Genomic DNA, 288,358 nt, shown 5'->3' with positions numbered 1-288,358 from the left:
TTTTTACTATATTAAAGCTGAGTTTCATAACAGCCAGACATCATATTTCAATTGAGGAAACTTAAGCTTATTTTAAAGGTTTATGAATTGAAGTACCATTTATAAGTACATGATTTATCTATAGGCAGTAATAAAAGCAGCCCCGGAATGTCCTGAAGCTACCCAAACAATTCTAATGACAAAGACCATTACACCGTGGAAGAGCTCGAATATAGCAAAAGTAAAATAACTTGAAAGATCTTCAGTAAAGTTAAACAAGTCTTGGTGTCTCCTGTATATGAGTCACAGAATCTAGCATTAAAAGAAGATACAATGAAGGCACTTAGTTCTCATACAAAGAGGAATACTTTATGTCATCTGTTATAGAAAAGAGAGGAAGAAGAGATAGCTAAGATGTCTCGCCAAAACTTGGAAAGAGGAACACTGGCATTGGAAGAAAGGCTATGATCGGTTTGATTTAAAGATGGACTATTGTGAGGCATATGAAGGATGGGACCAAAAAATAAAAGACCTGCACCAACAAGAGACATGAATATTGGCAGGCCAATTATGCTTAGTTACATCCCCACTTGAGATGCTACTGACTCCACAAGATTCTACAATCATTACCACATCATCGACAATCCTAAATAGAACTAGCAGGTCTGGATGGTAAAGATTTTTTAAAAGTTAATGTACCACAATATAATGATTCATTAAGTGACATAACGAAATTGTTAAGTGCACACATGCAAACGTATGTTTCAATCATCAAATGCGCGAGGCCATATAACAAAACTCCTTTCATTTTATGTGTCGGAATTACTGCAGACGGAATTTAAGAAAGAAATGAAAACCTTTGGAACTTGTGATCTTAAACATGCTATAAACTTTTCTATGGCAATAAAAGTTTATCATTAAGAGTAGATGGAAAGTTTAAAGTTAAATTGTATCCAAATATAGAAAGATGTCATTCTTATAGGAACAAATTAAAAAGGAATTAGTGCCACATAAAAGGAAAAAAAGGAGTAAGAAATTTGGTTAGTCGTGATACTTACAGTGAATGGAAGATGTCAACCTAAGAGAGCTAACGCTCATCCCATTGCCCACTGCATCCACATAATTTTAATCGGGATCAAAGCTCAAGGTATTATTTTCATATATCTTTGAATATTTACACTTTGACATGTAAAGCATCAATCTCAAAAGAAAGGATTTGGACCAATGATAGAGGAATCTAAAACTTTGAGTAGTGTTTTAACTAGGGAAAATATGTAAACAGACCCTCAAACTTGGCCTCAGCTGGCAAGTATGCCCTTCAACTTTGAGTGTGCACGAGTAGGCACCTCAACTTGTATAAAGTTGAACATGTAAACACAAATGCTGACGTGACATATAAATTTTGGAGGTGTCTAAATGATCATTTTGTAAGTTGGAGTGTTCAACTGACAAAGTGGAGACAAGTTGAGGCGGCTACTTATGCACACCTAAAGTTAGAGGACAAACTTACCAACCGAGACCAAGTTTGAGGGCCTATTTATGTATTATGCCTTTTAATTAACTAAGATGAGAAGTAGATATGATTAAAAATGATAAGTATATGGCTGAATACATAGATGGCCCCTTAAACTTGTCTCATTTTTCCATTTAGACACCTAAACCAGAGGTTGTACCTATTGAACACCTGAATCTAATTTAAAGTGTCCTATTAGACACATACTGCTTACTTGGCATGGTGTGTGAATCACACCACTTCTAAGAGCGTGAAAAGTGCTAGTTTTTCATTTTATTAATTATTTTGTTGTCTCCTTCACCTTCTCTCTACCACAACCATTCAACGCCACTGCTCCACAACCAAAAGGCCACCGCCGGCCAACCATACTCCGTCATCACCATTTTGAACCATCACAGCTCTATTTACGAACCACAAGAAAAGCCGCCACCCACCAGCCATAAAAACTAGTGCCAACTTCCCGAACACTCTTTGTTGAACCACCAACCATTTTTACGGAAGAGGACCCATTTGTTCGACTGATACTGGTGCGCTTGTCCCATGAGTCTCCCAACGAATTTTAAAGAGGTAGACAAGTGTAGGGGAGGGGCGATAAAGAGGTTTTCTTTCCCAGGTGTCACCATTTGATTGGTTTTATTTGCCATGTCACAGCATTGAGGTGTCAGATTTTGATTTGTTTTATTTGCCATGTCACAACATTTGAAAGTCACGCTTTGTGCTTTTATGGAAGATTGTATGTGAGGTGTCTAATAGGTACACTTCAACTTAAGTTTAGGTGCTCAATAGGTATGGCCTCTAGTTCAGGTGTTTAAATGGAAAAATGAGACAAGTTTAAGGGGCCATCTACGTATTGAGCCTAAGTACCTCATAGTAGAGAGAACGGAGTACAGTACCTTAAGAACTGATTCTCCTTGGTTTGTATTCGTTGCTTTCTTGGCAGCAGCTGCCATTTGTGCACGTGCTGCTCTACCTGCAGCAGATTTTTCATATTGTTCTTGCCTGTAACAATATTGGATAATTCAAAGAATTTATTCTAAAGATCTGGTAAAGCCGTAGAGGTAAACTGATAATGTGAGAAGAAGCTAGATAATACGAATGTAATGCTATGAATTCAACAACTTAAGAGTGAGATATTCTATGGAGGATGAGAACAAGCCTCTCTTGTCCCATTTAAGTATTTTGCCTAGGAGGTACATATATCTCATGCCTGCCGTGCTTCGTTGATATCATTCTTTTTGAACCGTATTGATAAGGAAATATAAAATGGAAAGAAGGGAGTATTATTATGAGTCAAGTCCCAAAGTAAGTTTCTTTATGAGTAGAGTTAGGACGCTAACTTTTCAAGTCGTCCCTGAGCAAATTTGTAGTTCATAATAGATTAAAAATTCCAATTTAAGGAGGGGTTGGGTGGGTAGTAGGTGATATGTAGTTCTTCAGTACATAGATAAGCTTTAATTATGTAACTCATAACATTAGGACATAGATAGGCCATATATATATATATACTTATTCCCCCTTTGGTTACATATGCCCAGTTCTCGTCTTTTCTTTCCCTCTACAGGTCTTTCTGTCTTTCTTGGCCAGCCTTGCCATGGACCTTTAATGGAATGTGTTCTACTTTATTAAAATTTAATTACAACAACTGTACCTGGGTCGGCTCCTCTGTAGACTCTAATTATTACAACTACTTGGCTAGGCAAATTATTAAATCCATTAGAATCCCCAAAAGTTCCCAAAGCCTTCATATCGCTAAAAAGGCTTGAAATGGAGGGAATAATCAAGCAAGGTGTGAGTTTTAAGAAATTCCAACAAAGAAAATGTGGCGATACATCAATCAATCGCGTGGTGTCAACTGTTGATAGATAGATAAGAAAAGAAATTGAAAGAATTGCCTTTTTTGGGCGGCTTCGGCAGCTCTGGCACGGGCTTCTTCAGAGGCTAACCGTTCTTCTTCTCTTCTCTGCTCTCTTTTGCTGCCTCCATCGAAGCAATCCAAGCAACCCATCTTCGATCTTCTCTTGCTTTTCTCCAATTACGTGTCTCCCAGTCCCTTTCCCCTTTCTATTTTGACTTTGTACTTTTGGAATCTTCTACCCGCACACTTACACGAGAAGATTTAACTAGTCCGAAACCAAAATGCCCCAAAAAAAATCATTTTTGACTCAAAATATCCTAACAAAAAAAAAGTTACAAACCTACCTTTAGCGAAGTAATTTACTGCGCTAAAGCAGTTCACGGAGACGGAGCCGTTAACTGCTTTAGCGCAGTATTTTACTGCGTTATAGAAGCAGTCAATTTTTTTTTTATAACGCAGTAAAATATTGCGTTATAGAAATAGTACCCAAAAAAAAAAAAAATTGGTCAACTTTATTTTTTGCAACACTTAGCGTTTTTTTCCATATTTTGACCAATGATTAGTCGTGTGTCAAGACTCTGAAATGTCAATATTTTATATAGAACCTGATATTTTTTTCAGCGTACATTAATGTAGGCTCAATACATCAAGGATACGTAAACGTTCGGATTATCATTTTAGGGGTTGAAAAGGTGCCCGAAGTAAGTTTTGTTTGTAAACTTTAGGTTTAAGTGTTTTATATACATAGACGTCTATTTTTGTTTGAAGAGTTGTTGTCATTAGCTTAAAGTTTTTTATTTTTAGGGTTTAGATTTAAGTGTGTTATTTTTTAAAGCGTAACTTTATTTCGAATATACGCAGTTTTTTCTGCTCGGACATCCGATTTACGTTTTTTTTTTTTTTTTTGCAACATATTCGAAATAAAGTTACGCATTAAAAAATAACACACTTAAGGAACACTTAGTGTTTTTTTCCATAAAAAGATCGCAACATCTTAATTTAATAAATCTTTTTTCTACATCACTTAGTGTTTTTTCCATACTTTGACCAACGATTAGTCGTGTGTCAAGACTCCGAAACGTCAATATTTTATATAGAACATGATATTTTTTTCTGCGTACTATAATGTAGGCTCAATACATCAAGGATACGTAAACGTTCGGATCGTCGTTTTAGGAGTTGAAAAGGAACCCGAAGTAAATTTTGTTTAAGGTTTAAGTGTTTTATTTTTTAAGGTTTTGATTTAAGCGTGCTATTTTTTAATCAAGACATAACTTTATTTTGAATATAAATATAATTCTAAAAAATATAGGGAGAAAAACTAGTTGTAAAGTGGTCATGTCACGACCCAGCTGGGGGCCGTGACGGGTACCTGGGGCTAACCACCGAGCACCGCTCGTGCTATCATTTCCTTAACCCATTTAACAATCATTCATCGATTCCTTGTTAACTTTAAAAATGATCTGGCTTTCTTTACAAAATATAATGCTCTAACTCAATAACATATTTCAATATACTCATACACATACATACTATCCACGTCATGGAACCACATAACCCACATCGAGTATCTACGAGCCTCTATTGGATGACATATACCAATATACATAAAAGGATCAACCGAATAGCACCTCCGGAATAGTGGAGTGCTCCTGTGAATCTGCAGATGGCTCCTACGGGTATGCACCGTCTCCCTGTCTACCTGTGGGCATGAACACAGCATCCACAAAGAAAAGGATGTCAGTACGAGCATTGTACTGAGTATGTAAGGCATGCATCAAGAAACAAATGAGAGAATAAGAAGATAAAGTGAATACAAGAAGGTAACCAGTAACGGATTGCCTCTTAAGGCGGATTCATGCATGCATACTCATAAACATCATATCGTGTATTGTTGCGGAACGTACAGCCCGATCCATATATCATCATGTATCAATATAATGCCGAGGAAAGTACGGCCCGATCCATTACCTATATATCCCGTGTCCGGGCATCCCGCGTCCGGGATGAGATCATAATATGTCAGCTGACCTGCCACGACCCAACCCCGTAGGCCGTGACTAAGTACCCGAACTGGGCACTCGTATTCACACTCTTTAGCTATGTGTTCAGTTCACAACAACACCATATGGAACTTATAACGACTAAATCATAGTCTCGGAACTATCGCATAAATGTATATATATATATATATGTTCGGCGACCTGTCCCTTGAGGAGTCACAACCGATCTTATCATGAAATAATACGCAAGCCGACAAGGCTGTCATCATATAACAATATCATATGCAAGCCGACAAGGCTGCCATCATATAACAATATCATATGCAAGCCGACAAGGCTGCCACTATAGACGAGCATCATACCACAGCACATCGTATAGACACAGCTGAACAGAACCCATACACAACCCACACATATGTCCACAGACCTTGTTATAGCCCGTATTTTGTACGTTCGGACATTTCGAGATAGTCGTGGTAAGTTAAGGGCGAGACCATTTTCTAAAAATTATTTTAATGTACAAGTTGTTTATGAATATTATTTATGAACATTATTAGTATGGAAATTGTCACGACCCGTCTAGGGGCCGCGACGAGCACCCGGTGCTACCCCACCCGAGCACCCCCTTATCGTACATAACATAACATCTAGGTGAACCATAAGTCAATTCGTGCTTTTATTATCGTTAATAATATTGATCCCATTAGACGACCATCATCATTTAACATATCATAGGCATCTAGGCCACACCATAAGTACAAGGCCGACGTGGCTAACAAAAGATATACAAAACATGGGCCGACATGGCCGAACATCTCTACCCACATACACATGACTACGAGCCTCTAAGAGTATGACATATCGTATGAGCGGGACAGTACTCCGCTATGCCCATAATTATATACACAAAATAATAAGTACCCAAAAGCTACGGCTCCGAAAGAAATGGAGCGCTGCTATGCAATTTCTGAATAAGCAGCTATGGATCAAGTCTGTCTCCCTGTGCACCTGCGGGCATGACGCAGCGTCCACAAACAAAAAGACGTCAGTACGAAGAATGTACTGAGTATGTAAAGCATGATCAACATCAATATAGAAGCATAATAGATATCATGTGAAATATCATAGGAGGGGAGACAGTAATATCATCATCATCATGTCGCTTACTTGCATACATCGTCGTTCGTATCCCATAATAATACTCGTACCATACTTGTGCTCATATTCGTATACATGTCCTTATTCGTATTCTTATACATAGTCTTATCACATTTATATTCATACTATATACATAGTCATTTCATATACATAGCATTTACATAGCATACCCGACCTCATAGGATCGGTGTCTTACACATGCTTGGCCAACCAAGGCTCAAGGTCATACATACCTGGCCCTACCAAGGCATCAGGGTTATCCATACCATCTGCAGAGGTGTGCGTGCGTTTCGTGATCGTATACATACTTTATACATAGTCATATACATATAGTCTTACCCGGCATCATAAGCTCGGGGCCTTATCATAGCCCTTCATAGGCATACATATACATATATTGTAGCTCGTAAGCATCTCTAGTCTCATTTTACTCTCATCATCATTACTATCCTCATCATTATCGTTACATTTACATTATAGACTTACTCGTCATACGAGGAACGTAGTATAATCATAGTACATATCAAGGGTCGTGAGCTTATGAGCTCGGAATGTCAACCATGTGAAGACAACATACTCATATAGAGGAATTAGGAATTTGGCCAAGAACCATGCCTTATGAAAGAAGGGTTAGCCTTACATACCTTTCAGTCGAACTATTCTACACTTGCACGTTCCCTTCCAATGCTAGCGTTTATACCTTCATTAATATCATAACAATGGCCATTAGTCATTCACATTATCCACATTATCTAGATTCCTCAATTTGCCTCTAATTCACCCACATTCATGGTCATAACACCCAACTTCGTCCATTCGTCTAAAGTGTTTAGTTCATGATCTTAATACCATTTATAACACATTCATATCACAACACAACAACATTCATAACTCAATTCAAACTATTTCTCAAAATGTCACTATTCATCATTCATGACCTAGTTGACCACATTTTCTACAATCCATGTATTTTAATTCTCCAATACCTTAAACATCTTGTAAAAATCATGAATCTTACCTTAGAAGTTGTAGGAACAAGCTTTGGTTGATAATATTCTTCTTTGAGCAAAACCCTAGTTTTTCTCCATTTGGATTTCTTGACTTGGATGATCCTTGATGATTCCCTTATCCTTGATTCACTTGTCTTAATGTTATTGATGGCTTATAATCCTTGAAAACTCATATAATAAATGTAGAGAGAAGTTTTAGAGAGAAGTGGTGTAATGTGGAAATGAAATAAGACAAGTCTTGATCCTCATATTTAATGAATTGGAAAATCTGTGCTGGGTGAACAGTGGTCGTCCATGGAGGTTTACGGTCCGTATTCCACTTTACGGACCGTCCCTCGTGGTCGTCTTTAAGCTTAAGCAGGACCAGAGACTTTGGCCTGCATGCATGGTGATTTACGACCATGGTTTACGGGTCATAAATCACTTTACGGTCCATCCACCAGGTCGTATTATACCTCTTCCTCAGCTGGCAGAAAGTTGAAGTTGGACATGCCAGTTTATGACTTCAAGTTTACGGACCGTATACCAGTTTACGGTCCGTATTTTGCACTATACGACCACTGGCAGAAGGCTGAAGCTTTTGCATGGCAGTTTACGACTGCCAATTTACGGATCGTGTTGCACTTTACGGTCCGTATTTTGCAATATACGACCACTAGGCAGTTTTGCCAACTTTCAATTTTTCTCATTTCTCGACTTTTCATTCTAATCATCCACATCCCTTCACATACATTTCCCATGAAACATTATACACTCGCACTCCTCGCACACATCATTAGTTCATTTACTTGCGTACCAACGGGAAATTTTCCGAGGTGTAACAGAAATATTGGGAAAGGCCAAGGGTAAAAAGGGAAATTCGCAAAGAGGTTCATGGTAATATTGTGGAAAGGCTAAGGGCAAAATGGAAATTTTACAAAGTTTCATGAAGGCTCAAGAAGAGCCATTTGGCCGTGTGATGTGTGTGTATATGTGTGTGGGTCCCACACTTTTATGGGCTATGTAATTATAAATATAAGGAAGCTTACATAGCAAGACAATTAAGTCATCTTTTTAATTTAAGAAATTTCAAGAAAAAGGGAGAAGGGACATGTGTCCACTTGTTATTTGAAGGAGCTATGTATATATATGTGTGTGCAAGAGCAAATCAGCTAGAGGTTTCATTTTCTACAACATAAGAAGACATGAAAAAAAAAAAAGGGTGTTCGGCCATGGTTGGCCGAACTTGAAGCCATGGTGAAGTTGGTCGTGGGACAGGTATGTAAGGCTTACCTTTCTTTCTTTTGGCATGATCTTTATGAAACGAGCAAATGACGTATATGTATGATCTCAAAGGAACTCCTATTCTTAGAGCCACTAGGATGGCCAATATTTTTGACTTCCATAAGCTATTTCATATGGTTTGGACGTGTATCTATGATATCCGAAAATCTGTTTGATAAGTTCCGAATGGCAGTCGAAAGACAAATTGATATGACTAAAGTTTTGATTTTCAAATGATAGCACGTTTGATTATTCCCTCGAGTCTTTGATACATTTTGATACGTACATATGATTCCAAAAGCTCTATTTGATTTGATCTATAACGATATCCGAAAGGTTTTTGGCATGATTATGGCTTTGATTTTCCAAAAATGGCTTCTGAAATGCTTATAGAACGTTCTGTACGTCAAACGCTCATAACTTTCTCATACTAAGTCGGATTGACCCGAAACTCGTTTCTGAGCCTTCAGGGGTCGGTAAGTATACTTATCTATCGAGTCTTGATTTATATGCAGATAGTTTCTCACTACTCTACTCGTGCATGTGTTATGACCTCCTTCGCCGAGTCCCGGGCCGGTATGTATCGTGCGTATGGTTCGCCGAGTCCCTTGCTTGAGGGCCGGGTTCCATATATATAATTTCGGAGTTAGATGTGTCCGGTTCCGGGGTACCGTGTATATGTGTCCGATCCCCGGTTACCGTGTATATGTTATGGAGTATGATGTGTCCGGTTCTCGGGTTCTCGTGTATATATGTCCGGTTCCCGGGGTACCGTGTATATGTTATGATGTGTTATGTGTGACGGAGATTACTATCACACCCCGACTTTACTAGAGTGTGATGGGCACCCGACCCCATATTCGGAGCCGAGCGAAAACTCTGACTCTTATTACATATATATCCTTTGGAACCCCTAAATCAAGTACACATAATAAAATTTACTGAAATATTCTTTTTGTTGCTTTCAAATCAATAACATCTGTAACTGAGTAAAACTTCTATCACAATACAAACTGACTCCCGAAACCCACGACTCTGTCTGCAAAGTCTCTAACATCAATCCAGAAATCCTAGCATACAAGTTCTGACTCGGCAACACTCCCAGGAACAAGTGGGGTCTACCAACTTCGCTGGAACTTCTTCTATACTAACTTCAGCTCATCTGGGTGTACCTGCGCGGCATGAAACGCAGCCCCCGAAGAAGAGGGGTCAGTACGAGCAATGTACTGAGTATGTAAGGCATAAATGGTAACATAGTAAAAGATGAACATACGAATATTAACTGTATGGGAATATAGTACATATCATAAGATAAAGGAGTAACCTGTACATGTGAGTGCCCCTTAGGGCGGATGCCATGCATGCTTATCTGGTCATATCATATCATATCATATCATAGCGCCGAACAACGTCGGCTCACCCACATAGCGCCAAAATACGTCGGCTCGCCCATATATCCCGCGCCCGGGATGATATAACGCCAGCTGACCAGGTGGCAATGCATCTATAGCGCAACATATGTCCCTTCCCCTCCATATCTCCCTCCCTCCCCCCATGTACATATACATATACATATACATATATAGCATGCATGAGAGCCCAAAGAAAGTCATGTATCCATCGGAGTGACGTAAGGTTGGTAACCTCCGATTATATTATGGAATAGTCATGAGCGTCGTGTCCCACCTTGAAGGAACTAGTATTATAAGGCGAGACTATCAATGAAGAGTGTCATCATGAGAAAACATAAAATAGGATCATAAGGCATCGTTTCATTTACTTGGAACCTTTAAAGTAGTCATTATCCATAATAGAGTTGAGATATCAAGAAATAGTTTAACATTTTCATATTGTCATATTCATAGTAGGAACATATCGTCAACATATCTATCATAGACATTTTCTCATATTTGACTTCATCGTTGTCATTATAAGATCATATTCATCATCTTAGTCATAAGAGCTTCCTATCTCTTAAAACTTGGTTTTCGGAAAATATGGACATTTTGAAAAAAAACAATTATGAACTATTAGGAAAAGACTTATAGTCATAGACTTATAGCTTTTGCAAGTAAAGAAGATATATAAAAAAAAAGATTTGAGACATTACGACTTGGGGATCATGCCTTTGGAGGAAAAGGGACTAGCCTTACATACCTGTGCCGCGCCTTACTAGCTACGCTTATTCGTCCAACTTGTTAGTCTACATGCAAGAAGATTGACATTATCGTTAGAGTCATCGACATATACTTGTCTTAACCTTTCAAGTTCATTCACTTATGATCTGTCGAAATTTCGGCAGCACCTCCCCTGTAAATACACCATCCCCGAGATTCTAACTCGGTCAAATTTTAATCAACAACAATCCGGGAATTCAACCCGGTCAAACTATCAACAACAATACCAACAAGTATTCTAGCAACACTTCGACATTAAATTCTATTCAATTCAATTCAATTCAATTCACATAACTTTCAAAACGATTTAATTAACATACTACTCCATCCAACACCTTCCAAATTTAACGAAACCAATGACAATCCATTTCCTTTCCTTCCAAACTCATGAACTACACACTAACAACATCATATTAACAACACCACACTAACAACATTACCTTCCATGCATGCAAGAACATTATATTCAATTTACATAAACTTCTAAAACAAGTTTCCAACAATTACCACTTAAACTAAAATTATTAAGATTCCATTTTCCACCATAGATTTCATTACAACAATAACCAATATACTAAATAAAATTGACTCATTCTCTTCCATATTACACCACCACCACACGGCCACACTACCATTTATATACACGGCCACAACATGTTCAAAACAGCCCATAAACACAATAGCTTCAACACAACACTTTATGACCCTTTCTCCATAACTACTTTCGTTTTTAACGTTTGCTAGACCTTCAAATAAACTCAACACAAGAGATGAGATGAATAAAATACCTTATACTTGAAGAAACTTAGCCACATCAATTTTCTCCAACGCCACACTTGAGTAGAAGCAAGAACAATCACCTTTCACGGACTAGTTTGGCGAAATCTTGTTAAATTCTTGATTTATCGGACTATAATATTTGGGAGAAGTTTTGAGAGACTTCTAGAACTGTTTGGTATGTTAATATGCTGAAAACAAACGAGTTGATGGGGGTATTTATAGCCCCTTGGGTCGGTTCCACCGACTTCTCTATGTGGGGCCCGCGGAACCCTTTTTGACAGCTTGAGGTCTTGCTCTTAAAATGGCCATAACTTTTGATCCCGACATCGTGTGAGGGCCCACGACATACCGTTGGAAAGCTAATTCAATTATCTACAACTTTAATTTCTGGGGGTTTCCCAAATTCCGAACGTATAATAGCGGTTTTGCCCCTCCAAGTCAGGTCATCCGAAAACGTATCCTTAAATCATCCTTTTGGAGGGCTTACGTCCATATTTGGCTTAAGGGTCCTTCTTTGGACTTGCTCAACTTCACATGTACTACTCATATATCTCTTAATATGTCCTTTATAAAATTCTGACATGTGGGCCCCACCTTAACTTATGGTTACGAGGGCTATCATCAAGTAACTTGTTAACCGATTTACCCCATACCATCTCCAAATGTCATATATATACATTCTTGTACTCAGGTAATATAATCTTTATCCCTAATACTTGTGTAACTTTTCTCTCCCTTGAGCTCATACTAAGTCGTCGCCAGTCTTGGTAACGCAAAATTTTTTGGGGTGTAACAATTACGGAGTAAATCTTCTGGAGTATGATGTGTGTGGCGCCAAAGTTAGGGTGGCGCCACGTTTCCCTGGGTCCCGCAAGGGGCAGGATACCGTTCTTGGCATGCATGGTTTGTGTTTCCAGTAAGTGTTTTTATTACTTTGCATGTCGTACTTACTTTCTGTACTAATCTTCTGTACTATTTATTTCGTTTGTGATTCAGTTCATATTACTCCATGCTTTACATACTTCGTACTGACCCCCTTTCTTCGGGGGCTGCGTTTCATGCCGCGCAGGTACACCCAGATGAGCTACAGCTATTATAGAGTATGTTCCAGCGGAGTTGGCAAGCTCCACTTGTTCCTGGAGTGCTGCCGAATCAGAGTATGTGTGCTATGATGTCTGATTAATGTTAGAGACTTTGCAGACACAGTCGTGGGTATTGGTTGTCAGTTCTGTAAGCGGCTCCATCAGTCGATGTGTCATTTTGTGTTATGATATAAGTTCTATATGGTTACAGATTTTGTTTGATTTTGAAAGCAACGAAAAAGAATATTTCTGAAAGTTCTGCTATGCATTTCATCTTTATTTGATTTAAAAGTCCAAAAGATTATGTATGTAATAAGAGTCAGAGGGTTCGCTCGGCCCTAAGAAAGGGTCGGGTGCCCATCACACCCTAGATAGGTTAGGGTGTGACAGACCTCTAAGAGTTTTAACAGTGAAATATGACGGGACAGGGCCCCGTCGTACCCTTAAACAACATATGCATATATTTAGATCGAAAAGGATCTATACCAAAGTCTGGGCTCCGGAACAACGGAACTCTTCAAGACAGCAGAAGGGAAGTCTTAAGCTGGCGGTTCAACAAAACGCGTATCCGTACCTGCGGGCGTGAAACGCAGCCCTCCGAAGAAAGAGGGTCAGTACGGAATATGTACCGAGCATGTAAAGAGTGAAATACAGTAAAAGGATCATAACTGAAATATGGAGTACAGTAAATGTGTACAATATCCAGAATACCAAAACACTTGCCTTTGTAACATAATTATACTTGTCAATATCATATATCGTATGCATGTATATATATCGTACCTGGCCCTTTAATGAGGGACTCGGTGAATAAGATCATCATATGCCCTCCTGGCCGCCATGACATGTCATCATATCATCATATCATCACATCATCATATCACTATATATATATATATATATATATATATATATATATATATATATATATATATATATATATATATATATATATATATATATATATATATATATATATATATATATATATATATATATATACCGTACCCGGCCCATTAATGAGGGACGTAGTGAAAAATGAAGTGAAACTGTGCACGATAACATTCCCGGCCCGGGACTCGGTGAAAGATATATTGAGACATGCACGAGCAGAGTAGTAAGAAACTATATGCAATTCAAAACATTCTTAAGGACTCAATAGGATAGTCAACACGAACCATCGTTCGCAAATTCAAATAATAGTCATGTCATATATCTTTCGGATGTCCCTGTGTATTATATCAAAATGGAACTTTGAAATCATGTGCACATCTCAATATATATAAAACAAAACATAAGTTATGGGAATCAAGATCAATAGCCATCCTAGTGGCTCTAGGAATAGGAATTCCTTTGGAATCGTATATATATCGTATATTCATTTCACAACGACCATGCCAAAAGAAAGAAGGATTAGTTTCACATACCTTTAGCACTTATTCGCCACACAATATGTATACGCTGTCCAATAATACTTCAACCTATATTAAGACGCCAACAACTACGGTTAAGCTACGGGGAGATTCAAAACGTATTCTAATGTTAGTAACTCCTTTCTAGATGTTTAGATGACGTTTTCTCTTGTAGCCAAACCAACTACATACAACCAATCCCACATCAATAATTATATGTTCAATACCAATCCGGACAGCCCACACAACATTCCAAACAGCCCACATTCACAACATTCAATAATGATTCACATGCGGCTACTACATTCTCAAGTTATTCCTAATAGTTCGTAGCCTTAATGTTTACATGTAACAACTTTATAACAGCCCATCCAACATACAACATGATGTATATTCTTAACTATAATTAGTTTTTCCAACTTAGCGAAAACAACATGTCCAAACCAGTCCCTAACCAACAACACGTCCAAAACAGTCCCTAAACAACAACATAACAATGCTCAGAATTCTTGCAAACGTTTACGAACATACTAAGCAAACCACATACGATTCTTACACATTATTTCATGTCTTATTTTCATATAGTTTCAGTGAATTATGACCAGCAACCACACGAAAACCTTATCATCGATTCATACGCAAATAAGCTACGTTATTATCACTATAATCCTTACAACAACCCACAAACGATTTTAGTTCCAACTCCAACCATTAAACACCTTAATTTCCATCATAAAATTCATGACAACAACAATCAAAATATCAAGTAAGATCAGTTCATTATCTTCCACACAAAACAGTCCCTATACGGTTTCAACATGCTTCAACATCACACACAAAATTCATGGATTCAATTTATATTCATACTAACACAACTTCACCTTTAACCTTCCAATTATTTTCATTATTTTTACCATGCAATCTATGATAGCATCAACCATAATTACTAAAGAAAATCAGTCCACCATTTCCACTAAAACAGTCCCTACGACCACATTAACATTCCAACACCAACATTCATGATTTTATGCATGCAATTCATGTTCACCAAGTTACAACCATACTTCAACATCAACACCTATAACTCCATGGATACTATCATGTTCCAACATCAACACACATCATTTCATGCATACAACTTATATTTACACATCTACATCACCCTTAATACATGCAAAAGAAAGTTAGATCTTACCTTGACAATTCAACTTCTCAACTTGGCTAGAGTTTGTGAATTGAAATGATAATGGTTCTTTTTTCTCCAATGACTATCTTCACGTTTCTAGGGACCTTCTAAAGGGTTGAAATGCTTGAAGAAATTATTTTTTTGATCAACACTCAAAGAGCTCAAAATCAGCCATAGTTGGCCGAGAGTCTCTCTCTCTAGGTTCTAAGTTTTCTATTTTTGTGTTGTGAAGTTGAAATGAGAGAATGAGCTCTCTTAGTCATCCTTTTGACTATACTAAGATTCCTACAAGTTGGACACATGCTCCACTCATGACATGGAGCCACTCAAATAAACTTTGCACTTAAATTTTATTTCTTTTCCCTTCCACTTTTGGCTAGATGGCCGACCCTCACTTTCTTTGTCTCCTTTCTTCTTCTTTCCATTTAATTGTTTACAAGACAATTGAATGTGTAGTGGATGATTCATACACTAACCTTTGTCCATTGCAATCATACAAAGATGAATGGTCAATATTTAAATGTGCAATGATTCTTCCAACTTGTATATCTTCATAAAATAATGCATGCCTTCATAAAATAATAGATGCCTTCATAAAATAATGCATGCTTCACACTTTTTCTCCTACAACTTTCGGCTACACTATGGCCGAACCTCACCTTGTTATGAAGTGTATTTTAGTTGTCCACAATATAATGAAAGTGTAGTGGATGAATCAATATTTAAATGCATATTTGTATGTCTTCCATAATAGCCTTATTTTAGATGAGTTTGAGTCATCTTTAGGCATTGGCACTTTAATGTTCATCTTGGCTCATTGTTACCGTTAATTTTTACTTAACACCACAATTAAGTAGTTCCTAATCTCCAATAACATTTTTATACTAAGTAAAATTTATAACAGATTAGTTCTAGTTTAGAAATTAAAGATCCGAGGTTTCTATCTCACGTCGATTCTTTCGCGAATAACTCGACGTATAAAATACGGGGTCTAACATTCTTCCCCCCTTTAGAACATTCGTCCTCGAATGTTGAATTGGTCCCGTATGGTCCTATAAGAATTTTTAGAAAGGTTTCCCTTATCGTCATAACATATAGTCTTATCGGACAATCAATTTAATCAAGTGAGGAGTTTAAGTTACCTGTAGGCGTAGAGAACAAGTAAGGATACTTGTCTTTCATCTCCTCTTCGGCTTCCCAGGTCATCTCTTCCCTATTGTTGTTTCGCCATAATACTTTGACGGAAGCCACGTCCTTAGTTCGTAACCTCCTAACCTGCCGATCAAGTATGGCTATAGGCTGCTCCTCGTAGGATAATTCCTCTGTCACCTGGACATCATCTACGGGAAATACTCTGGAAGGATCGCCTATACATTTGCGAAGCATTGACACGTGGAAGACTGGATGCACTGCTTCCAAATCAGCCAGTAGGTCTAACTCGTAGGCAACCTGACCTACTCTACGGACAATCTGACAAGGTCCAATATATCTCGGGTTTAGCTTCCCTTTCCTGCCAAATCTCATAACACCTTTCATGGGCGACACCTTCAGGAACACCCAGTCACCAACCTGAAACTCTAAGTGTCGACGTCGGTTATCTGCATATGATTTCTGCCAACTCTGGGCTGTCAGTAATCTCTCCTGGATAAGCTTCACTTTATCAACAGCCTGCTGGATCATATCTGGGTCTATCAGCTTGGTCTCACCAACATCAAACCAGCCAACAGGTGATCTGCACTTCCTCCCATACAAGACCTCATACGGTGCCATCTGAATACTTGAATGGTAGCTTTATTATAGGCGAACTCAATAAGTGGCAAATGATCATCCCAGCTACCCCGGAAATCCATAACACAAGCCCGTAACATATCTTGTAGTGTCTGAATGGTACGCTCGGCCTGTCCGTCAGTCTGAGGGTGAAACGTCGTACTGAGACTCACTTGTGTCCCCAATCCCTCTTGGAAGGATCTCCAGAAGTTAGTTGTGAACTGGGCTCCTCTATCAGAGATAATAGTTGTGGGAACCCCATGAAGTCTCACTATCTCCTTAAGGTATAACCTGGCATAATCCTCAGCTGAATATGTAGTCCTGACTGGAAGAAAGTGGGCTGATTTTGTCAACCTATCAACGATGACCCAAACAGAGTCATATGTTCACGGAGTGCGAGGTAAACCTGTGACGAAGTCCATATTGATCACCTCCCACTTCCAGGTCGGAATCTCCATCTCCTGTAATAGTCCCCCAGGCTTCTGGTGCTCGACCTTGACCTGCTGGCAATTCGGACACTGAGCAACAAACTCTGCTATATCCCTCTTCATGCCATCCCACCAATACAAGCATCTGAGGTCATGATACATCTTCGTTGACCCTGGATGAATAGAATAACGGGCACAGTGTGCCTCTCCCATCACTTGTTGTCGTAACCCTGCAACCTCAGGTACACATAATCTACCTTTGTATCGTAGCACTCCGTCAGGTGCAACCTCAAATGGGGTCTCTTCTTTTTGAAGAGCTGCATCCCTATGATGTACAAGGATAGGGTCCTCGTACTGGTGTCTCTTTATCTCTTCTATGATAGAGGACTCAGCAACTCCCCGAACAGAAACCCTGCCATTTTCGGAATCAGCCAAACGGACTCCCAAATTAGCTAACTGGCGAATCTCACTGGCTATCTCCTTCTGCTCTGGTTGGACGTCTGCCAAACTACCCATAGATCTATGGCTGAGTGCATCTGCTATAACATTTTCTTTCCCTGGGTGGTATAGAATGTCAACATTATAGTCCTTCAGCAACTCTAGCCACCGCCTCTGCCGCAAATTCAGTTCCTTCTGCTTAAAGATGTACTGGAGACTCTTATGATCTGTATAAATGTCAACATGCACGCCATATAAATAATGTCTCCATATTTTTAAAGCATGAATCACCGCTGCTAACTCCAGATCATGGGTGGGATAATTTCTTCCGTGCTTTCTGAGCTGTCGGGAGGCATAGGCTATAACTTTGCCGTGCTGCATCAACACACAACCTATCCCAACACCGGAAGCATCACAATAAATGACATAGCCATCCGGTCCCTCAGGAAGAGTTAGAACTGGGGTCGTAGTCAATTTATCTTTCAGCAACTGGAAACTCCGCTCACAAGCGTCGGTCCACTGGAACTTAGCTGCCTTCTGGGTTAGCCTCGTTAAAGGCGCTGAAATTGAGGCAAACTTCTCTACGAACCTTCTGTAATACCCTGCTAGCCCCAGAAAGCTGCGTACTTCAGTAGGTGTCGTAGGTCTAGGTCAAGTCTTCACCGCCTCAATCTTCTGCGTATCTACCCGAACGCCATCAGCTCCAATAATATGCCCCAAGAATGCTACTGAAGTCAACCAGAATTCACATTTAGAGAACTTAGCATACAATTTCTAGTGCTGGAGCACCCTAAGTACCGTTCTCAAATTATCTGCATGCTCCTCTTCTGATCGTGAGTAGACCAGAATATCATCAATGAATACAATCACGAACAGGTCAAGATATGGCTTGAACACTCTGTTCATCAGATCCATAAATATTGCTGGAGCATTGGTCAACCCAAAGGACATCACTCTAAACTCGTAATGTCCGTATTGGGTCCTGAATGCAGTGTTCAGAATGTCTGCCTCCTTTACCGCACCTGGTGATATCCTGACCGCAAGTCTATCTTTGAGAAACACTTAGCACCCTGCAACTGATCAAATAAATCATCGATCCTGGGGAGGGGATACCTGTTCTTTATTGTTACTTTATTCAGCTGCCTATAATCAATACACATTCGCAGCGACCCATCCTTCTTCCTTACAAATAATACCGGTGCTCCCCAAGGTGATGTACTGGGCCTTATGAAGCCCTTTTCTAATAAATCTTTCAGTTGCTCCTTCAGTTCCTTCAGTTCCGCAGGTGCCATTCTGTAAGGAGGAATAGATATGGGCTGAGTGTCTGTTAATATGTCTATAGCGAACTCTATCTCACGCTCAGGAGGAAGGCCTGGGAGTTCATCGGGGAATACATCGGGAAACTCGCTAACTACCGGCACTGACTGAAAAGTCGGCGCCTCTGCCTTCAGGTCGTGTACCCGTACCAGATGATAAATATAGCCCTTTCTGACCATCTTCCTTGCCTTGAGGTATGAAATAAACTTACCTCTCGGCGATGTTGTATTTCCCATCCACTCTATAATTGGCTCTCCTGGGAACTGAAATCGGACTATCTTGCCTCTACAATCAACGTTAGCATAACAAGAAGCTAACCAATCCATACCCATAATAACATCAAACTCAGTCATATCTAGCTCTATCAAATCTGCCTTGGTGCAACGACTATATATGTTCACTGAACAGTCTCTATATACTTGTCTTGCTACAACGGAATCTCCTACTGGTGTAGCTACCTCAAATGGTTCTATCGATTCAGGTGTTATCCCAATTCTACTAGCAACAAGTGGGGAAATATACGATAATGTGGAGCCTGGGTCTATCAATACATACACATCTCGAGAGAAAATTGATAGCATACCTGTAACCACATTAGGTGACGCCTCCTGATCCTGCCTAGTAGCCAAAGCATAAATGCGGTTCGAAGGACCGCTAGAACTAGAAGCTCCGCCATGACCTCTACCGCGGCCTGCTAGTACCTGGAAACCCTGCCCCATAGGGCGCACAGCCACAGAAGAAGATGAACCAGCAACTGACCCAGTAGGCTGAGCTGTACCACCTGGGTTACCTCCATAGGGACATTCCCTCATAATATGGCTTTGACGGCCACAAGTAAAACAAGCACCAGTAGCGAGACGACACTCCCCAAAATGGGGCTTACCACACCAAGAACACTGAGGCAAAGGTGGCCTCGACTGGCTCGGAACTCTAGGCATCTGTTAAGCTGAAGCCTTGGAGCTCTGACCAGCTCCTGAGTACCTGGTACTATCAAATCTCCTACCAGTGAACTGTGGGGGTGCACTTCGTGCTGGCTGAGAAGGATATCTATTGTGCTGCTACTGAGGCTGCCTGCCTCGAACTTCACCCGGATAGCCAGCCGATCTAGCTCTCTTATGCTGGCCTCTGTCATAGTCTCTATCGGGCTGACACCCCCTGTGTCGATCCTCCATCCCCTGTGCATACGCCTGTAACCGAGCAATATCCATCCCTTTCTGGGAGGCCATTACCATACAGCTATCAACCAAATAACGATCCAAACCTATCACATATCGATGCATCCTATCAGTCATATCAGCTACAATGATAGGCGCATATCTAGCCAACGAATCGAACTCGAGACTATAATCCCGAATGCTTCTGCCATTCTGCCTCAGACGCAAAAATCTATCAACTCTAGCTCGCCGCATCTCGGGAGGCAGAAAATGGCCAAGGAATGCCTCCACGAACTCATCCCACACTGCTAGAGGAGCATCCGCGCCCCTAGACAACTCCCACGACTCATACCAGTTGACAGCTACATCCCGCAGTCGATACGAGGCTAACTCAACAGACTCAGTCTCAGAAGCCTTAATTAACCTCAGCTTACGCTGCATCTATCGAACGAACTCCTGCGGGTCATCCTCGGGCTTCGACCCGAAATATTCTGGAGGATTACAGCTTAGGAAGTCAAGGGCTCTTAAACTGTCGTGTCTATCCGCCTGGTCAACCACTGGTTCATGCCTGCGAGCCTGTCCTGCCGCCAGTCTGGTGAGTAACTGAACTGCATCCCTCATCGCTCTATCCTCCGCCCCTGGCTGAGGAGATGGAGGCTCAGGCGCTGGGTCCTCGGTAACTGGCGGTGGAGCCGCCCCCTGACCCGGAGCTGTCGCTGTCCTAGGTTCCCCTAGAAATGGCAGTGTAGCAGAACTCGCGAACTGCAGCACAACTTCAGGCATAATCTGGGCACGAGCTCTAGTAACTCTCCTAGTCTGGCTAGCATCCCCCGCTATCGATTTACCCTTCTGGGCAGCTGTCGCTTTCTTCGGAGGCATAACTGTAAACGTAATAGTCTGTTAGAAAAATATCATCCTAATAATATAGCTCTATCACACGATCTAAGATAAGAAGGAAAGATGACATCCTAAATGTCCTATAGCTTCTTTTTTATAGATGTGGTGCACAACACACTGATAAACAAGACTCTACTAGACACGGTCTGTAGACACTCCGAGGATAAACCACTCTGATACCACTTTTGTCACGACCCAACCCCATAGGCCGTGACTAAGTACCCGAACTGGGCACTCGTATTCACACTCTTTAGCTATGTGTTCAGTTCACAACAACACCATATGGAACTTATAACGACTAAATCATAGTCTCGGAACTGTCGCATAAATGTATATATATATATGTTCGGTGACCTGTCCCCTGAGGAGTCCCAACCGATCTTATCATGAAATAATACGCAAGCCGACAAGGCTGCCATCATATAACAATATCATATGCAAGCCGACAAGGCTGCCATCATATAACAATATCAAATGCAAGCTGACAAGGCTGCCACTATAGACGAGCATCATACCACAGCACATCGTATAGACACAGCTGAACAGAATCCATACACAACCCACACATATGTCCACAGACCTCTAAGAGTTTCAACAGTGAAATATGACGGGACAGGGCCCCGTCGTACCCTTAAACAACATATGCATATATTTAGATTGAAAAGATCTATACCAAAGTCTGGCTCCGGAACAACGGAACTCTTCAAGATAGCAGAAGGGAAGTCTTAAGCTGGTGGTTCACCAAAATGCGTATCCGTACCTGCGGGCATGAAACGCAGCCCCCCGAAGAAAGGGGGTCAGTACGGAATATGTACCGAGCATGTAAAGAGTGAAATACAGTAAAAGGATCATAACTGAAATACGGAGTACAGTAAATGTGTACAGTATCCAGAATACCAAAACACTTGCCTTTGTAACATAATCATACTTGTCAATATCATATATCGTATGCATGTATATATATCGTACCGGCCCTTTGATGAGGGACTCGGTGAATAAGATCATCATATGCCCTCCTGGATGCCATGACATGTCATCATATCATCATATATATATATATATATATATATATATATATATATATATATATATATATATATATATATATATATATACCGTACCCGGCCCTTTAATGAGGGACGCGATGAACAATGCAGTGAAACTGTGCACGATAACATTCCCGGCCCGGGACTCGGTGAAAGATATATTGAGACATGCACGAGCAGAGTAGTAAGAAACTATATGCAATTCAAAACATTTTTAAGGACTCAATAGGATAGTCAACCCGAACCATCGTTCGCAAATTCAAATAATAGTCATGTCATATATCTTTCGGATGTCCCTGTGTATTATATCAAAATGGAACTTTGAAATCATGTGCACATCTCAATATATATAAAACAAAACATAGGTTATGGGAATCAAGATCAATAGCCATCCTAGTGGCTCTAGGAATAGGAATTCCTTTGGAATCGTATATATATCGTATATTCATTTCACAACGACCATGCCAAAAGAAAGAAGGATTAACTTCACATACCTTTAGCGCTTATTCGCCACACAATATGTATACGCTGCCCAATAATACTTCAACCTATATTAAGATGCCAACAACTACGGTTAAGCTATGGGGAGATTCAAAACGTATTCTAACGTTAGTAACTCCTTTCTAGATGTTTAGACGACGTTTCCTCTTGTAGCCAAACCAACTACATACAACCAATCCCACATCAATAATTATATGTTCAATACCAATCCGGACAGCCCACACAACCTTCCAAACAGCCCACATTCACAACATTCAATAACAATTCACATGCGGCTACTACATTCTCAAGTTATACCTAATAGTTCGTAGCCTTAATCTTTGCATGTAACAACTTTATAACAGCCCATCCAACGTACAACATGATGTATATTCTTAACTATAATTAGTTTTTCAAACTTAGCGAAAACAACACGTCCAAAACAGTCCCTAACCAACAACACGTCCAAAACAGTCCCTAACCAACAACATAACAATGCTCGGAATTCTTGCAAACGTTTACGAACATACTAAGAAAACCACATACGTTTCTTACACATTATTTCATGTCTTCTTTTCATATAATTTCAGTGAATTATGACCAGCAACCACACGAAAACTTTATCATCGATTCATACGCAAATAAACTACGTTATTATCACTATAATCCTTATAACAACCCACAAACGATTTTAGTTCCAACTCAAACCATTAAACACCTTCATTTCCATCATAAAATTCATGACAACAACAATCAAAATATCAAGTAAGATCAGTTCGTTATCTTCCACACAAAACAGTCCCTATACGGTTTCAACATGCTTCAACATCACACACAAAATTCATGGATTCAATTTATATTCATACTAACACAACTTCACCTTTAACCTTCCAATTCTTTTCATTCTTTTTACCATGCAATCTATGATAGCATCAACCATAATTACTAAAGAAAATCAGTCCACCATTTCCACTAAAACAGTCCCTATGGCCACATTAACATTCCAACACCAACATTCATGATTTTATGCATGCAATTCATGTTCACCAAGTTACAACCATACTTCAACATCAACACATATAACTCCATGGATACTATCATGTTACAACATCAACACACATCATTTCATGCATACAACTTATATTTACACATCTACATCACCCTTAATACATGCAAAAGAAAGTTAGATCTTACCTTGACAATTCGACTTCTCAACTTGGCTAGAGTTTGTGAATTGAAATGATAATGGTTCTTGTTGCTCCAATGACTATCTTCACGTTTCTAGGGACCTTCTAAAGGGTTGAAATGCTTGAAGAAATTATTTTTTTGATCAACACTCAAAGAGCTCAAAATCAGCCATAGTTGGCCGAGAGCCTCTCTCTCTAGGTTCTAAGTTTTCTATTTTTGTGTTGTGAAGTTGAAATGAGAGAATGAGCTCTCTTAGTCATCCATTTGACTATACTAAGATGCCTACAAGTTGGACACATGCTCCACTCATGACATGGAGCCACTCAAATAAACTTTGCACTTAAATTTTATTTCTTTTCCCTTCCACTTTTGGCTAGATGGCCGACCCTCACTTTCTTTGTCTCCTTTCTTCTTCTTTCCATTTAATTGTTTACAAGACAATTGCATGTGTAGTGGATGATTCATACACTAACCTTTGTCCATTGCAATCATACAAAAATGAATGGTCAATATTTAAATGTGCAATGATTCTTCCAACTTGTATATCTTCATAAAATAATGCATGCCTTCATAAAATAATGGATGCCTTCATAAAATAATGCATGCTTCACACTTTTTCTCCTACAACTTTCGGCTACACTATGGCCAAACCTCACCTTGTTAGGAAGTGTATTTTAGTTGTCCACAATATAATGAAAGTGTAGTGGATGAATCAATATTTAAATGCATATTTGTATGTCTTCCATAATAGCCTTATTTTAGATGACTTTGAGTCATCTTTAGGCATTGGCACTTTAATGTTCATCTTGGCTCATTGTTACCACTAATTTTTACTTAACACCACAATTAAGTAGTTCCTAATCTCCAATAACATTTTTATACTAAGTAAAATTTATAACCGATTAGTTCTAGTTTAGAAATTAAAGATCCGAGGTTTCTATCTCACGTCGATTCTTTCGCAAATAACTCGACGTATAAAATACGGGGTCTAACATGACCAGGTGGCTATGCGTCTATAGCGCCTCACCTTTCCCCATATCCCCTGTATACATATACATATCATTTACTCATATAATATACATAGCATGCATGAGAGCCCAAGGAAAAGCTATGGCTCCATCGGAGTGACGTGAGGTCGGTAACCTCCGATTATATTATGGATTAATCGTGACCGTCATGTCTCACCTTGAAGGAACAATTATTATAAGGTGGGACTATCAATGAAGAATACAGATATGACTGATAACATCAAGAGGAAACTTGAAAAAAGGTCATAATCTTATAAGAAGTCAATCCATATGTTTTTGGAATCTTAAAGAAAATGTAGTCATCATTCATGAATAAAATCGAGGAGTCAATGGATGGCTCAACGTTCTCATGTCGTCTTTGAAATCGTAAACTTGGAACCTTTAAACATAAAATCGTTCTCATCATAATGATATTCTCATTTTTGACATCATCGGTGTCATGGAAGAACATATCCATCATTTTTATCATAAGAGCTCACATAATCACAAACTTTGGTTTGGAGAATACGAATATCTTGGGAAACACTTAAGGATTATCAGGAAGGAAATCATACCTTGGAATCTTAGACTTTTTAACTTTTGATAACAAGGAAAATATGGAAACATTTATGAAATCATAACCAAGGGATCATGCCTTTGAAAGAAAAGGGACGAGCCTTAACATACCTTGGACGTTAACCATTTTATCGCTTGCTCGTTTCCCTTATGATGCACTCATGTATACCTTCAAGAGAGTTCATGCCGTCGTTAGTTAAGCAATTATAAGAACGGACTTCTATTTCTCAGGAAAATTGGGAAGCATTTACTTTGTTTCTACTACGTTTCCCATATTCCATTTCAGCTCCCAAACATTCACAACAATAATCACAATATAGAAACCAACAATCATCGTTTAGCAAAATCCACCAATTTCCTCCAATTTCTCCACATTTAGTGGTTTTAGCCTATCATCACATCTCCTCATACGTCACACTTATCCCATGGTATAAACGTTATTTATAATGTATTCATGATCACAACATATCAACATTCATGATTTCCATCCAACTACCATTCAATTGTAACACTGCTCATCCTTTTAAAAACTCATTTTCCATGTTTTTCTACAATCCAAGCGTCTTAGCTTTCCAATACCTTAAACAACATAGTAAAATCATGAAACATACCTTAGATGATGGTGGAACAAGCTTTGAATGGAATTCTTCCTCTTGCACCAAAGTTTCACTTCGCCTCCTTAGGGTTTTCTTGAAGAAGATGAATCATACTTGAGTTTCATATGCTTTGCTCTATGGATTTTATGTTGTTGATTGTCATGACCCAGCCCCGTGGGCCGCGACTGGCACCCTACCTGGGTACCCAGACCAAATCGCATATTCGATACCAACTCCAAACTTATTTCAGAATTTTACAAAATCGTATCAAACATAGTTATATCAAAATATGTCTTAAGCGGTCGCACAAATCCAAATGTCATATCAAATACAAACTGAGCGGCGGAATAGACATCGCCGGTCAAATGTGCAAACATAAGCATAAGGGCCATTTGGGGCCGTCATAACAAACAGACCGCTTTAAGACCAGAAAACAAAATCAAGCCAACACATACAGGACCCTCACCCCACATATATGACTACAGGCCTCTACGAATTCAAAACAAAGACATATGGCGAGACAGGCCCCGCCGTACCCAAATAGTCCAATATACCGAATATATACACAAAGCAAAAGGAGTCTGTACCACAGTGGACTCCGGGTCAAAGAGAAGTACTCCAGAATAGCAAGAAACGAAGCCTACTGTGGAGGATCACCGATATCTGCACCTGCGGGCATAAAACGCAGCCCCCGAAGAAAGGGGGGTCAGTACGAAATATGTACTGAGTATGTAAAGCACGGAGTACAGAATTATGGATCAAAACCGGAAGCAAATCAAAAGACAAAGTGGAGTACAAACCGGAGTGTCAAAATCCGTATCAAATCATATACATATACATAATGCAGGCGAAAATCATGCAACGCTCAAGAACGTGGTCGCCACTCCGATGCTGGCGCCACACACAGCATAACACCAGAAGGTTTCAAATCTCCGTACATCCCCGAACACAACCACAAACATAGGTGAGCGTATCGCATCACGAGCCATATCACAGCATAACTCCAAACGGAACCCGGCCCTATGGCGAAGCCTCGGGAACCGTAACACAGCATACAGCCGAATTATCATAAAGCGCACGAATCAAAACCGGCCCGGGAACCGGTGAACGAAGTCATAACAAGGCACGAGCGGAGTCGTGAGCAGACAATGCAAATCGTATTTCAAAATAGTCTTTCAAAACATAGTAATCTCATAAATCATTTCATAATACAAAATAATCGCATACTTAGTCGATATAAGGCTTCATTTCACAAAACATTTCCAAAATAGTACGTATAGCTCAAAATGTAACTTAGCACATCGAAATGTTCAAACCATATCCCGTAGGAGAAATTTCCAAAATCGAAAGTATCTTTTCAAACTTTACTCAAAAGGACAGCCCAATAAGACAAATGGGGCGTCTCGGAGTTAGCGGGCCCACCTCGAGTCAAGTTGAGGTGGCAAACATATTTTTCAAACGTTTATAGGCCAAAGGGTCATACATAATCATTTCTAAGTTACCCGATCACATTTCGATAGGTTTCGGACGAGTGGTGGCATTCTAGCCAAAATAGAGCCCTTAGGCTTCAATTGAATTGAATGAATAGTAACTTTTCTGTGGATCGGGTTTCGAGGAGCAGAGATGCTCCGGAAGTTCTCAGATTCGCCTATCATACTAAGATATGCCAAACGAAGGAGTGGGAAGCTTTACATACCTCACAGACGTCGTATGCTCTCCCAAAAGTCCAATCCCGTTTCGTCTAAAATCTGCAAATGGTCAAAGTTACCAATTGAGATTCTTAGGCTTAAAAATGCCTTTAACTCCATTTTCGCCTACCGAAATTTCGGCAGCATTTCCCCTATAAATCTAACATCCCCGAGACTTAGCTCGGCTCAAAATATATCAATAACAACAGCCCACACATCAACAAACAACACAAGCAATAATCAAACCACTCTAGGTTCAAAGTTCAACTTTATTACTTAAGTTGGCAACCTTCATTCAAACTTCCAAAACTCCAACTCTATATCTACATAATTGTATTCATTTCCTCATTCAAACTTATACAATCACATCCTAAATACAATCCAAGCCATACACGAAATTGCCTCAAAATCCATTACTTTCCATAATTCTTCAAAAACATCAAAAATTCACGACGCACATTCTAACTCACGTCGTTTCATTCCGAATTCATTAACATCATTATAAATTCATATTTAAAGTCTCTAGCACCCTAAATATACAATGATATACATAATGATACCGAAGGTATACGCTTTCCGATAATATCCAAAATCATTTTCCAACGCCAATTTAATTCATCAATCAATCATTTACGACATAAGAATCACAACAACACATTATACCAACTAAACAAGATCAATTCACATCATTTTCTCCTCCCTATGGCCCACGGCCAACACACCACATACACACACACCCACGACTTTCTATTTACATCCAAGTTACGGGATTCTCGTCTATTTCCAATCCTTAGCATATTCATATCAATTCTATAACATTAAAGGGGCAAAATTCTTACCTTTTCTTGAAAACCCGACTTGTCGTAAACGTAGTCCTTGTGCCAAACTAATTATACCCCGTTGAAGAGGGCCTTGAGTACTTCACAACTATGTAGAGATTAGGATTTTTGGATCACAAACAAGGCTTGGAGAAATTTTTTCTTTCTCTTTTCTTAGTCACGGCCGAGAGCCCTTTTTTTGTGGAGTTCTTCAATTTTTATTCTTGTTCTTGATAATTCTAAGAACCAAACATGATATATATCCACTTATAGGTCATGTGCATAGCACATGACCTTAATAAAATGGGCTTGGACCTTGCTCCCTTGGCCGGCCACTTGAAGATTTTTGGGCCTCAATTTTGCTTTATATTTTCTTGGCCCAATTCATAAAAGTCCCGTTTTGTAATTCCCGAAACTAATTTCCGAAATTTCAAATTTACCCTCGGCCTTCCCCGAGGTCTTGACATTAATGATTCCATAACCAACATAGTCATATTCACAAAAATTAAAATATTTCCTTATAACTCACCAATCGTAGTTATTTCTCGATTTCCAACTATACGAAAATACGGGACATAACATTCTCCCCCCCTTAAGAACATTCGTCCCCGAATGTTAAATAACTCTTATGAAGGCTCACAAACATGACGGGAAAACCATTCCTATTCATAGCACACATGGTCCATCCGTTCATTAATACAACAAATTCAAAAGTTTAGATTACAAGAGGCATAGGGAATAAACGGGGGGAATCGCTTCTTCATCTCATCCTCCGCCTCCCAAGTCATCTCTTCCCGGTTATTATTGCGCCATAGAACTTTGACAGAAGGCACCTCCTTAGTGCGCAATCTCCTCACCTGACGATCCAAAATAGATATAGGTTGCTCGTCATAAGACAACTGCTCCGTCACATGAAGATCATCTACTGGGAATATCCTGGAAGGGTCACCAATACACTTCCGCAGCATAGACACATGAAACACCGAGTGCACGGCCTCCAAATCGGATGACAAGTCTAGCTCGTAGGCAACCGCGCCTATCCTCCGAACAATCTGGTATGGCCAGATGTACCGCGGACTCAACTTACCCTTCTTGCCAAATCTCATAACGCCCTTCATGGGCGACACCTTCAGGAATACCCAGTCGCCAATCTGGAACTCTAACGGTCGACGTCGTCTATCAGCATAAGCTTTCTGTCGACTCTGAGCAGCTAATAGTCGCTCCCGAATAGGCTTCCCTTTATCTACAGCTTCCTGGATCACGTCTGGCCCAATCAACTTAGTCTCGCCGACGTCGAACCAATCAATAGGAGATCTGCATCTCCTACCATAAAGGGCCTCGTACGGGGCCATCTGAATGCTGGAGTGATAATTGTTATTGTAAGCAAACTCTATAAGCGGCAAGTGATCATCCCAGCTGCCCCTGAAATCAATAACGAAGGCCCGCAACATATCCTCGCGCGTCTGAATAGTGCGCTCGGCCTGCCCGTCGGTCTGAGGATGGAAAGCTGTACTGAGGCTCACCTGAGTCCCTAATCCCTCCTGAAATGACCTCCAGAAATTATCTGTAAACTGGGCACCTCCGTCAGTAATAATACAGGGACTCCGTGAAGTCTGACTATCCCTCTGATATATAATCTGGCCTAGTCCTCAGCCGAATAAGTAGTCCGGTCCGGAAGGAAATGGGCTGATTTCGTCAGCCTGTCCACAATAACCCAAATAGAGTCATACCTGCGTAGAGTACGCGGCAACCCAACAATGGAGTCCATATTAATCATCTCCCATTTCTAGGCTGGAATTTCCATCTCCTGTAACAATCCACCGGGCTTTTGATGCTCAATCTTAACTTACTGGCAGTTCGGGCACTGACTAACAAACTCGGCAATATCTTTCTTCATGCCGTCCCACCAATACAAACACCTGAGATCACCATACATCTTAGTGGAACCAGGATGAACAGAATACCGTGCCTCATGTGCCTCGCCCATAATCTGCTGTCGTAAGCCCGCAACGTCCGGTACACAGAATCTGCCGTCATATAATAATACTCCTTCAGGCGAGATTTCAAACTGAGTCTTTGTTTTATTAAGGGCCACACGCTATCTTCTGTAACGGACAAACGCTTTCCAGACATCATAGCTAATGTCATTCCTTATCACACTACTGAGTTCTCTACCACATTATCGTAATCCCACTTCATACCGGACACCTCACACCAACGGATTCAAAATCACCTCATACCAGAAAGTTCACACCAACGAATCCAGAATCATACCCAACACTCCACATCAACGGATTCAGAACTAGGACCGGACGCCTAGAAGCATATCGAACGAACTCGTAATCGGAGGCAGACGTACTCGACTATGGCGGACGGTTTCATGGTCACAATCAGAAGTACAAAAGTATGTCAAACAAATCTGAGGTCGGAGTCAGACGTACAAAGGCGTATTAAGCGAATTCGTAATCAGAATCAAGCATACGGGAATATTCTGTCACCCCAAACGAACTCACAACTAGATCATCGTATTCAGACTCATTCAAACTTAACCTACGTTGTTCAAACTGAAAGTTACAACAGACGTCACACCAACATTAATCGAACGCTCATCTTAAGCAGTCGCCCGTGCAGAACAGTCATATCAAAATCATAAAGGTGGCGGAATATACATCGCACACGTACAAACTCATGGGCCGTCTTGGCCATAGTAGCATACGGGCCGCTTAAGAAGGCAAAACAGATCCACATACGAACACACCGAAGTTTTATCAGACAGATTCACAATCGGGGTCAGACGTACGGAATAAGATCGGACAGAATCGAAACCGGAATCAGACGTACAGAATTATATCACACAGGTTCGCATCCAGAGTCAAACATACAGAGATGTGTCAGACGGATTCGCAATCAGAGCTAATCATGCAGAGGTATTTCAACCAAAATTAAATTCAGAACCAGATGTACCAAAGTTTATCAAATGGGAACACAATCGAGGCCAGAAGCATAGAGGCGCAATAGACAGAGCCTTATCAAAATCGGGAGTGCAGAAGTATAGCAGATAGAATCCGAATTAGGATCAGATCACTCTTATTAAGGCTCCAATGATTCATGAAAAAAATTTCCTTTTATTTGTAAACTTGTTCGCCAAGCTGTCACACAAATTGTCTTGCGTCTCGCGTATCAACTCTTTCAAATATCCCACTTATTCACACTGATTATCTTTCATCTTTCCTACCCTCCATACTCACTTCCTCTTTCAGACATCGTCGTCCCAAACTAAGTTATAATGCAATTGGGGATTTTCTATCCCTTGACAACATTCGGATCGTCGTCCCCGCTTCGCTTCAAGTATTCGGTTTAGTAAAACCTTTCGTCTATCACAACTTTGGTTGCCGGGACTCGGCTCTTACCCCACATGGGCACCAAACGAGAATCATACACACACACATACACATACACACATACGGATATATTTACCCATTCCTTACTGACGAACGTCTCTGACTGTCGTTCAAATTCGCTCAATTTCCCGAGCGATGTTATACCTTTTCTTTTTGCCCATTTAGTCTGCCTCGTTCTGCGCGACTCCTGTAAGGGCACTAATTACTCCACACATTCTCTTTTCCTTTAGATTACCCCAAATTTCATTTATATCTAGCATACTTATACTTGTGCAAAATTTTGCATTACTTCCCAGGGGGGTCACCCATCCCAGAATTGGTCTGGCTTGAGCACGCTTAACCCCGAAACTTTCACGCATTTTGACGCGTTAGGGCTAATATAATTTCGTCGATCGCCACTCACGACCTTTGTCACGTAATTTAAGACAAATCGGGGTCTTAACAACCTTTCAAAACGTCCCCGTAGCGGGTCCCACCCCGGCCTACGAGAATTCTATTACTTTTCTGACTTGGTGATTACCGTGTCGTCACTTGTAAATCCTCAACATATACCTCCATGCATACATATGTACTTTCAGACAGCCCACAAGTCTAAATTCGTATTCTACAAATTCCATCTCCAAATAATCGAGGGAAAACTGACAGAATGTTACTGTAAGGTATCTTCCAACCATCAGCAAAAGAAGACTAGAGTTCGACGAACTTCGCGAAATCATCAAATGCCTAATTCACATAATTACCCCCACGGTTATACATATCTATATACTTAAGCCGAGAGCAAACCGCTCAATTCTCAACTGCTTGTTACGTTTTGTATTCTTTCAATTTGAGGAACCTTAATCGTCGAACATTCTTGCCCTTCACGTGGGTTGTGCTAAAACAAAATGGGGTTAGAACACATTTCTGGTCCCTCCAAATAACTTGCGAATCTACTACTCGTATATTTTGTTGAGATAAAATTGTTTCCCGCTAAGGGTAATGCTCCTTACAAATAACCTGGAGGGTACCTTTTAATCCACCATAATAGGTTTATCATAATGGTATCGACCTTCAAGACAGGTTAAGGATTTATATCCCATTTCCCTTTTCGTATTTCTAGAAATATTTGGGCATAGGTTCTTCTATATTTCTTACTATCCCAAAACCTATACGCAGGAAATACCAACCAGGCCTCACAGGGCCACCACATATACGTACATACATATCACATCATATCACCTCATAGCCACACGGGCTAACACTTTCAAACAAGAATATAAATATGCCAAGGCTTACCTCACATGCCCAGCTCGACTGCACCAGCTACACTTTTCATATTTATTTCTCTTTTCGCTGCTCGACTTGATGTTTTAATCGTACTTCAGAATACCTTACCCAACATACGTCTTTCGTAACATTTCTTACCAGATTATTGTATAGCTTCCAATATCAGCAGTCATTGTCTTACGTCGATACCGCTCTCCAGCTGCAATCAAGGGTTAGAAAAAGAAGAAGTTCATTTCCTACAGCTGGCTCTATCGCACGATCTAAGATTCCAAAAAAAATAACATCCTAAATGCCCTGTAGTTTCCTGTTTATAGATGTGGTGCACAACACATCGATAAACAAGACTCTACGAGACACGGCCTGTAGACATTCCGAGGACAAACTGCTCTGATACCACTTTTGTCATGACCCAGCCCCGTGGGCCGCGACTGGCACCCTACCTGGGTACCCAGACCAAATCGCATATTCGATACCAACTCCAAACTTATTTCAGAATTTTACAAAATCGTATCAAACATAGTTATATCAAAATATGTCTTAAGCGGTCGCACAAATCCAAATGTCATATCAAATACAAACTGAGCGGCGGAATAGACATCGCCGGTCAAATGTGCAAACATAAGCATAAGGGCCATTTGGGGCCGTCATAACAAACAGACCGCTTTAAGACCAGAAAACAAAATCAAGCCAACACATACAGGACCCTCACCCCACATATATGACTACAGGCCTCTACGAATTCAAAACAAAGACATATGGCGAGACAGGCCCCGCCGTACCCAAATAGTCCAATATACCGAATATATACACAAAGCAAAAGGAGTCTGTACCACAGTGGACTCCGGGTCAAAGAGAAGTACTCCAGAATAGCAAGAAACGAAGCCTACTGTGGAGGATCACCGATATCTGCACCTGCGGGCATAAAACGCAGCCCCCGAAGAAAGGGGGGTCAGTACGAAATATGTACTGAGTATGTAAAGCACGGAGTACAGAATTATGGATCAAAACCGGAAGCAAATCAAAAGACAAAGTGGAGTACAAACCGGAGTGTCAAAATCCGTATCAAATCATATACATATACATAATGCAGGCGAAAATCATGCAACGCTCAAGAACGTGGTCGCCACTCCGATGCTGGCGCCACACACAGCATAACACCAGAAGGTTTCAAATCTCCGTACATCCCCGAACACAACCACAAACATAGGTGAGCGTATCGCATCACGAGCCATATCACAGCATAACTCCAAACGGAACCCGGCCCTATGGCGAAGCCTCGGGAACCGTAACACAGCATACAGCCGAATTATCATAAAGCGCACGAATCAAAACCGGCCCGGGAACCGGTGAACGAAGTCATAACAAGGCACGAGCGGAGTCGTGAGCAGACAATGCAAATCGTATTTCAAAATAGTCTTTCAAAACATAGTAATCTCATAAATCATTTCATAATACAAAATAATCGCATACTTAGTCGATATAAGGCTTCATTTCACAAAACATTTCCAAAATAGTACGTATAGCTCAAAATGTAACTTAGCACATCGAAATGTTCAAACCATATCCCGTAGGAGAAATTTCCAAAATCGAAAGTATCTTTTCAAACTTTACTCAAAAGGACAGCCCAATAAGACAAATGGGGCGTCTCGGAGTTAGCGGGCCCACCTCGAGTCAAGTTGAGGTGGCAAACATATTTTTCAAACGTTTATAGGCCAAAGGGTCATACATAATCATTTCTAAGTTACCCGATCACATTTCGATAGGTTTCGGACGAGTGGTGGCATTCTAGCCAAAATAGAGCCCTTAGGCTTCAATTGAATTGAATGAATAGTAACTTTTCTGTGGATCGGGTTTCGAGGAGCAGAGATGCTCCGGAAGTTCTCAGATTCGCCTATCATACTAAGATATGCCAAACGAAGGAGTGGGAAGCTTTACATACCTCACAGACGTCGTATGCTCTCCCAAAAGTCCAATCCCGTTTCGTCTAAAATCTGCAAATGGTCAAAGTTACCAATTGAGATTCTTAGGCTTAAAAATGCCTTTAACTCCATTTTCGCCTACCGAAATTTCGGCAGCATTTCCCCTATAAATCTAACATCCCCGAGACTTAGCTCGGCTCAAAATATATCAATAACAACAGCCCACACATCAACAAACAACACAAGCAATAATCAAACCACTCTAGGTTCAAAGTTCAACTTTATTACTTAAGTTGGCAACCTTCATTCAAACTTCCAAAACTCCAACTCTATATCTACATAATTGTATTCATTTCCTCATTCAAACTTATACAATCACATCCTAAATACAATCCAAGCCATACACGAAATTGCCTCAAAATCCATTACTTTCCATAATTCTTCAAAAACATCAAAAATTCACGACGCACATTCTAACTCACGTCGTTTCATTCCGAATTCATTAACATCATTATAAATTCATATTTAAAGTCTCTAGCACCCTAAATATACAATGATATACATAATGATACCGAAGGTATACGCTTTCCGATAATATCCAAAATCATTTTCCAACGCCAATTTAATTCATCAATCAATCATTTACGACATAAGAATCACAACAACACATTATACCAACTAAACAAGATCAATTCACATCATTTTCTCCTCCCTATGGCCCACGGCCAACACACCACATACACACACACCCACGACTTTCTATTTACATCCAAGTTACGGGATTCTCGTCTATTTCCAATCCTTAGCATATTCATATCAATTCTATAACATTAAAGGGGCAAAATTCTTACCTTTTCTTGAAAACCCGACTTGTCGTAAACGTAGTCCTTGTGCCAAACTAATTATACCCCGTTGAAGAGGGCCTTGAGTACTTCACAACTATGTAGAGATTAGGATTTTTGGATCACAAACAAGGCTTGGAGAAATTTTTTCTTTCTCTTTTCTTAGTCACGGCCGAGAGCCCTTTTTTTGTGGAGTTCTTCAATTTTTATTCTTGTTCTTGATAATTCTAAGAACCAAACATGATATATATCCACTTATAGGTCATGTGCATAGCACATGACCTTAATAAAATGGGCTTGGACCTTGCTCCCTTGGCCGGCCACTTGAAGATTTTTGGGCCTCAATTTTGCTTTATATTTTCTTGGCCCAATTCATAAAAGTCCCGTTTTGTAATTCCCGAAACTAATTTCCGAAATTTCAAATTTACCCTCGGCCTTCCCCGAGGTCTTGACATTAATGATTCCATAACCAACATAGTCATATTCACAAAAATTAAAATATTTCCTTATAACTCACCAATCGTAGTTATTTCTCGATTTCCAACTATACGAAAATACGGGACATAACATTGATCATCAATTCCCCTTGAATTTTCTTATGGAATAATATTAGAGTAGTCTCTAGAGGGTTCTTGAAGTGGAGAGTGGGAATGAAATGAAAATAAAATGAAAAGGGGCCCTTATATTTAAAATTGAAATCTGGCCGAGGGACTTTATACGGACCAACATACGGTCCGTATAATTTTTACTGACCGTATGTTGGACCGTAAATTTGGTCCAGAATGTTATCTTCATCTTGGCCAATTATACGGTCCAACATACGGCCAGTATAATTTATACGGACCGTATGTTTGGCCGTATAATGCCAACTGAAGCGACTTCCGTTCTCGTCGACTCGTTTGTTCTCCGATCCTTATGGAACCTTCTTAATACTTGTTTAGCACTTCAATACCAATCTAAGGGACGTTATTACTTAATACATCATTGTGCCCTCGTTAACTCGTTGCTCGAAATTCTTGTCTGATATACAACATGCGACTCGCTTTCCCTTACTTTCGTTCCTCATCTCGGATGTCTTTGAGAATCTTAATTAGGGCCCTTTACATCCTTATTGCTCGCCAAAACATCGCATATGTTATGTCCTTCGCTCACCTATTCACTGTACACGTACGGAGAATTTTCATGGTGTAACAGGTCAAACTTTAGATGGTCATAACTTTGCACTTGGATGTCCGTTTTACGCGGGTTTTTTTTAACTTGTGTATTTTTCGAGATCTATGCGGGCAAACGCCGCAAGGCGGTTTGGCCTAGCCGATTTAAAACAAAACACATTTTATCCCATTTAATTTCAATTTTCCCCCAAATTGGCGTGAAATTTTCAGTTTTATTTACTTATAAGATGATGATACGCAATAGATTTCAACGTAAAAATCTCGGGGTAATGTAGCTGTGAATGTCAATTTCACTTCTACGGTTTCAATTTTTGAAAATAAAGCTGACTAATTTTCTCGACATATAAAGTTGACTAAAATAACCTTACAGTCAAACACTAAGTTTTTTCAAACAAAACTTACTTCGGGTACCTTTTCAACCCCTAAAATGACGATCCGAACGTCTACGTATCCTTGATGTATTGAGCCTACATTATTGTACGCAGAAAGAAATATCAGGTTCTATATAAAATATTGACGTTTCGGAGTCTTGACACACGACTAATCGTTGGTCAAAATACGAAAAAACACACTTAAGTTTTGCAAAAAAAAAAAAAGTTTGCCAATTTTTTTTTTAGTGCTCGCTATTTTACTGCGCTATACAAATAAAAAAAAATCTTTAGCGGAGTAAAATACTGCGCTAAAGCAGTTAAAACGTTTTGGCAACAACTTTATTTTCAATAAATCTAAACCCTAAAAATAAAAAACCTTAAGCTAATGACAACAAGCCTTCAAACAAAAATGGACGTCTATGTATATAAAACACTTAAACCTAAAGTTTACAAACAAAACTTACTTCGGGCACCTTTTCAACCCCTAAAATAACAATCCGAACGTTAACGTATCCTTGATGTATTGACCCTTGCAACCGTTTCGAGAGACTGTGTATACATCCCACTGAACGTGCTAGCGGGACTGATTGTCAAGGCATCATCGGTTATAAGGACATTAGGTACAGAGACGATTTCCAAATATTTATATAGGCAAATTAATAGCTTTTAGGAGAGAATATGATTATAAGGTCTTTTGAGGTAACGTTTATCGAAAATTCTTTCACAGAAACATTTTTGGGAGAGAAATTACAAAGAGGAACATATTTTTGAGTGGAAACAGAGAAACTTGCTTCAGTCATATCAAAATCTTGGTAAACAAAAGGGTAAAAATGAAGGTGAATCCAATGTCTTCCAATTTGGCTAATCGGGCATTTATAACTGGATTGTTAAGTGAAAATTCTTGTTTCTTGATAAAGGGGTGAATCATCAGAGTATTGAATTTGAAGGGGTATCAGCTAATATATCTTGTGAAGTTGATAAATACTTTGAAGATGATTTATCAGAAATAAAAACCCTATTACCAACATCAGTATCTTTAGATGATCCACAGTCTATTAAGAAATTATCTTTAGGATCAAATCCAAGAACACACAAAACTCCCAACACCAATATAAATAAACTCTTTCATTAACAATCCAAAACCCCAAGATTTCTTCAACAATTAAAATCCCAAAATAACACAAAGAACTAAAAATATCAACTCTTTGCACCAAGAAACACAAAATATCAAAAACCCATCAAAAGGGTAAATATGTGTTACACCTCGAACAATTTTCGCGTCGTTTGCATCGTAAGTAAAGTAACGCAAGTCGGAGAGGTCATGGAGCTCTTATAAGGTTAAGCAAGACCTTTAACAAATATTAAGATAGTATGTAAAGGTTCCGGGATCAAGCGAATCGAAGAAATTAAGTTTGTCGAAATTTTGGAAAAACTTGGCAGAATTTTGGACAGGAAATTCTGGTCCAACTTGAGAGAGGTATATCTCCTAGAATATGAGGAGTTATGGAATGCATAACCTATGTAAATTGAAGTTTAGAGAGTCTTCTTTCCCATGCAATTGACAGATCGCAAATCCGAGACATACAGTGGAAGTTACGGCCTGTACAAAATTGTGCGATGTCTCAGTGCAAATCGATGGCCCGTCGAATAACGATGGTACCATCGAACCAGCAGTCAAACTGAGGTGGTGGAACCGACCTTGGGGATTATAAAAACCCACTCCACCCCCTCTCCACCATTCTACAACCTTCCACCACCCCTGCATACCTCCATATACTCCCTCCAAGACATTTCACCCACTTGGTTATTATTCACACCAAATTTATACGCTAATTAGCTCCGAAACTTGTGGAAACCTCATAGTATTGTTGTTGGAACAGAACGGGGGAAGGCGGGTGTCACGACCCAAACCGATGAGCCGTAACGAATGCCCGACCACTACTGGCCAAGCACTCTTATGTTTGGATTCACTTCTCACTGATTAACTTGGGCCCATATGCAATCCATAACTGAGCTATACTGTCTCCTGAATAATCAACACAAGAAACACCATCTCGAGAACTTACCGCCAACGCATACATATAAGTATAAATACTGAGAGTAACAACGCAAGCCGATTAGGCCACTACATATATTGTACAACAACGCAAGTGCTGAGAAGGCTGCATAACATCACGGCTACATAACACTGTCTACAGACCTCTATAGAATACAGACTGTAGAAGAGATAGGACAAAGCCCCTATCATACCCGTTTATCAAAAAGAGCATACCAAAATGGCGGTCGCTCCGGTCCAAATGGAGCTCGCTGGCTGAGACGGAAGAGAGATCCTATTGGTCTGGCTCGCTCGGCTGGTTGCCTGATCCTGCGGGTATGAACGCAGCGTCCAAAAAAAAGAACCTCAGTACGAGTAATGTACTGAGTATGTAAGACATGAATGATAACATGATAATATGTACAGAACATGAACAACAACATAACAAGGAAATATAGAAGACATAAGAAAAAGGTACAACTGTGACTGCTTGCCTTTTAAGGCGGAATCATGCATGCTCACTTTTACCTTCAAAACATATCACATATACATACATAAACTGTCTGAATCAATTAACATCATTAGCCCGCGTCCTGGCCTTTCGCGTTTGGGGTAATCATCTTACGCCACCCACTAGTGGTGCTGTCCGTGCCATATAGACACGGTGTTATTATCATCATCCATAAGCCACCTACTACGCCCAACGTAGTGGTGCTGCCCGGCCGTATAGGCATAGTGTAATCATCCATAAGCCGCCCACTACGCCCAGCATAGTGGTGCTGCTCAGCCGTATAGGCGTGATGTAATCATCACAACATAAGCATGCATCAGAGCCCAATCAAAAGCTATAACTCCATCGGAGTGACGTAAGGTCGGTAACCTTCGATTGTATTATGGAATAATCATGATCGTCGTGTCTCACCTTGAAGGGACGAGCATTATAAGGTGAGAATATCTGTTATATCCCGCATTTTTGAACAATTGGATAATTCAAGACAATCGCGGGAAGACTACAAGCAAGGCCCTATTTTTGTTTTGCTTGGCATATGAGTTGCTTATGAAGAATTTAGAAGCAGGAATATTAAGAAAGGTCAAGGGCATAAAGGGAAATTCGCAATATGATTCGTGGAATTATGGAGGGAGACGAAGGGCAAATTTGGAATTTGGAGAAAAACAATTTTTCATTAGTTGTAAGACCAAAATAATATATGGGCTTGGAAATTAAATGGACCACCTAGTCATCCATATGGTTGGGCTTAGGCCCATAAAGAATTAATGAATGGTATTAAAAGATGAATTAGTCATCTTAATTCCATAACTTTCTAGAGAATTCAAGAGCAAAAAAAAAAAAAGAAGAAGGAGCAAAACTCCATAGGCATTTCGGCCAAGGGCAAAAATTGCCAAGGAAATTGACAAAAATTTCTTCAAAAATCATTTCCTACCAATTGAAGGGCCCCTAGTAAGGTGGAGAGTTCTTTGGAGCAAGAAAAGTCCATATTCATAAGTTGGAAATTCAAGCAAGTTGGAGAATCAAAGAAGGAGGTAAGAATTTATACTCTTTTATATGTTATGGATGTATATGTATGTTGTAGTGTACAAAAATGGATGAAATTCATAAGGAATGTGAACATGGGAGTGGTGGCCGTGTGATATATGTGTGTGTGTGGAAATTATGTGCCAAGTATTTTGTTTAGTGTTTGGTTGTTATTGTTGTGAATGTTATGTTGATAATGGAAGTTGAATGATTTTGGAAAGGTTGTAGTTGTGTATGCATAATGGTGGCCGTGTGGTGTATATTGTATGTATAGTCGTGTATATGTGTTGAATTATGAAGGAATGGTGAGCAAGTTTTATTTGGTATGTTGGTTGTTGTGTTGTGAACTTTATGTTGCAAATAAAAGCCTAATGAGCTTAGTGAAGTATTAGTAGTTGGAGGCTTGTTTTGGAAGATTATGCAAATTGAAAATTATGTTCTTACATGTATGGAAGACAATGATATTATTGTGGTGTTGTTGGAATATATATTATAAGGTTGTTATTGTTTTTATTGGAGTTGGAAGGTTTTGAAAGAAGTAGCAAATTGATTGAGTTGTTATAATGTGTCTTGGATTGAATATGGAAATTGTTAGTGTGATTGGTGATATTATGTTGATAGTTTGGCCGGGTTGAATTCCCGGATTGTTGTTGATGAGAATTGGCTAAGTTGATCTTTGGGAATCATGTATTTATAGGGGAAGTGCTGCCAAAATTTCGGTAGCCAAGTATTATCGTAAGATTCCAATTCTAAATGCTCTAATCAAAGTTTGGTAATTGTGACTAATTTGTAGATTTTGGCGGATTTGCGACTTAAATTTGGACTAGCGTAAGGGGCGGAAAGAGGTATGTAAGGCTTCACCCTTCTTTCTATGGCATGTCTTAGACGTAATATGTTGGATGTGAGCCTCGGGGATAACTCTACCCTCCGGAATCCGCGCCTAAAGTTTCCCCTTTTTCATTCAGTAGAATTGAATTAAAAATTGTGTAAAATGTTGGAAGAACTTCCTAAACCTCTAGAACTCGCATAAATAGGATCCGACTACCCTAAAACCCTCACAAGTAACGCCATGACATGTAACATACGTAAATTGTGTACGCCGCCTCATTAGACCCGAGGTGGGCCCATTGCCCTCGGATTCCTCTCTATTGTTCCGTCTATCAAACGACAAGTTTTGTAACTATGCTAATGAGAGTACCTCTATGATGACAATGATAAGAATATGTCTATGATGACTATGACAAGAATGGTTCCATGTCTAAAAGTCGTAAGTTAATGATCTAATATGAATATAAGGACAACGAGTTAGTTCATGATTTCAATTCTATTCCTTGTTATGATTCCGTGTCCTAAGAGACTCTAAAGTATATGAAGTAATGTTTTAAGAGGCTTATGATCTTATTCTATGTCTTCTCTAAATGCTATCTTTCGTTGATAGTCTCGCCTTATAATTACCGTTCCTTCAAGGTGAGACAAAATGACCACGATTATTCCATATTGTAATCGGAGGATTTCGACCTTACGTCACTCCGATAGAGTTATAGCTTTTGATTGGGCTCTCTTGCATGCTTGAAATGGGACAGTTATACAGAGCCTATATGGCCAGGCACGACCACCGCTACGGCGGGCTGCTATGTTTACACAGAGCCTATATGGCCAGGCACGACCACCGCTACGGCGGGCTGCTATTCTTACACAGAGCCTATATGGCCAGGCACGACCACCGCTACGGCGGGCTGCTGTGTTTACACAGAGCCTAGATGGCCGGGCACGACCACCACTAGTGGGCGGCACGAGATGATTACCCCGGACGCGGGAGGCCCGGACGCGGGCTAATGATGTTATGTGATGCAGACAGATTATGTATATATATATAAAGGTAAAAGTGAGCATGCATGATTCCGCCTTAAGGGGCACTCCCATGTACAGGTCACCGCTTATCATGATATATTTCATATGCATAAGTTACAGCCCTACACATGACATGTTCCATATGTACAAGATACTCTCTTTTACATGATATGCTCTACTTTTCATATTATGTTACTATTCATGCCTTACATACTAGGTACATTACTCGTACTGACGTCCCTTCTTGTGGACGCTGCGTTTTCATGCTGCGCAGGTAGACAGGTTGACGGGTTTGACTCTTATGAGCTTCTCCAGCGAGATATTGAGAGTGCTCCAGTTGTTCCGGAGCTCCAGTCCATTGGTACTACTTTTGTGCACATGTCCGGGCTTGGCAGTACCCGACCCTCTTTGTGATGATATGTATTATGTTTAGAGGCTCGTAGACAGATATGCACAGTCAGATGTTTTGTACTTTTGTGGTTTTCATCGTGGTATAATTGTGCTATTAATGTTAATGTTAAGCAACGAAAAAAAATACGATGATGTTCATACAACCTACTTAGTTATAAGAATACGATACGAGATAGGGGGTGCTCGGTACAAGTATCGGGTACTCGTCGCGGCCCCTAGTTTGGTCGTGACAGAAGTTGTATCAAAGCGGTTCGGTCCTAGGGGTTTGTCTACGAGCCGTGTCCAGTAGAGTCCTGTTTATGGGTGTGTAGAGCGCCACACTTATAGACAGGAGGCTGCAGGGCATTTAGGAAATATGACCTTCTTTGTTCTCTAGATCGTGCGATAGAGCTATACTACCAGGTTTCCGTGTTATTTTCCTAATCTTATGTTATGGTTTCAGTAATGCCGATGAAGAGGAAGGATACGGCGGCCCAAAAGGGCTAGGGGGCGGCTGGACGCAGAGCCGAACGGGAGCTAGAAGAAGACGAGTCTTATAATGAAGCTCCCCCTCAGACTTCTCCTGCTTCCCCCGTATCAGCAGAGCAGGAAAGAGTTCCAGCTCCAGGCCCAGTACCTCCAGTTCCACCGCCAGCAGCTTCTGGCCCGCAGGTGGCAGAAGCTATTCAGCTGTTGACCCAGCTAGTTGCCGCACAGGCTCAGCGGCAAGATGTAGACCTGGGAGACAGGGCGGTGAGTGCGAGGGCTCGTGACTTTATTACCCTGAAACCTCCGGAGTTTTATGGATCGAAACCGGAGGAGGACCCGCAGAGCTTTATAGACGAGATGCTGAGAACACTGAGAATCATACATGCCTCGGATACAGAGTCAGTGGAGTTAGCTTCATATAGGTTGCGGGATGTAGCAGTTCTGTGGTATAATAGTTGGATGTCTTCGAGGGGAGCAAATGCCCCTCCCCCGGTTTGGCAGGAGTTCACTGAGGAATTTCTGCGACATTTCTTACCGCCGGAGATTCGACGAGCTCGAGCTGATATGTTCTTGAATCTCAGACAAGGGAATATGAGCGTCCGGGAATATAGTCTCCGTTTTAATTCCCTAGCCAGGTATGCCCTAGCTATGGTGGCTAATATGGGAGATCATGTACACCGATTCGTGGGCGGATTGGGGCCGCACTTAATTAAGGAGTGTTTGACAGCTTCACTCCAGGACGGGATGACTATTGCTCGTATCCAGGCCCACACACAAAACCTGGAGGAACGACATCAGATACAGAAAGGTGAGCGTTATTCAGATAGGAGTTCCAGAAAAAGGGCTAGATCCTTTGGAGCTAAAAGTGAGTATAGAGGGGGACAGGCGCAGGAGCAGTCCAGGTATTCAGGCCAATCAGCGGCCAACACACCTCCTCGATTTGCAGACGAGGGATTTGACCGTCCTAGTTATTCAAGACAAGACCAAAGCTCGAGGAGGTTGGTCTCTCGGTTGGAGGAGCTCCCAGCCAAGAGAGACCACCTGTCCCACGGTGCCGCCAGTGTAGAAAATTACATTCGGGACCGTGCCGTCAAGGCACAGACGCGTGTTATACTTGCGGGCAAGCTGGACACGTGATGCGGGAATGTCCGTACATGGTTGGTACTGGCAGGGGACAGCCCGCGGGGTCGATAGCGGGTTCTTCTTCATCCGTGCGCCCTCCTGGACAGACTTCCCAGGCCCCGGGAGGCCGGGGCCGAGGCAGAGGAGAGGCACCCAGTTCAGCCGGTCCTCCGCACCGTATATATGCATTGACGGGACGGCAGGATCCTGAACCTGCCCCAGACGCGGCTACAGGTACACTATTGATACTTTCCTATTATATGCACATGTTAATTGATCTAGATTTTTCTTTATCATGCGCCACCCCTATATTACTGAACGTATTGGGAAATTGGGAATTCAGAACGAAAAGTAGCTGAATACATAGGTAAAAGGTGAATAATAGTGATTACGAAGGCCAAGATGGTAATGAAAAGAAAAAGATGCGTTACGAGGGCGTTCCAAAAATGGTCAAGACCCCAAATGTGTCCCATAGTATGTGATATAGGTAATGCGAGGGAATGGAGGCGAAGATACTAACACTAAGACGCTGAAATGCATTAAAGTTTCGAGGTTAAGCGTGCCAGGGTGAGAGCAATCTCAGGATGGGTGACCCCCTGGGAAGTATGCCGAAAATTTCATGAATGTGGGAACAAGAGACGAATGTGAAATCAGGCGGCCTAAAGTAAATTAGAGTGTGTAAAGTAATTAGAAACCCTAAAGAAGTCGTGGAGGCTGAGACGGACTAGACCAGCAGAAGGGGAGAAAGCATGACAGAGTTTTGGGATTAAAGAAAGTTGATTAGTGTTAGGAAGTGGGTGTAAGTAAAATAGTGGTGGAAATGTATATATGTACACAACATCTTATCTGGGACTGTAGAACCCTAACAAACAGTGTCGCGATACATAAATATGCTAGCTGGATGAGATTCAAAAGACATGACGAATGATATAAGTACAGATGTCGCAGGGTAAGACCGATAACGAGCCACACTAGTTAAGGCTAGAGAGCCCTAATACGGTGATATACGGGAACATATCTAGCGAGGGAATAGACGCGGCAGGCTCCACGGAAAAGGGAATCACAATTGTAAAAGATCGCGGAAGGCGACAATTATTTAGAGGGCATAGACGTGTGTAGACCCTCTTAATAAGGGGGGGGGGGGGGGGGGGAGAACATGTTAGACCTAAAATGGACAATGAAGACTCAAGATCCAATAAAGGGGACTTATTAACGCAGGATCAGCGTTCGGAGCTAACTCAATTGACCTACGACATAAAGGCAACCTAAGCTCCTTAAAGGGATATGTTAAGCGGCATGTGAGATGTCTACGAAGGAGACCTCCACGAAGTATTGTGATACACTATGAGGCCAGTTTAACATTCGAGGACGAATGTTCTAAAGGGGGGGAGGATGTTACATCCCGCATTTTTGTACAATTGGATAATTCAAGACAATCGCGGGAAGACTACAAGCAAGGCCCTATTTTTGTTTTGCTTGGCATATGAGTTACTTATGAAGAATTTAGAAGCAGGAATATTAAGAAAGGTCAAGGGCATAAAGGGAAATTCGCAATATGATTCGTGGAATTATGGAGGGAGACGAAGGGCAAATTTGGAATTTGGAGAAAAACATTTTTTCATTAGTTGTAAGACCAAAATAATATATGGGCTTGGAAATTAAATGGACCACCTAGTCATCCATATGGTTGGCTTTAGGCCCATAAAGAATTAATGAATGGTATTAAAAGAAGAATTAGTCAGCTTAATTCCATAACTTTCTAGAGAATTCAAGAGCAAAAAAAAAAAAAAAGAAGGAGCAAAACTCCATAGGCATTTCGGCCAAGGGCAAAAATTGCCAAGGAAATTGACAAACATTTCTTCAAAAATCATTTCCTACCAATTGAAGGGCCCCTAGTAAGGTGGAGTGGTCTTTGGAGCAAGAAAAGTCCATATTCATAAGTTGGAAATTCAAGCAAGTTGGAGAATCAAAGAAGGAGGTAAGAATTTATACTCTTTTATATGTTATGGATGTATATGTATGTTGTAGTGTACAAAAATGGATGAAATTCATAAGGAATGTGAACATGGGAGTGGTGGCCGTGTGATATATGTGTGTGTGTGGAAATTATGTGCCAAGTATTTTGTTTAGTGTTTGGTTGTTATTGTTGTGAATGTTATGTTGATAATGGAAGTTGAATGATTTTGGAAAGGTTGTAGTTGTGTATGCATAATGGTGGCCGTGTGGTGTATATTGTATGTATAGCCGTGTATATGTGTTGAATTATGAAGGAATGGTGAGCAAGTTTTATTTGGTATGTTGGTTGTTGTGTTGTGAACTTTATGTTGCAAATAAAAGCCTAATGAGCTTAGTGAAGTATTAGTAGTTGGAGGCTTGTTTTGGAAGATTATGTAAATTGAAAATTATGTTCTTACATGTATGGAAGACAATGATATTAGTGTGGTGTTGTTGGAATATATATTATAAGGTTGTTATTGTTTTTATTGGAGTTGGAAGGTTTTGAAAGAAGTAGCAAATTGATTGAGTTGTTATAATGTGTCTTGGATTGAATATGGAAATTGTTAGTGTGATTGGTGATATTATGTTGATAGTTTGGCCGGGTTGAATTCCCGGATTGTTGTTGATGAGAATTGGCTAAGTTGATCTTTGGGAATCATGTATTTATAGGGGAAGTGCTGCCGAAATTTCGGTAGCCAAGTATTATCTTAAGATTCCAATTCTAAATGCTCTAATCAAAGTTTGGTAATTGTGACCAATTTGTAGATTTTGGCGGATTTGTGACTTAAATTTGGACTAGCGTAAGGGGCGGAAAGAGGTATGTAAGGCTTCACCCTTCTTTCTATGGCATGTCTTAGACGTAATATGTTGGATGTGAGCCTCGGGGATAACTCTACCCTCCGGAATCCGCGCCTAAAGTTTCCCCTTTTTCATTCAGTAGAATTGAATTAAAAATTGTGTAAAATGTTGGAAGAACTTCCTAAACCTCTAGAACTCGCATAAATAGGATCCGACTACCCTAAAACCCTCACAAGTAACGCCATGACATGTAACATACGTAAATTGTGTACGCCGCCTCATTAGACCTGAGATGGGCCCATTGCCCTCGGATTCCTCTCTATTGTTCCGTCTATCAAATGACAAGTTTTGTAACTATGCTAATGAGAGTACCTCTATGATGACAATGATAAGAATATGTTTATGATGACTATGACAAGAATGGTTCCATGTCTAAAAGTCGTAAGTTAATGATCTAATATGAATATAAGGACAACGAGTTAGTTCATGATTTCAATTCTATTCCTTGTTATGATTCCGTGTCCTAAGAGACTCTAATGTATATGAAGTAATGTTTTAAAAGGCTTATGATCTTATTTTATGTCTTCTCTAAATGCTATCTTTCGTTGATAGTCTCGCCTTATAATTACCGTTCCTTCAAGGTGAGACAAAATGACCACGATTATTCCATATTGTAATCGGAGGATTTCGACCTTACGTCACTCCGATAGAGTTATAGCTTTTGATTGGGCTCTCTTGCATGCTTGAAATGTGACAGTTATACAGAGCCTATATGGCTAGGCACGACCACCGCTACGGCGGGCTGCTATGTTTACACAGAGCCTATATGGCCAGGCACGACCACCGCTACGGCGGGCTGCTATGTTTACACAGAGCCTAGATGGCCGGGCACGACCACCACTAGTGGGCGGCACGAGATGATTACCCCGGACGCGGGCTAATGATGTTATGTGATGCAGACAGATTATGTATGTATATATAAAGGTAAAAGTGAGCATGCATGATTCCGCCTTAAGGGGCACTCCCATGTACAGGTCACCGCTTATCATGATATATTTCACATGCATAAGTTATAGCCCTACACATGACATGTTCCATATGTACAGGATACTCACTTTTACATGATATGCTCTACTTTTCATATTATGTTACTATTCATGCCTTACATACACGGTACATTACTCGTACTGACGTCCCTTCTTGTGGACGCTGCGTTTTCATGCCGCGCAGGTAGACAGGTTGACGGGTTTGACTCTTAGGAGCTTCTCCAGCGAGATATTGAGAGTGCTCCAGTTGTTCCGGAGCTCCAGTACATTGGTACTACTTTTGTGCACATGTCCGGGCTCGGCAGTACCCGACCCTCTTTGTGATGATATGTATTATGTTTAGAGGCTCGTAGACAGATATGCACAGTCAGATGATTTGTACTTTTGTGGTTCTCATCGTGGTATAATTGTGCTATTAATGTTAATGTTAAGCAACGAAAAAAAATACGATGATGTTCATACAGCCCACTTAGTTATAAGAAAACGATACGAGATAGGGGGTGCTCGGTACAAGTATCGGGTACTCGTCGCGGCCCCTAGTTTGGTCGTGACAATATCAATGAAGAATAACATCAAGGGAAAACATAGAGTAAGATCATAAATATCATAAAGTGTCAATTCATACACTTTGGAGATTTTAGAAATAGAGTTATCATCAATGAATAAAATTAACAAAATCAAGAAATAGCTAAACATTCTCATATTATCATTAATCTCATAACTTGAGACTTTTAAACACAAAATCATCATTATCATAATCATCATAGAGATGTGCTCATCTTTGACATCACCGTTATCATTGTAAAAACACATGTCCATCGTTGTTGTCATAAGAGCTTCCAGAATCATAAATCTCTAGTTTGGAAAATACGGACATTTTCAAAAACATTTATGGATTATCAGGAAAGGAGTCATGCCTTGAATCATGAACTTCTAACGTTTAGAAACAAGGAGGTTATGGAAACATTTATGGAATCATAACATAGGAATCATGCCTTCGAAAGAAAGGGACGAGCCTTAACATACCTGTTATAGCCCGTACTTTGTACGTTTGGATATTTTGAGGTAGTCGTGGTACGTTGAAGGCAAGAACATTTTCCAAAACTATTTTAGTGTGCAAGTTGTTTGTGAATATTATTTATGAATACTATTGGTATGGAAATATTGAGAAAGGCTAAGGGTAAAAAGGAAAATTCACAAGATAGCTCATGGAAATAATGAGGAAGGCTGAGGGAAAATTTGAAATTAGGAAAATAATTTTCATGAATTACAAAAAACAAAAGTGATGGGCTTGAAATAAAATGGCCATGTGGCCGTCCAAGTTATAGTGGGCCTTGGCCCATATGGAATTTTAAAATAAATGGCCCAAAAGATGATAAGTATATCATCTTATTCATCTTCAACATTTGGGAAGATTCAAGAAGCTTAGAGAAAAAGAAAGAAAAAGAAAGAAGAAGAGCTAGGTTCGGCCATGGCAAGAAAATTTAGTGCCATGGAAATTCATCAAGAAAAATTGTTTTCTCCTAGTGTTCCAAGCAATTGGAAGGTCCTTATTAACATGAAGGAGTTGTTGGAGCAATTAAATCATTCATTTGTGCAAAACATGCCCCTAGCCGAGTAAAGAGATAAGGGGAAAAAGGTATGTGTTCAACCTTCTCTTACATGTTTTATGGACGATTTGTGAGTATTGTAGAAGGTAGAAACAGATGAAATTCATGAAACATGAATATGGTGGCTGTGGCCGAATATAGAGTAATGTCGTATAGATATGATGAGTTGATTTTATTTAGTATTTTGATTGTTGTTGTTGAGGATTCCATAATAAAAATGAAGATTTGATGACTTGAAATGAAGTTGTAATTGTTGTGGGAGTGTTGAAGAAATTAATTTGACATTAGTATAGTTTCTTGTCATTATAGGAATGAAGTTGTTAATGCATAGACTATTATTATAGTTCTTGAATTTGGAAAGAAAGAATGTGTATGTAGTAAATATACATCATGAATATTTGAAATGAGACATGTGTTGGAAGATAGTAAGTTGGGTTGTTGTAATTGAATTTGAAAGAAGGAAGTGTGTTGTTATGGTCCTTGTTGCTTTTGGAAGGTTTCGGGTGAAATGGCATATTGGCTAGATTGTTTTGAATATTGCATGACTTGTGTGAAGTATTCTTGAATTGTGTTGTAAGGTCTTGGGCAAGTATTTGAACGTGTAAGCATTGATGTTGGCTTGATTTCATGTGATTGAATTGAGTATAAATGAAGTGTCGTTGAATTGTGTGGTAAGAGTTGTTAATGTTAGAATGCATTTCGAAACAATTGTTGAAGTTGATAGTATGATTGTTGGCATTATTGTTGATGATTTGGCCGAGTTAAATTCTCGGATTGTTGATTGATAAATTGGCCGAGTTAGATTCTCGGGGATGGTGTATTTACAGGGGAAATGCTGCCGAAATTTCGGTAGCATATAAGTGAACTCATTTGGAATACTAAAACAAGTACATGTCGATGAGTCTAATGATTATGTAAAATCTTCTTGAATGTAGACAAGCAAGTTTGGGACAAATAAGCGTAGCTAATAAGGCGTGGCACAGGTATGTAAGGCTTACTCTTTCTTTCTTTTGGCATGATCCCTATGAAACGAGTATATGATGTATATGTATGATTTCAAAGAGACTCCTATTCTTAGAGCCACTAGGATGGCTTCCGTTCTTGATTTCCATAAGCTGTTTCATATGGCATTGATACGTATCCATGGTTTCCAAAGTTCTATTGGATATGCTTCCGAACGTTTCTACGATTCTTATTTGCCTATTGATATGGGCATACTTAGTATGGTTGAGGTTATGGCCTGATTGGATAACGAGCCAGGTATAAGAGTTCATGTACTTAAAATGGTTCTGTAAGTATTAATGTTTCTAACTTTTGCATACAGTCTTGGATCGGGCCGAACGTTCCTCGGCGGTAATATATTATAATTATATATCGGGCTGCACGTTCCGCAACAATATATTTATGGATCGGGCTGCACGTTCCGCAGCAATATATTGTATGGATCGGGCTGCACGTTCCGCAGCAATACACTGTTTGATGTTCTATGAGTATGTATGCGTGAATCTGTTATATGTATATATGATATATGATGTCGGCATATTGATTTGATCCATAATGATATTCGAAAGGTACTTAACATGATTGTTGCTTTGATGTTCCAAAAATGGCTTCTGAAACGTTTGAAGAAAGTTCTGTACAAAAACGTCCATAACTTTTTCATACGAACTCCGATTGACTTGAAACGTGTTTACGAACCTCAAGTGTCGGTTTATGTACTTACCTATCGAGTCTTGATTTGTGTGCATATGGTTTCTCACTACTCTGTTCGTGCAAGCTCAATATGTCTATTCACCGAGTCCCGGGCCGGGTATGTTATCGTGCGCACTCCTTTGCATTGTTCACCGAGTCCCTTAATGGGCCGGGTACGATATATGTGTATATGATGATATGATGATGATGATGATGTGTTATGGCAGCCAGGAGGGCATATGATGATTTGATTCACCGAGTCCCTCACTAGAGGGCCGGGTACGGTATGTGTATTATATATGATGTGCACGTGCATGATTCTATCTACCGAGTCCCTTAATGGGCCGGGTACGGCATGACTTCATTCACCGAGTCCCTCACTAGAGGGTCGGGTACGGTATATATATATGTATACGTATATGCATGCATAATGATATGAAAGTATGATGACTTGATTTTATCCACCGAGTCCCATAACGGGCCGGGTATGGTATGTGATAAAGATATGCATGATTTATGTTTTAAAGGCAAGAGTTTTGATATTCTGGACATTGTACATGTTTTTGTATTATTACTGTCAGCTCTGCCCCTTTTTTGTCATCTCTGCCTTACATGCTCAGTACATTTTCCGTACTAACCCCCTTTCTTCGGGGGCTGCGTTTCATGCCACGCAGGTACATACAGATGAGTAGAAGATTCGTCAGAAGATGTTCGAGCAAGGTTGGCGAGCTCCATTTGCTTCTGGACTGTTGCCGAGTCAGAGTATATGTACGTTCTGATTTGTGGATTGATGTTAGAGACTTTGCAGACAGAGTCGTGGGTATTGGAAGTCATTCTGTAAGCGGCTCCATCAGTCGTTGTGTCATTTTGTGTTATGATATAACTTCCATGTTATTACAGATTTTGTTGGATTTGAGAATGATAAAAAGAATGTTTCTGAAAAAAAAATGTACTATGTATTCCATCTTTATTTGATTTAAAAAGTCTAAGAAGATTATGTGTGCACTAAGAGTCTGAGGGTTCGCTTGGCCCTAAGTAAGGGTCGGGTGCCCATCACACCCTGATCAAGATTAGGGTGTGACAAAGTGGTATCAGAGCAGGTTTGTCCTAGGTGTTGTCTGCAAAGTCGTGTCAGGTAGAGTCCTGTTTTGGGTGTGAAGCGCGCCACATTTATAAACAGGAGGCTATGGAGCATCTAGGGATTGTTGACCTTCCTTCTGTCTTAGATCGTGCAATAGAGTCAAGTCATAGGAACTGAAATTCCTTATATAAGCCTTACATACGACGGAGGAAAGTGAATGGCGATATGGAAAGCCACAGGGGTGAGTATTGATATTTTGTTCTTTACCTGAAATTGGAAGCTCTGAATGGCTAGAATGTGATATATAGCCGTATGTTCTGTGAGGTATTGTGTTGCACCTCGGAAAATTTCCCGTTGGTACGCAAGTAAACGAACTAGTGATGTGTGCGAGGAGTGAGAGTGTATAATGTTTCATGAACAATGTGCGTATATGGACGAGAATGACTAGAATGAAAAGTCGAGAGATGTGAAAAGTTGAAAGTTGGCAAAACTGCCCAGTGGTCGTAAAGTGCAAAATACGGATCGTAAAATGGAATACGGTCCGTAAACTGGCAGTCGTAAATTGCCATGCAAGGTTTCAACTTTCTGCCCAGTGAGAAGTTGTAAAATACGACCTGGTGGACGGACCGTAAAGTGATTTACGGCCCGTAAACCATGGTCGTAAATCACCATGCATGCAGCCAAAGTTTCTGGTTCTGCTTAGGGTTAAAGACGACCACGAGGGACGGTCCGTAAACTGGAATACGGACCGTAAACCTTCATGGACGACCACTGTACACCTCAGCACAGAATTTCAATTAAGTAAATATGAGGACCAAGACTTGTTTTATTTTATTTCTACATTACACCACTTCTCTCTAGAATCATCTCTCTACATTTATTTCATAAGTTTTCAAGGATTATAAGTCACCAACAACATAAACAAGTGAAGCAAGTTTAAGCAAGCCATTAAATACCATCCAAGTCAAGAAATGTAAATGGAGAAAAACTAGGATTTTGCTCAAAGTGGAGTATTATTAACCAAAGCTTGTTCCTAAAACTTCTAAGGTAAGATTCATGATTTTTACATAATGTTTGAGGTATTGAAGAGTTGGAATACATGGATTGTAGAAAATATGGTCAAGTAGGTCATGAATGATAAATAGTGACATTTTGTGGAATAGTTGGAATTGAATCATGAATGTTGTTGTGTTGTGATATGAATACATTATAAATGGTACTAAGATCATGGACTAGACACTTTAGACGAATAGGCGAAGTTGGATGTTATGACCATGAATATGGGTGAATTAGAGGCAAATTAAGGAATCTAAATAATGTGGATAACGTGAATGACTAATGGCCATTGTTATGATATTAATGAAGGTATAGACGCTAGCATTGGAAGGAAACGTGCAAGTGTAGAATAGTCTGACGAAAAGGTATGCAAGGCTAACCCTTCTTTCATAAGGCATGGTTCCTTGGCCAAACTCTTAAATCCTCTATATGAGTATGTTGTATTCAAGTGATTGACACTCCGAGCTCATAAGCTCACGACCCTCGATACGTGCTACGAATGTACTACGCACCCCATTGACGAGTAAGCATAAGATAGAGATGTAGCAAAAACGATGATGATAGTGATAACGATGATAATAATAATGATGCTAAAGATGCCTACGGGCTATTATATTCACATGTGCCTATGAAGGGCTATAATGACACCCCGAGCTTATAATGCCGGGTAGAATATATGTATATGGATGTATATATGTATGTATGTATATGATTACGTAATGCGCGCACACATCTGCAGATGGTACGGATAACCCTGAAGCCTTGGTAGGGCCAGGTAGAGATAACATTGAGCCTTGGTTGGCCAAGTACGTATGAAATACCGAACCTTATGGTCGGGTACGCTATGTATGTATATAAGTGTATGGCTATGTATATAATATGAATATGAATGTGAAAAGACTATGTATATGAATGCGAATAGGGGCATGTATACGAATATGAACACTATTATGAAATACGCATGAGAAATGGAAAGTCCCTATGAAAGGCAGGTAAGTGCCATGATGATGATATTATTGTCTTCCCTCCTATACCACTTCATATATTGTCTATGATGCTTCTATATTGATGTTAATCATGCTTTGCATACTCAGTACATTCTTCGTACTGACGTCCTTTTGTTGTGGACGCTGCGTCATGCCCGCAGGTGCACAGGGAGAGAGACTTGATCCATAGCTGCTTATTCAGAGATTACTTAGCGGAGCTCCATTTCCTTCGGAGCCATAGCTTTTGGGTACTTATTCTTTTGTGTATATAATTATGGGCATAGCGGGGTCCTGTCCCGCTCATGTGATATGTTATAATCTTCCTAGAGGCTCGTAGTCATGTGTATATGGTTAGACATGTCTGGCCTTGTCGGCCTATGTTTTGTGTTTCATTTTGTCGGCCACGTTGGACCATGTACATTAATGTGGCATAGATGCCTATGGTGATATAAATGTACTGTTGTCCAATTGGGACTAGTTGACGAATGAATGGAAATGTATGTATAATTATGTGGCTCACCTAAATGTAAGTTGAAGAGTAAGCTATGAGGGTGCTCGGGTGGGCTAGCACCGTGTGCTCGTCGTGGCCCCGAGTCGGGTCGTTACATATTGTCGATATTTGCTATGTACAGATTCTGAATAGTAAGAATGGTAGAGGAGACCCGGTCAGATTTTTTTTCAAAATCAGGTTATTTGATCTGGTACGCCTAATGGGAAGGAGCGTGGAAAGGAAATATCGTAAAAAGGATAATAAGTGGGATGCACTGTTTCGGAAGAGTTATGGATTTGGCATGACAGGAAGAATACTAGCGAGAACGACGATTAGCAGTCTGAAGGATTAAAATGGATAACATCCGAGGTTTAGTAAGAGTAAGGCTGTTGGAGGACTTAGAGAAAACCGATAATCAGTTTGCTGTAGATTACTGTATAAGGATGGTGGCTAAAAATTTAAACAGGTTGATAACCGAGTGTTTAGTTTATAAGTAACAACAATGAAGGTATGTTCCCCACCATCGGGAATTTGGAAATCTGTGATAAAAGGTAACCATACTCACAGGTGAAAGGTGAATATTGAGGATTGAAAAGGGTAAAACAGTAATTGTAAAAGAAAGGACGTGTTACGAAAATGTCTCGGAATCTGTAAGGCTTCAATTTGCTCTAGATCATGTAATAAAGGTCATGTGAGGAAGCGGACGCGATTATATCAGCATTAAGGCACCGGATTCCACCAAAGTTTTGAGGTTAAGCGTGCTAAGGTGGGAGCAATTTTAGGATGGGTGACCCCCTGAGAAGTATGCAAGAAATTCTATATATTCCGACATAAGAGAAAAATGAGAAGCTAGAGTAACCTAAGGGGAACTAGAGTATACGGGATGGTTGGAGACCATAAGAGGTCACGTAGGACGAGGCAGGCCAGACCGGTGGAAAGACAGAAGGTGCAACACAGTTCTGAAATTTAGATAGGTTTGAATGGCGTTTGGAGGTATTTTGCGGGCTAGTTGATAGTAATTATATATATGTATATGTGAAGGCGTACGATATCCCACATGTGAATGTATCGGTGGGTATGTGTGCCCCAGCGACTGGTGTTACGGTATGGAAGACGTCAATCAATGTAAGGGTACCGACGTTTGAGTGACAGCAAAAATAAATGGTGCAAGTGTTATAAAATAAGCTGATGCTATTCTCTCTATAGGTTAAGAATGGAAAAGTCTTAACACAACGATATCTGGAAAAGAAGGAAAGACTGTAGATGGAAGATAAAGAGATCAAAGTGTCGGAAAAAGGTGAAAGGTAAGAAACCTTAGTGAGTAAAGCCCCGAGAGAAATTACCGGCAAGGTATGAGACTATATGGATAAAAATTCAAAGATAGGCACGTGAAAAAGAATAAAGCGTGGTAATATGGAGCAAAAAGGGAATGTGCGAGGATCGAACACCAATTCTAAATAAGTGGGGCTAAAAGAATAGTGATTGCAACAAGGAATGCAAGGTAAGAGAAAAGAACGATTAAGCCTTGTGACGATGTTAGAAGATTTTGGCTCTTGAAAGGTATATAAAGGAATAAAATGGGCAGCTATATTAATATGGTTGCCTCGGATATGGAAGAGCTTTCCTGAAAAAGTGACTTAAGAATAGGACGGATTTGTGTGTTAGAAGGAATATTTCACGAACTTCAAGTTGATGCTGCAAATAACAAGAAAGGAAAAGGTACAAACCATAAGGATTCTCTGCTAAGAACAAGAATAGCGGAATGCTCGAAAAATATGGATGCGCCGTTGCAACACAAGTGCATGGTTAAGAGGAATTACGAGTAAGTGAGCTAAATGAGTGACAGGACTAATAATGGATGGAAAGATATGGGAATGATTGACCAGACTGATAGTATAGATAGGAAATGAAAGAAAAGCTTATGGTAAGAAGTTTTCGATATGTTATGCGCAGAGTTGGAAAGAAAGACGAGAAATGAAGTATAATCGAAGACGAGGGTACTCGAAGATTGTGACATATAAGGAACCCCTTATAAAGGGGGGGGGGGGGGGAGAACACATTATATTAGACTTAGAAAGGACTCGCAACATTTTCAGACTCCAGAAGAGGAGAATTTATTAGCTCGGGGCTAGAGTTCAAAATGTATCGGCATATCAAGAGAATACATGAAAGGAATAGAAACGAGTTGACAATGAAGGGTACCGTGAGGCCGACATGAGGGAAAAGGGTGGAAGACACCTTAAAAGAATGCTTCATGCCAACGTGAGTTATCATATGCTTAGAATATAACTTGAATCTCTCCCATCGGGCAAACTGGCGTCGTACCTAAGTACGCAGTGATATGTTTTAAAGGGTAACAAAGAGAGCAAGAAAGGCCTACAAGCTAAGTGCAAAAAGAATAAGGGAGAAAATGATAAGATCCAAAACATATTTCGGACAACAACGACGATTATGACGAGAGTATTAACAATTGGTAATCTGGAAATTTTTTAAGGAAAGAAAGAACGCGGTGCCTGTGAGTAAAATAAAAGAGGTCCGTGGATACTAGAAAATAACTCATGGACCTTTAATTATACAGAACATGAAGATATACGCTATGAATTTATATGAATCATCGATGTGAAGCGATGCTCGATCATATTTGTAAGGAATCCCCCACCGGAGAGCTAACAAGAAATAATGAAGGGTGAAATGAGCACCAATACAAAGAGATCAAAAACAAGTATACTTGTGTCGAGAAATGTGAGAGAAGGAAATAAAGAAAAAGTTGTAGTAAGAACTCAAGATGCTGCGAGCTAAGAAGTTAGGTGAATTCGGATCATAAGTCACCATAAGCGCCACTGGACTGCGAAGGATAATAATTGGCAAAGAAACGTTACGTACATATGTTTTGGGTAAATATTCGGAATGAAAGATTAAAAGGGATAGTGACAAAGACGTAAAGAAACAGGGGCCGAAGAAAAGGGAACACCAAAAGACCGATGGATAATTATAACATGATAAGCGAGACTGTAATACTGTAGATCAAATGAGAGCAAGGAACAGCTTGTGGCCATATGGATCGTTAAGCGAAGATTGCGTACCAAAGACAGGGCTTCTATTAAGGTGTGGTAACAAAGCAATAACAGAAAAGGGATAATCTGGGGAGCACAAGGATCATGAGTGGGCACAACAGATTAGAAAGCCCATGACATGGAATGAGGACTTATGTAAAGACTAAGAAGTTCGATTATAAAGTAAATTGGGATGGGTAGGAAGAAAAAGGACAACTATAAAAAGGGCCCTCCCGAAGTATTATGACACCCCTTAAAATTAGTTGAACATTCAAGGACGAATGTTCTAAAGGGGGGAGGATGTTATAGCCCGTACTTTGTACGTTCAGATATTTTGAGGTAGTCGTGGTACGTTGAAGGCAAGACCATTTTCCAGAACTATTTTAGTGTGCAAGTTGTTTGTGAATATTATTTATGAATACTATTGGTATGGAAATATTGAGAAAGGCTAAGGGTAAAAAGGAAAATTCACAAGATGGCTCATGGAAATAATGAGGAAGGCTGAGGGCAAATTTGGAATTAGGAAAATAATTTTCATTAATTACAAAAAAAAAAAAGAGATGGGCTTGAAATAAAATGGCCATATGGCCGTCCAAGTTATAGTGGGCCTTGGCCCATATGGAAGTTTAAAATAAATGGCCCAAAAGATGATAAGTCTATCATCTTATTCATCTTCAACATTTGGGAAGATTCAAGAAGCTTAGAGAAAAAGAAAGAAAAAGAAAGAAAAAGAAAGAAAAAGAAAGAAAAAGAAAGAAAAAGAAAGAAGAGGAGCTAGGTTCGGCCATGGCAAGAAAATTTAGTGCCATGGAAATTCATCAAGAAAAATTGTTCTCCTAGTGTTCCAAGAAATTGGAAGGTCCTTATTAACATGAAGGAGTTGTTGGAGCAATTAAATCATTCATTTGTGCAAAACATGTCCCTAGCCGAGTAAAGAGATAAGGGGAAAAAGGTATGTGTTCAACCTTCTCTTACATGTTTTATGGACGATTTGTGAGTATTGTAGAAGGTAGAAACGGATGAAATTCATGAAACATGAATATGGTGGCTGTGGCCGAATATAGAGTAATGTTGTATAGATATGATGAGTTGATTTTATTTAGTATTTTGATTGTTGTTGTTGAGGATTCCATAATAAAAATGAAGATTTGATGGCTTGAAATGAAGTTGTAATTGTTGTGGGAGTGTTGAAGAAATTAATTTGACATTAGTATAGTTTCTTGTCATTATAGGAATGAAGTTGTTAATGCATAGACTATTATTATAGTTCTTGAATTTGGAAAGAAAGAATGTGTATGTAGTAAATATACTTCATGAATATTGGAAATGAGACATGTGTTGGAAGATTGTAAGTTGGGTTGTTGTAATTGAATTTGAAAGAAGGAAGTGTGTTGTTATGGTCCTTGTTGCTTTTGGAAGGTTTCGGGTGAAATGGCATATTGGCTAGATTGTTTTGAATATTGCATGACTTGTGTGAAGTATTCTTGAATTGTGTTGTAAGGTCTTGGGCAAGTATTTGAACGTGTAAGCATTGATGTTGGCTTGATTTCGTGTGATTGAATTGAGTATAAATGAAGTGTCGTTGAATTGTGTGGTAAGAGTTGATAATGTTAGAATGCATTTCGAAATAATTGTTGAAGTTGATAGTATGATTGTTGGCATTATTGTTGATGATTTGGCCGAGTTAAATTCTCGGATTGTTGATTGATAAATTGGCCGAGTTAGATTCTCGGGGATGGTGTATTTACAGGGGAAATGCTGCCGAAATTTCGGTAGTATATAAGTGAACTCATTTGGAATACTATGACAAGTATATGTCGATGAGTCTATTGATAATGTAAAATCTTCTTGAATGTTGACTAGCAAGTTTGGGACAAATAAGCGTAGCTAATAAGGCGTGGCACAGGTATGTAAGGCTTACTCTTTCTTTCTTTTGGCATGATCCCTATGAAACGAGTATATGATGTATATGTATGATTTCAAAGAGACTCCAATTCTTAGAGCCACTAGGATGGCTAACGTTCTTGATTTCCATAAGCTGTTTCATATGGCTTTGATACGTATCCATGGTTTCCAAAGTTCTATTGGATATGCTTCCGAACGTGTCTACGATTCTTATTTGCCTATTGATATGGGCATACTTAGTATAGTTGAGGTTATGGCCTGATTGGATAACGAGCCAGGTATAAGAGTTCATGTCCTTAAAATGGTTCTGTAAGTATTAATGTTTCTAACTTTTGCATATAGTCTTGGATCGGGCCGAACGTTCCTCGGCGGTAATATATTATAATTATGGATCGGGCTGCACGTTCCGCAGCATTATATTTATGGATCGGGCTGCACGTTCCGCAGCAATATATTACATGGATCGGGCTACACGTTCCGCAGCAATACACTGTTTGATGTTCTATGAGTATGTATGCGTGAATCTGTTATATGTATATATGATATATGATGTCGGCATATTGATTTGATCCATAATGATATTCGAAAGGTACTTAACATGATTGTTGCTTTGATGTTCCAAAAATGGCTTCTGAAACGTTTGAAGAAAGTTCTGTACTAAAACGTCCATAACTTTTTCATACGAACTCCGATTGACTTGAAACGTGTTTACGAACCTCAAGTGTCGGTTTATGTACTTACCTATCGAATCTTGATTTGTGTGCATATGGTTTCTCACTACTCTGTTCGTGCAAGCTCAATATGTCTATTCACCGAGTCTCGGGCCGGGTATGTTATCGTGCGCACTCCTCTGCATTGTTCACCGAGTCCCTTAATGGGCCGGGTACGGTATATGTGTATATGATGATATGATGATGATGATGATGTGTTATGGCGGCCAGAAGGGCATATGATGATTTGATTCACCGAGTCCCTCACTAGAGGGCCGGATACGGTATGTGTATGATATATGATGTGCACGTGCATGATTCTATATACCGAGTCCCATAATGGGCCGGGTACGGTATGACTTCATTCACCGAGTCCCGCACTAGAGGGCCGGGTACGGTATATATATATATATATATATATGTATACGTATATGCATGCATAATGATATGAAAGTATGATGACTTGATTTTATCCACCGAGTCCCATAACGGGCCGGGTATGCTATGTGATAACGATATGCATGATTTATGTTTTAAAGGCAAGCGTTTTGATATTCTGGACATTGTACATGTTTTTGTATTATTACTGTTAGCTCTGCCCCTTTTTTGTGATGTCTGCCTTACATGCTCAGTACATTTTCCGTACTGACCCCCTTTCTTCGGGGGCTGAGTTTCATGCCACGCAGGTACATACAGATGAGTAGAAGATTCGTCAGAAGATGTTTCAGCAAGGTTGGCGAGCTCCATTTGCTTCTGGAGTGTTGCCGAGTCAGAGTATATGTATGTTCTGATTTGTGGATTGATGTTAGAGACTTTGCAGACAGAGTCATGGGTATTTGAAGTCATTCTGTAAACGGCTCCATCAGCCGATGTGTCATTTTGTGTTATGATATAACTTCCATGTGATTACAGATTTTGTTGGATTTGAGAATGATAAAAAGAATGTTTCTGAAAAAAAAATGTACCATGTATTCCTTCTTTATTTGATTTAAAAAGTCTAAGAGGATTATGTGTGCACTAAGAGTCTAAAGGTTCGCTCGGCCCTAAGTAAGGGTCGGGTGCCCATCACACCCTGATCAAGATTAGGGTGTGACAATACCATTCGGTCGCCTTAGTCATTCAACGTTTATTCTTCCAAGCTCGCAACTCTACACGTAAACCATCCATATTATTATTAGGCTCAATATCTTACACTTGTCTCAAGCATCCAGTTGGAATATTTTTAGAATCTGCCGAAATTCGGGCAGCATCTCCCCTATATTCTGTACCTCCTCCAAATACCAAAACAACTCCCAAACAATACAACATTATTAACAACAATATCAATACCAATATATTCCATAAAACATCCCACACGATGTTTCTCCAATTTTCAAACCAACCATAACAACATCCATAATACCATAATCAAAGGATTATATTTAATTTAATCTCAAATTAGTCAAAAATCTCCTTTCAAATTCACCTCATGGCCATCTACTTCAATTCAACACCTTATGATTTTTCTCCTATGATTCTTTCCTCTCTAAGAATTGCTAAACCTTTACATCATCTTAATCATGTAAATAATAGGAAGAACATACCTTGTTGTGAAGGAACTTCACTCTATTCACCCCTTTCAAATATCAAGTTCATCATAACCTTGAAGAGAAACAAGAACAATTATCTTCCATAAATTGTTTCTTGAGGTTTTGTTGTCTCTTGATGATATGAAAAGTTTTGGATGATTTTGGAAGGTTAGGAAGGATTATGGAGGATTATGGAGTGTTATAGAAGATGATGGAATGTTATGGAGAGTTATAGAACTCTCAAGAAGTGTGGGATATGAGAAAATGATGAAAAATAATGCGTTAGAGGGGTATTTATAGGTGTGGTTCGGGTCGGGTACTGTAGCACCGTGTTACTGTAGCAGCGTTTTTCTGCTCCGTCCGCATAACTTGTAATGTCCATAACTCCCTACTCCGATGTCGGATTGATGAACGGCTTATTGCGTTGGAAACTAGACTCAATAAAATTCATTTTAGGCTTTTGAAACACCTTAAAACTCCTTATATACTCGGAGATATACCCCTCCAAAATTGACCTAAAATTCTGTCCAGAATTCTGCCAACTTTTTTTAAATATTTTTTTCGACAAACGTATTTTCTTCGCTTTGCTTGGTCCCGGAATCTTCTAAAAATCTCCATACATGATATTTATAATTAATCATACTTGATAATGGTTATGTCCTTTGGTTTCAATGTTGTCCTTCCCGGTTACGACTTATGAGATCGTAATTCATCCTTTACTTCATTATTACGATCTTCCCATGGCTTTTACCTTCCAAAACTTCCTGGAACGTCTCCGATACTCCAATAATATGGTGAAGTACGTGGCATGCTCATGCTCTGAAAATGAGAGGTGTAACAGCGGGATCACGAGTTCGAGGCTAAAGAGGATCAACCCAAGCTTAGTAAGGTAAGATCTTCCTTTATATCCATGGAATTAAGTTGATTCAAAGTTATATTCGCTAAATTATGACATATATAGTCGGATTGAGTGAAAGACAGCACAACCCTATATTGAATGTTATTGATTGAGAAATATAGATATGGGATTAAGCTTAATAATACATGTATTGAGTTGATTGGAATTGTAATTTCGAGTATGAGACGTATTAAGCCGGATTGAATTAAGGACGGGATAAACTTGTATTGGATGATGTTGATTAAGTAATATGAATGTTGAATTGAATAACTTTGTAAACATAGTAGAAACAGAGGAAATGCTGCCCAAATTCCCGTAACCCGAATCACCCTTCGATATGTAACTCATATACTTTGATATACAAACATGATAGGTTATGACTAAGGGCGAATCTTTCAATATAGGCTCGGGGAAGGAACGAGCATCGGAATAAGGATTCGTTCAAGGTGACGACTCAACTAGTAAGGTATGTAAGGTGTTGCTATCTTCATTTCCTTCGGCATGAATCCTAGAAGTCTACTATCGTGCATAGCATAATGACTCCACTCTATTCTTGTTCCAATGCCTCTATAAACGTTCCTTGTTGAGATGTTGATTGATTCCTAAATACTTGGATATGCTTCAAAAATGATTCTCATAATATCATTATGATTATTCTTACTGAGTTATTTCTTGGCTTCGATATGAGTTCCATAATATATTCGGAGGTTATGACCTTACGTCACTCCGAAAGGCCCGATGTTATTTCATTGGCTCCTCATGCATTGTGTGTGTGTATATATATGCACTATTTTACTACACCAAGCCGCGCTATAGTCGGCCGAGTATGGAACCTATTGTGCAACCACTGATCAGTTGGGTATTTCACACCGAGTCCCGAAAGGCCCGGGTATGCTTCACACCGAGTCCCGAAAGGGTCGGGTACGTTTCACACCGAGTCCCGTAAGGGCCGGGTACGTTACACACCGAGTCCTGAAAAAGGTTGGGTACGTTATGATGATGATACTATATATATATAGGTATATACTTGCATATGATTTTCAAACTCATGCATTGCATATTGCACGACCTCAGTTGGTTCAGATTACTTTTATTCTTTATATCTATGTCTTACTTATGTTATTGTTTCCTGCCTTACATACTCAGTACTTTTATCCGCACTGACGTCCCATCCTACGGGATGTTGCATTTCGTGCTGCAAGTCCTGACAGATAGAGTGGAGGACCTCTTCAGTAGGACTATCAGCTTCAGCCATTCATCAATAAGTGCCATTGTACCGGGCTTGCTCTTTTGGGATATGCTATGTTCACATGTTATGTATATGTATCTTTGGGTACGAAGTATGTCATGTTACTCCTAGAGGCTCATAGACAGTATGATGTATGAAGATGTCATGTACGGCCTCGTCAATCTTCGTTTGATTATAACGCTCTTGTGGTAGCCTCGTCGGCTAGCATATATATTTATATACATATGGTCATGCATATGTCTTTCGTTGTATTAGGCCTTTTCTACGTTCATGTGTCTTTCTATATTACAGTGAGCTCATATTTCAAGCTAGAATAGCTGAATTGAGATTATGTCAGTATACACCAGGCGGTACTCGATCGCTAGGGTCGGGTACCCGTTATGCCCCTCTTTGAGGTGTAACAAACTTGGTATCAGAGCAGGTCAGTCCTAGGGATGTCTGTGAGCCGTGTCTAGTAGAGTCTTGTTTATGGGTATGAAGCGCGCTATACTTATAAATAGGTGGCTACAGGACATTTAGGAATGTTCCTTTTCTTCATGATCTAGATCGTGCGATAGAGCCGAAACGTAGGAAAGTTCGATCCTGATTCTATTTTTCCGTTTGAATTGCAGCGATGTCGATAAAGAGAAAAACCCCAGTTAGTAGGAGTGTGGGGACAACTACAAGGGTGAATATTAGACCAGCGCCACCCATCTGCACGAGTTAGAGGGTAATGGAAGTGATAAAGAGAAGTATAAGCTATACGATTAAGACAGACCCCTCAGAGATTATGACTTCTATTGAGGAGGATCCGTCTGAGGGCTCATATGAGACACCTGTATGAGCGGCTTCAGTTACGACCTCACCATAGATTTTAGTTTTGCATTCGGGACCTGTTGAACAGGATGTGAGGGGAGCATAGCAGGGGTTGACACATCTAGTTTCCCTTGAGGTTCAACATTATGTTAGGGCCGCTACGAACGTTAGCTCTACGGATGTACCGGATAGTCCTCAGTCTTGGGAGTCTGTTAACCAGGGATCGCCAGTATATGTTATGAGATATGTACAAGAGGAAGAGGATAGTCAGGCCAAGAGAAGGAGAGTAGTTGATGAAGATAAAAGAGATTTGATATTGAGGGGGGATCAAAGCAGAAGTGACGAAACCGCGATGCTGAATAAGATACAGGATTTCACTTACAAGGGCAATATAATGTACGGTTTTTCCCCACCCTTTTGGTGACATCGGATTAAGGGACCCCAGATTTTTCTTATGCCGAGTACCCGGTCGAAAGGAAATCAGAATTAGGGCTTATTTGCTTTTGGTAGGATACATGGGACAAATATGTAAGTAAGAGCTCATAGAAGTGGGTAACATTGATGAAAAGATAGCACACGATTCAAAGTATGCATTGGAAATTACGATTGATTAAATGGAAGTCAAGTGCAGAGTTAGGACACCATTAGAAAGTAACGATGAACAGAATTAAGAAGAATTAGTAATGTTAAGAATATCTCGGGCAAGTTTCAAGAATGATTATGAGATAAAGTTGTCACGCCCCGAACCTAGGCCTGGACGTAACACGGCACCCGGTGCCTGACTGCATGTGACCGAGCGAACCAACTAGCTGACTGAACCAACATGTGATATCAAAACATAACTAAATGTGGAATAACTAAACACATGCTGATATACTAAAGGTCTGACTGAAATCATAATGCGGAAATACTTAGACAATCTGAAATATATCTGACAGTAGCCAACATGGCTAAACCAAAACGATTGAACAACTGCCAACAAGGCTAACATAATAAATATCTGACTGTCTGAACTGTGTCTATGAAGCCTCTAAGAGTACTGAATGATAGATCTGTCTATAAACTGAAATAACCGGATAGCTGACAACGCCCCGAAGGAATGTGGGGCTCACCAGTAGCTGATACGTGCACTCCTAATTAGCTGAGTCGTCAACCTGTGTATCGTTACCTGCATCACGAGATGCAGGCCCCCAAGCAATAAAAAGGGACATCAGTACATTTGAATTGTACTGGTATGTAAAGCAACTGAAGCAATAAAATACTGGAACTGAAACTGAAAACTGAAACTGAACTACACAGGAAAGCAAGAAGCTGAAGTACTCCCTGTTCTGGATAAAGAATCACCTGTAAAACTGTAAATATAACTGTGGCCTGGGGCCCAAATAATGTGCACAAAAATTGTGGCCTCTGGCCCAAGCAATACGTATGCATAAACTGTGGCCTAGGGCCCAAAAGTACAGATACAGGTGTTCAACATTAACAATTTACAAAACTGAGACTGGCTATAGCTGATAGCACGATAACTGTTTCTGATTATGGGACTCATGCCAATAACTGATTATACACTGACTGAGACTCATGTGATAACAATGCATAAGTCTATAAAGATTACGTGCTGAGTTCATGATGTTCAAAGTGACAACCATGAACGAATTCTGTAACTGCAACCCTAGAAGATAACAGTTCTATATCATATCATGAAACTAGAGCTAACTATATTCTGAGTCGAATTGCTAACAAGTATGAAGAATGTGGCGTAGGGAGAATCATGAACATTCCCTAACGTAGATAGTTAGCCTCACATACCTCAATTCCAGCCTTTGAGCGTAATACAATGTTCATCAACCCTCTCAACTTTGATCTATATCAATACAAGTCAAAGGGATTCTATATTAGCAATAATATTCATGCTTTGGTCATCTAAGCATTTTATCAAACACTTGGTGGGCATGAAGCTCCACAACCTTCATTAATGGTGTTTTCTTCACCCAATCCCATTCTATTACTTCTAGATGATTTTACAATCTCAATTAGATGTAATTAACATCATTCTTCATCACTCATATGAATACAACAAATCCCAAGTCAACAATTCAACAACTCTAGCATAGTTCATATAATTCCCTTCATCAAACCCAATTATTATTCTCCCAAGAATACATCAACACTTTAATCATCATGAGAAAGTCATGAAACTTACCTTAGATAGTGGTTGAACAAGTCTTGAGTGGAGTTACTCCTTTAGCACCAAAACCCTACTTCACTTCCCTTGGGTTTTCTTGAATTAGATGAACTTTGGCTAGGTTTCATACATTTGGGTTCATGGATTCGGTGTTATTGATCATGGATTTCCCTTGAATTTTCTTGTGGATGAATGTTAGAGAGTATTTTAGAGGTTTTCTTGACCAAGAATGATGCAAATATGATTTTGGACGAGTTGGGTCTTATTTAAAGTAGTCCAGAAAAGTTTGGACAAAATCTCTCTGGCACAACTTACGACGGGACTGCGGCGTCGCATGTAGTGTTTGCGAGTCGCATCCTGAGTCGCATCTTGTGACAGAGGGTGATATTCTGTCGAACAGTCTGTCGTAAAATGGCCATAACTTTTTGTGTATAGCTCCGTTCAAGACCCATAATATACCGTTGGAAAGCTATTTCAAAGGGCTACAACTTTCATCAAGGAAGTTTTCCCAAATTCCCAATTAATAAAGGGGTTATGGTCGTTGAAAGTAATACCTTCTATAAACTCACTTGCAAACATGCCCCGTAGAGTGGTTTTCAACTTTGCTTTGCCTAAAGACATTTCTTATGACTTAATTGGTTTTCATAACACTTCCTATAACCCTCATATTGGTTCCATTATATTATCATCTTATGAGTCAAACTTACGTCCGAAGTTACGAGGTGTTACAAAAGTGCTCACGGATAAATTGGATTGCAATCAAGTCGAATAAGCATACATCAACAAGGGGACCCGGAGAAAAGAAGAGTTGAGATGAGATAATGAAGAAGAATCGTAGATAGAAATGAGTTAGTTTAACAAGTAGACCATGCAAGCATAGGAGTCCTGTCTACATTACCTGATATAATTATGTAAGCTGAATTTGGCTGAGAACGAGTTGCACGAAAGATAGAGAATTGAGCCGTTAAATGTGATAAGCACCGCGGGGGAAATGATCGTCTCCGAAAAAAGGGAAAAGGATGCTAGTGCCAAAAAGTAAGTTCAGTCAGAGCTAACATCGATATATGGATATAAGGGATTCATCATGATTAGATGACGACTTAAGGATAAAAGACAAACGATTAGATATGGGGAAGGATATTGATAAGCGACGAAAGGGAAGTCCTTGTAAATCAATCGCGACGGATAATATTATGAGCTCGCATCGTGATGCAAAATGATATTAAGCACGGCTAAATAAAATATGTATGCATGTATAGGTCTCGCTAAAAACCTAAGGGATGTCGGAGCCGCCCTAGTATGGAATATATACCCTAATGAGAATTTGGCTCTCCTGGAAGAGAGGGATTGAAAGTAACAAAATGGCTTGAGAAAAGCAAGAAGGGGATGAATTACAAGAGAGGAGAATGAGCAATGTATGTCTAGCGAACTGAATTTCACCCCAATAGACCACAAAGAAGTTAGGACAATGCAAAAAAAGCTAGGAAACCATAAAGCGGAGAGGAAGATGAGGCACAGGTGCGGATGACAGAACCGCGATAAATGAGAATGAAAGAGAAACAAGAGTTTGGCATTGGTGTATTCGAGGGGTTAAGACCATAAAGATAAGGATAGTTTAGCACTAATAAGCAAGGTAAAGGAACCCCAAGTCCATAGTAGATTAAGAAAGGGGTAGCTATGAACGATGAATTGTGCACGTGTTGAAGAAATAGTGGTTAAATGATAAATTAGCCCTCTTATAGAAGGAATGACACGAGAAAGGATCCTAGTGAATTAAACCACCATATAGAAAGGGGTAACAATGACACAAACACGTGTAAACAAGGCGAGAGTTAGAACAAGTCAGGGGATTACATGGTTTTAAATAAGGGGAAGCAGGCAGGCCCGAATCGTGGAGGCAAGCAGCGTACCAGATCTAGAGGACATTGCAATGATAATTGATACCTGTAGTTTTGTGTCAAACAAGAGATATCACGCAAATGATGCATAATGGGTGGAAGCACAAAATGAGAGTGTACAATGCGGGAGACGTTATTCGTAATTGAGTAAGGTGGAATAAAGTTTTGAGGTTAGCGCAGCGCAACGCAACGCAACAAAGGGATACAGTGAGAGAAGACCATAGGCCAAGATTCGAAGGGACAAACACCGAAGATGGTTATAATGGACAAACATGTGAGGAAAACCTATAAGAAAGAGACGTCCTATAAGACCCTAAGTCGATGACAGTATATTGCAGCCAGGAACCTAGATGCAGACCAAAGGACGAGAAGATGAAGTAATATTGAGGGGCAAGGAGAAGCAGCTACAAAAAAGTAGTACACAACTTAGTTACCTCCAAGGCTCATGACATGTTCGTAGCATTGGTGGCCAGGGAAGCTTCTCAACTGATAACCGAGTAGAGGTATTAGCCGCTAACATCAGGCTTCGACCCTGATTCCTATGAACAATATTTTCTTTTCCACAGCACCAAGAATAGAATGAGAAGAAAAAGGAAATTTCTGAGAATAGAATACTCACAGAAAGCCTGGTGGGAACTATCACGACCCAACCAGGGGGCCATGACGGATACCCGAAGCTAGCCTACCGAGCACCACTTGTCATACTTCTCCCAATCTCTCTCGGTGGACCACTTTTCTATTTATCAAATAACTCAACCTGAATAAATGTCATTCTCAAAATAAAACTCATTATGAAACAATCTTCGATTCCACCTCAAAACATATATATGAACAAGCCCACGAGGCTACAAAATGATATACAAAATATATACTAATTAATAAGGTCACGAAACATCTACTATCCACATATGTCTACAAGCCTCTAACTGGAATGCTGAAAATCATAAGGACGGGACAGGACCTCTCCATGCCCCAAATATGCACATAAAAGAATATACCAATAAACTGCAACTCCGGAGTAGTGGAGTGCTCCTGTATATCAACTGATAAAGCTCCTAGGGATCTGGATCATCTCCCTGTCTACCTGCGGGCATGAACGCAACGTCCACAAAAGAAAGGACGTCAGTACGAGCAATCTACTAAGTATGTAAGGCATGAATAATATCATAATAAAGAAATACAGAAACATGAGATGAAGAGGTAACCTGTAACTGACTGCCTCTTAAGGCGAAACCATGCATGCTAACTTTTACTTTTAAACAACATCATAACATGTATATACATAAACTGACCGACCATGTAGGTACTGTCACGACCCAACTAGGGGGCCGCGACGAGCACCCGGTGCTATCCCACCCGGGCACCCCTTGACTGCCTTTTACATAATATCTAGGCGAGCCATATATTAAAACATACATTTCTATTCATCCATCATACTAGTCCCCTTGGACAACAAGATTCTTTATATCATCATAGGCATTTATGCCACATCAATGTACATGGGCCGACGAGGCCAACAAAATGATATACAAAATATAGGCCGACAAGGCCAGACATATCTACCCATATACACGTGACTACGAGCCTCTAAGGAAAGTATAACATAACACATAAGCGGGACAGGACCCCGCTATGCCCATAATATGTACACAAAAGAATAAGTACCCAATGCAATGGCTCCGACCGAAATGGAGCTTCGCTATGTAATCACTGAGAATGTAGCTACGAATTAGCTCTGTCTCCCTAGCCACCTGCGGGCATGACGCAGCGTCCACAAACAAAAGGACGTCAGTACGAAGAATGTACTGAGTATGTAAAGCATGATCATCATCAATATAAAAGCATAATAGATAACATATGAAATAGCATAGGAGGGAAGACAATAACATCGTCGTCATGGCACTTACTTGCTTTCCATGGGGACGTTTCTTTCTTATCGCGTATCCATATACATAGTCTTATTCATTCGTATTCATACTCATATTCATATCGTCTACATCTCATATACATTGCATATACATAGCCTTTGCGCAACCTTTACATATACTCAACATATTCGTACTCATATTGATGTCATATATATACATATACATATAGCCTTTATATAGCGTACCCGACCATGAAGGATCGGTGTTTCATACATACTTGGCCAACCAAGGCTCAAGGTTATACATACCTGGCCCTACCAAGGCTTCAGGGTTATCCGTACCTTCTGCAGAAGTGCGCGCGCGTTACGTAATCATTTACATAGTCTATACATATTCATATACATACATTCGACCCGCCATAATAAGCTCGGGGTCTTATTATAGCCCTTCATAGGCACACATACATATAATAGCTCATAGGCATCTTTAGCATCATATTATTCTCATCATCATTACTATCATTATCACTATCATCGTCGTTATCATTACATCTATCTTATAGGCCTACTCGTCATATGAGGAACTTAGTACAATCATAGCATATTAAGCATCATGAGCTTACTAGCTCGGAAGATCAAATCATTTGAAGGAATCATAGTCTTATAGGAGATTTAGACGTTTAGCCAAAGAACCATGCCTTATGAAAGAAGGGTTAGCCTTACATACCTTTTCGTTGAACTATTCTACACTTGTACGTACTCTTTCGATGCTCACGTTTCTACCTTCATTAGAGTTATACTATCATTAGAAAATCGATAGCTTAACATACATGATTAAAGCTAGAGAAAATCGGACAGCATCTCCTTTATTTACACGACATTCTCTCATATCGTAATTTGACTCCCAAACGTCAATAATACATTCACAATATCATAACAATGGCCATTAATCATTCACATTACTCACATTATCTAGATTTCTCCATTCGCTCCTAATTCGCCCATATTCATAGTCATGTTACCCGACTTCGTTCATTCATGTAAAATGCCCATTTTCATGATCTTAACATCATTTGTAACACATTCGTATCACAACACAACCACAATCAAGATACAATTCAAACTATTTCTCAAAACGTCACTATTCATCATTTATGACCCATTTTCCTATACTCACCCAATGTCCAAGCATTTTAACTCTCAAATACCTTAAACAACATATAAATGTCATGAATATTACCTTAGATGTTGTAGGAACAAGCCTTGGTTGATAGTACTCCACTTGAGCAAAAACCCCAGTTTATCTCCATTTGGATCTCTTGACTTTGAATGATCTTAATGGGTTTGCCTACACTTGATTCACTTGATTTATGTTGTTGATCACTAAATATCCTTGAAATCTTGTGGAATATATGTAGAGAGATGTTTTATAGAGAAGGGGTGTGAAGTGGAAGTGAAATGAAATAAACCTTGGTCCCTTATTTAATGATCCATTTTCAGCCCCGACCAATTATACGGACCAACATACGGTCTGTATAAAATCTACTGACCGTATGTTTGGTCCAGAGATTTTGGGAAATCTGGGTTTATTATACGGTCCCAAACATACGGACCTTATAAACTATATGACTAGTATGTTTGGTCGTATAATCCCAGTGATTCCGAAGTTCGTTTCGTCGTCTTGTTTGGTCTCCAATCCTTATGGAACCTTCATAACACTTGTTCAACACTTCAATACCAATCTAAGGGACGTCATCACTCTTCCCCAAGACATGCTTAAAGCCTCGCTAACTTGTTACTCGTATTTCCTTTCCGATACTTATCCCATACTTTGCCTTCTCTTGGCAATCCTCTTCCGCCATCTCTAACATCTTTGAAATCTTATCTAGAGTCATCGAATGTTGTTTCTTACTCATAATTATATCGTATACTCATAATCCTCACTAGTCCATTCACTTGCGTACCGATGGAAAATTTTCTGAGGTGTAACATTCTCCCACCCTTAAGAACATTCGTCCTAGAATGTTAAAGTCTTTGGGAATTCTATAAAAATTTCGCCAGAGTTTCCTCTATAATATGGCGCTACCATCCTGTCACAACAACCCATAATATCGATGCCTCATAGGGCCACAACATAATAGCATTAAAATTTGGCCACACATGACCACAAAGCATAAAAAAGAAAGTATACATACCTTAAAATCTTGACGTCTCACCTTGTATCTCTTCTAGGGGCTGAAACAAATGCGGGTATTTGGATTGCATACTCTCTTCCGCTTCCTATGTCATTTCCTCTCATTTACTACTTCTCCATAAAACCTTAACTGACACCACTTCTTTATTTCTAAGCCTCCGTACTTGCCTGTCTAGTATGGCAATGGGTATTTCTTCATACGTCAATTTCTCTGTCACTTGTACATCATTTACTGGGACGATCCTCGTAGGATCTCCAACACATTTCCGAAGCATCGAGACATGGAAAACTAGATGGACTGACTCTAACTCCTGAGGTAAATCTAGCTCATAGGCCATTTTGCCTATTTTTCGCACAATCTCATATGGCCCAATATACCGGGGGCTAAGCTTCCCCTTTTTGCCAAATCTCATTACACCTTTCATTGGTGACACTTTCAAGAATACCCACTCTTTAACTTGGAACTCCAAGTCTCTTCGACGATTATCCGCATGACTTCTGACGACTTTGGGCTGCTAACAACCGATCTTGTATGAGCTTAACCTTCTCTATGGCTTGCTGGACCAAGTCTGGCCCTATCAATTTAGCTTCTCCAGTTTCAAACCACCCAATTGGGGATCTACACTTTCGCCCATATAAAGCCACATACGGTGCCATTTGAATGCTAGAATGATAACTATTATTGTAAGAAAATTCAACGAGTGGAAAATGATCATCCCAATTACCTCCAAAATCTATCATACAAGCCCGTAACATATCTTCAAGAGTCTGAATAGTGCGCTTAGCTTGTCCATCGGTCTGTGGATGAAATGCCGTGCTAAGGCTCACTTGGGTCCCTAAACCCTTTTGAAAAGACTCCCAAAATTTAGCTGTAAACTGAGTCCCTCTATCAGAGATAATAGATACTGGAACACCATGAAGTCTCACTATCTCCTTAACATAAAGCCTTGCATAATCTTCGGCCACATATGTCATTCTGACGGGTAAGAAATGAGCTGACTTTGTGTGTCTATCGATAATCACCCATATAGAGTCATACTTACATCGAGAACGGGGCAGGCCTGTAATAAAATCCATGTTAATCACTTCCTACTTCCAAGTTGGGATTTCGATAGCTTGCAACAATCCGCCTGACTTTTGGTGCTCTATTTTCACTTGTTGACAGTTGGGACATTGAGCCACAAATTCTGCTACATCTTTCTTCATCCCGTTCCACCAATATATAGACTTAAGAGCATGATACATTTTCATCGCCCCGGGGTGGATAGAATAACGAGAACAATGAGCTTCTCTCAAAATCTGGTGGCGTAGACCTGCCACATCAGGAACACATAATCTGCCTCGACATCGAAGAACTCCGTCTCCTAAAATATCAAATGATGACTTCTCTTTCTGAGGGAGTGTATCTCTGTAATGCATTAGCATGGAATCCTCATATTGTCGCTCTTTCACTTCTGCCACTAGCGATGAGACTGCTGAATTCCGAATTGTAGTTCCCCTGCTACCTGAGTCCACTACTCGAACTCCTAGGTTAGCTAACTGCTGGAGCTCACGAGCCATTTCTCTCTTCTCTGGTCGTACATCACATAAACTTCCCATAGATCTGCGGCTAAGAGCATCAGCTACAACATTTGCCTTTCCGGGGTGATACAAGATATCAACGTCATAATCTTTTAGCAATTCTACCCATCGTCATTGCCGCAAATTCAACTCTTTCTGCTTGAAGATATACTGAAGGCTCTTATGATCGGTATAAATATCCACATGGACACCGTATAAATAATTTCTCCATATCTTTAAAGCATGAACCACTGCGGCCAATTCTAGATCGTGGGTCGGATAATTCTGCTCATGTTTCTGCAGTTTCCTTGAATCATATGCAACCACTCTACTGTGCTGCATCAATACACAGCCTAGCCCAACACCTGAAGCATCACAATAAACAACATACCCTTCTAATCCCTCTGGAAGTGTCAAGACTGGTGCAGAAGTCAATCTATCTTTCAACTCTTGGAAGCTACGTTCACAAGTATCTGTCCATTGAAACTTTGCCGACTTCTGGGTCAACTTTGTGAGTGGTGCAGAAATAGAAGAAAAACCTTCAACAAATATCCTGTAATAACCTACTAAGCCCAAAAATCTACGAACCTCCGTTGGAGTCGTGGGCCTTGGCCAAGTCTTCACGGCCTCAATCTTTTGACTATCCACTCGAATACCATCGGCTGCAACAATATGCCCGAGGAATGCTACTGAATTCAACCAAAACTCACACTTGGAGAATTTTGCAAACAACTCTCGAGTTCGAAGAACTCCAAGGACAATACGCAAATGATCCACATGCTCTGCCTCGTATCTAGAATACACCAAGATATCGTCGATGAATACAATCACGAACAAATCCAGAAAGGGCCTGAACACATTGTTCATCAGATCCATAAACACCGCCGGTGCGTTAGTTAGCCCGAATGACATTACCCGGAACTCAAAATGACCATATCTTGTTCTGAAGGCTATCTTAGGGATATCTTTCTCCCTAACTCTTACTTGGTGATACCCGGACCTCAAATCGATCTTTGAAAACCACTTGGCACCTTGCAATTAATCAAATAAATCATCAATCCTCAGAAGAGGATATTTATTCTTAATCGTCACCTTATTCAATTGCCGATAATCAATGCACATTCTCAAGGAGCCGTCTTTCTTTCGAACGAACAATACGGGCGCTCCCCACGGGGATGAACTAGGCCTAATAAAGCCTTTATCAAGCAAATCTTTCAATTGCTCCTTCAACTCCTTCAATTCTGCAGGTGCCATTCTATAAGGAGGAATAAATATAGGCTTAGTGTCTGGCAACACATCAATAGCAAAGTCAATCTCCCGCTCGGGAGGAAGGCCTGGAAGCTCTCCCGGGAACACATCCGGAAATTCATTTACTACGGGAACTGACTGAAGGGTTGGCGATCCAGCTTCCATATCTTGAACTCGCACTAGGTGATAAATACATCCCTTTGTGATCATCTTCCTTGCCTTTAGATAGGAAATAAACCTACCTTTTGGTGAAGCCGTATTCCCTTTCCATTCTAAAACTGGTTCTCCCGGAAACTGGAAACGAACCATCTTCAGTCTACAATCAACATTGGCATAACAAGAAGCCAACCAATCCATGCCCATAATGACATCAAAATCTACCATCTTTAGTTCATGCAAGTCAACTATAGTACGGCGGTCACATGTCACAACTACACAATCTCTATATACTCGGCTAGCTATTACCGATTCACCCATGGGTGTAGACACCTCAAAAGGTTTGATCGACTCCAGCTCGACCCGTAACATATGGAGTAACATATGACAATGTGGAGCCCGGATCAATCAATGCATATACATCATGAGAGAATACCGATAATATACCTGTAACCACGTCAGGAGAAGACTCAAGATCTTGGCGTCCAGCCAACGCATAAATACGGTGCTGAGGACCGCTAGAAGTGGGAGCTCTCCCTCCGCCTCTACCATGGCCGACTGGCGCATGTGGACCGGGTCCCATAGGGCGTACAGATGCTGAAGATCCGACTACCGACCCTGAAGGCTAGGTCCTACCTCTACCATGAACTGAGGGGAAATCACGCATGATATGGCCTGGTCGACCACATGAATAAAAACCATCTGAACCTAGTCGGCATTGACCCCAATGCAACTTCCCACACTGGGAACATCGTGGCACGGGCGGCCTCGCCTGACCCGAATCATCTCTAAACTGGGACCCTGAAGAACTCGGACTCGACCCTGCACGAGCAGATCTATCAAATCTCTGGCCTGAAAACCGTGGAGGTGCACTAGTCATAGAATAGCCTGAATGCCTGGGAAACTGCTTCCTGTGCCCACCTCTAATCTCACTCATCGGACCCGAAGATCTGGCCCTCTTGCTATGGCCCCTATCTTGCTCACGTTCCCATCTTTGCTGTTGCAAGGTTTCTTCTAAGTTCAGAGCATGGGCCTGAATGCGTGCAATATCCATACCACCCTGAAGGGATGCAGTCAAACATCTATTCATCAAGTGTGGCCCTAGGCCTTTCACAAATCGGTGCACTCGGTCACCCATATCCGCTACCATGGCCGAAGCATACCTAGCCAAGGAATTGAAGCGGAGACTATACTCTAGAGCACTCATGCTACCTTGCCTCAAGTTTAAGAATTTATCGGTCCTAGCTCGCCGAACTTCTGGAGGCATATAATGTCGGAGAAAAGCATCAACGAACTCCTGCCATACCGGGGGAGGTGCATTGGTCCCCCGTGAAGCCATCCAAACCGTATACCATTGGATCGAGACATCTCTCAATCTATACGACGCTAACTCCATCGACTCTGTTATAGCCTGTATTTTGTACGTTCGGATAATTCAAGATAATTGCCAGAAGTTAAGGGCAAGGCCATATTTTGATCTTGTTTAATACACAAGTTGCTTATGAAAATTATTGATGTGGAAATATTGAGAAAGGCTAAGGGTAAAAAGAGAAATTCGCAAAGGGGTTCATGGTAATATTGAGGAAGGCTAGGGGCAAAATGGGAATTTCACAAAAAAAGCTCAAGAAAGTTCTTGAAAGGAGCCACATGGCCGTCCAAGTTGAAGTGGGCCTTGGCCCACATGGATGAATTATGTGTATATATATATATATATATATATGACTTATTAGTCATATTTATCATTACTTAGAAAATTCAAGAAGTTTGGAGAAGAAGAAAAAGAAAGAAAAAGAAAGAGAAGGAGCCATGTTCGACCATGGCTATAAAAAAAATTGGTTCCATGGAGTTGGTCAAGAAAGAATATTTTCTTCTAGTAGTCCAACTAATTTGAAGGCCCTAATTAACATGGAGTGGTTGTTGGAGCAATAAAACCATTCATCCTTACAAGGCACAGCTCTAGCCAGGTTGAAGAGCTAAGTGGAAAAGGTAAGGTTTGATCCTCTTTTATATGTTATGGATGGTTTGTATATGTTGTAGAGCGAAGAAATGGATGAAATTCATGAAAGTGTGGATGCTATGTTGTAGCCGTGTAAGTTGGTGCTTGGCCGTATATGTGTTGTGTTGTGTAGATATGATGAGTTGATTTTATTTAGTGCTTTGATTGTTGTGGTTGTGAATTCCATGATGAAAATGAAGGTTGGATGAATTGAAATGAAGTTGTAATCGTTGAGAAATTATTGGAGGAATTAATGTGATTCTAATATGGTTTCTTGTAATTATAAGAGTAATGTTGTTAGTGTGTGAATTATTGGTATAGTTCATGAATTGAAGGAAGGAAATGTGTTGTCATTGTTCTTGTTGAATTTGGAAGGTTTCGGGTGAAGTAATATATTGATTGGGTTGTTTGGAATATTATGTGAATTGTTTGAAGTATTCTTGAACCATGTTAAGATGATTTCGGATTAATACTTGAATGTGGGATCATTGGTGTTAACTTGACTATATGTGATTGAATTGGATATAAATGAAAGGCTGTTGAATTATGTGACAAGGGTTGTTAATGTTAGAATATATTTTGGATTGATTGTTGAAGTTGTTAGTATGATTGTGGGTATTGTTGTTGATAATTTAGCCGAGTTGAATTCTCGGATTGTTGTTGATAAATTGGCCGAGTTAGATTCTCGGGGATGGTGTATTTACAGGGGAAGTGCTGCCGAAATTTCGGCAGGTCATAAGTGAATTTATTTGAAAGACTAAGACAAGTGTGTATGACGACGAATCTAATGATTGCGTGAATTCTTTTGAAAGTAGACTAGCAAACTTGGATAAATAAGCGTAGCCAATATGACGTAGAACAGGTATGTAAGGCTTACCCTTTCTTTCTTTTGGCATGATCCTTATGAAACGAGCAGATGACGTATATGTATGGTTTCAAAGAAATTTCTATTCTTAGAGCCACTAGGATGGCTAATATTCTTGATTTCCATAAGCTATTTCATATGGTTTTGATGCGTATCCATGATGTCCGAAGGTCTACTTGATATGTTTCCGAATGGCATTCGAGAGATAAGTGATATGACTAATGTCTTGATTTTCAAATGATAGCACGTTTGAGTATTCCATTGAGTCTTTGATATATTTTGACACGTACATATGGTTCCAAAAGCTCTATTTGATTTGATCCATAACGATATTCGAAAGGTACTTGATATGATTATTGCTTTGGTTTTCCAAAAATAGCTTCTGAAACGTTCGTAGAAGGTTCTGTACTAAAATGTCCATAACTTTCTTATACTAACTCGGATTGACTCGAAACGTGGTTATGATCTTATTCCATGTCCTCTTAACGCTGTTATTCGTTGCTAGTCTCATCTTATAATAATTGCTCCTTCAAGGTGGGACAAAGCATGATGATTATTCCATAATATATTCGGAGGTTGCCGACCTTACGGCACTCCGATGGAGATATAACATTCTTTGGGCTCTCCTGCATGCTGCTTACATGATATATGTACATGATGTATGTATATGATACACGAACATGATATATGTATATGTATATGGGGTAAAGGGAAAGGTGAGGCGCTACAGACGCATAGCCACCTGATCAGTTGGTATAATATGATATCGTCCCGGACGCGGGATGCCCGGACGCGGGATATATGGATAAATGGATCGGGCTGCACGTTCCGTAGCAATATAATATATATAAATGGATCGGGCTGCACTCTCCGCAGCAATATAATATATAAATGGATCGGGCTGCACGTTCCGCAGCAATATAGTATATATATACATGGATCGGGCTGCACGTTCCGCAGCACTAAGCATGCATGGTACCCGCCTAAAAGGCACTCAGATGTACAGGTTACTCTTTTACCCCATGATATGCTCTATATTTCCATTCTGTTATTATTCATAATTACATCCCTTACTATGTTACTATTCATGCCTTACATACTCAGTACATTGCTCGTACTGACGTCCCTTCTTATGGACGCTGCGTTTCATGCCGCGCAGGTGGAAACAGATGAGTAAAGGGTATTGCTAGGAGATGATCCAGCTGGATTGGCGAGCTCCATTCCCTTTCGGAGTACTGCCGAGTCAGAGTACATATGTTATGGTTTCTGATTAATGTTAGAGACTTTGCAGACAGAGTCGTGGGAATAGAATGTCAGTATTGTAAGTGGCTCCACCGGCCGATGTGTCATTATGTTTTATGTTACAAGTTTTATGTGATGACAGATTTTACTCAATTTGAGCGCAATGAAAATAATGATTCTGAAAGTCTTACTATGTATTTCATTTTACTTGATTTAAAGGTCCAAAGAGATTATGTATGTAATAAGAGTCAGCGGGTTCGCTCGGCTCCGAATATGGGGTCGGGTGCCCATCACACCCTAGTAAGATCAGGGTGTGACAGACTCGGTGTCTGAAGCATGTATCAATCGAAGCGTCCTTAACATACCATCAATAAAATCCTTAGGGTCCTCCTCCGGCTTTGATCCAAAGAATTCCGGACGGTTCAAAGTAATGAAGTTTCGGGCCCTTGCACTAACAGCCCTATCACCTTGCCCTGAACCTTGCCGCTGAGTCTGGGCCGCAACCAACTGAGTAAGCAAATGTATGGCCTCTTTCACATCTTGGCCTAAGGCATCCGGTGGAGGAGCTGGAGGTGCTGGAGCTGGGGCTGAGGCTCCCTCACACTCCTCAGTAATAGGCACTGTCTGGGAGGACTGAGATTGAGCCGCACTCTGGGACTCATTTTCCTCTACTACCGGTGGCGGTGCCCTTTCAGCCCGCTTTTCTGCCACCGTCTTGCCCTTTTGGGCTGCTGTAGCTTTTCTCTTTCTAAGAATTTCTGAAATACACAACACACGGTTAAGGAACAAGAATTTCTTACATCATAGCTCTACCGCACGATTTCTTATGAAGAAAGAAGGTCATTTATTCCTAAAATGTCCGCAGCTTCCTGTTTATAAGTGTGGCGCGCAACACACCCATAACCAAGACTCGACTAGACACGGCTCGTAGACACACCCTAGGACTGTACTGCTCTGATACCACTTTTGTCACGACCTAACTAAGGGGCCGCGACGAGCACCCGGTGCTATCCCACCCGGGCACCCCTTGACAGCCTTTTACATAATATCTAGGCGAGCTATATATTAAAACATACATTTCTATTCATCTATCATACTAGTCCCCTTGGACAACAAGATTCTTTATATCATCATAGGCATTTACGCCAAATCAATGTACATGGGCCGACGAGGCCAACAAAATGATATACAAAATATAGGCCGACAAGGCCAGACATATCTACCCATATACACGTGACTACGAACCTCTAAGGAAAGTATAACATAACACATAAGCGGGACAGGACCACGCTATGCCCATAATATGTACATAAAAGAATAAGTACCCAAAGCTATGGCTCCGAACGAAATGGAGCTCCGCTATGTAATCACTGAGAATGTAGCTACAAATCAACTCTGTCTCCCTGCCCACCTGCAGGCATGACGCAGCGTCCACAAACAAAAGGACGTCAGTACGAAGAATGTACTGAGTATGCAAAGCATGATCATCATCAATATAAAAGCATAATAGATAACATATGAAACAGCATAGGAGGGAAGACAATAACATCGTCGTCATGGCACTTAGTTGCATTCCATGGGGACGCTTCTTTCTTATCGCGTATCCGTATACATAGTCTTATTCGTTCGTATTCATACTCATATTCATATCGTCTACATCTCATATAAATTCCATATACATAGCCTTTGCGCAACCTTTACATATACTCAACATATTCGTACTCATATTGATGTCATATATATACATATACATATAGCCTTTATATAGCGTACCCGACCATGAAGGATCGGTGTTTCATACATACTTGGCCAACCAAGGCTCAAGGTTATACATACCTGGCCCTACCAAGGCTTCAGGGTTATTCGTACCTTCTGCAAAAGTGCGCGCGCGTTACATAATCATTTACATACTCTATACATATTCATATACATACATTCTACCCGCCATCATAAGCTCGGGGTCTTTTTATAGCCCTTCATAGGCACACATACATATAATAGCTCATAGGCATCTTTAGCATCATATTATTCTCATCATCATTACTATCATTATCACTATCATCGCCGTTATCATTACATCTATCTTATAGGCCTACTCGTCATATGAGGAACTTAGTACAATCGTAGCATATTAAGCATCGTGAGCTTACTAGCTCGGAAGATCAAATCATTTGAAGAAATCATAGTCTTATTGGAGATTTAGACGTTTGGCAAAAGAACCATGCCTTATGGAATAAGGGTTAGCCTTACATACCTTTTCGTTGAACTATTCTACACTTGCACGTACTCCTTCGATGCTCACGTTTCTACCTTCATAAGAGTTATATTATCATTAGAAAATCGATAGCTTAGCAGCATACATGACTAAAGCTAGAAACAGTCGGACAACATCTCCTTTATTTACACGACATCCGCCCATATCGTAATTTGACTCCCAAACGTCAATAATACATTCACAATATCATAACAATGGCCATTAATCATTCACATTATCTAGATTTCTCCATTCGCTCCTAATTCGCCCATATTCATGGTCATGTTACCCGACTTCATTCATTCATGTAAAATGCCCATTTTCATGATCTTACATCATTTATAACACATTCATATCACAACACAACCACAATCATGATTCAATTCAAACTATTTCTCAAAACGTCACTATTCATCATTTATGACCCATTTTCCTATACTCACAAAATGTCCAAGCATTTTAACTCTCAAATACCTTAAACAACATATAAATGTCATTAATATTACCTTAGATATTGTAGGAACAAGCCTTGGTTGATAGTACTCCACTTGAGCAAAAACCCTAGTTTATCTCCATTTGGATCTCTTGACTTTGAATGATCTTAATGGGTTTGCCTACACTTGATTCACTTGATTTATGTTGTTGATCACTAAATATCCTTGAAATCTTGTGGAATATATGTAGAGAGATGTTTTAGAGAGAAGGGGTGTGAAGTGGAAGTGAAATGAAATAAACCTTGGTCCCTTATTTAATGATCCAGTTTCAGCCCCGACCAATTATACGGACCAACATACGGTCCGTATAAAATCTACTGACCGTATGTTTGGTCCAGAGAGTTTGGCCAATCTGGGTTTATTATACGGTCCCAAACATACGGACCGTATAAATTATACGGCCAGTATGTTTGGCCGTATAATCCCCAGTGATTCCGAAGTTCGTTTCGTCGTCTCGTTTGGTCTCCAATCCTTATGGAACCTTCTTAAAACTTGTTCAACACTTCAATACCAATCTAAGGGACGTCATAACTCTTCCCCAAGACATTCTTGAAGCCTCGCTAACTCATTACTCGTATTTCCTTTCCGATACTTATCCCATACTTTGCCTTCTCTTGGAAATCCTCTTCCGCCATCTCTAACATCTTTGAAATCTTATCTAGAGTCATCGAATGCCGTTTCTTACTCATAATTATATCGTATACTCATACTCCTCACTAGTCCATTCACTTGCGTACCGACGGAAGATTTTCTGAGGTGTAACAGGTAAGGTGTAATCATCATTAGCCCGCGCTCGGGGTAACAATCGCATGCCTCCCACTAGTGGTGTCTGCCCCGCCATAAAGGCATGGTGTTAATATCATTATCCATAAGCCGCCTACTACGCCCACTGTAGTGGTGTCTGCCCGGCCAACTAGGCCCGGTGTAATCATACATAAAAATAAGCATGCATGAGAGCCCAATTAAAAGCTACAATTCTATCGGAGTGACGTAGGGTCGGTGACCTCCGATTTATATTATGGAACGATCATCATCACTACATCTCACCTCAAAAGAACAAGTAACATAAGGTGAGATCATAACAATAAGTGAAATCAAGAAAAATCATAGAATAAGCTCAACCATCTCATAATAGCTTTACAACCGTAAGCTTTGGAATTTCTGGCATTAAAGTCATCATCATCATGTTCATCATAGAAAACATCTCATCTTTGGTATCATAAGAAGCTTTTAAGAATCATGAATTTTTAACTTTTGGGCATAAGGAAGTTATGGAAAATATAGATAGAATCATAACATAGGAATCATGCCTTTTAAAGAAAGGGACTAGCCTTAACATGCCTTCACGTCTCCTTAACGACTAAACGTTCTCCTCTCAAGCTCGCGACTCTACATTCAAGAGAATTCGTACTAAGGTTAGGTCATTGAAAGCATGATTAAGTTTAAACTAAAGCAACTAAGGGCTAACGAAATTTGGGCAGAATTTCTCATTGACTTTCTCCATGCAATAAACAACTCTCAAACATCAATAGCAACATCCATAATATCATAATCAAGAGGCTTCTCTCAAGTTAAGCATTGTCCAATCGTCAAAACTCCTTTTTAAGGTCATTCATAACAATAACTACAACACAGCACCATATTCACTTACATACAATACTTCCTCAACATCATTAGTACCACCCATAGCAAGATTATACTCATAGCAAACTAAGAATCATGACTCAAGTTAATTTACTACTCAAAGATATCATTAAACCCATATTCGAGCTTCATCTTCTACTTTCTTCTCTCATACAAGTTATTCAATAATCAAACACCCTCAGTAACATGAAATGGATGTAAAAATCACCTTTTATTGCATAAGGATGAACTTTGGATTGATGTATTTCACTTGAACGAAACTCCAACTTCAACACCAAAAGAAATCTTAAACTTCACACACTTGGTTTTCTTGATTCTTGCTATTTAATCTTTGATTTCTCTTGGGCTTGTGTTAATATGGTAGGGGGAAGGTTTTAGAGCTTTCAAGACTTGGGGAACATGTGGGAAATGAAAAATAAGACAAGGGTCATCTATATATAAAAAGAAAAAAAATGACCTAACCCGATTATACGGCCACTTATACGGTCCGTAAAATTTTATACGGTCCGTATAAGTGGTTGTATAATCCCACCAGGGATTATCTGTTACACCCCAGAAAATTTCACGTTACTAAGGCTGCAGATGGCTTAATATGAGCTCAAGGAGTAGCAAATATTACAAGTATAAAGGATGAAATTCTACTGTATTAGCATGAGGACAGCATGAGTATGATATTTGGAATGATACGTTAAAAGATATATAGCCCTCGTAACCATAAGATGAGGTGTGGCCTACATGATGGGTTTTTTATAAGGACATATGAAAAGTTATATGGACAATATATGTGAAGTTAAACACAACTCAAGAAGGACCCTTGAGCCAAATCCAAGTGTAAGCCCTCTAAAAAGATGTTTTTAAGTTACGTTTTCGGGTGATCTGACTTCGGGAGGCCATAACCCAATCATTATTTAGGAATTTGGGAAAACGCTAAATACCAATCTTGTAGATAATTGAATTAGCTTTCCAACCACAGGTCGTGGGCCTTCACACGACATAGGGATAAAATGTTATGGACATTTTAAGGCAGAAAGGTCAAGCTGGGCAGTGGGCTCGGCCCAACCCAACTCAAGGTCGGTGGGAACCGACCCAAGACCCCTATATAAGGGTGAAATTCGTGAAATTTGTTGACATTTAACCCCAAAAAGAGCTGCACCTTTTAGAGAGAGTGAGAGGAGAGTTAGAGAGAGAAAGTGGAGAATCGATCAAGTTCGAGGCCCCGAATCCCGAGGCTCGTGAAGGATAAAGTGTAGTACGAGTTGTCGTCGTCGTTTCAAGCTAAATATTGATCTTGGGGGATGATATTTTAGTGGTTTAGCTGCTTCTAAGGTATGTATAAGATTCCTTTTATGCTATTAAAGTGTTTATTTAGAGTTTTAATGGATTAGAACGGAGGAAATAATGTTAAAAGCTCGTTTTGCATTTTTGGGGAGTTTATGAAGGTGGGGCTGTTTCAGTGGAGTTAAATGGATGGAAATATCTGAGTTATGATGTATATTGATTGTCGATATTGTTGTTTGATGTTGTTGCTGATAATTTAGCTGAATTGGATTTTCGGGTTTGTCCAGTTTATAAAGGAAATGTTGTCGAAATTCCGTTAGAAATAGAGATAAGTTTAAGGGGTTGATTATAAGGATATATATTGGATTGATTGTTGGTAAATTGGTGTTGTTGATAGATTAGCATGACCCGAAGATGGGATGTGGTTAGCTGGAAAGCGGCAAAGGTATGTAAGGCAAACCTTTCTTCCTTTGGCATGATTCTTGTTGGTATTCATTCTATATGTACTCCATATGATTCAATTCTTAGACGAGTAAGGTCTAAATGTTTCTTGTGATGGCTTATTGATATTGTACTCCTATTCTGTTCCAAAGGGAACACCCATAAGGTGCCAAGTTGAGTTGTTTATATGGTTTTACTAATGAATTCGATGAAGTGAGTTTTATACTAAAGGAAACATAAAGTTTGATTTTCAAAACCATTCCGAAAGGGGTGCGAGATTTTACTACTTCATTTCACTTACGATTTATGTCACATTCCATAGTATCATCCCTTTGTATTGATATGATCACTTATTCTTTTGGTAGGGCAATAAGATGAAATTGAGTAGAATATAAGTAGTAAGAATTTGATAACAATTCTACCCTTAAACCTAGAAGTATGTCCTCCCAAGTCTAGTGAGATACAAATTTGATAACTTCTTATGAAAGACTAAGGCTAATAACTGGATTGTGATGACTTGATTAGTGACTTATGATATGAATTGAAATTGATATTTGTCTATTGAGTTTGAGTTGATATTAAGCCGGAAGCGTCTGCCCGAAGGGGCCATCGTTATTAAGCCGGAAGCGGCTGCCCGAAGGGGCCATCGTTATTAAGCCGGAAGCGGCTGCCCGAAGGGGCCATCATTATTATGCCGGAAGCGGCCGTCCGAAGGGACTATTGCGATAATAGCTGGAAGCGGCTGTCCGAAGGGACCATTCTTTTAACATGTTGGAAATGACATGTGTGTTGGATTGCATTATTTACTTAAAGATTATTTTGAGACTTTCTGTGCACATTTATGTTTCTTTCAGCGAAGGCTGCAGGTATTGAGTTAGATTGTGATTTCTTCTCTCCTGAGTCGAATTATGATTATGATTTGTTACCACCTTACATACTCAGTACATTGTCCGTACTAACGTCCTTTTGCCTGGGGACGCTGCGTTCATGCCCGCAGCCCCAGATTGTTTGGCAGGTTAAGTGTATAGCTAGGATGCTTGGACGTCAGCTGGGATTGGCAAGTTCCACCTCATTCCGGAGCTGTGCTGAGTCATGTATCGATATGTATGATTATGGGTATGTCAGGGCCCTGTCCTGAATCATAATGTTCAGTTTACTTTTTAGAGACTTCTGCAGACAGTGTGTCCTGTGGCATGTTTGTCGAGATGTCGACAAAGTGATGTCAGTTGAGTCATTTGTGGATTTTAAAAGAATATGAATTTTAGATGACTTAAATTGGTTTAAAGTACTTATTTGATTGAAAGTTTTCATAATCGTTATAAAGATAATGATTTCTATTTGGAAAAGTTTGATATTCTTAAAAGTTTTTGAAATGATAGGATTTGATAGAGCGAATGTCTAAGGGTTGGCTCGACTCTGATGAGAGTCGGGTGCCCGTCATGCCCTAACACTGTTAGGGTGTGACATTATCCTTCTCTGGAATGGTTATACGGACCATTGTACGGACCGTATAAGTGGTCGTACAACTCTTTTTTTTCCTAACTTGCTCTCATTGATTCATTTGACTTCCAATCCTTATGGGACCTTCTTGACACTTATATAACACTTCATTACCCATCTAAGGATCCCTATAGCTCCTCCTCAAGACATTACTAAGCAAACATTAGCTCGATTGATGCGAAACCTTCCCAAACACAACTTACATTTCACTTCCTTTGACGAACTTAGTTTCACCAATTCTTGTAACTTCAAAATCATGCAGTATGCACTTTAAAGCTATCAAATACTCTCCCTAACTACATAAGGGATTCATTTTTACCTTAACCTTGCGTTAGTCTATTTACAGCGCAACAACTCGAAATTCTCGAGATGTAAAAGGAACCGCTAGCTATGATTAAAGGTTAGCCAATGGCAAAAGATAAGGATGACCTTCAGAGTATGAGGGTCCGAAGGTCCGTCCTTGCTAGTTCGGGAAAGTGAAACAATAGCCGATGTATGGACGAAAGCGCGTTGAGCTATTAAGGGCTAAACCACGAGGATAAGGCAGATAACTACGAATATAGGGACTGATGTCTACAAATAGCCAATACATAACCAGTTGTATGCATGTATTGTTGAAAGTTAGTTTCTATTAATGATACCCCAGGACAAATGTCCTTAAGGGGGGAAGGATATTATACCTCGCACCAGATATTACATTTCGCACCATTCGCGCGATTAATCCATTTCAAGTCAGTTGGAGTAAGTTTGATAAAAAGATCTTCCCTTGAGGTTTTAAGTAAAGCTGATCTAGGAGTGACTGAAGACAACTCAAAGTCGTCAGAAATCCTATTCAGACATATGACGGCGAGACCTAGAATTTCAATTTGGTGATGGGATATTCTTCAAAATATCGTCTATGAAGGGTGATATGAGATTTGGTAAGAAGGAAAAACTCAGTCCGAGATTTGTTGGCCCTTATAAGATCCTTCAAAAGGTCGGTCAAGTAGCTTACAAACTGGGGCTTCAGTTAGAATTAAAAGCAATTCATCCCATCTTTCATATGTCTATGTTAAGGAAACACATTGGGAATCCTCCAAGGATTGTACCATTAAATGATATGCAAGTTATGGATGGCTTAACATACAAAGAAGAGCCAATTTCTATCCTTGACAGGAAAGTCCGTAGACTTAGAACTAAAGACATAGCTTCCATAAAGGTCTTGTTGAAATTCCCGAGATGTAACATTCTCCCTCCCCCCCCCCCCCCCCCCCCTTAGGAACATTCGTCCTTGAATGTTAGACTCTTGGGGATTCTACAAAATTTTTGCCAGAGTTTCCCCTGTAATATGGCACTACCATCCTGTCACAGCAACCCAAAATATATCTTCTCACACGGCTACAACAACAACATCAACAATCATGGCCACACACGACCAAGAAAGCATCAAAGTAATCATTACATACATGGGGACAATGGCGTCTCTGCTTGAGCCTCTTCTGGGGGTGGAAATAAATGCGGATATCTGGACTTCATATCTTCTTCTACTTCCCAAGTCATTTCCTCTCTATTATTGTTTCTCCATAATACCTTAACTGAAGCGACATCTTTAGTCCTGAGCCTCCGTACTTGCCTATCTAGTATGGAAATGGGTACTTCTTCATAAGACAATTTCTCATTAATTTGGACATCATCTACAGGCACGATTCTGGAAGGGTCTCCAATACACTTACGAAGCATCAACACATGGAAAATTGTTACACCTTAAAAAAATTTCCGTTGATGCACAAGTGGAGAGACTAGTGAAGAGTACGATCATACGGTATTTCAATAAGTAAGAAATGACATTCGATGACCCTAGTTAAGATTTCAAAGATGTTTGAGCTAGCGGGAGAAAGTTGGCCAAGAGAAGGCAAGGCATATGATAGGCATCGGAAAGGAATTACGAGTAACGATTAAATGAGGATTTAATGATGTCTTGGAGAACAGTGATAACGTCCCTTAGATTGGTATTGAGGTGTTAAGCAAGTGCTAAGAAGGTTCCATAAGGATTGGAGACGAAAACGGACTTCGGAATACTGGGGATTATACGGCCAAACATACTGGCCGTATAAAATATACGGTCCGTATGTTAGGACCGTATAATTAGACAAGAATGGTATAATTCTCTGGACCAATTATACGACTAGACATACGGTCATTATATTTTACACGGACCGTATGTTAGTCTGTATATCTGGTCGGGGACAGATTGGTTCATTAAATAAGGGATCAAGTGTTATTTCATTTCATTTCCATATCACACCCCTTCTCTCTAAAATATCTCTCTACATTTATTCCTCAAGAATTCAAGAGGTATTAGTGATCAACAACATAAACTAAGTGAATCAAGTGTAAGAAAATCCATTAAAGATCATTCACGTCAAGAAATCTCATTGGAGATGAACTAGGGTTTTCGCTTAAGTGAAGTGTTACCCACCAAGGCTTGTTCCTACACCATCTAAGGTAAGTTTTATGACATTTCCTTGTTTTTTAAGGTATTTTAAAGTTGAAACACTTGGATTATATGAGGAAATAGGAAATGGGTCATGAATGTGGGAATAGTGTCACTTTTGAGTAAATTTTTGGATTGAGTTATGATTCTTGATACATTATGATTATAATCATGTTATAAATGACATTGAGAACATGGAATAGACTTTGTATATGAATGAAAACAATTGTGTTATATGACCATGAATATGGATGAATTGGAGTGAAAATGAGAAGTAATGATAATGTAGGGGAATAAAGGCTATTGTGATGATATTGTGAATATTATTATTGACGTTTGGGAGTTGATATATGATATGGAGGAAGTAGTATGAACAAAGCAGATGCTGTCCGATTTTCTGTAGCTTTAGTCATGTATGCTAGCTATCTATTTCTAATGATAGTATGACTTTAATGAAGGTAGAAACGTGAGCTTCGGAGGAGAACATGCAAGTGTAGAATAGTTGAACGGAAAGGTATGTAAGGCTAACCCTTCTTTCATAAGGCATGGTTCTTTGGCCAATCATCTAAATCTTTTATAAGTCTATGACGTATTCCAAATGATTCTATCTTCAAAAGCTACTAAGTTTATGATTCTCGATATGTATTACCATTGTACTAAGTTCCTCATCTGACAAGAAATCCTATAAGGATAGGTGTAATGAATGACGATGATAGTGATAACGATGACAATTGCGATGACGATAACGATAGTGATGATAGTAGTAAGATGCTTATGAGCTATTATGTATGTGTATCTAGGTATGATTATTATGGAACCCCGAGCTTATGAGGCCGGGTAGAATATGTATCTATTTACGTAACGCGCGCACACCTCTTGTTACACCGCGAAAATTTCCCCGTGAACGTACCGTGAATAGACTAACGAAGAATACGAGTATACGATGTTGTAATAAGAAGGGAATGACGTTTGACGACCCCAAGTAAGATTTCAAAGGCAATTGCAATAAGAGATAGGTTATGCTCCACAACGACTATTTATAGGTTCTGAAAATGTGAAAAGTTACAGATTTGCACTTTGGTCTCGTCAATGAAATACTGATCGTAAAGTGGTATACGGCCCGTAAACTGCTTTGTCGTCTTTCACCATTCCAAAACTTCAAATTTCTGCCAAAGACTTGAATGGTTAAATACGACTTGAAATACGGACCGCAAACTGAAATACGGCCCGTAAACTGAGTCTGTAAATCACTATGTCCTCAGACTGCCTTTCTGGTTCTGTTATGCTTTAATACGCCCATGAAATATGGACCGTAAACTGAAATACGGCCCGTAAACTGAGTTTACGACCAGTGTGCACTTTCAACTACTGTTCATTTCGAATCAGATTTCAAGTTTTAAATAAGAGACCCAAGTTCATTTATCTCATTTTCATTTTTCATTCTCCACAACTCAAGACTTCTCTAGAAACTTCCATACAATTCATATACAAGAACTCATGAGAAATTGATAGTCAACTTCATCAAATCAACAAAACCAAGTGTGGGAAACTCATCAAAGTTCATCCAAGTTAAGAAATTTCAAGAGAAGTGAACTAGGGTTTTGGTGCAAGAAGAGTAATACCACTCAAGGCTTGTTCCTACAACATCTAAAGTAGGTTTTATGGCTTTTACATGTTATTTAGGGTATGGAAGAGTTGAAACACTTGGATTATAGAAGGATGTAAGAAATGGGTCATGAAAGTGTGAATAGTAGCATTGTTGAGTAAAGGTTTGAATTGAGCCATGATCATTGAGAAATTGTGATTATAAAAATGTTATGAATGACATTTAGAACATGGAATAAGTATCCTATGTGAGAAAAATGCAACAATGAACCATGACCATGATTATGGAGAAATTGAAGACAAGTTGTGAAGTACGGATATTGTAAACGAACGATGAGTGTTGTCTATCATATTGAAAATGTTGTTATGAATGTTTGAGAGTTGATATAGAATATGGGAAGAGTTGTATAAACGAAGGAAATGCTGTCCAATTTTCTCTAGCGTTAGTAAGCCGTTCTTATAATTGTTAGCTAATGTCGATACGAATTCTCTTGAAGGTAGAACGTATGCACTAAAGGAAAACAAGCAAGGGACAGATTAGTAAACGACAAAGGTATGTGAGGCTAGTCCTTTATTTCTATGGCATGAATCCTATGGCATGATTTTCCTTCCTCTTCATGATTCTCCTACATTCCGGAAAAACTAAGAGTCTATGTTCAGGAATGACCATATGAGATAAGAGATATATTATGAGTCCAGTAATGATAATGATGAGTTTAAGCCTAAGGATTCTAGAGCTCATGAGATGATGTTTCTTTAAAGTTAATGATGTCGTTCATTGTATACACTCACCTTATGTATATTATTTCCTTCAAGGTGAGGCAGAATATTTATAAATGCTCCATAATGGGATCGAGGGTTCACGACCTTATGTCACCTCGATAAGGTATAGCCATCTTTGAGTTTCTATGCACGCATTATGATGAGTACATATTGATGATATCACACCGCGCCTGTATAGTCGGGCAACACCGCTAAGGCGGGCGACTTATAGATGATTACACCGTGTCTATATGGCACGGGCAACACCACTAGTGGGCAGCATGAGATGATACCCCGGACGCGGGAGGCCTGGACGCAGGCTAATGTTATGATTATCACACCGATCCGATATGGACGGGCAGCTTATGCATTATTACATCGTACCAATATGGACGGGCAGCTTATACATTATGCATATATGATATGATGATGAGTATGAGTAAGACAGCATGACTTAATTCCTTTATACTTGACAGTCAGATACATATGTTCCATATTGATATTTCCTTTACATCATTGTCTTATTTCATTGTTTATGCCTCTCATACTCAATACAATGTTCGTACTGACGTCCGTTTTCTTTGGACGCTGTGTTCATGCCCACAGGTAGACAGAGAGGTGAGCTTGACCCAGATTCGTAGTAGCTGTCAGCTGATTCGAGAGCACTCCTTTGTTCCGGAGGTGCTTATGATGATCCTTTTTTATACATTCATGTATATATATTTTGGGCATGACGAGGTCTCGTCCCATCCTTATGTCTAGCATTCCACTAGAGGCTCGTAGATACGCAGTGTGGGTTATACTGTCTCACGAGATGCTATTATGTACATACATTATTTTGATGGCCGAGAGGCATATGTATATGAAAGTATTTATGTTATCAAATGAAAGATGATTTTCTTATGATTTAAATACAAAATTAATAAGAGAGCATTAAATGAGTAAGATGAGTAATAGAACAAGCGGTGCTAGTGGTTAGCCCCGGTTACCCGTCGCGGCCCCTAGTCGGGTCGTGACACCTCTGTAGAGGGTACGGATAACCCTGAAGCCTTGGTAGGGCCAGGTAGGTGTAACCCTAAAGCCTTGGTAGGGCCAGGTATGTGTAACCTTGAGCCTTGGTTGGCCAAGTATGTATGAAACACCGATCCTTCACGGTCGGGTACGCTATATAAATGCTATGTATATGACATCAATATGAGTACGAATATGCTAAGTATATGTAAGTGTTGTGTAAAGGTTATGTATATGCAATGTATATGAGATGTAAATGATAAGAATATGAGTATGAATGGAAATATGAATACGAATATGAAAATGGATACGATAGGTAAATGAGTACGGATATAGATGTATGTACACGGATGCACAATAGAAATGGAATGTCCCTATGGAAAGCAAGTATGTGCTATGACGATGATATCATTATCTCCAATCCTATGCTATCTCATATGTTGTCTATTATGCTCTCATATTGATATTGATCATGCTTTACATACTCAGTACATTCTTCGTACTGATGTCCTTTTGTTTATGGACGCTGCGTCATGCCCACAGGTGGCCAGGGAGACAAACTTGATCTATAGCTTCATTATTCAGGGACTACATAGCGGAGCTCCATTTCATCCGGAGATGCAGCTTTTGGTATAGATTCTTTTGTGTACATATTTATGGGCACGGCGGGGTCCTGTCCCGCCTATATGATATGGCGTATTCTTCTTAGAGGCTCGTAGACATATGTATATGGGTAGATATGTTTGTCCTTGTCGTCCTATATTTTGTATATCATTTTGATAGCCTCGTCGGCTTATGTACATTAATATGGCATAGATGCCAATGATGATATAAAGGTGTTGATTGTCCAATGGGACTAGTATGATGGATGAATAGAAATATATGTTTTATTATGTGGCTCACCTAGATGTAAGTGTAATGGTACGCTAAGGGGTGCCCGGGTGGGCTAGCACCTAGTGCTCGTCTCGGCCCACCAGTTGGGTCGTGACAAAAATCAGATGGACTGACTCCAAATCCAAAGGTAGATCTAATTCATAAGCCACTTGGACTACCTTGCGCACAATTTTGTAACGCCCAATATACCGGGGACTAAGCTTTCCCTTTTTTCCAAATCTCATTACACCTTTCATCGGCGACACTTTCAAGAATACCGAATCGTTTACTTGGAATTCCAAGTTTCGTCAACGATTATCCGCATAAGATTTCTGGCGACTCTGGGCTGTCAACAACCAATCTCTGATAAGCTAGATCTTTTCTATTGCTTGCTGGATCAATTCTGGGCTTATTAGTTGTGTGTCTCCTACCTCAAACAATCTGACTGGCGATCTACACTTCCTCCCGTATAAAGCCTCATACGGGGCTATCTGGATGCTGGAGTGATAACTGTTGTTATATGTAAATTCAATAAGTGGAAAATGATCGTCCCAATTACCTTCGAAGTCTAATACACATGCCCGCAACATATCTTCCAAGGTCTAAATAGTGTGTTCAGCTTGTCCATTAGTCCGTGGATGAAATGCTGTGCTAAGTCTCACTTGAGTTCCCAAACCTTCTTGGAAGGACATCCAGATATTAGCTGTAAATTATGCTCCCCTATTTGTGATGATGGATACTGGGACACCATGAAGTCGCACTATCTCTTGAAGATATAGCTTTGCATAATCTTCTGCTGAGTATGTAGTTTTGACTGGTAGAAAATGAGCTGACTTTGTAAGTCTGTCAACAATTTCCCATATGGAGTCATGCTTACGCCGAGAACGAGTCAAGCCTATGATAAAATTCATGTTGATCACTTCCCATTTCCAAGTTGGAATTTCCATAGCTTGCAACAATCCTCCTGACTTTTGATGCTCAATTTTCACTTGTTGACAATTTGGACACTGACCTACAAACTCTGCTATATCTTTTCTTCATTCCCTCCCACCAATACATTTACTTTAGATCATGATACATCTTTGTCGCTCTTGGATGAATAGAACAACGGGAGTAATGGGCTTCTTCCAGAAGCTGCTGGCGTAATCTTGCAACATCCGAGACACATAGTCTGCTTCGAAAAATTGTTACACCTCGAAAAAAACATCGCGTCGTTTGCATTGTAAGTAGGATAACGTAAGCTCGGAGAGGTCATGGAACCCTTATAAGGTTAATGAACACTCTTAACAAGTGTTAAGCAAGCGTCTAAAGGTTTCGGGATCAAGCAAATCAAAGAAAATTAGTTTGTCGAAAATTTGGAAAAGAAAAAGTTGACAGAATTTTGGAGGTGTAGATCTCCTAATATATTAAGAGTTTTAAGGTATTTCAAGAGCCTAAAATGAAGTTCGTCGAGTCTAGTTTCCAACTCAATGAACTTCTCATCGATATGACATCGGAGTAGAGAATTATGGGAGTTACAAGTTAGGCTGACAGAGCAGAAACGTGTGCTACAGTAAGGACCCGACCCGACTTTACCCACCTATATAAGGACCAAAACCTCATTTTCACCCTAAAAATAGATCCTAGAGTTCAGCAACATATAAGGGCATTTGTGTCATAAAAGGTTGAGGGATTTGAGTGATATTAACTAATTAAGGCTCGAGTGGTGCATAGTTGTGACTATAGCATCGTTTTGCTGTGGAATTTGGCTTGAATTCAAGGTGAACATCGGAGATATCTCCGTTTTAATAAGAATAAGGTACGAATCTTTACTTATTATCGTTGTTCTTGGTTTATTTATGGAGATAGAACTGTCAAATAGTCGTATAATAGTTTTGTTGGTATATGGGATAAACCCCATATGGGATGGTTATGGAGTATTTTGTTATTGAGAATATTATGATTGATGTTGGGATTGTTGTTGTTGTTGTTGTTGGTTGTTGAATTGCGATTTCGGGCTAGGCATAAAAACAGGGGAGATGCCGCCGAAATTTCGGCAGATTCTAGAAAGAGTTAGCTTGAGGGCTTAAGACAGGCCTATGAAGATGAGTCTAACAATAGTATAAATTTTCTTGATTATAGATTTACGAGCCTGGGAGGACAAGCGTTGAGTAGTTAAAGTTAAGGCGACCGAAAAGGTATGTTAAGGCTATTCCTTCTTTTCATTGGCATGATTTCTACTATTGAGCCACCTTTGACTGTTCGCACCAATATGTGCTATTCATGAAGATTATACTCGGGTTACCATAACCCTATTGCGATAACTCTCTTAAGTTAAAGACGGGTATAAGAATAGTCAACTTATATAAGATTATAGAATGACAGAAGGTATAACTAGTGTATATGCTATTTATAGACTATTGTGTTTCCTTCGAGTTATCATTATATGTATACGCCTGGCCTACGGGTCATGGAGTTGTTGCCTGACTGATGGGTCACGGAGATGCGCATACCTGACCTACGGGTCATGAAATTGATTAGACCTGACCTACGGGTCATGGAGTTGATTATACCTGGCCTATGAGTCATGGAGTCATCTATGCCTGACCTTCGAGTCACGAAGTTATATCAATAGATTATGTTATCTTACCTCAGATGAGAGGCAACCCAGGTAGAGTACCTCCAGATGCTTTCTTGAAATATTCGGAGCACAGCTTGTTATTTCATTTCAGTGGTTATCTTGCCTTACATACTCGGTACATTATTTGTACTGACGTCGCTTTTGCTGGGGGCGCTGCATTCATGCCTGCAGGTATCGATCGACAGATTGATAGGCCTCCTCAGAAGGCCGGAGTTGACATCAGCTGATTGGTGAGCTCCCTTTTTGTTCGGAGTTGCTGGGTCCTTGGAGTGTCTCCTATTTTATTACAGATTGTATGGTCCAGTCACACCCTCCCTAGTGGCTTGTAGACGAGTCCTGTACATAGTATATCTGTGTGTTAGCCTTGTCGGCTTGTATAAGTCTGTTTGGATACTGTTGGCTTTGTACGATCATAGCAGCCTTGTCAGCTGGCTCAGTTGTGTGTGTGTGTGCGTATATATATATATATATATATCTTGGGTGTGGGTATACCATTTCAGATGAGACAGTTAGTATTTATATATAACCAGATTGCGATTTGTTAGTATTGCCTGTGTGCAGGTAGGCATTATCAGTTTAATCTTGGGGTTTACTCCCCCAGAGTTTCAGACTTAGAGTGGTTCGCTCGGGCCTGGTTGGCATCGAGTGTCGATCACGCCACTCCAGATTTGGGGCATGACAAAAATACTTACGTCATAGTCTTTCAATAGCTCTAACCACAGCCTCTCCCGTAGATTTAACTCCTTCTGTTTGAAAATATACTGGAGATTCTTGTGATCTATATAAATATCAACATGAACACCATACAAGTAATGTCTCTACATCTTTAGGGCATGATAACTGGAGCTAGTTCAAGATCATAGGTCGGATAGTTTTTCTCGTGTTTCCGCAACTGCCTGGAGGCATAGGTAATGACTTTACCATGCTGCATCAACACACAGCCCAACCAAACACCGGAGGCATCACAATAAACAACATAGCCTTCTGATCCCTCTGGAAGTGTCAGGATTGGGGCTGAAGTCAATCTATCTTTCAATTCCTGGAAACTGCGCTCACAAGCAGCGCTCCATTGAAATTTTGCTGATTTCTGAGTTAGCTTCGTCAATGGGGCAGAAATAGAAGAAAATCCCTCTACAAATCTTCTATAATAGCCAGCCAATCCCAGAAAGCTACGGACCTCTGTGGGTGTTGTAGGCCTTGGCCAAACCTTCACAGTCTCAATCTTCTGGGTATCTACTCGAATGCCGTCAGCTGAGATGATATGGCCCAAAAAAGCTACAGAATTCAACCAGAACTTGCATTTTGGAAACTTGGCATATATTGTCAAGTCCGAAGAATTCCAAGAATAGTACGTAAATGATCTGCATTGTCATGACCCATTTTAGCCTAGGTCATGCGGGCACTACCATTCCTCTCTCGGTAGGCGAACCCTTAACTCAACGTTCACAATCAATAAATATAATAAATATCGGAAGAAGTAAATGACGTAAGTGTCACAATATAGTATAATATAGATAAGTGCGGAAGTAAATGAATCCACTCCAGTATCTGGTCTGGTCATACAAGAGCATCTAAATACGAATAAATTTGGTCTGAATAATAATAATTAAAATGTCTCAAATCATGTCTTGAATGAAAAGTAAGACCTAAACAATAGAAGAGTCTTCGAGGTCAGCGGACGCCATGCTCACCCTGAAAAACTCAAGTAGAAGTTGAGGAGTCGATCAGCCACGAGTTAGAGAAGTAGATCCGGCCTGATACTCTGCATTCATAAAAGAATGCAGCAAGTGTAGGTCAGTACAAACAACAGTACTGGTAGGCATCATAGGCCGACTAAGCATAGTTAACACAAGTAGAACAATCAAGAATGAAACAATATAATCGTAACCGAGTATCCATCAACACCTATGTAAGTATCTAGCCCCAATATAATAAGTCTGAGTATGTCAATTCCTGGAACAATCAACACTATAGAATCAACAACACAATCCACCACAATACAGTCATCACGACATCTTACTCAAGTCATAATGCACTGCAATGCAATAATGGTATGAATGTGATGCCATGCCATGCTATGCAAATGAGATGTACACATGTACTCCGGACGAAATATCGACGTCTCGGCAGCACAACCTAGTTCGACTCGCGAAGTCTGAGTCTCACCCGTCTCGGATCTTTGCCAAACACACAGACGGGACCCTGGCTAATTGCTCACAGGGGGAGTCTCACCGGCACCACTCTAGGGGACTCGCGGAGCCCATGCACTACAATCGAATCCTGGATAACATCGGAAACTGCCATGCACAACGATGCCCGAATATAACCATCAGACATTGGCCTCCTCACAATCACTCAAAAGAGTTGTCAAATATCAGTTTCATAAATCAACGATTCCGAAAATGAACCTCCGACATCGACCTTCTCACAATCACTTAAGTAAAAGAGTTTAGCAAGCCTCAGTTTAATATAAACAATGATTCCGGAATGGATCTTTGACATTGGCCTTTTTCACAATCACTCAAATAAAAGAGTTTATCAAATATCAGTTTCGCTCAATCAATGATACTGGATCATCACCGGATATCGGCCATGCATGATAATATGAGAGAATGCATGCAATGCATATGTCAATCATCAAAAAGTAAGCTCAATATCATAAGTACCTCAACGGGGTACACAAACAATATATCACATCACAATACCAACAGTGGGTATGCCAACATATATCAATAACTCAAGTATCAACAGTGTGTATGCCAATAACGTATCATACATACATCAATAACTCAAGTATCAACAGTGGGTACGCCAATAACGTATCATAGTACAAATACAAACAACGCGTACGCCAATCCTATCCCAAATCAGGACAACAAGCGACATTCGCTATCTACCAACTACACATGGCATCAAGCCAACACCATTAAACAATCAAACATATATAACGGGGTGGCTAGGCCCAACACACATCAGGGCCCAACCTAAGGAAATATCCATCCCAACTTCATACCCGAAGGCTCACATGCTGTCTCCGACATCATAATCTAAATATGTGATTCACTATACTAAGTCTCACCAAAGGTACACCGTAACCTACCTAGACTGCCGAACTACAACACCAACAAGTCACGCTATCGTCTTGCCCTTCCTCTGAAGCTCAGCACCAAAGTAGTCTAAGCATAATCGAATTCTAAGTTAGAAATCATGAATAATGATACTAATATTGCTATGATATCAATTGGGTCAAATTTAACCCTATAAACGGGCCCACAAGGGCGAAATGAGAAATTCACGAGTAAAATACCAAATTGAATCCTAGGTAACTGTAACCCAAACATTAATCGTTGATTTAGCTCAAGATCTATCTCTAAATCTGATTTCTAGTAAAACCCCCAAATTGGGTATGAACCCTAATTCCCCAAATCTGAAATTCAACGTTAAAAGTGGAAGATATGGGGTTACTAAGCTTAGATTCATAACATTTTAGTAATAACATCATCAATTTTATCAATTATAACCCTAGGGAGAAGTCTCCCAAAACCTTTCTTCAAATTCTACTTCTAAGGGATTGAAAAGGGAAGGGATGATTCTAAGATGATAATGATTAAAGAGAAGTAAGTGATTAGACAAAGCTCTACCTCCAAGAAATTCCTCAATTTATCCCCAAGAACAGCCTTCCCAAACTCCAATATCGAGTTATGACATAATAAGGGTCTAGGTCTTATTTTAAGACACATTTAATGAGATTCCCTTGCCTGTGACAGCCACGGTAAGGGTAGTGCCGCTACAGCGGCACCGCTGCGGCGTTGGGGACACTGTTGTAGCGGTGAGGGCCCTTTTACGCATGACCGCCCCAGCGGTCGCTACACCACCATGACGGTACCGCCGGGGCGGCTCTGGTGCCACAATTGCAGGCACCAGACACCAGAAATCCCCAATTCTCTAAGTCTTCCATCAAATTTCCAGGTTATTCTTGAGGCCATCTGCTCATAATCCGACCACCTAAACGCATACAAAAATACGCTACAAATGCAATCATGGTCTCAAAATTTCCAACGGAGGTCTCATTGACCGAGTCAACCACCGGTGCCTACTTCCCATTTCCCATCCAAAGTTGTGAAATGCACCAAAATGCATTGGGAACCGAACCAATCATACATACAAGTTCTAAACAATCATCCGGACCTCTCGGAGTTGACGAAACTCTAGAAAAGGTTCGTTTGCCCAAAAGTCAACCTCGGGTCAAAATGAGTCAATAAATGCTCGGAAGTGGCGAAAGTGCCAAAAGGACTATAACGACCAAACGGGTCATTACGTCAGATACCAATTGAACCGTTGCTCATCCTCGAGAAAAGAAAAGAAAGAAGGCAGGGAAATACCTGAATCAGTGAACAACTGGGGATATCGGCAACGCATATCGGGCTCAGTCTCCCAAGTAGCCTCTTCCACAGGGTGGTACTTCCATTGCACCTTCACAGAAGCAATCTCCCCTGACCTCAATTTTCGAGCCTGCCTATCTAGGATCGCAATAGGCTCCTCCTCATAAGTTAAATTCTCATCAAGCAATATAGAATACCAACGGACAATGTAGGTACCATCGGCATGGTATCTCTTCAGCATCGAAACATGAAAAATCGGGTGAACTCCCGCCAACCCTGGCGGCAAGGCCAACTCATATGCTACATCACCAATACAATCCACGATTTCAAACGGGCTAATGTATCTAGGGCTCAACTTTCCCTTCTTCCCAAACCTCATAACACCCTTCATGGTTAAAACCTTCAACAGAACCTTATCACCAATAGCAAACTTTAAATCCCGAACCTTCCGGTCCGCATACATCTTCTGCCGGCTCTGAGCCGCCACGAGTCTGGCCTGAGTAACTCTCACTCTATCAATGAACTATCTCAATAGATCTGTGCTCCCAGGTCGAGCCTCGAACCCATCAAACCAACCAATCGGAGATCTACACCTCCTACCATATAAGGCCTCAAAAGGCGCCATACCAATACTCGAATGATAACTGTTGTTATACGCAAACTACACCAAGGGCAAGTGCTGATCCCAATGACCACCAGAATCAATAACACATGCTCTCAATATGTCCTCGAGCACTTGAATGGTCCGCTCGGACTAGCCATCGGTCTGGGGACGGAAAGCTGTACTAAAGTCCAATCGGGTACCCAACTCATCATGAAATGCTCTCCAGAATCGGGAGGTGAAGATAGTACCCCGATCAGATACAACAAAAATAAGGATCCCATGTAATCTCACAATATCCCGAATATACATCTTGGCCAACTTCTCCGCGGTATAAGAAACCTAAACCGGAACCGAAATAAAGTGAGTGGATTTAGTCAATCGATCCACTATCACCCAAATAGAATCAAACTTGCCAAGGGCCTTCGGAAGACCTGTGACAAAATCCATGGTAATCCTCTCCCACTTCCACTCGGGAATGGGCATCCTCTGAAACACCCCACCAGGTCGCTGGTACTCATACTTTACCTATTGACAATTTCCACACTTAGCCACAAAATAAACTATATCCCGCTTCATACGGCGCTACCAATAGTGCTGTCTCAAGTCACGGTACATCTTAGTCACTCCCGGATGAATGGAATAGCGAGAGCTGTGGGCCTCAGATAAGATCAACTGAATCAGGTCACCAACACGAGGAACGCATACGCGTCCTCTAATCCTCAGAATGCCCTCAGAATTAATCACGACCTCCTTGGCCTCACCTCTCGACACCCTATCTCGGGTCTTGCTCAACTGAGAATCCTCAAACTGATGAGCCTTGTTTCGATCCAATAACGATGATCTCGCCTCTGTACAAGCCAAAATCCTCACCGGGGTCGAGATGTCGAGACGGACGAAACTGTTGGCCAGAGTTTGAACCTCCATGGCCAACGGACGCTTGGAAATAATCAATCGAGCTAGACTCGCCATACTCACTGCCTTGCAACTCAAGGCATCAGCCACCACATTGGCTTTACCAGAGTGATACAGAATAGAGATGTCATAATCCTTCAGGAGCTCCATCCATCGGTGCTGCCTAAAATTAAGATCTGTCTGGGCAAACAGATACTGAAGGCTATGGTGATCGGTAAAAACCTCACAATGGACACCGTACAAGTAATGCCTCCAAAACTTCAAAGCGAAAACTACGGACAACAACTCTAAATCATGGGTAGGGCAATTCTTCTTGTGAACTTTCAACTGACGGGAAGCATAAGCTATCACCCTACCCTCCTGCATCAACACCATACCCAAACCCATACGGGAAGCATCACAGTAGACCGCGAAGTCCTTACCCTCCACAGGAAAGGCTAGGATCGGGGCTGTGGTCAAAAGAAGCTTGAGCTTTTGAAAGATCTCCTCACAATCATCCGTCCACTGGAAGGGAACATCATTTTGAGTCAATATGGTTAAGGACGAAGCAATGACAGCAAAACCCTTCACAAAACGGCGGTAATAACTGGCCAAACCCACAAGTGGGCCTCGCCTAACCCCTCACGGCCTCAATCTTCTATGGATCAACCATAATCCCCTCCTTGGACACCACATGGCCCAAGAATTCTATAGACTCTAACTAGAACTCACACTTAGAAAATTTGGCAAACAAACTATGTTTCTTTAGAACCCAAGGACGGTACGAAGATGGCCCTCACGCTCCACTCTACTCTTGGAATACACCAAGATGTCATCAATAAACACAATCACAAAAGAATCAAGGAACGGCCTAAAGATGCCATTCATCAAGGTCATAAATGCAGCTGGGGAATTAGTAAGCCCGAAAGGCATCACTAGAAACTCATAGTGGCCATATCTCGTCCGAAATGCTGTCTTCGGAATATCTTCCGCCCTAATCTTCAACTGATGATAGCTGGAACATTAATCAATCTTAGAAAACACCAAAGCACCCTGAAGCTGGTCAAATAGATCATCAATACGAGGCATAGGGCAATTGTTCCGCATAGTGACCTTGTTCAACTGGCTGTAATCAATCCGCATCCTCACGGTACCATCTTTCTTCTTCACAAATAACACGGGAGCACCCCAACGGGAGACGCTCGGTCTAATGAACCCCTTGCTCAATAAATCCTGTAATTGTTCCTTAAATTCTCTCAACTCGGCTGTTGCCATCTGATATGGTGGGATGGAAATGAGATGAGTACCGAGTCCACGTCGATATAGAAATCAATGTCACGATCGGGTGGCATACCCGACAAATCTGACGGAAACACCTCCGCGAACTCGTTCGCAATAGGAATAGACTCAAGGGGTGGAGATGCAACAGTCATATCACGAATATGCGCCAAATACTCTAAACACCCCTTACTTACTAACTTCTTCACCCGAAGGAAGGAAATAATCTTCTTCAGAGCAGGACTAGGAGTACCTCTCCACTAAAGCCTAGGGATGCCCGGCATGGCTAAAGTGACTGCCTTGGCGTGACAGTCCAAGGTCGCATGATAAGGAGAAAACCAGGACATACCTAATATAATATCAAAGTCCACCATATCCAGAATCATCAAATCTACCCAGGTGTCATACCGTATAAAAGTAACTAAACAAGACCGGTTAACTCGATCAACAACCACAGAATCTCCGACTGGAGTAGACACATGAACAGGTATATCTATGCTATCATAGGGTAAATCCCAACCAACGGCATGAAATGTAGATACATACGAATAAGTGGATCCAGGATCAAATAACAGAGATGCTGCTCTATGACGAACATAAATAGTACCTGCTATCACCCCCATCATGTCACGACCCAACCCCGTGGGCCGTGACCGGTGCCCTAGGTGGGCACCTATACGTACCCGATAACCAGATTAGCAAATTAACAGAATAATAATATAATAACATTAGTGAACACTACAGAATTTAACAGAAAGGTAGGCTTGGCACACATAGGCCGAGAAGGCCGTCATAGAACAAAATACCCCAAACGTATGTACAGAACCCACACAGATATATCCACAGACCTCTACAGAACATAACACAGTCATAAGACGGGACAGGGCCCCGTCATACCCAGAATACAGTACACATCCAGATAGTAGTGTCAGACTGTACCAAAATATGGGCTCTGAAGAAGAGAGCGCCCCAAAATAGCAGTAGTAGGATCCTAAACGTGAGGATCGGCAAACCTGTCGTCTGTACCTGCGCGGCATAAAAACGCAGCCCCCGAAGAAAGGGGGTCAGTACGAAATATGTACTGAATATGTAAAGCAGAATTACAGAAGCATAAACCATAACAGATTCAGAAAACTGAGTAGAAAATCCTGAGTGTCATATGCATATTTTCAAAACAGACAGAGTATGTACAAAATCATATGTCATATCATATCCGGCCCCAGCCATGGGGCTCGGCAGACAGAACGTGGTCACCCTCCCGACATCGGTGCCACAACAGATGGGAATCAGAAAAAGGGGGCGTGGCCCCGTATCATAAAATGTCATATCAGAATGGCCATAACAGATCAGATCAGAACGGCGGACATGGCACATCATACTCCACAGACCCATGTACGCGTATACCTGCCCCCTCACCTCGGGGCGCGGCGAACAATGCAGAAGATTACGCTTGACAACATATCCTGGCCCGGGCTCAGTGTGGGAAACGTTGGGACATCCACGAATAGAGTAGTGAGAAACTAATGCAATTTTAAAACGTCATAATTATCTTCAAAGACTCGACGAAGCGTATCGAAGACGAATAAATCAAATGGAATAAAACGGGATCAGAATAACACATTTCGTATGTCAAAATAAATTACGGAAGTATAGCTTTCCCGAAGTCATACCGGGTATCAAAATAATTCATTAGGCTTGATAGAATATTTAAACCACATTCTTTAGATAATTTAAAGGTAGTCAACACATTTTCTTTCAAAAATTTGCTTAAAAAGGAAGCCTTGACTCATAAGGGTAAAATCGTAATTAGCGGGCCCGCCTCGGGACAAACAAGGCGGCGGGCTCAAATAGTGTTCTTTAACCAAATGGAGTCACCTAAAAAGGTTCTACGGACATTCGGCGACGTTTCGAGTAGTTTGAAGCAAAGGTGCCTTATTTCAAGCAAAGGGCACCAAAGATGTTCAATTCCATTGAAGGAAAAACGGAAAATTTCCTTTGCGGATTCCGAGGGCCACGAGGTCCTTCGAGGCCCGGATCCGACCCTAACTCACTAAAGGCATGCCAAGGGAAGTAATAGGGTTGCTTTACATACCTTTCACGCTCCTAACGCCTTCCAAAAGTCACTTCCCATTTCGTCGAAAAACTGCAAATGGTCAAGTTTACCATTTGTAAGCCATAATTACCAAAGTCTCAATTTAATGCAAATTTGGCTACCGAAATTTCGGCAGCACTTCCCCTATACATATAGCACCCCGAGAATTCAACTCGGCTATAATTTATCAACAACAACCCAAACAACCACAACAATAGCATTAATGAACATTAAAAGTACAAATATCCTTCAAGTAGCAATTTTCCTCACAAGTTGACATAATTATCAATTCAATCCAAATTTTTGAATTAACATTATAATGTCACACCCATTATCATCTAAGATCATCACCACATAACTTTAGAGGCATATCATACCATTTCTCTTAGGATATACACTTGATATACAAGATATACACTTTTCCGCCAAAAGTATAACTTATGCAAAACATCAAATCTTTGGCATATGATTTCATAACAAGTTTCCAACTTCCAAATACCTCAATGAACATCATAATTCACAACCAAACACTTCATTTCCTTAACGTCGGAAAAATCATACTAAAACGACATAAGTTCCTACCTTCCAATTCAATACAAACTTATATCATAATAACTTCATTCACATTACAAACATCACAATACCAACGCTCTAACACATTAAACAAACTTAATCCATTTTATTCTCAAGCCACATACACCACACGGCCAAGTGTTATTGTTAACCATTCAATCAAATTTATTCTACTTTCATTCTCAACATGAATTCCATCACATTCACAACTAGAATACCACATAATTTCAACACATTGGTGGCTATACATCATATGTATACACACGGCTACACACTCACACACACACCCACTTTGCAAACTTCTATTTCTTCATACAATCAACACATTTCCATAAACTACAACACAATCAAAACTTCATAACACAATAACAAGGTAGAAATTCTTACCTTTTCTTCAAGTCTCCTTCACTTGAATATATGATCACCTTGGAGATTCTAGTGCTCCCCACTCCAATCCAACTATACCAAGATGCAAAGGAACCTTGAATTAGTAGGAATTTAACAAGAAATGAATTTTTGAAGCAAGATTTTGGATGGCTAAATTTGGAGGGCAAACCCGAAACCCTCCTCTCTCTCTCTTATTATTTTTTTTGCTCTTACTTGTTCTTGCTTCTAATGGATTAATATGAAGACTTGGTCTTCTCTTATAATTAGTGGTCACATGTCTTGCACATGACCACATTAATTGGGCTTGGGCCAAGGCCTACTATGGCCGGCCACTTCAATGGATTGGGCTCCAATTCACTTAAATTTTTTTGAGCCCAATAACTTATGGATCACATTTTGTAATTCCCGAAACTAATTTCCAAAATTCCAAAATTACCCTTAGCCTTGTCCCACACTTTCATGATTCTATTCTTTCATGCATAACTCCTATGTTCAACACAATATCAAATTTGACCTCACATCTCAAAAATCCAATGTTTATCGAATTCTTCCAAACGTGTGAAAACACGGGATATAACATCCTCCCCCCCTTTAGAACATTCGTCCTCGAATGTGAAAATAAATCTTATGGGGTTTGAAAAACACTTTGGGGGAGTTCATGTTCATAAACAATATGTATGATATATGATTGATATTGAAATGAAATTAAGCAGGGGTTCGAGGTTACCTGTGGCCATAGGGAACAGATGAGGGTATTTCTTCTTCATTTCTTCCTCCGACTCCCAGGTCATCTCCTCCCGGTTATGATTCCGCCACAGTACCTTAACGGAAGCCACATCTTTATTTCGGAGCCTCCTTACCTGGCGATCCAAAATAGATACGGGCTGCTCCTCGTACGATAACTGCTCCGTCACCTGGATATCCTCGGCAGGGAATACTCTAGAAGGATCTCCGATGCATTTACGAAGCATAGAGACGTGAAACACCGGATGCACCGCTTCCAAATCAGATGGCAGATCTAACTCATAGGCGACATTCCCAGCTTTCCGAACAATCTGATAAGGCCCAATATAACGCGGACTGAGCTTACCCTTTCTGCCGAACCGCATCACGCCTTTCATAGGCGATACCTTCAGAAATACCCAATCGCCTACCTGAAACTCTAACGGTCGACGCCTTCTATCCGCGTATGACTTCTGTCGACTCTGGGCTGCCAACAGTCGCTCTCGAATAAGTTTCACCTTATCCACAGCCTGCTGGACCATATCCGGGCCAATCAACTCTGTCTCGCCAATATCAAACCAGCCAACCGGCGATCTGCACTTCCTGCCATATAAAGCCTCGTACGGAGCCATCTGGATGCTGGAATGGTAACTATTATTATATGCAAACTCGATCAACGGCAAGTGATCGTCCCAGCTGCCTCTGAAATCAATAACGCAGGCCCGCAACATATCCTCCAGCGTCTGTATAGTGCACTCGGCCTGACCGTCGCTCTGAGGATGAAACGCTGTGCTCAAGCTCACCTGAGTCCCTAGACCCTCCTGAAAAGACCTCCAGAAATGCGCCGTAAACTGGGCGCCTCTGTCAGAGATAATAGATAGAGGAACTCCGTGAAGCTTCACAATCTCCCTAATATAGAGCCTGGCATAGTCCTCGGCGGAATAAGTAGTCCTGACGGGAAGAAAATGGGCTGATTTCGTCAGCCTATCCACGACGACCCAAATGGAATCATACTTCCGTGGAGTGCGAGGCAAACCCGTAACGAAATCCATATTAACAGCCTCCCACTTCCATGTCGGAATCTCCATCTCCTGCAACAGTCCTCCCGGCTTCTGGTGCTCAATCTTGACCTGCTGACAATTAGGACACTGAGCGACGAACTCTGCGATGTCCCGCTTCATACCGTCCCACCAGTATAAACATCGAAGGTCGTGATACATCTTCGTAGACCCAGGATGGACTGAATAGCGAGCATAATGTGCCTCGCTCATAACCTGCTGTCGAAGGCCTGCAATGTCAGGTACACACAACCTGCCCCTGTATAATAAAGTGTCGTCCGGCGAAAACTCGAACGGGGTCCTCTCCTTATCATAAGTTGTGTCCCTGTACCGAGCTAAGACAGGATCCTCGAACTGATGCCGCCTAATATCGTCTCTGATGGAGGACTCAGAAACCCCTCGAACAGAAATCCGGGTGTCTCCAGAATCGGCCAGACGAACCCCAAGACTGGCCAACTGCTGAATATCACGGGCTATCTCTCTCCTGCCCGGCCGTAAGTCTGCCAAACTGCCCATGGACTTCCGACTGAGCGCATCCGCAACAACATTAGCCTTACCCGGATGATACAAAATATCCACGTCATAATCCTTCAGAAGCTCCAACCACCTCCGCTGCCGCAAATTAAGCTCTCTCTGTCTGAAAATATACTGGAGGCTCTTATGATCAGTATAAATATCCACATGAACGCCATATAAATAGTGTCTCCATATCTTCAGAGCATGAATCACCGCTGCGAGCTCCAGGTCGTGAGTAGGATAATTCTTCTCATGCTTCTTGAGCTGCCGGGAAGCATACGCTATAACTCTGCCGTGCTGCATCAATACACAGCCTAACCCAATGCCAGAAGCGTCACAATAGATGACATACCCATCCGGTCCCTCGGGAAGAGTCAGAACTGGGGCTGTAGTCAGCTTCTCCTTCAGCGACTGGAAGCTTCGTTCACAAGCATCAGACCACTGGAACTTAGCTCCCTTCTGAGTCAGCCTTGTCAAAGGCGCTGAAATCGAAGCAAACTTCTCCACGAATCTCCTGTAATAACCTGCTAACCCCAGGAAACTGCATACCTCTGTAGGCGTCGTGGGTCTGGGCCAATTCTTCACGGCCTCGATCTTCTGTGTGTCTACCCGGACACCATCAGCTGCAATAACATGGCCTAAGAAAGCCACTGAAGATAGCCAGAATTCACACTTAGAAAATTTCGCATACAGCTTCTGATGTCGGAGTACCCCTAATACCGATCTGAGATGATCCGCGTGCTCCGCCTCAGACCGAGAATAAACCAGGATATCGTCAATAAATACAATCACAAACATGTCCAAAAACGGCCTGAATACCCGGTTCATCAAATCCATAAATACCGCGGGGGCATTAGTAAGCCCAAAAGACATGACCCTGAACTCATAATGCCCGTATCGGGTCCGGAAAGCTGTCTTAGGAATATCAGCCTCGCGAACTCGTACCTGGTGATAACCGGACCGAAGATCTATCTTCGAGAAGCACTTAGCACCCTGCAGCTGATCAAACAAATCATCAATCCTGGGGAGGGGGTATTTATTCTTTATAGTTACCTTATTCAGCTGTCGATAGTCAATACACATACGCAGCGACCCGTCTTTCTTACGCACAAATAATACCGGAGCTCCCCAAGGCGAAGTACTGGGCCTGATGAAGCCCTTATCTAGCAAATCCTTCAACTGCTCTTTCAACTCCTTCAGTTCTGCCGGCGCCATTCTATACGGAGGAATAGAGATAGGCTGAGTACCTGGGAGTAAATCAATAGAGAAATCTATCTCCCGCTCTGGCGGAAGACCTGGAAGCTCGTCGGGAAAAACATCTGGAAACTCATTAACCACGGGGACTGACTGAAGTGTCGGCGTCCCTGCTGTCAAGTCTTGTACCCGTACCAGATGATAAATATAGCCTTTTCTGATCATTTTCTTTGCCTTAAGGTATGAAATAAACTTACCTTTCGGCGATGCTGTATTACCAGCCCACACTACAACTAGCTCCCCGGGAAACTGGAAACGGACTACCTTATTCTGGCAGTCCACATGAGCATAACAGGAAGCTAGCCAATCCATACCCATAATAACGTCGAATTCAATCATATCTAGCTCCACCAAATCTGCCTTAGTGTCACGGTCACATACAACTACAGAACAATTTTTATACACCTGATTCGCTACAATATAGTCTCCGATCGGTGTGGCCACCTCAAATGGCTCTATAGGCTCAGACATAATACCAATTTTACCAGCAACAAGGGGCGAAATATATGATAAAGTCGAACCTGGATCAATTAATGCATACACATATCGAGAGAAGACCGATAAAGTACCTGTAACGACATTAGGAGATGCCTCCTTATCCTGACGACTGGCCAAAGCATAGATGCGGTTCGAAGGACCGCCAATACCAGAAGCTGCACCACGGCCTCTGCCGCGACCTGCTGGTGCCGGAGTACCCTGCCCCGTAGGGCGCATAGCCACTGATGAAGATGAAGACCCAGCGGCTGATCCGGTAGGCTGCGCTGCACCACCCGCACTGCCCTTATACGGGCAATCTCTCACCGAATGACCCTGACGGCCACAAGAAAAGCATGCCCCGGTGGCTCTGTAGCACTCGCCCGGGTGATATCTACCACAGAAAGAACACTGAACTCTGGGTGGCCTCATCTGACCAGAACCCCTATCTGTCCGCGAGCCTGATGCCCTGGAGCTCTGGCCTAGTCCTGAATACCCTGGGCTATCAAATCTGCGACCTGTAGGCTGGGGAGGTGCGCTCTGTGCCGGCTGAGATGAAAATCTGCTAGGCTGCTGCGGCTGCTGGGGCTGCCTGCCCCGAAAATCTCCAGAATACCCCGATGATCTGGCCCTCTTGGGCGGTCTCCGGTCCTGGCCCCTATCGGCCTGCTGTCCCCCTCGGCCCCTATCCTCCATGCCCTGGGCGTGCGCCTGAATACGGGCAATATCCATATCGGGCTGAGCCGCCAATACCAAACAACTATCAATAAAATAGCGATCAAGCCCCATAATATATTTGTGTATCCTGTCCGCCATCGTAGCCACCACAGTAGGCGCATATCGGGCCAAGGAATCAAACTCCAAACTGTAGTCCCGGATACTGCGGCCCCTCTGTCTCAATAACAAAAATCTGTCAGCCCTGGCTCGTCGTAACTCTGGGGGCAGAAAATGTCCAAGAAAGGCCTGAGAAAAGTCACTCCAAACTGCTGGGGAAGCGTCGTCCCCTCGGGATAGCTTCCACGACTCATACCAGTTCGCTGCCACGTCATATAACCGGTACGAAGCCAATGCGACTGACTCTGTCTCGGAAGCATTAATCAGCTCTAGAGTGCGCCGCATCTTCCTGATAAACTCCTCGGGATCCTCGTCGGGCTTAGTCCCGTAGAACTCTGGAGGACCACAAGTCAAGAACTCCCGGGCCCTCGAACTGTCACGCCTATACATCCGGTCGCCTCCCAGTCCGTGGCCCTGGGCCTGTCCTGCCACCAATCTGGTCAATAACTGAATCGCCTCCCTCATGGACTGATCCTCAGTGCCTGGCCGTGGAGCTGGAGGCTCAGGTACTGGAACTGCAGGAGCTGGCGGAGGAGCCGTCCCCCGATCTGCAGCTACGGCTGCCCCAATCTCTTCTACTAGCGGCGGTGTAGACGAACCCTCTGTCTGGGGTAAAGTCTCCGGAGCAATATATGTCTGGGCCCTGGTAGTCCTCTGGACCCGGCTCGTCTCTCCCACGGCCACTGACTTGCCCTTTTGGGCCGCTGATACCACTTTTGTCACGACCCAACCCCGTGGGCCGTGACCGGTGCCCTAGGTGGGCACCTATACGTACCCGATACCCAGATTAGCAAATTAACAGAATAATAATATAATAACATTAGTGAACACTACAGAATTTAACAGAAAGGTAGGCTTGGCACACATAGGCCGAGAAGGCCGTCATAGAACAAAATACCCCAAACGTATGTACAGAACCCACACAGATATATCCACAGACCTCTACAGAACATAACACAGTCATAAGACGGGACAGGGCCCCGTCATACCCAGAATACTGTACACATCCAGATAGTAGTGTCAGACTGTACCAAAATATGGGCTCTGAAGAAGAGAGCGCCCCAAAATAGCAGTAGTACGATCCTAAACGTGAGGATCGGCAAACCTGTCGTCTGTACCTGCGCGGCATAAAAACGCAGCCCCCGAAGAAAGGGGGTCAGTACGAAATATGTACTGAATATGTAAAGCAGAATTACAGAAGCATAAACCGTAACAGATTCAGAAAACTGAGTAGAAAATCCTGAGTGTCATATGCATATTTTCAAAACAGACAGAGTATGTACAAAATCATATGTCATATCATATCCGGCCCCAGCCATGGGGCTCGGCAGACAGAACGTGGTCACCCTCCCGACATCGGTGCCACAACAGATGGGAATCAGAAAAAGGGGGCGTGGCCCCGTATCATAAAATGTCATATCAGAATGGCCATAACAGATCAGATCAGAACGGCGGACATGGCACATCATACTCCACAGACCCATGTACGCGTATACCTGCCCCCTCACCTCGGGGCGCGGCGAACAATGCAGAAGATTACGCTTGACAACATATCCTGGCCCGGGCTCAGTGTGGGAAACGTTGGGACATCCACGAATAGAGTAGTGAGAAACTAATGCAATTTTAAAACGTCATAATTATCTTCAAAGACTCGACGAAGCGTATCGAAGACGAATAAATCAAATGGAATAAAACGGGATCAGAATAACACATTTCGTATGTCAAAATAAATTACGGAAGTATAGCTTTCCCGAAGTCATACCGGGTATCAAAATAATTCATTAGGCTTGATAGAATATTTAAACCACATTCTTTAGATAATTTAAAGGTAGTCAACACATTTTCTTTCAAAAATTTGCTTAAAAAGGAAGCCTTGACTCATAAGGGTAAAATCGTAATTAGCGGGCCCGCCTCGGGACAAACAAGGCGGCGGGCTCAAATAGTGTTCTTTAACCAAATGGAGTCACCTAAAAAGGTTCTACGGACATTCGGCGACGTTTCGAGTAGTTTGAAGCAAAGGTGCCTTATTTCAAGCAAAGGGCACCAAAGATGTTCAATTCCATTGAAGGAAAAACGGAAAATTTCCTTTGCGGATTCCGAGGGCCACGAGGTCCTTCGAGGCCCGGATCCGACCCTAACTCACTAAAGGCATGCCAAGGGAAGTAATAGGGTTGCTTTACATACCTTTCACGCTCCTAACGCCTTCCAAAAGTCACTTCCCGTTTCGTCGAAAAACTGCAAATGGTCAAGTTTACCATTTGTAAGCCATAATTACCAAAGTCTCAATTTAATGCAAATTTGGCTACCGAAATTTCGGCAGCACTTCCCCTATACATATAGCACCCCGAGAATTCAACTCGGCTATAATTTATCAACAACAACCCAAACAACCACAACAATAGCATTAATGAACATTAAAAGTACAAATATCCTTCAAGTAGCAATTTTCCTCACAAGTTGAAATAATTATCAATTCAATCCAAATTTTTGAATTAACATTATAATGTCACACCCATTATCATCTAAGATCATCACCACATAACTTTAGAGGCATATCATACCATTTCTCTTAGGATATACACTTGATATACAAGATATACACTTTTCCGCCAAAAGTATAACTTATGCAAAACATCAAATCTTTGGCATATGATTTCATAACAAGTTTCCAACTTCCAAATACCTCAATGAACATCATAATTCACAACCAAACACTTCATTTCCTTAACGTCGGAAAAATCATACTAAAACGACATAAGTTCCTACCTTCCAATTCAATACAAACTTATATCATAATAACTTCATTCACATTACAAACATCACAATACCAACGCTCTAACACATTAAACAAACTTAATCCATTTTATTCTCAAGCCACATACACCACACGGCCAAGTGCTATTGTTAACCATTCAATCAAATTTATTCTACTTTCATTCTCAACATGAATTCCATCACATTCACAACTAGAATACCACATAATTTCAACACATTGGTGGCTATACATCATATGTATACACACGGCTACACACTCACACACACACCCACTTTGCAAACTTCTATTTCTTCATACAATCAACACATTTCCATAAACTACAACACAATCAAAACTTCATAACACAATAACAAGGTAGAAATTCTTACCTTTTCTTCAAGTCTCCTTCACTTGAATATATGATCACCTTGGAGATTCTAGTGCTCCCCACTCCAATCCAACTATACCAAGATGCAAAGGAACCTTGAATTAGTAGGAATTTAACAAGAAATGAATTTTTGAAGCAAGATTTTGGATGGCTAAATTTGGAGGGCAAACCCGAAACCCTCCTCTCTCTCTCTTATTATTTTTTTTGCTCTTACTTGTTCTTGCTTCTAATGGATTAATATGAAGACTTGGTCTTCTCTTATAATTAGTGGTCACATGTCTTGCACATGACCACATTAATTGGGCTTGGGCCAAGGCCTACTATGGCCGGCCACTTCAATGGATTGGGCTCCAATTCACTTAAATTTTTTTGAGCCCAATAACTTATGGATCACATTTTGTAATTCCCGAAACTAATTTCCAAAATTCCAAAATTACCCTTAGCCTTGTCCCACACTTTCATGATTCTATTCTTTCATGCATAACTCCTATGTTCAACACAATATCAAATTTGACCTCACATCTCAAAAATCCAATGTTTATCGAATTCTTCCAAACGTGTGAAAACACGGGATATAACACATCAAGCATCTCCACCCGGAGATCTGGCTGCTCTCCCCTTCGCGGCCTCAACTCTCACTGCACAATCAACAATGGCCTGGAACGAAGCATCCGCTGCCTCAAGCTGGACACATCCTCCCCAGGAGCGGGTATAGCATCAATGTGGGGAGCCACAGCTGCGGCGGGATGTACTACCCGCCTGGGTCCCTGCTCAGGGGTCCGTGCCCCAACCCTAGTCTGTGAGCCCCAACCGAGAGTAGTAACACCGGCGGCCGCCTGGTGGGCATCAAGATGGAGTAGGACCCTGGCCATAGTGTTATGCACGACCTGGTCAGAAGTAACCTCAGGCTGTGTCCGTGCTAGGGTCACGCCATCCCCTACAGTCTGGTCTCTACCCGGTTGGTACTTGGGCTTGGGGGATGGAGACCTTTCTCGTCGGTGGCCCACCGTTAGAGCTCTACCCCTGGCTGGGGCAGCCGCGCGGCCTCTTGCTCTGCCGCGTCCCCTGACTGTAGCGTGCCCTAAGGTTCCACCCGTAGCTATGAGCTCCGACATCTGACCTCGGGCCATTGTAGCTCGAATCCTCACCATCTGTGAGAGAAGATATAAGAGTCAGATACCAATTTGAATAAAATAGCACGATGGAAAGAAAGAAGATTAGATTTCCTAAATGTCCCATCGCCTCCCGCAGATAAGTATGAAGCTCATCGTACCGATCCATGAGACTCTACTAGACATGCTCTTGTATTATAGACTGGGTAACCTAAGGCTCTAATATCAACTTGTCACGATCCATTACCATTCCCCCCTCGGTAGGCGAACCCTTAACTCAACGTTCACAATCAATAAATATAATAAATAATGGAAGAAGTAAATGACGTAAGTCTCACAATATAGTAGAATATAGATAAGTGCGGAAGTAAATGAATCCACCCCAGTATCTGGTCTGGTCATACAAGAGCATCTAAATATGAATAACTCTGGTCTAAAGTAGATCCGGCCTGATACATTGCATTCATAAAAGAATGCAGCAAGTGCAGGTCAGTACAAACAACAGTACTAGTAGGCATCATAGGCCGACTAAGCATAGTTAACACAATTCAAAAAATAACGTACATAAACAAGTAGAACAATCAAGCATGAAACAATATAATTGTAACCGAGTATCCATTAACACCTATGTAAGTATCTAACCTTAATATAATAAGTCTGAGTATATCAATTCCTGGAACAATCAACACCATAGAATCAACAACACAATCCACCACAATACAATCATCACGACATCTCACTCAAGTCAAAATGCAATGCAATGCAATGCAGGTATGATTGTGATGCCATGCCATGCTATGCAAATGATATGTACAAATGTACTCCGGACGGAAATATCGACGTCTCAGTAGCATAACCCAGTGTGACTCGCGAAGTCTGAGTGCCACCCGTCCTGGATCTTTGCCAAACAGACAGATGGGACCCTGGCTAATTTCATACAGAGGGAGTCTCACCGGCACCACTCTGGGGACCCGCGGAGCCCATGTACTACATTCGAATCCGGGATAATATCAGAAACGGCCATGCACAACGATGCCCGAATATAACCATCGGACATCGGCCTCGTCACAATCACTCTAAAGAGTTGTCAAATATCAGTTTCATAAATCAATGATTCCAGAATTGAGCCTCGGACATCGGCCTCCTCACAGTCACTCAAGTAAAATAGTTTAGCAAGTCTCTGTTTCATATAAACAACGATTTCGGAATGGATCTTTGGACATCGGCCTTTTTCACAATCACTCAAGTAAAAGAGTTTATCAAATATTAGTTTCGGTCAATCAACGATATCGGATCATCACCGGATATCGGCCATGCATGATAATATGAGAGAATGTGTGTAATGTATATGTCAATCATCAACAAGTAAGCTCAATATCACAAGTACCTTAATGGGGTACGCTAACGTTATATCACATCACAATACCAACAGTGGGTATGCCAACATATATCAATAATTCAAGTACCAACAGTGGGTAAGCCAATAACGTATCATAGTACAAATACCAACAACGGGTATGCCAATCCTTTCCCAAATCAGGACAACAAGCAACATTCGCTATCTACCAACTACACATGGCATCAAGCCAGCACCATTAAACAATCAAACACATATAACGGGGTGGCTAGTACCAACACATATCAGGGCCCAACCTAAGGCAATATCCATCCCAACTTCACACCCGAAGGTTCACATGCTATCTCCGACATCATAATCTAAATATGTGATTCACTATACTAAGTCTCACCAAAGGTACACCGTAACCTACCTAGACTGCCGAACTACAACACCAACAAGTCACGCTATCGTCTTGCCCTTCCTCTGAAGCTCAAAACCAAAGTAGTCTAAGAATAATCGAATTCTAAATTAGAAATCATGAATAATGATACTAATATTGTTATGATATCAATTAGGTCCAATTTAACCCTAGAAATTAGAAAAACGGGCGCACAAAGGCGAAACGATAAATTCACGGGTAAAATACCAAATTGAATCCTAGGTAATCATAACCCAAATATTAATCATTGATTTATCTCAAGAAATATCCCCAAATCTGATTTCTAGTAAAACCGCCAAATTGGGTATGAACCCTAATTCCCCAAATCTGAAATTCAACGTTAAAAGTGGAGGATATGGGGTTATTAAGCTTAGATTAGTCACATTTTAGTATTAACATCATCAATTTTATCAATTATAACCCTAGGGAGAAGTCTCCCAAAACCATTCTTCAAATTCTACTTCTAAGGGATTGAAAAGGGAAGGGATGATTCTAAGATGATAATGATTAAAGAGAAGTAAGTGATTAGACAAAGCTTTACCTCCAAGAAATTCCTCAATTTATCCCCAAGAACAGCTTTCCCAACTCCAATATCGAGTTATGACATAATGAGGGTCTAGTTCTTATTTTAAGACACATTTAATGAGATTCCCCTGCCCGTGATCGCCACGGCCAGGGTAGTGCCACTGCAGCAGTGCTGCTACGGCGTCGGGGACACCGCTGCAGCGGTGAGGGCCCTTTTACGCATGAACGCCCCAGCGGTCCCTACACCACTACAGCGGTACCACCGGGGCGGCTCTGGTGCCGCCGTTGCAGGCACTAAACACCAGAAATCCCTAATTCTCTAAGTCTTCCATCGAATTTTCGGATTATTCCTGAGGCTATCTGCTCATAATCCGACCACTTAAACCCATACAAAAATATGCTATGAATGCAGTCGTGGTCTTAAAATTTCCAACGGAGGTCTCGTTGAATGAGTCAACCATCGGTGCCTACTTCCTATTTCCCATCCAAAGTCTCGAAATGCACCAAAATGCATTGGTCACCGAATCGATCATACATACAAGTTCTAAACAATCATCCGGACCTCTTGGTGTTGACGAAACTCCGAAAAAGATCCGTTTGCCCAAAAGTCAACCTCGGATCAAAATGAGTCAATAAACGCTCAGAAGTGGCCAAAGTGCCAAAAGAACTATAACGACCAAACGGGTCGTCACATGCATGCTCTGCTTCTGATAGAGAAAACACCAAAATATCATCGATGAACACTATTACGAATAGATCTAGGAAAGGCCTGAACAGATTATTCATCAAATTCATGAATACTGCTGGGGCGTTAGTCAATCCAAACGACATTACCCAAAATTCGTAATGACCATATCTAGTTTTTAAAGCCATTTTCAAAATGTTTTCTTCTCTAACTCTCACTTGGTGATATCTTGATCTTAAATCTATCTTTGAAAACCACTTAGCCCCCTGCAATTGATCAAACAAATCAACGATTCTCGGAAGTGGATATTTATTCTTTATTGTTGTCACGACCCGACTAGGGGCCATGATGGGTACCCAGAGCTGACTATCGAGCACCACTCATTATGCTAATTATCATACCCAACCTAAACACACATAATCTCCAAGGCAATACATATATATACACATAAGCCCTCACGGCTGCCAAAAATGATATACAAAAATATACACTGATGTATCCATGAGACAACCACTACCCACGCATACGTATCTACGAGCCTCTACTAGAGTACTGAGATATATGGATGGGACAGGACCCCGTCATACCCGAATATGTACATAAAAGAATGTATCAACAAATGGCACCTCCGGAGTAGTGGAGTGCTCCTGTGAATCTGCTAAATAGCTCCTAAGAATCTTGGCCGCCTCCCTGCCTACCTGTGGGCATGAGCACAGCGTCCATAAAGAAAGGACGTTAGTACGAACAATGTACCAAGTATGTAAGGCATACACAATAACATGCTAAAAAGATGCAAGAATATAAGGTAAAGGGGTAACTTGTAACTGATTGCCCCTTAAGGCTGAGTCATGCATGCTAACTCATATAGTAAAAAACATCATATCATGTAAGTGTATATATGTAACTGCTCGACCATGTAGGTACGGTGTCACGACCCAGCCCCGTGGGCCGCGACTGGCACCCTATCTGGGTACCCAGACCAAATCACATATTTATTATCAAATCCAAACTTATTTCAGAGTTCATAAAAGTCATATCAAACATAACTTATCGAAATATGTCTTAAGCGGTCGCACAAATCAAATACAAACTGAGCGGCGGAATAGACATCGCCGGTCAAAAGTGCAAACATAAGCATAAGGGCCATTTGGGGCCATCATAACAAGCAGACCGCTTTAAGACCAGAAAACGAAATCAAACCAACATATACAGGACCCTCACCTCACATATATGACTACAGGCCTCTACGAATTCAAAACAAAGACATATGGCGAGACAGGGCCCCGCCGTACCCAAATAGTCAAATATACCGAACATAGACAAAGCAGAAGGAGTCTGTACCAAAAGTGGACTCCGGATCAAAGAGGAGTACTCCGGAATAGGAAAGAGGGAAGCCTACTGTGGAGGATCACCAATATCTAAACCTGCGGGCATGAAACGCAGGTCCCGAAGAAAGGGGGTCAGTACGAAATATGTACTGAGTATGTAAAGCACGGAGTACAGAAATATGGATCAAAACTGAAAGCAAATCAGATAACACAGTGGAGTACAAATCGGGATGTCAAAATCCGAATCAAAAGCATATACGTATACATAATGCAAACGAAATCATGCAAACGCTTAGGAACGTGGTCGCCACTCCGACGCTGGCGCCACACACAGCATAACACCAGAAGGTTTCAAATCTCCGTGTCTCCGAACACAAACACAAACATAGGTGAGCGTATCGCATCACGAGCCATATCACAGCATAACTCCAAACGGAACCCGACCCTATGGCGAAGCCTCGGGAACCGTAACACAGCATACGGCCGAATTATCGTAAGGCGCACGAATCATAACCGGCCCGGGAACCGGTGAACGAAGTCATAATAAGGCACGAGCGGAGTCGTGAGCAAACAAATGCAAATCATACTTCAAAATAGTCTTTCAAAACATAATAGTTTTACAAATCGTTCCATAGCACAAAATAAGCGATTACTTAGTCGATACAAACTCCGTTTCACAAAAGTTTCCAAAATGGTACGTATGGCTCAAAACGTAACTTAGCACATCATAATATTCCAAATATATCTCATAGGAGGGAGTTCCAAAATCGAAAGTATCATATCAAACTTTATTCACAAAGATAGCCCAATAAGACAAATAGGGCGTCTCGGGGTTAGCGGGCCCACCTCGAGTCAAATTGAGGTGGCGAACATAATTTACGAACATTTAGGGGCCAAAAGGTCATACATAATCATTTCTAAGTTACCCGACCACATTTCGATAGGTTTCGAATGATTGGTGGCATCCTAGCCAAAATAGAGCCCTTAGGCTTCAATTGAATTGAATGAATAGTAACTTTTCTGTGGATCGGGTTTCGAGGAGCAGAAATGCTCCGGAAGTTCCAATATTCGCCTATCACACTAAGACATGCCAAATGAAGGAGTGGGAAGCTTTACATACCTTACGGACGTCGTATGCTCTCCCAAAAGTCAAGTCCCGTTTCGTCTGAGATCTGCAAATGGTCAAAGTTACCAATTGAGATTCTTAGGCTTAAAAATGCCATTAACTTCATTTTTGTCTACCGAAATTTCGGCAGCATTTCCCCTATAAATCTAACACCCCCGAGACTTAGCTCGACTCAAAATACATCAACAACAACAACCCAAACATCATCAAACAATATAAACCATATTCAAACTTCAAAAGTCTACCTTACTACGCAAGTTGGAAATCTTTCATTCAAACTTCAAAATTCCAAATTTATATCCATATTATTGTATTCATTTACTCATTCAAGAACATTCCAAATACATTCCAAGCCATACACGAAATTGCCCAAAATCCATTACTTTCCATAATTCTTTCAAAACACCAAAAGTCACGACGAACATTCTAACTTGCGTCGTTTCATTCCGAATTCATTAACATCAACCATAAATCATATTTAGGGCCTTTAGTATCATAAATATACAATGATATACACAAATATACCAAAGGTATATACTCTCCGATAATGTTCTGAAATCCTTTTCCAACGCCAATTCAATTCATTAATCATTCATTTACGACATAAAGGTCACAACGACGCATTAAACAAACTAAACAAGATCAAATTCACATTCTTTCTCCCTCCTAGGGCTCACGGCCAAACACACCCTTCTCACACACACACGCCATGCACAAACACAACACCATTCCATAATCTTCATGCAACATCAATCACTATAACATATAAACCCATTTCATAACATAAAAACATAGATTTCTCACCTTTTTCTTGAAAATCCGACTTGCCGCAAACGTGCTTCTTCCGCCAAACTAATTGTACCCCGTCGAAGAGCGTCTTGAGTACTCTACAAATATGGGAAAACCAAGATTTTTGGATTGAAAACCAAGCAAGAAAAAATTATTGAAGTGGGGAGAAGGGGTTCGGCCGAAGGGAGTATTATTGCTCAAGGTTGAAGTTGTGATTTTTCTTGATAATTTCTAAGTGTAGCTTTGATATATATCCATAACAAGGGGTCATGTGCAATTCACATGACCATTAAAATGGGTCTTGGGCCATGCCAATGGCCGGCCACCCCATCAAGCTTTGGGCCTCATTTTTTTGTTGTCCAATTCTTGGCCCAATTCATAAAAGTCCCGTTTTGTAATTCCCGAAACTAATTTCCGAAATTCCAAATTTACCCTCGGCCTTCCCCAATGTCTTAACATTAATGATTCCATAATCAACATAGTCATATTCACTAAAATCAAAATATTTCCTTATAACACACAAATCTTAATTATTTCTCGATTTCCAATTATACAAAAACACGGAACATAACATTCTCCCCCCCTTAAAAACATTCGTCCCCGAATGTTAAATTAATCTTATAAGGTCTTATGATCAATGAAGGAGTGTCCCTTTTTTTTTTAATAATGACATACATAATTCATTTTATCAATCAACACAACAAACTGAAAAAATTTAGATTACCTGTGGACGTCGGGAACAAGCGAGGGTATTTCCTTTTCATCTCGTCCTCCGCCTCCCAAGTCATCTCCTCCCGATTATTGTTGCGCCACAGGACTTTGACGGAGGGCACTTCTTTAGTGCGTAGTCTCCGCACCTGTCGATCCAGAATAGATACAGGCTGCTCGTCATAAGATAACTGCTCCGTCACCTGAATGTCATCAACTGGGAATATCCTGGAAGGATCACCAATACATTTCCGCAACATAGACACATGAAACACCGGGTGTACGGCCTCCAAGTCGGATGGTAAGTCTAGCTCATAGGCGACCTCGCCTATCTTTCGAACGATCTGATACGGCCCAATGTACCGGGGGCTCAACTTACCCTTTCTACCGAATCTCATGACACCCTTCATGGGCGACACTTTCAGGAATACCCAGTCGCCAATCTGGAACTCTAACGGTCGACGTCGTCTATCTGCATAAGCTTTCTGTCGACTCTGAGCAGCCAATAATCATTCTCGAATAAGATTTACCTTATCTACAGCTTCCTGGATCACATCTGGCCCAATCAGCTTAGTCTTGCCCACGTCAAACCAACCAATAGGAGATCTGCATTTCCTGCCATAAAGGGCCTCGTACGGAGCCATCTGGATGCTGGAGTGATAACTGTTATTATAGGCAAACTCAATAAGCGGCAAATGATCATCCCAGCTGCCCCGAAAATCAATAACGCAGGCCCGCAACATATCTTCGAGCGTCTGAATAGTGCGCTCGGCCTGCCCATCGGACTGAGGGTGAAAAGTTGTACTAAGGCTCACCTGAGTCCCTAATCCCTCCTGAAATGACCTTCAGAAATTAGCTGTAAACTGGGCACCTCGGTCAGTAATAATAGATATAGGGACTCCGTGAAGTCTGACTATCTCTCTGATATACAATCTGGCATAGTCCTCAGCCGAATAAGTAGTCTGAACCGGAAGGAAATGGGCTGATTTCGTCAGCCTGTCAACAATAACCCAGATAGAGTCGTACCTGCGTGGAGTGCGCGGTAACCCAACAACGAAGTCCATATTAATCATCTCCCATTTCTAGGCTGGAATTTCCATCTCCTGTAATAATCCACCGGGCTTCTGATGCTCGATCTTAACTTGCTGGCAGTTCGGGCACTAACTAACAAACTCAGCAATATCTTTCTTCATGCCGTCCCACCAATACAAACACCTGAGATCCCGATACATTTTAGTGGAACCAGGATGAACAGAATACCGTGCATTATGGGCCTCGCCCATAATCTGCCGCCGTAAGCCCGCAACGTCCGGTACACAGAATCTGCCGTCATATAATAATACTCCTTCAGGCGAGATTTCGAACTGAGTCTTTGCTTTATTAAGGGCCACATCTCTGTACTGAATCAAAAGAGGATCCTCAAACTGGCGCTGCTTTACCTCCTGAATAATAGATGACTCAGCAACTGGACGAACAGAAATCCCAGAATCTCCAGAATCTATCAAACGAACTCCGAGGCTAGCCAGCTGATGAATATCACGAACCAAATCTCTCTTATCAAAGGGAACATCAGCCAGACTGCCCACGGACTTGTGGCTAAGCGCATCAGCTACCACATTGGCTTTCCCCGGATGGTACAGAATATCAACGTCGTAATCCTTTAGTAGCTCAAGCCATCTCCGCTGCCGCAGATTTAGTTCCTTCTGCCTAAAAATATACTGGAGACTCTTATGGTCCGTATAGATATCAACATGGACCCCATATAAATAATGCCGCCAAATCTTCAAAGCATGAATCACCGCGGCCAACTCAAGATCATGAGTGGGATAGTTCTTCTCGTGCGGTCTGAGCTGCCGGGAAGCATAGGCTATGACTCGACCGTGCTGCATTAATACACATCCTATCCCAATACCAGAGGCGTCACAATAAACAACATACCCGTCAGATCCCTCTGGAAGAGCCAAAACTGGTGTTGTAATCAATTTCTCTTTCAGCATCTGAAAGCTGCGCTCGCAGGCGTCTGTCCACTGGAATTTTGCTGCTTTCTGAGTAAGCCTCGTCAGTGGTGCTGCAATAGAAGAAAACTCCTCCACGAACCTGCGATAATACCCAGCCAATCCCAGAAAACTGCGCACCTCTGTCGGAGTAGTAGGCCTGGGACAATTCTGCACAGCCTCAATCTTTTGCGTATCGACCCGAATACCGTCTGCGCCGACAATATGGCCCAAGAATGCCACAGAAGTCAACCAGAATTCACATTTGGAGAATTTAGCATATAACTTCTGCTGACGGAGAACGCCAAGTACCGTCCTCAAATGATCTGAATGCTCCTCGGCTGATCGCGAGTAAATCAAGATATCATCAATAAACACAATAACAAACATATCCAGAAAAGGCTGAAATACCCGGTTCATCAGATCCATAAATACCGCTGGAGCATTAGTCAGCCCGAAAGACATAACTCTGAACTCATAATGCCCGTACCGGGTCCTGAAAGCGGTCTTCGGGATATCTGACTCCCGTACTCGCACCTAATGATAACCTGAGCGCAGATCTATCTTCGAAAAATATTTAGCACCCTGCAGCTGATCAAACAAGTCATCAATCCGGGGGAGGGGATATTTATTCTTTATAGTCACCTTATTTAGCTGCCGGTAGTCGATACACATCCGCAATGACCCATCTTTCTTTCTGACAAACAATACCGGCGCTCCCCAGGGTGATGTGCTGGGTCTGATAAAGCCCTTATCCAACAAATCTTTCAGCTGCTCCTTCAACTCTTTCAACTCAGCCGGTGCCATCCTGTACGGAGGAATAGATATAGGCTGCGTATCCGGCATCAACTCTATAGTAAAATCAATCTCTCGCTCAGGCGGAAGGCCAGGAAGCTCGTCAGGAAAAACATCTGGAAACTCACTGACGATCGGAACAGACTGAAGGGTAGGTATCTCCGCTGCAGTATCGTGCACACGAACCAAATGATAGATATAACCCTTCTGGATCATCTTCTTAGCCTTGAGGTATGAAATAAACTTACCCCTCGGCGATGCTGTAGATCCGAACCACTCTATAACCGGTTCCCCTGGAAACTGAAAACGGACTACCTTTTTCTGGCAGTCGACATTAGCATAACAGGAAGACAACCAGTCCATACCCATAATGACGTCAAACTCAAGCATGTCTAACTCTATCAAATCAGCCTTAGTGCTACGATCATAAATGGTCACAGAACAATCCCTATAGATCTGTCTCGCTATAACAAAATCCCCAACTGGCGTAGCTACCTCAAATGGCTCTATAGGCTCAGACACTATCCCAATTTTACTAGCAACGAGCGGGGAAATATATGATAAGGTAGAACCAGGGTCAATCAATGCATATACAGATCTGGAGAAAACCAGTAATGTACCTGTGACGACGTTTGGCGAAGCCTCCTGATCCTGGCGGCTGGCCAAAGCATATATGCGGTTCGAGGGACCGCTAGAACCTGAAGCGCCACCGCAGCCTCGACCGCGTCCTGCCGGTGCTGGCATACCTCGCCCTCCAGGGCGTGCAACAGATGGAGCAGAAGAAGAACCGGCGGCTGACCCTGTCGGCTGAGCCACACTACCAGAACCGCTGGCCAACGGACAATCTCTCATAAAATGGCCCTGACCACCGCACGAAAAACAAGCTCCAGTAGCTCGATAACACTCCCCAGGATGAGACTTCCCGCAATGAGCACAATGGGGCCTGGGTGGTCTGGCCTGGCTGGGGCCTCTGGATACCTGTGAACCTGCCGCTCTGGAGCTCTGACCGGCCCCAGACGGTCCCGCACTATCAAATCTCCGGCTGCCTGACTGAGTACTCCGGCCGGACGGAGGTAGCTGTCTGCCTGACTACTGCTGCTGAGGCTGTCCGCCTCGAGAATCCCCGGAATAACCTGCGGACCTAGCCCTCTTGGGCGGCCTCCTGTCCCGATCTCTACCAGAATGATCAGACCTGTGACGATCCTCCATACCCATCGCATAGGCTTGAAGTCGGGCAATGTCCATATCTATCTGTAATGACACTGCCATACAGCCGTCAATCAAATACCGATCCAATCCCATAACATATCTGTGCATCCGATCAGACATATCTGCTACCACGGCCGGTGCATATCGGGCCAGAGAATCAACCTCAAGATTATACTCGCGAACACTCCGACCCCTCTGCTGCAAATGTAAGAATTGGTCGGCCCGTGCCCGCCGCAACTCTGGGGGTAGAAAGTGGCGGGTGAAAGCAGTCACAAACTGATCCCAAGTGGCTGGAGGGGCACCCTCTCCCCTAGACAGCTCCCAAGTCTCGTACCAGTGAGTGGCAACATCTCGAAGTCTGTGCGAAGCCAGCTCGACCGACTCAGTCTCTGAAGCCCTGACCAAGTCCAGTGAGCGCCGCATACCCCGAATAAAGTCGTGGGGGACCTCGTCGGGCTTAGACCCGAAAAACTCTGGAGGGCCACATAATAAGAACTCCCGAACTCTCAGGCTGTCCCGCCTGTCATCATCATCATCGTCCCTCCGCCCGCGTCTGCGAGCCTGACCTGCTACTAGTGTAGTCAGCAACTGTACAGCCTCCCTCAGGGTCCTATCCTCCGCCCCTGGCTGAGGAGATGGAGTCTCAGGAGCGGGTACCCGGACCTCTGGAGCTGCTGAAGGTCCTGCTCCAGGCTGTACTAGTGGCGGTGTAGCAGACCCCTCAGAATGCGGCACATCCTCAGGCAAATCATAGACACGAGCCCGTGTAGCGCGCTGTGCCTGACTAGTCTCTCCCATCCTCGCTTTGCCCTTCTGGGCCGCCGTTGCCTTCTTCGGAGGCATCACTGCAAACACAATAGCGAGTCAGATCAAAATCACCCTAGTAGCACAGCTCTATCGCACGATCTAAGATTCCAAAGAAAGTAACATCCTAAATGCCCTGTAGCTTCCTGTTTATAGATGTGGTGCACAACACATCGATAAACAAGACTCTACGAGACACGGCCTGTAGACATTCCGAGGACAAACTGCTCTGATACCACTTTTGTCACGACCCAGCCCCGTGGGCCGCGACTGGCACCCTATCTGGGTACCCAGACCAAATCACATATTTATTATCAAATCCAAACTTATTTCAGAGTTCATAAAAGTCATATCAAACATAACTTATCGAAATATGTCTTAAGCGGTCGCACAAATCAAATACAAACTGAGCGGCGGAATAGACATCGCCGGTCAAAAGTGCAAACATAAGCATAAGGGCCATTTGGGGCCATCATAACAAGCAGACCGCTTTAAGACCAGAAAACGAAATCAAACCAACATATACAGGACCCTCACCCCACATATATGACTACAGGCCTCTACGAATTCAAAACAAAGACATATGGCGAGACAGGGCCCCGCCGTACCCAAATAGTCAAATATACCGAACATATACAAAGCAGAAGGAGTCTGTACCAAAAGTGGACTCCGGATCAAAGAGGAGTACTCCGGAATAGCAAAGAGGGAAGCCTACTGTGGAGGATCACCAATATCTACACCTGCGGGCATGAAACGCAGCCCCCGAAGAAAGGGGGTCAGTACGAAATATGTACTGAGTATGTAAAGCACGGAGTACAGAAATATGGATCAAAACTGAAAGCAAATCAGATAACACAGTGGAGTACAAATCGAGATGTCAAAATCCGAATCAAAATCATATACGTATACATAATGCAAACGAAATCATGCAAACGCTTAGGAACGTGGTCGCCACTCCGACGCTGGCGCCACACACAGCATAACACCAGAAGGTTTCAAATCTCCGTGTCTCCGAACACAAACACAAACATAGGTGAGCGTATCGCATCACGAGCCATATCACAGCATAACTCCAAACGGAACCCGGCCCTATGGCTAAGCCTCGGGAACCGTAACACAGCATACGGCCGAATTATCGTAAGGCGCACGAATCATAACCGGCCCGGGAACCGGTGAACGAAGTCATAATAAGGCATGAGCGGAGTCGTGAGCAAACAAATGCAAATCATACTTCAAAATAGTCTTTCAAAACATAATAGTTTTACAAATCGTTCCATAGCACAAAATAAGCGAATACTTAGTCGATACAAAGTCCGTTTCACAAAAGTTTCCAAAATGGTACGTATGGCTCAAAACGTAACTTAGCACATCATAATATTCCAAATATATCTCATAGGAGGGAGTTCCAAATCGAAAGTATCATATCAAACTTTATTCACAAAGATAGCCCAATAAGACAAATAGGGCGTATCGGGGTTAGCGGGCCCACCTCGAGTCAAATTGATGTGGCGAACATAATTTACGAACATTTAGGGGCCAAAAGGTCATACATAATCATTTCTATGTTACCCGACCACATTTCGATAGGTTTCGAACGATTGGTGGCATCCTAGCCAAAATAGAGCCCTTAGGCTTCAATTGAATTGAATGAATAGTAACTTTTTTGTGGATCGGGTTTCGAGGAGCAGAAATGCTCTCGAAGTTCCAATATTCGCCTATCACACTAAGACATGCCAAATGAAGGAGTGCGAAGCTTTACATACCTTACTGACGTCGTATGCTCTCCCAAAAGTCAAGTTTCGTTTCGTCTGAGATCTGCAAATGGTCAAAGTTACCAATTGAGATTCTTAGGCTTAAAAATGCCATTAACTTCATTTTTGTCTACCGAAATTTCGGCAGCATTTCCCCTATAAATCTAACACCCCCGAGACTTAGCTCGACTCAAAATACATCAACAACAACAACCCAAACATCATCAAACAATATAAACCATATTCAAACTTCAAAAGTCTACCTTACTACGCAAGTTGGAAATCTTTCATTCAAACTTCAAAATTCCAAATTTATATCCATATTATTGTATTCATTTACTCATTCAAGAACATTCCAAATACATTCCAAGCCATACACGAAATTGCCCAAAATCCATTACTTTCCATAATTCTTTCAAAACACCAAAAGTCACGACGAACATTCTAACTTGCGTCGTTTCATTCCGAATTCATTAACATCAACCATAAATCATATTTAGGGCCTTTAGTATCATAAATATACAATGATATACACAAATATACCAAAGGTATATACTCTCCGATAATGTTCCGAAATCCTTTTCCAACGCCAATTCAATTCATTAATCATTCATTTACGACATAAAGGTCATAACGACGCATTAAACAAACTAAACAAGATCAAATTCACATTCTTTCTCCCTCCTAGGGCTCACGGCCAAACACACCCTTCTCACACACACACGCCATGCACAAACACAACACCATTCCATAATCTTCATGCAACATCAATCACTATAACATATAAACCCATTTCATAACATAAAAACATAGATTTCTCACCTTTTTCTTGAAAATCCGACTTGCCGCAAACGTGCTTCTTCCGCCAAACTAATTGTACCCCGTCGAAGAGCGTCTTGAGTACTCTACAAATATGGGAAAACCAAGATTTTTGGATTGAAAACCAAGCAAGAAAAAATTATTGAAGTGGGGAGAAGGGGTTCAGCCGAAGGGAGTATTATTGCTCAAAGTTGAAGTGGTGATTTTTCTTGATAATTTCTAAGTGTAGCTTTGATATATATCCATAACAAGGGGTCATGTGCAAATCACATGACCATTAAAATGGGTCTTGGGCCATGCCAATGGCCGGCCACCCCATCAAGCTTTGGGCCTCATTTTTTTGTTGTCCAATTCTTGGCCCAATTCATAAAAGTCCCGTTTTGTAATTCCCGAAACTAATTTCCGAAATTCCAAATTTACCCTCGGCCTTCCCCAATGTCTTAACATTAATGATTCCATAATCAACATAGTCATATTCACTAAAATCAAAATATTTCCTTATAACACACAAATCTTTATTATTTCTCGATTTCCAATTATACAAAAACACGGAACATAACATACGGTGTGATCATTATTAGCCCACATTAGGGGTAAACATCTCATGTTGCCCACTAGTAGTGTTTTCCCATGCAATCTAGACATGGTGTATATGCCGCCCGCCTTAGCGGTGTCTGCCTGGATATATTGGCACTGTGTAATCTCATTATTATGTACTTGTCATAAAGCATGCATAAGAACTCAAGTAAAGCTACGACTCTATCTGGTGAAGTAAAGTTGAGAACCCCCGATTTCATTATGAAGTAGTCATGGTCATCATGTCTCACCTTGAAGGAACTAGCATCATAAGGTGAGCCAAACAACAATGAATAACATCAAGGAATCATATAAGGATCATTAGCTTCATAAGAATATCATGTCATGAGCTTTAGGGTCTCTAGATTTAGATTCATCGTCATCTTTATCACATTCATAGCACGTCTCTTATCAATATCTTATGAGTAGCCCTTAATAACCATAGACTTATAATATCAGAATATGAGAAAGTCATGGAAAGATAAAGGAAGTTATATTATAGGAATCATGCCTTAGGAAAAGACGGGACTAGCCTCACATACCTTTATGTCGCTCTAACTTTACTGACTAAGTGCTTCCCTCCGATACTCACAATTCTACATTCAAGAGGATTCGTACTAAGGTTAGATAACCGGAAACATACTCAAGCTTAAGCTAAAGCTAATGAAAATTGGGCAGCATCTCCTTTGTTTCTACAACTTTCTCCATATAATATAACAACTCTCAAACATCAACGACACACCCTCAATATCATAATCAATAAACTTCGTTAAGTTAGTCATTATTCAATTCTCAAAATTCTCTCTCAAAGTCATCCATAACCATAGCTACAATACAACACCACATTCATCCTCATATAATGCTTCTTTAATATCATTTAGATCATTTATAACCAGATTATACTCATAACATGTCAAGAACCATGATTCAAGTCAAGTCACTATTCAAGAATACTATTATTTTCACATTTGAGCTCCATATTCTACTTTCCTCCTCAATCCAAGTCTTTCAACTATTTAATATTCTTAATAACATGAAATGGTCATAAAAATCACCTTTAATTATGTAGAAATGGGCTTTGGATGAAAATACTTCACTTGCAGAAAACCCTAACTTCAATTCCAAGGAAATTTCTAGCTTCCATGAACCCTTGTTAGCCTCCTTGCACTTGATTCCACTAATTATTGGTGTTTGATATTGGATTCACCTTAAATTTATGTTGGTGAAATGTATGGAACCTTCTAGAGGTCTTGAGAGAAGTGGAGAAGATGAAAAATGAAAAATATGAACTTGGGTCACTTATTTATACTTAGAGAAAAAGCTGTCCCGATCATGTTATACGGACACTTATACGGTCTGTATAACTTTATACGGACCATATAAAGTCATACGGACCGTATAAGTGGTCGTATAACTTCATTTTTCCGAAATTGTTCTCGTTGTTTCGTTTGATCTCCAATCCTTATGGAACCTTCTTAACACTTGTTTAACACTTCATTAACAATCTAAATATCCTCATAACTCTTCTCCAAGGCATTACCTCACCTTCCCCAAACACAGCTTATACCTCACCTTCCTTTGAGGAACTTAGTCTCACTAATTCATATCACTTCAAAATCTTATTGTATACACTCTAAACTTGCCAGGTACCCTTCTTATAGTCATAAGAGCTTGACAATGAACTTAAGCTCGTATTAGTCTACTTATAACACAACAACATGAAATTTTCAAGGTGTAACAACTGTCACCTTGTTCAACTGCCTATAGTCAATGCACATTCGCAAAGAACTATCTTTCTTTCTTACAAACATGACAAGTGCTCCCCGTGGTGATGAACTGGGCCTAATAAATCCCTTCTAGTGCAAATCTTTTAGTTCTGCCTTTAGCTCTTTCAATTCTGCATGAGCCATTCTGTAAGGAGGAATGGATATAGGTTTGGTATCTGGTAGCACATCATTGGTAAAATCAATCTCCCGTTCTGGTGGAAGACCTGGAAGCTCATCTGGAAACTCATTTACTATCAGAACGGATTGAAGAGTTGGTGGTTTTGCTTCGGTGTTATGAACCCGGATTAAATGATAAATATAGCCCTTAGAAATCATCTTCCTCGCTTTGAGATAGGAAATAAACCTACCTCTTGGAGATGCTGTGTTACCTTTACATTCAAGCACTGATTCTCCCGAAAATTGGAATCAAACCATTTTTGTTCTACAATCCACATTAGCATAACAGGAAGCTATCCAATCCATGCCCATAGTAACATCAAAACCCCGCATTTTCAGCTCGACAAAATTAGCTACAATATATCGATCACGCACCACAACCACATAATTTCTATATACTTGTCTAGCTATTACCGGGTCACCAACAGGAGTAGACACCCCAAAAGGTTTGATTGGCTCGGGTTTTACCCCAATACGATCAGCAATATAAGGAGTAATATACGATAAGGTAGAGCCTGGATCAATCAATGCATAAATAAACATCATGAGAGAAAACTGATAATATACTTGTAACAACGTCACTCAAGATCTTGTCGCCCGACCAATGCATAAATACGGGGCTGAGGGCCACTCGAACTGGATGCTCTCCCTCTTCTCCTACCATGACCTGGTGGTGCCTGTGAGCCTTGCCCCACAGGGCGCACAGACGAAGAAGATCTGGCTACTAGTCCTGTGGGCCGGGTTCCACCTCTACCATTCATGGATGGACAATCATGCATCATATGCCCAGTCCAAACACAGGCATAACAAGCATCTGAGCCTCGATGACGCTGACCCGCATGTAATATACCGCATTGACTGCATCGTGGTACAGGTGGTCTCCTTTGACTAAAATCGCCTCCAAACTGGGAACCCGAAACTCTCAAGCTCTGATCCGGTCTAGAATAAATAGAGCGGTCAAATCTCCTGGCCACAAATGTGCACTAGCCGCAGATTGGCTTGAATACCCGGTATACTGTTGCCTCTGACCCCCTCTATACTCGTTGTTAGCACCTGCAGATCTGGCTCTCTTACTATGCCCTCTGTCAAAATCACGCTCCCCCTTGTATGGCTGCTGCTGCTCTTCCAAATTCTGAGCATGAGCTTGAATACGAGAAATATCCATCCCTTCCTATGTGAAGCTGTCAAGCAGTCTTTAATCAAATGTGGCCCCAAAGCACTCACAAACCGATGCATCCGGTCTCCCATATCGGCTACCATGGTCGGAGCATACCTAGCCAATGAATTGAAGTGGAGACTATACTCCCAGGCACTCATATTTCCTTACTTTAGATTCAAGAACTTGTCAGCTCAGGCCCGTCGGACTGCGGGTTGCAAATAATAGCGGATAAAGGCATCTACGAACTCCTGCCATACCAAGTAGGTGCATTTTCCCCTCTCGAAGATATCCAATTATTGTACCAAAGAACGGCCACATCCCGTAGTCTATAGGAAACCAACTCCACTGACTCAGTATCAGAAGCATGTATTATCCTCAACGTTCTCATCAACTCATCTATAAAGCCCTGCGGGTCTTCATCCAACTTTGACCCAAAAAATTCTGAAGGATTCAGGCTTATAAAATCACGGGTTCTGGCACTCACCGCCCTGTCACTAGGATCCGTACCCTTCCGTTGAGCCTAGGCGGCAACTAACTGGGTCAGTAATTGAATAGCCTCTGTCATCTGTTAGCCGGAGGCACCTGGAGGAGGAACTTGAGGCATTGGAGCTGGAGCTGAGGCTCCTTCATGCTCTTCTAAGATAGGCGGAGTGTGAGAGCTCCGAGATGGAGCCTCATTATGGGACTCACCCTCCTCTATATTTACCGGTGGCTCCCGTTCAGTCCATCTTCCTGTCACTGTCTTGCTCTTCTGGGCAGCTGTTGTTTTCCTCTTCATAGGCATCGCTGAAATCATAACACACTATTAGGAAACGGAGAAGTCTTTTATTTAGCTCTATCGCACGATCTATGAAGAAGAAGAACGTTCATTATTCCTATATGCCCCGCAGCCTCTTGTTTATAAGTGGCGTGCTTCACATCCATAAACAAGACTCTATCGGACATGGCTCGTAGACACAACCTAGGACGGAAATGCTCTGATACCACTTTTTTGTCACGACCCAACTAGGGGGCCATGACGGGTACCCGGAGCTAGCGTACCGAGAACCACTTGTCATACTTCTCCCAATCTATCTCGGTAGACCACTTTTCTATTTATCAAATAACTTAACCTGAATAAATGCCATTCTCAAAATAAAACTCATTATGAAACAATCTTCAATTCCACCTCAAAACATATATATGAACAAGCCCATGAGGCTGCAAAATGATATACAAAATATATTCTAATAAGGTCAATCCATATATGTCTACGAGCCTCTAACTGGAATGCTGAAAATCATAAGGATGGGACATGACCCCGCCATGCCCCAAATATGCACACAAAAGAATACACCAATAAGCTGCAACTCTGGAGTAGTAGAGTGCTTCTGTATATCTGTTGATAAAGCTCTTAGGGATCTGGATCGTCTCCCTGTCTACCTGCGGGCATGAACGCTGCATCAACAAAAGAAAGGACGTCAGTACGAACAATGTACTGAATATGTAAGGCATGAATAATATCATAATAAAGAAATAAAGAAACATGAGATGAAGAGGTGACCTGTAACCGACTGCCTCTTATGGCGAAACCATGCATGCTAACTTTTACTTTTAAATACCATCATAACATATATATATATATATATTAACTGCCCGACCATAGAGGTACGGCGTAATCATCATTAGCTCGCGTTCGGGCCTCCCGCTTCCGGGCTAACCATCTCATGCTGCCCATTAGTGGTGTCTACCCGGCCATAAAGGCCCGGTGTTAATATCATTATCCATAAGCCGCCCACTACGCCCACTGTAGTGGTGTCTGCCCGGCCAACTAGGCCCGGTTTAATCATACATAAAAATAAGCATGCATGAGAGCCCAATTAAAAGCTACAATTCTATCGAAGTGACGTAGGGTCGGTGACCTCCGATTTACATTATGGAACGATCATCATCACTACATCTCACCTCGAAAGAACAAGCAACATAAGTTGAGATCATAACAATGAGTGAAATCAAGAAAAATAATAGAATAAGCTCAACCATCTCATAATAGCTTTGCACCCGTAAGCTTTGGAATTTCTAGCATTAAAGTCATCATCATTGTCACGATCCAGCCCCGTGGGCCATGACTAGTGCCCGAGCTGGACACCCATATGTACCTGTCAAACATAATCGGACTGCTACTATAGGTCCTCAATCAATCACATCGTAATAACATACGCAAGCCGACGAGGCTGCCACTGTATATATCATTATACTACGCAAGCCGACAAGGCTGCCACTACATATCAGTATATTACGCAAGCCGACAAGGCTGCCACTACATATCAGTATATTACGCAAGCCGACAAGGCTGCCACTACGAAACGATAATATATGCAAGCCGGCAAGGCTACTACCACGACAGAACATCCACAATAACTATATAGACACAGCTGATCAAATCTGTACACAACCCACGTACATGTCTACATACCTCTAGGAGTATCAACAGTGAAATATGACGGGACAGGGCCCCGTCGTACCCCTGGACAAATATATATATATACATAAGAAGGTCTGTACCAAAAATCTAGGCTCCGGGACAATAGAGCACTCCAAAACAGCTGAATAGAAGTCCTAAGCTGGCGGATCACCAAAGCGAGTATATGCACCTGCGGGCATGAAACACAGCCCCCCAAAAGAAAGGGGGTCAGTACGAGATATGTACTGAGTATGTAAAGCATGAAATACAGTAAAGAGGATCATAACCGAAATAGGGAGTGCAGGAAACAAGCACAATGTCCAGAATACCAAAACACTTGCCTTTTGAAACATAAATCATGCATGTCAATATCATATATCATACCCGGCCCATTATGGGACTTGGTGAATAAAGTCATCATATGCCCTACTTGCCGCCATAACATATCATATATATATATATATATATATATATATATATATATATATATATATATATACCGTACTTGGCCCTCTAGTGAGGGACTCGGCGAACAATGCAATGAAACTGTGCACGATAACATACCCGGCCCGGGACTCGGTGAAAGACATATTGAGGCATGCACGAGCAGAGTAGTGAGCAACCATATGCAATTTAAATCATTATCAAGACTCAAACAGAATAAGGAGAAGAGATTAACGCCTGAGTATCAATAGCGACAATCATACCAAATATCCCTCGAACGTCATCATAAATAATATCAAAAGAGCCTTAGGAACCATAGACATATGTCAATATAGAATGAAACAACTTATAGGAGTCAAGGACATCAGTTATCGTAGAGTTTCTAGGAATAGGAGCTTATATATATCGACTATTATCCAACGTATAGGAAACTGAAGAGGGAAGCTCAATCACTTAAGAGTTCTAACATCAAGAAGTGAATAAGAATCATGAATAACACTCAAGACTTATGAATAGGATCACCCCAAAGTTCATATCATTCATCACTTAAATCTAAGACACGCCAAAAGAAAGAAGGGATAGCTTTACATACCTATTAACGATTAATCGCCAACCTATTCGCTTCGTCGCCCCTTTAGCCTATTTAATATAAAAGTAACGCTATTGTTAGTACTATACTTTCTAGTTCGTAATTCCGCAGCTTATCGCTTATAGAACTTATTCTTTAACTCATACTCTCTCGTTTAGGGTTTTTCATTAGTTAAGGACTTAACGAAAATCGGGCAGCATTTCCCCTATATATTCGCCTAACTCGTATTTCCAATTATTTTCCTGTCATCACAGAAATACCAACAATAGAGATATACATACAAAATTCTTAGAATTCAGCCCATAACAATTTTAACAACCCAACAACCTTTCTGAATCCATTTCAACCCACAATTTTATATAACAACAATTTCCTGCATTTTCTTAATTCCAATTTCGTCCAATCCAATTTAATAATTCTATTCCAACACTATTAACACAATTACACCATAAAATAAGAAAATCTTACGAAATTTTTCTCGGAGGGATTTCTACGCTCAATTGCTCCAATTTTACAATTTATTCTTCTCCAACTTAATATCCAATGTTGCTATCAACCCCTTGAACTTGTGATGCACCTTAAAATTTAATCAAGCAACAAAACCCAATTTTTTTTTATCAGCCATGCTGGCCGAAGGCAGCAGCCTTGGCCAAGCTCTTCTTTCTCTTTTCTTAACCTTAAATTGCAAAATGAAAAATGAATGCTCATTTGATCATTAGCTTAACTATATATATGGATTCCATTCACCCTACACGTGCCCCTCCATGGTGACTCACAATTTTAGTATATGGTTTTTTTTTAATATATTCGGGCGGGGCCCATTATAGAAATTATGTTAATTAGTTTAATTAATCACTAATTCTTACTTAATAATCTAATCACAATTAATCAATCCCTAATCTCTAATAATATTTTTACACTAAATAAAATTTATAACAATTTATGTTCTAATTAAAATTGAAAATTAAAGGTTCTTATTTCGTATCCGAAAATGATCCCGTCTTTAACTTGAGTCGATTCTCTTGCGAATAACTCGACGTATAAAAATACGGGATATAACAATCATCATGTTCATCATAGAAAACATATCATCTTTGGTATCATAAGAAGCTTTTAAGAGTCATGAACTTCTAAATTTTGGGCATAAGGAAGTTATGGAAAATATGGATATAATCATAACATAGGAATCATACCTTTTAAAGAAAAGGACAAGCCTTAACATACCTTCATGTCTCCTTAACGACTAAACGTTCTCCTCTCAAGCTCGCGACTCTACATTCAAGAGAATTCATACTAAGGTTAGGTCATTGAAAGCATGATTAAGTTTAAACTAAAGACCCTAAGGGCTAACGTAATTTGGGCAGCATTTCCTTTGTTTCATTGACTTTCTGCACGCAATAAACAACTCCCAAACATCAATAGCAACATCCATAATATCATAATCAAGAGGCTCCTTTCAAGTTAAGCATTGTCCAATCCTTAAAACTCCTTTTTAAGGTTATTCATAACAATAGCTACAACACAGCACCATATTCACTTACATACAACACTTCCTTAACATCATTAGTACTACCCATAGCAAGATTATACTGATAGCATACTAAGAATCATGAATCAAGCTAATTTACTACTCAAAGATATCATTAAACCCATATTTGAGCTTCATCTTCTACTTTCTTCTATCATGCAAGTTATTCAATTATCAAACACCCTCAGTAACATGAAATGGATGTAAAACTCTCCTTTTATTGCATAAGGATGAGCTTTGGATTGATGTATTTCACTTGAACGAAACTCCAACTTCAACACCAAAAGAAATCTTGAGCTTCACAAACCCGAGTGAATCTCCCCACACTTGGTTTTCTTGATTCTTCCTATTTAATCTTTGATTTCTCTTGGGTTTGTGTTAATATGGTAGGGGGAAGGTTCTAGAGCTTTCAAGACTTGGGGAACATGTGTGAAATGAAAAATAAGACAAGGGTCATCTATATATAAAAATAAAAAAATGACTTGACCCGATTATACGGCCACTTATGCGGTCCGTATAAGTGGTCGTATAATCCCACCAGGGATTATCCCTCTCTGGAATGGTTATACGGACCGTATAAGTGGTCGTACAACTCATTTTTTTTAACTTGCTCTCGTTGATTCATTTGACTTCCAATCCTTGTGGGACCTTCTTGGCACTTATATAACACTTCATTACCCATCTAAGGAGCGCTACAGCACCTCCTCAAGACATTACTAAGTAAATTTTAGCTTGATTGATGCGAATCCTTCCTAAACACAACTTACATTTCACTTCCTTCAACGAACATAGTTTCACCAATTCTTGTAACTTCAAAATCTTGTAGTACGCACTTTAAAACTATCAAATACTCTCCTTAACTACATAAGGACTTCATGTTTACCTTAACCTTGCGTTAGCCTATTTACCGCGCAACAGCTCGAATTTCCCGAGATGTAACAGGAACAACTAGTTATGACTAAAGGTGAGCCAATGGCGAAAGATAAGGACGACATTCGGAGTATGAGGGTCCGAAGGTCCGTTCTTGCTAGTCCGGGAAAGTGAAACAATAGCCGATGTATTGTCACTACCCAACCGGAGGGCCATGACGGGCACCCGGGGCTAACCCACTCGGGAACCTCTCGACGTACATTCACATTTACATCTAGGTGAGCCACATGACTTATCAACAAACTCTATGCCTCAATAATACCATTTCCAACGGCTAAACCACTTTTATATCAACGTTAACAACTACGCCCATATGCATATACACTAGACGACGAGGCTAATAAAATAATATACCAAAAATATGAGCCGACAAGGCAAAAGACATCTATTATACATGACTGTCTACCAGCCTCTAAGAAGAGCAGGAAACATCATCATAAGGACGGGACAGGGCCCCACCGTGCCCATATGTATATACACAAAAGAATAGTTCCAACAGCTACAGCTCCGGATCAAATGGAGCTTGTCTAAGCAATCACTGGATATGCATCCTAAGGATCAAGTCTATCTCCCTGTCCACCTGCGGGCATGACGCAGCATCCATAAATAAAAGGACGTCAGTACGAATAATGTACTTAGTATGTAAGGCATAATCAATAACATAATAAAAGCATGGACGATAACATAAGAAAGAAGAGTCATGGTATTATAGAGCCATTTATACCTTTAGTGACATTCATCATATTTACTTACCCTTTCTCTAATGGGAACCTTCCACTCTATATATTTTTATATATAGTAGTATCATACCCGACCATAGAGGTTTAGTGTCTTATGTACTCGACCCTAAGAAGGGTCGGTGTTATACATAGCTGGCCCTACCAAGGCTCAATGTTGTCTATACCCAACTGCAGTGGTATGTGTGCGATAGATATCATACCCGGCCATATAAGCTCGGTGTTCATATTAGTTATACTTTGATATAGATATATGTGTTATATATATATATATATATATATATATATATGTGTGTGTGTGTGTGTGTGTGTGTGTGTGTACATACATAGGAGTACATACGTATCCTCAACATCATCATCATCATCATTACTTTCATTATATCCTTCCTTAGAGGATCAACTATCATAGGATGAGACCAATGGTATCGTGAGAATATTAAGAATCATGAGCTTTAGTAATTCTTGGAATGAAGTCATCTTGGAAGACATTTAGGAATTTACGTGAAGGTACACAACAAAGGGATCTTGCCTTAAGAAAGAAGGGTTAGTCTTACATACCTCTTTGTTTTCTCAACTACCTAATGTTCACCGCCAAGGCTTGAGAAATCTACATTTAAAAGGATTCATACCATGGTTAAGTCCTAGAGACATTCTTGAATTCAAACTAGAACAACTCAAGAACTAACAAAAACTGGGCAGCATTTCCCCTATTTCATTGACTTCCATTATATCGCAAAACAGTTCCCAAACAACCATAATAACATCCACAATATCACAATCAAGTAGTCATATTCCATTAAGTCTCAAAATTCGGTCTCATATTCAACTTATATCAACAACCTCACACCAACCCTTTGCACAATTTTAGACAACACTTCCTTGTCACCATTAATACCCTTCATAACAAGATTATATCCATAACATACTAAGAATCATGACTCAAGTCAGTTTACCACTCAATAACATCATGAAATTTACATTTAGGCCTCATCCTGTACTTTCTCCTTTCTCCCAAATTATTCAACAACTAAGCATTCTTAATAACGTGAAATAAGCATGAAGACTAAACTTTTACCTCATCAAAATGAGCTTTGGAGCAAGTTATCAACTTGTATGAAACCCTAGCTTCAATACCCAAGAAATTCTTGAAGTCTACTAACCCTATCAAGTCTTCCAACACAAGGATATCTTGATTCTTGCCTCTAGATCTTTGATTTCTCTTGGATTTGTGTTGATACGGTGTGGGGAATATTTTAGAGATCTCAAGAGTTGGGGAGAAGATGGGAAATAAAAAATAGAAACTTGGGTCATCTATTTATAACAAAAAAATAAAGCTGCCCGACGAGATTATACGAACCCTTATACAGACCGTATAAGTGGTCGTATAACTCACTTTTTTCCAAAATTGTTTTCATTGATTCACTTGATCTCAAATCCTTATGGAATCTTCTTGGCACTTGTTTAACACTTCATTAATCATCTAAGGGGCCCTATAAATCCTTCGCAAGACACTATAAACAATCATTACCTCGATAATTGCAAAAACCTCCCCAAACGCTACTTATACTTTACTTCCTTTGACGAACTTAGTTTCACCGATTCATATAACTTCAAAATCTTATGGCACTCACTTTAAGCTATCTAATACTCTACTTAATCCCGTAAGGACTTCATGTTCACCTTAAGCTCATGTTTGTCTATTCGCAATACAACAACTCAAAACTTCTAAGATGTAACATTCTCCCCCCTTTAAGAACTTTCGTCCTCGAATGTTATACTCTCGGGGATTCTACAAAAATTTCTCCAGAGTTTCCCCTGTAATATGGCACTACCATCCTATCACAGCAACCCAAAATATATCACCTTATAGGGCTACAACAACAACAACAATAATCATGGCCACACACGACAAATAAAGCATCAGGAAAGCATTACATACCTGAGGACAATGGCATCTCTGCCCGAGTCTCCTCTGGAGGTGGAAATAAATGTGGGTATCTGAACTTCATGTCTTCTTCTGCTTCTCAAGTCATTTCCTCTCTATTATTATTTATCCACAAGACTTTAACTGAAGCTACATATTTGGTTATGTGTCTCCATACTTGCCTATCTAGAATGGCAATGGGAACTTCTTCGTAGGATAATGGCTCAGTGATTTGAACATCATCTACCGGTACAATTCTCGAAGGATCTCCAATGCACTTACAAAGCATCGATACATGGAAAACTAGATGGATTGACTCCAAATCCGAAGGTAGATCTAATTCATAAGCCACTTGGCCTACCTTGCGTACAATCTCATAAGGTCTAATGTACCAGGGACTAAGCTTGCCCTTTTTGCCAAATCTCATGACGCCCTTCATTGGCGACACCTTCAAGAATACCCAATCATTCACTTGGAACTCTAAGGCCCTTCGACGATTATCAGCATAGGATTTCTGACGACTCTGAGCTGTTAATAATCGATCCTGTATGAGCTTAACCTTCTTTATGGCTTGCTGGACCAATTCTGGTCCTATAAATTTAGTCTCCTCTACTTCGAACCACCCAATTAGTGATCTACACTTTCGCCCATATAAAGCCTCATACGGGGCCATTTGGATGCTAGCATGATAACTGTTGTTATAAGTAAATTCAATAAGCGGTAAGTGATCATCCCAACTACCTCCCAAATCCAATACACATGCTTGTAGCATATCTTCAAGAGTCTGGATAGTGTACTCGGCTTGTCCATCAGTCTGTGGATGGAATGCTGTGCTAAGACTCACCTGAGTCCCCAAACCTTCTTGAGAAGATTTCCAGAAATTAGTCATAAACTGTGTCCCTCTATCGAAAATAATAGATACTGGAATACCATGGAGTCGTACTATTTCTCTGACATAAAGCTTTGCATGATCTTCCGCTACATATATAGTTCTGACCGATAGGAAATGAACTGACTTCGTAAGTCTATCCACAATTACCCATATAGAATCATACTTACGTCGAGAACGGGGTAAGCCTGCAATCAAGTCCATATTAATCACTTCCCATTTTTAAGTTGGAATCTTCATAGCTTGCAACAATCCACCGGGCTTTTGATGCTCAATTTTCACTTGTTGACAACTAGGACATTGGGCCACGAATTCCACTATGTCTTTCTTCATTCCACTCCACCAATATATAGATTTAAGATCATTATACATTTTTGTTGCTCCGGGGTGAACAGAATAACGGGAACAATGGGATTTTCTGAATATTTGGTGGCGTAATCCTACAACATCAGGAACACACAACCTGCCTCGACATCGGAGGACTCCATCTCCACAAATCTCAAATGATGACTTCTTCTTCTGAGGGAGTGTATTTCTTTAATGAACTAGCATGGGATCCTCGTACTGGCGCTCTTCCTCTTCAACCACTGCATACTGAAGAATAGTGTAAGCCAGCTAGGCCGCTACATATACTATACACAAAAGAATGTCCTCTTCCTTTTGTCAGGACCCGACTAGGGCCGCGTCGAGCACCCGACGCTACCCCACTGGGGCACCCCTTTAACATACTTTCACATAACGTCTAAGTGAGCCATAAATCAAATCATCCATTCTAGCCATCAATCATACTAGTCCCAATTGGACGACAACATTTCTTATATCATCATAGGCATCTATGCCACATCAATGTACATGGGCCGACAAGGCCAACAAAATGACATACAAAAATATAGGCCGACAAGGCCAAACATATCTAACGACATACACATGTGTACGAGCCTCTAAGAAGGTTATAACGTATCACATGAGAGGGACAGGACCCCGTTATGCCCATAATTATGTACACAAAAGAATAAGTACCCAAAAGGTATAGCTCCGAATGAAATGGAGCTCCGCTATGTAGTCCTTGAAAATATAGCTGTGGATCGAGCCTGTCTCCCTGTGCACCTGCGGGCATGACGCAGCGTCCACAAACAAAAGGACGTCAGTACGAAGAATGTACTGAGTATGTAAATCATGATCAATATCAATATGAAAGCTTAAGAGTCAACATATGAGATAGCATAACATGGGAGATAATAATATCGTCGTCATAGCACTTACTTGCTTTCCACAAGGACATTCCATTTCTATTGCGTATCCGTGTACATACATCCATATCCATATTTATTTACCTTCACATTCATTTTTATAACATATTCGTACTCATATTGATGTCATATACACACACACACATATATATATAGCTATAGCGTGCCCGACCATAAAGGTTCGGTGTTTCATACATACTTGGCCAACCAAGGCTCAAGGTCATACATACCTGGCCCTACCAAGGCATAAGGGTTATCCGTACCTTCTGCAGAAGTGCGCGCATATTTCATAATCATATACATACTCTATACATATTCATATACACATATTCTTACCCAGCGTCATAAGCTCGGGGTCTTATTATAGCCCTTCATAGGCACACATACATATAATAGCTCATAAGCATCTTTAGCATCATTTTATTCTCATCATCATTACAATCATTGTCATTATCGTTACCTCTACCCTATAGGATTACTCGTCATACGAGGAACTTAGTACAATCATAGCACATCGAGCATCGGGAGCTTACTAGCTCGGATAATCAAATCGTTTGAAGGGAATCCTAGTCTTATAGGAGATTTAGACGTTTGGCCAAAGAACAATGCCTTATGAAAGAAGGGTTAGCCTTACATACCTTTTCGTTCGACTATATAACACTTGCATGTTCCCTTCCACGCTTGCGTTTATACCTTCATCAAGGTCATACTATCGTTAGAATTGACAACTAGCATAAATGGATAAAGCTAGGGAAAATCGGAAAGAATCTCCTTTATTTATACAACATTCCTCCATATCGTAATTCAACTCCCAAACGTCAACAATATCATAACAATAGCCTTTAGTCATCTACATTATCCATATTCTCAATTCACTTCCAATTTTCCATATTCAAGACCATAACACACGATTTTGTCCATTCACATACAATGCCTATATCATGATCTTAAAGTCATTTATAACCCATTCATGTCACAACACAACAACAATCATGATTCAATTCAGACTATTTCTCAAAACGTCACTATTCATCTTTCATGACCCATTTTGCTATACTCTTCTAAAATCCAAGCATTTCAACTTCCAAATACCATAAAAAACATATATATACCATAAATATTACATTAGATGTTGTTGGAACAATCCTTAGTCGAAATACTCCACTTGAGCAAAAACCCTAGTTTTTCTCCATTTGGATTTCTTGACTTGAATGATCTTTAATGGGTTTGCTTACACTTGATTCACTTATTTTGTGTTGTTGATTACTAAAAACCCTTGAAAACTTGTGGAATATATTTAGAGAGATGTTTTAGAGAGAAGGGGTGTCAATTAGAAATGAAATGAAATAACCTTGGTCCCTTACATTTATTGGACAAAATATGTCCCGACCAAACATACGGACCAACATACGGTCCGTATAAATTGTACGGGCCGTATGTTTGGTCGTACAATTGGTCCATAGAGTTTGGCCAATCTGGGTTGATTATACGGTCCCAAACATACGGACCGTATAAATTATACGACCAGTATGTTTGGCCGTATAATCTCCAGTGATCCCGAAGTTCGTTTCGTCGTCTCATTGATCTCCAATCCTTATGGAACCTTCTTAACACTTGTTCAACACTTCAATACCAATCCAAGGGACGTTATCACTCTTATGCAAGACATCATTAAGCCCTTACTAACTCGTTACTCGTAATTTCTTTCTGATGCTTATCAAAATACTTTGCCTTCTCTTGGCAATCCTCTTCCCCCGTCTCTAACATCTTTGAACTCTCACCTAGAATCACCGAATGTCAACGGTCACCCATGAAAACATCGTATACTCATACTCCTCACTAGTTCATTCACTTGCGTACCAACGGAAGATTTTCCGAGGTGTAACATTCTCCCCCCCCCCCCCCCCCCCTTAAGAACATTCGTCCTCGAATGTTAAAGTCTTTGGGGATTCTATAAAATTTTTGCCGGAGTTTCCTCTGTAATATGGCACTACCATTCTGTCACAACAGCCCACAATAATAATGCCTCACAGGGCAAATCATAGTAGCAATAAAATTTGGCCACACACGACCCAAAAGCATTAAAGCAAAACATACAAACCTTATGATCTTGACGTCTCATCTTGGATCTCTTCCAAGGGCTGAAATAACTGCGGGTATCTGGATCGCATGCTTTCTTCCGCTTCCCACGTCATTTCCTCTCGTTTACTACTTCTCCATAGAACCTTAACTGAGGCCACCTCTTTGTTTCTAAGCCTCCGTACTTGCCTATCTAGTATGGAAATGGGTACTTCTTCATAGGTCAATTTCCCTGTCACTTGCACATCATTTACTGGGACGATCCTGGTAGGATCTCCAATACATTTTCGGAGCATCGAGATGTGGAAAACTGGATGAACTGACTCCAAATCGGGAGGTACATCTAACTCATTGGCCACCTTGCCTATCTTGCGCACAATCTCATAAGGCCCAATATACCGGGGACTAAGCTTCCCCTTTTGGCCAAATTTCATAACGCCCTTCATTGGCGACACTTTCAAGAATACCCAATCTTTAACTTGGAACTCTAAGTCTCTTCGACGATTATCTGCATAGGACTTCTGACGACTTTGAGCCGCTAACAACTGATCTTGTATGAGCTTGACTTTCTCTATGGCTTGCTGGACCAAGTCTGGCCCGATCAACTGAGCCTCTCCTATTTCAAACCACCCAATTGGGGATCTACATTTTCGCCCATATAAAGCCTCATACGGTGCCATTTGAATGCTAGAATGATAACTATTATTGTAAGTGTTACATCCGGCATTTTTGCATATTCGAAAAATTCGAGATAACTTGACTTGTAATGAATGAGGCCATATTTGAACCTTACTTGGTATGAATGTGTCGGCTATGATAATATTGGTGTGGAATTACGTAAGGAGGCCAAGGGCAAAATTGGAATTTTAGAAACTTGTTCCATGAATTACAATTATTTAGCCAACAATTGGACTAAAAAAAAAAATAGGAAAATAAGGCCCAACCGGCCATTGCATGGCCTAGCCCATGGAATTAATTAATTTCCATGTGATATTATATATGCATCTATATCCATAGAACCTTCAAGAGAAAGCAAGAACAAAATAAGAGCAAAAGAAAGAAGGCAATTCGGCTAGAGAGAAAGAAAAGAAAGAAAAATTCTTGGAGCCTAATCTTGGGTTCAAAAATTCATTTCTTGTGGGATTATTACCAAGCTCAAGGTTCTCTACAACTTGGTATAATTATTTTGGCAAGAGGACAACTCTAGTGGCAAGTGAAGAACTTGAAGGAAAGGTAAGAATTTTATGCTTTTGTTATGTTATGGGAGGTGTATGTATGATGTAGTAAGTGGAAATGAATGAAAAGCATGAAAATTTTGTGTGTTGGGATTGTATGCATGTTGGCCGTGAGTATGCATATATATTGCATGACTATGATGACTTGAATTCATGTTGGAATCTTGTTGTAGTTATAGTAGAAATTGTATTGGAAGTGAAAGTTGAATGAATTAGTGAGAGTTGGAAAAATTAGTGTATGGTCGTGAGGTGTATGTGATGTTGGAATGTGAATTAAATTCCGTTAGTATGTTAATTGTGTTATTGTGAAATGAATGGAAGAAAAATGGTTGTTAAGTTGTTGTAGGAAAACATGCAAATTTATTGTAACTTATGTAAATATGGAAATGAAAGTAGAAAGATGCAAATTATGATTATCATTGAGGAAGTTGGAAGATAGAATTATGTCATGAACATGTTGGCTAAAGATTGGAAGTTGTGGGTAAAATATGACTTTGGTAGTAAGCTTGTATATGGTGTATACCTTATGAATATTTTGTGAACATGGTATGATATGCCTCCGAAGTATGTTGTAATGACCTTGTTAAGTGATGAATATGAAAATGGTAAGATTGGTTTGGAAGTGTAAGGTCGGAATGAAAGATACTGTGTTATGTCGGAAAGGTGGCTAGCAATGCCATATTGCATATTTTGTAATACTTGTTGTTGTTATTGATGTTGTTGTTGGGTGCTGTGTTGATATATTAAGCCGAGCTAAGTCTCGGGGATATTATATATACAGGGGAAATGCTGTCGAAATTTCGGTAGGCAAATATGTGCTTAAGTTTGGAGTCTTAAGGTTTGAATTTAACAATTGGTAAACATGACCATTTGTAGATTCTGGACAAAATTGGAAGTGAAGCCAAGCGAGCATAAGGCGCAATTGAGGTATGTAAAGCCTTCCCCTTCGTTCTTAGGCATGTTCTGAACATAATAGGCTCGGCCGCGAGCCTTAAATACGACTCCGTTCCTCGGAATTCGAGATGGAAATCGGCTCCAATTCCTTCAGTAAGATTGAATCACTTTTCTTATAACTTGTTTCTAAAGTGAACTTTTGTGTGAAATCGTCCCAAACGGAGTCGGAATGCTTCCAAATGACTATGGATGACATCATAAGGTCTATTATCAGTAATTTACGTATGTCGCCTCGAGTTGGTCCGAGGTGGGCCTACGGAGCTCCTATACCTATTGTATGACCTAAATTGTCTTATTTTTGTCCATTCTTCACAAGCAACATCTGGACGATTATTCTGATCATGATATGACTACTTTTTATATAAATCTTACAAAATGGTTTTGACATCTGGAAATCTGATTCTGGTTATAATCTGTCGTGCCTTCCTGAGTAGGATATAGGCGCGTATTATGCACACTATTCGGATACTTTGATTTGACTCGCCGCTTGGCATACTTCAGTTTGATTGAGTCTGTATAATGATCTGTATGTATGTGGTTTCTCACTAATCTGTTCGTGGGTGTCTCAATGCTTCCTTCACTGCGTCCCGGGCCAGGTTCTGTTATCGTGCATATTCCTCTGCATTGTTCACCGCGTCCCTCGGTGTGCGGGCCGGGATCTGTTTATATCTGTTTGATATTATGATCTGTGTATGGGGATGGCGGCCAGGATGGCACATTATCTGATTCTGTCTGTCCACCGCGTCCCGTACTAAGAGGGCCGGGTTCTGTTACCGCGCCCCTCATGAGAGGGCCGGGATCTGTATGTATGTATGTATGTGCTATCAGCATTTATATAAGCACATGACTCTGTATGACTCTGTATGACTCTGCATGCATGATTCTGTCCGTCCGTTTGGATCATACTTCTGTCTGTCCGTATGGATTATGATTCTGTCTGTCCGTATGGATTATGATTCTGTCTGTCCGTATGGATTATGATTCAGTCTGTCCGTCTGGACCATGATTCTGTCCGTCCGTCTGGGTTATGATTATGTCCGGTACATTTCTGTCTGTCCGTTCGGATTATGACTCTGTCCGGTATACCTCTGTCCGTCTGTTAGATTATGATTCCGTTCGCTATATTTATGTGCTTCTGATTCAGACTATGATTATGTTGTTATATTTCCTCTTTACATACTCGGTACATTTTTCGTATTGACCCCCGGTTCTTCGAAGGCTGCGTTACATGCCCGTAGGTATAGACGCACCCGGTGATACGCCGCCAGTCTAGGGCACAGATTCTGCTATTTTGGAGAGCTCCTTTGATCCGGAGCGTGTACTCTTGGTATATATCTTCTGACATCTGTATATTCTGTACGTAGGGTAATTCTGGGTACGGCGGGGCCCTGTCCCGTCATATGATTTTGTATGTCTGTTAGAGGCCTGTAGATATGTATGTGGGTTACGGGTTGCTACGATTCGGGTAGGTACGTACGATTTTGTGACTCTGTTCGCTATGTTAGCCTCATCGGCTCATGTGTAAGTTTCAGTGTGCTTATATATGTACATATTTTCGCGCGCGCCGTATTTGTATTGGTTTGAATGTGTGAACACCTATTATGAATCCTCTGTCTGGTTCACCAATTTTGTTAGGTAGGTACTTGTGGGTACCCAGTTAGGGTACCAGTCGCGGCCCACGGGGTTGGGTCGTGACAGTAAGCAAATTCAATGAGTGGTAAATGATCATCCCAACTACCTCCAAAATCTATCATACATGCCCGTAACATATCTTCAAGAGTCTGAATAGTACGTTTGGCTTGTCCATTGGTCTGTGGATGGAATGCTGTGCTAAGGCTCACTTGGGTCCCTAAACCCGCTTGGAAAGACTCCTAAAATTTAGCTGTAAATTGAGTTCCTCTGTCTGAGATAATCGATACTGGAACACCATGGAGTCTCACTATCTCTTTAACATACAGTTTTGCATAATCTTCAGCCACATACGTCGTCCTGACTGGCAAGAAGTGAGCTGACTTTTTGAGTCTATCAACAATCACCCATATGGAATCATACTTACGTCGAGAACGGGGTAAGCCTGTAATGAAATCCATGTTAATCACTTCCTACTTCCAAGTTGGGATTTCTATAGCTTGCAACAATCCGCCCGACTTTTGGTGCTCGATTTTCACTTGTTGGCAATTTGGACATTGAGCCACAAATTCCGCTACATCTTTCTTCATCCCATTCCACCAATATACAGACTTGAGATCATGATACATTTTCGTCGCTCCGGGGTGGACAGAATATCGGGAACAATGAGCTTCTCTCAATATTTGGTGGCGTAGCCCCGCCATATCGGGAATACATAATCTGCCTCGACATCGAAGGACTCCGTCTCCTGAAATATCAAATGATGACTCTTCTTTCTGGGGGAGTGTATCTCTGTACTGCATTAGCATGGGATCTTAGTATTGCCGCTCTTTCACCTCCGCGACTAGCGATGAAACTGTTGAATTATGAATAGTAGTTCCCTTGTTACCCGAGGCCACTACTCGGACTCCTAGGCTAGCTAATTGCTGAAGCTCACGAGTCATTTCTCTCTTCTCCGGTCGTACATCATATAAACTTCCCATAGATCTGCGGCTAAGAGCATCAGCTACAACATTCTCCTTTCCGGGGTGATACAAAATATCGACATCATAATCTTTTAGCAACTCTAGCCATCGTCGTTGCCGCAAATTCAACTCTTTCTGCCTGAAAATATACTGAAGGCTCTTATGATCGGTATAAATATCCACATGGACACCATATAAATAATGACTCCATATCTTTAAAGCATGAACCACTGCGGCCAATTCTAGATCGTGGGTCGGATAATTCTGCTCATGTTTCCGCAGTTGCCTTGAAGCATGTGCAACCACTTTACCGTGCTGCATCAATACACAGCCTAGCCCAACACCTGAAGCATCACAATAAACAACATATCCTTCCAATCCCTCTGGAAGTGTCAAGACTGGTGCAGAAGTCAACCTATCTTTCAACTCTTGGAAACTACGTTCGCAAGCATCTGTCCACTGAAACTTTGCCGATTTCTGGGTCAATCTTGTAAGTGGTGCAGAAATAGAAGAAATACCCTGAACGAATCTCCTGTAATAACCTGCTAAGCCTAGAAAGCTACGTACCTCCGTAGGAGTTGTGGGTCGTGGCCAAGTCTTCACAGCCTCAATCTTTTGTGTATCCACTCGAATACCATCGGCTGCAACAATATGCCCTAGGAATGCCACTGAGTTCAACCAGAACTCGCATTTGGAAAACTTTGCAAACAACTCTCGAGTTCAAAGAACTCCAAGGACAACACGTAAATGATCCGCATGTTCTGCCTCGGATCTAGAATACACCAAGATATCATCGATGAATACAATCACGAAAAAATCTAGAAAGGGCCTGAACACATCGTTCATCAAGTCCATGAACAATGCCGGCGGATTGGTTAGCCCAAATGACATTACTCGGAACTCAAAATGGTCGTATCTCGTTCTGAAGGCTGTCTTAGGGATATCTTTCTCCCTAACTCTCACTTGGTGATACCCGGACCTCAAATCGATCTTTGAAAACCATTTGGCACCTTGCAACTGATCAAATAAATCATCAATCCTCGGAAGAGGATATTTGTTCTTAATCGTCACTTTATTCAATTGCCGATAATCAATGCACATTCTCAACGAGCCATCTTTCTTTCGGACAAACAATACGGGTGCTCCCCACGGGGATAAACTAGGCCTAATGAAGCCTTTATCAAGCAAATCTTTCAATTGCTCCTTCAACTCTTTTAATTCTGCGGGAGCCCTTCTATAGGGAGGAATAGATATAGGCTTAGTGTCTGGCAACACCTCAATAGCAAAATCAATCTCCCGCTCGGGAGGAAGGCCTGGAAGCTCTTCCGAGAACACATCCGAGAATTCATTCACCACTGGAACTGACTGTAGAGTCGGCGACTCAGTTTCTACATCTTGAACTCGTACTAGATGATAAATACACCCTTTTGTGATCATTTTCCTTGCCTTTAGATAGGAAATAAACCTACCTTTTGGTGATGCCGTATTTCCTTTCCATTCTAAAACTGTTTCTCCCGGAAACTGGATACGAACCATTTTCATCTGGCAATCAACATTGGCATAACAAGAAGCCAACCAATCCATACCCATAATGACATCAAAATCTACCATCTTTAGTTCATGCAAGTCAACTATAGTACGGCGGTCACATATCACAACTACACAATCTCTATATACTCGGCTAGCTATTACCGATTGACCCACGGGTGTAGACACCTCAAAAGGTTTGATCGACTCCGGCTCGATTTTAAATCGACTCGCTATATAGGGAGTAACATATGACAATGTGGAGCCCGGATCAATCAAATCATACACATCATGATAGAATACCGATAATATACCTGTGACCACGTCAGGAGAAGACTCAAGATCTTGGCGTCTAGCCAAAGCATAAATACGGTGCTAAGGACCGCTAGAAGTGGGAGCTCTCCCTCTGCCTCTACCATGGCCGACTGGGGCATGTGAACCTGGCCCCGTAGGGCGTACAGATGTTGAAGATTCGACTTCCGACCCTGATGGCTGGGTCCTACCTCTACCATGTACTGAGGTGCAATCACGCATGATATGGCCTGGCCGACCACATGAATAGCAACCATCTGAGCCCAATCGGCATCGACCCCAATGCAACTTCCCACACTGGGAACATCGTGGTACAGGTGGCCTTGACTGGCCTGAATCATCTCTGAACTGAGGTCCTGAATAACTCGGACTCGGCCCTGAACGAGCAGATCTATCAAGGCTCTGGCCTGAAAACCGTGGAGATGCACTGGTCATATAATAGCCTGAATGTCTAGGGAACTGCTGCCTGTGTCCGCCTCTGGACTCACTCATCGGGCCTGAAGATCTGGCCCTCTTGCTATGACCCCTATCCTGCTCGCGTTCACTTCTCCGCTGTTGTAGGCTTTCTTCTAAGTTCTGAGCATGTGCCTGAATGCGTGCAATATCCATACCGTCCTGAAGGGACGCAGTCAAGTGTGGTCCTAAGCCCTTCACAAATCGGTGTACCCGGTCACCCATATCCGCTACCATGGTCGAAGCATACCTGGCCAAGGAATTGAAGCGGAGACTGTACTCTAGAGCACTCATGCTACCCTGCCTCAAATTTAAGAATTTATCGGCCCTAGCTCGCCGAACTTCTTGAGGCATATAATGACGGAGAAAAGCATTAACAAACTCTTGCCATACCGGGGGAGGTGCATTGGCTCCCCGTGAAGCCATCCAGACTGTATACCACTGGATTGAGACACCTCTCAATCTATATGACGCTAACTCCACCGACTCGGTGTCTGAAGCATGTATCAATCGAATCGTCCTCAACATACCATCAATAAAGTCCTGGGGGTCCTCCTCCGGCTTTGACCCAAAGAATTCCGGAGGGTTTAAAGTAATGAAGTCACGGGCCCTTGCACTAACAGCCCTGTCACCCTGCCCTATACTTTGCCGCTGAGTCTGAGCAGTAACCAACTGTGTAAGCAAATGTATGGCCTCTTTTACATCTTGGCCAGAAGCATCCGGTGGAGGAGTTAGAGGTGCTGGAGATGGGTCTGAGGCTCCCTCACGCTCCTCAGTAATAGGCACTGTCTGGGAGGACTGAGATTGAGCCGCACTCTAGGACTCACTTTCCTTTACTACCGGTGGCGGTGCTCTTTCAGCCCGCTTTTCTGCCACCGTCTTGCCCTTTTGGCCTGCTGTAGTCTTTCTCTTTACAGGCATTCTCTTAAATACACAACACACGATTAAGGAACAAGAATTTCTTACATCATAGCTCTATCGCACGATTCTTATGAAGAAAGAAGGTCATTTATTCCTAAAATGTCCGCAGCTTCCTGTTTATAAATGTGGCGCGCAACACACCCATAACCAAGACTCTACTAGACACGGCTCGTAGACACACCCTATGACTGAACTGCTCTGATACCACTTTTTTCACGACCCGACTAGGGTCGCGACGAGCACCCGGCGCTACCCCACCCGGCCACCCCTTTAACATACTTTCACATAACGTCTAGTTGAGCCATAAATCAAATCATGCATTCTATCCATCAATCATACTAGTCCCAATTGGACGACAACATTTCTTATATCATCATAGGCATATATGCCACATCAATGTACATGGGCCGAAAAGGCAAACAAAATGACATACAAAAATATAGGCCGACAAGGCCAAACACATCTAACCACATACACATGTCTACGAGCCTCTAAGAAGGTTATAACATATCACATGAGCGGAACAGGACCCCGCTATGCCCATAATTATGTACACAAAAGAATAAGTACCCAAAATCTATAGCTCTGAATGAAATGGAGCTCCGCTATGTAGTCCCTGAAAATATAGCTATGGATCGAGCCTGTCTCCCTATGCACCTGCGTGCATGACGCACCGTCCACAAACAAAAGGACGTCAATATGCAGAATGTACTGAGTATGTAAAGCATGATTAATATCAATATGAAAGCTGAAGAGTCAACATATGAGATAGCATAACATGGGAGATAATAATATCGTCGTCATAGCACTTACTAGCTTTCCACAAGGACATTCACTTTCTATTGCGTATCCGTGTACATACATCCATATCCGTATTTATTTACCTTCACATTCATTTTTATAACATATTCGTACTCATATTGATGTCATATACACACACACACACACACACACATATATATATATATATATATATATATAGCTATAGCGTGCCCGACCATAAAGGTTCCGGTGTTTCATACATACTTGGCCAACCAAGGCTCAAGGTCATACATTCCTGGCCCTACCAAGGCATCACGGTTATCCGTACCTTCTGCAGAAGTGCGCGCGCATAGGCACACATACATATAATAGCTCATAAGCATCTTTAGCATCATTTTATTCTCATCATCATTACTATCATTGTCATTATCGTTACCTCTACCCTATAGGCTTACTCGTCATACGAGGAACTTAGTACAATCGTAGCACATCGAGCATCGGGAGCTTACTAGCTCAGAGAATCAAATCGTTTGAAGGGAATCCTAGTCTTATAGGAGATTTAGATGTTTGGCCAAAGAACCATGCCTTATGAAAGAAGGGTTAGCCTTACATACCTTTTCGTTCGACTATATAACACTTGCATGTTCCCTTCCACGCTTGCGTTTATACCTTCATCAAGGTCATACTATCATTAGAATTGACAACTAGTATAAATGGATAAAGCTAGGGAAAATCGGAAAGAATCTCCTTTATTTATAAAACATTCCTCCATATCGTAATTCAACTCCCAAATGTCAACAATACATTTACAATATCATAACAATAGCCTTCAGTCATCTACATTATCCATATTCTCAATTCACTTCCAATTTTCCATATTCAAGACCATAACACACGATTTCGTCCATTCACATACAATGCCTATTTCATGATCTTAACGTCATTTATAACCCATTCATGTCACAACACAATAACAATCATGATTCAATTCAAACTATTTCTCAAAACGTCACTATTCATCTTTCATGACCCATTTTGCTATACTCTTCTAAAATCCAAGCATTTCAACTTCCAAATACCTTAAACAACATATAAATACCATAAATATTACCTTAGATGTTGTAGGAACAAGCCTTAGTCGAAATAATCCACTTGAACAAAAACCCTAGTTTTTCTCCATTTGGATTTCTTGACTTGAATGATCTTTAATGGGTTTGCTTACACTTGATTCACTTATTTTGTGTTTTTGATCACTAAAAACCCTTGAAAACTTGTGGAATTTATGTAGAGAGATGTTTAGAGAGAAGGGGTGTCAAGAAGAAATGAAATGAAATAACCTTGGTCCCTTACATTTATTGGACAAAATCTGTCCCGACCAAACATACGGACCAACATACGGTCCGTATAAATTGTACGGGCCGTATGTTTGGTCGTACAATTGGTCCAGAGAGTTTGGCCAATCTGGGTTGATTATACGGTCCCAAACATACGGACCATATAAATTATACGGCCAGTATGTTTGGCCGTATAATCCCCAGTGATCCCGAAGTTCGTTTCGTCGTCTCGTTGATCTCCAATCCTTATGGAACCTTCTTAACACTTGTTCAACACTTCAATACCAATCCAAGGGATGTTATCACTCTTCTCCAAGACATCATTAAGCCCTTACTAACTCGTTACTCGTAATTTCTTTCCGATGCTTATCAAAATACTTTGCCTTCTCTTGGCAATCCTCTTCCCCCGTCTCTAACATCTTTGAACTCTCACCTAGAATCATCGAATGTCATCGCTCGCCCATGAAAACATCGTATACTCATACTCCTCACTAGTTCATTCACTTGCGTACCAACGGAAGATTTTTTGAGGTGTAACACCTTTACCCTAACCTGATGGTATCCCGGCCTCAAGTCTATCTTCGAGAAGTATTTGGCGCCTTGCAACTGATTGAATAAATCATCGATCCTTGGGAGCGGATACTTATTCTTTACAGTCACTTTATTCAATTTCCTATAGTCAATACACATTCGCAAAGAGCCATCCTTCTTTCTTACAAATAATACTGGTGTTCCCCACTGTGATGTGCTGGGCTTAATAAAGCCCTTCTCAAGCAAATCCTTCAACTACTCCTTCAATTCTTTCAACTCCGCAGGTGCCATCCTATATGGAGGAATAGATATTAGCTGAGTATCTGGCAATAGGTCAATAGTGAAATCAACCTCTCTCTCTCTAGGGGAATGCCCGGAAGCCCATCTGGAAAACACTTCTGGAAACTCATTAACCACAAGAACAGACTGAAGAGTCGGTGAATCTGCTTGCACATCCTAAACTCGAACCAGGTGATAGATGTACCCTTTTATGATCATCTTCCTTGCTTTAAGGTAGGAAATAAACCTACCCCTAGGCGAAATAGCATTGCCCTTCCACTCTAGGAGTGGCTCGCCTGGGAACTGAAACCGAACTATCTTTGCTCTACAATCAACATTAGCATAACAAGAAGCTAACCATTCCATGCCCATAATAACATCAAAATAAATCATATCTAACTCAATCAAATCTGCTACGGTGTGGCAGTCACAAACTATAACAACATAGCCCTGGTATACTCGTCTAGCTATAACCGGATCACCAACTGGCGTAGACACCTCGAAAGGTTTAATCAACTCGGGCTCTATCCCAAACTTGCCGGCAAGAAAGGGCGTAACATATGATAAAGTGGAACCTGGGTCAATCAGTGCATACACATCATAGGAGGAGACTTATAATATACCTGTAATAACATCAGGAGATATCTTACGATCCTATCTACCGACTAGTGCATATACGCGGTGCTAAGGATTGCTCGAGCTGCATGCTCCACTCCTCCCTCTACCTCATCCTGTTGGTGTCTGAGAAACTTTCCCTGAAGGGCGCACCACAGAAGAAGAACTAGCCACAGACCCTATGGGCTGAACCATACCCCCACTCTCTTTCATCGGACACTGCCGCATCTTATGACCTGGCTTGCCACAAGCATAACAGACATCTGAGCCCAGCCAATACTGACCGGCATATAACTTGACACACTGGGCACACCGCGGCAAAGCGGGCCTCATCTGTCCTGAATCCGGTCTGTACTGAGAGCCTGATGCTCTAGAACTCTGGCCCTCTCTGGATTATGAAAACCGATCAAACCTCGAACCTGAAAACCGCGGAGGTGCACTCCCTGCTGAATGGAATGGATACTGGGGATACTGCGGTCTCTATCCTCCCCTAGACTCACCCCCGATCTCTAAAGATCTGGGCCTCTTACCATGGCCCCTGTGACGGTCACGATCTGTCCTCCTCTGATGCTTGCGATTTTCCAGATTCTATGCATATGCCTGTATACGGGAGATATCCATGTCTGGTTGTAACGCAGCAATCGTACAAGCATCTATCAAATACGGCCCTAGACCAGCCACAAAACGATGAACTCCGTCCTCCATCTGCGCCACCATGGCTAGAGCATATCTGGCCATAGAATCAAAATACACGTAATACTCCTGGACACTCATACTGCCCTGCTCAATACGTAGAAATCTACCTACTCGGGCTCGCCTGACCTTAGGAGGTAGATAATGGTAAATAAAAGCATCCGAGAACTCTCGCCAAACAGCTGGAGAGGCAGTCTCTCCCCTATATAACTCCCAAGTCTGATACCACTGTAATGCAATATCACGAAGCCTATACGAAGCTAACTCCACAGACTCAACCTCATCCGCGTGCATAACCCTCAAGGTCCTATGCATACCATCAATAAAATCCCGGGGGTCTATATTTTGCTTTATCCCAAAAACCTCTAGAGGACCTAACCCAAGGAAGATCTTAACCTTCGAACTACCAGCCCTGTCTGCCTGGTCAACACCAACTCCCTGCTGCTGAGCCTGGGCGGCTACTAATCTGGGCAATAACTGTTTAGCATCCCGCACATCATGGCCCGGTGCATCTGGCTGAGGAACTGGGGCAGGTGCTGGAGGCGGGGTATGCGATGTCTCAGACGGCCCCTCACTCTGAATCTCATCCTGAGCCCTCGTAGCCTGCCGAGTGCGGCTAGTGGCCTCACCTGTCACTCTCTTGCCCTTCTGGGCAGCTGTAGCTTTCTTGTGGGGCATCGCTGAAATCAAAACAATTCATCAGAATTGAACGCTTAACACATGGCTCTATCGCACAATCTAAGAGAGAAAGAATGACATCACCCTAAATGTCCTGTAGCCTCATATTTATAAGGGTGGTGCACAACATGCCCATAAATAAGACTCTACTAGACACGATCTGTAGAAAATCCCAGGACAGAACCTGGCTCTGATACCACTTCTGTCATGACCCAAACCGATGAGTCGTGATGAGTGTATGACCTCTAGCGACCAAGCATCCCTAAACACGTATCTGAACCATACTGAACATCAAGGGCCCATAAATGGCATAAACTAATCTCATGAAAGGGAAACATCAAAAAACACTGTGCAATCTGTATATACACATACATACTGAAGAACAATGCAAGCCAGCTAGGCCGCTACATATACTATACACAAAAGAATGGGAGCCGACAAGGCTACATCATCTGACTAATACATACAACTGTCTACAGACCTCTGCTGGAATGAAAGCTGTAGAAAGGACGGGACAGGGCCCCGTCATACCCATATGCATGTACATCCAAAAACGGCTAGCATACCAAAATAAACTGTAACTCCGGATCAATGGAGCGCACTGACCATTGCTAGATAGAAGTCCTACTAAGCTGGACCACCTGTCGGTCTACCTGAACCTGTGGGCATGAACGCAGCCCCCAGAGCAACGGGGAGTCAGTACGGATAATGTACTGAGTATGAAAGGCGTAAGAACAATCATGAATAAAATCTGAACTCATAAGCTGAAGTAACTGTCTGCATGTACTTGTATGAACTAGTATCTGTATGTATTTTGCATAAACCTGTATAACTGACTATGCCTCTGTGGGCACAGAATATGCATGCTCTCAATGATAATCATGCTCATATACAAAAATATAGGTCATAGTGCTGAGGAATGTTCAGCCCGATCCATATCCTATGTAATAGAAATGCCGAGGAACGTACGGCCCAATCCATATATCATATAAAAATAATGCCAAGGAACATACGACCCGATCCATATATCATCATCAAGGTGCACCAGCTGATCAGGTGGTATTGCGTATATAACGCCTACCCATTTTCCATACCCCATATACATCTAATACTTGCGTATATAATGCCTTCTGGTCACGGGTCAAAATACATATATATATGAATGAATGCAATGCATGAATAACTTTATACATAAAGCAGGACCCATGAACAGAAGGAGCAATCATAAACGGGGTACATGAACATCAAAGACTAAAGTACTCCCTATGCTTCTAAGAGTAGAGTAATGTGGAAGCTCGCTTACTCGTTTGTTGGTTCATAGCGTAAGATCATGCCAAAAAAAGGAAATGATAGCCTTAATATAGCTTGAAGTATATCCAATCGTCCAACTTCTACCTCTCGAACTTGCAAGTCTACAATTAAGATAACATAAGCCTTAATTAGACTATTTGCCTCGCTTACTAACCATCTTTAAATACATATAGAGCTTAACGAATCATGGTCAACATTTCCCTTGTAAGCTCAACAACCCTTCGACTTCCCATTCAATCTAACATTAACCACAATACCCACAACACAATAACAACGCACGCGCACGCACACACACACACACACACACACACACACACACACACATATATATATATATATATATATATATATATATATATATATATATATATATATATATATATATATATATATATATGTATAAGTGATTTCTACCCTTATATTTAAGTTGATTATCAAAAGTTTTAGTGATTTTAGGTAGAGAGAGGATACTTATGGAAGTGGTAAGTTGATGAATATATATATGTATATATATACATATATATTTAAATCCATTTCCAATCATCTCTTAAAATAACCCCAATCACTATATTACCCTTCATCAACTTACCACTTCCATAAGTATCCTCTCTCTAGTTAAAATCACTAAAACTCTTGATAATCAACTTAAATATAAGGGTAGAAATCACTTACATACCTTGAGGGGTCTAAGATTCCAAAGACCAACTTCAACTCCAACTCCAACTCCCTAAGATTCACAACTTGAAGAAACCCTAGAAACAACCTTCTTCTTGACAAGCACGGGTCCACGGGGCTCGGATCTTACCAAATCTCCACTAATAATGATGGAAAATATTGGGAGAGAAAATACTAGGGTTTTTTTGATTTGGAATGGAGGAAAATAAGAAATAAGGTTGTGAACCACATATTTATACTTGGAATTAAAAAGCTACAGCGGTGCGGTTCGATGGACGGGTCGACGACCCGTAGACATATCGATGGTCCGTCGACTTGCCCGTCGACCTACCCTACAAATTTCCAGCTGCGAAACCCTGTCGACGCCGCACAACAATGGCCCGTCGACCATGTCGACGGCCCGTCGACCATGTCGACGGCCCGTCGACGATGACTGGTGTCTGCAGATTTTCTCATGTTCAGCTCAGATCGCGTCGATTCGATTCGTTCAACTTCTAACTCTATAAATTGCCAGGAATACCTGCTGGTACCTTTGTACACGGGGTAAGGCACTTTCTATCTCCAAAACTCAGAAACTAGTCTAAATTCCAAGGGCATACCTAATTGTGAAACCACAGGTTATGCTACGACGAGAACGAGAGGCGTAACAGTTCGCCTTCCCGGGATGGTAAGGGATGTTAACATCATAATCTTTCAACAACTCCAACCATCGCCGTTGTCGTAAATTCAATTCTTTCTGCTTGAAAATATACTGAAGGCTCTTGTGATCCGTGTAGATATCCACATGCACACCATACAAATAATGTCTCCACATCTTCAATGCATGAATCACTGCATCTAACTCAAGATCATGGGTTGGATAATTTTTCTCATGTCTTTGCAACTGCCTTGAAGCATAAGCAATAACCTTACCATGCTGCATCAACACACATCCTAACCCAACGCCTGAAGTATCGCAATAGACAACATAGCCTTCCGATCCCTCTGGAATTGTCAGGATTGGGGCCGAAGTTAATCTATTCTTTAACTCTTAAAAACTACATTCACAAGCATCCATCCATTGAAATTTAGTTGATTTCTGAGTTAGCTTTGTCAATGATGCAGAAATAGAAAAAAAGCCCTCTACAAATCTTCTGTAGTAACTTGCTAACCCCAGAAAATTACGAACCTCTGTAGGTGTTGTAGGCCTTAGCCAAGTCTTCACAACCTCAATCTTTTGGGTGTCTACCCAAATGCCATCAGCTGAAATAATATACCCCAAAAAGGTCACTGAATTTAACCAAAACTTGCACTTGGAAAATTTTGCAAATAGCTCTTGAGTCTGATCAGCTCTAAGAACGGTTCGTAAATGATTCGCATGTTCTGCCTCAGACCGAGAATATACCAGGATATCATCAATAAACACAATCACAAATAAATCTAAGAAAGGCCTGAACACATTGGTCATCAAATCCATGAATACTGCCGGTGCATTAGTTAGCCCAAATGACATTACCTGGAACTCAAAATGACCATATCTTGTTCTGAAGGTCGTCTTGGGAATATCTTTCTCCCTAACTCTCACTTGATGATACCCGGATCTCAAATCTATTTTTGAAAACCATTTGGCACCCTACAATTGATCAAATAAATCATCAATCCTTGGAAGCGGATATTTATTCTTGATTGTCACTTTATTCAGTTGCTGATAGTCAATGCACATTCACAAGGAGCAGTCTTTCTTCCTCACAAACAACATGGGTGCTCCCCACAGGGATGAACTAGGCCTTATGAAGCCTTTCTCAAGCAAGTCTTTCAATTGCTCCTTCAACTCTTTCAACTATGCGGGAGCTATTCTATAAGGAGGAATAGATATGGGGTTTAGTATCTGGTAGCACATCGATAGCAAAATCAATCTCTCGCTCTGGAGGGAGGCCCGAAAGCTCATCCGGGAATACATCCGGAAACCCGTTCAGGACAGGGACAGACTGAAGAGTTGGCGATTTAGCTTCTATATCTTGAACACGGACTAAATGATAAATACAGCCTTTAGCAATCATTTCCCTAGCCTTGAGATAGGAAATAAACCGACCTCTCGGAGACACTGTATTCCCTTTCCATTCCAAAACTGGTTCTCCCGAAAATTAGAAGCGAACCATTTTTGTTCTGCAATCGACATTAGCATAGCAAGAAGCTAACCAATCCATGCCCATAATAACATCAAAGTCCACCATTCTCAACTCATTTAAATCAGCCATAGTGTGATGATTACAAATCACAATCACACAATTTCTATTTACTTGACTAGCTATTGCCTATTCACAATCACACAATTTCACAATCACACAATTTCTATATACTTGATATGGCCTGGCCGACCGCATGTATAGCAACCATCTGAACCTAGTTGACACTGGACCCACTGTAGCTTCCCATACTGAGAACATCATGGCATGGGTGACCTTGCCTGACCCGAGTCGCCTCTGTAATGAGAACCTGAAGCTCTAAAACTCTGACTCGGCCCAGAGTGAATAGATCTATCAAATCTCTGGCCTATAAACCATGGAGGTGCACTAGTCATAGAATGGCCTGAATGCTTATAAAACTGATGCGTTGGTCCTCGTCTAAACTCACTAGCCGGACCCGAAAAACTAGCCCTCTTGTTATAACCTCTGTCAAGCTAACGCTCGCCTCTTTGCGGTTGTTAGCTTTCCTCCAAATTCTGGGCATGGGCTTGAATGCGAGAAATATCCATATTATCCTGGAGGGACGCAGTCAAGCACTTTTCCATCAAATGTGGCCCTAGGCCTCTTACAAATCGGTGCACTTGATCACCCATATCCGCTACCACGGGAGGAGCATACCCAGCCAAAGAATTGAAGTAGAGACTATACTCTAAGGCACTCATACTTCCTTGCCTAAGATTCAAGAACTTATCGGCTCTAGCCAGCCAAACCTCAGGGGGCAAGAAATGTCAAAGGAAAGCATCAACAAATTCTTTCTATACCGGGGGAGGTGCATTGACTCCCCTAGAAGACAACCTCACTGTATACCAATGAACCGCAACATCCCGCAATCTATACGATGCTAACTCCACCTATTCAACATCAGAAGCATGCATTAACCAAAGTGTCCTCAATATTCCATCAATAAATTTTTGAGGGTCCTCATCCGGGTTTGACCTGAAGAACTCCGGAGGGTTCAAGCAAATAAAATCACAGGATCTTGCACTAACCGCCCCATCACCATGACCCATACCCTGCCGCTGGGCCTGAGCGGCGACTAACTGAGTCAGTAATTGAATGGCCTTTTTCATCTCTTGGCTCGAAACCTCTGGTGGAGGAGCTGGGGGTGTTGGAGCTGGGGCTGCGACTCCCTTATGCTCCTCAGAAATAGGAAACGAGTGAGAGTACTGAGATTGAACCGCATTCTGGGACTCACCTTCCTTTATGTCCGTTGGCGATACTCTTTCAGCCCGCTTTTCTGCCACTATCTTGCCCTTTTGGGCTGCCGTAGCTTTCCTCTTTACCGTCATTTCTGAAATACATGACACACGGTTAAAGGAAAAAAATCCTTATATCATGGTTCTGTCACACGATCTTATGAAGAAAGAAGGTCATTCATTCCTAAAATGCCTGCAGCATCCTGTTTATAAGTGTGCACGCAACACACCCATAAACAAAACTCTACTGGACACGGCTCGTAGACACACCCTAGGACGGAACTGCTCTGATATCACTTTTGTCACGACCCAACTGGAGGGCCATGACGAGCACCCGGGGCTAACCCACCCGGGCACCTCTCGTCGTACATTCACATTTACATCTAGGTGAGCCATATGGCTTATCAACAAACTTTATGCCTTAATAATACCATTTCCAATAGCTAAAACACTTTTATATCTACGTCAACAACTACGTCCATATGCATATACACTAGCTGACGAGTCTAACAAAATAATATACCAAAAATATGAGCCGACAAGGCAAAAGACTTCTACTATACATAACTGTCTACGACCCTCTAAGGAGAGTAGGAAACATCATCATAAGGACGGGACAGGGCCTCGCCGTGCCCATATGTATATACACAAAAGAATGGGATTATGCCTTAAGAAAGAAGGGTTAGCCTTACATACCTCTTTGTCTGCTCAACTACCTAACGTTCACCACCAAGGCTTGAGAAATCTACATTTAAAAGGATTCATACCAAGGTTAAGTCTTAGAGACATTCTTGAATTGAAACTAGAACAACTCAAGAGCTGACAAAAATTATGCAGCATTTCCCCTATTTCATCGACTTCCACTATATCGCAAAACAATTCCCAAACAACCATAATAACATCCACAATATCACAATCAAGTAGTCATATTCCATTAAGTCTCAAAATTCGTTCTCATATTAAACTTATATCAACAACCTCACACAAACCCTTTGCACAATTTTATACAGCACTTCCTTGTCACCATTAATACCCTTCATAACACGATTATATCCATAGCATTCTAAGAATCTGTCACGACCCGACTAGGGGCCATGACGGGTACCCGGGGCTAACTACCTAGCACCGCTCATACCATTACCCATCGTACACATCAAGCGTCCATTCACTAATCTTATACACAAATCATAGGAAAACTATTTTTCAGTTTGAAACATAATTACCTTTATGTACATAAGCCCTTCAGCTATCAAAATAATATACACACAATAAGGACATCGTGAGACCATACTACCCACACATGCGTATCTACGAGCCTCTACTAGAGTGCTAGACATAGGGACGGGACGGGACCCCGTCATGCCCAAAACATATATATACACAAAAGAATAAATCAATGGCACCTCCGGAATAATGTGGTGCTCTCAAAGTCTGGTGATTGCTCCTACGAGTCTGGATAACCCCCCCTGTCTACCTGTGGGCATGAACATAGTGTCCAAAGAAAATGGACGTCAGTACGGACATTGTACTGAGTATGTAAAGCATGAATAAAATGAACATAATAGAGAAATCATAAGACATAAGATAAAGATATAACCTGCTAGACCTTTAAGAATGGATGCATTTCATACATATATCATATATAATTGTATTACATATATCACCATAGCACATACATCCCCATATCACATATATCATCATCGTTAACCCGCGTCTGGGTAACCATCATATGCCGCCCACTAGTGGTGTCATGCCCAGCCCCCTAGGCTCGGTGTAAACATAGCAGCTCGCCTTAGCGGTTACATGCCCGGCCATCTAGGCACGGTGTAATCGTATGCAGCCCGCCTTCGCGGTGATATGCCCGATCATTTAGGCACAGTGGAATCGTGTCGTCATATACTCATCATAACCTTAACATTATTATGCATCTCATAGGCATATTATGACCTTATCATAACTTACATCATTATACATTTACCATCAAACATACGTTATGACTTGAAGGAAACTATGGCTATGTCGGGGTGACATAAGGTCGTGAACCCTCGATTACATTATGGAGTGATCATAATCATCATATCTCACCTTGAGGGGACTAACATTTTAAGGTGAGTGTATACAAGGAAAAGCATCAATGGTATCACACTTAGGATCATTACCCTCATGGACATCGTACCTCACGTTAAGATTCTTTATACTTAACTCATCATCATCTTTATCATGCTCGTATCGTATCTCCTTCCTTTATCATATGCGTATGTAGCTCTTTATAGTCATGGACTCATAATTTTCATTATTTAAGAAGATCGTGGAAAAATAGGAAGATTCATGCCATAGAAGGAAAGGATTAGCCTTACATACCTCTTTTGTTTAACAATTCTATCGCTTGATTGTTCTTTCGATGCACGCGTTTCTACCTTCAAGAAAGTTCGTATTAAGATTAGCTAATCGATTATAAGAACGTGCTTTCTAAAGCTAGGGAAAATTGGGTAGCATTTCTTTTGTTTATACAACTTTCCTCATCTTACATTTCAACTCCCAAACATCCATAACAACATTCACAATATTATAAGCAACAATCATCATTTATCTACATTATCCACATTTCTCAATTTCACTTCAATTTCTCCATAATCATAGTCATAGTTCACTATTGTGTTTTCTCACATATAATATTATCCCATGTTCTAAATGTCACTTATATCATACTTACAATCACAACATATCAATATTCATGATTCACTCCAAACTACTACTCAAAATCTCACTATTCCTATCTTTGTGACCCATTTTCTATCTCCTTCCATAATCTAAGTCTTTCAACCTCTTATTACCTTAAGCTACATGAAAAATCATAAAAATTACCTTAGATAGTGTAGGAATAAGCCTTGAGTGGAAATACTCCTCTTACACGAAAACCCTAGTTCAGTTCCATTGGAATTCCTTGGCTTGGATGAACTTTAATGTGTTTCATACACTTGATTTTGTTGGTTTGATAAAGTTGATCATCAGTTTCTCTTGGGTTCTTGTGGATGAAGAGTGGAGAGTTCTATAGAGTGTTCTTGAAGTGTGGAGAGAAAGAATGAAATAAATTAAATGAGAGAGGGTCCGTATATTAATTCTTGAAGCTGTCCCGACCAGATTCTACGGACCAACATATTGGCCGTATAAATTATATTGGCCGTATCTTTGGCCGTAGATCTGGTCCAGTGAAGGACCAATTCTGGTCACAACATACGGCCTAACATACGGCCAGTATGCTAGGCCGTATAATTCCCAGCTCTCCGAAATTCGTTCTCGTCGACTCGTTTGACCTCCAATCCTTATGGAACCTTCTTGACACTTGTTTAACACCTCATTAAAAATCTAAGGAACATTATAACTCTTCTCCAAGACACCATTAAGCCATCATTAATTCGATACTCATAAATCTTTCCCGACACACATCATATACCTTGCTTTCCTTAACAACTTTCATCTTTTACCTCAAATGCCTTTGAAATTTCAATTAGAATCCTCAAATGTTATTTCTTACTTATCGAGACATCGTATACTTCGTGCCCTTCGTTAGTCTATCCACTGTACATTAACGGGAAATTTTTCGAGGTGTAACATTCTTCCCCCCCCCCCCCCCCCCCCCCCCCTTTTGGATCATTCGTCCTCGAATGTTAAGTTCTCGGGAATTCTACGAAAATTTCGCCAGAGTTTTCCCTGTAATATGGCACTACCATCCTGTCACAACATCCCATAATAATATTGCCTCACAGGGCCACAACACAATAGCAATATAAGTTGGCCACACATTACCCATATGCATAAAAAGAAAACATACATACCTCATAACCTCGATGTTTTATCATGGATCTCTTCCGGGGGCTGAAATAAGTAGGGGTATTTAGATTTCATCTTCTCTTCCGCCTCCCAAGTCATTTCTTCCCGGTTGTTATTTCGCCACAAGATTTAACTGAGGCTACTTCCTTATTTCAAAGTCTCTGTGCTTGCCTGTCTAATATGGCAATGGGCACTTCTTTATAGACTAGCTTTTCTGTCACTTGAACATCATCTATTGGAACAATCCTCGTAGGATCTCCAACACACTTGCGGAGCATTGAGACATGGAAAACTGGATGGACTAATTCAAGTTCTAGAGGCAAGTCCAATTCAAAAGCTACTTGACCCACCTTGCGGATAATCTTATAGGGTCCAATGTATCGAGGACTTAACTTTCCTTTCTTACCAAATCTCATCACTCCTTTCATTGGTGACACCTTTAATAATACCCAATCATCAACTTGAAATTATAAGTCTCATCGGCGGTTGTCCCCATAAGATTTTTGGTGACTTTGGGCTATCAATAATCGATCTCGAATCACCTTGACTTTTTCTACTGCTTGTTGAATCAACTCAGGGCCTATTGGCTGTACTTTTCCTATTTCAAACCATCCAATTGGGGATCTACACTTCCTGCCATATAAAGCTTCATACGGAGCCATTTGGATACTGGAATGGTGGCTACTGTTGTATGCAAACTCAATAAGAGGTAAGTGGTCATCCCAACTACCCCCAAAATCTAGTATACATGCCCGTAACATATCTTCCAAGGTCTGAATAGTACGTTCGGCTTGCCCATCAGTTTGCGGATGAAATGCCATGCTGAGCTTTACTTGAGTACCTAAGCCTTCTTGGAAAGATTTACAGAACTTAGCTGTAAATTGTGCCCCTCTATCAGTGATAATGGATATCGGGATACCATGGAGTCGCACAATCTCCTTGAGATACAACCTTGCATAATCTTCTGTTGAGTATGTGGTTCTGACTGGGAGAAAATGAGCTGCTCTCGTGAGTCTGTCCACGATCACCCATATGGAATCGTACTTGTCTCGGGAATGGGGTAATCCCACAATGAAATCCATATTGATCACTTCCTATTTCCAAGTAGGGATTTTCATTGCTTGCAATAATCCTCCTGGCTTTTGATGTTCGATTTTCACTTGCTGGCAATTTGGACATTGAGCTACAAATTCTGCTTTGTCTTTCTTCATTCCAACCCACCAATAAATTAACTTGAGATCATGATACATCTTTGTCGCTCCTGGATGAATATAATTCCCAGAATAATGAGCTTCTTCTATAATTCGGTGACGTAATTCTGCAACATTCGGAACACATAGCCTGCCTCGATATCTAAGAACTCCATTCATAGAAGTTTCAAATGGGGACTTCTCTTTTTCATGAAATGTATTTCTATAATGGCTCAACTGAGGATCTTCATATTGACGCTCTTTCACTTCCATATTCAGGGACGAAACTGTGGGATTATTAATACTAATTCCTGCATTACCTGCATCAATTAGGCGTACTCCATGATTAGCTAGTTGGTGGAGCTCATGAATTAATTCTTTCTTCTCCGGAGGAACTTCACATAGGCTGCCCATCGATCGGCGGCTAAGCACATCAGCTATCACATTTGCCATTCCGGGGTGGTATAAAATACTCACATCATAATCTTTCAATAATTCTAACCATCACCTCTGTCGCAGATTCAACTCCTTCTGTTTGAAAATGTATTGAAGACTCTTGTGGTCCGTATAAATATCCACATGTAGACCATACATGTAATGTCTCCACATCTTTAATGCATGAATAACTGCAGCCAATTTGAGATCGTGAGTTGGGTAGTTCTTTTCATGTTTCCGCAGCTGCCTCGAAGCATAAGCGATCACTTTATCGTGCTGCATTAACACACATCCTAACCCAACACCAGAAGCATCACAATATACAACATAACCATCTGGCCTTTCTGGGAGTGTTAAGACCGGAGCTGAAGTTAACCTATCTTTCAATTATTGAAAGCTACGGTCACAAGCATCATTCCATTGAAATTTAGCTGACTTCTGGGTTAGCTTCGTCAATGGGGATGAAATAGAGGAAAATCCTTCTACGAACCTTCTATAGTAACTTGCCAATCCCAAAAAACTACGGACTTCTGTAGGCATCGTAGGTCTTGGCCAAGTCTTCACAGCTTCAATTTTCTGAGTATTAACTCGAATGCCATCATCTAAAATAACATGACTCAAAAATGTCACATAATTCAGCCAAAACACACACTTTGAAAATTTTGCATACAATTCTCGAGTTCGAGGAATTCCAAGGACAATACGTAAATGGTCTGTATGTTCTGATTCTGTACGGGAGTATACCAGAATATCGTCAATGAATACTATTATGAATAGATCCAAGAGAGGCCTGAATACATTATTCATCAAATTCATGAACACTACCGAAGCATTAGTTAACCCAAATGACATCACTCGGAATTCATAATGGCCATATCTCGTTCTGAAAGCTGTTTTAGGAATATCTTCTTCTTTAACTCTCACTTGGTGATAACCTGACCTCAAGTCTATTTTGGAAAACCACTTGGAAACTTATAATTGATCAAACAAATCATCAATCCTTGGAAGAGGATATTTGTTCTTTATCGTCACCTTATTCAACTGCCTATAGTCGATACACATCCGTAAAGAACCATCTTTCTTTCTAACGAATAGGACTGGTGCTCCCCACGGTGATGAACTAGGTCTAATAAATCCCTTCTCAAACAAATCTTTCAACCGTGCCTTTAGCTCTTTCAATTCTGCCGGAGCCATTCGGTAAGGAGGAATAGAAATAGGCTTGGTGTTCAGTAGCACATCAATAGCGAAATCAATTTCTCTTTCCAGAGGAAGGCCTGGAAGTTCATCTGGAAATACATCCGGAAATTCATTCACTACCGGAACGGATTGAAAAGTTGGCGACTTTGTCTCAGTATCCTGAACTCAGACTAAGTGATAAATATAGCCCTTAGCTATCATCTTTCTTTCCTTAAGGTAGGAAATAAACCTACCTCTTGGAGATGTTGTATTACCCTTCCATTCAAGCACGGACTCTCTCGGAAATTGAAATCGAACTACTTTCATTCGGCAATCAACATTAGCATAACATGAGGCCAACCAATCCATACCCATAATCACATCGAAATCTAACATTTTCAGCTCAACTAAATCAGCTTTAGTCTGGCTGTCGCATATCACGATTACACAATTTTTATACACTTGTCTAGCTATCACGGAATCACCAACTGGAGTAGATACCTCAAAAGGTTTAATTGGCTCAGGCTTCACCCCAATACGACTAGCAACATACGGAGTAATATAAGATAAGGTAGAACCCGGATCTATCAATTCATACACATCATGGGAAAATACGGATAATATACCTATAACCACATCCGGGGAGGACTCAAGATCCTATCGTGCGGCTAAAGCATACATACGGGGCTGAGTGACACCTGAAATAGATGCTCCCCCTCTGCCTCTACCTCGACCCGCTGGAATCTAGGGAGTCTGCCCTACCGGGCGCACTGAAGAGGAACCAGCTGCAGATCCAGTGGCCTGAACCCTACCTCTACCATACCTCGAGAGACAATCACGCATCAAGTGCCCAGTCTGTCCACAAACATAGCAAGCATCTGTGCCCTGGCGACATGGCCCCGAATATAATTTTCTGCACTGACTACATCGTGGAACTGGTGGTCTTCTCTGACTGTAATCACCCCCAAACTGGGAACCTAAAGCTCTCGAACTCTGACCCTGTCCTGAAGGAATGAAGCGGTCAAATCGCCTACCTGCAAATCGTGGAGGTGCACTAGTCGCCGACTGGCCTGAGTGTCTAGGATATGACTGCCTCGATCCCCCTCTATAATCACTACCTTCCCCCATAGATCCGGCCCTCTTGCTTTGCCCTCTATTAATATCACGATCACCCCTTTATGGAAGTTGTTGTCCTTCTAAATTCTGGGCATGGGCTTGAATGCAGGAAATATCCATCCCATCTTGTAATGAAGCCGTCAAACAATCCTTAAATAAATGTGGCCCTAAGCCACTCACAAACCTGTGTACCCTATCTCCCATGTCGGCCACCATAGTCGGGGCATATCTAGCCAATGAATTAAACTGAAGGCTATTGTCACGACCCGACTAGGGGCCGTGACGGGTCCCCGGAGCTAACCACCAAGCACCACTCATTCTACTACTCACCATACGCATTAAGCGTTCTTTTATCAAATTCATACTCCAATCATAAGAAAATCATTTTTCATTTGTGAACATAAGTACCTTTATATACTTAAGCCTTTCGGCTATCAAAATGATAATATATATATATATATATATATATATATATATATATATATACAGTAGTAACATCGTGAGACCATATGACCCACACCTGCGTATCTACGAGCCTCTACTAGAGGGCTAGACATAGGGACGGGACAGGACCCCGTCGTGCCCAATATATACACATGTACACAAAAGAATAGTCAATGGCACCTTCGGAACAATGGAGTGCTCTCAAATCAGCTACTAGCTCCTATGAGTCGGGATCAAGATCACGTCCCTGTCTACCTGTGGGCATGAACACAGCGTCCAAAAAAACGGACGTCAGTACGAACATTGTACTGAGTATGTAAGACAAGAATGAAATGAACATAATGAAAGAATCATAAGCCATGGGAGGAAGATATCACCTGCATGAGTTTCATAAGTGAATACATTTCATACATATATCGTATATATATAATCTTAGTACATATGTCATCACAGCGCATATATCATCACATCATAATCCTCATCGTTAACCCACTTCCGGGTAACCATCATATGCCGCCCACTGGTGGTGTCATGTCAAGCCCTCTAGGCACGGTGTAATCATAAGCAGCCCGCATTAGCGGTGACATGTCCGGCCATCTAGGAACGGTGTAATCATAAGCAGCCCGCATTAGCGATGACATGTCCGGCCATCTAGGCACGGTGTAATCATATCGTCATATACCCATCGTAACTCAACATTTTCATACATAGCGTAGGTATGTTATAAACTTACATTATTGATTATCTCATAGACATATCATGACTTAGCATCATGGACATCTTATATTACACTAGAATTCCTCATACTTGCATTCATCATCATTATCATGCTCGTATCGTATTTCCTTTCTTAATCATGTGCGTATGTAGCTTTATATATTCATGGACTCATAGTCTCCATTATATAGGATGATCATGGAAATTTAGGAGGATTCATGCGTTAGAAGGAAAGGACTAGCCTTACATACCTTTTTCGTTTAACTAATCTATCGCTTGCTTGTTCTCCTTCGATGCTCACGTTTCTACCTTCAAGAGAAGTCTCATGAACATTAATTAATCGATCACTTAAACGTGCTTACTAAAGCTAAAGAAAATTGGGCAGCATCTCCTTTGTTCTTACTGCTTTCCCCATATCATATTTCAACTCCCAAATGTCAATAATAACATTCATAACGTGATTACAATATCAACATATCAAGATTCATGATTCATATTAATCTACTATTCATAATTGCCACTAATCTCATCTTTTGTAATCCATTTTCCATTTTCTTCCATAATCCACGTGTTTTAACCTTTCCTTACCTTAAAAAACATGGAATAATCATGAAACTCACCTTTGAATGCGTAGGAACGGGTTTTGGTTGGCTATACTACACTTGGAGAAAACCCTAGCTTCACTCCCAAGAGAATTCTTGACTTGGAGGAACCCTAGTGAACTTCTTGCACTTGATTCACTTGCATTCTTGATATCGATCCTTGCTTTCCTTTTTATTCTTGTATATAAAGTGTGTGTGGAACTCTCTAGAAACTTGGAGAGAAGTGGAGAAGTGAGGAGAATGAATATAATGAAGTGGGATCACATTTAAATACTTGGAGTAACTCAGCCCGTCGGGACTTATACGGACCACTTATACGGTCCGTATAACATTATACGGCCCGTATAAGTGTCCGTGGTTCACCACCATGGAAGACATTGTTGTTGTTGGGTTATACGGACCATTATACTGTCCGTATAAAGTTCCACGGGCCGTATAATGTGGTCGTGTAACTCACAATTTTTCCGAAGCTGTCCTCGTCGTTTCATTTGATCTCCAATCCTTATACAACCTTCTTAACACTTTTTTAATACTTCATTAGTGATCTAAACATCCCTATAGCTCGTCCTCAAGGCCTTACCAAACAATCCTTAACGCAATAATTTACGAAACCTTTCCCAAACCCCACTTATGCTCCACTTGTCATTATCATTCCTTATTTCATCAATTCATATGGCTTCAAAGTCTTAACGTATGCATTCTAAAACCACTAAATATCCGTCTTATAGTCTTAAGAACTTCCTGTTACCCTTAAGCTCGCATTGGTTTATTCACTACGCGACGACATGAAATTTTCAAGGTGTAACACTCTCCCCCCTTTTGGATCATTCGTCCTCAAATATTAAGCACTCGGGAATTCTACGAAAATTTTGCCAGAGTTTCCCCTGTAATATGGCACTACCATCCCGTCACAACAACCCATAATAATATTGCCTCACAGTGCCACAACACAATAGCAATATAAATTTGCCACACACGACCAAAAGCATGAGAAGGAAAATATACATACCTCATATTGTTAGTGTTTCATCTTGAATCTCTCCTGGGGGTTGGAATAAGTGCGGATATGTGGATTTCATTTTCTCTTCCGCCTCCCAAGTCCTTTCTTCTCGGTTGTTGTTTCGCCACAACACTTTGACTGAAGCTACTTCCTTATTTCGAAGTCTTCGTACTTGCCTGTCTAAGATGGCAATGGGCACTTCCTCATATGCTAGATTTTCTGTCACTTGCACATCATCTACTGGGACAATCCATGTAGGATCTCCAACACACTTGCGGAGCATAGAGACATGAAAAACTGGGTGAACTGATTCAAACTCTGAAGGAAAGTCCAATTCATAGGCTACATGACCCACCTTACGGATAATTTTATAGGGTCCAATGTATCGAGGACTTAACTTCCCTTTCTTGCCAAATCTTATCACCCCTTTCATTGGCGACACCTTCAAAAATACCCAATCATCAACCTGGAATTCCAAGTCTCGCCAGCGGTTATCCGCATAAGACTTTTGGCGACTTTGGGCTGTCAACAATCGATCTCGAATCACTTTGAATTTTTCTACCGCTTGCTGAATCAATTCAGGGCCTATTAACTGTATTTCTCCTATTTCAAACCATCCAATTGGGGGCCTACACTTCCTTCTATATAAAGCTTCATACGGAGCCCTTTGAATACTGGAATGGTAACTATTGTTGTATGCAAACTCGATTAGAGGTAAGTTATCATCCCAACTACCACCAAAATCTAGAACACATGCCGTAGCATATCTTTCAAAGTCTGAATAGTACGTTCGGCCTGCCCATCAGTCTGCGGATGAAATGTCGTGCTAAGCTTCATTTGGGTACCTAGACCTTCTTCGAAAGACTTCCAGAACTTGGCTGTAAATTGCGCTCCTCTATCTGTGATAATGGATATCGGTATACCATGGAGTCGCACAATTTCTTTGAGATACAACCTTGCATAGTCTTCCGCTGAGTATGTGATTCTGACTGGAAGAAAATGAGCTGCTTTTGTTAATCTGTCCACAATCACCCATATAGAATCATACTTTCCCCGAGAACGAGGTAACCCCGCAATAAAATCCATGTTGATCACTTCTCATTTCCAAGTAGGGATTTTCATTGCTTGCAATAATCCTCCTGGTTTTTGATGTTCGATTTTCACTTGCTGGCAATTTGGACATTGAGCTACAAATTCTGCTATGTCTCTCTTCATGCCATCCCACCAATATATCAATTTGAGATCGTGATACATCTTTGTTGCTCCTGGGTGAATAGAATACCGAGAATAATGGGCTTCTTCTAGAATTCGACAGTGCAATTCTGCGACATTCGGAACACATAGCCTGCCTTGGTATCTAAGAATTCCATCCATGGAAACTTCAAATGGGGACTTCTCCTTTTCATGAGATGTGTGTAATGGTACAATTGAGGATCTTCATACTGACGCTCTCTCACTTTCATATTCAGGGACGAAACTGTGGGATCATTAATGTCGATTCCTGCATTACTTGAATCAATTAAACGTACTCCAAGATTAGCTAATTGATGGAGCTCATGAATTAATTCTTTCTTCTCCGGAGGAACTTCACCTAGACTGCCCATTGATCGGCGGCTAAGCGCATCAGCTACTACATTTGCTTTTCTGTGGTGGTACAAAATGCTCACATCATAATATTTCAGTAGTTCTAACCACCGCCTCTGCCGCAGATTCAACTCCCTTTGTTTGAAAATGTACTAAAGACTCTTGTGATCTATATAAATATCGACATGCACACCATACAAGTAATGTCTCCATATTTTTAATGCATGAATGACTGCATCCAATTCGAGATCATGAGTTGGATAGTTCTTTTCATGTTTCCGCAGCTGTTTCGAAGCATAAGCAATGACTCTACCGTGTTGCATTAACACACATCCTAACCCAATGCCAGAAGCATCACAGTACACAACATAACCATCTGGCCCTTCTGGAAGTGTTAAGACTGGAGTTGAGGTTAATCTATCCTTCAACTCTTGGAAGCTGCATTCACAAGCATCATTCCATTGAAATTTAACTGACTTCTGGGTCAGCTTCGACAATGGGGCTGAAATAGACGAAAATTCCTCTACGAACCTTCTATAGTAACCTGCCAATCCCAGAAAACTACGAACCTCTATAGGCGTTATAGGCCTTGGACAAGTCTTCACAGCTTCAATTTTCTGAGTATCAACTCAAATACCATCATCTGAAATAACATGGCCCAGAAATGTTACAGAATTCAGCCAAAAATCGCCCTATCAAAATTTTGCATGTAATTCTCGGGCTCGAAGAATTCCAAGAACGATACGTAAGTGATCTGCATGTTCTGATTTTGTGCGAAAATACACCAGAATATCGTCAATGAATACTATCACAAATAAATCCAAGAGTGGCCTGAATACATTATTCATTAAATTCATGAACACTACAGGAGCATTAGTCAACCCAAACGACATCACCCGGAATTCATAATGGCCATATCTCGTTCTGAAAGTTGTTTTAGGAATATCCGCTTCTCGAATTCTCATTTGATGATAACCCAACCTCAAGTCTATTTTAGAAAACCACTTGGCACCCTGTAATTGATCAAACAAATCATCAATCCTTGGGAGAGCATATCTGTTCTTTATCGTCACTGTGTTCAACTGCCTATAATCAATGCACATTTGTAAGGAACCATCTTTCTTTCTCACGAACAAGACCGGTGCTCCCTACGGTCATGAACTGGGTCTAATAAACCCTTTCTCAAGCAAATCTTTCAATTGTGCCTTTAGCTCTTTCAATTCTACCGGAGCTATTTGGTAAGGAGGAACGAAATAGGCTTGGTGTCCGACAACACATCAATAGCAAAGTCAATCTCTCTTTCTGGAGGAAGGCCTGGAAGTTCGTCTGGAAACAAATCTGGAAATTCATTCACTACAGGAACGGATTGAAAAGTTGGCGACTTTGCTTTGGTATCATGAACTCGAACTAGGTGATAAATATATCCCTTAGCTATCATCTTCCTCGCCTTAAGGTAGGAAATAAACGTACCTTTTGGAGATGTTGTATTACCCTTCCATTCAAGCACGGGCTCTCTCGGAAATTGAAATCGAACCACTTTCATTTGGCAATCAACACTAGCATAACATGAGTCCAACCAATCCTTTCCCATAATCACGTCAAAATCTACCTTGTCTAGCTATCACGGGATCACCAACCGAAGTAGATCCCTCAAAAGGTTTGATTGGCTCAGGTTTCACCCCAATACAACCAGTAACATACGTGGCAATATAAGACAAGGTAGAACCCTGATCTATCAATGCATACACATCATGGAAAAATATGGATAATATACCTGTAACCACATCCGGGGAGGAATCAAGATCCTGTCGTCCGGCTGAAGCGTACACACGGGGCTGAGTGGCACCTAAAGTAGATGCTCCCCCTCTGCCTCTACCTCGACCTACTGAAATCTGGGGAGTCTGCCCTACCGGGCGCACTTAAGAGGAACCAGCTACTGATCCTGTAGGCTGAACCCCACCTCTGCCATATCTCGAGGGACAATCTCGCATCAAGTGCCCAGTCTGTCCACACACATAGCAAACATCTGTGCCCTGGCGGCATGGCCCTGAGTGTAATTTTTGGCACTGGCTACATCGTGGAACTGGTGGTCTCCTCTGACTATAATCACCCCCAAACTGAGAACCCGAAGCTCTCGAACTCTGACCCTGTCCTGAAGGAAAGAAGGGATCAAATCTCTTATCTGCAAATCGTGGAGGCGCACTAGTCACCGACTGGCCTGAATGTCTGAAATAAGTCCGCCTCGATCCCCCTCTATAATCACTACCTGCCCCCATAGATTTGGCCCTCTTGCTTTGCCTCCTATCAATGTCACGATCACCCCTTTGCGGATGTCGTTGTCCTTCTAAATTCTGGGCATGGGCTTGTATTCGGGAAATATCCATCCCATTTTGCAACGAAGCCGTCAAACAATCCTTAAATAAATGTGGCCCTAAGCCACTCACAAACCTGTGTACTCCATCTCCCATATCGGCTACCATAGTCGGGGCATATCTAGCCAATGAATTGAATTGAAGGCTATACTCCCGAGCACTCATATTCCCTTGTTTCAAATTTAAAAATCTATCCGCTCTAGCTCGGCGGACCTCCGGTGGCAAATAGTGGCGGATAAAAGCATCTACAAATTCTTGCCACACGGGAGGAGGCGCATTTTCGTTTCTTGATGCTAACCATTTATTGTACCACAATACCGCCACATCTCGGAGTCTATAAGATGTCAACTCCACAGATTCAGTTTCGGAGGCATGAATAATCCTCAATGTTCTCAGTATCTCATCAATAAAACCTTGCGGGTCTTCATCCGGCTTTGACCCGAAAAATTCCGGAGGATTCAAACTCATAAAATCGTGGGCTCTGGTACTAGCTCCCCGATTACTTGAACTCAAATTCTGCCACTGTGCCCGGACGGCAACTAATTGTGTTAATAGGTGGATAGCCTCGGCCACTTGTTGACCCGAAGCAACCGGTGGAGGGACTGGAGCTGAAGCTATTCCTTGTACTTCTTCATTGGGCGGGGTGGAGGAAGTACTAGATGGGGCCTCATTATGTGATTCGCCCTCTTCTACATTCATTGGCGGCTCTCTTTCCACCCGCCTTTTCATCGTAGTCTTGCCCTTCTGGGCGGCTGTAGCTTTTCCATTTGGCGGCATTTCTGAAATCATAACACACTATTAAGAGGGGAAAATCTTATAACACAGCTCTATCGCACGATCTCTTAATATGAAGGATGGTAATTTTTCCTAAATGCCCCGTAGCCTCTTGTTTATTGATGTGGCGCGCAACACACCATAAACAAGACTCTACTAGACACGGCTCGTAGACACTTCCTAGGACTGAACTGCTCTGATACCACTTTTGTCACGACCTGACTAGGGGCCGTGACGGGTACCCAGGGCTAACCACCGAGCACTACTCATTCTACTACTCACCATACTCATTAAGCATTCTTTTATCAAATTCATACCCCAATCATAAGAAAATCATTTTTCATTTGAGAACGTAAGTACCATTATATACTTAAGCCTTTCATACAGTAGTAACATCATGAGACCATATGACCCACACCTGCGTATCTACGAGCCTCTACTAGAGTGCTAGACATAGGGACGGGATAGGACCCCGTCGTGCCCAAAATATACACATGTACACAAAAGAAAAATCAAAGGCACCTCCGGAACAATGGAGTGCTCTCAAATCAGCTACTAGCTCCTACGAGTCTGGATAAAGATCACCTCCCTATCTACCTATGGGCATGAATACAGCGTCAAAAGAAAACGGACGTCAGTACGAACATTGTACTGAGTATGTAAGACAAGAATGAAATGCACATAATGAAAGAATCATAAGCCATGGGAGGAAGATATCACCTGCATGAGTTTCATAAGTGAATACATTTCATACATATATCGTATATATATATATAATCGTAGTACATATGTCATCACAGCGCATATATCATCACATCATAATCCTCATCGTTAACTCGCGTCCGGGTAACCATCATATGCCGCCCACTAGTGGTGTCATGTCCGGCCCACTAGGCACGGTGTAATCATAAGCAGCCCGCATTAGCGGTGACATGTCCAGCCATCTAGGAACGGTGTAATCATAAGCAGCCCGCATTAGCGATGACATGTCCGGCCATCTAGGCACGGTGTAATCATATCGTCATATACCCATCGTAACTCAACATTTTCATACATAGCGTAGGTATGTTATAAACTTACATTATTGATTATCTCGTAGACATATCGTGACTTAGCATCATGGACATCTTATATTACACTAGAATTCCTCATACTTGCATTCATCATCATTATCATGCTCATATCGTATTTCCTTTCTTAATCATGTGCGTATGTAGCTTTATATATTCATGGACTCATAGTCTCCATCATATAGGCTGATCATGGAAATTTAGGAGGATTCATGCCTTAGAAGGAAAGGATTAGCCTTACATACCTTTTTTGTTTAACTAATCTATCGCTTTCTTGTTCTCCTTCGATGCTCACGTTTCTACCTTCAAGAGAAGTCTCATGAACATTAATTAATCGATCACTTAAACGTGCTTACTAAAGCTAAAGAAAATTGGGCAGCATCTCCTTTGTTTCTACTGCTTTCCCCATATCATATTTCAACTCCCAAATGTCAATAATAACATTCATAACGTGATTACAATCTCAACATATCAAGATTCATGATTCATATTAATCTACTATTAACAATTACCACTAATCTCATCTTTTGTAATCCATTTTCCATTTTCTTCCATAATCCAAGTGTTTCAACCTTTCCTTACCTTAAACAACATGGAATAATCATGAAACTCGCCTTTGAATGCGTAGGAACGGGTTTTGGTTGGCAATACTTCACTTGGAGAAAACCCTAGCTTCACTCCCAAGAGAATTCTTGACTTGGAGGAACCCTAGTGAGATTCTTGCACTTGATTCACTTGAATTCTTGATATTGATCTTTGATTTCCTTTGTATTCTTGTATATAAAGTGTGTGTGGAACTCTCTAGAAGCTTGGAGAGAAGTGGAGAAGTGTGGAGAATGAATATAATGAAGTGGGATCACATTTAAATACTTGGAGTAACTCAGCCCGTCGGGACTTATACGGACCACTTATACGGTCCGTATAACATTATACGGTCCGTATAAGTGTCTGTGGTTAACCACCATGGAAGACATTGTTGCTGTTGGGTTATACGGACCATTATACAGGCCGTATAATGTGGTTGTGTAACTCACAGTTTTTCCGAAGTTGTCCTCGTCGTTTCGTTTGATCTCCAATCCTTATACAACCTTCTTAACACTTGTTTAATACTTCATTAATAATCTAAACATCCCTATAGCTTATCCTCAAGGCCTTACCAAACAATCCTTAACGCAATTATTTACGAAACTTTTCCCAAACCCCACTTATGCTCCACTTGTCATTATCATTCCTTATTTCGTCAATTCATATGGCTTCAAAGTCTTAACGTATACATTCTAAAACCACTAAATATCCGTCTTATAGTCTTAAGAACTTCCTGTTAACCTTAAGCTCACATTGGTTTATTCACTACGCGACGACATAAAATTTTCAAGGTGTAACAGCTATACTCCCGAGCACTCATATTTCCTTGTTTCAAATTTAAGAATCTATCCGCTCTAGCTCGGCGGACCTCGGGTGGCAAATAGTGGCGGATAAAGGCATCTACAAATTCTTGCCAAATGGGAGGGGGTGCATTCTCTTTTCTTGATGATATCCAATTATTTTACCATAAGATCACCACATCCCGAAGTCTATAAGATGCCAACTCCACAGACTCAGTTTCGGAGGCATGAATAATCTTTAATGTTCTCAACATTTCATCGATAAAACTTTGCGGGTCTTCATCCGACTTTGACCCGAAAAAGTCCGGAGGATTAAAACTCATGAAATCACAGGCTCTAGTACTAACGGACCAGTCACTTGAACCCGAACCCTGCCACTGTGCCTGGGCAGCTACTAACTGCATCAATAGATGAGTAGCCTCGGTTACTTGTTGACCTGAAGTGGCCGGTGGAGGAACTGGAGGCATAGGAGCTAGAGCTGAAGCTCCCTCCTGTTCTTCTAAATTGGGTGGAGTGGAGGAATTATTAGATGGATCCTCATTATGTGATTCACCCTCTTCTACATTCATTGGCGGCTTCCATTCTACCCGCCTTTTCATCGTAACCTTGCCCTTCTGGGCAGTTATAGCTTTTCCCTTTGGCGGCATCTCTGAAATCATAACACACTATTAGGGAGGAGAAAATCTTATACACAGCTCTATCGCACGATCTCGTAAGAAGAAGAATGGTCATTTTTCCTAAATGCCCTATAGCCTCCTGTTTATTAGTGTGGCGCGCAACACACCATAAACAAGACTCTACTAAACACGGCTCGTAAACACTTCCTAGGACTGAACAACTCTGATACCACTTTTGTCACGACCCGACTAGGGGCCATGACGGGTACCCGGGGCTAACCACCGAGCACCGCTCATACCATTACCCATCGTACACATCAAGCGTCCATTCACTAATTTTATACTCAAATCATAGGAAAACCATTTTTCACTTTGAAACATAATTACCTTTATGTACATAAGCCCTTTGGCTGTCAAAATAATATACACACGATAAGGACATCGTGAGACCATACTCCCCACACATGCGTATCTACGAGCCTCTACTAGAGTGCTAGATATAGGGACGGGACAGGACCCCGTCATGCCCAAAACATATATATACACAAAAGAATAAATCAATGGCACCTCCGGAATAATGGGGTGCTCTCAAAGTCTGCTAATAGCTCCTACGAGTCTGGATCACCTCCTTGTCTACCTGTGGGCATGAACACAGCGTCCAAAGAAAACGGACTTCAGTACGGACATTGTACTGAGTATGTAAAGCATGAATAAAATGAACATAATAGAGAAATCATAAGACATAAGATGAAGATATAACCTGCTTGACCTTTAAGAATGGATGCATTTCATACATATATCATATATAATTGTATTACATATATCACCATAGCACATACATCCCTATATCATATATATCATTATCGTTAACCCGCGTCCGGGTAACCATCATATGCCGCCCACTAGTGGTGTCATGCCCGGCCCCCTAGGCTCGGTGTAAACATAGTAGCCCGCCTTAGCGGTGACATGCCTGGCCATCTAGGCACGGTGTTATCGTATGCAGCCCGCCTTCGCGGTAACATGCCCGGCCATTTAGGCACGCTGGAATCGTGTCGTCATATACTCATCATAACCTTAACATTATTATGCATCTCATAGGCATATTATGACCTTATCATAACTTACATCATTATACATTTATCATCAAACATACGTTAGGACTTGAAGGAAACTATGGCTATGTCGGGGTGACATAAGGTCGTGAACCCCCGATTACATTATGGTGTGATCATAATCATCATATCTCACCTTGAGGGGACTAACATTGTAAGGTGAGTGTATACAAGGAAAAGCATCAATGGTATCACACTTAGGATCATTACCCTTATGGACATCGTACCTCACTTTAAGATTCTTTATACTTAACTTATCATCATCTTTATCATGCTCGTATCATATCTCCTTCCTTTATCATATGCGTATGTAGCTTTTTATAGTCATGGACTCATAATTTCCATTATTTAAGAAGATCGTGGAAAAATAGGAAGATTCATGCCATAGGAGTCATGCCATAGAAGGAAAGGATTAGCCTTACATACCTCTTTCGTTTAACAATTCTATCGCTTGATTGTTCTCCTTCGATGCTTGCGTTTCTACCTTCAAGAAAGTTCGTATTAACATTAGCTAATCGATTATAAGAACGTGCTTTCTAACGCTAGGGAAAATTGGGCAGCATTTATTTTATTTATACAACTTTCCTCATCTTACATATCAACTCCCAAACGTCCATAACAACATTCACAATATTATAAGCAACAATCATCATTTATCTACATTATCCACATTTCGCAATTTCACTTCAATTTGTCCATAATCATGGTCATAGTTCACTATTGCGTTTTCTCACATATAATATTATCCCATGTTCTAAATGTCACTTATAGAATACTTACAATCACAACATATCAATATTCATGATTCACTCCAAACTACTACTCAAAATCTCAAGATTCCTATCTTTGTGACCCATTTTCTATCTCCTTCCATAATCTACGTCTTTCAACCTCTCATTACCTTTAGCTACATGACAAGATCATAAAACTTACCTTAGATAGTGTAGGAATAAGCCTTGAGTGGAAATACTCCTCTTACACGAAAACCCTAGTTCACTTCCATTGGAATTCCTTGGCTTGGATGAACTTTAATGTGTTTCATACACTTGATTTTGTTGGTTTGATAAAGTTGATCATCAATTTCTCTTGGGTTCTTGTGGATGAAGAGTGGAGAGTTATTTAGAGTGTTCTTGAAGTGTGGAGAGAAAGAATGAAATAAATTAAATTAGAGAGGGTCCTTATATTAATTCTTGAAGCTGTCCCGACCAGATTCTACGGACCAACATACTGGCCGTATAAATTATACTGGCTGTATGTTTGGCCGTAGATCTGGTCTAGTGAAGGACCCATTCTGGTCGTAACATACGGCCAGTATGTTGGGTCGTATAATGCCCAGCTCTCCGAAATTCGTTCTCGTCGACTCGTTTGACCTCCAATCCTTGTGGAACTTTCTTGACACTTGTTTAACACCTCATTACCAATCTAAGGGACATTATAACTCTTCTCCAAGACACCATTAAGCCATCATTAATGCAATACTCATAAATCTTGCCCGACACACATCATATACCTTGCTTTCCTTAACAACTTTCTTCTCTTATCTCAAATGCCTTTGAAATCTCAATTAGGATCCTCAAATGTTATTTATTACTTATCGAGACATCGTATACTTCGTGCCCTTCGTTATTCTATCCACTGTACATTAACGAGAAATTTTTTGAGGTGTAACAGAATCATGACTCAAGTTAGTTTACTACTCAAAAACATCATAAGATCTACATTTAAGCGTCATCTTCTACTTTCTCATTTCACCCATGTTATTCAACAACTAAGCATTCTTAATAACATTAAATAATCATGAAAACTAACCTTTTACGTCATAAAAATGAGCTTTGGAGCAAGTTATCAACTTGTATGAAACCCTAGCTTCAATACCCAAGAAATTCTTGAAGTCTACTAACGCTAGCAAGTCTTCCAACACATGGATATCATGATTCTTGCCTCTAGATCTTTGATTTCTCTTGGATTTGTGTTGATATGGTGTGTGGAATATTCTAGAGCTCTCAAGAGTTGTGGAGAAGATGGGAAATAAAAAATAGAAACTTGGGTTATCTATTTATAACAAAAAAAATAAAGCTGCCCGACGAGATCATACGGACACTTATACGGTCTGTATAATTTTATATGGTCCGTATAAGTGACCGTACAATACCCCCAGTGATGACCCTTCACTGTAACCATTATACGGACCCTTATACGGATCGTATAAAGTTATACGGACCGTATAAGTGGTCGTATAACTCACGTTTTTTCCAAAATTATTTTCATTGATTCACTTGATCTCAAATCCTTATGGAATATTCTTAGCACTTGGTTAACACTTCATTAGTCATCTAAGGGGCCCTATAACTCCTTCCCAAGAGACTACTAAACAATTGTTACCTCGATAATTGCAAAAACCTTCTCAAACACGACTTATAATTTACTTCCTTCGCCGAACTTAGTTTCACAGATTCATATAATTTCAAAATCTTATGGTAGTCACTTTAAGCTATCTAATACTCTCCTTAATCCCGTAAAGACTTCATATTCACCTTAAGCTCTCGTTAATCTATTCACAGCGTAATAACTCAAAACTTCTGAGATGTAACATGTATGGACGAAAGCGTGTTGAGCTATGAAGGGCTAAACCACGAGGATAAGGCAGATAACCAGTTGTACGTATGTATTGTTAAAAGTTAGTTTCTATTATTGCTACCCCCAGGACAAATGTCTTTAAGGGGGGAAGGATATTATACCTCGCACCAGATATTACATTTCGCACCATTCGCGCGATTAATCCATTTCAAGTCAGTTGGAGTATGTTTGAGAAAAAGATGTTCCCTTGAGGTTATAAGTAAAGCTGATCTAGGAGCGACTAAAGACAGCTCAAAATCATCAGAAATCCTATTCAGACATACAGCAGCGAAACGTAGAATTTCAATTTGGTGTTAGGTATTCTTGAAAATATCGTCTATGAAGGGTGATATGAGATTTGGTAAGATGGAAAAACTCAATCTGAGATTTATTGGCCCTTATAAGATCCTTCGAAAGGTCAGTCAAGTAGCTTATGAACTGGGACTTCCGTCAGAATTAAAAGAAATTCATCCCGTCTTTCATATGTCTATGTTAAGGAAACGCATTGGGAATCCTCTAAGGATTGTACCATTAAATGATATGCAAGTCACAGATAGATTAACTTACGAAGAAGAGCCAATTTCCATCCTTGACAGGCAAGTCCGTAGACTTAGAACTAAAGATGTAGCTTCCATAAAGGTGTTGTGGAAAAAGCAGGGACAGGGAAGAGATGACATGGAAAATCGAAAAGGAAATGAAGTCCAAATACCCTCATTTGTTCCCTGCTAAAGGTATCTATTGCCGAGCATCCCTCAATTTCCTTCAATAAAGTCAACTTATACGTGTATGCCTAGACCAAATGTAACTCTTATTCTATTAATGAGACATCGATATGATTATGTTACATCCCGTACTTTTGTACGTTGGATCTGTTGTGAGTTAACTGACATAAGCTTGAAAACAAAACTATTTTGAGGTTATAAGTATTTATGTAATTCTTAACCAGTGATACGTAAGTGTCATGAAGGTTAGACAAATTCGGGCTATAGTTCTAACTACTCGCACCGGAGAATTTTTGTTATACTCAAGTATGCAAATAAAGAGATCGGTGTATAAAAGGATAAGGTCTCGAAATAAGTCATGACTTAACAAGTGTGATGGCAGTGACTGGGAGTAATATTTGGTATATGTATAAAGAGACTATAGACTAGAGTTCTACTACATGATTATGATAATGAGTATATGAAGTGTTTTAGAAGTGATTAATATTTAGTGAACTGAGGTCAAAAAATTAATTATGGATACATGGAGACTTTGGCACGTGTTGGGCAGCAAGGATGATAAACTTATAATCCTAGTTGGTGGCAGCAAGTATGACTATTAAATAAAGCAAAACAATGACTAGCTAATTTATGAAGCTAGGTGGCATGTCTAGGAGGATCCTTCAAAAAGTAATCCTTGTGGACTGGGACCCACAGCCGACTATGGTAAAGAAAACCCCATAAATCATTAAGTGATTCATGTTTGGTAAAGTTAAAGGAGGGGCAGCAATAACAATGATATATGATTAAATGGAGTATTTCCATTTATGGTGAAAGAACTAATACAAATTTCAAATTACACCAGCAGCAATTGACGTCCTTGCTCTTTCTCTTTATGGAAACCGCTTTCTTTTCTTTCTATTTTTAGGAAAACAAAGGGGTACTACCCGTGGATATATAGAGCTATATATATATATATATATATATATATATATATATTTATACAGATTTCAACACACCTCAAATGGGGAAGATCTCTTTATTGAACTATGGGCAGAAACGTACTAGTACATTAACTGTACATTCGGTTCTTGGAAGATTAAGCATGCAGCAATGTGATTTATTTGTGGTAGAGCAACAACGTTAATTATAATTTTGGCAGCAGCATGATTTATTCGGAACAACAGCTACCTTATACGATTTGGTTACGGGTTTCGATTACTACTTCAATCTCGTTGTTCCGTTATTGAATCCGGGCTTTTTTCAAAGCAAAGTAATATAGAAGAAGAGTACTTCTTGGCATATAAGTGTTACATCCCGTATTTTTGTGCGTTGGAAAGCGTGCGAGTTAAATGACATTAGTAACGGAAGCGAGGTTATCCCTCAAGCTCATTGGTGGATAGAATGATGGTACAGATGTATCGAAAGGATTAGAAGTCAAGTGAATTGAATAAAATAATTTTCATTAAGCTTAAATGTTTATTTGAGGAAAATACGGTCCAAGCCATAAAACTCCGTATTTTTGGACTAGGAATTTGAACCGCCGAACATGAGCAAATTTACTCGATCCCGGAGGATTTTGTCATTTCAAGCATAAAAAAATTAATTAAAGAACTTGGTGTATACAAGGATGAGGTCCAGAAATAATTTATAACTTAATAAGTGTGACGACGGTGATTGGGAATAATATTTTATGTGTGGCAAATGAGGCTACAGACTAGTATTATATCACATGGGCATGGCAATGGATATATGGAGTATGTTAAAATGATTATTATGTAAGTAGATTGAGATCAAGAAATTAATTATGAGAGTATTTGATTAAATGTTGAAATGCGGTAAAGGGGTAATTATAGTATTAGTGGATAAATGGGATAAGTGTAATGTTAAAATCTATGTTTCCACGTGTTTCCTTGGTGCCAAACGGCCAATACAGCAAATGACTATGCAAATATATGAAGAGGTGGGTGGACACCTTTAAGATTAAGATAAATCTTATCAAGTCATCAAGGGAGTGGACCCCACGGTCCAAAAGGCAAAAGGACACATTTGAGCTCTTATTTTATTTCACGATTCAGTGGACTTATTTGGAAGTTTGCAACGTAGCAATACAAGGAAAAGGTGGGTGGGACAAAAGTTGACACATGTAAAGCAAAAGAGGTTCCTTAATGTACCTATATCCTAGTCTTAACTTTTCATTAAGGAATAGAGTTGGCTGAAACGTTACTTCATATAGATACAGCAAAAACGTGATTTCCAAGTGATTTTGGTAGCACGTCACTTGCAATTGTAAGGAATAAAAGTATAATTCTTTCCAAGGACAACATACGGATTTAGCATACCGCTTCGATTTCGTTATTTTATTTTATTGCATTATTGAATTCGGGCTTTCTTCGTAATGAAGTAAGGTGGAAGAAGATTATTTCTTGAAATATAAGGTAAGAAATCCTCTCTCCTAGATATATTTAATTTCGTCCAAGTTATAGCTAAATTGTGAGATGAAAACTACGAAAGTTAAATCGGAAATCGGATAAATTGTTGTTTTTATCGTGTGGGCTATTTGGTGATTGTTATGAGTTACTTTGTAGGCTGGAATATGATGGGGATTGGTTGTAGTTTTAGTTGTTGTTATTTTTGTTGCCGTGATACTATGCATATACAAAAATAAAGAAGTGTATACAAATATTGGTATACGAATGTATATTGGACTGTTTTGGAAGTGATTTAAGAATGAATTTAATTCTAGTTTGATATGAAATTGTCGGTATTGTTGTTGTTGGTATTGTTGTGGTAACCGGAGATTAATTGGAAGTTCGGGTTAGGCGAGTTATATAGAGGAAATGCTGCCCGATTTCCGTTAAGTTCTTAACTAACCAAAATCCTAATCAAGAAAGTATGAACTAAAGAATGGTTCCTATAAGTGATGGGTTGTAGATTTATAAGCTAGAAAGTATAGTTTACTAACAACTGTGTTATTTTAATATTAACTAGGCTAAAGGGGCGACGAAGCGAACTTGGTTACGGTTAACCTGTAACAGGTATGTAAAGTTAACCCTTCTTTCTTTTTGGCATGATCTTTATGAAACAAACAGACGGCATGTATATGATTCCAAAGAAGTTCTTATTCTTAGAGCCACAAGAATGGCTAATGTTCTTGACTTCCAGAAGCTATTTCATTATGTCTTGATACGTGTATATGATTCCAGAAGTTCTATTTTGATATAATCCGTATAGATATTCGAAAAGGTACTGTATATGGCTATTGTCTTGATTTTCAAAAGATGATTCGTTTTGAATATTCTATTGAGTCCTTGAATTCCATAAGTTATTTCATGTTAACTTGATATGTGTCTATGATTCCTGAAGTTCCATTTGACATAATCCATAATGATATTTGAGTGATACTTGACGTGACAGACTCCTTTGACACTCAAGTGTTAGTTTATTTTACTTATTCTATTGAGCCTCCGATGATGACTTGGTTTGTATGTGGTCACTCACTACTCTGCTCGTGCATGCTGTCATTACGTCTTTCACCGAGTCCCGGGCCGGGTATGTTATCGTGCACAGTGTCACTGCATTATTCACCGAGTCCCTTACTAGAGGGCCGGGTACGATATATGTATATGATGATATGATGATATGATGAAATGATTATGGCACCGAGTCCCATGACGGGCCGGGAATGGTATACGTGTACACGACTTTATTCACTGAGTCCCTTAATAGAGGGTCGGGTACGGTATATGTATATGATGATATGATTATGGCACCGAGTCCCATAATGGGCCGGGTATGGTATATGATAATGATATGCATGATTTTTTTTCGTAAAGCACAGGTACAGTGATTTTTTGATTATCATACTTGTCTCCTGGAATCTCTACTTCAGTTATGATCTTCCTTAATGTATTTCATGCTTTATATACTCAGTACATATCTCGTACTGACTCCCCTTTCTTCGGGGAGGGGGGGGGGGGTGCGTTTCATGCCCGCAGGTACAGATAGTCGGTTTGGTGACCCTTCAGCATAGGACTTCTACTCAGCTGTCTTGGAGAGCTCCATTGTTCCGGAGCCTAGACTTTTGGTACAGATCTTTTGATGTATATATACGTTCATCCAGGGGTACGGCGGGGCCCTGTCCCGTCATATTTCACAATTGATACTCTTAGAGGTCTGTAGACATATGTGTAGGTTGTGTATAAGTTCATTCGGTTGTGTCTATACGATGTGCTATGGATATGTTCGTCTGTAATGGCATCCTTGTCGGCTTGCGTATGGCATTAATCTGTAATGGCAACCTTGTCGGCTTGCGTATGGTATTGATATGTAGTGGCAGCCTTGTCGGCTTGCGTATCATGTTATGTTTTGATTAGTTGTGACTTCTCAGGAGACAGGTTATCTTGATATATATATATATATGATGACGTTATGGACCTTTGGAGTTCTTTTGCAAGTTTCCATATTTTTCTTAGACTCAGTTTGACTATATCTAACAGATATGTATACGAGTGTCCAGCTCGGGCACTAGTCACGGCCTACGGGATTGGGTCGTGACAAAAGTGGTATCAGAGCAGTTCATCCTCGGAGTGTCTACAGACCGTGTCTAGTAGAGTCTTGTTTATCGGTGTGTTGTGCACCACATCTATTACCAGGAAGCTACAGGACATTTAGGATGTTACCTTTCCTTCTTACTCTAGATAGTGCGATAGAGCCAAGAGATAGGAAATGATATCCCTTATATACTGACATTTGATTTCAGCAGGAGGGTGGTGTCGACAAGAGAAGTTAAGTGATGCTACTGGGAGTTACAGAGGAAAGATATTTCATTGAGGTTACATATCAAAATTTGTATATATAGAATGGCAAACTGGCCATCATCGAGGTAAGTTATTGTAAGTATAGTAAGAAAATGGATTGAATGTATATATGTTGTTGATAAGTTCAGTTATAAGGTGCGCACAGAAGAAGCTGAAGGAATCAGTAACGGTAAGCAGAATATATGTCAGATATAGTGTAAATGTTGCAGGTATGATTGAAACCTGCAGTTAAAGATTGAAAGGGAAAATAAACAAGAAAGTGTAACAGGTACAGTTGAGTTGGACATACGAGGTAAGTTCGTCATTTTCATACTGTTATTGATATGGGGAGCCCTGTGCGGCTATGATATGATATAATATATATGTATATGTTGGCCCTGTGAGGCATTGTTGGTATTTCCTGCGTGCAGGTTTTGGGATAGTAAGAAATATAGAGGAAACTGTCACGACCCAACTAGGGGCCGCGACGAGTACCCGATACTTGTACCGAGCACCCCCTATCTCGTATCGTATTCTTATAACTAAGTGGGCTGTATGAACATCATCGTATTTTTTTTGTTGCTTAACATTAACATTAATAGCACAATTATACCACGATGAGAACCACAAAAGTACAAAACATCTGACTGTGCATATCTGTCTACGAGCCTCTAAACATAATACATATCATCACAAAGAGGGTCGGGTACTGCCGAGCCCGGACATGTGCACAAAAGTAGTACCAATGGACTGGAAATCCGGAACAACTGGAACACTCTCAATATCTCGCTGGAGAAGCTCCTAAGAGTCAAACCCGTCAACCTGTCTACCTGCGCGGCATGAAAACGCAGCGTCCACAAGAAGGGACGTCAGTACGAGTAATGTACCGAGTATGTAAGGCATGAATAGTAACATAATATGAAAAGTAGAGCATATCATGTAAAAGAGAGTATCCTGTACATATGGAACATGTCATGTGTAGGGTTGTAACTTATGCATGTGAAATATATCATGATAAGCGGTGACCTGTACATAGGAGTGCCCCTTAAGGCGGAATCATGCATGCTCACTTTTACCTTTATATATACATACATAATCTGTCTGCATCACATAACATCATTAGCCCGCGTCCCGCGTCCGGGGTAATCATCTCGTGCCGCCCACTAGTGGTGGTCGTGCCCGGCCATCTAGGCTCTGTGTAAACATAGCAGCCCACCGTAGCGGTGGTCGTGCCTGGCCATATAGGCTCTGTATAACTGTCACATTTCAAGCATGCAAGAGAGCCCAATCAAAAGCTATAACTCTATCGGAGTGACGTAAGGTCGAAATCCTCCGATTACAATATGGAATAATCGTGGTCATTTTGTCTCACCTTGAAGGAACGGTAATTATAAGGCGAGACTATCAACGAAAGATAGCATTTAGAGAAGACGTAGAATAAGATCATAAGCCTCTTAAAACATTACTTCATATACTTTAGAGTCTCTTAGGACACGGAATCATAACAAGGAATAGAATTGAAATCATTAACTAAGTCGTTGTCCTTATATTCATATTAGATCATTAACTTACGACTTTTAGACATGGAACCATTCTTGTCATAGTCATCATAGACATATTCTTATCATTGTCATCATAGAGGTACTCTCATTAGCATAGTTACAAAACTTGTCGTTTGATAGACGGAACAATAGAGAGGAATCCGAGGGCAATGGGCCCACCTCGGGTCTAATGAGGCGGCGTACACAATTTACGTATGTTACATGTCATGGCGTTACTTGTGAGGGTTTTAGGGTAGTCGGATCCTATTTATGCGAGTTCTAGAGGTTTAGGAAGTTCTTCCAACATTTTACACAATTTTTAATTCAATTCTACTGAATGAAAAAGGGGAAACTTTAGGCGCAGATTCCGGAGGGTAGAGTTATCCCCGAGGCTCACATCCAACATATTACGTCTAAGACATGCCATAGAATGAAGGGTGAAGCCTTACATACCTCTTTCCGCCCCTTACGCTATTCCAAATTTAAGTCGCAAATCAGCCAAAATCTACAAATTGGTCAAAATTACCAAACATTGATTAGAGCATTTAGAATTGGAATCTTAAGATAATACTTGGCTACCGAAATTTCGGCAGCACCTCCCCTATAAAACATGATTCCCAAAGATCAACTTAGCCAATTCTCATCAACAACAATCCGGGAATTCAACCCGGCCAAACTATCAACATAATATCACCAATCACACTAACAATTTCCATATTCAATCCAAGACAGATTATAACAACTCAATCAATTTGCTACTTCTTTCAAAACCTTCCAACTCCAATAAAAACAATAACAAGCTTATAATATATATTCCAACAACACCACACTAATATCATTGTCTTCCATACATGTAAGAACATAATTTTCAATTTACATAATCTTCCAAAACAAGCCTCCAACTACTAATACTTCACTAAGCTCATTAGGCTTTTATTTGCAACATAAAGTTCACAACACAACAACCAACATACCAAATAAAACTTGCTCACCATTCCTTCATAATTCAACACATATACACGGCTATACATACAATATACACCACACGGCCACCATTATGCATACACAACTACAACCTTTCCAAAATCATTCAACTTCCATTATCAACATAACATTCACAACAATAACAACCAAACACTAACCAAAATACTTGGCACATAATTTCCACACACACACATATATCACACGGCCACCACTCCCATGTTCACATTCCTTATGAATTTCATCCATTTTTGTACACTACAACATACATATACATCCATAACATATAAAAGAGTATAAATTCTTACCTCCTTCTTTGATTCTCCAACTTGCTTGAATTTCCAACTTATGAATATGGAATTTTCTTGCTCCAAAGACCACTCCACCTTACTAGGGGCCCTTCAATTGGTAGGAAATGATTTTTGAAGAAATTTTTGTCAATTTCCTTGGCAATTTTTGCCCTTGGCCGAAATGCCTATGGAGTTTTGCTCCTTCTTCTCTTTTTTTTTTTTTTTTTTTGCTCTTGAATTCTCTAGAAAGTTATGGAATTAAGATGACTAATTCATCTTTTAATACCATTCATTAATTCTTTATGGGCCTAAGCCCAACCATATGGATGACTAGGTGGTCCATTTAATTTCCAAGCCCATATATTATTTTGGTCTTACAACTAATGAAAAATTGTTTTTCTCCAAATTCCAAATTTGCCCTTCGTCTTCCTCCATAATTCCACGAATCATATTGCGAATTTCCCTTTATGCCCTTGACCTTTCTTAATATTCCTGCTTCTAAATTCTTCATAAGCAACTCATATGCCAAGCAAAACAAAAATAGGGCCTTGCTTGTAGTCTTCCCGCGATTGTCTTGAATTATCTAATTGTACAAAAATGCGGGATATAACATCCTCCCCCCCTTTAGAACATTCGTCCTCGAATGTTAAACTGGCCTCATAGTGTATCACAATACTTCGGGGAGGTCTCCTTCGTAGACATCTCACATGCCGCTTAACATATCCCTTTTAGGAACTTAGGTTGCCTTTATGTCGTAGGTCAATTGAGTTAGCTCCGAACGCTGATCCTGCATTAATAAGTCCCCTTTATTGGATCTTGAGTCGTCATTGTCCATTTTAGGTCTAACATGTTCTCCCCCCCTTTATTAAGACGGTCTACACACGCCTATGCCCTCTAAATAATCGTCGCCTTCCGCGATCTTTTACAATTGTGATTCCCTTTTCCGTGGAGCCTGCCGCGTCTATTCCCTCGCTAGATATGTTCCCGTATATCACCGTATTAGGGCTCTCTAGCCTTAACTAGTGTGGCTCGTTATCGGTCTTACCCTGCGACATCTGTACTTATATCCTTCATCATGTCTTTTGAATCTCATCCAGCTAGCATATTTATGTATTGCGACACTGTTTGTTAGGGTTCTACAGTCCCAGATAAGATGTTGTGTACATATATACATTTCCACCACTATTTTACTTACACCCACTTCCTAACACTAATCAACTTTCTTTAATCCCAAAACTTTGTCATGCTTTCTCCCCTTCTGCTGGTCTAGTTCGTCTCAGCCTCCACGACTTCTTTAGGGTTTCTAATTACTTTACACACTCTAATTTACTTTAGGCCACTTGATTTCACATTCGTCTCTTGTTCCCACATTCATGAAATTTTCGGCATACTTCCCAGGGGGTCACCCATCCTGAGATTGCTCTCACCCTGGCACGCTTAACCTCAAAACTTTAATGCATTTCAACGTCTTAGTGTTAGTAGCTTCGCCTCCACTCCCTCGCATTACCTATATCACATACTATGGGACACATTTGGGGTCTTGACCATTTTTGGAACGCCCTCGTAACGCATCATTTTCTTTTGATTACCATCTTGGCCTTCGTAATCACTATTATTCACCTTTTACCTATGTATTCGGCTACTTTTCGTTCTGAATTCCCAATTTCCCAATACGTTCAGTAATATAGGGGTGGCGCATGATAAAGAAAAATCTAGATCAATTAACATGTGCATATAATAGGAAAGTATCAATAGTGTACCTGTAGCCGCGTCTGGGGCAGGTTCAGGATCCTGCCGTCCCGTCAATGCATATATACGGTGCGGAGGACCGGCTGAACTGGGTGCCTCTCCTCTGCCTCGGCCCCGGCCTCCCGGGGCCTGGGAAGTCTGTCCAGGAGGGCGCACGGATGAAGAAGAACCCGCTATCGACCCCGCGGGCTGTCCCCTGCCAGTACCAACCATGTACGGACATTCCCGCATCACGTGTCCAGCTTGCCCGCAAGTATAACACGCGTCTGTGCCTTGACGGCACGGTCCCGAATGTAATTTTCTACACTGGCGGCACCGTGGGACAGGTGGTCTCTCTTGGCTGGGAGCTCCTCCAAACCCAGAGCCCAACCTCCTCGAGCTTTGGTCTTGTCTTGAATAACTAGGACGGTCAAATCCCTCGTCTGCAAATCGAGGAGGTGTGTTGGCCGCTGATTGGCCTGAATACCTGGACTGCTCCTACGCCTGTCCCCCTCTATACTCACTTCTAGCTCCAAAGGATCTAGCCCTTTTTCTGGAACTCCTATCTGAATAACGCTCACCTTTCTGTATCTGATGTCGTTCCTCCAGGTTTTGTGCGTGGGCCTGGATACGAGCAATAGTCATCCCGTCCTGGAGTGAAGCTGTCAAACACTACTTAATTAAGTGTGGCCCCAATCCGCCCACGAATCGGTGTACATGATCTCCCATATTAGCCACCATAGCTGGGGCATACCTGGCTAGGGAATTAAAACGTAGACTATATTCCCGGACGCTCATATTCCCTTGTCTGAGATTCAAGAACATATCAGCTCGAGCTCGTCGAATCTCCGGCGGTAAGAAATGTCGCAGAAATGCCTCAGTGAACTCCTGCCAAACCGGGGGAGGGGCATTTGCTCCCCTCGAAGACATCCAACTATTATACCACAGAACTGCTACATCCCGCAACCTGTATGAAGGTAACTCCACTGACTCTATATCCGAGGCATGTATGATTCTCAGTGTTCTCAGCATCTCGTCTATAAAGCTCTGCGGGTCCTCCTCCGGTTTCGATCCATAAAACTCCGGAGGTTTCAGGGTAATAAAGTCACGAGCCCTCGCACTCACCGCCCTGTCTCCCAGGTCTACATCTTGCCGCTGAGCCTGTGCGGCAACTAGCTGGGTCAACAGCTGAATAGCTTCTGCCACCTGCGGGCCCGAAGTTGCTGGCGGTGGAACTGGAGGTACTGGGGCTGGAGCTGGAACTCTTTCCTGCTCTGCTGATACGGGGGAAGCAGGAGAAGTCTGAGGGGGAGCTTCATTATAAGACTCGTCTTCTTCTAGCTCCCGTTCGGCTCTGCGTCCAGCCGCCCCCTGGCCCTTTTGGGCCGCCGTAGCCTTCTTCTTCATCGGCATTACTGAAACCATAACATAAGATTAGGAAAATAATACGGAAACCTGGTAGTATAGCTCTATCGCAAGATCTAGAGTACAAAGAAGGTCATAATTCCTAAATGCCCTGCAGCCTCCTGTCTATAAGTGTGGCGCGCTACACACCCATAAACAGGACTCTACTGGACACGGCTCGTAGACAAACCCCTAGGACCGAACCGCTCTGATACCACTTCTGTCACGACCCAACTAGGGGCCACGACGAGTACCCAATACTTGTACCGAGCACCCCCTATCTCGTATCGTATTCTTATAACTAAGTGGGCTGTATGAACATCATCGTATTTTTTTTTGTTGCTTAACATTAACATTAATAGCACAATTATACCACGATGAGAACCACAAAAGTAAAAAACATCTGACTGTGCATATCTGTCTACGAGCCTCTAAACATAATACATATCATCACAAAGAGGGTCGGGTACTGCCGAGCTCGGACATGTGCACAAAAGTAGTACCAATGGACTGGAGCTCCGGAACAACTAGAGCACTCTCAATATCTCGCTGGAGAAGCTCCTAAGAGTCAAACCCGTCAACCTGTCTACCTGCGCGGCATGAAAACGCAGCGTCCACAAGAAGGGACGTCAGTACGAGTAATGTACCGAGTATGTAAGGCATGAATAGTAACATAATATGAAAAGTAGAGCATATCATGTAAAAGAGAGTATCCTGTACATATGGAACATGTCATGTGTAGGGCTGTAACTTATGCATGTGAAATATATCATGACAAGCGGTGACCTGTACATGGGAGTGCCCCTTAAGGCGGAATCATGCATACTCACTTTTACCTTTATATATACATACATAATCTGTCTGCATCACATAACATCATTAGCCCGCGTCCCGCGTCCGGGGTAATCATCTTGTGCCGCCCACTAGTGGTGGTCGTGCCCGGCCATCTAGGCTCTGTGTAAACATAGCAGCCCGCCGTAGCGGTGGTCGTGCCTGGCCATATAGGCTCTGTATAACTGTCACATTTCAAGCATGCAAGAGAGCCCAATCAAAAGCTATAACTCTATCGGAGTGACGTAAGGTCGAAATCCTCCGATTGCAATCTGGAATAATCGTGGTCATTTTGTCTCACCTTGAAGGAACGGTAATTATAAGGCGAGACTATCAACGAAAGATAGCATTTAGAGAAGACATAGAATAAGATCATAAGCCTCTTAAAACATTACTTCATATACTTTAGAGTCTCTTAGGACACGGAATCATAACAAGGAATAGAATTGAAATCATTAACTAAGTCGTTGTCCTTATATTCATATTAGATCATTAACTTACGACTTTTAGACATGGAACCATTCTTGTCATAGTCATCATAGACATATTCTTATCATTGTCATCATAGAGGTACTCTCATTAGCATAGTTACAAAACTTGTCGTTTGATAGACGGAACAATAGAGAGGAATCCGAGGGCAATGGGCCCACCTCGGGTCTAATGAGGCGGCGTACACAATTTACGTATGTTACATGTCATGGCGTTACTTGTGAGGGTTTTAGGGTAGTCGGATCCTATTTATGCGAGTTCTAGAGGTTTAGGAAGTTCTTCCAACATTTTACACAATTTTTAATTCAATTCTACTGCATGAAAAAGGGGAAACTTTAGGCGCGGATTCCGGAGGGTAGAGTTATCCCCGAGGTTCACATCCAACATATTACGTCTAAGACATGCCATAGAAAGAAGGGTGAATCCTTACATACCTCTTTCCGCCCCTTACGCTATTCCAAATTTAAGTCGCAAATCCGCCAAAATCTACAAATTGGTCACAATTACCAAACTTTGATTAGAGCATTTAGAATTGGAATCTTAAGATAATACTTGGCTACCGAAATTTCGGCAGCACTTCCCCTATAAATACATGATTCCCAAAGATCAACTTAGCCAATTCTCATCAACAACAATCCGGGAATTCAACCCGGCCAAACTATCAACATAATATCACCAATCACACTAACAATTTCCATATTCAATCCAAGACAGATTATAACAACTCAATCAATTTGCTACTTCTTTCAAAACCTTCCAACTCCAATAAAAACAATAACAAGCTTATAATATATATTCCAACAACACCACACTAATATCATTGTCTTCCATACATGTAAGAACATAATTTTCAATTTACATAATCTTCCAAAACAAGCCTCCAACTACTAATACTTCACTAAGCTCATTAGGCTTTTATTTGCAACATAAAGTTCACAACACAACAACCAACATACCAAATAAAACTTGCTCACCATTCCTTCATAATTCAACACATATACACGGCTATACATACAATATACACCACACGGCCACCATTATGCATACACAACTACAACCTTTCCAAAATCATTCAACTTCCATTATCAACATAACATTCACAACAATAACAACCAAACACTAAATAAAATACTTGGCACATAATTTCCACACACACACATATATCACACGGCCACCACTCCCATGTTCACATTCTTTATGAATTTCATCCATTTTTGTACACTACAACATACATATACATCCATAACATATAAAAGAGTATAAATTCTTACCTCCTTCTTTGATTCTCCAACTTGCTTGAATTTCAAACTTATGAATATGGACTTTTCTTGCTCCAAAGACCACTCCACCTTACTAGGGGCCCTTCAATTGGTAGGAAATGATTTTTGAAGAAATGTTTGTCAATTTCCTTGGAAATTTTTGCCCTTGGCCGAAATGCCTATGGAGTTTTGCTCCTTCTTCTCTTTTTTTTTTGCTCTTGAATTCTCTAGAAAGTTATGGAATTAAGATGACTAATTCATCTTTTAATACCATTCATTAATTCTTTATGGGCCTAAGCCCAACCATATGGATGACTAGGTGGTCCATTTAATTTCCAAGCCCATATATTATTTTGGTCTTACAACTAATGAAAAATTGTTTTTCTCCAAATTCCAAATTTGCCCTTCGTCTTCCTCCATAATTCCACGAATCATATTGCGAATTTCCCTTTATGCCCTTGACCTTTCTTAATATTCCTGCTTCTAAATTCTTCATAAGCAACTCATATGCCAAGCAAAACAAAAATAGGGCCTTGCTTGTAGTCTTCCCGCGATTGTCTTGAATTATCCAATTGTACAAAAATGCGGGATATAACAGAAACTCTGCAAAAAAATTCCTTGAAATAAAAAGAGAATGAGATATAGTTTCGTAGTATTCTTGAAAGGTCATGTCAACAGTAATGATAGGAGTTGACTAAGTGGTGAGTGTAGCTGTTCGAGAAATAAGTTAACCATTGAATCGAGGGTAATAGTAATTATGAGGCCGATATTAATATGGTAAAAAGGGAAGTGCTAGGATGATTTGGAAGGGCTTGTGATAATAAGAGATGATTTTGGAAAGGCAGGAAAATTTTAATAGAGTATTATGTTGAGGTATCGACTAAGTTAATAAGCAGAGATAAATTATGACAAGCTTACAGTTAAAAGGAATAATAGTATGATTGAGATAAAAGTACGGAGGAGGAAGGATTATGACAAATATGAAGGTATTGATAAGACAGCTTGTGAGATATTAAGGGTAAGATTGATCAGAAAGGGTGAAAGGTTAAGTACGCTTACTTCACAGAGTGTAATTAAATTATAGTAAGAATCGTGAATAAGGTTAAGAAGTGTTACGCTATAAGATTGATTACGAACAAGATATTATGTGGATATAGTAGGTATTGTTATGAAAATGAGTAAAGTCTGGCGAGGGAGCGTCTAAAAGATATGCCGTGACCTATGCGATTAGAGTATAAAGGCAAGAGTGAAACGGAAGAGCGAGCGATAGAACGAATGAGAAAGACTTATAAAGTTCTGTAGGGAAAGCTCAGAATAGAGATTATGTGATAACGAAAATGAAAGCGAGCGTAAGAAAAGAAGGAGTTAATTAAAAGAACGAAATAAGAAGAAAGCGAACGGGATAATAGTGTTATATCCCGCATTTTGTACATTCGGATATTTCAAGATAATTATGAGAAGTCAAGGGCAAGGCTATATTTTGATCTCGTTTAACACACAAGTTGTTTATGAAATTTTTTTAAGTGGAAATATTAAGAAAGGCTAGGGGTAAAAAGGGAAATTCGCAAGAGGGCTCATGGAAATATTGAGGAAGGCTAAGGGCAAATTTGGAATTTGGAAAATATTTTTTTTTCATGAATTACAAGAAAAAAAATGGTAGTCTTGAAGCAAATGGGCCATGTGGCCGGCCCAAGTTGGTGTGGGCCAAGGCCCACATGGAGGCCCAATATATGCTCATAAAAGATGACAAAGTAGTCATATTTTCATCTTATCACTTAGAACATTGAAGAAACTTGGAGAAGAAAACATAAGGGGCCATTCGGCCAAGCCAAGCAAAAATTGAGCCCTTGAAAACATTGATCAAAAATTATTTTCTTCAAGCATTCCTACTAATTTGAAGGTCCTCTTTAACGTGGGATAATTGTTGGAGCAACTAGACCACTCTTTGTTGCAAGATCATAACCCTAGCCAAGTGAGAAGTTAAGGGAAAAAGGTAAGATTTAATCTTCTTTTCATATGTTATGGATGGTTGTGTATGTTGTAGTATGTAGAAATGGGTGAAATTCATGAAAATATGGATGTATGTTGTGGCCGTTTATATGTGTGTTGTGTAGGAATGATGAATCAATTATTTTATCTAGTGTTTTGGTTGTTGTTGTTGTTGGGGATTCTATGTTGATAATGAAAGTTTGATGATTCTAGTTGAAGTTGTAAGTGTTGGAGAGTTGTTTGAGAAGCTAATGTGAATTTGAAGCCATTTCTTGTATTTATGGAAAGTAATGTTGCTAGCGTGTGAATTGTTGGTGTAGTTCATGAACTTAAAGGAAGGAAATGTGTTATTATTGTTCTTGTTGCATTTGAAAGGTTTCGGGTGGAGTGGCATATTGGTAAGATTATTTTGAATATTGTGCGGATTGTTTGAAGTGTTCTTGAATATTGTTTGAATGGTTTCGGATTAGTACTTGAATATGTGAGCAATTATGAATTGAACATAAATGAAATGCCGTCGAAGTTTGTAGAAAGAAGTTGCTAACGTTGGAATGCGTTTTGAATTGATTGTTGATATTGTTAGAATGACTGTTGGTATTTGTTGTTGATGATTTGGCCAAGTTGGATTCTCGGGGTTAGTTGTATTTACAGGGGAAATGCTGCCGAAATTTCTGCAAGTAAAGTGTTGGTTGAAGATTGAACTTCTAAGTATGTATAGCTAATGTTTGGTATACACTAATATTGTTGTAGATCTTGCGAAGCCAAAGACTTAAGTTCGGATTAGCGTAGGAAGCGGGCAAGGTATGTAAGGCTTACCCTTTCTTTCTTTTGGCATGTCCTAGAGCTAAGTAAGCTATGATACGTATCTTGGGGTAACTCTATTCTTGATTCAGAGCTTGTTAATGATTCTTATTCACTTCTTGAGGTGAATATGCTTAGTATAGTCGAGATTATCATATGATTGAATAACGAGCAAAGCATAAAGAGTTCTTGTTTTTTTTTAAAGAGTTCTATAAGTATTAATGTCCCTAACATTCGTAGACAGTCTCGGATTGCTTTAAAACGTTCGTAGAGGTTTCTATAATGAATAACGTTCCTAACATTCATATGCTAACTCAGATTGTTTTGGAAACGTAGCGTAACGATATCCATAATGAATCCATTCCTAGATGTAGGATATCCTGAGTTCCTTGACCTCTTAAGCCCGAAGGGGCATTCTCAAGTTGTGCGACTTCATAATGCTGTCTAAATCCCGAAGGGGACATTCATAAGGTCTCATTTTACATTTAAATTTGTGAGTCTCGAAGGAGACAAATGAAAAGGGTTTGATTTCATACATGACGTCCATAATAGTTTTTTTTAGATGATTTCATGACGCGATTGAGCGTGCTATATAACATATGGCCTCGGCTTAAGTCCGAGTGTGCGATGGCCTCAGCTTATCTCTGAGTGTGCTATGGCCTCAGCTTATGTCTGAGCGTGCTATATAACATATGGCCTCAGTTTATGTTATGCCAATTGAATTGTGCATATGGTTTCACTAATAATTTCGAGAAAAATCAGTTTTATACTAAAGGAAACATAAAGTTAGACTTTCAAAACCACTCCGAAGGGGGTGCGAGATTTTACTATTTAGATTTTTAAAACCACTCCGAAGGGGGTGCGAGATTTTACTATTTAGATTTTTAAAACCACTCCAAAGGGGGTGCGAGATTTTACTATTTCGTTTCATTTACGATTTAGGTTTACACCCCATAGCATCATTTCTTTGTATTGATATTCGTGGATTAAGTTTTGTTGACACCATCATTATTATTATGCCGGAAGCGGCATGCCCGAAGGGGCCATCATTATTATTATGCCGGAAGCGGCATGCCCGAAGGGGCCATCATTATTATTGTGTCGGAACCGACATGCCCGAAGGGGCCATCATTATTATTATGCCAGAAGCGGCATGCCCGAAGGGGCCATCATTATTATTATGCCGGAAGCGGCATGCCCGAAGGGGCCATCATTATTATTATGCCGGAAGCGGCATGCCTGAAGGGGCCATCATTATTACTAAGCCGGAAGCGGCAGCCCGAAGGGGCCATCATCATTATTATGCCGGAAGCGGCCGTCCGAAGGGACTATTGTGACACTAAATTTATATTGTGTATTCTAGAATTTGTGTATGCTGTATTTATATTGTGCATGCTAGAATTTGGGTAAAGGCCACAGGACTTGGTTCAGAATGCTGTTTCAGGTTACTTACAGTTTGATTTCTAAACTTGTTTACTGCTGCACCTTCCTTGTGCTATGATTCAGTAATACTTTACATATTCAGTACATATTCCGTACTGACCCCCTTTCTTCGGGGGCTGCGTTTCATGCCGCGCAGGTGCATACAGATGAGTAGAGGATATTGCTAGAAGATGTTCCAGCTGAATTAGTGAGCTCCATTTCCTTCCGGAGTGTTGCCGAGTCAGAGTACTTACGTTATGGTATCTCGTCTATATTAGAGACTTTGCAGACAGCGTCCTGTGGTATGTTTGTCGAGATGTTGATAGAGTGATGTCAGCTGAACCATTTGTGTACGTTAAAAGAGCATGTATTTTAGATGATTTCAATTGGGTTAAAGTACTTATTTGATTGAAGTTTACATGATCGTAATAAGGATAATGATCTCTATGTGAAAAGTTTCATGTTTTTAAAAAGTTTTTGAAATGACAGGTTTTGATAGAGCGAATGTTTAAGGGTTCGCTCTACTCTGATGAGAGTCGGGTGCCCGTCATGCCCTATCAAGATTAAGGTGTGACAAATAATGTAGTAATGGGTTATGACATGTATAGCCAAGAAAACGAGTAATATAAGTGACGGGATTCTGAGAGACCAAACTACAGAAAAATGAGCCACGAGGTAGAATGAGTGCTAGAACATGACTGGGATGGCAAGAACAAACAGGGATGAACAGAATACGTTTGGAGAATGCGAAAAGGGATTATGCAGAAATAGTGTTTTCCGAAGGATACAGGAGTAGCATGAGATTCCTCGTGTACAGAATAAAAGATGGACATAGACTGGAGAAATGAAAGGAATACTAAAGAAAGAACCCAAGATAGACGTAATTAATTGAGTGCGAGTATAAAATAAAAGAGAAATATATAGCTACGAACTTAAAGGTGTAGTACGACGACAAGGTGATAAGATAAGACCATTATAAAGGCTAACTTGATATGATTTTGAGTAAGTTAGAAGTCAGTGTTGGGTACACAACAAGGGTAAAAGAGCATAAGGCATACATGAGTACTGCATGTATATGACTTCGCCTCGGAAATCCTTGAAGGACAAGGACTGTAGGCCTGAGGAACAAATAATGTACTGTAAATTTATTAGAGAAAACATATGATACAGGTTGGGATAAAGATAATGTTACGGGAGAACTTTGGACACTTATCATCGGAATATAAGTGCTATCTAATTAAGAACTTGAAACGACTACAAGCACTCATTAATTATCGATTGGGTTCAGTGGAATGTGACCTTGGATGAGTTGCTACATTGGTTGCATTACTCGAGTACAGGTTATCGGATGAGATTTCGTACTATACATAGAAAGGTTCTCGTCGCTTCATGATTTTGTTAAGGTTTCGTACGTGGATAATCGAAGCTATAAAGTATAAAGAAAAGATATGGAAATGGTACAGTATACCAAGTGAATTGGAAAAAGGATCGGGTGAACTTGAGATTGAAAATAGGGACATAGAGCAGAATATAAACGGATAATGGTATAAGTACACCCCGAAGGGGGAACTGAGCTCCGCTCTTGCAATTGGGTCGTTGCGATTACGAGTTGGATGTCTAATTGTCGGAGAAAAATGCAAAAGTAAGATGGAAACAATTGGTACTGCAATATATTTGCTATGAATGCTTAAACTTTAAGTGAGATCCCTCGCTGGGACAAGTTAGTAAGAACTGAAAGCCAGCAATGAATGGATAGAAGTCAGGATGGATTTGAGATGGTGCGGAGGAGCATCTGTAAAGATCTTGAATGATATGGCATTAGAAAGTGGGTGCTTATAAAAAAAAACAAGAATATGACAAAAGAGTGGTAACGAGTAACTTAAGAGGTATTACGAAGGATAAGAATGCTACACCAGATTAGAGGCTAAGATTTGGCAATAGAGTTGTGCGCTAATGATATTGCGACTTATAAGTAGCAGAGGGAAGAGACAGAAAATCTCCTATAATAGGATAGGAGAAAATCAAAGAGTGAATAAAGGAAGGGAAAGGAGTATGACAAGAAACGACATGACATAATATGCCTAAAGTGTTATAAGTTGGATTAGGGGAAATTGTGAAGTGATTTAAGCGAGACGATCAAAATGAACTGGGTACTAGAAGATAGTGAATTTAAAGAGAACGAACAAAAGGACGGGCACCATAAGTTTGGGTTGTAACAGAAGGATTATTACTAAAGAGGGCTAATACGTAAGATGACCTATGGGTTTCAATGAAGTTGTGACAAAAAACACTATGACAAAGGCACCTACCCTATGGTACATTGGACAACGAAGGGAAATTGACCTTCGACATTACGAGGATACAACAAGCATAGACATAAAGAATGAAATGGTAAGAGGTATGGACCGAAGGACACAAAAGGGATGGAAGGTTCAATATAGCACTTCATAAAGCGATGCAAATGTAAAATAGATTTGAAAAATAGGAATATGATAGGAGAGAGGTAGCACCTCAATGTGATGATAGGTGTGCTATAGAGAGGACCACCTATACAAGTGTTCACTCACGATGTGAGACAAGTATTTACCTCAAAAAGAGTGCTAACGAGGGATGCACTCTGGGATTTACATGAGATTTAAAACCCCTTGAGACCATCATGTATTTTAACCTTTATTCAGATATAAGTTAAGTGAGGAGAGACGCGACATGATAAAAGAGTAATTGATTCATCACAAGATTACCATAACCAGTATACTTGTACAAGATAAGTTTAACATTCGAGGACGAATGTTCCAAAGGGGGGAAGGATGTTACATCCAGTATTTTTGTGCGTTGGAAAGCGTGCGAGTTAAATGACATTAGTAACGGAAGCGAGGTTATCCCTCAAGCTCATTGGTGGTTAGAATGATGGTATAGATGTATTGAAAGGATTAGAAGTCAAGTGAATTGAATAAAATAATTTTCATTAAGCTTAAATGTTTATTTGAGGAAAATACGGTCCAAGCTATAAAACCCCGTATTTTTGGACTAGGAAATTGAACCGCCGAACATGAGCAAATTTACTCGATCCCGGAGGATTTTGTCATTTCAAGCATAAAAAAATTAATTACAGAACTTGGTGTATACAAGGATGAGGTCCAGAAATAATTTATAACTTATAAGTGTGATGACGGTGATTGAGAATAATATTTTATGTGTGGCAAATGAGCCTACAGACTAGTATTATATCACATGGGCATGACAATGGATATATGGAGTATGTTAAAATGATTATTATGTAAGTGAATTGAGATTAAGAAATTAATTATAGGAGTATTTGATTAAATGTTGAAATGCGGTAAAGGGGTAATTATAGTATTAGTGGATAAATGGGATAAGTGTAATGCTAAAATCTATGTTTCCACGTGTTTCCTTGGTGCCAAACGGCCAATACAGCAAATGACTATGCAAATATATGAAGAGGTGGGTGGACACCTTTAAGATTAAGATAAATCTTATCAAGTCATCAAGGGAGTGGACCCCACGGTCCAAAAGGAAAAAGGACACATTTGAGCTCTTATTTTATTTCACGATTCAGTGGACTTATTTGGAAGTTTGCAACGTAGCAATACAAGGAAAAGGTTGGTGGGCCAAAAGTTGACACATGTAAAGCAAAAGAGGTTCCTTAATGTACCTATATCCTAGTCTTAACTTTTCATTAAGGAATAGAGTTAGCTGAAACGTTACTTCATATAGATACAACAAAAACGTGATTTCCAAGTGATTTTGGTAGCACGTCACTTGCAATTGTAAGGAATAAAAGTATAATTCTTTCCAAGGACGACATACGGATTTAGCATACCGCTTCGATTACGTTATTTTATTTTGTTGCGTTGTTGAATTCGGGCTTTTTTCGTAATGAAGTAAGGCGGAAGAAGATTATTTCTTGAAATATAAGGTAAGAAATCCTCTCTCCTAGATATATTTAATTTCGTCCAAGTCATAGCTAAATTGTGAGATGAAAACTACGAAAGTTAAATCGGAAATCGGATAAATTATTGTTTTTATCGTGTGGGCTATTTGGTGATTGTTATGAGTTACTTTGTAGGCTGGAATATGATGGGGATTGGTTGTAGTTTTAGTTGTTGTTATTTTTGTTGCCGTGATACTATGCATATACAAAAATAAAGAAGTGTATACAAATAATGGTATACGAATGTATATTGGGCTGTTTTGGAAGTGATTTAAGAATGAATTTAATTCTAGTTTGATATGAAATTGTCGGTATTGTTGTTGTTGGTATTGTTGTGGTAACCGGAGATTAATTGGAAGTTCGGGTTAGTCGAGTTATATAGAGGAAATGCTGCCCGATTTCCGTTAAGTTCTTAACTAACCAAAATCCTAATCAAGAAAGTATGAACTAAAGAATGGTTCCTATAAGTGATGGGTTGCAGATTTATAAGCTAGAAAGTATAGTTTACTAACAACAGTGTTACTTTCATATTAACTAGGCAACTAGGCTAAAGGGGCGACGAAGCGAACTTGGTTACGGTTAACCTGTAACAGATATGCAAAGTTAACCCTTCTTTCTTTTTGGCATGATCTTTATGAAACAAACAGACGTCGTGTATATGATTCCAAAGAAGTTCTTATTCTTAGAGCCACTAGAATGACTAATGTTCTTGACTTCCAGAAGCTATTTCATTATGTCTTGATACGTGTATATGATTCCAGAAGTTCTATTTTGATATAATCCGTATTGATATTCGAAAGGTACTGGATATGGCTATTGTCTTGATTTTCAAAAGATGATTCGTTTTGAATATTCTATTGAGTCCTTGAATTCCATAAGTTATTTCATGTTAGCTTGATATGTGTCTATGATTCCCGAAGTTCCATTTGACATAATCCATAATGATATTTGAGTGATACTTGACATGACAGACTCCTTTGACACTCAAGTGTTAGTTTATTTTACTTATTCTATTGATCCTCAGATGATGACTTGGTTTGTATGTGGTCACTCACTACTCTGCTCGTGCATGCTGTCATTACGTCTTCCACCGAGTTCCGGGCCGGGTATGTTATCGTGCACAGTGTCACTGTATTATTCACCGAGTCCCTTACTAGAGGGCCGGGTACGGTATATGTATATGATGATATGATGATATGATGAAATGATTATGGCACCGAGTCCCATGATGGGCCGGGTATGGTATACGTGTACACGACTTTATTCACCAAGTCCCTTACTAGAGGGTCGGGTACGGTATATGTATATGATGATATGATTATGGCACCGAGTCCCATAATGGGCCGGGTATGGTATATGATAATGATATGCATGATTTTGTTTCGTAAAGCACAGGTACAGTGATTTCTTGATTATCATACTTGTCTCCTGGAATCTCTACTTCAGTTATGATCTTCCATAATGTATTTCATGCTTTATATACTCAGTACATATCTCGTACTGACCCCCCTTTCTTCGGGGGGGGGGGGGGGGGGCTGCGTTTCATGCCTGCAGGTACAGATAGTCGGTTTGGTGACCCTTCAGCATAGGACTTCTACTCAGCTGTCTTGGAGAGCTCCATTGTTCCGGAGCCTAGAGTTTTGGTACAGATCTTTTGATGTATATATACATTCATCCAGGGGTACGGCGGGGCCCTGTCCCGTCATATTTCACTATTGATACTCTTAGAGGTCTGTAGACATATGTGTGGGTTGTGTATAAGTTCATTCGGCTGTGTCTATCCGATGTGCTATGGATATGTTCGTCTGTAATGGCAACTTTGTCGGCTTGCGTATGGCATTGATATTTCATGGCATCCTTATCAGCTTGCGTATGGTATTGATATGTAGTGGCAGCCTTGTCGGCTTGCGTATCATGTTATGTTTTGATTAGTTGTGACTCCTCAGGAGACAGGTTATCTGGATATATGTATATATGATGACGTTATGGACCTTTGGAGTTCATTTGCAAGTTTCCATATTGTTCTTAGACTCAGTTTGACTATATCTAACAGATATGTATACGAGTGTCCAGCTCGGGCACTAGTCACGGCCTACGGGGTTGGGTCATGACAATAAGGTAAGAAATCCTCTCTCCTAGATGTGTTTGAGTAATCCGAGTCGTATCTACGTTGCTAGATGAAAGAATTACGAGAACTATATTTTAAATTGGATAAATTGTCATGTGGGCTGTTTGGTGGTTGTTATGAATTGTTTTGTGGGCTGGAATATCATGGGATTGGCTGTAGTTGTTGTTGTTATGTTTGTTGTTATACTATGTATATACGGAAATAAAGAAATGTATACAAGCATCGGTATAGGAATGTATATTGAGCTATTTTGGAAGTGATTTAAGGAGGGATTTGATTCTATTTGGACATGTATTTGTTGATATTGATGTTGGTATTGGGATTCATATTTTGGCTAAATTGGAATCACGAGGATTATTAAGTTTCTAAGGAAGATGCTACCCGAATATCGTTAGATTTCTAAGTAATTAAGGGTTGGTTTGAAAGAGTATCCTAATTTGATTATTGACATATTTGGTATTAATTGTAGATTGGTGAAGCCCGAGACCTAAGTTATGGTTAACTTGAGAAGCGACAAGGTATGTAAAGCTATACCTTCTTTCTTTTTTGGCATGATCTATATGAAACAAACAAACGACGAGCATATAAACTCCAAAGAAGATCCTATTCTTAGAGACACTAGGATGGCTAATGTTCTTGATTTCCAGAAGCTATTTCATTAGGTCCTGATACGTGTCTAAGGTTCCTGAAGTCCTATTTGATATAATCCATAGTGACATTCGAGTGGTACTGGACATGACATTTGTCTTCGATTCTCAAGTGTTGGTCTAATTATTCTATTGAGTCTCAAATGATGATATAGTTTGCATATGGTTGCTCATGATATTCTACTCGTGCATGCTGTTAATATATCTTTCACCGAGTCCCGGGTCGGGTATGTATTCATGCACAGTTTCATTGCATTGTTCACCGAGTCCCTCACTAGAGGGCCGGGTACGGTATATATATATATATATATATATATATATATATATATATATATATATATATATATATATATATATATATATATATATATATATATATATATATATGATATGATTATGGCACCGAGTCCCATGATTGGCCGGGTATGGTATATGATGACTTTATTCACTGAGTCCCTTACTAAAGGGCCGGGTATGGCCTATATTTACATTCTTAGTCATTGCCTTCAGGGCTATTCATATTACAGGTGGTTTCTCATACATTCATTATGGCTTATTTCTTATTCTTTATGATTACTGCTACCTTACATACTCCGTACCTTGTTCGTACTGACGTCCCTTTGACTGGGGGCGTTGTGTTCATGCCACACAGTCCCAGATTGTTTTGCAGGTAAATGTATTCAGCTAGGATGATTGGCTATCAGCTGGGATTGGCAAACTCCATTTTCTTCCTGGAGCAGTGCCGAGTCATTATGGTTATCATATGTGTGTATGGGCATGTCGGGGCCCTGTCCCGACTCATATGGTTCAGGTGTTTACTCTTAGAGACTTTGCAGACAGTGTCCTGTGGTTACTATGTTGAGATGTCATGCATTGAGTAAAGCGACCATGTAGGTCGATATGTCAATTTGACTTATTTGATTTTTGATTAATTGAGTATTGCTCGCAAATTTCTATTGTTTGACTGAAAGTACTTTATTATATGTCCAGTTTCATTATGTGAATGCTAGAGGGTTCGCTCAGCTCTAAGTAAGAGTCGGGTGCCCATCATGCCTTGATGAGATTGGGGTGTGACAGATTAAATGGGAGTTGTATTTTTCCATTGAGGTAGGACGTGGAGCTGATACGTTTGTGTTTAAATATGATCCTTGAGTGTAAATATGCCAATAAATTGCCGGGCAGAAAGAGGTGAAATAGGAATTACAGAAACGAAAAGAGTATCGGTTATAAGGATGATAATGCCTAAAGTGTAAAGGGATGTGATATGGAACGCAAGATTTCGCCAAGGATAGTTATTGTTCAAATGTTTAGGACATGATTGGGTTAAAAAAAAGAGTGATGTATGTCGCTCAATGAGCTAGATATTTACGAGGGCCTCCTTATTGTATAGAATATATTGGCAAGGGTGTTATATAGAGATATGAGATTCATGTATCCGCAATTGTTATCACTCCCAGAGGAGGTTCAAACTAAGACATACTAACCCTCAGGTATGTATATGTTGTTAATTACTGGCATTGGTCGCGTGGGGCCATTGTGATTACTGATTGTTGTAGTCCTGTGTAGCATTGTGTTGTTGGTTTACTACGTGACAGGTTGGTAGTATTACCATTACAGAGGAAGTTCTGCCAAAATTTCTATTAAGATCTCTGAGAGTTTAACACTCGAGGACGAATGTTTTTAAGGGGGAAGAATGTTACACCTCAAAAAAATTTCGCGTCGTTTGCATCGTAAGTAAAGTAACGTAAGCCGGAGAGGTCATGGAACTATTATAAGGTTAAGCAAGACCTTTAACAAGTATTAAGAGAGTATCTAAAGGTTCCGGAATCTAGCGAATCGAAGAAATTAAGTTTGTCAAAATTTTGAAAAAACTTGGTAGAATTTTGGACAGGAAATTCTGATCCAACTTGAGAGAGGTATATCTCCTAGAATATGAGGAGTTATGGAATGCATAACTTATGTAAATTGAAGTTCAGAGAGTCTCTTTCCAATGCAATTGACAGATTGCAAATCCGACAGGTATAGTGGAAGATACGGCCTGTACAAAATTGTTCGATTTCTCTGTGCAATTCGACGGTTGCAAATCGACGGCCCGTCGAATAACGACGGTACAGTCGAACTGAGGCGGTGGAACCGACCTTGTGTCATGACCCAATCTAGCTAAGTCGTGCGGACACTTACCTTCTCCACATCGGTAAGCGAACCCTCAACCTAATGATAATAAAAATGTAAATAAGTGGAAGAAAATAAATCACGTAAGTCTGACGATAATAATATAGAAAAAGTGCGGAAATAAGAAAATACACCCCAGAGTCTTGTCTAATCCATACAAGAGCATCTAACTAAAATCTAAAAGTTTTGAATATCAATAACACATCAAGTCTGAGTATGTCTTGGAATAGAAAATAAGACATAAATAAAGAAGAGTCTTCAAGGTGGCAGACGTCTCGTGTTCACCCTGTAGACTCTAAGCCGATCTCGGAGCGACTATCAGCTACGAGAAACAGAAGTAGATCTAACTTGAAATTCTGCATTCATAAAAGAATGCAGCAAGTGCAGGTCAGTACAAAACCACAGTACTGTTAAGTATCATAGACCGACTAAGGTTAGCTAACATAATCCAGACAATAAAGTAAGATAAACAGATAAATCAACAAGTCAAACACAATCCAGAACTAAGTACACATCATCACTTAGATTGTAGCATCTAAACCCAACCGCTACCACTCAATCCATGATTCCGGGACAACCATCGGATATCGGACACTCACGTCAGTCTCATCCAAACTGAGCCCAGCTCATCACAGTGTTTCCTCAAGTATCATTAATGTATCAATAGTATATCATGAAGGATAAGAATGTGTGCAATTTATGAGTCAACATCAATAATCAGATCAATATCACACGTACCAAGCATAGGTACGCCAACAATATCATGAAAAACTACACAAGTCATATAAAACACTATCCTCGCATGAAATGTCAACAAAAAAGATACTACATTATTATGATCGAGATATAACAATAGTCTTCAATATCTACTATCACTACGTGGCATCAAGCCAACAACAATAGAAAAATCAAGTCACAACACAACGGGGTGGCTAGCCCTAATCACACAACAGGGCCCAACCGAAGAAAATATCTAACCCAACTTCATACCTGAAGGTTTATATGCTTTCTCAGACAATATCATCTAAATATATGCCTCGCTAAATGAAGTCTCACCATAGGGTAAGTGTCACGACCCAACTAGGGGCCGCGACGGGTACCCGTGTCACGACCCAACCCCGTGGGCCGCGACTGGTGCCCGAGATGGACACCCGTACGTACCTACTAACCAGATTTTACTTGCATTTACATATTAATGGTTTCGTGCATACAAAACCATATACATATCACTTAGGTCGTCGATTACATTATAACGCCTAAATAAATCAGGTTATCGTAGTATATAAGAAAGCCGGACGTAAACCATACATACATCACAGATCCAATACGACCCATGACCCACAGACATGTCTACAGGCCTCTACAAACCATAACAGAAACATATGATGGGACAGGGCCCCGCCGTACCCTTGAATAGTCACATACACATAAATATGTACAACGGAATGATCTTTACCAAAAGTGTGGGCTCCGGATCAAAAGAGCACTCCAAGTAGCAGAACGGCACCCTAGACTGGCGGATCACCACAATAAGTGTCTGTACCTGCGGGCATGAAACGCAGCCCCCGAAGAAAGGGGGTCAGTACGGAATATGTACTGAGTATGTAAAGCATGAAGTACAGAAAACAGAACTATAACCGGAACAACGGTACGAAAATAAGTACATTACCCAGATTACCAAAGCGCTGTTTTACCCAGTCACAAATCATATATATACAAATATCATATGTCAGAAAAGTGCAGACTCAGAATATCAAAATGATTGCTTTCCACACGCGGATCGTATATGCCGAGGGCTTATGTCAGAAGAAGTACGGATCCGGAGTGTCAGAATATTTACTTTCCAGACACAGATCATGTATGCTGGTATCGTTTGTCAGGAGAAGCACAGAGAATACAGAATGCCAAAATGCTTACCTTCCGAACACAAACCAAACATATCAGAATCATATATCTTATATACACATATAACAGATCCCGGCCCTCCTGGTAAGGGACGCGGTGGACAGAGTCATGTAACAGATCCCGGCCCTCTGGTAAGGGACGCGGTGGATAGAGTCATCAGATTCCAAAATCGAATACCATATATGCATGTACCAGATCCCGGCCCTTTAGTGAGGGCCGCGGTGGACAGAGTAATCAATGCATGTCAGAATCATGTACCGTATATGCAGATAACAGATCCCGGCCCTCTATTGCGGAACGCGGTGAACAGAATCATCATGTGCCATCCTGGCCGCCATCCCCATATCATCATATACAGACATACATATAACAGAACCCGACTGCAAGGGAGAGGGACTTGGTGAACAATGTAGAGGAAGATGCACGATAACATAACAGAACCTGGACCGGGCGCAGTGAATAACATACTGAGGCTTGCATGAACAGAGCAGTGAGAAACCATATGCACACATATCCAGACTCGACAGATACATACATTTACCGACATTTAAAGATCATAAACACGTTCTGAACCAATCGGAGTTAGTATGTGAAAGTTACGGACATTCTTTTTATCACAGAACTTTTACGGACATTCAAAGCAAATCCGAGATCACTTACGGAAGTTAGGGGTGTCCAGACTTACAGAACTCTTTAGGAACAAAATTCTTTATGCTTATCTTGTTATTCATTCATATAATAAGCTCCATTATGTCGAGCGTACTCATATCGAATGTGAACAAAAATCGTGGACAACTCGGAAATATCTCAAATAGAGCTTCAAAAGTCATAGATACGTATTAAAACTATATGCATGTAACTGAATAAATAAATTCCAAAACTCGATGGAAAAATATATTCACGACATCCGAAGGCTCCGAAATCAGTTTCGGGTCAATCGGAATTAGTATGAGAGAGTTACAAACTTTTGAGGTACAAAACTTGCTAAAAGCATTTCAGAAGCTCTTTTTGGAAATTTCAAGTAGCAATCATATTAGGGAACTTTCAACTAACGCTAAGGAGCAAATCAAATGGGGTCTTAGAATCATATGTACATATCAAAATACATGTATCCAAAACTTTAGCCATATCAAATATTTTTCGGACATCATTCGGAAGTATACCAACTAGAATCTTTCGAACATCATAAATTCGTAGCAAACCACATGGTACAGTTTATGGAGATCAAAGACGTCGGCCATCCTAGTGGCGCTAAGAATAGAATTTTCTTTATAAGCATACATATACCTTTTTGTCCATTTCAAAGGGATCACGCCAAAAGAAGGAAATGTAAGCTTTACATACCTCGATTGCTCGCTAGTCAAATCCCGAATCAAGTCTCGAGCTCTCCAATATCTACAATAATATTATCAATTACCAAATATTAGCTACAAGTACTTAGAAATCCAATTCTAATTAGCACTTGTCTATAGAAATTTCGGCAGCATCTCCCCTGTAAATTCTACATCCCCGAGAATTTAACTCGGCCAAATTCATCAACAACCATACCAACAATACCAACAACCATACCAATAACATCAATAATCAATTCAAAACACATTCTAACGTTAGTAACCTTCCTTCCAACATAATTCATCAACATTCAATTCAACTACGAATTTTCAAGCCGATATCGACACTTACATATTCACTACTAATTCAAGATCATTCAAGTGCAACTCAAAAGCATTTCATACAATTCTACAAAATATTCAACAATCCCGCCAAAACCATATTTCACCCGAAACCGCCAATCTTCGACACGAACATTCACAACACATTTTTATCTTCCAATTTCATCAACAACAACAACAATTCGCACCTTAACAATTCCATTCCCATAATTACAAAAATCTATAATAAAATCACATAATTTCCTACAACAACATAACAACCAATTTTCATGCCAACTTGAACTATTATTCTTCCATTTACATCACAAGGCCACAACAACATAATTTAACATACTAAATAAATTTCATTCTTCCCCCCTTCACCATACCATCACACGGCCACACACCCACACACCCACAACACACAAATTCCATACTTTACATTCATTTCCATATACTACAATATATATATATATATATATATATATATATATATAATTCTTCCAAGACAAAAAGAGTAGAATCTTTACCTTTTTCCAATTTTTCCGCTTGCCAACAAAAGTACTTTCTTGCCTCAAAATTTATATCACGTTGAAGAGGGTCTCGAGCTTAGTAGGAATACTAGAAAATTTGGATTTTTGGATCAAAGTTGAAGGGCTTGAATTTTTTTTTTCTTTTCTAAATGGCCGAATGGCCTTTCTTTGTGGTGCTCTCCATTGTTTTCTTGAAAGTTCTAAAAATGAAGACAAATGGTGGCCCTTTTATATATTTATTAATCTTGGATTAAATTTACATGGGCTTGGGCCCTTTTTCTCCTCTCCATGGCCGGCCACCCCTATTGGTTTGGGCCTCTCCTTTTTTTTTCTAGCCCATCTACTTAGTTAATATTTTGTAAGTCATGAAACTAATTTCCAAAATTTCAATTTCGCCCTTAGCCTTCCTCCATATTTCCGCGTCATTATTTTCATGAACAACACATATATATTAAATAAAATCAAAATGTTTCCTTATTTCTTACAAGTCAAAATTATTTCGAATTTTCCAAATGTGTAAAAATACAGGATATAACAACCCAGAGCTAGATACCGAGCACCGCTCACTCTACTACTCATTTTACTCATTTAATGATCTTTTGCCAGTTTTACGCATGAAAGTATAGGAAACATAATTTGTATCAAAACATAAGTACTTTATATACATATGTCTCTCGGCCATCAAAATAATATATACATAATAATAGCATCTTTTGAGACCACCTGACCCACACTACGTATCTACGAGCCTCTACTGTCATAATGAATACACAGACGGAACAAGACTCCGTCGTGCCCAAAATATATATACATATATACCAAAGAGAAATCATAAGCACCTCCGAACAATGGAGTGCTCTCAACAGCTGACAGCTCCTAAGTATCTGGATCAAGCTCGCCTCCCTGTCTACCTGTGGGCATGAACACAGCGTCCAAAGAAGGGACGTCAGTACGAATATTGTACTGAGTATGAGAGGCATGAACAATGAAGAAAGGCATCAATAATATAATGAGAGCATCAATATAAAGCATATGGATCTGACCGATAATCATAAATGGAATAATGCATCCTGTCTTACTCATACTTATCATCGTAACATGTATGCATCATATGCAAGCTACCCGCCTATGTCAAAACGGTGTGATAATCAATAATATAAGCCCGCGTCCAGGCCTCCCGCGTCTGGGGTACCATCTCATGCCGCCCACTAGTGGTGTCTACCCACGCTCGAAGGTCGTGGTGTATCCGTATCGCCGCCCGCCGAAGCGGTGTCTGCCCGGCCAACTAGGCCCGATATGCAATGCTCATGCCATGCTTATCATAAAATAATCATAATAGTGTACTCATTGTAAAATACTTATCTTATCATAGCACATGCGTAAGGTATGAGAACAACTTTACTCCATCGGGGTGACGTAAGGTCGTGACCCCCCGATTTCTTTATGGATAAACTACGGACATTCTGCCTCACCTTGAAAGGACCAATACGTAAGGTGAGTGTAGGCAAGGACTAACATCATCATCATCCTAGCAACATCATATCGTATAACTTATCTCATATAGGCATTTAACTTTTTGGAATGTAGGAGCTCATGGAAAGATGGTAATTCGAACTATAAGATTCATGCCATTGGAAAGAAAGGACTAGCCTCACATACCTTGCCATTTAGCTAAGTTGTTGTCCACTTATTCTCCTTTGATACCACGTCGTCACCTTCATGAGAGAATTCGTATTACATTAGTTAATTAACTACAAGAACGGATCGCTAGTTCTAGGAAAATTTGGGCAGTACTTCCTTCGTTTATACTACTTTTCCCATGTTCTATATCTACCCCCAACATTCACAATGCTATTCGCAATATCGCAATCAAAATCATCATTTATGCACCATTAGCAAAATCCACCATTTTCCTCCAATTTTCCCATATTTCTCCCTATAGCTCACCTTAGTGCTTTCGTGCATTTACTACCTATTTCACGTTATAAACATCATTTATATCGTATTTGTACTCACAACACTTCAACATTCATGATTCAATTCCACTATCATTCATTTATGTCACTATTCACTCAATAATGACCCATTCCTATGTTCTTCTACATTTTAAGTATCTAAGCCTTCCAATACCTTGAATCACGTGGTATAGTCTTGAAACATACCTTAAATGATGATTGAACAGGCCTTGAGTTGAAATACTTCACTTAGTTCCACCCTTTTAAGGATTTCTTGACTTAGATGATCCTTTGATGTGTTCTTACACTTGTTTTCATGAATTTAGTGGTGTTGATCTTGATGTTCCCTTTGATTCTCTTGAATTCTTATGGAGGAAATATTTGGAGAGTTCTAGAGCATTCTTGAGTTGTATGGAAGAAAAATGAAATGAAATGAAGCCTAAGTTCCTTTTAATAATCACAAAACTGATTTTTAATGAAAAATTGTCGGGATGAACAGTGGTCGTAAACCACAGTTTACGGACCGTATTGTGGTTTACGGTCCGTCCTCCATGATCGTTTTTAATCATCCTAGAAACAGAAAGTTTGGCTGAGGGACATGGCAGTTTACGACCGAGGTTTACGTTCCGTAAACCAGTTTACGGGCCGTCCTCCAAATTGTGTTTAGCCATTTCATCACTTGGCAGAAACTTTGAGATTTTAGAAGGCTGGAGGACGATTGCACTATACGGTCCGTAAATCACTTTACGGGCCGTATAGTGCCCTTTACGACCACTGAGCTGAAAATTTTCCGCAACCTTCTTATTTCCAAAAATTCATAATTAGCCATTCCCGACTTAGTAAAACATCATACACTTAAGCCCTTCATTGTTCTACTCATCACACAAGTACAGAAAAATTTCCGAGGTGTAACAGTAAGCCATAACCTACTTGGAAGGCCGAATAGCAATATTACCAACAATCACACCTTAGCCTTTCCTTTCCTTAAGCCTCGAGATCAAGAAAGTCTATTCATATTTGAAGTCTAGATTAGAAATAATGAAGATTGATACCTATATTGCTATCATTCAAATTGGGTCAAAAACCAACACTAGAATTTTTGAAAACAGGGCCCACAGGGGCAAAACGGGAAATTCGGGGGTAAATTATCCAATTAAACACTAGGTGATCAAAATCCATCAACTAATTGCTAAATTAACTCAAGGATTCATCAAATTTCGAAATCCAAGCAAAACCCCCAATTTTGGGTATAAACCCTAACTCTAAAATTCAAGAATTCATCACTAATAATGGAAGGTATATGATTAACAATCTTAGATACATCATAATCTACCATAAACACAATCAATTTCATAACTTAAAGCAACTTAGGAAGTCTAACCAATTTTATGAACTTCTCAAGAAAGACCCATTAAACCTTCTTTCATGAAGAACCCCAATTTTCTGCTTTAGAAATCATGGATAAAAGCTTAAACCTAGGGAATGAATCAAAGGGAAATACTTAGATTATGGTTTAGACCTTACCCCATGGAAGAAAATTGAAGAACATCCTTGAATTCTCCCAAACCCAAGCTTTCAAGATGAGAGAAACTCCAAACAACATTAAATAGCAAAAATGCCCAGCTGTTTCGTCTCGTTTCTGGTGCCAAACTATCCCAAACTTGCTTTTGATGCCTCAAATGGATTCCTTGAGAAATTTCACTCAAGTTAGGATTTTGAATCAATCCATTTGAACTTATAATGAATGAGATATGGTGATTACAATATTTGAAAGTGTGCAGATTTTTAAATACGTATTCAGTGGCAATTGCGTAATTAATCTGAAAGATCTGACAACCCAATTCTTAGTAAAATGACCATAATCCCTCGTACGATGTCGAAACTTGATGATTTCAGTTGCTATGGTTCCGAAATTACGATACGGATATAATGGTTTAGTTGAAACACGAATCAAAGGCCGTTTGCTCAATATGTTACCCTTTATGCTCAAATCGACGTCCAAACCGAAAACAATCACCATACAACCCAAACTTATCCAAAACTCATCAGAATCTAACCAAACTTTGTGGACATGTCCAAAATCATCATACAAACTTATTGGAACTTTCAAAACATCGATACGGGATCATCTTGACCCGATGTTGACCGTGGTCAACTCCAATTCTAACTTAACCAGTTTCTCAACCAATGACCCAAATCACTCCCGAACCCTTCGGGAACCAAACCAATGACACCACTAAGTCATAAATCACCCTCTAGACCTAATGGAACTGTCGAAATTCAATTACGGGCACGTTTACCCAAAAGTCAACTTCGAGTCAAATGATTTTCGCTTTAAGACCAAATTTTCTAAAAATCATTCCAAAACCCAAAACGATGCTTAAGGAACTGTGCCACCGGCCCCCGTGGGTCAAAATAGTACTAACAAGGCTCGGGGATGAGTAAACAGGGGAAAAACGGTAAAAATGCAATAACGAAAAATGGGTCGTTACACCTTGGGGGTTATAAAAACTCCACTCCACCCCTCCTCCACCATTCTACAGCCTTCCACCACCCTGCATACCTCCGTATACTCCTTCCAAGACATTTCACCCACTTGGTTATTAGTCACTCCAAATTTATACACTAATTAGCTCGGGAAGCTTGTGGCAACCTCATAGTATCGTAGTTGTTGTTGGAACGGAACGAGGGAAGGCAGGATCACGTGTTCGAGGCTAACAGGGATCAACCCAAGCTTAGTAAGGTAAGATCTTCCTTTATATCCATGGAATTAAGTTGATTCAAAGTTATATTCGGTAAATTATGACGCATATAGTCGGATTGAGTGAAAGACGACACAACCCTATGTTGAATGTTATTGATTGAGTAATATAGATATGGGATTGAGCTTGATTATTACACCTTGGGAAATTTCGTGTCGTTTACATGATGAGTGAACTAACACAAGCCTAAAGTGGACGTGAAGACCTTATAAGGTTAGGAAGGGTATTTGATAATTTTAAGTGCATACCTTAAGGTTTCAGAGTCACATGTAGCGGTGGAAGTAAGTTCGTTGGAGAAATCGGAGTTTGAGTTATGTTTTGGGAAGATTTCATTTCATTTGAGTTATACATTTCTTAGCATTACCTCGAGGGGGAACTATAGGGCCCCTTAGATGGTTAATGAAGTTTTATACAAGTGCCGAGCGAACCCGCTAATTCTCGTTATACTCATAATCTTGCTGGACTCTTAATAATGAAATAACATGCATAATGAAAGCCATTCAAAACATTCTTTTCATCTTTCTTAAATCAACTAAAATCTCTAATCATATGAAATCCGTAAAGTAATGCAAAATGATATATCGACCTACATAACCGCTTACAAGACTGACATACTGTATACATGACTCTGTCTGCAAAAGTCTCTAACATAGAACGTGATATCAAAACATAAGTTGGGACAGGGCCCCAACATACCCATAATGCGTCTGACTCAAATCATAAAGTAATACTCTGATTCGGCCATACTCCGAATGAAATGGAGTTTGCCAATCCAGCTGATAGCCTGGGAATACCCTACAGTCAGTCCCTGTATAATCTTTCCTACAAAATAATCCGGGGCTGCATGGCATGAACAGATCCCCAGGCAAAGGGACGTCAGTACGAACAATGTACCGAGTATGTAAGGCAGCAGTAATCATAAGGAATGAATCATAACCTGTACGGTGAGTAACCTAAAGGAAGAGAACAATAATGTAGATAGCTCTGAAGGCAAAGGCTAGTAATGTAAATAGCCCCGAAGGCAATGACAATGCATGCTTCCATGTAAAATCATTTATCAAATGCATAGGCCCTTTAAGACCGATATATAATATGCATAGGCCCTTTAAGATCGATAATCTCTCATAGGCCCCTTAAGACCGAATCTCTCTCATATAACGTACCCGACCCGGCCTGTATCAGGACTCAATGTGAATGGCCAACTGATCAGTGGTTGCACATCTACGTGCCGTACCCGACCAACTATAGCGTGGCTCGGTGAAGTAAAATAGTGTATACCTATATATATATGCAAATGAATGCACGTGAGACTGATAAGATTATTTTTAAAACTCTTGAATAGCTTGGAAGCAAAATACCCTCAATTATAATATCATAATATTATGGATTATAATATCATAATAGGACTTCAGGAATCATAGACACGTATCAGGACATAATGAAACAGCTTCTGGAAATCAAGAACATTAGCCATTCTAATATTTAAGAATAGGAGCTTCTTTGGAATTTATACATTCGTCGTCCGTTTGTTTCATATAGACCATGCCAAAAGAAGAAAAGGAAATAACCTTAACATACCTGAAACTCCTGAAATGATTCCAACTATTTATCGCTCCAAAATCTACATATAAAATCATTATGCTACCGTTAGATTATCCTCGAAGACTACTCTTTAAGCTTCCAACGATACTCTTTTAAGATTTCCGCAAAACGGGCAATATGTCCTCTGTTAATATCCCTATCCCGAAACCAATCCAATACCAACAACAACAAGTAGCAACAACCCAAAAACAACGACAATAATACCCAACTCCTTTCATCACAATCAATACCAATTTAATATCCAAAACATCCCACACGATGTTTATAAGTTCTATCAATCGATTAATCAATTATACGATGTCCTAATGAATTTATCTTCCGTAAATAAGTCTCAATCAGCTAAAAGTGGAAGATTTATACCTTTGATTTGCAGGAACAATGAATTCTTTACCCTTTACTTTGATTTCGAGCTTCAATCCGCTATAATACGATACTATGATTGAGATTACGTGTTACCCGAGCTTTATCACGTTTTAATCTTAAAAGTAAGCTAAGATTTGGGTAGGAATGTTTTTGGGAACCCTACAGAGCATTTGGGTTTGTTTTGGAAGGGAAAATGAATGATTTGGGGCTGAAAACCCCTTAAATATGACTTTTGAAGTTGGCCAAACCCGACCCGAATTCGACCCAGCTAGCTGCTCCGTCAGCCCGACTTGAAACGTCTATAACTTCTTATCCCTATGTCATATGATGGCCCAAAACTTGTGGTTGGAAAATGTATTTCAATTATCTACAACTTTCATTTTTTGTGTTTTCCCAAATTCTAAACTTATAATGGCGTGTTGGCCTCGTAAAGCTAGATCACCCGAAAATGTTTCCTTAAATCATCCTTTTAGAGTGCTTATGCTCATATTTGGATTAATTGTCCTCTTAAGAATTGATCAACTTCCCATGTAGTATTCATATAACTTGTCATATGCCCTTTATAAAATCCCGACATGTGGGCCCCACATTAACTTACGGTTACAAGGGTTATTTATCAAGTAACATATTAACCAACTTACACCATATGGCCTCCAATGTCATCTATACGTTATTCTTATACATATATAACAAAATCTTCATCCCTAATCCTTGTATATCTTTACTCTCCCCTGAGCCCATACTAAGTCGTCTGCAATCTTGGTAACGTGATATGTTTCGGGGTGTAACATCCTTCCCCCCATAGGAACATTTGTCCTCGAATGTTGAAGTAGAATCTGATTTATTCTTAATTTATTTGACTTCCAATACCTTTCATAAATTTGTCCTTATGACCATAGTTACTTACACACGTAGAGTTACGTTTCAACTTCGAGCATATGATCTTGCTTTATTCATTGTCACAACTTATATTCGTAATATGCCCCCAGTATTATTCTTTACAAGTATTCCCTTATCAGCTCATCATAGGCTTCATAATCTTTAAGAATTTCATAACCTTCCAGTAAGTTGTAGGCAATCTGCTATTACTATACTATTACGAAAGTCAACTTTCCAAGGCATAATATTCTCCGGGTGGAACTCCTTTCACTCAATGATTCTATCAAATTTGCAAGCAGTCGAGCCCAATCCAGGGCCATCATAGGCCAATATTCATACGTATATCATATAAATCAAATCTGTACACTATATCTTACAACGACTACTTACCCTGAAATTTTATATACGTATACATCGAAGTCATTTTATACCAATGCAAAACTATACAGCTCACTTCATATATTATACATCGCAATCCGGGGGTTAGGCAATTGAAAATTGGTCTACCACTCAATCTTATCTGATAACCATCTTCATATACAATATACATATAGTACAGTTCGAATTTTCTTTACTTCGGTTCTTTCTAATCTTTCTTTGTGAATAGTATAGGTAGTAATTCCCTTCATTCCTTTTTTATCAATAACATTAAATCCTCTACATCATGATTCCCTCGTAAGGTCGATACTGAAATTATCAGCTTACTAATCTAATCTTATTATCAGAATTCGGCTTGTTTCACTTCTCTGTAACTGAACATAACCCTTTTCCACACGTTACCTTGTTGATATAAAAACAATGAGGCCACTAAGTTGTGATCTCCTCACATCATCTGGTTATACCTTATTATCTTTGATTTGGATCTTCACATGTTCGTCTTATCATTATCTTGGTTTCCCCTAAGTCCTTTACCAGTATCTCATAAACCTATCAACTTGGAGCTTGCACTTATCATCATATTTTGACATAGGTTCATCTCTAAATTTAACCATCTAACTTACGTTGTTTGACATGTTTGTCCTTTACTTGATATTTTAACTCAAATCACTGTATAGTCTTATCGCGAATACACAATCTCCACTTAACTCTTACTTTCCTTCTTACCCTTTCTAGGTGCTCGTTGTTTCATTCTCATCATATAAATACTCATAGTATACATGTCTCTTCTTACCCGATACATGGGTGAATGTTAACTTTTCTTTCCTATTCCAAAACTTCCATTTTCCTTAGATTCATTCTGTCCTATGTATATCATATCTTTGCCAAGTTCCTCTTGTTATCTCTTTTAACTTATCTTATCATACTCTTTTTCTTTCCTGAAGTTGCTTCTTGATTATCACAGTCTAGCGTAGATAAATTCATGTTCTTTCTTGCTTGCCACTTTTAAGTCACCATACTGTTTATGTCGCTAATACCTTTTTCTGTCTCCTTCAGTAACCACTCTTTTCAAACTCACAGCTTGTCCTTCCTTTGCATTATTCATTAAATTGCTCATTTCCATCTTCTTATCGTATTCTTAAACCATTTCACAATTTCCTTTAATCCAACTTGTAACACTTTAGGCATATTATCTTGTGTCGTTTCTTTATCTTTATTTCAAACTCTTCTATTGCTTCTTTACTCAGATTTTGCTCTTAGTTTTTCTGTCACACATCATGTTGCAATCTTTACAAGAATACGCGTAGGTTCTCAACCATGGCTATGTCCTATTTTCCCTCAGTATTAATTCTATTTCAGTATTTTGGCTCAAACCATCTTATACCATTCCTTAATGTACCCAAAATATCGCAACCGCATTATTATTGCTGAATCCTTACTCTTCTTATCAAGTACTCACTTGGTCTTCTAAACATACAAATATTCGTAGCTTGCATAACTATTCCTGGTTCATTCTACTTTACATATCTCATTCGTACAAAACTCGCTCGTAGCCTATCTTGTCATACTCTTTTCCCTTTCTTTATTCACCCTTTGATTTTCTCATATTACTATAGGAGATTTTTTGTACCTTCTCATTTGCTACTTGTAAGGCACAATATCATTAGCAAGCAACTCTATTGCCAACATCTTAGCCTCTAATCCAGTATAGCATTGCTATTCTTTATAATATCTCTTAAGTTACTCGTTTCCATTCTCTTGTCGTATTCTTTCTTTCTACAAAGCACCCACTTTCTAATGTCATATCATTCAAGATCTTTACAAATGATTCTCAGCACTGTCTCAGATACCATCCTGACTTCTATCCATTTATTGCTGGCTTTCAGATCTTACTAACTTGTTTCAGTAAGGGATCTCACTTGAAGTTTAAGCATCTATATAAAATATATTTCAGTGTCTATTGTTTCCATCTTACACTTGCATTTCTCTCACCCGCTTCCCCCCTTAAGGGTGTACTTCTACCATTATCTGTTTATATTCTGCTCTATGTTCCCATTTCCAATCTCAAATGCGTCTGATCCTTTTTCCAATTCACTTGCTATAATTACCATATCCGTGTCTTTTCTTTATAATTTATAACTTTGATTGTTGACATTCGAAACCTTACCAAAATCTCGAAGCGACGAGAACCTTTCTATATATAGTACAAAATCTCATCTGATAATCTGTACTCAAGTAATGCAACTAATGTAGCAACTCATCCAAGGCCACATTCCACTTACTCCAATCAACAGTTAATTATTACTTGTAGTCGTTCCAAATTCTCAATTAGGTAGTACTTATATTCTGATGATAAATGTCCAAGGTTCTCTGGTAACATTGTCTTTTTCCCAACCTGTATCATTTGTTTCCTCTAATAAATTTACAATACATCATTTGTTCCTCAAACCTACAGTCTTTGTCCTTTAAGGATTTCACTGTTTCCGAGGTGAATTCATATACACGCAGTACTTCTTTATGCCATATGCTCTTTTACCCTTGTTGTGTACTCAGTACCGACTTCTAACTTACTCAAAATCATATTGGGTTCATCTTAATGACAGTCTTATCTTATCACCTTGTCGTCGTACTACACCTTTAAGTTCGTAGCTATATATTTCCCTCTCGTTCTATAATCGTACTCAATTAATTACGTCTATCTTGGGTGCTTCCTGTAAAATTCCCTTACCATTTCTCCAGTCTATGTCCATCTTTTATTCTATGTACGAGGAATCTTATGCCACCTCTGTATCCTTCGGAAAACATTACTTCTACATAACCCCTTTCTCATCTTTAAAACGCATTCTGTTCATCCCTGTTTGTTATTATCATACCAGTCATTTTCTAACACTCATTCTATCTTGTTGCTCATCTCTCCGTAGTTTGGTCTTTCATAATTCAATCACTTATATTACTCGTGTTCTCAGCTATACATGTCATAACCTATTATTACACTGTTATCTCGCCTTCTTCTTATTTCCTTCTTTCAATTAACTCTTCCTTTTCTTGTGCTCGCTATCATTTCTGTTATCACATAATCTTTATTCTGAACATTCCCTACAGAACTTTATAAGTCTTTCTTATTCGATCTATAGCACGCTTTTCCGTTTCACACTTGCCTTTATACTTTAGTCACATAGATCACGTTATATCTTTTAGTCACTTCCTCACTAGGCTTTACTCATTTTCATAACAATCCTCATTATATTCACATTATGTCCTGTTCGTAATCAATCCTATAGTGTAACTGTCACACCCTAACCTTATTAGGGTGTGATGGGCACCCGACCCCACCTACGGAGCCGAGCGAACCCACAGACTCTGATCACACGAAACGTACAATAGGACTTATAACAGAAACAGAGAACCGACATCGTCTTAAGCGGCCACGTGTATCAAACACATCAAACATATCATATCAAATGCCGTAAGCAGGCGGAATGTACATCGCGTGAACATACATACATATACGAACGTATAGGCCGTTTAGGCCATCATAGCAAACAGGGCCGCCTAGGACACCGATCTCAGACCAGACCAAACAGAATCTGTAGACATATGAGGCTGCTTACGGACTGACTCTCAGTACCCACGACTCTGTCTGCAAAGTCTCTAACACAAATCAGCAAGCACAACTTGTATATATACTCAGACCCGGCGACACTCCGGAGAGAGGTGGAGCTCGCCAATCCCGCTGAAACCTCCTAGCCATGTCTTCTGACCATCTGGGTGTACCTGCGTGGCATGAAACGCAGCCCCCGAAGAAAAGGGGTCAGTACGGAATATGTACTGAGTATGTAAGGCAAGAATACAGTAAACAGAATCATAATCAAAATCAAAAGTACAGAAGTATAACAGACGGAAACATAATCAGACTCAGATATACAGAGCATATATGTGATAAGCAGAATAACAGAAACAACTTACTGGGATACAGACCATGCATGCCAAGAACGGTATCCGGTCCTTTACAGGACCCGGGGAAAACGTGGTCGCCTCCCGACCTTAGGCGCCACACACATCACACTTCAGAAGATTTGCTCCTGTCTCCGACACACATCATAATATCCGAATGTACATATACATATAAGCGGTTCAGCGAACCAAACACATCATACTTCGTAACACATCATACTTCGGAATTCATATACGGCGCCCGACCCTCAAGCGAGGAACTCGGGAACCGTGCGCACTATATAAACCGGCCCGGGACTCGGTGAAGGAAGCAGACTCTATGCACGAGCAGAAAATGAGAAATGCACATAATCAAGACTCAAGGGATTAACCTAACGTATTATCCGAATATCCGTAACAGATTACTCCTAACAGATTACTTATACCAGAATTCTTATATCAGATTGCTTATGTCAGAATACATACTTGTATCAAAATTTTTCATATCGGGACACTTATGCCAAGTACTTTCATCAGAATATCCATGTCAAAATGCTCAGACCAACATACTTATATCAGAATGATTATGTCAGAATACTTATCTCAGCATACTTATGTCAGAATACTTACTTCGGAATACTTGTTTATAGCAGAGCTTTTCATATCAGAACGCTTATGCCATATACTTACATCAGACTATTTATATCAGAATTTTCAGACCAGAATACTTATGTCAAATTACGGATGTCAGAATACTTAAGTCAGGATCCGCCTATCAGGATTATTAGATACTTAAACTAGGGAGGACATACAAATCATAAACAGACTCGGAATCACAGAATGGAATAGTCCCAATATATCAATATCATACCTTACTTGGCTCTAAGACATGCCAAAAGAAAGAAAGGGTAAGCCTCACATACCTGTGCCGCGCCTTACCAGCTACGCTTATGCATCCAACTTGTTTGTCTACATGCAAGAGAATTCATCCATTCATTAGTTTCATTATCATATACTTGCCTTAACCTTTCAAACACATTCACTTATATTCTGCCGGAATTTCGGCAGCACCTCCCCTGTAAATATACCAACCCCGAGAATATGGCTCGGCCCCAAATCAACAACAACAAACCCGAGAATTCAACTCGGCCAAACCAACAACAATACCAACAATTATTCTAGCAACACTTCAATATCAAATTCAATCCACACAATATTTCAAACAACTCAAACAAGGCTCCAACTCACCCGAAATTGCCTCCAAACCCGAGAACTACACCAAACACATTCTTCTCTTCCAAATTCATAACTTACACCGTTACCCCACACATTAACAATACAATTCTCCTAAATACAAAAATTTCATAAAATTCACATAAATTTCCAAATCATCCCACAACCAACATAACATTATTTTGAGTCATTAAACTTACACTTCTTATCATAGAATCCATAACGGCGACAACTAAAATGCTAACGACAATTTGTTCATTTTTTAACACACACGTAAGGATGATTTTCATTCTTTTCTTCACACTACAATATTCAAAACATACTAATTAACATTAATTCATAACTTTCATCACAACATACACACACGACCCAACACCACTTACACGGCCCAACACCACTTACACGGCCTCAACTTCAACTTGATTTCTATCACGAATTTCTTCCATCTTAGCATACCACAACACATATAAACCATTCATAACACATAAAACAAAATTAAAACTCACCCTTTTTCTTCAACTTCTTAACTTGCCTCAAGTTGGTCACGGATGAAAACGAATAATCTAACGCTTCCAATAACACTTCCACGTTAATGAGCACCTTTCAATTAGTAGGAGAGCTTGAAGAAAAGAATTTTCCATGATCATGTTGAGGGGCAAGTTTCGGCCAGCCATGGCTTTTTTTTCTCCTTCTTTTTTTTTTCTTCATTTCTCTTGAAATCTCTACAGTTGTAAAATGGTGAATTGGTCCTCATTTTCAAGACTTAGTCACATTTATATATTCAAAGGGGCACATGGCCGGTCATGTGCCCTTTATTTTCTCCAATTTTCTAGATTCTTCTTTAGGTGTGAAAAGATGACAAATATGTATTACATATGTACATATGTATATTTCATCCAAGTAGGTTATGGCCCACACCTCACATGCATGTCACATGGTCTCCTTATTAATTTTCTAGAGAATTTATCTCAAGACATCCATTTATTTATTCTTCTTTCCCAATTCCCGGTTTGCCCCTCGACTTTCTTCAATATTACCATTGGTCATTTTGCGAACCTCTCTTTTGCACTTAACCTCTCACAATACTTTCATACTAATAATAGTCGTAAATAATATTTGTGACAACTCGTACATTAAAATAATTTTGAGAATGGTCTTGCCCTTAACTTTTCACGACAACTTTGGAAATTTCCAAACGTACGAAATACGGGCCATAACAGTAACACTTCTTAACCTTATTCCCGATTCTTACTATGGTTTAATTACTCTCTGTGGAGTAGGTGTACTTAACCTTTTACCCTTTCTAGTCAATCTTATCCTCAATACCTCACTTATTAATAAATTCATATTCGTCATAATTCTTCTTCCTATGTACTCTTGTATCAACCATACTGTTACTTCTTTTAACTATAAACTCGTCGTAATTTATCCCTGCTTATCAATTCAGTCGATACCTCAATATAACACTCTATTAAGATTTGCCAACCTTTTCTAAATCATCTCTTAGTATCACAAGCCCTTCCAAATTATTCTAGAATTTCTTTTTACCATATCGATATTGACCTCATAATTACTATTACTATCACTTCAACAGTTAACTCATTTCTCAAAGTCAGCCGTACTCGCAACTTAGTCAAATCTTATCATTACTGTTGACACGACCTTTCAGGGCAAATTACGAACTTATATCTCATTCTCTTTTTATTTCTAGGAAAATTGTAGCAGGGTTTCCTCTGTATTTCTTACTATCCCAAAACCTGCACGCAGGAAATACCAACAATGCCTCATAGGGCCAACATATATATACCATATCACAGCCACACAGGGCTCCCAATATCAACAACAGTATGAAAATGATGAACTTACCTCATATGTCAAACTCAAACTGTACCTGTTATGGTTTCCCTTTCAATCTTTAACTGCAGGTTGCAATCATACCTGCAACATTCATACCATATCTGACATATACCCTGCTTACCGTTACTTACCTTTTTACTAATTCCTTCAGCTTCTTCTGTTCACACCTTATAACTGGACTTATCATCAATATATATACACATTCAATCCATTTTCTTACTATACTTACAATAACTTACCTTGATGATGACCAGTTCACCATTCTGTATATACAAATTCTGATAACGTAACCTCAACGAAATATCTTACCTCTGTAACTCCCAGTATCATTATTTACCTTCTCTTGTCAACACCACTTTCCTACTGAAATCAAAGTTTAGTATATAAGGGATATCATTTCATATCTCTTGGCTCAATCGCACGATCCTAAGATATGAAAAAAAGAGTAACCATCCTAAATACCCTGTAGCCTCCTGTTCATAAATGTGGCATGCCACACACCATAAACAAGACTCTTTTAGACACGACATTGTAGACAACCCCTCGGACGAACTGCTCTGATACCACTTTGTCACACCCCAATTCTGATAGGGCATGATGGGCACCCGACCATTACTTAGAGCCGAGCGAACCCGCTGATTCTCGTTATACTCATAATGTTGCTAGACTCTTAATCATGAAATGATATGCATAAGGAAAGCTTTTCAAAACATTCTTTTCGTCTTTCTTAAATCAAGTAAAATCTGTAATCACATGAAATCCGTAACGTAATGCAAAATGATATATCGGCCGACATAGCCGCTTACAAGACTGACATACTTTATACACAACTCTGTCTGCAAAAGTCTCTAACGTAGAACATGATATCAAAACATAAGTTGGGACAGGGCCCCAACATACCCATAATGTGTCTGACTTAAATCATAAAGAAGTACTCTGACTCGGCCATACTTCGAATGAAATGGAGTTTGCCAATCCAGCTAATAGCCTGGGAATACCCTACAGCCAGTCTCCTGTATAATCTTTCCTGCAAAATAATCCGTGACTGCTTGGCATGAACACAGCGTCCCCAGGCAAAGGGACGTCAGTACGAACAATGTACCGAATATGTAAGGCAGCAGTAATCATAAGGAATGAATCATAAATTGTAATAAAAGTACGAGAAATAACTTGTACGGTGAGTAGCCCGAAGGCAGAGAACAATAATGTAAATAGCCCCGAAGGCAAAGACTAGTAATGTAAATATCCCCGAAAGCGATGACAATGCATGCTTCCATGTAAAATCATTTATCAAATGCATAGGCCCTTTAAGACCGATAATCTCTCATAGGCCCATTAAGACCGAATCTCTCTCATAGAACGTACCCGGCCTGTATCAGGACTCAGTGTGAATAGCCAACTGATCAGTGGACGCACATCTAAGTGTTGTACCTGGCCAACTATAGCGTGGCTCGATGAAGTAAAATAGTGTATATATATATATATATATATATATATAGATGCAAATGAATGCACGTGAGACTCATAAGATTATTTCTGAAACTCTTGAATAACCTGGAAGCATATTACCCTCGAATGTCACTATGGATTATAATATCACAATAGGACTTCAGGAATCATAGACACGTATCAGGACATAATGAAAAAGCTTCTGGAAATCAAGAACATTAGCCATTCTAATATTTAAGACTAGGAGCTTCTTTGGAGTTTATACGTTCGTCGTCCGTTTGTTTCATATAGACCATGCCAAAAGAAGAAAAGGAAATAGCCTTAATATACCTGAAACTCCTGAAATGATTCCAACTATTTATCGCTCCAAAATCTACATATAAAATCATTATGCTACCGTTAGATTATCCTCGAAGACTACTCTTTAAGCTTCCAACTATACTCTTTTAAGATTTCCGAAAATCGGGCAGCATGTCCTTTGTTAATATCCCTATCCCGATAATAATGATAATAATACCAAAATCCCACACGATGTTTATAATTTCTATCAATTGATTAATCAATTATACGATGTCCTAACGACTTTATCTTCCGTAAATAAGTCTCAATCAACCAAAAGTGGAAGATTTATACCTTTGATTCGCAGGAACAATGGATTCTTTACCCTTTACTTCAATTTCGAGCTTCAATCCGCTATAATATGATGCTATGATTGAGATTACGCGTTACCCGAGCTTTATCACGTTTTAATCTTAAAAGTAAGCTAAGATTTGGGTAGGAATGTTTTCAGGAACCCTACAGAGCATTTGGGTCTGTTTTGGAAGGGAAAATGAATTATTTGGGGCTGAAAAGCCCTTAAATACGACTTTTGAGGTCGGCCAAACCCGACCCGAATTCGACCCAGCTGGCTGCTCCATCAGCCCGAGTTGAAACGTCTATAACTTCTTATCCCTATGTCATATGAAGGCCCAAAACCTATGGTTGGAAAGGTATTTCAATTATCTACAACTTTCATTTTTTGTGTTTTCCCAAATTCTAAACTTATAATGGCGTGTTGGCCTCGTTATGCTAGATCACCCGAAAACGTATCCTTAAATCATCCTTTTGGAGTGCTTATGCTCATATTTGGCTTAAGTATCCTTCTTAAGAATTGATCAACTTCCCATGTAATATTCATATAACATGTCATATGCCCTTCATAAAATCCCGACATGTGGGTTCCACTTTAACTTACGGTTACGACAGCTATTTATCAAGTAACGTATCAACCAACTTACACGATATGGCCTGCAATGTCATCTATATGTTATTCTTATACATATCTAATAGAATATTCATCCCTAATCCTTATATTTTTTTGACTCTCCCCTGAGCCCATACTAAGTCGTCTGCAGTCTTAGTAACGCGAAATTTTCTGGGGTGTAACACTCGTTGACAGATGCGTATAGTTAGACGTCTTATAACCTTACCGGTTCATATTTTGTGTAGCATTTTTATAGCCTTGTTGGATTGTTTATATATATGGGGCAGAGTTGATATAACCATATAAATGAGCTATTATTTGAGAATTCATGCCCGTACGGATTATGATAACTGTGAGTTCGTTATGTGGTCCACCGAGATACGATTATCAGAAGCATGTTAGGTGGTGCTTGCTAGGTTATCTCCGGGTACCCGTCATGGCCCTCTGGTTGGGCCGTGACAAAAGTGGTAGCAGAGCAGTTTGTCCTAGGGTGTGTCTGTGAGCCGTATCCAGTAGAGTCTTGTTTATGGGTGTGAAGTGCGCCACACTTATAAACAGGAGGATGCGGGGAGTTTAGGAATGATTGACCTTCTTCTTCATCATAGATCGTGCGATAGAGCCATGATATAAGTTTTTTTTTTTTTTTTTAACAATGTGTTATATTTTCAGCGATGCCTGTGAAGAGAATAGCAACAGTGGCCCAGAAGGACAAGACAGTGGCCGGAAGAAGGACTGAGCGGGAGCCACCAGTAGATATAGAGAAGGGTGAGTCCCAGAATGAGGTTCCATCTCGGACCCCTCATACTCCACCCATTTCAGGAGCATGAAGGGGCCTCAGCTCCAGCTCCAATACCCCAGTTCCTCCACTTGAGGCCTCCGGCCAGGGGATAAGAGAGGCCATCCATTTACTGACCCAGTTTGTCGCTGCTTAGGCCCAACGGCAAGGTGCGGGTCATGGTGATAGAGCTGTCAGTGCTAGAGCCCATGATTTCATTAGTCTAAATCCTCCAGAATTCTTTGGTTCAAAATCGGATGAGGACTCGCAAGGCTTCATAGATGAGATATTGAGGACATTGCGGATAATACATGCGTCTGATGTTGAGTCGGTAGAGTTGGCCTCTCATAAACTGCGAGATGTGGCAGTTCATTAGTACAACACCTGGATATCTTCTAGAGAGGCAAATGCACCTCCCCCGGTATGGCAAGAGTTCGTAGATACTTTCATCCGACATTATTTGCCGCAAGAGGTTCGACGGGACAGAGCTGACAGGTTCTTGAATCTTAGACAAGGGAATATGAGTTCGAGAGTATAGCCTCCGTTTTAATTCTTTGGCTAGATATGCTCCAGCTATGGTAGCTGATATGGGGGACCGCGTACACCGGTTTGTGAGTGCTTTGGGGTCACATTTGATTAAGGAGTGCTTGACGGCCTCACTTCAGGAAGGAATGGATATTTCTTGTATTCAGGACCATGCCCAGAATCTGGAAGAACAGCAGTAGCAAAGGCGTGAGCGTGAGTATGATAGCGGTTATAACAAGAGGGATAGATCCTCAGGTGCTATTAGTGAGTTCAGAGGGGGTCAGAGACAACAATATTTCGGGCATTCAGGCCATGCAGCAGCTAGTGTACCTCCTTGATTTGCAGGAAAGAGATTCGACGACCCTATTTATTCCAGATCGGGTCATAGCTCCAGAGTTTCGGATTCCCAGTATAAAGGTGATTCCAGTCAGATGAGAATGCCCTTACCAAGGTGCAATCAATGTGGTAGGCCATATTCGGGACAGTGCCGCCTAGGGTGGCAGAGGTAGGGTCCAACCCACAGGATTAGTAGCTGGTTCTTCATCATCCGTACGCCCTCTGAGGAAAAGCTCACAGGTGCCAGTAGGTCGTGGTAGAGGTAAAGGAGGAACATCTAGTTCGTGCGGCCCTCAGAACCGTATATACGCACCAGCTGGGCGACAAGATCTTGAGTCTTCCCCTGATGTTGTCACAGGTATATTATCAGTATCCTCCCATGATGTATATGCATTGATTGATCCGGGTTCTACCTTATCATATATTACTCCTTATATTGTCGATCGTATTAGGATGAAACCGGAGCCAATCAAACCATTTGAGGTGTCTACACCTATGGGTGACCCAGTGATAGCTAGGTGGGTATATAGAAATTATGTGGTTATAGTTTGTGACCGTCATATTATGGCTGATTTGATTGAGCTGAAAATGGTAGATTTTGATGTCATTATGGGTATGGATTGGTTGGTCTCCTATTATACCAATGTTGATTGCAGAACAAAAAATGGTTCATTTTTAGTTTCTGGGAGAACTAGGTTTAGAATGGAAGGGTAATACAACGTCCCCGAGAGGTAGGTTTATTTCCTATCTTAAGGCAAGGAAGATGATTGCTAAAGGTTGTATATATCATTTAGTTCGAGTTTGAGGCATAGAAGCAAAACCGCCAATCTTCAATCTGTTCCGGTAGTGAACGAGTTTCCGGATGTATTCCCAGACGAGCTTCCAAGTCTTCCACCAGAACGGGAGATTGATTTTACCATTAATGTGTTACTAGATACTAAGCCCATATCTATTCCTCCTTATAGAATGGCTCCTGCAAAATTGAAAGAGTTGAAGGAGCAACTAAAAGATTTGCTAGAAAAAGGCTTTATTAGGCCTCGTTCTTCGCCGTGGGGAGCACCTGTGTTGTTCGTAAGAAAGAAAGATGGTTCTTTGCGGATGTGTATTGACTACAGACCGTTGAATAAGGTAACAATAAAGAATAAGTATCCATTTCCAAGGATTGATGATTTATTTGACCAGTTGTAGGGTGCCAAATGATTTTCAAAGATAGATCTGAGATTGGGGTACCACAAGTGAGAGTCAAGGAAGAGGTGTCACGACCCGGTTAGGGCCATGACGGGTACCCGGGGCTAACCACCGAGCACCACTCGTTCTATTACTCATCCTGCGTACAGTCGTATTTCTTATGCTCATAATCGTAGGAAAACCATTTTTCATTTTGAAACATAATTACCTTTATATACATAAGCCTTTCGGCTATCAAAATAATATACATACAATAAGGATATCGTGAGACCATGCTACCCACACATACATATCTATGAGCCTCTACTAGAGTACTAGACATATGGACGGGACAGGAACCCGTCGTGCCCAAAACATATATGTACACAAAACAGTAAATCAATGGCACCTCCGGAATAATGGAGTGCTCTCAAAAGTCTGCTTATCGGCTTCTATAAATCTGGGTCGCCTCCCTGTCTACCTGTGGGTTATACGGACCCTTATACGGTCCGTATAAAGTTCTACGGTCCGTGTAAGGTGGTTGTGTAACTCACAGCTTTTCCGAAGTTGTCCTCGTCGTTTCGTTTGATCTCCAATCCTTATACAACCTTCTTAACACTTGTTTAACACCTCGTTAACAATCTAAGAGACATTATAACGCTTCTCCAAAACATCATTAAGCCATTATTAATTCGATACTCGTAAATCTTGCCTGACACACAACATATACCTTTTTTTCCTTAACAACTTTCGTCTCCTACCTCAAATATCTTTGAAATCTCATTTAGAATCATCAAATGTTATTTCTTACTTATCAAAATATCGTATACTTCGTACCCTTCGCTAGTCTATTCACTGTACATGAATAGAAATTTTTTCGAGGTGTAACAAGAGTCCCCCCTTTAAAAACATTCGTCCTCGAATGTTAAGCTATCGAGGATTCTACGAAAATTTCGCTATATAGTTTCCTCCAACTGACCCGGGGTATCATGACCACACGATTCTTATTTACCTCTTACTCGTCTTTTTAAGTACCTACTTGGTTTCATTGGCGACGTATAAATACTTGCAGGTTACATATTCGTTCTTGTGTGATTCGTGTACATACACATCTAGACATATACACGTATCCATATCCGTACACATATTATGTTCATATTCATATCCATAGCATACCCGACCTTAAAGGTTCGGTGGTTTTCGTATACCCGGCCACGACAAGGCTCGGTGTCATACATACCAAAACGCTTTTGTCTATCTATAGTAACTCATCTCATCATACTATTTTCTCTCCTTTATTAGTCCCCTTATCATATCTTATATTCTATTATAAAAAACATTATGTCTCTTCTTATTTGTCACTTATAACTCGCAATATCATTAACGAACGACTCTACTGTCAATTTCCTCGCCTCTATTCCAGTATAGCATCACTATCCTTTACAATATTCCTCAAGTTATTTGCTCTAAATGTCATGCTCTTCAAGGTTTTCACGAATAATTCTCAGTACAGTCTCAGATACCCGCTCGACCCTTGTTCACTTATTTACTAGCCATTAGACTCATTTCTGCATAACTTTCATTTTTTGTTTGTTTTAGAGTCTGTATCTGTCACGTCTTAGGATCCATCGTTTCAATCTCTACACTCATATTCTCTTTACTTGCTTCCCCCCTTTAAGGGTTTTACTCGTACCATTCTCACATCCGTTGCCTCTCCTTCAAATCTTGAATTCATATATCTCTTACTATACTACATCTTATTCATGCCATTTCCCATAATTTTTAGCTACAATAATTCATGTGTGAAGTCTTAACATACTCATCTTGCAGTTTCGTAATCAAGTAATACAACCGACATAGCAATCCGAACAAGGATATATTTTACTTAGCTCATCTGGTAGTTATGAGTTAATGTCTAAATACGCTCCAATTAACAACTTTTGTCCCATAGGGATGCTTACAATAGTAGTATGTCTAGTCATCCATACCATCCATGCAATGTCACTTTCCTTCTTCTTCGGTGCTCAAAGTTCACTTGTAACGTCATCTTTGTTCTCCAGGGCCTAAGTCCCATGCGCAACTAATACCCCTTATGCCTCATACTCTTTTACTCTTGTGTTGCACTCAACATTGATTTCAGAACCAAACATAATCATATTGTATTTGTCGTTGATGATAGCTTTGCTCTATCGCTTTATCGTCGTACGGTAAATTCATAACTCATGGTCACCTTTTTCCTTTCAACTCATTACTTCATATGCTTTACTCGTTCTAACTTGGTATAGGATATTCAGAGGAGATGCATCTTCCTTTAATCATAACATGACTACTTCTCAACTGCGCATACTTTGCGGCACATTTCCTTCTCTTTCTATTCCCATTCTTATTTCTTTACGTTCCATCCTCCTCAATTTATCTTATTTTCTCCCATTTTATAATCAATCCTTTATTCATCGCACGAGCATCCCTATTCTTAACTTAGTACCGCATTGTCCTTTAGAATATACTACCTTTGTACAATCCATTCTTCGCTTCCAAAACTTATTCTGTTCATTCTGATTATCCCCTCTCATCCTTGTTGTGTTGATCCTTGTTTTAACAATCTTCCTATTTTGTTATTCATCTTTCTGTAGTCTTGGTCTTTCACATCCAGCTAAATATATCACTCATGCTCTCGATTATATAAATCACAAACTACTACTACTTTGGTATATCACATTTCTCTAATTTCTTTTTCAAGTTGACTTCCCTTTTTGTCATTGCTTGCCATCATTTCTGTCATTGAGGATCCTCTATGCTGGACTTTCCCCTAACAAGGTCTTATAAGCTTTCTTATCTACTGCCCCACGGCTCGCTTGCTGGTTTCACACTTGCATTCACTATAGAACATGTCACATCTTTAGTCGCTTCCTCACTATACTTTATTTACATTGTATTACAGTTCTTGCCACGCTCTCATTATATCTTGATCATAATCAATGCTATAGAGTGCCACTTCTTTACCTCGTTCGCAAGCCTGCTCATAAAATAGAATAAACCTTGCGAAGTAAGCATACTCAACCTGTTACTCTTTCTAATCAGCCCTATTACACTTACCATATAAGTTGTTTTACCAATGGATTCACATTCGTTATACCCCTTCGTATTTCATACCCCTGCCTCAGTCATGCTGTTACTTTATTTTGCTAATTGACTTATCGTATATTACTCATGCTTATCCGTCCAATCAATACTCCAGTATCGCACTCTATTGGAGTTACCATTCCTCTCCTATGTCATGTTTTAGCACTACCAGTCTCCCTAATTTACTTTAGCATTTCTCTTTACCATATCAATGTCGATCTTATAATTGCCATTACTATCAATTCAATAGTATTTAACTCATCTTTTGTAGTTGTTAAGGACTCGTCCTGCCATTACTTTTTGCACAACATCTTTTCCCATTAGGACATATTACAAGCTTACATCTTATCTCCTTTAGATTCTAGGAAAATTTCGTCGGAGTTTCCTCTATATTTCTTACTATCCCAAAACCTGCACGCAGCAAATACCAACAATGCCTCACAGGGCTAATATATATGTACGGCATATCTCAGCCACACAGGGCTCCCACTTTCAAGTAAAAGTACAAAGATGTTGAAACTTACCTCATATATTACACTTCGTGATGTACCTGATCCTTTAGCGATCTTCCTGTTACACTTTCCTATTAACTTTCCCTTTCATCCTTCAGCTTTACATTTCAATTATACCTCAATATTCTTACCTTACCCGACATACATATTTCATACCGATGCTTACCCTTGTACTGATTCATTCAATTTGTTTAATTCACAAGCTTATAACTGAACTTATCATTAAGAGATACCTTTAGTCAATTCCCTTGTTGTACTTACACCAACTTACCTCTATGACAACCAATCCATTTTCATATAAATATATATTTTGATAACATAGCCTCAACGAAGGGACTTACCTCTGTAACTTTCAATGTCATCAATCACTTTCTTATGTCAATACCGTTCTTCTGCTGCAATAAAGGGTTAGTATGAGGAATCTCATTTCCTATGGCTTAGCTCTATCACACGATCTTAGGGATAAAAGAAGAGTAACCAACCTAAATTCCCTGTAGCCTCCTGTTTATAGATGTGGCGTGCAACACACCATAAACAAGACTCTACTAGACATGGCTCGTAGACACTTCCAAGGGCTGAACTGCTCTGATACAACTTTTGTCACGACCCGGCTAGGGCCATGACAGGTACCCGGGGCTAACAACTGAGCACCATTCATTCTATTACTCATCCTACGTACAGTCGTATTTCTTATGCTCATAATCGTAGGAAAACCATTTTTCATTTTGAAACATAATTACCTTTATATACATAAGCCTTTCGGCTATCAAAATAATATACATACAATAAGGATATCGTGCGGCCATGCTACGCACACATACGTATCTACGAACCTCTAATAGAGTACTAGACATATGGAAGAGACAGGACCCCGTCGTGGCCAAAACATATATGTACACAAAACAGTAAATCAAGGCACCTCCGGAATAATGGAGTGCTCTCAAAAGTCTGCTTACCGGCTTCTATAAATCTGGGTCGCCTCCCTGTCTACCTGTGGGCATGAACACAGCATCCAAAGAAAATGGACGTCAGTACGAATATCGTACTGAGTATGTAAGGCATGAATGAAATGAACATAATAGAGAAATTATAAGACATAAGATGAAAATATAACCTGCATAACTTTTAAGGGTCGATACCTTCCATGCCTATATCATATATAATCATAGTACATGTATCATCATAGCGCATATATCATCGTATCATCTATATATCATAGTACCGTATCTAATCATACACATTAAACCTTATCCGTTTTCGGCCACTGGACAATATCACATACATGTCCTCCGGGCTTTTCATACATTTGAATACATAGTAGTATCATACCCGACCATATAGGTTCGGTGTCTTACGTACCCAGCTATAATAAAGCTTGGTGTTATACATACCTGGCCCTACCAAGGCTTAGTGTTGTCCGTACCTGGCCCTACCAAGGCTCAGGGGTATCTATACCTGGCCCTACTTAGGCTCAGTGTTATACCCACCTGGCCCTACCAAGGCTCAGTGTTATCCGTACCCAACTGCAGTGGTGTGCGCGCATTATATATATATATATATATATATATATTCTACCCAGCCATATAAACTCCGGGTTTCATAGTAGCCATACATAGGCACATATACATAAAAGCACATATACATAAAAGCCCATAAACATCTTTAGCGTCATCACTATTATCATCGTCATCAATATCATTATCACTATTAACATCGTCATCATTATCGTTATTGCTATTATCGTCGTCATCATTATCATTATCACTATTAGCATCATCGTAGTTATCATGTATGCATTTATATATAAACTGCCCGACCATATAGGTACGGTGTGATAATCATTAGCCCGCGTCCAGGCCTTCCGCGTCCCGGGTACCATCTCATGCCGCGCACTAGTGGTGTCTTCCCATGCCATCTAGACATGGTGTATACGCTGCCCGCCTTAGCGGTGTCTGCCCAGCCATATAGGTGCGGTGTAATATCATTATTATATACTCATCATAATTCATGCACAGAACTCAAAGACAGCTATACTTTATCGGGGTGACATAAGGTCGTGAACCCTCGATTCCATTATGGATCATTCATAACCATTATGCCTCACCTTGAAGGAATTAGCATATAAGGTGAGTGTATAAAATGAACAACATCAATGGATCATAGTTAACATCATTAACTTTGTAGAAACATCATATTCATGAACTCTAGAATATTTGGACTTAAGCTCATCATCATCATGTTCATAATATCTCTTATCTTTATTCATATGGCTATTCATGAACATAGACTCTTAGTTTTTCGGAATGTAGGAAATTCATGGAGAAATATGGAAAATAATATCATTGGAATCATATAAGGATCATTATCTTCGTAGGAATGCCATATCATGATCTTGAGGACTTCTACACTTAGATTCATCATCAGTATTGTCATGCTCGTAACGTATCTCTTTTCTTTATCTTGTATGACGCTCTTTATAATCGTAGACTCATATTTCCGATATGTAGGAAAATCATGGAAAGATAGGAGGATTCATGCCTTAGAAAGAAGGGACTAGCCTTACATACCTCTTTCATTTAACAATTTCATTGCTTGATTGCTCTCCTTTAATCCTCACGTCTCTAGCTTCAAGAGAATTCGCATTAACATTAGCTAATCTATTATAAGAACGTGCTTACTAAAGCTAGAGAAAATTGGGCAGTATTTCCTTTGTTTCTACTACTTTCTCCATATCATATATCAACTCCCAAATGTCAATAATAACATTCATAATATCATCATCAATAACTTTTGTCAAATTCATCATTATCCAATCCCCACAATTTCCTCTCAAGGTCATCCATAATCATGATCACAATACAACATTACATTCATTATCATCTAATGTTTCTCTCATGCTCATTCATAACATAATTACAATCACAACATATCAATATTCATGATTCACTCCAAACTACTACTAAACAATGGCACTATTCTTACATTCATGACCCATTTTCTATGTCCTTCTACAATCCAAGTGTTTCAACTTTTTAATACCTTAAACAATATGGAAATACCATAAAACTTACCTTAGATGGTTTAGGAATAAGCCTTGGGTGGAAATACTTCTCTTGAGCAAAACCCTAGTTCCACTCCCAAAGAGATTTCTTGTCTTGGATAAACCCTAATGAGTTTCTTGCACTTGATTCTCGTGGATTTATGATATGAAACTTTGATTTGTCTTGAATTTGTGTTGATGAGATATTTAGAACCCTCTATAAGTCTTGATAGAGATGGAGAAGTGGAAAGAATGAGAAAATAAAAGTGGGAACATGTATTTATACTTGCAACTTAATCAGCCCGTCGGGCATTATACGGAACAATTATATGGTCTGTATAACCATGTACGATCCGTATAAGTATCCTTGGTTCACCACCATGGAAAACATTCTTCCTGTTGGGTTATACGGACCCTTATACGGTCCGTATAAAGTTCTACAGTCCGTGTAAGGTGGTCGTGTAACTCACAACTTTTCCGAGGTTCGCCTCGTCGTTTCGTTTGATCTCCAATCCTTATACAACCTTCTTAACACTTATTTAACACCTCGTTAACAATCTAAGAGACATTATAACTCTTCTCCAAAACATCATTAAGCCATTATTAATTCGATACTCGTAAATCTTGCCCGACACACAACATATACCTTGTTTTCCTTAACAACTTTCGTCTCCTACCTCAAATATCTTTGAAATCTCATTTAGAATCATCAAATGTTATTTCTTACTTATCGAAACATCGTATACTTCATGCCCTTCCCTAGTCTATTCACTGTACATGAACGAAATTTTTTTCGAGGTGTAACAAGAGGACATTCCGAAGACAGCCTACATAACTAGATATGGTCATTTCGACTTTCGGGTGATGTTGTTTGGATTGACTAATGCACCGGAGGTATTCATGAATTTGATGAATAATGTGTTCAGGCCTTTCCTATATCTCTTTGTGATTGTGTTCATCGATGATATCCTGGTGTATTCTCGATCTGAGGTGGAGCATGCAGATCATTTACGTACTGTTCTTAGAGTTCTTTAGACTCGAAGCTATATGCAAAGTTTTCAAAATGTGAGTTCTGGTTGAATTCTGTAACATTTCTGGGGCATATTATTTCAGTTGATGGCATTCGAGTGGATACCTAGAAGATTGAAGCTGTGAAGACTTGGCCAAGGCCTGCAACACCTACGGAGGTTCATAGTTTTCTGGGCTTGGCAGGTTATTACAGAATATTTATAGAGGGTTTTTCTTCTATTTCTACATCGCTGACGAAGCTGACTCAGAAATCAGCTAAATTTCAAAGGACTGATGCTTGTGAGCGCAGTTTTCAGGAGCTGAAGAACAAATTGACTTCGGCCTCAGTCCTTACACTTCTAGTAGGATCAGAGGGCTATGTTGTTTATTGTGAATCTTCTGGTGTTGGGTTGGATTGTGTGTTGATGCAACACGGTAAAGTGATTGCTTATGCTTCAAGGCAGTTGCAGAAACATGAGAAAAACTACTTGACACATTATCTAGAGTTAGCTGTGGTTATTTATGTATTGAAGATGTGGAGACATTATTTATACGGTGTTCATGTTGATATTTATACCGACCACAAGAGTCTCCAGTATATTTTCAACCAGAAGGACTTGAATCTACGACAAAGACGGTGGTTGGACCTGTTGAAGGACTATGATGTGAGTATCTTATATCATCCTGGAAAGGAAAATATAGTAGCTGATGCTCTTAGCTGCAAGTCCAGGGGCAGTTTATGTGAGGTTCTGCCAGAGAAGGGGGAGTGAGCTTGTGAGCTTCAACAGCTAGCTAGCCTAGGAGTTCGGTTGATGGATTCAGGCAATGCGGGAGTTATTGTAAAGAATTCAGTTGTTTCATCTTTAGTAGTGGAGATGAAAAAGCGCAAATATGAGGAATCCATGTTAATTCATTATAGAGATACACTTTCTAAGAATAAAAAGTCACCATTTGAGATTTCTGCAGATTCTGTTCTCAGGTATCGAGGCAGATTATGTTTTCCTGATGTTGCAGGGTTACGTCGACACATTTTGGAGAAGCCCATCATTCTCGTTATTCTGTTCATCCAGGTGCGACAAAGATGTATCATGATCATAAATCCATCTATTGGTGGGACGGAACATTAAAAGCCTGGTGGATTATTGCAAGCTATGAAAATTCCAACTTGAAATTGGGAAGTGATAAATATGGATTTAATTAAAGGCTTGCCTCGTTCTCAGTGTAAGTATGATTCTACATGGGTGATTGTGGATAGACTAACGAAGTCAGCTCATTTTCTACCAGTCAGAACTACGTACTCAGTTGAGGATTATGCAAAACTGTATGTTGAAGAGATATGACGACTCTATGGTGTTCCAGTATCCGTTATTTTCGATAGAGGAACACAATTTACAGCTAATTTTTTAAAATCCTTCCAAGAAGGCGTGGGGACTCAGGTGAGACTTGGTACAGCATTTCATCCGCAGATGGATGGACAAGCTGAGCGTACCATTCAGACCCTCGAAGTTATGCTACGGGCATATATGTTAGACTTCGGAGGTAGTTGGGATGATCATTTACAACAGTTATCACTCCAACATCCAGATGGCCCCGTATGAGGCTCTATATGGGCGAAAGTGTAGATCGCCAATTAGATAGTTCGAAGCAGGAGAGACAAAGTTAGTAGGGCCATACTTGATCCAACAAGCGGTGGAGAAGATCAAGCTTATCCAGGACCGCTTATTGACAGCCCAGAGTCGACAAAAGTCTTATGTGGACAATTACCGGTGAGACCTGGAATTCCAAGTTAATGATTGGGTATTCTTGAAGGTGTCCCCTATGAAGGGTGTGATGAGATTTGGTAAGAAGGGCAAGCTTAGTCCTCAATATATTAGGCCTTACAAGATTGTGCGTAAGGTAGGCCAGATGGCTTATGAGTTAGATCTACCTTCAGACTTGGAGGCAGTCCATCCAGTTTCCATGTGTCAATGCTTCACAAGTGCATTGGATATCCTTCTAGAATTGTACCTGTAGATGACATTTAGCTCACCCAACAACTATCTTATGAATAATTACCTACTTCTATTCTAGATAGACAAGTTCGGAGGCTTAGAACTAAAGATTTAGCTTCAGTGAAAGTTCTATGGAGAAACAATAATAAAGAAGAGATGACTTGGGAAGCTGAGCAAGATATGAACTTCAGGTATCCACATTTGTTTCCACTTCCAGAGGAGATTCAGGCGGAGGCACCATTGCCCTCAGGTATGTAATGCTTGCTTTTGATGATTGCTTGGTCATGTGTGGCCATTATTGTTGTTGTTGTTGTAGCCCTGTAAGGCGTTGTATATTTTAGGTCGCCGTGACAGCATGGTAATGACATATTGCAGGGAAAACTCTAGCGAAATTTCTGTAGAATCCCTAAGAGCCCAACGTTCGAGGACGAATGTTCCTAAGGGGGGAGGAATGTTACACCTTGGGAAATTTCGTGTCGTTTGCATCATTCGTGAACTAACACAAGCCCAAAGTGGACATGAAGCCCTTATAGGGTTAGGAAGGGTATTTGGTAATTTTAAGTGTATACATTAAAGTTTCAGAGTCATATGAAGCGGTGGAAGTAAGTTCGTTGGAGAAATTGGAGTTTGAGTTATGTTTTGGGAAGATTTCATTGCATTTGAGTTATACATTTCTTAGAATTACCTTGAGGGGGAGATATAGGGGCAGTGTGCGGCCACATACTCAGTATGCTGGGCCGTATAATGGCCGCGAACTCCCCATTTTGGGTGAGAGTTCTACCCAGCACCACCCCTATTCTGTAGAGGGAGTATGCTGCCGCATACTCAGTATGCAGGGCCTCAAACTCACTGCAAATTGGAGCGAGGGGGGTGACCTTGCCACCTTTTTAAATCCCAAGAGACCTCATTTTCATTTCAACTTCCCACACTTATTTCCCTATACTTCTAGAGGTTTATTGAGAGTTATTGAAGGTTTCATATCACTCCAAATCTTTCTGTATCATCAAGAGAGAAAATCAAATATCAGCATCTCAAGATAAATCCATGGGAGGTGATGGTTCTTGCTTCTTTTCAAAGTTGTGATGAACTTGGTCTTGAGAGAAGTTGAGAAAGGTGAAATTCTTCTATAATAAGTTATGTTGTTCATCTTATTCATATGGTTAAGTTGATGTAATGGTTTAGCAACCCTTAGAAAGGAAAAGAATTAATGTGGGGAAGTTATAAGTGTTGAAGTGAAGAAGATGAACATGAAAAGGGGATTTTGGATACTAACCCTTTCTTTCAAAAGGCATGATTCCCTAGTTGTGAACCTATATATGACATCCACCATATTCCTATTTCTTGAAATGCTAGAAGCTCATAATTCCCAAGATTCTCATGATATTGATGACAATGTTCTTTGTGATGATAATGACAATGATGATGAGGATTCATTTCTAGAGAGGCCAAAGCCTAAAGTTCTTGATGTTATCATAATACTATTGAACTTGTCACATGATTATTGATTGTATTTATTGTTGTTAATCTCATCTTATAATAGTTGTTCTTCCAAGGTGAGATATAGCGATGATGATGATTCCATAATAGAAATCGGAGGTTTACCGACCTTACGTCACTCCGATACAGTAGTAACGTTTCATTTGGGTTTCATGCATGGTTTATATATATGTATGTATTTTCTCACATCGAGCCGCGCTATAGTCGACCGGGCAGGCACGTAGATGTGCACATCACTGCAGTGGGCAGCTTATAATATCGTCCCGGATGTGGGATACCCTGACGTGGGATAATGATGATAACACCGCACCAATATGGTCGGACAGTATCCTATATATATATATATATATATATATGCATGTATGTATAAGATGTTGTTTGAAAGGAAAGGCTAAGCATGCATGATATCCGCCTTAAGAGGCAATCAGATGTACATGTTATCTCTTTTATCTCATGCTCCTTTATATCTTTATTATGTTGTTATTCATGCCTTATATACTCAGTACATTATTCGTACCAACATCTTTTTTTGTGGAGGCTGCGTGTATGCCTGCAGGTAGGCAGGGAGATGGATCAGATCCTTAGGTGCTTCATTAGCGATTTCTCAGGACCGATTCACTTACTTCGGAGCTGCAGTCTATCGGTATTACCCTTTTGTGTATTTATTTGGAAACGGCGGGGTCCTGTCCGGTCCTTATGATTTTTTATACTCTATGTAGAGGCTCGTAGACAGATGTGTATAGTTAGACGTCTCATAACTTTACTGATTCATATTTTGTATATCATTTTTATAGCTTTTTTGGCTTGTTTATATATATGGGGCAGAGTTGATGATAACCATATAAATGTGCTATTATTTGAGAATTCATGCCCGTACAGATTATGATAATTGTGTGTTAGTTATGTCTTCCACTGAGATACGATTATCATAAGTATGTTAGGTGGTTCTTGGTAGGTTAGCTCTGGATACCCGTCATGACCCTTCAGTTGGGTCATGACATTGATAATGCATGTATTGAGTTGATTGGAGTTGAAATTTCGAGTATGACACGTATTAAGTCAGATTGAACTAGGGATGAGATAAACTTGTATTGGATGTTGTCGATTAAGTGATATCAATGTTGAATTGAATAATATGCTATGGATGTTGATTGGGATTTTTTTGTAATCTTGGAAACGTAGTAGAAACAGAGGAAATGCTGCCTAAATTTCTGTAACCCAAATCACCCTTCGATATGTAACTCATATACTTTGACATACAAACATGATAGGTTATGAATAAGGGCATATATTTCAATATAGGCTCGGGGAAGGAACGAGCATCAGAATAAGGATTCGTTCAAGGTGACGGCTCAACAAGTAAGCTATGTAAGGTGTTGCTATCTTCGTTTCCTTTGGCACGAATCCTAGAAGTCTACTAGCGTGCATAGCGTAATGACTCCACTCTATTCTTGTTCCAATTCCTATATAAACGTTCCTTGTTGAGATGTTGATTGATTCCTAAATACTTGAATATTCTTCATAAATGATTCTCATAATATCATTATGATTATTCTTACTGAGTTATTTCTTAGCTTCGATATGAGTTCCATAACATATTCAGAGGTTACGACCTTACGTCACTCCAAAAGGCCCGATGTTATTTCATTGGCTCCTCATGCATTGTATATATATATGTATGCACTATTTTACTACACCGAGCCGCGCTATAGTCGGCCGGGTATGGAACCTATTGTTTAACCACTAGTCCGTTGAGTATTTCACACTGAGTCCTGAAAGGGCCAGTTATATTTCATACTGAGTCCCAAAAGGGCCGGGTATATTTCACATCTAGTCCCAAAAGGGCCGGGTACCTTTCACACCAAGTCTCTAAGGGCCGGGTACGTTACACACCAAGTTCTGAAATGTCCGAGTATGTTATGTTGATGATACTATTTATATATGTATATATATCTCATGCATTGCATATTGCATGACCTCAGTTGGTTCAGATTACTTTTATTCTTTATATCTGTGTCTTACTTATGTTATTGTTTCCTTCCTTACATAGTACTTTTATCCGTACGGACGTCCCATCCCACGGGACGGTGCATTTCGTGCTGCAGGTCCTGACAGACAGAGTGGAGGACCTCTTCAGTAGAACTATCAGCTTCAGCCGGTCAACAGCAAGTGCCATTGTATCGAGCTTGCTCTTTTGGTATGTGCTATGTTCACATGTTATGTATATGTATCTTTGGGTACGAAGTATGTCATGTATATATGCTCGTAGAGGCTCATAGACAGTATGATATATGTAGATGTCATGTACGACCTCGTCGGTCTTCGTTTAATTATAACGCTCTTGTGGTAGCCTCGTCGGCTAGCGTATTTATTTATATATGTATGTATATGTATGGTCATGCATATGTCTTCCATTGTATTGGGCCTTTTCTTCGTCCAGGTGTCTTTCTATATTACAGTGAGCTCACATTTCAAGCTTGAATCGTTGTATTATGATTATGTCAGTATACACCAGGTGAAACTCGATCGCTAGGGTCGGGTACCCGTCATGCCCCGCGTCGAGGTGTGACAATATGTCACCTTCTTTTATTCAAAAGAGCTCTAAGACAGAAAAAGGAACTAAAAGTATAAACTTTTTCACCAAGAACCACAAAATATCAAAAATGTATAAACGTTCAGTGGTGTTTGATATTTTGTGTTTCTTGGTTAAAATAATTGGGATTGGGAGCTTACGTGGCTAATTTTATTGTGTTGTGGAGTCCAAGTCAGAATTCCATCTGGCAAATTTATCAAGTATCCTATCGGGGAGGGCAAATTTGATCCCAAACTTTGACGGTGAAATTTAAACTATAAAACATATTTGGAGGGTAAATTTGACCTTTTTCCCTTTAACTAAATGTAACTTTTAAGTGTATAAATTAGAAAAAGGTGACAATTTTGACCAGCCAGGGTCAAAGCCCACTTAAAAAATTGATTAAGTTAATTAGGGTTTGAAACATAATTTTTGACACTTATTAAGTATACGCGGTCGTACAAGTAATATAGGATTAAAGTTCAGATATCATACCCATAGGGACTTATGATTAACTATTTACTAAATTAAACTAATTCTAATTATCTAAACAAGAAATAAAATCCAAAGTTATATTTATAGACTAACTAAAAATAAAAGAAAGCAAATAATGAACTTCTACCAAGAAAGAGCAGATTTTTATCGGAGAGGAGATAGATCTAGGGCTATGACCACAACAATCTAGTTGAGTTTTCTAATCGTACGTCTATTTTATTTCTTGAGTTACTAGTTGACGGGTTAATTATTTCTTTATGAGTATCTTCGAAGTTGCTCACAAGCCTGTAGATGTTACCCTAACACCTATATTCCTATAGTCATCAGAAAATAACAAGAATGCATTTAAATCTCTCTATTCATCTAAGCAAGGCTAAAGGGTATATTTCAATCCTCATTAGCGAAATGATTATATCGAACAAGCTCTATTTATTCTTATTACGCATGCAAATTCCCTATCCCTAGTTCAATTCACACGCCACAGATAGTGTTTAACTATTGGCCAGATAATCAAACAATTAAGACTAAGATTAAATAAATAACCCAAAGATGGAAAACCAATAATATAAACGATAATCAAACGTCAACTTTCATGTTTGAGTCAAAACTCTAGAACTATAAAGTTTAGCTCCACATAGATATGGAGGAAAAACAACAAATTATCCGAATAAAAATAAGTATTACAGAGAAGCAAAAGTAAACCCTGTAACTCCGGCCTCCACGACGGCTCCAAGCTCTCTCTCTCTAGGTCCAAAGTTATGTAAAGATCCTGTCTTATGAACTATTTATATAGGTAGAAAAAAGCCCAGACAAAATAACCCAGTCCAAAACAAATTATAAATGATTAACTCTGAAAATTTGGTTCAGCGCTAAGCACCGACCAAGGCGAATAAATGGTTCGCTGTCCGCTTCGCTCTGCCAACTGCCCACAATAGTTGAACCTTCAAATTTGACACAATTTTTGATGCCTTTAGTTTCAGCCACGTAAACAACACTCCACTTCCTCCAATTTGCTTTCAATTGCACCAAGTCTCTTTTCTTTCCTTCTTATCTTCTTTTTCACATACTTAATTTAATCATATCACAATAATCTGGCAATCATTACCCATCATAAATCAATCACACTTGCATTTTGATAAAGTGTACCCTATGATCCTATGTTTTGATAATTGACAAACTGATGGGGAATCGACAAGAGACTTGGTCTGTAATCTATTTTGAATATGCCGCGCGCACTCAGTGGTACAACTTTAAACAGCTGTAAAGCTGGACCGTACAACAGCAGTGCTGCAGCCCATGTCTCGGGTCAAACTTTGGTTGAGAAGTCTCCATCACATCTCACATGTTCTCCAATATATATTAAACATGTCCCAACATATTGGGCATCGCGTGGAAAACCTAAAAATCACTTAAAAAGTGTAGCCGTGACAAGATTCCCAAGTGTTCAACTAACAGAGCTGAAAACAAACTAAAGGACCAGATGCTAACACTGAAGATATCAAAGTCTCTTAGTTTGTCTTAAGCTTTGTTTCATTTATACTTAAATTTTAAACCTACTCCTCTTGTTTGAGAAGCTGTTTGTAGGTATTAAAAAGTCTCAAAGTCAGCTTGTTGGAAGTGTGTTTCCACAAGCTCTTGAGTGGTACATTAGGCTACAGTTAGTCTAGGTGTATTAGTGGTCCTTAGCTAGAATTAGCTAAGTGGAGTGGCTTGCAATCGGAGTATTGCAAGTGTGGAGGGACTATCCTAGGTCGCATAAGCATTATTGTAAGGTTAAGGGATTATGGGAGTTAATTCCTAGATTACGAAAGAGTTATAACCTAAAGTTGCTCCTGTAGTGGAGTTAAAATCGTACTGGGGTAGGTCGTGGTTTTTAATCCCTTGAGCAAGGAATTTTTCACGGTAAAATCATGTGTCCTTTACATACTGCATTGCATAAGTGAACTGGTACACAACCAGGCCCCTCCATACCATTTGGTGTACGTACAACCTATATCAATTGGTATCAGAGCCGACCCTTTCTAAAAGGCTAACACCTAGAAAGGATCCTCAGTCTAATGGCTGCTCCACCAAACTCAGAAGAAGGATACTTGGTGACAGCACCACCACGGGTAAATGATGATTCCGACATGGAACATGTTATAGCCCGTATTTTGTATGTTCGGATAATTCGAGATAATTGCGAGAATTCAAAGGCAAGACTATCTTCCAAATTTATTTTAATGAACAAGTTGTTTATGAATTATTATTTATGAATATTATTATTATGGAAATATTGAGAAAGGATAAGGGTAAAAAGGGAAATTCGCAAGAGAGTTCATGGTAATATTGTGAAAGGCTAGGGGAAAAATGGGAATTTCACCAACAATTCAAGAAACTTCTTGAATGGACCATCTTGGCCATGCGGCCGTCCAAGTTAAGGTGGGCTTGGACCACATGGATGAATTATGTGTACATATATATAAGACTTATTAGTCATATTTGTTATTACTTAGAAAATTCAAGAAGTTTGGAGAAGAAGAAAAAGAAAGAAAAAGAAAGAGGAAAGGCCTAGGAGTGTTCGGCCATGGCTTCCAAAAATTAGCTCCATGGAAAATTGATCAAAAAAATTATTTCTTCTAGTATTCCAAGCAATTGGAAGGTCCTCTTTAACATGGAATGGTTGTTGGAGCAATAAAACTATTTAATTGTGCAAGTTCACAACCTTAGCCAAGTGAAGAGATGTGTGGAGAAAGGTATGTGTTCAATCTTCTTTTACATATGTTATGGATGATTTGTGAATATTGTAGTATGTAGAAATGAATGAAAACCATGAATTTAGTGTGTTGGAGTGGTGGCCGTGTGGTGTGGAGTTTGGCCGTGTGTATGTGTTGTGTTGTATAGGGATGATGAACTAATTTTATCTAGTATTTTGGTTGTTGTTGTAATGATTCTAGTGAAGTTGTAGTGGTTGGAGAGTTGTTTTAGAAGTTAATGTGATTTGAATATAGTCTTCTTGTATTTATGGAAGACAATGTTGTTAGTGCGTGAATTGTTGGTGTAATTCACGAAGTTGGAAGAGAAGAAATGTGTTGTTATTGTTCTTGTTGAATTTGGAAGGTTTCGAGTAAAGTAGTATGTTGATTGGGTTGTTTTGAATATTATGTGAATTGTTTGAAGTATTGTTGAATCATGTTAGAATGATTTCGGATTAACATTTGAATGTGGGATCATTGGTGTTAGCTTGAAAATATGTGGTTAAATTGAATGTAAATGAAATGTCGTGAATTGTGTGACAAGAGTTGTTGATGTTAGAATATATTTTGGGATTGATTGTTGGTAATGTTGTTGATAATTTGGCCGAGTTGAATTCTCGGATTGTTGATTGTTGAATTGGCCGAGTTGGATTCTCGGGGCTAGTGTATTTACATGGGAAATGCTGCGGAAAGTTCGGCAGAATATAAATGAATTTATTTGAAAGATTAAGACAAATGTGTGACGATGAGTCTAACAATTGTGTAAATCCTCTTGAATGTAGACTAGCAAGTTTGGACAATAAGCGTAGCTAATAGGACGTGGGACATGTATGTAAGGCTTACCCTTTCTTTCTTTTGGCATGATCTTTGTGAAACCAACATGACAAAGTGTATGTATATGAATTCTAAAGAAACTCCCATTCTTAGAGCCACTAGGATGGCTAACGTTCTTGTTTTCCATAAGCTATTTCATATGGTTTTGATGCGTATCTATGATGTTCGAAGATCTATTTGATATGTTTGCGAATGGTATTCGAAAGATAATCGATATGACTAAAGTATTGATTTTTCAAATGCTAGCACGTTCGACTATTCCATTGAGTCTTTGATATATTTCGACATGTACATATGGTTCCAAAGGCTCTATTTGATTTGATCCTTAACGATATCCGAAAGGTACTTGATATGATTGTTGCTTTGATTTTCCAAAAATGGCTTCTAAAACGTTCGTAGAAGGTTCTGTACTTCAAACGCTCATAACTTTCTTATACTAAATCGGATTGACCCGAAACTTGTTTCAGAGCCTTCAGATGTCGGTAAGTGTACGTATCTATCGAGTCTTGATTTATGTGCATGTGGTTTCGCACTACTCTGTTCTAGCAAGCCTCAGTATGTCCTTCATTGCGCCCCGGGCCAGGTTCTGTTATCGTTTGTTTTCCTCTGCATTGTTCATCGCGTCCCTCTCCCTTGCGGGCTGGGTTCTGTTATATGTACATCTGTATATGATGACATGATGATATGGGGATGGCGACCAGGATGACATATGATGATTCTGTTCACCGAGTCTCGCAATTGAGGGCCGGGATCTGTTATATGCATATATGATATATGATTTTGACATGGATTGATGATTCTGTTCACCGCGTCCCTCCCTAGAGGGCCGGGATCTGTTATATGTGTATATAATATATGATGTCAGCATACATGGTGACTCCATCCACCGCGTCCCTCACTAAAGGGCCGGGATCTGTTATATGTATATGTATATGATGACATATGATGTCGGCACGCATGGTCTGTGTTAGGAAAGTAAGTATTTTGGCACTCTGGACGGTTTACTTATTTTCTATACTTCTTCTGACGTATGACATCGGTATGCATGATTTGCGTCCGGAAAAATAAGCATTTCGGTATTCTGAATAATGTACTTACTTTTGTCCGGTTTGTTTCGATTTTGGTTCTGTTTTCTGTATTTCATGCTTTACATACTCAGTACATTTTCCGTACTGACCCCCTTTCTTCGGGGGCTGCGTTTCATGCCACGCAGGTACACCCAGATGAGTGGAAGATATTACTAGAAGATGTTCCAGCGGGATTGGCGAGCTCCACTTTCTCCTGCAGTGTTGCCGAGTCAGAGTATATGTGCTATGATTTCTGATTAATGTTAGAGACTTTGCAGATAGAGTCTTGGGTATAGAATGTCAGTTCTGTAAGCGGCTCCATCAGCCGATGTGTCATTTTGTGTTATGATATGCACTCCATATGATTACAGATTTTGTTTGATTTGAGAACATCGAAAAAGAATATTTCTGAAAGTTGTACTATGTATTTCATCTTTATTTGATTTAAAAGTCCAAAAGATTATGTGTGCACTAAGGATCAGAGGGTTCGCTCGGCCCTAAGTAAGGGTCGGTGCCCATCACACCCTAGGGAAATTAGGGTGTGACAGAACATTTCACCACAAGTTTCAAAGGATGATCAGAAGGGACAAAAGATCCATCAAAAGGAATTTCATTCCCAAGCAAGCTTGCGATGAATATGAGTAAATCATCTCGCTCATGGCCAAGTAAGATCCAGATAGTGAAGATGAGCAAGTCAAGAATGAAAGAGATGGAGGGGGTAAAAAATGGTACATGGATAGCAGCTGCTCAAAGCACATGACCGGTGAAAAGGATAACTTTCTCTCACTCAACGCTTTTCAAGGTGGGAGTGTATCCTTTGGAAACGGTAAGAAGGGGTACATTATTGGAGTAGGAAAAGTTGGGAAGACACTTGCTCATGCCATAGAAAATGTATACTTCATAAATGGTCTGAAATATAGCCTGTTAAGTGTGTCTCAAATCTGTCACAGAGGAAATGAAGTCAAGTTCCTGTCTTGCTCTTGCACAGTCACAAGTCTCAAAACTGTTGAAGTGGTTCTGGTTGCCAAGATATTCAAAAATGTATATGTCACAGACTTTGGCTCCCAAGACGGAAGTGATTTGACCTATCTGAGTGTGATTGAGGAAGATCCTGAGCTCTGCCATAGAAGACTGGGGCATACTAGCTTTTCGTTATTAAACAAACTTGCTGTGAAAGTCCTGGTTCATGGATTACCAAAGGCAAAGTTTAAGGATCACAATGCTTACGATTCTTGCATAAGAGGGAATCAGGTGAGATCTTCCTTTAAACCCAAGAAGAAAGTAAGTACCTCGAGGCCCCTTGAACTTATTCATTTGGATCTCTGCAGACCAACGAGAATACCCAACAGAGGAGAAAAGAAATATATGTTTGTAATCGTTGATGACTACTCTAGGTTCACGTGGACCTTGTTCTTGAAAATAAAAAATGAGACATTTCCTGTGTTTCACGACTTTGTTAAGAAGGTCTAAGTAAAACTTGGGACCCTGGTCACGAGCATCAGATCTTATCATGGTACTGAATTTGATAATTCTCAGTTCGCTGATTTCTGTACTGAAAATGGCATCAGTCACAATTTTTCTACCCCTAGAACACCTCAACAAAATGGTGTTGTGGAGCGAAAAAATAGAACTCCTGAAGATATGGCTAGAACAATGTTAATAGCCAGTGGGGTGTCCAAAAGTTTCTTGGCGGAAGCCGTGAACACTGCTTGTCAGGTAATAAACAGATGCATGATCAGGTCTCTACTTGAAAAAACTCCATACGAGCTGTTAAATGGAAGAAAGCCCAAGTTGACTTCCTTAAGAGCTTTTGGCTGCAAATGCTTTGTACTCAACAACGACAAGGAAGCTCTGGGAAAATTTGATGCCAAAAGTGATGAGGGTATCTTCCTCGGGTATACTTCTCATAGCAAAGCATTCAAAGTCTACAACAAAAGGACACAAACTGAGGAGGAAAGTGTGCATGTATTTTTTTCGATGTGTCTAGCTTTCAAGGGGATATCAGGGTTCCACATCATGAAGAGAAAGATGCAGTTTTCCCAAAAGTTCAGATGAAGACATTGAAATCTGCAATAGGAAGACTGAGCTGATGAATCAAATCAAACCAATTGATAAAGAAAATGTTGATAATCCTCAAGAGAAAGTAGAGGAACCTGCCTCTCAGATCACTACCCTAGAAGCTATGCATTGAGTGAGAGATGTTGTACTAGGAACTTCGGAAGCCGATCAAGGAAGTGGTGGAAATGGATCAATGGATGCTAACAATGGATCCAACAATAAAGAAGCTGGTCCATCTACTCGTGTTGTTTAAACATCCACCTGGAAGCTCAGAGGATCTCACCCTCTTCATAATGTAATTACTAATCTAAACTCAGGCATTCAAACTAGATCTAAGGTAAGAAACCTATTTACCTTTTCAGCGTTTCTAGCTCAAATTGAGCCTAAGAACATCAAAGAAGCCCTAAAGGATGTCGACTGGATAGCTTCTATGGAAGAAGAGCTTCATCAATTCGAAAGAAACAAAGTATAGCACCTGGTCCCCCGACCATCAGATAGAATTGTGATAGGCACCAGATTGGTGTTCCGTAACAAACTTGATGAGCTTGGAAATACTACTAGAAACAAGGTAAGACTAGTAGTTCAAGGCTACAATCAAGAAGAAGGAATAGACTTGTCACGACCCGACTAAGGGGCCATGACGGGTGCCCGGAGCTGACTACCGAGCACCACTCATTTTTCTATCCACAATACTCAACCTGAACATATATAAACCCCAAAGTTGTACATAGATATACATAAGCTCGTACGACTACAAAATGATATACAAAAACATACACTGACATCATCATGGGACACAACTTACCCACACGTACGTATCTACGAGCCTCTACTAGCGTACTAGACATAAGGACGGGATAGGACGACGTCGTGCCCAAATATGTACACAAAATAATGTATCAAAATAGCACCTCCGGAGTAATGGAGTGCTCCTGTGAATCTGCTGATCAGCTCCTATGAGTCTAGGCCACCCCTTTGTCTACTTGTGGACATGAACATAGCGTCCAAAAAGAAAGGACGTCAGTACGAACATTGTACTGAGTATGTAAGGCATAAATGATAATAACATAACAAAGAAATAAGGAGACATCAAGTAAGGAACAACCTGTAACTGACTGTCACTTAAGCCTGAATAATGCATGCTAACTTATTTCATAAACATCATCATATCATGTATGCATATATAAGCTGCCTGACCATATAGGTGCGGTGTGATCATCATTAGCCCGCGTCCAGGCCTCCCACATCTGGGGTAAACATCTCATGCCGCCCACTAGTAGTGTCTGCCCATGCCCTCTAGACATGGTGTATATGTCGCCCGCCTTAGCGGTGTCCGCCCGGCCATGTAGGCGCGGTGTAATATCATCATCATATACTTATCATAGAGCATGCATAAGAACTCAAAGACAAACTATAACTCCATCGGGGTGACGTAAGGTTGTGAACCCTCGATTTCCATTATGGAATAATGATGAGCACTCTGCCTCACCTTGAAGTAACTAACATTATAAGGTGAGTGTAACAACAATGAGCAACATTAGAGGATCCTAGAAGGATCATTAACTTTATGGAAATATCATACCATGAGCTTTGAAATCTTTTGACTTAGACTTATCATCATCATTATCATATTCGTAACATATCACTTAGCTTCATCTCATGTGAAGCCCTTTATAAATATAGACTCATAGTTTCCGGAATGTAAGAAGGTCATGAAGGGTAAAGAAAATCATGTCATAGGATTCATGCCTTGGAAAATGAAGGGACTAGCCTTACATACCTTTACGTTTCACTACTTTATCGATTGAACACTTCCCTTTAATATTCATGTTTCTACCTTCAAGAGAGTTCATACTAATATTAGATAATCGATATCATGAGCATGCTTGAACCAAAGCTAGAGAAGATTGGGCAGCATCTCCTTTGTTTATACAACTTTCTCCATATCATATATCAACTCCCAAACGTCAATAACAATATTCATAATATCATACTCAACAATCTTCATCGACCATACATTATTCAATTCTCCTACTTCCATTTCAAGGGCATCCATATCCATGGTCATAATATAACATTACCTTCATGCTCATATAATGTTCCTTCCATACTCTTAATATCGTTTATAACATAAATATACTCGTAACATAAAAAGAATCATGATTCGTATTCAGCTACTACTAAAAAATGTCACTATTCTCATATTTGTAACCCATTTTTTATTTCCCTCCATAATCCAATTCTTTCAAACTCTCAATACTCTAAATAACATGAATTGATAATAAAACTTACCTTTAATAGTGTAGGAATAGCCTTTGGATGAAAATACTTCACTTGAGAAAAACCCTAGCTTCAATCCAAAGAGGTTTATTGATTTCAAGCAACCCTAGCTGGCATTCTTGCACTTGATTCCCTTGAATTTATGATATTGATCTTTGATCTCCCTTGGATTCTTGTAGATGAAGTGTGTAGAATATTCTAGAGACTTGGAGAGAAGTGGAGAAGTGATAAAATGAAAATAATGACATGGGGTCTTATATTTATAACTGGGAAAAATCTGACCCGTCGTGCATTCTACGGACACTTATACGGTCCGTATAAGTGACCATGAAATCTCCTCCACAACATCTCGTTTTTGTAACCATTATATGGCACATTATATGGACCGTATAAATGGTCGTATAGTCAACGTTTTCTTTGATCTTGTTCTCGTCGCTTCGTTGATCTCTAATCCTTATGGAACCTTCTTAGCACTTCTTTAACACTTCATTAGCAATCTAAGGGGCCTTATAACTCTTCCTCAAGACATTATTAATTCATCATTAGCTCGATACTTCATAAAACTCGTGTGTTATAATCTTTACGGGAATGAATCGCATCTTCTAAAGCACTATGTATACTTCGCCTTTCTTAATGAACTTTCTTCTCTTGTTTCAACCGTCATTGGAATCATAATTAGAACCATTAAATACTACTTCTTACTTATAGAAATATCATATAATTCTCACACTGCATTAGTCTATCTACCGTATGACGACATGAAATTCTCCGAGGTGTAACATTCTTCCCCCCTTTAGAAACATTCGTCCTCGAATGTTATGTTCTCAGGAATTCTACGAAAATTTCACCAGAGTTTCCCCTGTAATATAGAACTACCATCCTGCCAAAGCAGCCTACAATAACAACAGCTCACAGGGCTACAACACAATAGCAATAAAGTATGGCAACACATGACCAAAAGCATAAAAAGAAAGCATACATACCTCATAATGTTGATGTCTTATCTTGGATCTCTTCCGGGGGTGGAAACAAATGTGGGTATTTGGACTTCATAGTTTCTTCTGCTTCCTAAGTCATTTCCTCTCGGTTATTGTTTTGCCACAAGGCTTTGACTGAAGCTACTTCTTTGTTTCTAAGCCTCCGTACTTGTCTATCCAGTATAACAATTACCTCTTCATAAGCTAACTTTTCCTTAACTTGGACATCTACTGCAGGCACAATTCTGGTAGGATCTTCGACACACTTACGGAGCATTGATACATGGAAAATTGGATGGACTAATTCAAGTTCTGAGGGTAAGTCCAATTCATATGCTACTTGGCCTACCTTGTGGATAATCTTATAAGGTTCAATGTATCGAGGAATCAACTTTCCTTTCTTACCAAATATCTTCACGCCCTTCATTGGTGATACCTTTAGAAATACCCAATCATTAACTTGGAATTCTAAGTCTCGTCGATGACTGTCCGCATAAGACTTCTGGTGACTTTGGGTTGTCACTAACCCGTCTCGGATAACCTTGACCCTTTCCACTGCTTCCTGAATCAACTCGGGGCCTATTAGCTATACCTCTCCTACTTCAAACCACCCAATTGGGGATCTACACTTCCTACCATATAGAGCTTCATACGGGTCATTTGAATACTGGAATGATAGCTGTTATTGTATGCGAACTCAATAAGGGTTAAGTGGTCATCCCAACTACCACTAAAATCTAGCACACATGCTCGTAACAGATCTTCCAGGGTATGAATAGTGCGTTCGGCTTGCCCATCCGTTTTTGGATGAAACGCTGTACTAAGCCTTACCTGAGTACCCAAACCTTTTTGGAAAAACTTACAGAATCTTACTGTAAACTGTGCTCCTCGATCTGTGATAATAGATATCGGGATACCATGAAGTTGTACAATCACTTTGAGATACAACCTTGCATAATCTTCTGCCGAGTACGTGGTTCTGGCTGGAAGAAAATAAGCTGCTTTCGTGAGTCTGTCCACGATCACCCATATGGAGTCATACTTGCTTCGGGAACGAGGTAACCCTACAATGAAATTCATGTTAATCACTTGCCATTTCCAAGTTGGAATATTTATTGCTTGCAATAATCCCCCTGACTTTTCATGTTCAATTTTCAGTTGTTGGCAATTTGGACACTGAGCTAGAAATTCTACTATGTCCTTCTTCATTCCATCCCACCAATACATTAGCTTGAGATCGTGGTACATCTTTGTTGCTCCCGAGTGAATAGAATACCGACACAAATGAGCTTATTCTAGAATTCGACGACGTAGTTCCGCAACATTCGGAACACACAACCTGTCTCAGTATCTAAGAACTCCATATGTAGAATTTTCAAATGGAGACTTCTCTCTCTCATGAAAGGTATCTCTATAGTGGCTCAACTGGGGGTCTTCATATTGACGTTCTTTCACCTCCATATCCAAGGAGTAAACAGCTGGGTTGTGAATACCGATTCCTGCATTGCCTGAATCAAATAAACGAACTCCGAGGCTAGCTAACTAGTGAAGCTCACGGATTAATTCTTTCTTCTCCGGAGGGACCTCACATAGACTAACCATTGATTTGCGGCTAAGTGCATTAGCTTGTTACACCCCGGAAAAAATTTTTCGTTAACATACAGTGAATAGACTAACGAAGGGCACGACGTATACGATGTTTTGGTAAGTAGGAAATAACATTTGATGATTCTAAATGAGATTTCAAAGACGTTTGAGGTAGGAGACGAAAGTTGTTAAGGAAAGCAAGGTATATGTTGTGTGTCAGGCAAGATTTATGGGTATCGAATTAATGATGGCTTAATAATGTTTTGGAGAAGAGTTATAATTCCCCTTAGATTGTTAATGAAGTGTTAAACAAATGCTAAGAAGGTTGCATAAGGATTTGAGATCAAACGAAGTGACGAGAACAAAAATCAGAGAAAAGACAGATTATACGACCAATTATACGGTCCGTATAATGGTCCACAGAATCGTCACAGTGAAGGTCCCTCACTGATGGGATTTCACGGCCACTTATACGGACCGTATAAAATTATACGGACCATATAATGTGCCGTATAATTGACGCAGAAAAGAGTGGTTGCTGAAGCGATTTCACGGTCACTTATACGGACCGTATAAGTGTCCGTATAATTTAGTCGGGACAGATTTTTAAAAGTTGATATAAGGACCACATCTCATTTAATTCATTTCATTTTTCACTCCACCTATCAAGAACACTCTAGAACTCTCTCCACTCTTCATATACAAGAACCCAAGAGAAATTAATGATCAACATCATCAAATAAAGGAAACAAGTTCAAGAAACTCACTAGGGTTCATCTAAGGCAAGAAATCTCAAGGAAAGTGGAACTAGGGTTTTGCTCAAGTGAAGTATTTCCACTTAAAGCTTATTCCTACACTATCAAAGTTAAGTTTTATGGTATTTTCATGTTGTTTAAGGTGTTGAAAAGTTGAAACACTTGGATTGTAGGAGGATATAGGAAATGGGTTATGAATGTAAGAATAGTGCCATTATTTTGTAGTAGTTTGGAGTGAATCATGAATATTGATATGTTTTGATTGTAAGTATGATATAAGTGACATTTAGAATATGGGATAAGCATTATGTGTGGGAAAATGCAAATGTGAACTATGACCATCATTATGGAGGAATTGAAGTGAAATTGTGAAATGTGGATAATGTATATGAATGACGATTGTTGCCTATAATATTGTGAATGTTGTTATGGATGTTTGGGAGTTGATATGGAATATGGGGAAAGTTGTATAAACAAAGGAAATGCTGCTCAATTTTCCCTAGCTTTAGTAAGCACGTTTTTATAATCGATTAGCTAATGTTAATATGAACTTCCTTGAAGGTAATGACGTGAGTATTAAAGGAGAACGATCAAGCGGTAGAATAGCTAAAGGAATTTGTATGTAAGGCTAATCCTTTCCTTCTAAGGCATGACTCCTATGGCATGAATCATCCTATTTTTCCATGATCTTCCTAAATAACGGGAATTATGAGTCCATGACTATAAAGAGCTACATACGCACATGCTAAAGAAAAGAGATACGATACGAGCATGATAATGATAATGAGTTTAAGTATAGAGAATCCTAGAGTAATATAAGATGTCCATGAAGCTAATGATCCTAGGTATGGTTCCATTGATGTTTTTCCTTGTGTACACTCACCTTAAAATGTTAGTCCCATCAAGGTGAGATACGATGATTATGATCACACCATAATGTAATTGGGGGTTCACGACCTTATGTCACCCCGACATAGTCATAGATGCCTTCTAGTTCTAATGTGCGTTTTAATGATAGATGTATAATAATGCTAAGCTATGATAAGGTTACTATAAGCTTATGATAAGGTCATAATATGTCTATGAGATGTATAATAATGATAAGTCTATAGTGTGCACGCGATGATACAATTCCACCATGCCCAAATGGCCGGACATGTCACCGCGAAGGCGGGCTGCTTGTGATTCCCCCGTGCCCCAATGGCCGGACATGTCACTGCGAAGGCGGGCTGCTTGTGATTCCACCGTGCCCAAATGGCCGGACATGTCACCGCTAAGGCGGGCTGCTTGTGATTCCACCGTGCCCAAATGGCCGGACATGTCACCGCTAAGGCGGGCTGCTTGTGATTCCACCGTGCCCAAATGGCCGGACATGTCACCGCTAAGGCAGGCTGCTTATGATTCCACCACACCTAGAAGGCCGAACATGATCACCACTAGTGGGTGGCACAAGATGGTTACCCGGACACGGGTTATGATGATGATATATACATGATACGATGATGTATGCGCTATGATGGTACATGTCCTATGATTATATATGATATATGTATGAAATGTATCCACCGTTAAAAGTTACGCAGGTTATATCTTCATCTTATGTCTTATGATTTCCCTATTATGTTCATTTCATTCATGCTTTACATACTCAGTACAATGTTCGTACTGACGTCCGTTTTCTTTGGACGCTGTGTTCATGCCCACAGGTAGACAGGGAGGTGGTCCAGACTCGTAGGAGCTAGAAAACTAGAGAGCACTCCATTGTTCGAGAGGTGCCAATGGCTTATTCTTTTGTGTATATACATGTATTTTGGGCATGACGGGATCCTGTCCCGTGCCTATGTCTAGCACTCTAGTAGAGGGTCGTAGATACGCATGTGTGGGTAATATGGTCTCAAGATTTTTCCCACGTGTATATATATATATTTTGATAGCCGAAGGGCTTATGTATATAAAAGTAATTATGTTTCAAAGTGAAAAAAAAATGTTTTCCTATGATTTGAGTATACGATTAATGAATGGACGTTTGATGTGCACGATGGGTAACGGTACGAGCGGCGCTCGGTGGTTAGCCCCGGGTACCCGTCATGGCCCCTAGTCGGGTCGTGACACAGCTACTACATTTGCTTTTCAGGGGTGGTATAAAATACTCACATCATAATCTTGCAATAATTCCAACCACCATCTCTGTCGAAGATTCAACTCCTTCTGTTTGAAAATATACTGTATAAATATCAACATGTACACCGTACAAGTAATGTCTCCACATCTTCAGTGCATGAATAACTGCGGCCAATTCAAGATCATGGGTCAGATAATTCTTTTCATGTTTTCACAGCTGCCGGGAAGCATAGGCAATGACTTTGCCGGGCTGCATCAATACACAGCCTAACCCAACACCAGAGGCATCACAATACACAACATAACCTTCTGGCCCTTCTGGGAGTGTCAGGACCGAGGATGAGGTCAACCTATCCTTTAACTCCTGGAAACTGCGTTCACAAGCATCAGTCCATTGAAATTTTGCGAACTTCTGAGTCAGCTTCGTCAATGGTATTGAAATAGAGGAAAATCATTCCACAAATCTTCTATAGTAACCTGCCAATCCCAGAAAACTACGGACTTCTGTAGCCGTTGTAGGCCTTGACCAAGTCTTCACAGCCTTAATGCCATCAACTGAAATAATATGGCCCATAAAAGTCACAGAATTCAACCAAAATTCGCATTTTGAAAATTTTGCATACAATTCACGAGTACGAAGAATCCCAAGGACAATGCGTAAATGGTCTGCATGCTCGGATTCTGTCCGAGAGTGTACAAGAATATCATTAATAAACACGATCACGAACAGATCTAAGAGTGACCTAAATACATTATTCATCAAATTCATAAACACCACCGGAGCATTAGTCAACCCAAATGACATTACCCGAAATTCATAGTGGCCATATCTCATTCTAAAAGCTATTTTAGGAATATCTTCTTCTCTAACTCTCACTTGATGATAACCTGACCTCAGAACTATTTTCAAAAACCACTTGGCGCCTGTAATTGATCAAATAAATCATCGATTCTTGGGAGAGGATATTTATTCTTTTCGTCACCTTATTTAGCTGCCTATAATCAATACACATTCGTAAAGAACCATCTTTCTTTCGTACAAATAGGACAGGTGCACCCCACGGTGATGAATTGGGCCTAATAAATCCTTTCTCAAGAAAATCTTTCAATTGAGCCTTTAGCTCTTTCAATTCCACGGGAGCCATTCGGTAAGGAGGAATAGATATAGGCTTGGTGTCCGGCAATACATCAATAGCAAAATCAATCTCTCGTTCCGGAGGAAGGCCTGGAAGTTCATTCAGAAATACATCCGGAAATTCATTCACTACAGGGACGGATCGGAAAGTCGGTGGCTCTGCTTCGGTGTCATGAACTCGGACTAAATGATAAATATAGCCTTTAGCTATCATCTTCCTTGCCTTAAGGTAGGAAATAAACCTACCTCGGGGAGATGTTGTATTACTGTCACGACCCAAACCGGACGCCCGCGACCGATACCTACGACCCTACTCGGCTGAGTGCCATACTACCATTCCATCCATGAGCCACAACTTTTTGTGATCCTTTAATTTATGAAATGACGCTTCCGTCAAGTAAAACAGGACAAACTTTTCAATAAAACTCTTTCATCAAACCAGGGACTTCTCCTTTATCGTCAATTCGAAGAAAACCTTTAGTCACAATAAAATCTTTAAAAACAAAGCATACAAACACATCGACCTATATGGTCGCTTTACACAACTATCGACATTACTCACTATCCACAGGAAAATGTCTACAAAAGTCTCTAATATACACGAGATACCATAACATAAGTACTTTAACTTGGCAACACTCCAAACTGAGATGGAGCTCACCAATCCAGCCGATAGCCTGGGAACATCCTATAGCCAATGTCTTCTAGACATCTGTATATACCTGCTTGGCATGAAATGCAGCGCCCCCAGTCAAAGGGACGTCAGTACTAATAATGTACCGAGTATGTAAGGCAGAACTGAAACAAGATATCTCGACTCGGATAATAAAAGAGTAACAGACTCAATCTGTACCTGTAACCAACTCTGATAAACATGTATGTGCATATGAACTTTTGATGCAGCATGAGTATGTATATATGTATGTATATATATATATATATATATATATATATATATATATATATATATATATATAGAATAATGACCCCTTCGGGCATCATAATCATCGTATACCAACTGATCAGATGGTTTGCGTATATAATGCCTTAGCCATTTTCCCTTCCCATGAAATGATGTTGTGCATGTATGTAAATATGTAAATGCATGAAAATCTTTAGAAACCATCAAAAGACTCCCTTCAGAGCAACTTTAATGCAAAACGGGAACTTCTTCCCCTTTTCTTAAAAATGGGAAATTCTTCCCCTTTTCTTAAAAATGGGAAATTCTTCCCCTTTTCATTTGTCTCCTTGGAGACTTAAAATTTAAAGTAAAATGCATAGGAAAGAGAAAACCTTATGAACGTCCCCTTCGGGAATTAGACAACATTATGAAATCACACAACTTATGGGTGCCCCCTTCGGGTCTTAAGAGGTCAAGGATACGAATATCCCCACACTGTCTAAGAATAGAGTCTTCGGAATCCGTTTATTTGCTGGGTGCGTTTGGATAATAAGGATATTCATCACTACAATAATCATCACCACTATCATGTCTCACTTTGAATGATCCATAACATAAGCTGAGGCCATATGTTATATAGCACGCTCAGACATAAGCTGAGGCCATATGTTATATAGCTCGCTCAGACATAAGCTGAGGCCATATATTATATAGCACACTCAGACATAAGCTGAGACCATATGTTATATAGCACACTCAGACATAAGCTGAGGCCATATATTATATAGCACGCTCAGTCACGTCATGAAATCATCTAGAACCTTAGGCTTGAAAATCTCTAGGATTGGAGTCATCAAAAGAATCTTCAGAAATTATAGACTTTTGGCATTTCTAGGAGTAAAAATATTATGGATGTCATGTATGGAATCAAAACATAGGAATCATGCCTTTGAAAGAAAAGGACGAGCCTTAACATACCTGGAAGCTCGCTTCTCGACTTTCCAACCAACCTCATGTCTTGAAAGCTACATGTAAAACCATTCATACTATTGTTAGGCCCGTTGTTATATACTTATCCTAAGCCTCCAAATATATCTTTCTAGAATCTGCCAAAATTTCGGTAGCATCTCCTCTGTGTATATGCCTAGCCTAAAATCTCAATTCAGCAACCAACAACAACAACAACAATACCAACATCAACAACAATATTATCAACACCAAAATATTCCATAAACATCCCACACGATATTTTTCCCAATTTCTCAAGTAACCATAACAATACCCACAATACCATAATCAAAGAACTATATTTAATATAATCTCAAATTAATCCAAAATTGTCTTTCAAACTCACCTCGTGACCATGAGCTTCAATTCAACACTTTATGATTTTTTTTTTCTTCTCCTATGATTCTTTCCTCTTTAAGACTTGGTAAATCTTTAAATCGTCTCAATCACGTAAACAATAGGAATAACATACCTTAAGTAGAAGAACTTCACTTTATTCAACTCTTTCCAAGATCAAGTTCATCACAACCTTGAAGAGAAACAAGAACAATTTCCTTCCATGGATTATCCTTGAGATTTTGATGTTGATCTTCTCTCTTGATGATATGGAAAGGTTATAGAAGATTATGGAAGGTTATGGAATGTTGTAGAAGACTATGGGAGGTTATAGAAGATTATGGAAAATTATGAAAAATTATAGAAGATTGTGGAAGGTTATGGAATCCTCAAGAACTCTCAAGAACTCTTTGGAAGTGTGGGGATGAGAGGATGATGAAAAATGATGAGTTAGAGGGGTATTTATAGGTGTGTGGGTTGGTTTAGGCTCCATTGGGCCGAAATTGTTGGGCCTTTTTAAGTGAACTTTCCGGATTTTCCGCCCAGGTTCGGATTCCTCTGACTGTCCGTTTTAAAATGCCCATAACTTCCTGCTCCGACGGCGTATTGATGAACGGTTTATTGCGTTGGAAACTAGACTCGACGAACTTCAGTTTAGGCTTTTGAAACACCTTAAAACTCATGATATATCCAGAAATATACCCCTCCCAAGTTGACCCAAAATTCTGTCCAAAATTCTGCCAACTTATTTTCAAATTTTCGACAAACTTATTTTCTTCGATTTACTTGATCCCGAAATCTTCCAAAACTCTCCATACATGATATTTATCATTAATCATACTTGGCAATAGTCAATTCCTTTGGTTCCAAGGTTGGCCTTCCTAGTTACGACCTAAGAGATCGTAATTCATCCTTTACTTCATTGCTATGTACTTCCCATGGTTGTACCTTTCAAAACTTCACATATACTAAAAGATATTCTTTCTCCAATCTTCCCATGGCTTATTATATGAACTTAAACCCTCATAACTATAAGCTAAACACATATCATCTCACATACCTCATGAAAGATAGCTCAAATCTTAACATACGAAACTACGGGGTGTAACAATTTCCTTTCCATTCTAGTACGGGTTCTCCCGAAAATTGTAATCGAACTACTTTCATCCTGCAGTCGACATTAGCATAATAGGAACCCAACCAATCCATACCCATTATCACATCAAAATCTAACATTTTCAATTCAACCAAATCAACTTTAATCTGACGATCACATACCACAATAACACAATTCTTGTATGCTTGTCTAGCTATCACGGGATCACCAACCGGAGTAGATACCTCAAAAGGTTTAATTGGATCGAGTTTCACCCTAATATGTCCAGCAATATAAGGATTAATATAAGACAAATGTCGAACCCAGAGCTATCAATGCATAAGCCTCATGAGAGAATATAAATAATATACCTGTAACCACATCCGGGGAGGACTCAAGATCTTGGCGTCCGGCTAGAGCATAAACACGAGGCTGAGTGCTACCTGAACTGGACGCTCCTCCCCTGCCCCTACCGCGGCCTGCTAGAATTTGGGGAGTCTGCCCCATCGGGCGAACAGTCGAAGATAAACCAACTGCTGATCCTGTGGGCTGAACCCTAACCCTACCACTCGTCGATGGACAGTCTCGCATCATGTGCCCAACGTGACCACAGGCATAGCAAGCATCTGAACCTCGACGACACTAACCAGAATGTAACTTACCGCACTGGCTACATCGCGACACTGGTGGTCTCCGCTGGCTAAGATTGCCTCCCAACTGGGAACCCGAAGCTCTCGAGCTCTGACCCTGTCCTGAATAAATGGAGCGGTCAAATATCCTGCCTGAAAACCGAGGAGGTGCACTAGTCGTCGACTGGCCTGAATAACTAGAGTATGACTTCCTCGATCCCCCTTTATAGTCGCTACCGGCACCCATATATCTAGCCCTCTTACTCTGCCTTCTATCAATATCGTGCTCACCCCTGTGTGGAAGTTGCTGCTCTTCTAAGTTCTGGGCATGAGCCTGAATACGGGAAATGTCCATCCCCTCCTGCAACGAAGCTGTCAAGTAGTCTTTAAACAAATATGGCCCTAAGCCACTTGTTACACCTTGGAAATTTCATGTTGTCGCGTAGTGAATGAACCAATGCGAGCTTAAGGGCAACAGGAAGTTCATAAGACTATAAGACGGATATTTAGTGGTCTTAGAATGCATACGCTAAGATAGAATGCATACATTAAGATTTTGAAGTTATATGAATTGATGAAATAAGGATTGATAAGGATAAGTGGAGTATAACTGGGGTTTAGGAAAGGTTTCGTAAAATTATTGCATTAAGAAATGTTTGGTAAGGCCTTGAGGACGAGTTATAGGGATGTTTAGATCATTAATGAAGTATTAAACAAGTGTTAAGAACGTCGTATAAGGACTGGAGATCAAACGAAATGACGAGGACAACTTTGGAAAAACTGTGAGTTACACGACCACGTTATACGGATCGTGGAACTTTATACGGACCGTATAATGGTCTGTATAATCCAACAACAACAATGTTTTCCATGGTGGTGAACCACGGATACTGATACGGACTGTATAATGTTATACGGACCGTATAAGTGGTCCGTATAATGCCCGACAGACTGATTAAGTTGCAACTATAAATACATGTTCCCACTTTATTTTCTCATTCTTTCCACTTCTCCACTTCTCTCCAAGCTTCTAGAATATTCCATACATATCATTTTCAAGAATACAAAGGGAAATCAAAGGGTCATACCATAAATTCAAGTGAATAGAGTGCAAGGAAGCTCTTTGGGGTTGCTAGAGTCAAGAAATCCCTTGGAAGTTGAAGCTAGGGTTTTCTTCAAGTGAAATATTGCAAACCAAAACCTGTTCCTACACATTCAAAGGTGAGTTTTATGATTATTCCATGTTGTTTAGGGTATTGAAAAGTAGAAACACTTGGATTATGGAGGAAGATGGAAAATGGGTTACAAAATATGAGATTAGTGGTAATTGTGAGTAGTAGATTAATATGAATCATGATTCTTGATACGTTGTGATTGTAATTACGTTATGAATGATGTTAGGAGCATGAGAGAACCATTAGATGATAATGAATGTGACGTTGTATTATGATTATGATTATGGATGACCTTGAGAGGAAATTGTGGGGATTGTATAGTGATGAATTTGACTAAAGTCATTGATGGTGATATTATGAATGTTATTATAGCGTTAGGGAGTTGATATATGATACGGAGAAAGTAGTAGAAACAAAGGAGATGCTGCTCAATTTTCTATAGCTTTAGTTCAAACACGCTTATGTTATCGATTATCTAATATGAATGTAAATCTCTTGAAGGTAGAAACGTGAATATTGGGGAGGAACGTTAAGGCGATAGAGTTTCTAAACGAAAAGGTATGTAAGGCTAGTCCCTTCTTTCCAAGGCATGATCCTTATGACATGGTATTCTTTGTCTCTTCATGACTTTCCTACGTCCAAAAACTATGAATCAATCTTGGTAAAGAGCTTCATATGAGAAAAGATAAAAGATATGTTACGAGCATGATAATGATGATGATGAGTCCAAGTCTAAAGAGTCTAAGGCCCATGATATTAGATTTTTACAAAGCTAATGATTCTTATTACGACTCACTGCTGTTGATCATTGTATACACTCACCTTATATGCTAATTATTTCAAGGTGAGGCAGAATGCTACGAATGCTCCATAACGGAATCGGGGGTTCACGACCTTATGTCACCCCGATAAAGTATAGTTGTCTTAAGTTCCCAGTTATGCATTATGATAATAGTATGATGAGATTATGATAAGGTCATGATATGTCTATGATATGTATGATAATGATGAGTTTATTCTGACTATATGACGATACGATTCCACCGCGCCTAGTTGGCCGGGCATGTCACCGCTAAGGCGGGCTGCTATGTTTACACCGAGCCTAGAAGGCCGGGCATGATCACCACTAGTGGGCGGCGTATAATGGTTACCCGGACACGGGTTAACGATGATGATCTATATAATACGATGATGTATGCGCTATGATGATACATGTGCTATGTTTATATATATATATATGTATGAAATGTATCCACCCTTAAAAGGTATGCAGGTTATATCTCCATCTTATGACTTATGATTCCTCCATTAGTATGTTCATTTCATTCATGCCTTACATACTCAGTACAATGTTCGTACTGACGTCCGTTTTCTTTGGACGCTGTGTTCATGCCCACAGGTAGAGAGGGAGGCGATCCGGACTTGTAGGAGTTATCAGCAGATTTATAGGAGCACTCAATTATTCCGGAGGTGCTATTTGGTTTATTCTTTTGTGTACATATACATATTTTGGGCACGACGGGGTCCTGTCCCGTCCATATGTCTAGTACTCTAGTAGAGGCTCGTAGATACACATGTGTGGGTAGTATGGTCTCACGAGGTCCTCTTCGTATATATGTATATACTATTTTGATAGCCGAAGGGCTTATGCATATAAAAGTAATTATGTTTTCAAGTGAAAAATGTTTTTTCCTATGATTTGAGCATGAAATTAACGAATGTATGCTAAATGAGTATGATGAGTAATAGAATGAGTGGTGCTTGGTGGTTAGCCCCGGGTACCCGTCATGGCCCCTAGTCGGGTCGTGACACCACTCAGAAACCTATGCAGTCTATCTACCATATCGGCCACCATAGTCGAAGCATATCTAGCCAATGAATTAAAGTGAAGGCTATACTCCCTGACACTCATATTCCCATGCTTCAAATTTAAGAATCTATCCGCTCTAGCTTGACGGACCTCGGGTGGAAAATAGTGATAAAGAAAAGCATCCACAAATTCTTGCCAAACCAGGGGAGGTGCATTTTACTTTCTTGAGGATATCTAATTATTATACCAAAGAACCGCCACATCCCGAAGTATATAAGATGCCAACTCCACAGATTCAGTATCGGAGGCATGAATAATTTTCAATGTTCTCAATATCTCATCAATGAAACCTTGCGGTCTAGCACTAGTCGCCCTGCCACTTGGACCCGTACTCCGCCGCTGTGCCTGAGCAGCCACTAACTGTGTCAATAACCGAATAGCCTCGGTCATTTGTTGACCCGAAGCAGTCGGTGGAGGAACTGGAGGCGTAGGAGCCAGAGCTGAAGCCCCCTCTTGCTCTTCTAGAATGGGCGGAGTGTGAGAGGTTTTGGATAGAACCTCATTATGAGATTCACCTTCTTCTATATCCATTGGTGGCTCCCTCTCCACTCACTGTGCCGTAGTAGCCTTGCCCTTCTGGGCGGCGGTACCTTTTCCCTTTACCGACATCGCTAAAATCATAACGTACAATTAGGGAGGAGAAAAATCTTATAACATCGCTCTATGGCACGATATAATAAGAAAAAGAATTGTCATTTTTCCTAAATGCCCCACAACTTCTTGTTCATAAGTGTGGCGCGCTTCACACCCATAAACAAGACTCCGCTGGACACGGCTCGTAGACATACCCTAGGATGAAACTGCTCTGATACCACTTTTATCACGACCCGACTAAGGGGCCATGACGGGTGCCCGGAGCTAACTACCGAGCACCACTCATTAGACTATCCATCATACTCAACCTGCACATATATAAACCACAAAGTTGTACATAAATATACATAAGCTCGTACGACTAAAAAATGATATACAAAAATATACACTGACATCATCATGGGACACAACTTACCCACACGTACGTATCTACGAGCCTCTACTATAGTAATAGACATAAAGACGGGGCAGGACCCCGTCGTGCCCAAATATGTACACAAAATAATGTATCAAAATAGCACCTCCGGATTAATGGAGTGTGGGCCGCCCCTCTATCTACTTGTGGGCATGAACACAACGTCCAAAAAGAAAGGACGTCAGTACAAACATTGTACTGAGTATGTAAGGCATAGACGATAATAACATAACTGTTACACCTCAGAAAAATCCTCCATTGTTGCCCAAGTGAATGGACCCACGAGGAGTACGAGTATCCGATATTTTCATGAGTAAGAAATAACATTTGACGACCCTAAGTAAGATTCCAAAGGCAATTGCAATAAGAGATAGGTTATGCTCCATAATGACTAATTATAGGTTCTGAAAATGTGGAAAGCTGCAGATATGCATTTTGGCCAGTTGCACGTAAAATGAAATACGGACCGTAAAGTGGTATACGGCCCGTAAACTGCCATGTCGTATTTTGGCTTCCAAAACTTCAACTTTCTGCCAAATGCTCGAAATGGTTAAAAACGACCTGAAATACGGACCGTAAAGTGGTTTACGGCCCGTAAATTGAGTCCGTGAATCACCATGATTCCAGCATACTTTTTGGTTATGATATTCTTAAATATGGCCATAAAATACGGTCCGTATTTTGGAATACGGACCGTAAACCAAGTTCACGACCACTGTGCTGTTCACTCTAGATCAGATTTTAAGTCATTAAATAAGGGATCCAAGTTTATTATTTCATTTCCACATTTCATCCCTTCTCTCTAAAACATCTCTCTACATTTATTCCACAAGATTTCAAGGATTATTAGTCATCGACAACACAAATCAAGTGTAAGGAAACTCATTAAAATCATTCAAGTCAAGAGAATCTTATTGAAGGAAAACTAGGGTTTTTGCTCAAGTGGAGTATTTCTGTCACGACCCAGCCCCGTGGGCCGCGACTGGCACCCTACCTGGGTACCCAGACCAAATCGCATATTCGTTTCCAAATCCAAACTGATTTCATAGCTTTACAAAAGTTATGACAAGTATAATTTATATCGAAAATATGTCTTAAGCGGTCATATCAAATCAAACTCAAACAAAGCGGCGGAATAGGCATCGCCGGTCAAAATACAAATATATACAGATGGGCCATTTGGGGCCATCATATCAAACAGACCGCTTCAAGACCCGAAAGCAAAATCATACAATATACACATAGGACCCTCGCCCCACAAAGATGACTACAGGCCTCTACGAATTCAAAACATAACATATGGCGAGACAGGGCCCCGCCGTACCCAAACTGTCAAATATCCAAAATATATACAGAGTAGGGAAGTCTGTACCAAGAGTGGACTCCGAATCGAATAAGAGTACTCCGAGAAAGCAAAGAGTGGAGCCTACTGCGGAGGATCACCAAGATCTGCACCTGCGGGCATAAAACGCAGCCCCCGGAGAGAGGGGGTCAGTACGGAATATGTACTGAGTATGTAAAGCACGGAGTACAGAAATATGAATCAAAATCGTAAGCAAATCAGATGTCAAAGTCTGTATCGAAATCATATACATATATATTATGCAAGTAAAAATCATGCAAACGCTTAAGAACGTGGTCGCCACTCCGACGCTGACGCCACACACAGCATAACACCAGAAGGTTTCAAATCTCCGTACATCCCCGAACATAATCATAATCATCGGTGAGCGTATCGCATCCCGAGCCATATCACAGCATAACTCCAAACGGAACCCGGCCCTATGGCGAAGCCTTGGGAACCGTAACACAGCATACGGCCGAATTATCATATGGCGCACGAATCAAAACCGGCCCGGGAACCGGCGAACGAAGTCATAATAAGGCACGAACGGAGTCGTGAGCAAACAAATGCAAATCGTCTTTCAAAATAATGTTACAAAACAAAGTAAATTCATAAATCATTTCATATTACAAAATAGTCGAATACTTAGTCGACATAAAGTTTCATTTCGCAAAACGTATCCAAAATGGTTCATATAATTCAAAACACAGATTAGCGTATCGAATTGTCCAAACCTACCCCGTAGGAGGATGTTCCAAAGATCCGAAGTAGTATGTACAGATTTATTATCGAAGGTGGCCCGAAGGGCAAATCGGGCATTTTGGGGTAGCGGGCCCACCTCGAGTCGAAGTGAGGTGGCGAACGTATTTCTACGAGCATTTATATGCCAAAGGTCATACATTATCGTTCCTAGGTTACCCGACCACATTTCGATAGGTTTCGGACGAATAGTGGCATTCTAGCCAAATTGGAGCCTTTAGGCTTCAATAGAATTGAATGAATAGTAACTTTTCTGTGGATCGGGTTTCGAGGAGCAGAAATACTCCGGAAGGTCTCATATTCGACTGACACACTAAGATATGCCAAATGAAAGAGTGGGAGGCTTTACATACCTCACAGACGTCGTAAGCTCCTCCAAACGCCTCGTCCCGTTTCGTCAAAAATCTGCAATTGGTCAAAGTTACCAAATGAGATCCTTAGGCTCAGAAATGCCTTTAACTTCATAATTTCCTACCGAAATTTCGGCAGCACTTCCCCTATAAATCTAACACCCCCGAGGCGTAGCTCGGCTCCAATTTAACCAATTACAACAGCCCACACATCAACAACCAAAACAAACAACAATAACACCATTCTAGTTTCAAAGTTTGATATGATTTCTTAAGTTGGCAACTTTCCATTCACGTTCAAAATCCCGATTCTATATTCACATAACTGTATTCATTTAACCATCCAACACTAGTCAATCACATTCCACATTCAATTTAAGTCATACACGAAATTGCACCAAAATCAATTTATTTCCATAATTCTTCAAAACGTCTAAAATGCACTACGAACATCCTAACTCATGTAGTTTCATTCCGAATTCATCAACATCGATATAGATTCACATCTAAAGCCCATAACACCCAAGATATACATTGATATACATAAGGATACCGAAGGTATACGCTTTCCGATAATATTCAAAATCATTTTTAAATGCCAATTTCATTCACCAATTAATCATTTACGATATAAGGGCCACAACAACACATTCTACCAACTTAACCAAGATCAATTCACACCAATTTCCCTATCTATGGGTCACGGCCAAACACACTACAAACACACACCCACGACTTTCTATTTACGTCTAAATTACGGGATTCTCGTCTACTTCCAATCCTTAACACATCCATAGCCATTCTATAACACTAAAGGGTAAGAATTCATACCTTTCTTGAAACCCCGACTTGTCGAAAATGTCGTCCCCGTGCCAAACAAATTATACCCCGTTGAAGAGGGTCTTGAGCACTTCACAACTATGTAAAGAACAAGATTTTTAAGCCACAACACAAGCTAGGAAATTTTTCTTTTCTTTCTTTCTCACTCTCGGCCGAACTCTCTCTCTCTCTTGGTGTTCTTGATTTTTGCTTTGTAATGATAATTCCAAGTCTTCTAATGGATATATATCCTTGTAAGGGTCATGTGCTATGCACATGACCACAACTTAATGGATTTGGGCTTGCCAAGGCCGGCCACCCCTCTCTTTGATTGGGCTTCAATTAATTTTTTTTGGTTTCTTGGCCCAATGCTTAAAAAGTCCCGTTTTGTAATTCCCGAAACTAATTTCCGAAGTTCCAAGTTTATCCTCGGACTTTCCCGGGGTCTTGACATTAATAATTCCATAACCAACATAGTCATATTCTCAAAAATTAATTTATGTCCTTCTAACACCCGAGTCATAGTTATTTCTCGATTTCCAATTGTACGAACACACGGGGCCTAACATTCTCCCCCCCTTAGGAACATTCGTCCCCGAATGTTAAACAAATCTTATGAAGACTCACAAGCATAACGGGAAAACCATTTTATATACAAATAGCACACATGGTCCATCCGTTCATTGGTACAACAAATACAAAAGTCTAAGTTACAGGAGGCGTAGGGAATAAATGGGGGAATCTCTTCTTCATCTCATCCTCCGCCTCCCAAGTCATCTCTTCACGGTTATGATTGCGCCATAGAACCTTGACCGAAGGCACCTCCTTAGTGCGCAATCTCCTCACCTGACGATCCAGAATAGATACCGGCTGCTCGTCATAAGATAGCTGCTCCGTCACCTGAAGATCATCTACTGGGAATATCCTGGAAGGGTCACCAATACACTTCCGCAGCATGGACACATGAAACACCGGGTGCACGGACTCCAAATCGGATGGCAAGTCTAGCTCGTAGGCGACTGCGCCAATCCTCCGAACAATCTCGTATGGCCCGATGTATCGCGGACTCAGCTTGCCCTTCCTGCCAAATCTCATAACGCCCTTCATAGGCGAAACCTTCAGGAATACCCAGTCACCAATCTGAAACTCCAACGGTCGACGCCGTCTATCAGCATAAGCTTTCTGTCGACTCTGAGCAGCTAACAATCGCTCCCGAATAAGCTTCACCTTATCTACAGCCTCCTGGATCACATCTGGCCCAATCAGCTTAGTCTCGCCCACGTCAAACCAGCCAATAGGAGATCTGCACCTCCTGCCATAAAGGGCCTCATACGGGGCCATCTGAATGCTGGAGTGATAACTGTTATTGTAGGCAAACTCTATAAGCGGCAAATGATCATCCCAGCTGCCCCTGAAGTCAATAACACAGGCCCGTAACATATCCTCGAGCGTCTGAATAGTGCGCTCAGCCTGCCCGTCGGTCTGAGGGTGGAAAGCTGTACTGAGGGTCACCTGGGTCCCTAATCCCTCCTGAAACGACCTCCAAAAATTAGCTGTAAACTGGGCACCTCGGTCAGTGATAATAGATACAGGGACCCCGTGAAGTCTGACTATCTCTCTGATATATAACCTGGCATAGTCCTCAGCCGAAAATGTGGTCCGGACCGGAAGGAAATGGGCTGATTTCGTCAGCCTGTCCACAATAACCCAAATGGAGTCATACCTGCGTAGAGTACGCGGCAACCCAACAATGAAGTCCATATTAATCATCTCCCATTTCCAGGCTGGAATCTCCATCTCCTGTAACAACCCACCGGGCTTCTGGTGTTCAACCTTGACTTGCTGACAGTTCGGGCACTGACTAACAAATTCAGCAATATCCTTCTTCATGCCGTCCCACCAATATAAACACCTGAGGTCCCGATACATCTTGGTGGAGCCAGGATGAACAGAATACCGGGCATAGTGTGCTTCGCCCATAATCTGCCGCCGTAAGCCCGCAACGTCCGGTACACAGAACCTGCCGTCGTACAATAATACCCCTTCAGGCGAGATCTCAAACTGGGTCTTTGTCTTATTAAGGGCCGCATCTCGGTACTGAATCAAAATAGGATCCTCAAACTGGCGCTGTTTTACCTCCTGAATAATAGATGACTCCGCAACCGGGCGAACAGAAATCCCAGAATCTCCAGAATCTGTCAAACGAACTCCGAGGCTGGCCAGCTGATGAATATCACGAACCAGATCTCTCTTATCAGATGGGACACCCGCTAGGCTGCCTACGGACTTGCGGCTAAGCGCATCAGCTACCACGTTGGCTTTCCCTGGATGGTACAGAATATCAACGTCATAATCCTTTAGTAGCTCAAGCCATCTCCGCTGCCGCAAATTTAGCTCCTTCTGCTTAAAAATATACTGAAGGCTCTTATGGTCCGTATAGATATCCGCGTGGACCCCATATAAATAATGCCGCCAAATCTTCAACGCATGAATCACCGCGGCCAACTCAAGATCATGAGTGGGATAGTTCTTCTCGTGCGGTCTGAGCTGCCGGGAAGCATAGGCTATAACTCGACCGTGCTGCATCAATACACACCCTATCCCAATACCAGAGGCGTCACAATATACAACGTACCCATCAGACCCCTCTGGAAGGGCCAAAACTGGCGCTGAAATCAATCTCTCCTTCAGCATCTGAAAGCTGCGCTCGCAGGCATCTGACCACTGGAATTTTGCTGCTTTCTGGGTAAGCCTCGTCAGTGGTGCTGCAATAGAAGAGAAGTCCTCCACAAACCTGCGATAATACCCAGCCAATCCCAGAAAACTGCGCACCTCAGTCGGTGTAGTAGGCCTGGGCCAATTCTGCACAGCCTCAATCTTCTGCGTATCAACCCGAATACCGTCTGCGCCGACAATATGACCCAAGAATGCCACAGAAGTCAACCAGAACTCGCATTTAGAGAATTTAGCATATAACTTTTGCTGACGGAGAATGCCAAGTACCGTCCGCAAATGATCTGAATGCTCCTCGGCTGATCGCGAGTAAATCAGGATATCATCAATAAATACAATAACAAACATATCCAGAAAAGGCCGAAATACCCTGTTCATCAGATCCATAAATACTGCTGGAGCATTAGTCAGCCCGAAAGACATAACTCTGAACTCATAGTGCCCGTACCGGGTCCTGAAAGCAGTCTTCGGGATATCAGACTCCCGTACTCGCACCTGATGATAGCCCGAGCGCAGATCTATCTTGGAAAAGTGTCTAGCACCCTGCAGCTGGTCAAACAAGTCATCAATCCGGGGAAGGGGATATTTATTCTTAATAGTCACCTTATTCAGCTGCCGGTAGTCAATACACATCCGCAACGACCCATCCTTCTTTCTAACAAACAATACCGGCGCTCCCCAGGGTGATGTGCTGGGCCTGATAAAACCCTTATCCAGCAAATCTTTCAGCTGCTCCTTCAACTCCTTCAACTCTGCTGGTGCCATCCTATACGGAGGAATAGATATAGGCTGCGTGTCCGGCAGCAACTCAATAGAAAAATCAATCTCCCGCTCAGGCGGAAGGCCAGGAAGCTCGTCAGGAAAAACATCTGGAAACTCACTGACGACCGGGACAGACTGAAGGGTAGGTACCTCCGCTGCGGTATCATGCACATGGACCAAATGATAGATATAACCCTTCTGGATCATCTTCTTAGCCTTGAGGTATGAAATAAACTTACCCCTCGGCGATGCAGTAGATCCGAACCACTCTATAACTGGTTCCCCTGGAAACTGGAAACGGACTACCTTTTTCTGGCAGTCGACATTAGCATAACAGGAAGACAACCAGTCCATACCCATAATGACATCAAACTCAAACATGTCCAGCTCTACCAAATCAGCCTTAGTGGTGCGATCATAAATGGTCACAGAACAATCCCTATAGATCTGTCTCGCTACAATAAAATCCCCAACTGGCGTAGCTACCTCGAATGGCTCTATAGGCTCAGACACTATCCCAATCTTACTAGCAACGAGCGGGGAAATGTATGATAAAGTAGAGCCAGGGTCAATCAATGCATATACAGATCTGGAGAAAACCAGTAATGTACCTGTGACGACGTTTGGCGAAGCCTCCTGATCCTGGCGGCTGGCCAAAGCATATATGCGGTTTGAGGGACCGCTAGAACCTGAAGCGCCTCCGCGGCCTCGACCGCGTCCTGCCGGTGCTGGAATACCCCGCCCTCCAGGGCGTGCAACAGATGGAACAGAGGAAGAACCGGCGGCTGACCCTGTCTGCTGAGCCGCATTACCCGAACCACTGGCCAATGGGCAGTCCCTCATAAAGTGGCCCTGACCGCCACAAGTAAAACAAGCTCCCATCGCTCGGTAACACTCTCCGGGATGAGACTTCCCGCAATGTGGACAACGGGGTCTAGGTGGTCTGGCCTGACTGGGACCCCTGGATATCTGTGATCCTGCCACTCTGGAGCCCTGACCGGCCCCAGACGGTCCTGTACTGTCGAATCTCCGGCTACCTGACTGAGTACCCCGGCCGGAAGGAGGAAAATATCTATCAGACTGCTGCTGCTGCTGAGGCTGTCCGCCTCGAGAATCCCCTGAATAACCCGCGGATCTAGCCCTCTTGGGCGGCCTCCTGTCTCTATCTCTGCCAGCAGGATCAGATCTGCGACGGTCCTCCATACCCATCGCATAGGCCTGAAGCCGGGAAATATCCATGTCTGTCTGCAGTGACACGGCCATGCAGCTGTCTACCAAATACCGGTCCAATCCCATAACATAGCGGTGCATCCGATCGGACATATCTGCTACCACGGCCGGTGCATATCGGGCCAGAGAATCAAACTCAAGGCTATACTCGCGAACACTCCGACCCCTCTGCTGCAGACGCAAAAATCGATCAGCTCGTGCCCGCCGTAACTCTGGTGGCAAGAAGTGGCGGGTGAATGCCGTCACAAACTGATCCCAAGTGGCTGGAGGGGCACCCTCTCCCCTAGACAGCTCCCAAGTCTCGTACCAATGAGTAGCCACATCTCGGAGCCTGTGTGAAGCCAGCTCAACTGACTCGGTCTCAGAAGCCCTGACCAAGTCCAGCGAGCGTCGCATCCCCCGAATAAAGTCATGGGGGTCCTCATCAGGCTTAGACCCGAAGAACTCTGGAGGGCCACATAGCAAAAACTCCCGAACTCGCAGGCTGTCCCGCCTGTCATCATCATCATCATCCCTACGCCCGCGCCTGCGAGCCTGTCCTGCTACCAGCGTAGTCAGCAACTGTACAGCCTCCCTCAAGGTCCGATCCTCCGCCCCTGGCTGAGGAGCTGGAGTCTCAGGTGCGGGTACACGAACCTCTGGAGCTACTGAAGGTCCTACTCCAGGCTGTACCGGTGGGGGTGTAGCAGACCCCTCAGACTGTGGCACGTCCTCAGGCAAATCATAAACACGAGCCCGGGTAGCTCGCTGTGCCTGGCTAGTCTCTCCAACCCTCGCCTTGCCCTTCTGGGCCGCCGTTGCCTTCTTCGGAGGCATCACTGCAATCAAAAAGGCGAGTCAGATCAAAATCATCCTAATAGCACAGCTCTATCGCACGATCTAAGATTACAAAGAAAGTAACGTCCTAAATGCCCTGTAGCTTCCCGTTTATAGATGTGGTGCACAACACATCGATAAACAAGACTCTACGAGACACAGCCTGTAGACATTCCGAGGACAAACCGCTCTGATACCACTTTTGTCACGACCCAGCCCCGTGGGCCGCGACTGGCACCCTACCTGGGTACCCAGACCAAATCGCATATTCGTTTCCAAATCCAAACTGATTTCATAGCTTTACAAAAGTTATGACAAGTATAATTTATATCGAAAATATGTCTTAAGCGGTCATATCAAATCAAACTCAAACAAAGCGGCGGAATAGGCATCGCCGGTCAAAATACAAATATATACAGATGGGCCATTTGGGGCCATCATATCAAACAGACCGCTTCAAGACCCGAAAGCAAAATCATACAATATACACATAGGACCCTCGCCCCACAAAGATGACTACAGGCCTCTACGAATTCAAAACATAACATATGGCGAGACAGGGCCCCGCCGTACCCAAACTGTCAAATATCCAAAATATATACAGAGTAGGGAAGTCTGTACCAAGAGTGGACTCCGAATCGAATAAGAGTACTCCGAGAAAGCAAAGAGTGGAGCCTACTGCGGAGGATCACCAAGATCTGCACCTGCGGGCATAAAACGCAGCCCCCGGAGAGAGGGGGTCAGTACGGAATATGTACTGAGTATGTAAAGCACGGAGTACAGAAATATGAATCAAAATCGTAAGCAAATCAGATGTCAAAGTCTGTATCGAAATCATATACATATATATTATGCAAGTAAAAATCATGCAAACGCTTAAGAACGTGGTCGCCACTCCGACGCTGACGCCACACACAGCATAACACCAGAAGGTTTCAAATCTCCGTACATCCCCGAACATAATCATAATCATCGGTGAGCGTATCGCATCCCGAGCCATATCACAGCATAACTCCAAACGGAACCCGGCCCTATGGCGAAGCCTTGGGAACCGTAACACAGCATACGGCCGAATTATCATATGGCGCACGAATCAAAACCGGCCCGGGAACCGGCGAACGAAGTCATAATAAGGCACGAACGGAGTCGTGAGCAAACAAATGCAAATCGTCTTTCAAAATAATGTTACAAAACAAAGTAAATTCATAAATCATTTCATATTACAAAATAGTCGAATACTTAGTCGACATAAAGTTTCATTTCGCAAAACGTATCCAAAATGGTT

General features: G+C 40.5%; 1 protein-coding gene and 1 long non-coding RNA gene across 3 annotated transcripts in view; one reads left to right on the top strand and one right to left on the bottom strand.

Annotated features, from left to right (window-relative positions):
* The window catches only part of LOC132617819 (uncharacterized), a 4,170-nt gene extending 583 nt beyond the window's left edge, over window positions 1–3,587 (bottom strand). Inside the window, exons 1-3 of one of the 2 annotated variants that reach the window (XM_060332893.1) lie at window positions 3,385–3,587; window positions 2,357–2,491; window positions 1,038–1,088 (exon numbers count right to left, since the gene is read on the bottom strand). In XM_060332893.1, the coding sequence (XP_060188876.1) occupies window positions 1,067–1,088; window positions 2,357–2,491; window positions 3,385–3,497 (270 nt within the window). In that variant the 5' untranslated portion in view covers window positions 3,498–3,587 and the 3' untranslated portion in view covers window positions 1,038–1,066. The remainder of the gene's footprint in view (window positions 1–1,037; window positions 1,089–2,356; window positions 2,492–3,384) is intronic. The other variant, XM_060332894.1, reaches the window with a different exon arrangement.
* Window positions 3,588–210,723: 207,136 nt separating this feature from the next.
* LOC132618439 (uncharacterized) lies at window positions 210,724–212,911 on the top strand. Its single transcript, XR_009574101.1, has 3 exons — window positions 210,724–210,939; window positions 211,979–212,060; window positions 212,509–212,911. It is a non-coding gene; the product is annotated as an uncharacterized LOC132618439 (long non-coding RNA).
* Window positions 212,912–288,358: the final 75,447 nt, after the last annotated feature.

This window comes from Lycium barbarum, chromosome 11 (genome assembly GCF_019175385.1).
Source record: "Lycium barbarum isolate Lr01 chromosome 11, ASM1917538v2, whole genome shotgun sequence".
Lineage (NCBI taxonomy): Eukaryota > Viridiplantae > Streptophyta > Magnoliopsida > Solanales > Solanaceae > Lycium > Lycium barbarum.
The sequence above is the reverse complement of the archived record's forward strand: the minus strand, read 5'-3'. Positions and strand labels throughout refer to the sequence as shown.